Here is a 288358-nt window from a genome sequence, read left to right on the forward strand (position 1 = left end):
TTTTAAAACCTTTTATATTGTTTTGTTGTTTGCATGTTTTTTTCAGAGGATTCGTTCCACTGTAATGGCTACTCATTCTCAAAAAATTGAAAATGCTTTACCTGAAACAACTGAAGCTGCTGAGAAAAAAAGAAAGAAATTTCTCTGTGCTGTGGAATGGGTCAACTGCTGTGGAATGGGTCAATGAATCACTGAACACAATGTTAAGAGACTTGGAGCTTACTGACCAGTGTCAAGCTGATAAGATGCGTGGATAGATCTTGCATATTATGAAAATTATTACATTTGCAGTACTATGAAATACAGTGATAAGCAAAAGAGAAAGAAAGAAGGAGGTGAGATGGGAATGGTGGGTAGTATAGATTAAAAGGAAGTATGCAAACATCCAACTAGAGGAAAAAGGAAAAAATGGTGCGAGAGTAGAAAAACAAGGTAACAATACACGGCCAAAAAACCGCAATCCAAAGGAGAAGAGCACACTGTGTTATCTCCATCTGTTCGTTAAACTCAGACAAAAAAAAAAAAAAAAAAAAAAAAAAAAAAAAAAAAACCACAACGTTGTTGCCATTTATTGGAAGGGCAGAATTTTTTGGCATTCTCTATCAGTTTAGTTACAACTATCATATACTGCCAGTAAAACCTTTGAATTCATATGCTGGATGTGTGCACAGTAAATTCACCTTTGACCTGAAATGTAAGTTCTGCAGTTGTTAAATCCATCCAGATATCATCATGGTGTATATTATATTTTCAGTCAAGCTTCTGCTGATATATACAATACTGTTTTTCACTAATTGAGACACTACATATAGTACTTGTTTTCATGAACTGCGACTTGACTGTAATACTGTTGTTAGACTCAGTGCCTGACTGTTTGGAGCCAGTATAAAACAGTCCCCAAAAACAGTGATTCTTGGGAATCAGATCACTTATTACAGCTTCAGTAGGTTCTCCCTGTAAGTGTTCATGTAAGCACTGGACAGTAAATGTGGTGGTTGGAACTGCTTGGGTTTAAGCATTTTGTATCAATATCAAACTGTATCTGAAAGGGAAATAAATTCCTATGACAATATAATAAGACTATGAATGTGTAATATTTAAAGGACCTGTTTTCTCTTTGAAAATGCCAACTGAAATAGGCCTAATTTTTTCATATTAATTATTAGAAAAATAAAGTATGTGTGCTCCCAGTTAGTATAAAACAACTGTCAAAATTAAGTTTTTGAAAAATAAATTATTATTTTTTAATACATTGAGTACACACTGAAGTGGCAATACTGTATTTACTCACATAACTGTGATTCACAAGTCTATGCTTAGAACCAAGAAAATAGTTAGCTACTACTGTCTGTCTTAGGAAAGAAGGTGTCAGTGGAAGAGAAACCATCCCATCTGCAGAACCTGTTGAATAAGTGCTGTGTGGCAGCTTGGCTACTGGGGGAACATCACTTGCCATAACAAAGGCTGGGGCCACCATTAGCCGTATGCCATTGTACTTATATAGTCCACCGCTGAAACATGAGCAGGTACATGTAGCTTTTGTAATTTGGTTTATTTCATCCCAGTTACCACAATTATTGCAGAATTCTGAAGCCAGTTGTGACAGTGTAATTGAATTTACCTCATACAATACACCCTTCACCTCATTGCCTGTAGCAGTCTTTGAACCCTGTGCCATACTTAAAATATGTCAGAAACTATTCTGAATTTTTATTTTCACTTGGCATTCCCAATTACAGGAGTAACCTAAACAACCTCTCCCAATGGTTACTCTGTTGATCTGTGTAAACATTTCTTCTGAAAAACTGAAATTAGTGAATGAAGTTATGCTTATACCGCCAGTTGAGTTATCACTCTAATAGGTACTGTTTCATTTTTGCTTTTTATAAATGTATTCTATAGACATCATACTAATTATACATGTAAATAAACATAAGTCTTTTCAATATAGTCCTTACAAAGTACATTTTTCATGTTTTTTTAGCTGGCAAGGCCAAAGTTTTAACAAATTCTATTGCAGAATTCTAAGACAAATAACATTAAATTAAGTAAAAAGATCATTTTAAAGAAGAACCATGAAGATTTAAGTTAAAACTTATGTTATTTTAGATGAGTAAATCACTGCATTGAAGATGGTGTCAAGCAATTGTGTTACACAGCAATAGATTAGAACATGATTTTGCATTAGTAGATGATAAATATTAACGGTTGATACACCATACGAAACAGAAAAATGTATAACAAATTCCCAGGAAAACATAAAATATTTGGAAATAACTTGTTTTAAAATTGAATTCTGACACTAGAAGGGAATACAGAGAGAAGGAAAGATGGGTGAGATGGACAGGATCTTTTTTGTTGTTGTTGTTTAGGCATGTGTTGCATTAAAGAATGTGTCTGTACGAGATGCCTACGTTAGGGCTGTGATTTCACCTTTGTGTGCTGGTAATCTGAACAAATAGCAGAGCTCTAGTCTCTTTCTTTTCACTTTTCCTTTAACTTTTCCAAATTATCCCCTATGTCTGTTAATGAGGTCACTTATTAACAGTATAGAAATTTTGAAAGTTAACAAAGTTCTTTAAATATGTTTAAGCAAGACATTCTTACTAGTGATTTAATCTTGTGCTTGAATTTTCATAAAATTATACAGGTCTGTTACCTGTGAAGGAGCTATGATGACTAGATAAAACAGATTTTTTAAATTGATTTTATTTTTCTTTCACTATGATGATTATGTATTTTTTTTCCTCTATCCTCTTTCTACTATTCTTCCCCTTCTTTTCTTTTTTTTCTGTTTAGTCTTGGCAACAATAATTGTAATATTAGTAACTCATGCTCTTAAAACCCACATGTGTCCTGTAATGAATCAGGAGATTAGCAAGTTGTTGCAGAAATCTTTTTTGAACTTAAAATAATCTACTTCCTGGAGAACTGTCGTGTGTTGGCAATGCATAGAAAGGAATAGAAATGCATAGAAATATTGTTGTATTAATACCTGAAAAATAAATCAGAGAAGGGATGAGACCAGTATTTACAGTGCCTATGATTAGGATTGGCTTTCTTCCCAATCAAAGAAATCAAATGCTTTTAATTTTATCAAGAACTAATACTGTATTGAAAAGGCAATAGATTTTGTTAACTCATCAAAGTGGATCTACATATTCAGATCTAAATGAAAGATGCTTCATTTATAATCGTCCCCTCTTTTCTGTAAGTGCATATCCATTAGTTTAGCTCTTTCTTATCACATTACTGAAAATGAGTTTGCTTATGTTTCTATGATCATTTGCAAGCAATTCAGTGAAAAAAGAACACCTACATTCCCTTTTCAATTTCAGTTTTTTTGGTCCTTGAAAAAGGCATTTCCATGGTGTGGCAGCTGAAATAGAGCAACTAATCCCAGTGATGGAAGAGCATTCTTGTAGCTCTCATATGAGTTAGCAGACTGTGGTAAAGAATGGTAGGAAACCAAGCACATACCCTGAGCGGGTATCCTGGTAAGAACTACTGACATTTCATCTCTGCTGTTTTATGCTATTCAGTGGCCATCATTAACAGAAGGTTTTGCCTTGGGGCACAAGTGAATGTCCACCATGGAAAACAAATAAATTAATGAAATAGCTAGAGTGAAATAGAACCAGAAAATGTATATATCTGTTATTTAAAAATGAAGTCCATCTCCCATGAAGGCAGAAAGTTCTCCTTGCAAAATCATGGATACACCTCTGGGATAAGTCTACACTGCCCTTCCTGCACTGCAACTAGCAGTGACAGGGACATTACCTAGAGCAGCTTTAAACTAGTTTTTCATTTGAAGCAGCTTTCTCTTAGTTTGTACTGCCTCAAAAAATGAGCTGAAATGTGAGAGACCCTGAAACACACTGTCCAAAGATTATTGGCTAGCAATTAGCTAATTGTCTGGCAGGTGGTTTTAGGCAGACATATGTAGAAGGACAGCCAATTTGTTCTGCAAATAAAAAACTTGCAGTAACAGTGAGCAGCTGCCAATGAACCAGCATCTGGAGCTCTCATCAAAGGCACACAAGGCTTCTGTCCAATTCATTGTTTGAGCCTGCCCCTTCAAAAGATAGTCTCAGAAGTACTTTCTCTGCCTATGTCATGAAAGCTGTTGCAGAAAATACCTGGATGTTCTCTGAAGCATGAATCCTGGAGGGTCTGAGCTGACTGTTTTTCATTGACCATGTACAGAGAGATGACGGTGTCTACCATCCCGTACTGGAATCAACCTGTTTAATCACTGTTAGAAAATTAAGGTATCAGGTGATTAGTGCACTATCTGCAGGTTTCCTCCCTTCCCTGTTTCTTCCATTGTCTGAAGACTCCAGAGAGTGTTGCATGTGTCAGGCAGCATCACCTAGAAAAATAAGCAACCTTCCTCCTTGCTTCCCAGCTAGATCTTTTACACAGAAAACAATATACAGTAAATTGAAAACAAATCAAACTGATACCTCAGCTGCTAGAAGTCCCACAGGTGCTGCACAGTTTTATCACAGAGTCATTATCTCTTAGTGCAGCTGTCTTCCTTGAAGCTGTGGGAGGTTCTGCATGGCCAAAAGGCATATGTGACTGCAGCCTACTGACACACGCACCAGGTAGCTTCAGCTTCCCCTAACCCAACTTCCTGCCTCCAAGATCACTGCTGCCTGTTCTGTATCTTCAGGCTGACCAGTCCTGAGTCACTAGTTGGTTTCATCTGACTGTACCAGCCTTTCCTGTGTGTCCTCTCACACCCCTGTGACTGTATGACAGCCTCTTGGCATCTCCCTATTCTTCACAGCTGGTCTATCTCTTAACACCTACTTCACTTTAGGCAATGCTGGCAAGCAAATTAATCATTCTTTCCTTCCTCTCCCGTTCACTTTTGTCATTTACTGAAGGCAGGATGGTCACAGGCAGATCGCTGTCTTTTTCCTAGCAGGTAACTCTTGCTTCACATTTAAGATCTATGATTCAGCACAATATGTGAAAACTGCTTGTGGTCCACACTCTGCTAGGATTATTGGCTTCCCTGACAGGGTGAGTGGAACACATGTTTTATAAAAGCTAAACCGAAGGGTGGAAGGTAAGATGGGAGCATATCCTATGCATGTTAATCAGAAATCTAATTGGAGAATTATCAGACTTAAACTTATCATGAATCCCCAGAGAAGGTGGTAGATTGGAAGAATACACTACTGAAAAACCTTTAGGTGTTGAAACTCACTGCATAGGTTTCAACTCCTTGTCCACTTACCACATTAGTGCTCGTTGTGATGCTTTCCTGATTTTTAAAATCCCTAAAAGGGCATTCAGGGAATACTTCCTCTCCAAGATGACCATTGTATTTGTGTGTATCTTAGACAGTTGCAGTCACTTCAGTTATGATTGATGGACCAAACCGCTGCTACTTTTGGTCCATCACATTCCTGTTAACACACCAAAAGAGCACCCCTTTGCCCAACAGGGAATATTACTCTTTTTTCAAGGTTGGCTCTTCATTTCTTCTTCCCAAGAAAAATCTTCTCATTTGCTTATATTGATGATAAACCATCAGCATAACAAAAGAGTTGGTTTCAGGCAAACAGCTATAGGATTAATTGCTTGAGAGAAACATATATTTGGACACATTTTGGGTCAGTTCTGAGTTCATGAATACTTTGGAAATCCTGCATCCAAATAGATTATTTTTCTGCAGAGCCAGAATATCTGCCAAAAACTAGTAAGAAGCAACTATTCTGATTAAAGGTACCACATCGAAAACTTGTGGAAAAAAAATTAGGTGTGAGGTTGATTATGAAATACTATTCTGGGGAAGGGAACTGGCAAAAAGTTTGAGAGGCCTGTTTTTAGGGATTAAGTAACTTCAAATCCCATTCAACTGTGTCAACTAAAAGTTTAATCCTTTGTGGATTGCTACCAAAATGTGAAATTCACTCTTGGAGAAAAAGCCCTAATTTGAAAAGCTACCACAGTATGTACTAATCAACCCTCTTCTTGAGAGTCATTACAGATATGCCAACAGCTGAATGAGCGTGAAGTCTGGGAACAAGGAAACTGCTGACAGTTTTCGGAAATACAAGGTCCACCTGAGGAAAAAAAATTTTATTATATGTTCTAGGTAAGGAATATTGTACTTAGGGGAGAGGACTAAGGCTCATATATGCAAACTAGGGACTAGGCTTCTGATTTTCCCCCTTCTTTTTTACATAATAACCACCTTTCTGCATATTATTCTTTCCTTTTTTTTAACAACTGAATAGAGTAGTTTTATAGATAGGGAATGACAAATCAAGCAAGACAGTTTTTGTCAATTTATCAAAGATACTTTTCAAGTGAAAGCTGAGGCATAGTTCATAGCATTTTTTTTTTTATTCTAAGTAAGATTTCATTTGTCATGCCAAGAAAGGAGGGGGGAAAGGAAAATATTTCATAAGTTAAAGTCTGTATGGTTTAATGGTACATTTACTTGTCAGCTCAGTCCAGGAGACAGTAAGTCTAAGTTAATAAAATGTTCTTATAGAAATAAACCATAAGAAGGGTAAAATTCAGGCTCTCAAACTTCACAGTGTTATTTCCTGAATGGTAAATCACTGTGTCATAGAGCACACAAAAAGTAACCAATTTCTTTATCAGCATTTACAGAAATGAATAATAGTTACGTAGCAGATATTTTGAGTAGGATTAATGAAAATATTTGCCTAATATTACACTCAGACTTCAGAAAAAGATAACATGACGTTATTTTTATTAGCACTAGTTTCATTCTGCTAGTGTTTAAAACACCAAGAAAGAGTGAGAACCTTCAAAGGTACTGCATGTATACATACAGGACAACAGATAAGCTGGTGAAAGAAAAGGAAATAAAAGGGATGACACTTATCTTAAAACACATCATGCCCAGGAAAAAACTGCACCCTTCCAGCACTGTTTAACGTCTTTGTAGGCAACATGGACAATGGGTGCACCCTTAGCAAGTTTGGCAACACCTAGCTACATGACATAGTCAACATGCTGAAGAGAAAGGATGCAGTCCAGAGGGACCTTGAGAGGCTTGTGAGGTGGACCTGTGTAAACCTCATGAAGTTAAACAAGGGCAAGTGCAAGGTCCTGCACCTGGGTCATGGCAACCCCTGCCATCAGTACAGACTTGGGGTTGAACTGATGGAGATCAGCCCTGCTGAGAAGGAGGTGAGGGTGCTGATGGATAAGATCCTGGACATGAGCTGACAGTGTGCACTTGCAGCCCAGAAAGTCACGCAGATTCTGGGCTGCACCAAAAGCAGCATGGCCAGCAGGTCGAGGGAGGGGATCTTGCCCTCTACTCTGCTCTTGTGGGATCCCACCAGGAGTACTGTGTACAGCTCTGGAGGCCTTACTTAAGAAAAATGGAAATATCTTGTACTTAGTCCAGAGGAGAGCCACAAAGTTGACCAGCAGGCTGGAGCACCTCTCCTACAAAGAAAGATTGAGAGTTGAAGTTATTCAATCTGGAGAAGATAAGACTCCGGAGAAAATTTATAGCAGTGTTCCAGTATTGAAAGGGTTCTACAGGAAAGCTGGAGAGGGACTTTTCACAAGGACATGTAGTGACAGGACAAGGGGGAATAGCCTTAAACTGAAAGAGGGTAGGTTTAGATTAGCTATTTGGCAGAAATTCTTCCTGTGAGAGTGGTGAGGCACTGGAACAGGTTGCTCAGAGAGGTCGTTTACTCCTCATACATGGAGGTGTTCAAGACCAGGTTGGACAGAGCTTTGAGCAACCTGATCTACTGAAAGGTTCCCTGCCCTTGGCAGGGATTGGAACTAGATGCTCTTTAAGGTTCCTTCCAACCCATTCTACAATTCTGTGTAATTATCATGTCTGTGTTCATCACACTGAACTAGTGAAACATCTCAGCAGTGACCTGCATTGTAACACATCTAAAACTACCCAAGACTGAATGTGTGACTAGGAGAGAGAAGGTATACCAGCACTCAGAGCCAACACATAAATGTTTTAAATTAACAGTTCTGGTTAGATTTACTGCTAATCATCATTTTCACCAGGGCTATCCACTTAGCATTAATTCTTACCAGTACTTTGTGTGTGTTTGTGTGTGTTTGCATGCATGTCAAGGGAGTGTTTAGACTCTTGTCATAGGCCATGATTCTGTTCTGCTGAATTGTGCCCAGAGACAGAACCTGTGACTGTTAGGTGTACATATAAAGGATTTAGTGGAGGCGTAGTGTATCCATCAGCAGTTTCCAGTCTGTGCATAAGACAAGCTATAGACAATGTTTAGGGAGTGTAAGGTCTACTCAACCTAACCACACAGCCCCAGGAGGGACCAGCAGCACATTGCAACCTTCATATTTTACATGCCTGAGAGCCCTGAGTACAAGCTGTCCTCATGTCAGACTGCTCAGCTGATGTCCACAATGGGACACGTACTGTGGTTGCCAGATCTCCCAAGGCTGTTTTTTTGCAGCAAGGTCAGGCTGGCTCAGTCAGCACTAAAGGCACATTCATGCCACAGCAGCCTGATGCTTCTCAATTTTCTTTGGGGCCATAATAGTTTGAGAATTTTTCCAGACATGATCTGCCCTTGAAATTTCCTTTATCTGGTCTCAGTAAAGTAACAGTGTCCTATTTCAGCAAGGCTTTTAAAACAAATATAGGACCTCTTCAGTCAATACAGGATGCTGGGATTTACTTTTAAAAGTACATAATATCATTTTAAGGTCCTTTTGCCTACCTTCTCAGCTACTTTCCTCTCTCTTTGTCATACTTCTAATGAAGTGCTCATCCAGATCACAGTAAGGGTCCTACCACAAAGACCTACCATTCTTTTTTTAAAAATCACTAAAAAGAGAAGTTTCTCTTTTACTAAAACTCCTTCTGTGTGGCAGCCTTAACACTATTGCACTTCTTCTTTCTGGAAGGCATACTGGTGCAGTAAGAATGCCTTGTATTTTTAGACATTTTCCAACTTTCAGGTCTGAGTGAATGTTCTACCTATATCCCAGCTTCATATCAGCACAAGACTGGTATTTGCTACATCCTCCAGTACATCACAGACAGGAGACTGTAGACAGCTTCAGGAATTTTTCTTCCTAAACACCATAAACATCTTGGAGGCAAAGTTAGTTCTGCGTAGCCTGTGAAGTCTCATATATTACCTCTTAAAGACTTAAAGGCTGTTCTCAGATGCCTTCTTTCCCCATCCATAAAATTATAATCTTATGAGGACCATTAATTTTACAAATTAATGTTCTGTCTTCAATTCCCAGCATGGTGAAAAGGAGCTTGCCCTGTTATTTGCACCATGGAGTTTTTCTAGAAAGAGCAACACTAACTTTGCTACTATAATGGGGAAGGAGAGGAAAAGCCAAATGTTATTTATCGCCATAGCCTGGGGGTGTGAAAACTCACTGAGAATATCATATTCCTCCTTTTTTCTTTCAAGGCATTTCTATCATGATATTACTGTATGAAAGATTAATTTCTAGCTTTGGGGTTTTCCTTTCTCTTGTGGAATTGAAAAATTTACTGAATTTAAATAGGAAGAGAAAAAATAGTTCTCTTAACTGCTACAGAACAAACTGCAGCATATGAAATTGTCCAGATGTTTCTCATGTTGTGAACAATCAGAAGTGCCTGACAGAATGGAAAGTTTTTGTTGTGTGCCTTACATTGCAATACACAGTTAGAAAGGCCTGCTGAAAGGAAGCAAAAAGAAGCTCCATCTCTGTCCAAAATCCCCAATGATTTATTGCTAGATTCTTCCTGTTTGTTCATGTCACCCTTAACCTAATCATCTTCCTATAAAAAGAAGCCCCCTACCAGGAAGATGTGCACAGATAGCATCAACTTGTTCTACTACCCCACAACCTAAGAAAATACAATGAGGTCCCTGAAGTATGCTTCCACTTGGACACCAAGTCCAGAATGAAACCAAGTCAGGTTTTCAGAGTAATATGTCCTATTTTGAGGAACCTTAGGGGCTTCTTCTCTGGTACCTTCCTATTGTTTTCTTTCATTATTTCCTCATCCCATGACAGAGGAATTCCTCCTTCTGGGTGAGTGTGTAGCACCCACTGTAGCACCCGTATAAGAGCATGTGTAATGCCCAACTTGTTGGGCATGCTGAGCAGCTATTGAATTGCATGGGAGAGGCTGCAGGACTGACTGATCAAACTCTTACCCAGACGTGGAAGGGAGATTTTTTTCAGGTTATCAGTGAAGCATACACTATGGTAATGCTACAGTGTTCTCTGAGATACTCAACCACTTCTGCTTCAACACTGGTCTTACAGAGGTTATGCCTTTCTGTCCTGGCAGAACACCATGATTTGCAGATTATGGGATTCTTCTGTTAATTAGTCTTCAAAAGCAAGAAGGATTTTCCACCTTCTTTTCTGCAACAGTTCTGAGGACTATAGTGAGTACAGAAAACAAAGTGGGGTCATTTTTGACTGCCCAGCAAACACCTTGCTTTTAAAGGATGGTATAAATATTCAGGCATTCAGGCTGTACATAACTCTGGATGAGGGCATAGACATATGCAAAGCAACACACTGTAGAAGGTGAATTACACATCTATGCTAGGTGGAGTGGGTTGCAAATAGAATGAACTCCAATCCTGGAAAACGTGTCTAGACTACATTTGGATGAATAATTACAGCCAGATGAAGCACAGTCTTCATTTTTACATTAACTTTGTTACGTTAAATTAGCATGATTAATATTTAATATCTTAATTGATTAATCAGAAGACTGATAATGATCTGGTTTTGTGGGGTTTTGTCAAGTGCATTTTCTTGTTGGGTTTGGTGTTGTTATCCATTCCCACTTCTGATCAATGCCATAAGGCAACACACTCTCTGAAGGGTACAAAAGTCCACAGCAGTCATATGCGAGTGTCTACTCAGCAGTATCAAGTATGTGATTTATTCCAGTTCTCTATATTTATGGATTGTGACAATTTTGTATCTTTTCAAACCTATTTGTCACTTAGCAAAAAAGTGTAAAACAGATGCATTGCAAAATGAGTAGTTTCCCATTGATTACATCCCCCACAGTATTTTCTGCTCACTTATCAGACATTATTTGCTGCATTTTTGAAAACACAAGAGAATGTAGAACTCACAGACTTGACACTTTCTCTTACTCTTTATGAGTTCTGCACTCAGCCATTGATCCAACAGGATTGCATGAAAGACAGCTACAAAACAGAAAAGTTTTAATCTATCGGACATGTCTGAAGGGTGTACTCAAGGACCATACCTGCTGTGTATATTCTTGCTTCAGTAAGAAAAGAAGCTGCTTTTGCACTGAAAGGCTCTCTTGGTTCTGCCATTGTGCAAATTCTGGGAAAACACTGAAGTGTTCTGATGGCCATGACTTCACTCATTCAGTGTCTGATATTAGGCTGTGTCAGAAAATATCTTTATTTTCATATGACAGACTGATGGAATAAGCACTTTTGCTCTCTGCCTTTCAGTCAAATTACTGAATTCTGCTTGTTCATATCCATACCTTTCACATTAAATAAAAGCCATACATAATGTTGCTAAATATAAAGACAATCCTCTAGTAAAAATTCTCAGTATACATGACAGATCCTTTAAAACATGACCTTTTACATATATCACTTCTGCATGGGGACTGTCAAACAGTTCCCTAGATTTAAGATTTATGCCAGAAAGTTTGAACTGAGCAGTTTAGAATAATCTGAGTTGGAAAGGACTCACAAAGATCAGCTTTTAAATGAATGGCCCATACGGGGATCAAACCCACAACCATCACATAATTAGCATCATGTTCTGACCAACTGAGCTAAATGGAAATGTTCTTCTCCTCAAAACCAGAAAATCTCTGTCATTAAGAATAAAACCTGATTTTTCTCTGCTTTTTTGCTTAGATTCAAGAAGTACTGTAATTTTTCTTAAAGGGTTTATAATTAATTTTTTCACATAAAATGTGAAATTTTCAAGAAAAATTGCTGATATCTTTTGCGTAATTTCTTTTCTTGGGAGAAATTTCCATTTTTAAGACAATCCTAGTGGAAAGCATCACACAGGACACTTTGATTGTTAGTTGTTCTTTGTTGGTTTTGTGCTTCTGTGGGAATTATAGAAGCTAAATGAGATGAATAAATGGATTTTTAACAGGCTTATTACAATGAACACTTGCCAACATGTTCTCAGCTTGAAACATAAAGCTCTTAAGATTTAATTTTTAGCTGCCTTTCTCCAAAAGTAAAATTTAATTAGAACCCAATTACACTGAAATTGAGGTAACTGCTGAGGTAGTGCAATGGATACTCAGTCCCGTATGATCTGATTTATAATCCACAAGCACTTTGAAGAACTACTTTATTGTTTTCTCTACATTTATACACATTTCCTATTAATGTAAATTAGAATTGCATGACTGCTTTGCATGTATTTGAGAAAAAAATAAAAATAAAGTTATATAAGAATTGTCTATTTTACTATATATTTACTATGGCTTTACAGTGCTAAGAATAAACATGCATAAACTGATGTTATATTTCAGGGCCTGAGAGTTTCTGTTGGAAAGATAAAGAGGAAAGGAAGAAAATCTTTCAGAAACACCAGTATCACTGTAATTCCTTAGTGCAAAAAAACCTTCCTAGAAAATACAAAATAAGGTTTCCTATTTTGTACTCACACCAATGTGAGCCCAAAATAACATTTCTAAACTCATGATTTCTAGTTATTCCAGAAATAAAATGAAGTTTTAACAAATATCTCTAAGCTATATGTGAATCCATTAAAATATTAAGTAAAATATCCATTTAAAAATTCCCAACTACAACAAAATAACACAGAGATCCAGATTATTTTCTTACCTCCACCATTTTTCTTTGAGGGAATTCCTGATACTTTTAAGGGATTTTATCAGAGATTTCTAATTAATTACATGACTAGAACTTAGAGCAGAAAGTATCTTCATGCTCTCTCTATATAAGGCACAACATAAGGTTGTGAGACCTCACTGTCTTGTGACAGTGGAGGATCAGAAGGGTCAGAAACAATAAAGAGACAGAGGCCTGAACAAATGGCCCTTCTTGACTCATGCTCTAATAATTCTTAGTCAAATTTTGAGTCACAAAATGCTGTCATTCCTTATTTTTTAATGTTTAACAGGAAATGCTAACAATTAAATAGTAATTATTTACCTACCTGATTAGCATTTCTTACAAGGTAATTCAATGTTGCCTTAGGGTAATTTGTTAAGCTCAAGCTATTTTCTCCAAAAATCATTTTGTGTTTTCAGAATTGTTTCTGTAGGATAATAATCTATATTTTAAGAACAATTTTCTGGATGATCAACGTGATGACAAGGTTTGGCAAGTTAGCTAAATGGCAGTAAGGTAACAAGTACTAAGTGTTGTGTTATGACCTAAAAAATTTTCCTTTTTTTTTGTAATGGAAAACTCCTCTGACTCCCTCTCATTCTCTTACATACAAGAAGCTTAAAAAGATATTTATTGTATCTATTTTCTCCAGTTACACATCTGATTACAGATCTAATATGTCATGGCAATTGCCAAAAGCTCTGCGTGTTGGCAGCTGAATGTCACTCAATGCTGATACTGTACATCACCACATAACTTCCCAGATCACACTTGCATCCACAATCCAAGCACTGCCACAGAAACTTGATGAGTGTTCCTAAAGAGAAGGAAAGACTCTACAACCCATCGTGTAAACAGTAATGGATCTGCAGCATTCATACAACCATAGAATCATTACGTTTGGAAAAGGCCAAACCAGCAGCACCACCATGTTCACCACTAAACCGCGCCTGAAGTGCTGTAGCCACATGTTTTCTGAACACTTCCAGGTATGCTGAGTCCACCACTTCCCTAAGAAGTCTGTTGCAATGCTTTACAAACCCTTCTGTGATTTTTTCCCTAATATCCAATGTAAACCCTCCCTGGCACAACTTGAGGCCATTTCTTCTCATCCTGCCACATGTTACCAGGGAGAAGAGACCAACACCACCTGGCTACAACCTCCTTTCAGATACCTGTGGAAAGTGACAAGGTCCTCCCTGAGCATCCTTTTCTCCAGGCAAAACAGCCCAAACTCCCTCAGCCATTTCTCATAAGATTTGTGCTCCAGGCCCTCCACCAGCTTCATTGCCCTTCTCTGGACCTTGTTCCATCATCTTAATGTCTTCAGTTCAGTGATTGATTACATACTGTTAACAATGACCAAAACCCCTTAGCAATGTGCTCTGTATTTTTTAGCCCAATTCAATTTATACTATTATAAAATAATCATGAAACATCTTTACATCTTTGAAGAGCACTTTGGAAGTTGGTTAAATTCCTAGCATGTGCTTGCACATTTGGGAGTCTCACAGGGTGTGATCATCAGCATGCTTGTCCTTCCGTGCATACTGTTTTAAAGGGATCATTACCTCCTCTCTGCACGTAGTCTCTGTTCTCTATTGCACTTGTGGGCAAAAGAGTCAAACTGGGAGTTTGCATCTGCTCAGGTTTTAATAGTATTATTCAGAAATACATCTTGATTAGCTGATTTTCTGGTCAGCTGCTGCCAAATCCTTTCCAGGTATAAGCAGATTTGAAGCTTTGATGTTTAATTGAAATGCGTTTTTGAGCCTGTTGTTAGTACTGGCCAGCACACTGGAAGATGCAGCCTGACTTCTTGTGAAATGAACTGCCAGGGTGATGCAGACACTTTTTTTTCAATGAAAGCTAAACCCACAAAACTGCTCTTCTCTCTCTCTAAGCAACACACAGAACATTCAAGGAAACCATAGTAAAAGGTTATTTTTCAAGTGGCAAAGCAAAGATCTCCAAAATAAGTAAATACGAGATTTACAGTGATATGTTTATCACCTTCCCTGTGCAGTGTATATAGAGAAGTTCTGTAGGGCTGGAAGAGATTGTGGTCCTAGAAGTAATGATATCAATAATGTCTCACTCAAAATTTAAAAGAGATGCACCACTGATTTTAGCCTTTTCTTCTTTGTCTGTGCTCTGGTCTGCAGCTGAACCAGATAGCTAGAGCAGCCACATATCATGAAGTCATGGAAGAGACCTTAAAGACAATCTAGTTCCAATCACCCTGCTGTGGACAGGGACACCTTTCACTAAGCCAGGTTGCTCAGAGCTCCATCCAACCTGTCTTGAACAATTCCAGGGATGGGGCATCCACAACCTCTCTGGGAAACCTTTTCTGGTGCCTCACCACTTTCTTTCCGTTTGATCACATTCTCCTTTGTCCTGTCACTATATGATCTTGTAAACAGTCTCTCTCCATCTTTCTCGCAGGCTGTCTTTTTCCCTTTTACTCCTGGGACTTTACCTAACTGCCATGACTTTTCAAACATCTTAGGAAACAAGATGTTTGAAAAGGAAACATCTTTTTAAACAAATTTAGGAAAGTGACTTGGTAACTACATCAGTCCATTCCCTCAGGACTCTGGGATGTGTCTCATCAGATCCCATTGACTTATATTCAAGTTCCTCAGGTGGTCATGAACCTGATCTTTATTTACAGTGGGAGGGACTTCAGTCCCCCAGTCCTCATCCTGCTGTCCATCCCCTTGAGATGTGTGGGAAGAGAAGTTGCCTTTGAAGACTGAGGCAAAGAAGTTGTTGAGTATCTCAGCCTTCTCATCTGTTGCTACCAATTTTCCATGATTGTTTATTGGAGGGGTACACCTTCTTTGACCTCTTTTTTCTGGTTAATATACCTGTAGAAGCTCTTCCTGTTATTTTTGTGTCCCTTGCCAGGTTCACTTACAGCTTCATCTTGGCCTTCCTCATCCCCTCCCTACACAACCAAACTTCATCTCTACATTCTTCACAGGTTGCCTGTCATTATTTATACTATCTATGTATGTGCTTCTTTCCCTGTAGTTTAACAAGTAGTTCCCGACTCAGCCATGCTGATCCCTTGCCTTCCTTGCCCTATTTCTTACTCCTGGAGATTGCTAACTATTGCACTCTGTAGAAGACATCCTTAAAAATATACTAGCTACCAGCTTTGTTCCACCCAGCCCATTGTCCCTGAGGGCAGTATCCCAGGGATCCCACAGACTATCTCCTTGAAAAGCTGAAATTCTGCTGTCTTAAAGTTCGGGGGTCTAACCTTACTCTTTACTTCACCCATATTCCTAAAGACACCAAACTCCACCACTGTGGCCCCGACTGCCTCCAGTCTTGATATCCCCAGCTAGCTCACTTGCATTGGTTACCAGCAGATTCTGTAACACATCCCCCTCTATTGAGACTACTACCTGGCTGAAGGGGTTATAATGATGTCCATATGACTCCTGGGAGCACAAAGGTGGTTTAGAACAGTGCCATTCCTTCATTGTGTGGAAATCTACTGCAGTCCATGTGTTTTACTCAATGTATTTGTATGAAAGTGGTAATAATGGAATGTGTCAAACACATCAGCTTTTGCCATCAGAGGAAAAGAAAGCAAACAGTGTGTAGACATAGGAGAAGCGTTTAACAGAGGCTGGTGCACAGTGAAAACTATAGTATTTGCCGTTGCTGGCATTCTCTTCTACAGATAGATACCTCTTCTGCTGCTGACAGCTCCATTCTCCACAGCCACAGAATCAGATTGGAGAAGTTGCTGTAGATTCACAAGCCCACCCAAAGCTTTGCTGTGCTTTTCTGAAATGTGTACACTGAGCTTAAGTAAATCTGCTCTTAGACAGGCTAAGCTGATAGGGCTCAGCAACATTTGGTTGCCAACATTGGGATGTTCAAAAGTAAGAGTACTTCGTAATTTTAGACTTGGCAGCGGTTTTAGATCATATTGATTGTATTGCACTGTCTTCTATCCTTAGTTCTGAGTATAACTCCAGACTTGCACATCTCATGAAATGCATCCAAATTCTAGTTTGGCTTTTCTCATCCTCTCCCTACATAATGTTGCAATATCCATATAGTCCTCACAAGTTACCTGACCCTCCTTCCAGAGACGATAGATTATCTTTTTTCCCCCTATATTCCAGCTTAAATTCTCTGTTTAATCAGGCTTGTATTTTTCCCTGAAGACTTGTCTTTCTACAGTTGGGGGCAGCCTGGTCCTGAATATTTAACAATTCATTTCTAAAGCACATCCAGCCTTTCTAAACTCCTTTACACTTCAAAACTGACTACCAAGGGACTCTGTCAATCAGTGTCCTAAACAGGCCAAAGTTTGTTTGTTCAAAGTCCAAGGTGCAAGTTCTGTTGGTACCCCTTCTTATTTCACCCAATAGTGAAACTAAAATTTCCCTAACCCTAACCACTATGCCCAAGATAACCAGCGACTAGCAAATAACCCACCAGTCCTTCTGTGTTCACAAACAACAGGTCTAGCAGGACACCTTCTCTGGTAGGCTCATTTACCAGTTGTATTAGGAAGTTGTCTTCCACACACTCCAGGAACTTCCTAGGTTGTTTCCTCTTTGCTTTGTTGTGTTTCCAGAAGGCATCGGGCAAGTTGAAGTCACCCATTAATACAAGGTCAGCAACCATGAGACTTCAGCCAGCTGCTTGTAGGATGCCTTCTCTGTCTGTTCATCCTAGTTGGGTGGAATATAAACAGACTTCCACCACCATGATGTCCAGCCTGCTGACCATCCCCTGATCTTTGCCCACAGGCACATGCAGTTCCACCACACTACCTCTCTTGCTTTGCCTGTGTCTTCTAAAGGGCTTATAGGTATCCATTGCAGCACTCCAGTCATGAGAGTCATCCCATGTTTCCATGATAGAAAATACATAACTTTCCTGTTGTACAATGGCTTTCAGCTCCTTGTGCTTGCTGCCCATACTGTGTGCATTAGTGTAGATGCACTTCATCTGGGCTAGTGGTTTTGCCCTCATCACCAGCCTGCTACACCTAGGCTGATATTTAGTAGCCTGGTCTTATCCCTTTCCCCCTTTGAGCATGGTTTTAGACCTCCGAATCAGCCCTGCTAATTCCTGGGCCATAGTTTCTGTGAATCTGTCTTGACTGAGTTAAGAAAATTATCTATGGGGCAGGTTTGTTGCAAAGATTTGTCCTGTATTGTAAGTGAAGTGATTTTCACAGTGCACATTACATCACAGTGTAATGCTAAATGAGTTAGGTCAGTTGAGAATTTAACCATACTGACATTTCAGGATTCAGCAGTATATGTAATATATTTCTAGTATTGACAGGGTGGAGTGAGAAGATGCTGTCAGCCTTATGTTGTACTAGCTCTAGTCTACAAAAAAATGTCTTATACTGAGGAAACAAATTACCTCTATTCTCCCATTTTTCAAAGACTAAGAAGGGATGGTAGTTTTCTCAATTGTTGCAAAAATATTTTTGAAAGAAAGTAGGATTCCTGAATTCCTTCAGGAGAGGAAGATAGAAAAGAACTGATTTTTCTAAAATAAGAAAATTTTCATAACAGAAAAAAAAACCCAAACAAATGGCATTTTAACAACTTTTTTTGGCATAGATCTCAATGTAGTATATGAAAAGCTGACATGATCTTATTTGCAGATTTCCTTTTTTTCTTTGACTACAGTTAGAAGAAAATACTTCATAAAATGCATTCTACAATCATTTTAATTGTTAGCAAGCAGAGTTGTCTGAAAACAGCTTTATACATTCAGCTTTTATACAATGTGTACAGAAGCACAGAAACAGACACTTCCAAAATGTGCACATTGGGTTAGCAACACGTCTAGTAAAACTCCAGACAGACTAACTAATTCCCCCACACCATGCTACAAGAATTTGAAAGGAACTATATACAATTTAGTTTACTTACTTGAAACAGACTTTGAATATTAGGTGTGGGAAATAATGAAGCAAAACTCTGCTGATTTCCTGACAAGAAGGAGTTATGATCTACCCCGGAACACCTTCCCCTCACAACAAAAAGGAACAGACTGTAGCTTTCCATTCTGCCAGAAAGCTGGCTCATGCTGTCCATACCATACACAGAAATTTAAGACATTGAGTGGAGAGCATGAATCAAACAGAAGCATCAAATCTACTACAAATTAGATTATTATTTTTCCGGTAGGGAACCTGTATCATCTGGTAACGTCCTCATCAGAAAAATTCATTTCAGAAATAAAAAGCGCAATGGATTTAGAAGTTCTGTGAAAGGCTATGCAGTGTAGAAAGATTTTCAAACAAAATGAGGAGCAGGGAACAAAAAAAACCCAGCAGAAATAAACAGAAAACTTGATCACAGTCAATGATAAGCAGCAAGAATTGACAAAGGAAGACTTTAAGCTTTAGTGCTTTGCAGCTGTAAAATATTTATGAGTGAAAAGGACTCGAGACTGATCAGAAAAGCAGAACTCAAAACTTTGTCTGACATCCAGGACGAATCAGTGATATAAAATTAAAAAATAGCTTGGAGAGCATGTGGGCTCACACAAAACTAAGGCATTAAGAAAGAGAAGAGGCAAAATGGAAAAAAAAAGGAGGATGAGACAGTGTTAGGCAGTTACGGATGTGTCCTGGTTCCAGCCAGAAAAGGGTTCATTTCTGCAGTAGGCAGGAGAGACATGACCAGGACCCCAAGGTTACTCTAAACCACCTCATGCCAAAGGAGGGGTCAGGGGAGGGATGGGTTCCTTCCAGACAGGCCGATGGTGAAGGGAGTGGTCCAGGTAGTGCCAGGTTCCCTGTGGTGGGTGCTTGCTTGTGAATCCTTCACTTCACCTTATTTAATTTTAATAACATCTCATATTAATACTGTTGTTGCTACTGTTTGTTGCTTGTTTCACTGCTGTTTCTAGTAAATTGCTATCATCTTAACCCTTTATATGCCCTTGAGGTACCTTTTGTGTCTCCAATTTCTCCTCTCCATCCCGCTGCAGGGGGAAGGAGAGAGGTAAGTGTGGAGTGAGACAGCAGCACGTGGTTTGGAGTGTTTGAGTGGGAACACTAAATTGGGGAATTCCATTCCTAAACTATAAAAAAATGACAATTTTCTAAGTCATTCTACACAGATTTACAAGTTCATGTTAAACAGCTCTGCTGTATAAAGACTTCTAAGGAGCCACTGAAGCCAGAGGACAACTGCAACCAGCTAGGTAGGGTAGGCCATATGGAGCCAGTCTAAACCGAGCCAGTCTGTAAGTCCTCTCATTTGAATGCTGCACACAACTTTAACTACATTACATCCTCTTATAGCTCTCACCAGCTGAACTATGCTGGTTTACGTTAAGAACTTCAATCTGTTACTTTCCCTGTTGAGTGGTTACACCTGGGTTTGGGGGGTTTTTTTCAGATCATTAGCTAGAACACTTAGAGTTTACATTGATATAACTTCTTAGAACACTTACAATTTACATCAATATTCTCACTGCTTTAAAAATTGGGGTAGGGGTATGACTAGTCTTGAAGAAAGAGGAATTGAGAAAGAAATTTTGAACTTCCGATGGTTCACAGAGTTACAAACAGAACTAAATAAGAGCAAGTGTACAAACCAAACAATAAACTGATACACTGCATTTGCACTTCAGCTTTTGAAATTAAAAAGACTAGAAACTAATTCCAAAATCCAATCTAAATTTCTAGTGTGCTCTCTAGTATTCACCTTAGAGAAGTCACTGCAGAAGTACAGGATACAGTGTTGTGACAGACAGACCTGTGCTGGAGCAGGGGTAATTGTAAAGAAAAACATACTTAAAATTACATTTGGCTCATGAACTGGCCATAAAAGACTACTTCCACAAGATGCCTTTGTCTGGTGTTACTTCCCCTTCTAAGAAAGATCCTGTGAGCACCTTCTCTCTGGAGCTCAGACATGATGGTCTTACCTGGCTTAGGAATGATTATTTGTTGGATTCTAGGCCACTGTATAAGGGGGATTCAGCTCTGACATCCCCCTTCAAACTTTTATGTTAGCAGCCTTGTATAAGTAGCAGCAATAAGCTTCAGACATTGTGTCTATTTGACTACCTGTGCTGACATGTGAGCTGGTTAAAGAAAAAATAAATTAAAAATAAAAGTTTAATTGAATCCAAAATGCCAAACAGTCTTAATCAGCAAAGCTAGCACACACCACAGAGCTAAAATCATGCAAAATCTATTAAAGTAAAATGTAAACCTGGATCAATATTCAGTTAAAAATACATATTTTCAGATCAGAAAATCTATACTTTTTAAAGCAATTTTATATCAGATACACTGCTTTCCTTTATGTAAAACATGTATCAGCATCTCCTTTAAAGTACAATATGATGCCAGTCAGTTTTGTTTTCACAATAAAACATACTCTTCACTTCTAAGAGTCAGATGGTGTGAAATAACCTCAGATTGGCCAGAATTTAACAAATCCTCTCTTCTGAGGACTGTCTAAGAATGAGATCCAAAAGTGAGTTACAAGCTGCAAAGGAAAAGTTCAGATTTGTTTCACAGTCAAAAATCACACTCATTAGATCATAATGACATTTCTTGTTTCGAGTTGTGCCCATTCAGTTGTGTCATGGTAGTTACTGTGTTCCTGGTATTGCTTTTCAGGGAAGTCATTTGAATGGCAGAAGAGTTGCACAAGTAGCTGGGAGATCTCTCTTTTTGAGTTTTCTTCCTGCAGCGAAGCTGGTTGTTGAAATGTCTTCTAAAGCTCTCACTGAGAAAATACAGTGCAAATGGGTTGACACAAGAGTTGCAGAAGCTTAGCACTCGGGCCACTAAGGTAACAACCAAATGTCCCATTGATGGATCAATCTTATTGTAATGAAAAGATCTGTACATGTATAGCACGTGGTTAGGAAACCAGCAGATAGCAAAGAAGCCAACAAAAACTAAAACAATTTTTGCCAGACGCTTCCGAGTTTCCATCTAAAAAGATGAAGAGAACCCAAATGAACAACAACAAATAGAACAACCCACATAACAGACTTAATTGAAATATGTTGCATTTTGCTCTATATTAGCTTCAATAATTGTCATGAGTAAGGCCAGCAAAAATCCTTCCCTCAGGGCCTGAATTACTTTTGCTATCTCATTTACTTCCCTTTTCCTCTTTCAGTTCACTTTTAGTGAACTTTCTTATCTGTTTGCGGTTACAGAAGGTTGCTTGTTCTATATGATACACACAGCAAGAGTGATGACCCAAGGAAACACTGGATTTTAGCCTGTAAGCATGCACCAAAGGATGTCATGGAACATAACCTTTTCTGTCGAGATCTCAGTGCTTGGCTCAAAACTTAAGTTTTAGTTAGAAAGTTATTTGGAAACTGTTGGCTTCAAAATCTAGAGATATCATGAGATAGACATTACTAGGGTGTTAGCTATAGAGTGATACTTATATCCCTTTGTTTTTCATTGAGGGTCTTAGCTTGCACCTCTCTCATGGGGAAACAACCCAAATTGCATTATACCATCTGAAGCATCTTAATTCCAGGGTAAAGTGAAAGGTTCCATTGATTGCAATAACATCACAAAATGTACCTTCATTGCAGTGCTAAGGTATAACAGATTACATTGTAGATACTGAGAGTGGCTGAAAAGATGGCAGGATACGAGCCTACGCAGTGGTTCCAAACTGAGAGACGGAGATAAACTGACCAGGTAGAAGGCACCAAAGAGGGGCAGAAAGTTTCCCCATATTCCTCTTAAAAGATTTATTAAGTATATCAGGAACGAAGGTTTTGCAGAGGAAGGAAAGTTTTCTACTCTGCTCAATTTTCTGGGGGGTAAAAAAATCAAATGAATTTATTCTAACAGTTTTTCAAAATCTGTGAAATTAATCTTTAATAGTTTTCTTGGGTCTATCTAAACAAAAAACAGTGTGGAAATCAAAAAAGATGGGAAAACTCTTAACATTCAAACTTGGTAGCATTTTCACTCAGACAGATTGCAAGAGCAGACTAAAAGGTGCAGAAATAGTGTGAATATTACACTCGGCCTAAAGTAACATGAGCTGATAGCAATAGTCTGAATTTATTTCCTCTTGCTGGGAGATATGTAAGTACAGCAGAATTTTCTATTCTTCTGAGCCTCATAGATTAACAATGAGGAAAAAAACTAAGTATAATGAAAAAATGTGTTCTTACTTTGAAAATACATGTGAGTTCAGAAATGTGGTATAAATTAAATATTGTTTCCATCCAGAGGGTTCAGCCAAAAGGCTCTCTATATTTCACAGGAAAATAAAATAATACATGAAGTGCTAATATGTATGCACTTTTGACAAGAAACAGACTAGAGTAGAAATGAAATGTTGCTCAAAAAGGATGTTAAGGAATGTAGACTTTCTAAAAGAATGTGTGCATGCAAAGAGAGTTCTGTGAGTATGAAAATTTTCTAAATTACTGGCAGAGAAAACCATTCAAAACTGTATAAATGGGCATAAGAATTTTTCTCTATCAATACTAAAAATTAATGCTTTTGAAAAGTAGTTGAGGCACTTTCACTGCAAAAGCTGTTGTTTGTACATATGTGTGTTCCTGCTAATGTTACTATCTTATTGCTTCCTGTGCCTTACGGGGAAGATTTGCTTTGTCCAGCATTTTAAAATGCTTTGTCTCAAAAATATACAGAATCTATACCAAGAGTTTTATAGCATCTCTAACAGAAAGGATATTAGAAAGGTGCAAGTTCAGTATTGTATCCCAGAAAGTAAAGAAATAATCAGTTAATCCTCTATGTTCACGTTGCCAGCACTCCTTCATCTGAGAAGACTCTTAGATCCCCTAAGTAAAGTTGTCCCTGCCTATGTCAGTCTTCTCATTTCCAAGCACAAATAAAAAGGGACAATTGTCAAAACATCCACATGAAATTTCTTTCCTAAAATGACTGCCTATAAAGACAGGTGAAGCCACCATCATTAACTACAAAAATCATTCCTCAGTAAGAACACAAGTTACAGCACACACAAACATATATACCAATTTCATTTGCTGTTAGGAATGTGCATTCATGGCAGTGAATTTATAATTTTTCTTGTTTACAACCACTTACATACTGGGCTTAATATTGAATAATTGTGAAAACAAGGAAATTTGAGATAATTCTTGGCTTATTTCATCTGGAAACTGAACTAATCCTCTGCAAAATCCAACAAGTTGGATGTTATAATTGCTTGACTTTCATTTATAAGTGTATACAGCACACAAATCTTTTACCAGGATGTAAAAAGAAAATTGCTTACCTGTCTTTTGGAATGCTCACTGTGTTCCCCAGGGATGTTGTGAGCACTTTTTATTAAACTCTTTGCAATATGATAGTAGTAGATACTGATAATTACAAGAGGGACAAGGAAATACACAAGGAAAAGCAGCACAGAATGGATCTTTGGGTGCATGTCATCTGTCATGGGGTATGGTATGCAAGCTGTGAAAGTGGCATTATCTGTGTCATTGATGTGAGCCAGTTCAGAGAACACTGCTTCAGGAACTGCTAGGAGCATGGAGATTACCCAGATGGCAGTGGCTTTCAGACAAGTCCATAGCACTGCACTGGAGGTCTGGATGTCCATGGGATTTACAATTGCTTTGTACCTGAAATTGATCAAAATGCAGATGCAAATTAAAAGGTACTCAATTTCAACACACAATGCACAAGCTTACTTCATATCTTTGATTAAAATAATGTCATGTTCTTTCTTATTTGAAATGTCAAGGGGCTTCTAATCTTTCTTTAACTTGCATTCTCTAAATCTCTACCTTTTTTTGTATACACTCATCAGAGGAGGCAGAAGGAGCCCTGGATACAACCCGTGGCTGTAGGTGCCCATTCTGTGCCAGTGTGGTCAAAGTGAAGAGTCAGCCATGGCTCTGCCCTTTGCTTTTCCAAATACTGCCAGCAAATCTCCAGATGTTCATCCTAGCTCCATACTCCATGGGTACCAGCACATGCACACTCAGTGTTTCCTTCCTTCTTTCCTGGGCTCCTGAAGCCCAGGGCTCTTTCTTGCTGCCACCACAACTTTCCCACTCTAGTACAATCTCAGCCCCTCTCAGAGGAATATATGCATCTTCATAAAGTCAGGCATATATGACTCCCCACAGCCTGTGCATAAAGTATTAAACTCTTACATAAAGTAAACATTTCCACATCAATAGCTGGAAGCTGCTGCTCTACACTGCATTTTGGAAAACTGTCTCATAATGTATGATTGTATATAAACCTTTGGGGAACTGATAATTTCATAGCCCCTGCAATGGAAACAGGAAGAATTGCACAGAGTGGAAATATCATTCTAGACCAAAGTAAAATAAATTAATAGGAGTAGACTTTGGTCCAGAATTCTTTTATTTAAAAAATCCTTGCATGAGGTGATACAAAGTCAAACTTTCCACAAGAAAATGTTCATGTAATAAAGACACATATTTCAAGGATACCTTTAAGTTCCACTTAGATTTTTAATTTATTTTTTTAAATGTAAGCAAATTATACTGTAATGATTTCATTAAAAAACAAACCAAAACATTTCATTTTGTCTAAGCTCAATGTGGAAGCTCATGGGATTTTTTTTTAACTTCATTTTTTTTTTTTTTGTTTCTACTTTCAATTTGATTTGGGATGGCTGTGATTTTTTCTGAAAGAGCAGAAGTTTTGCGAAGCAGAAAAAATTATTCTTCTTTAATATTCAAAGAAAAGCGTAACAAAGTAAGGGGAGCCAGGAGAGATTCATACTCCAGGTACACAACTTTGTTCATCCTCGGGTGTTTGTAGTCAGTAGAGAATACTTTCAAAAAGTGATTCAAATTTGAGGTATATTAAATCACCCTCTAGGGTGCTTTTTTTTTTCCCTCTGTTAGCTACACAATAAGCTTAGATTAAGGAGAACAGCAAGTTAGATGCCTCTACTTTGTGATAAAATTCCACATCCATGCATGTTGATAGATATACATGCATGTAGATGTATAAATATGTACAGGTATGAGCAAGTGTCTAAATATTTACTAAGTTTATACCCAGATATGATATGGTTGCTGAAAGGAATGCTGATAAATGCAGCGGTGATCCCAAATATTCCTTAGGGCTAATTTGCAGGTCCTGACAGGTGGTTCCTAGCCCCTCAACACCTTAAGCAGATGTTTGCAACTGGCTATGCCATGAAAACATCTGGAGCAGAGCACTGTCATGGTACCCAAGGAAATCTTTCCTTCAGAGAATATGTGAGTCAAAATGTGCCTTGGGGTCCTCTTTCTCAGGTTTCTGATAAAGACTTTGATCATTAAATAATTATAAATAATGGCTATTAATGTTCATATCCTCTCTAAATTCAGAGAGAGAATTTTTACTGTATTTTCACCTATCATGGCGTAGAAAACAAAACTCACCTACCTGTCTCTTAATTTATTTTTACCATTTCTGCTAACATGGTCTGAGAAATTCCCTGGACACCAAGGTGTAAAGAAAGCCTTTATACTGCCATAGGAAGGACAGAAGTTTCTGCACAAAGCATGAATACTCCCCAGCGCAAACTGTGACCTTATTATTTAATAATTGCTTCCTATTGCTGTCTGCCTGTATTTCATTACATAAAGACAGACCCTCTATTTTTGAGGTGATGTCAAGCCCTTACATCTGCTCATTTTTTAAAAAGTTTGCATTCGCAGGGAAGAGCTGGTTTGGGGATTTTGGGGTAGAGGGGAGGATAAAATAATGTTTTGTAGTACAGATTTTTTCTCTGCTTTTCCATTTCATGGCTTCAAAATAATTTGACTACAGTCCTGTGACCCAAGTAAGTGACCATGTCACAAATAATTGTTTTAGCAGCAAATTGGCCTAGTTAATCTCTAAATGGAAGACTTTTTCAGAACTCTTTACATTAGCAGAAGATGCAACATACATTTGTAGTTTGGCATATATTGCTGTTTCAGCAAATAGCATGCTTTTCCCTGAGCCACAACTTACTCCAAGTGGAAAGGCATTGGAGCAGAGTGCCCTTTTTCACAAAACAGCTGAGTTTAGTACAAAAAAAAACCCCTTCTTTTATTCTACTTGCTACTTTACCGACTACAAGGTGGCACTCTTCCTAGGACTCAGCCCTTCACAGTACTCAGTGTCAACGGGAAGAAAAATGCACTGTGTTCTACAAAAACTGTCACCTTGTTTATATCTTTAAAATGCTATAAAGTGAAAAGAAACAGGTTACAGATAAAATAAAATGTAAACTGAGTGTAATGAGAAGAGTTCCCAAAGTGTTCCCTTGTATAAAACCATTGTAAGGCTAAAGCATACCACCGACCATTCAAATTACAAAAACAGTATTTTCCATCAATAAAACCAATGTCAGTAAATTAGACTAATGGTGCAAATTAGTCAAATTAGTAAGTAAATTCGTTTTTTCTTTTACTTCACTGGTGAAAAAAGAGCAAATTATAAGTTGCCATGAAATTCAGGAAATAATTATAAATATGCATTTGGTTTTAATTAAAACCTTCATTTAAATTCCATCTTCCTATATCCTCTATAATCACTGCTGACAAAAGGACCCCAACTCAGGAAACCCTTCCTATCTTTGGAGCTGTGGTTTCTGCCAACAGACACTAGCACAAATTTACCCACTCTCCCTCAGCAGATTGGGTTTTTTTTATAGGGGTTTTTTTTTTTTCCATTTTAAAGCAATCTCCTCCCTTCTTCACAATCCCAAAATAAATTCATGAAAAGAATATCCTCTCTTTCCAGAGGTTTAAATTTTGCTACCTTCTAAACTCCAATCTATTTTATCTACTTTTCCTAAATTTTGTTTTCCAAGACTTTCTAAAGGTATTTCTCAGATCCGTAAGAATGGAAAGCTCTGCTCCTGTTTCTGCTTCATCCACAATGCTGTTTCCCTCCCAGACACTTGATTTCAAAAGAAGGTGCTCCTTTACTAGATCTGTGTTGTCCTTCCTTTGCTTTCCTACCTCTTTGTCTAGAGTAATTTGTTGTGATGACCTTAAAAAAACCTAAATGGAAAACCCCAAAACGACTAGTCGATACTTAGGTAGCCACTGGAAAATAACCTACCATTCTAACTAGATATCAATATCTCCTTGTCCTTTGACTTTAAAAGCCCTTCAAGTCAAGGACTTTCTTCTTGTTGCTGTTTGTATAGTACCTACCACAACTAGAAGCGTAATTTATCACCTAATTTCCTACAAGACATCACAATGAAAATAAATAAAATAATGAAGTGTCAGAAGCCAAGCAGAGACACAATTCAGGCAGGGGAGTTTCACATTACTTTGGTTTAGTTTTCATTTGAATCCTGGCACTGGAAGGGTTGGTATTATTTGCCTCATTATAAATAAGCTTTTTAAGGTGATGTTGCTGTATCATTGTACTGCATTTCCTGCAAACTAGACTAATTTATCACAACCATTCACGTTAGTCTTTTATTGTGTTCCTGCATGGTGATTTCAAACACCCAGCATAAAAGCTTATAAATATATGTGAAAAGGAAACCTGGATATATAATCAGTATTTGTTAAAAATACTCATATCATGTCCAGTTACAGTCCACTCAACTACAGTAAAGTGAAATTTTGGGTGGGACCAAAGCCTATTGCCTTGTATGAGCCATTCAGTTGGCCCAACTCCAGTTAAATCATTAAGAGGAGAACAATTTATCTAGCTGAAAACATTGTGGGATCATTTTATCATTTGATTTGAGATTTGCATTGTTCTATTTTATTCTTAAAAATTCTTGCAATGTAAAGTCTTTTATTTTTTTCAGGTGATATCAATATTTTTTATTCTGTGCTTATCCCTTGAGAGCAGAGAATTTCATTCAGTCAGGAATGGGCATCTCTGAGGTCTGATAGTGAATATAATGAACAGTATTTGAAATGCAGACTAGAAGACCATGTGTAAATACACTTAAAGTCAATGTCAATGACATGTGTTCTGTGTTTCTCAGGGGGAAAATCTTAAGATTTTCCTAAGTGGAAAAAGTTTTCCACTCTGTAGAAATACACTTTGTTGAGCCAAAAACTATCAATAATGCTTCAACGCTTGTTGGTGATTTCTCCACCCTGAAAAAAATCAAACCAGAAGTTTCCCAGGATGGTGGAGGGGTTTTTTTCTGCATGCAATAAACTAGCTGTCCTGTCCACCCAGTGTTTCAGAGGAGAAATTTTCTCTTTCCTTTTCATTTTTCCTTCTCTTTCTACTTCTGCTACTTGCTATTTGCCTCACATTAACTAACTATGCTTCTTACAAGCTTGTGCAAATCTTGCAATGCCAGCTCATTGCCTGCAATCTGGACTTTTAGTTCTACTTCTCTAAATCCATTCATTTATATCTGCACTACTTAAAAGTATCATAAGTCATTTGTTCAGTTCTGCTCCTGAAAGCAACATTAGTAAATTGTCTCACCAGCTATTATTCAGAAAAGTTCATATATGTAAATATTTCCAGTAAATTTATATTTAAGTTTGATAATTTCAAGTCACTGATAAGTTTTTACATATCTTAAGACAGACTAATAGGTCCTCAGTAGAGTAGCAGTTTCTACTGAGGAGAAGAGAGGAGAGGAACCAAATCTAATAAAGATGCTACATCTATATGAGCAAACTAAACAATGCCATAGTCTATTTTTAGGGTTGGAGGCCAAGTGGCATTGGCTGGACATCCATGACTATTTAATTAATCTCTTTAATAGCCCAGTATGAGACCACCACACCCAAAAAAATTAGGCAGTTTACACTTCTGTTGGTAATGGCCCCTGGGCTTGTGTTTAATCCTGAATCATGCCTAGAAATTGTTTAGAGAATACTGATTGACCCAGGTCAAAACCACATCATGGACCTCTACAAAACTGGTTTGACAAGTGGCTGACTGCCAGTCCTCAGTCCCGTGCTCTGGTACTGTTGAATATGGGTTTGTGCATAGATAGATATACACAGACATATGTATGTGCATAGAATAAAAAAGCACACACTTTCAGGTACCTGAAAGCATCATCCAGAAGCCTCACACAATGGCTGGCCCATCCCAACTGACTGTGCCAATTCTTTCTTGACTTTTAAAATAAGCAAGCAGTGGTACTTCTCTGCTGTGCGTGCCAGGAGCTCCCCAGATTGCACCTAAACTTCATTTCATTTACAGTCCTGAAACTAAGCACAGCCAAGCTGAGGAGTCTAATCTCAAAGTTATGTTTAAATAATGGCTGGAGAACACCAAAGTAATCAGCCTTCACAAAACTGCCACGGCAAAGGCAGCTGTGGCATGTGCCTCTCCAGGAAGAAAAATGGGGCCGTTCATGCAGCCAGGGTGTCCGGGAGCCATTGCCCAGGCCTGATAGACAGCGGCTCAAAATTAACATTTCACCTGCGAGGAGAGAACTTTATTCTTAGCCCACTGCATCACCCAAACAACTGGATATATTGTTTCCCAGGGAAGTATAAGGAAGCTTACCATGGGTATTCTCTTGGCTTCTATTGCCTTTCTGGACTATTTATCTCATTCCAACATTAATTTGGAATTCTGGATTTTGGATTGTGCTCAGGAGGGGTGGATAGGATGAGGGGAAAGTCAGTACTTAGGCTAGATATTAGGCCTTGCAATGCCTAAGGCCTGGACAAGCCTAGGTACTGTTTGGCTTTGTCCCCTAGTTCTCTGTTCTCCTTTTAAAAAAAACTTAGAAAACCACAACTAACCTTGTTTAATTCTTTCTGGGTTTATAGTCTGAATCCTGAAGGGTCAAAGGGCTTTGAGAAAAGGGAAACCCATTTCTCCAAATGGGTTTGATCCAAATCCCATCAATACCCCAGCCTTTAGACAGATGACACAGTTGTATGCTTGTCTGCATATTTACTATGTGCTTACTGCATGTCTCTCAGCAAAAAATATCTATACAAAGTTGGATGAAAAAGATCTCATAAAATTATCACTGCTGGATCAGAAGGTCAATAAAAATATCAATTACAGAAACTAGAGGGTCTGAAAGAAGAAATCCCAAGTGTAAAATATGCTTAGTGCCAGTTTACCTTTATAAAATTTTTGCTGTTACAAAACAATTCCTCTCATTTTGTTGATGAATACAGTTATAATCCACAGCAGATAACAATGTTGTGGTGAACATTACATGATCAGATGGTTTTTAGAAATGTTACAAGACAGGAAGAATTAAACAATCAAACCTCTATTAATATATCTAGAATAGACTTAGATTTTCCCAGTTGAAAATGTAGACCCTAAATCTCTAATTTCTAAATTCAAAAATCAGAACATTCATTTATTTGCTCCAGTAGTATCATCTAAAATCTCTACTCTCTCACTTTTAAACACATTTCCAGTTCAATTTTATTTGCAAGTTCTGATCTTGGTCTGCGCTGAAATCAATGTAGACAGAAAATAAACAAGTACACACCATGGTAAAAAACAAACAACAAAAAAAGGACTATAAAAAGATTATGGAGACAAAAGTTGGTATAGAAATCATTAAAATACACTTAAACAATTTTGGATCCAAAACACAAGCATGAAGCTATTTTTAAAAAATACTATGAAAACAAGTTAGAAAAAAATGAAACATTTGGGATAATCATGTGAAGGGAAAAACAAAATTATATGAGATGTAATGACAGCATCTCAGAATAACCCATTTCTCTCATGTTTGTACACACACCACAATTTTATTTTGATATATGCTCATACAAAGCTGGAAACACAAATCTACATGCAGGAGATGCAATTATGAAAAGCTTATGTGGACTGTTTGTCTCATTGTTATTTTCTCTGATATCTGAAAAGTTATGTCAACTTAATTCCAAAATATGCTTCTTTTCAATGGACACCAAAGTAGGTTTCCTCTTATTTCTATAAATTTAATGAGCTTGTAGGAACTTACTTGTTATTTGTAATCACACTGTCTAACTATGCTGAATCTCACCACGGATTTAGAAGTTGCTACTGGAACACGTTTAGACCTAGGGATCGTGACTGCATATACCTTGTTTCATTAATACATATAAAAACACATAATTTAGCACCAGAAATATATCATTTGGTTCTGCAGCAGAACTCGTATCATAAATACACAAGTTCTGTAATTAAATAATTTAAAGTCAAGATTCAATTAAATTATCCCTTTTCAGGAAGATGTTGAAGAGTTCCACCACACTGCACACATATACAGAGATGTATTATTTATTCTCTAACTAATTTATCATGTGAAGTCTTTTCCCTAGACAAAGCATTGGCAGAGCATACTTGATCTTTGACATAATTTCTGAGGATCTGCTAAATGCAGACTTGAGAATTCCAACATTCCAATTTGTATTATTAACCCATTGCAGTGTCATAGATGAGGGAATCCTGTATCACATTATGCTGAGGGGCAAACAGATAAAATGAATGAATTATGATACACATGCTTATTAAGAATTGGGCTGGATCTGCTGTTTAGCAGCTATTTTGTCTGTCACAGACACAGGCTTTTACTGGATAGCTTGAAGAGGCAGGAAACAGGAGGGATGGTTTTGATGCTGTTTCTCAGTGTTTAGGTTGCAGCCTACAAGAGGCAATCAGACACCAGCATTTGCAATAGTTAAAACAAAGTGGCTTCTGGCAGCACAACACAGGCACTGCATTGATCACTGACTGGGATAGACACCACAGCCATTTCTCAGTTCATCATCCTCAATCTAAGCTGTTTCTGTATGGGTTGGAGAGTATACAAAGGACATGCACAAAGGCAGGAGTTTAACAAATGCAGGTTTCTGTATGAAGTTTGAGAAACAGTTGCCTAACTTGGCAGGAAAATGTTATTTGCTGAGAAATTATTTTCAGTAGTGCAAAGACAGTCACAAGAGGAACTTCTCAAACAGCTGATTTGAATTGCCTGGCTTGGACAATATAACCCTAGATTAGTTAACTATTAATCTACTCCAGACATAAAATTCTTTCTGCATTGTTGGGGAGGGGGTGGTTCTTCCATTTCTCTTTTTTACTGAAATATATCATATTTCTTTTATCTGAATAAGATCAACATAAATTAATTGTTGGGAAAATTATTGGGTGGGGATTGGAGAGTACAGGCTTCATTGTTCAATTTGACAAAGGTTTTCTGGCAAGCTTTATTTTATGAGTCAAGTTTGCATATATGAACTAAAAGGCAAGTTGAAGAAAATGTGACAAAGTTTGCCAAACCTCTCTTAAATTCCTTTTGCATTGCCTATTATTGCATAATTATGACCATACTGCTACAGCCTACAGCCTAGTGAGAGAAACATCTGGAGCATCATTTATTTTAACGTACTTCTGTAATTCATTCATTCAATACATTTACCTGAAGTGTTAGGGTTTCTAAAATATATACTTCTGGAATCTCATAGTTCTATTTGGTCCATATATTTTTGTTTTTCCATCTACTGTATACAGCTGAGGCATTGTTTTTCACTTATACAGATAATCTTCCATTTTACCTTTGATTATTTTTTCTTTGGTTAATTATAAGTAATTTTCAAGATGTCATACTACTTTCCTCATAAGGACTCCTTAGTACCTGACTATCAGCTATTAGAGGTCAAAAGGAAATCATGTCCACTGTCCTGCTTCACCTGCTCTACTACATGTAATAAGAAATGAGGATTTATATTTTTTTCAATCACTGTATCTCAGCCTGAATAAGCATCAGCCATAATGAAAGAAGAAACTAAAAAAATAAATTCCAAGAAAAGTAAAAAGTTTTCATTAAGGTGATATTACTAATGAAAAACCCAAAGAAGTTGCTAGGACAGTTTTTTCACACTTCAGAATATTTCCAAAGTTCCCCCAAAAAGAGGAGATAATGGACCAGCAAACTGAGCCAAAACAGATTTTGCTATCAGATGCCATCAGAAGTCAGCACAGAGTGAAAACTTGCAAAGACCATTTTTGATTTTTTAAAAATCCAGACTGCAGTCTCCCAAATCTAAAACAAATAATTTTTTTAAAAAAGGAACAAATTGTTTAGGTATGAAAATCTATAGAATACATTTTAAGCATCTCAGGCACTATATTTAGCTATTTAAGTCTGAATTTAAATTTTCAAACTGTTACCTATTAATCAAGTACTTATCTCATCAAAGGTGTCTTTATGTCACATTACTTCAAAAGAAAGCAAATATGATGCTCTTCCTATTTTAGTAAGGTGAGTTCAGCTTTGCTGTCTCCATTAGAGTGCAGCAGAACTGTATTAGAGCTAACACATTTAAATCTTTCATTAGAAACAAAATTTAGTGTAGGAAAAGAAACAGAATTAAATTTAATCCTATTTTTACAAATTACTTTAAAAATTAGGTATAAGTGACAGCTAAAAAGGAAAGAAAAGACTATGTGGGACAAATCTAAAGCTGTTTGGAGGGGATGCTATTTATTCCTCCAAAGGCTATTCACTCCAGATGTCTTGGCATTTTGTGGATACCACACAATAATGCTGTAATGCCAGAGGTGCACACTGTAGCACCCATTCTTAATTCACTGCCTCCTGAGCTGTCCACACCAAGGTTAAAATGCCATCCAGACCTCTAACTCTGAAAAGCATCCGGGAAACACCTTTCTGTACCTCCCCACTTATGTTCTTACCCTACCTAGACTCCTTCCCATGCAGAAAAGAGCAAGGTCCCTCACCCTGAGAAAAAGATGAGGAGCCCTATGGGCCCAGTTTGCCTTCTGAGCTAAATGTATGGTCCATCATGGACACAGATTGGGAAAACACTTTGTGCAGCACTGAGCACGTTCCTTGGATGGTTGAAGTTAGGTTCATCCCTAGCTTCTGCCTGTTTTGCAGTGAAGAGATGATGGCACATTTTCTTCATGTGTGCCATGCTGCACTTTTTTATTTTATCCTCCCTATCAAAGACCACACAAAGTCCTGAGACTTTCTCATAAACACCCATTAGGCCTTGCCAAAACTGAACCTGGAGAAACAAGCTCATCGAGGCCGCATTTCCCAGTTCTTGTCTCACCACATCTTTAGGAAATGCATCCCTGGCCATTGCACACCAACTCTCAGCACTTTCAGGGTGTGCTGAGTGCTGTTGAGAGTGTTCTGTCCTACACTCCACTTAGTTCCCCTCTCTTTTTTGGTACATTTCTGTCTTTCAGGCCTCTTCCTTTTCCTCATTTGTCATCCACTCTATTAAGTTTTCTCTTTCTGTTAATCACCGTCTCTTTTTCTTTTGTTTTATAAACAAGAGAAATATTAAGGTTTGCAGAGGTGACCTGATTTCTCCACAATAGAGAAAACTCAGTGGCCATGAGGAGCAGGGTTGCTGTCCTTTACATATCTCCTGTGTGGCAATGAGAAGGAACAGCTGGCTTAGCAGCACAGCTCTTGTGCTGCCTTCTCCATCCTGTGGGAGAAGGCATCCTGCTCTGACACCAAAACCCTGCACCACCAGTGCCACCATGGCATCATCTCTACTGCCACCATCCTGACCTTCACCACTGACCTCCCACCCCTCTCTGGCCCCACACCTGTGGGGCTGCAGCAGGGCACCATTCCCCACTCCTGGCAGCCAGACCTCCAGGAGCTCAGGGGTGGGAAGCACCAGCTGCTATTCCTGTTATGGGGATGGGCAACCTCAGGCAGATAGGCTGCTAAATTCCATCTGCATGGAAGGGAGGTCTGGAAAGTATTGTTAAAAATTACCTATTACATTTGTACACAAACACAAAAAAGTCCCCATATTAAAACTCAAGTAATCTCAAACAAGACAGTTAAGCTTCCTAATAAAAGGTACATGTTTGTCACACTGAAAGCATTACTGATGCTGAGAAGGACTTCTGTGACAAAAAATCTGTATGAAATAAAGCAACTTTAGAAAATAAATGCAATTACATACTATTACTTTTACTAACTTAGTAGTACTTTTAGTAGTACTAAAAGTACTGCTTTTTCTTCCTTCAGTTTGTTGGCAACAATCATTCAGAGTTTGTAGCTTCTGTAGCTACTTCTGTTAAATGTATCAGACACAAGGAAATTGTCATGCAGAATTCCCACATAAACAGTAAATGTTAATTACACTGTGGAAACCAAGACAACCTTCCTTATCCTAATTTACACAGCCATGCTCTAAAGAATCCTAAGTATTCCTAACTCTGTTCTTTAGTGTAATCAATGTCTGGCATTCTATAGAGTCTCATGGTTACAAGGAGCAAAAAGCAGGAAGGGCTTTAATTATCTTATATTAAAATGTAATTTGAACATTATCTGTGAAAGAAGGGGCCACTAAGAAGACATTGTGTACCAGACCAAATAGGCACTGGATGATAATGGAGCCCTCTTGGTGACATCACTGCCTACAAACTGCTAACATCCTACCCTAGATTCACTTATCTGGAGAAAACACTGTCCCCAGCCAGGCCTCACCTCCTCAGCACCTTTTGGGTGCAGGATGCTGCCAACACTTCTGATCTGCCAGCATAACCACCCACAACTGATCTAGTTACGACACGCATTAGAATCTGGCTCCAGATTGGTGCCACAAACCCCTCCACACCAGTGCCTCCCCTCTAGTTCAACACAAGTGTTGTACAAAGACTAGATTTGACTCCAACCCAGACAGCACTGAAAGTTCAGCCAGCTTCACTCAGCAGTCTCTTGGGCCCTAGGAGACTAGTCTCTAAAGACAGTGGAAGATCTTCTGACTGGAAAATAATTTTGTTGTTTCTCAGAAACCTAAAATAAAACCACAAAGGTTAAAGAAATATTGTAAACTCCTAGTAGAACCGTTTCTGACGTGGGCATATACTGTGGAGTCCAAAATGCTGGAGAAATGTATTTATTATGAGCTTATTTGGTCTCAGCACACAAACTGTAATTGTTTTTTAGTATGTGCAATTCTAGATGCATTAAGCATAAACAGAGTCAGTATTATAAATTCTTGAGTCTTTACTGATATAAAAAGGATAGAAAATTATCTGGAAAATCAAACAATGAATGCTTCAAAGATATATAAAAGGCAAATCAATGAATCCTTAAACATTAAATTACCAGCATTGCCTCACATTACATTTCTCTAGAGATATGATCTCCACTAACTTCTTCCCTTTTCAAATAAGATGTACACCACAAGACATTAAGGAGTGGAAATAGAGCAGAAAGAGAACTGCAGGATTCTCTTTGGATCTGTGAGGACAGATCCACAGATCACAGAATCCTTGGATCTATGAGGACAGATTTTGAAATATTATTTAACTGAGGTAATCAGAGAGTTACAGGTGTTCACTTTAAGGTATGTTTTGCAAGCTCTCCTTCAAAACCGTAATCCATTTTCACAAGTTACCATCTTTATAGACAAATATGTTAAGTTCTGATTCAAATAGAAATTAAATTAATGTTCACTGAAGACTACCCTCAAGTGAAATCAAACAATCGACCAAATTAGCTAAGAAAAAAATAGCTATAGTCTATTAAAGAAAATAAAGGATTAAAAATTCTAAGGAAACATTAGGTGGAAAGATACATTTATAAATTCAACTCTTCACATCATGCACTAATATAATGCAGTGGCTCAGCTCAAAACCCAACAAAAGAAAATGGGAGAATTTCTATGGAGAAGGAATTAAACATTTTCATTTTTTGCCAAAAAAATTTTGCATAGATAAATAAATAAAGACAATTTCATATAATTTGAGTTGACAATTACACTGCAAGATTTCGTCTTTCAGAGCCTGAAGCATACTCCTACAGCCACTCGGTTGCTGTAAATTCCTTAAGTACCCTTTCACAGTAATTGGGAGGAAACACTGGGGATCCAGCTCTTTGTTTCTTCCTAATTTGACAAGTACTGGAGATAAAAGTGTTACCTTCTAGTTTGTTTGGGGGCATTTTCTTTTTTTCTTCTTCATCTTTTCTAAAAGTTCTGAAGATAAAAAGAATAGTTTGAATAAAAGTTTAAGACTGACAATTAAAAGAGAGCAATTTGGTGTACCTGAATTCCCAGATGCTAAACCAGTTCTGCCAGACACCTCCTGTAACCTGCTCTTCTACTAAGGCACAGTCACACATACACACCCACATGTGTACACCTTCTCAGAATAAAGAAATAAATTGATTAAAAATACATCTGTGTCTAACTTGGTTTAAGTCGCTCACTACCTGTTGACACAACACTGACTTGGCAAGGGTCATATCTGGCATCTAAAACCTTACTCTAATGAATAAAATTTCAATCTATGGACTGTTCAGGACCATCCCAGAGGTGCAGAAGACAGGGCTAAACTCACTTCTTGCAGCTGACACCCTGGCCAGGCACAACCATTTCTCTTTAACTTCAATTAGTACTACTTGCCATTGTTCACTTGGGGATGAAGAAGCATGGGCACCTCACAGGTTGGAATGAGGGGATTGCAAACCAGGGATACCTTATCTAGAAAGGTGCTTTACCTTTCATCCAGCCTTAGCCCAAGTTGCAGAGAGCTGAGGTGGCAGCCCAGCTTTCCTACCTGTCAGCACTGAGGGCGGTGAGGGTGAAGACAGAGACACCAACGGAGGTCAGCTGGATGACAGGGATGAGCTTGCAGCCCACTTCCCCAAAGAGCCACTCTTCAGAGAAATACCGGGAGGCATCCACAGGCACACAGGTCACTAGCAGGAGCAGATCGCCAGCAGCGAGGCTGGAGATGAAGATGTTGGGCACGCTTCTCATGGCACTGTTGGAAATGAAGATCTTCATGAGGGTGATGTTGCCCAGCAAGCCGACAGTGATGATGAGCAGGTAAAGTGAAGGGATCACACAGCGGATGACGAACACGGCCGTGCCTCTCCCCGGGGACAGCAGGGCTGTGTCGGGCACCAGGTGGACACTCCCATTCTCCCCGAAGGGCATTGCTGTGAGCTCGGCCGAGGGCTCCATCCTCCAGCTTCGCGTGGACTGAAGGTCTCCAGTGCAAAGTGCAGTGAGAACCACAGGAAAGCTTCACCTCTCTGCAAGTCAATCAACTTTCCCCGCTTCTTTGCTGCCTTTCTTCCTACCCCTTCTTTGCCGAGTTTTCTCCCTTAAGAAATGCAGAGGAATGTCCGCCGGCTCAGTGGCCGGGGAGGGAAATAAAAACTCCCATACGCCGCCCCTCGGCTCTTCGGACAAGCCTCTCCCGGTGGACAGGAGATGCTGAGCCCTGGGGCAGAGAACGCCGTCCGGACAGCCGCCACCTGCCCGCGTCCCCGGGAGCGCCCTCGGCGCGCCGCGGCCAAGGCGCGATCCGGCCGCTCCTCCCGCGCCCGCGGAGCCGCCAGCGCTGCCCGGCGGGGACGAGGCGCAGAGCGAACCCACTCTTCACTCCGCAGCACCGGCTTATACCTGGTACCGGGAGGGGCCGCCCCGCCCCGCCCCTCCTCCTGCGAGCGCCCGTGCTCTCGTCCCAGCCCCGCGCCGCCGAGCTGGATCTTGCGGCGAAGGGAGAGGCGGATCCCGGAGCCGCCGCCGTCCCGCGGGGTCCCAGCCCCTGAGCGCGATGGGCATGACGTGGTGAGAGGGAGGAGAGAGGGAAGCCTCTCTCCCCACCGCTGCCCACCGCAAAGCAGCCCCCGCCAGGCTCTGCCCGGCAAACCGGAGAGGTGTCCCGACACGTCGGACAGAACGCGGGATCGCCTCCGGAAACTCGTCTTTCAGCATCTTACTCAGGTGAAACCACAGAGCTTTGAAAGGCAGGGTGGCAGGGAGTGAGGGGCGTGAGAATGAAGAGATTTTATTCCTGACATCCAGCTGTGGGTTCTGCATAGGTCCTACTCAAAGACATCAGCTGTGTTTAAAGATTTGATGTGTGAAGCTGCATTTCACAGTGGTCTCGACCATGGAAAGGGAGGCAGGTGATGTGTTTTATCCATGACTTACTCTGCAAGTGGTATAACACAGTGGAGAATGAATTTTGTTTGCTTCTTTGAAGAGTAGAATTTGTCCCTAATGTTTCTTGCTTTTCAGTGAAGTAATGTCTTTTACTTCCGAGTGTCTGCACATGCATAGGCTTTCCAAACAGCTCCGTCTGTTTCCAGGAGAAGCCATGAATGTAAATATGCTGGAAGACAGACAGACCCGGTGGACTGAAGTTTTCAAGATAAAATGTTAAGGTAGAAAAATAACAGCACTTGCCAGTAACATGCTCTGCAGACTGATTCCTTTATTACTTTTTCTCAAAAGAGAGGATTCATAAGCTTGTAGAGAGCTAGCTTGTTCATATTATGCAACAGTCCTCTTGAAGCTCTATGAGTTTATGGCATGTCTATGGAGAGTCTGACCACTGAAATTATCAGAAGCAAAGCATGTCACATGAGCATGGCCTGTCCATGGCATGCTGTCTAGTGTAGGAATTAAATCAGTGATTTCTTCTTAAATAAACTTTTACTAAGATTATTTTAAAAAAATGTTTCTTCAAAGTTACACCTCTCACTATCTATTCATTGATTGTTGTGACTCTTCTCACTTCCCTTAATATATAAATGTGTTAAAATTGTGTAAATTACCAATTCATATAATGCTGAGTAATTTGTTTGAACCCAGGCAGTGCCAGGCCTCAGAAATATTTAGGCTAGACACTTCACCTTTACCACTTAACAGCTCATCAGAATCATCACAGAGCTCCTCTGGAGGTGATTCTTGTTACTGATCAAGTTTCCTCCACACAGTTTTAAATTCAACTATATTCCCTCTGAGGCAGGCTTACTGATGGCTTGCATATTTATATAAATTGCTGTGACTCTCTACTTTGTTGAGCATTTATGAAATTTTCTACGATCAACAATAGTCACGTTTCTGTTAACACTCCAAATCACTCTTTCTGGTTCCCACTGGCTGGATCCAATACAAGTCTTTAACACTAGGAGTTTAACGCTGGGAGTATGGTCCTCTTGCTAATTTGTTTGAAAATGGTTTTATATATTAACAGACAATATGGTTTCCACTGGGAGAACAGTTTAAATTCAGCACGTCTTGATTTTCTTAGGACAAAAGGATGTTGAGTCTTTTTGCATGAATATCAACAAAAGAACACTTCAAAAACTTCTATTGATATAAACTTACTGCAGTTTGCATGGAGTGAGGTGAGACCTTTTGCTTTTTGTTGCACAACAGCGCTACTCCTACTGCTGCCTTCCAGGAGAATTTCTTCTATCCTAGTGAATTTTATCTGTCCTTTAGTTCACAAGATGGAATTCCTAAGGTCGAAGGATTAGAAACATTTTCAGTGGAAATTTATATTCCTGATTTTTATTAGTACTTGATTTTATCTACTCCATATTTTTTTAGAACCCTAACAGCAAAGAAATAAGCTTTGAAGAAAGTGAATGTCTCCAGCTCAGGGAAGAAAGAAAGTTAGATTATGCTTCTAATGTTGTTCAACAGATGCCTGTGTAAAGTCAATGGAATACACTCAACCAGTATGAATATAATTTCCTGCACAGGTAAAAAAGGCATGTGTGGAGAAGATCCACAGATCCTGACATAATCCAGTCAGAATTCAGATCCCCACATACAAACTGTTCATCATTCTCTTTTCAAACAGGAGTCCACCCATGTCTTTAGATGATATTTCAGATTACAGTCTAGAGACAATTCCATCGTGCAGCTCTGACACAGTACTTGGCACAAGAGTGAGGGAGAGAGTGCCACGGGTGAATCTCCCCAGTGGGAAAGAAACTGCACAGGCACAATCAACCACCACAGATGGAGTGCGTCCGGGAGTACAACACCATGGGGCAGAAATCACAGTCGCTTGGAAACATGAGAGGGAAATCCGCTTCATCAGTAATTCCCAAATGTAGGGATTCATAATCAGTTCATGGAGGAATGAGGAACTCCACACATTCCACAAACGCCCTCTACCGAAAAGTGGGTCTGACAGAAAAAGCACTCTTTTCACAAGTTTATGCAGCTCAAGGCATTTGATTATTCCAGGGCTAATACCAGATTTGCACATCATAACATGTAGTCCCATGAAGACCCAAGCATATCTTGCCATAAAAACTACCTGCAGTAAGTAGTCTTTAATTAAGTATGTGTCATTACATATTAAATGAAAACCCAGTTCAAATGGAGCCCTGGAAGTGATCATGTTTGAAGGTCTCATCCTCAGTCAAATTTTAAAAAGAAACAAAGCAACAACCAAGGAACAAATGCTACCTGATTTTAAACACTGAGCATTAGGAAGCAAACCTTCAATAAATTTTGTAATATCACACATTACACCAGTAGATACAGCTGGAAAAAGTGGGCATGCATTGTAGCAGAGAGTGACTTCTTCCAGGCAGTAAAATGTACAACAGCCTAAAGTAACTCATGTTTTTTTTTCCTCGTTACTTCAATAGAGAATTTCTTATTTTGATGGAGTGCACTCTGCAAACCAAAATGGAAAATTCAGGTGCTTCCCGCACTAGACAAAGCTGGAAAGCTGGCAGAAGTGGCTTTCTCCAATATTAATGCAAGTTCTTTTTTGGGAAACAAAACCTTATCTTATTGATACCAATTCAATTTTTTGAACCATTTTCATAGTGCTGGTTTTATTCATGGCATGAGGATAACAGGTGCTATTATATTTAACCACATTAATAACGCAATTAATTGGGTGCTTAATGTTAAACACACAGGTCATCCCTCTAAGTACAACTGTAGCTTCATGCATGCATTTAGATTCCATTTGTTTTACTGTATTCATTCAGTAGGACTTCAACTCATTAAAAGGTTAAGAGCACACCACTGAGCTGCAAACTGTCAAAATCCAGGCTTCAGACTCACTTAGAAACAAATGTGGTATCAACAGACAGCTGCTCTTACAGATTCAAAACAAATAATGATTTTCTGTTAAGGAAGTCCCAAGGAATGGCTTGAGTTCCCTTGGCAGACTGCACTCAAAAGAACTGCACAATGCCAGCTTACTCTACTTCTATCTCAAGTTATCCTCCTAATGTGGTGTTACAAAGCACATTATTGAACACACATGACGAAAGAAAAACATTGCTATTAGTTCCTCCTAGTGCGAAGATAATGGGATTCCTGTGCTTGAGCTCACGTGACACTGGAGCCATTTCAAAGTAAGTGACAATTTTATTGTGGCCCATTCATCACACTCAGTGGGGTTTTACTGCAGACACCCATGGGGTTTGTATTGGTTTATCTGACAACCTCTCCAGAATTAATTTTTTTTTTATTTCAATGAAACTGTATTCCTTATATGTTCCTAGAAAAAATCAGAGCATTGCCAGCTAAGTCTTCTGTTAGCACCTTTATCACAGGATAGAGATGCAAGTTTCTATATTGCTACTGAGATTGACTGTTGATTGTTTTGTATTAGACCATCCAGTCAGGTTAGTAATTTCACCTAAAAATAAAAAGATACAAAGCAGCATTTGTATAGTGCAGATTTTTACCTAAAATGTGTTCTGAAATATTGATTCTATCTATAGTGGAATCAAATGCTGACCAAACTTCATGGGTTCATCTTCATCAATTAATGTGCAAATAATCACTACTATACCAAGCATAATAAAAAGCTTTGACAGAGCTATCTCCATTTAGAAACTAGTTGTTGAGTTTTTCTATTGTGTTTTTAAACATTTCTATTTAAAGAAATCCTAATAAATACAAATACAACCTTTTTTTGAGGTACATTCAACAGCAGATTTTCAATAGGTAATTCACATTTTAAAATAATTAAATTATTGAAATATTACTGATATTATACAGCCTGAACTAATTTAGTCATGTTGTGGGAACACTAGAATTGAATTTGGATAATTAAGCTCCATATGTATTGAAAAACAATTCACTGTAGCTAAAATCACTGCTTTTTGGTGAAGGTTAGTCACCACACTGAGAACCACAGTACTTTATTGCAGATCACACACCAGTGTGAGACATTATTGCTTTTAGTTCATTTGACAGACACAAACCTCAGCACTCTCTCTATGCAGCAGAACAGCAGATTGCATTAAAAATGTTTGGAAACCCAGCCTAAGTGCCACCGATCCCGCACCTTTTATAGTAGCCCAGGAGACAGGCATTCAATTAACTGCCTGAACTAAGAGCTGTAGTAAATAACATGCACTTATTGGAGCACTTTTCACCTTCTTTGTAATTTACCTACTTCAGTAGATGCGGTGCGGGTTGCCTTAACAAAGGATTTCTGATGTCTTACAACAGTTTTTTCAACCATGTCATTAATACAGTCATTGAGGCACCTTTTAGAGACACAACAGCTAAATCCATACATAAAATAAACACCGATTCCCATCACTTCCCTTCTTCTGCCTAAGTTTCCATGCCTATGAGCATACATGACAGAGAGAACAATGCTTTTTGATACATCAGCTTGCAGTCATGCTGCAGCCAGTTACAAGGGAGACTCTCTTTTGGGTTTAGAGGCAAAAGAGTAACTAACTGCCCCTCTCTGGATTTGGTAACCTGATTTCACTTTCCTGTGCACGCCAAATAAACTACTGCATACCAGTGAGTGAATGACAAATCAGCATTTCGCCTTTACTGATTTCCCATCTCCATCCTTCCACTCTCCATCTTCTATGAAACTCCTACTGGGTTCAGACTACTGAGTTGAGTAGTTTCCTTGCGGCAGTTTACCAGCAGGGGTATCTGGTGTATGCACGGGCTCGCACACACAGCTCTTCTGGAGCTGCTTCAACTCCACATACTGAGTAGCCGGGCAAGTTATTAGTAGCAATTATTGCCATTGAGCTATTTACAGCAATTCTGAAGTGCGTAATACTATTTTTTTTAATTCAATTTTTGTTTATTTGAATTAGGATCATTGATCTACAGCTTCCAAGTCCTGCTACATCCTTTTTTACTGGACTTGGTTAAAAAGTTGATAAACTAGATGCTCCGGCTAGCCGGGTGCCGGCTCTTCTCTCCGGAGGCAGCCTCGAGAGCACTGCGCTGGGGCCTCAGCTGGGACGGGGATGGGGGCCGGGCGGGGGTGATAGTCGGTACAGCGGGTACCCCGGGGCGGCGGTGAAGGGCCGGCGTGGTCCAGCGGGGCAGGGACAGGCACAGGGACAGGGGCAGGGACAGGCACAGGGGCAGGGGAAGTGGCAAGGGCAGGGACAGGGGCAGAAGCAAGGGCAGGGGCAGGCGCGCAGCCGGCGGCGGTGGCGGCAGGCGCTGCTGACAGTGCTGCCCGGGGATTATCGGCGGCCGCCGGCCGGCCCTGCTTTTGCTGCGCCCGCTGCCGGCCCGGGCGCGGGGCCCGCCAGGGGGCAAAGGGCGGAGCGAGCCGGGGTCCAGGTCGGGGCCAGGGCAGGCTCCGGCTCCGGCCGCCGCCGCCCACACAGGGCACCTTCCCCAGCCATGTCCCCCAACTACATCCGGAGCTTCTCGGAGGGATGTGTGAGTACGCGGAGCGCGGTCCCCTGGCCCCGACCGCAGCCGCGGTCCGGCCCCAAACCCGCGGGGGCCGCGCCGCGCCCCCGCCCCGCGCACGGCCAGCGGTGCCCCCGCCCGCCCGCCGGCGCTGCCGGCCCGAGCACAGCGGGACAGGCGGCCCGAGCGGGTCCACAAACGCCCCTTTGGGGACCCTGAACTTTAATTTGCGGGAATAAGTATAGTTCTAATCGTGTTTGGGTCTGATGGTGGCACGGCGGTGCGTGCTTTGCCATCACCTGACATCATGTGAATGAATCAGTACAACAGCGAAACGAATAGCCTTTGGGTCGAAGCGCTCAGCTCCGTCTGGCGCCTTCTGCAGCAGCGGAATACAGATAAAGACAGTGAAACAAATGAACTGGCAAGTGCTAGACAAATTAACGTTTATGTAAAGTTAGCAGGAACAATAAAATGTTGTAAGACATTATATTGTTAGAGAGCTACTGCACGCTTCATAGGCAAATTGTCTCCTTTAAAACAAGTAGAATAAAATAAATATTTTGGATAATGAAAAAGAGCAAGTAGACCTCCAGCAATGACACTGTTCATTTTTGTTTTTTGTGTTGAATGAACCCTCTGATTTGCAGCTCAGGCCGCCAACAGTAATTGGACAATTCCACACCCTTTTTTTTGGCTCAATTCGAATGTTTTTCCTTGGTGTTTTGGGCTTTGCTGTTTATGGAAATGAGGCCTTGCATTTCAGCTGTGACCCAGACAAGAGAGAGGTTAATCTTTTCTGTTACAACCAGTTCAGACCTATAACTCCTCAGGTAATTATTTTTTCTCCTTTTTTGTTTTTTTTTTTTTTTTTTTTTTTTCATGGTAAAAATCCAATGCAAAGAAAGTAAGCTGCAAAAATTAAAACATGACTGTTTCATATAAGTACTGACTAGGCTAATTATCAGTAGCTTTTTCATTAATATTTTCCTTTAAATATCCCTTTATCTGTGACTGGATATGGAGCTTTGCTTCCTGTCCTTCAAAATAGTCCTCATGTTTCAGAACCCAACTAAACTTCTCAAATCAAAACATAACTGCTTTTTACCTTTATTGTCATCTAAGTTTTTATAGATTTGATATATATTAAAAACAAACTTGCAAAATGTTCCAATATTGCATGTGTTTTAGCTGTTCCAAAGCAGTTGTAAATGATCTGACAGCTACATTTCTGCTACATTTTAGGTATTCTGGGCATTACAGCTGGTGATTGTACTGGTACCTGGAGCCTTTTTTCATCTCTATGCTGCTTGTAAGAGCATCAAACAGGAAGATATTCTCCAAAAGTCATCCTACACTGGTTTTTACATATTTTCTGTTTTCTTAAGGATTGTCCTTGAAGTTGTGGCTTTTTGGCTTCAGATTCAGCTCTTTGGTTTCAAAGTGAACGCAATCTACATGTGCGATGTGGGAGCACTTGAAAAAAAGTTTAACATTACCCGGTGCATGGTGCCAGAGCACTTTGAAAAGACAATCTTTCTTATTGCAATGTACACATTTACTGTGATTACAGTGATCTTGTGTGTTGCTGAAATTTTTGAGATCTCATGTAGAAGGCTAGGTTTCTTAAAAACTCAGTGATGTCAACCACTTGCACTCATTTACTGCTCTGTCCACCTACAGTTTTGTAACAGTGATTTCAAACCACAGCGAAAACCAGCTCCTGTCCTCTATGCAGCGCTGCAGAAGAGAGCCACTCTCAGGATTACTGAGGCAGAAGAGTCACTTGACATAAACTCCTCATCTAAAAACTTGCACACTGTGAGAACAGTCTTTGTTTCCATGTCAGGGTCAAAGGCACCAAGATCTCCAAGGGCAATATATTTTCATGACCTGCAGCCTAGGATAGTTCTGTCTCCAGAGGAGTGTCTGTGAACGAGGAGAAGGTTATTTATAAACACACTTCTATTCACAGCTTTTCTGAACACATGCTGTCGGAGATAATAAGGTCATTGCCCTTCTAGGAAAAATTACATGTTCTTATGGCTTGAGAATTGAACAACAATAGTGGATACTCTCTGGGTACCAGAAAGCATTTGAGCATCTTCCCAAGAACTGCCACTGAGATGCAACCTGCATCTCGGCCCCCAGGGGCAGAGATTCCTGGTTAGGCTGTGGTGACAACATATCCATGGATACCAACTTATTTTGCAGAGGTCCAGCTACTGTCACCTGCTGGCTCAGAATCTCCTTTTAAAAGTGAAAGAGTAGTATGGTATTCTTTGTGCTGACTGCAACACCTCATTATGTTTTGGCTCACCATGTAGAAGATTTTTACCAATTTAGTACGACCACATTTTGAAGGAAGAAAAGGGCTTCTTAACGATTTTGCATAAGCAGCTTAAAAGTGTCAAAATAAAATCTTGGAGAAAAGCTTTTCCTAGGCCCAATCATGATTTGATTCTAATGCGTTTTGCTTGTGTGTGACTGCAGAATTGGGCCCACAGAATTTTCTGCTGTTTGTGTCACATCTAACTTTTTATTGCTCTGACCAAAGCTGCTAGAGTAACAGTAAAAAAAGAACTCTGCATATTAAAATTATTCTATGCAGTAAGTGTATTTGGTCAAGTTAGGTCTCAAACTTTATAAAGGCATCAGATCCTTTTGTGTGCAGCAACTTCTTGAGGGCTAATAAACATATTAAATTTAAAAGTGATTCCTTGTGCTGAAGTGAGATAAAGGAAATAAAACAGATTTCAGAATTAGAAAGAAAAGAGGAGGTAGTTTCCTGTATAAAATATCTACAAATAGAAATAATAGCAATCAGTTCTTTTCCATTTGTTTTTCAAGCATAAAAAGCTGAGATCCTGATAACACATTTTGGGTCATTTTAGAAACATTTAGAAAATTCTGGAAAAAATTTTACCAAACGTTTTACCATCAAGTGTTAGTAAGTCCCAAACATAGGTGAATTATCATAGCCTTGTAATTCCCACCCAAAAATGTAAACCTGCTAAATAAATGGAATAGCAAATTTTAGGTGTCTTGGATTTGACTGAATCTGGGCTGTTTAAAACAAAGTGGGCTACAACTAGATGGGTGATTTTTTTAATGTGCTGATCAAGAACAAGACAATATATTTCAATACATTTTCTATATTAAAGTATTAATATTATTTTTCCCTATGGAAATAAGTTATACATTGTCTTAAATAAATGTCCAGTCAAAGCTATCAATATATGCAATATTAAATTAGTTATTTGATATTTGCAAGCATCACAAGTGAAATAAAAATCACTGTGCTCGCTTCTTGTTTGCACAATATGCCATGTTCTTTGGTTGATACATGTTTAATTTTTCACTGTATATGTCAATATCCATCTGGAATTATTCTTTGCAATTGAAACTTGTAATCTCAGGTAAAAAAATATTTATAAAAACATACAGTATATAGAACTACTAAGAAAAAGAATTTACTTTCCTGTGCTAGGTACAGTTCTTACCAATGGTACACAAATCCTACTTCATCAGTTATTTTTATAATATTAGTTATTTGTATAGTAATAAAATAACTTAATCACAACCTTGTCAGTATTTTACCTGGTGCTTAACATGTCATTGCTTGCTGTTCTTCTGTAAATTTCCAAACACGTCAGAAGAGTCAAAAGAGTGCCAAGACCCCCAAGCCCTCAGGACTTCCTTAAGTCCTTGTTACCATCAAGAGCCTTGAAGAACAAGCACTGGCATGGGACTGCCTGAGGATCCCTGGAGTGCTTTAGGAGCTGGGTTACCCACCACCATGGCCTTTCTCTTTGTGGTAAAATTCTGGAACATATTAAAATTTTTGCTTCTTCCAAATCAGATACACCACTAACTATTTTCTTCTGCATTTCCTGGAATTAAAATTGTCAAATTCCTCAGTCTTTCATTAAAAAAAAAAAAAAAAAAAGTGCATTATTGCCTTTTAGTGCAAATGTTTCTGTGCCTGATCCTGCCATTAGTTTCTGGAACATGTTGATGGAGATATTACGTCCATGTAAAGACATCATTTCCCCATGGATGTCAACACTTCTCTTTCCTATATTTGCCATTTGTTTTCCTGGCGCTCGTATTCTCAAGTGTCTCTAAACTTTTCTTTTGCTCAGTCTTCCAAACTCCCACCACTTTCATCCTCATTTACCTTGTTTTCTATCAGCTTCCTTCCACTCTTACTCCCTCTGAGATTGATATGCCTCATGCATTTCTCAGTGTTGAGCAGATTTTTGCTCAGCAAATACTTGCTTAGCAAGTATTTGAGATAATCATGAAGGCTTTTTTATTTTCCTTTTTGCGATTAGGAAAGGAATTATATCATATGCTTGGGGATTCTTTGATTCAATTCTATTTCTTTACACAGTGAACATGAAGTCCTGTCTCCCAGAACACTGAGGAAGCATTTTTGTTGCTTACATCAGGTTCACACTGTAAGTGCTTCTTTGACTTTTTCATTGTTTTCCACTATGCTCTAGCCACCTAATTTTCACAGACAGCACTCAAAGCATTACCTAGCTCATGTGTTTGCAGTCAGTTTTGTCTCTAGTCAGACATCATGACCATTTTAGTTCTCATTTAACAAAGAGCTGTAATTGTGATGTGATTGCATTTACATCAAAGGTATAGCTGCTCTGGGCCAGCCAGCTTCTAGTATAGCACCACAGCATCCCACACAGTCCTGTAACCACTCCTTGTTCTGTTCCTTTCATGGATTCCTCTCTTCTGTTCAGACATCATTTCCCCTCTGTTCCCTTTTTGGCACACTCCCACGTCAGCAATGAGATGATGCAGCCACCTCTCTTTCCCTGTGCCTCCCTCCAACATGCACCTTTCTTTATGCCCTGGAGCATTGACATTCTCCTCCTTTGCAAACAGACACTCTGAGATCGAGAAGAGGTTTGGCAAAAGGGCTATGTAAAAGAAATTTAAAGGTAGCTTTAACTATGCCATCAGAATAAGGTAATAGACACTAAAAAAATTTATATTGCAATAACTTGTGAGATCCATTTGAAACCATTTTGCTTCAACAGTTCACATTTCTTTTGCTGTTCTTATCCCCTCTCTGCAAAACCAGAAATCCCTGGTGGCTCCTCTGAGAAAAAGTTATCTGGGCAGTGGTGATCCTATGAGATGAATGTTCCAGGGCTGACAGACTTTCTGACAGCCACCAGGAAGAAGCCCAGTCCTATTAGCTAGGCCATGGTAGTATCGCAAAATGTGGAATATGTTAAATTTTCTTAAGAAAGGATTTTCTTTGATGTTAGTCTTTGAATGCTTTCAAGCTTAATCAACGAGGGAGATTTAATCCATGAAAACAGCAGCTAACAAGCAAGCTCTAACTGATGGCCAAGTGTTAGAAAAAAAAATCACTTGGAGTAGAACTGCCTTATTTACCAGGTTTACATTGTTTGCCAGGTTTAGAGCTTGACATTTTTCATCCATCTCAGACCCTGGGGGAGGTTAATAAAGCTTGGGAAGAAGGATGCCCACTGATAGCTGACACAAGGAATGCAGAATTTACAGGCCACAGGGCCATTTGACAGAACTCACAAAATAAAGAAGAAACTAATAAGACAACTCAGCAACTGTGCTGCAATCAGCTCCAGCTGGGTAAAAGGTAATTCTGGCAGGGGGAGATCCTGGCCACCAGCTCACGGACCAGTGACCCAAGAAAACCAGTGACTCAAATGAGAAAGACTGAATATGCTCAGTAATTAGCAGAAGAAGCAAGAGAGTCATTAACAGAAGACAGAAAACTAAATTTTAAGAGAACTGTATAACCTGTAGCCTTTGTTTGCTAAACTGCATAAAGTGTTGATAGTTGGGGTGCTTGATTTATGGAAGACTCCCAAACACCCAGGCTCACATAACCCTGAAATGAATAATCAATGTCTCTCTTGGGTGCATATTTATCGGCTTATTGCGTACCAGGTAACTAACCTGATTTTTGCAGACAAGAGTTTTTGGGGATGAAGGGCAGAGGCCCAGAAGTAAAGGCACAGTTCAGGCCCCAAGGGCCTCACGGACCTCGGTAAGGCTTGGCACAGCCCAAGGAGAAGAAGTACCTCCAGAGGCCGGGTCGGCACAGCTCTTTGGGCTGCCCGGCCAGACGAAGGGAGGCAGAAGCGATGGGAGGGCGTCACTGCTCAGCCGGGGCCAGGCTGCCCTTCTCCCGCCGGGCCAGGGGGCAGCCCCGACCGCCCCGAAGTCTGCAGCCCTTTCTCACGGCTGCTGCGGGACGCGTTTCAAGCACTGAGGGGCCACGCAGGCGGCGTTTGAGGTTCCAGGTTCCCAGAGACCTAGGGACGTACGGACGAACGGACGGACAGCCCCGCCCGCCCGCTCCTGGCCAGCAGGGGGCGCTCCCCGGGCCCGCCGCCCGCCCGCCCACCCACGGCGGCCGAGCCGGAAGCGGAAGCGGCGCGCGCCGGCCCCGGGAGCGAGAGCCGCGCGCCGCCGCCCGCCGCCGCCCGCGCCATGGCGGCCCCGGCGCTGCCTCCGCTGCCGCCGCAGCTCAAGAGCATCCAGCACCATCTGCGGACCGCGCAGGAGCTGGACAAGCGCGAGCCCGTGGTGGCGTATTACTGTGAGTGAGGAGGCGGCCGCGGCGCCGTCCCGCCGGGCCCGGCCCGGCCCGGCCTTCGCTGCACCGGGCGGAGCGCTCCTTCCCGGGCTGCCCGCGGGATGCGCGGGGCCGCGGGCGCGGGGGGAAGGAAGCCCCACCTCTGGGCGGTGCGGGGATGTCGCGGTGTGCCTCGGCTGCCGCTGCGGCCCCACCCGCCTTTGCCTCGCTCCGGGCGTGCGGAGCTAAAGCCCCTCGGCAGCCGCAGTGCGCATCCCGGCAGCCCGACCGCCTGCCTGTCCGCCACCGTGTAAAGTGTCCTGAGCGGCCTGTCCTCATGAGTGTGGCAAAAAATAACATTCAACAACCTCTTCAGAGTGTTTATTCTCCTGAAAAGGCCTCCCTTCTCTCCTGTGGAACCCTGAATAAGTACTTTGGGTTTGAGAATCTTTAGTGCTGATAGAAGCTTTAATTTTCTTCAGGTGACGCTTTGTCACTATCTCGGGGTTCTCAAAAGGGAGTGAGTGGTTTGCGCTTTTTTTTTGCTTCTTTCACTGAAATGTACACAGGAAGACTTTACTGTAAAACTTTCAAATTATTGTGTAGATTTTTCAAGCTGGTGTGGCTTCTAAGCTAATGGTTTTCAGCATGGGCTGTGCCTTTTTAAAATACTTTGCATAGTGAATTAAGAAATGCAAGCTTGCTGTTAGTCTTAAATTCCTGTTACAGTTAAGCCACACTTGTAAAGGGCCTAAGACTAGCAGATCACCAGAAGTGTATCTTTGTGTTGTTGACAGCCCACCCTTAAGGGGAAGGAAGGTGTGTCATCACAACATTGGTGTTTTTATTGAGATAAGGGGTCATTCGAGGCTTTTACTTGGATTGTCTTCAGAAAGAATGAAATAAAAAAAAATAAATGTAGAACTGTTTTTTTTCTTCATAAGGTGATTCGTGAAATTCAGGTTTCAGATAGGTCTGAAAAAACTATCATCTGAGTGACAGAAGAATAATTTTACTTTTTCTGTGTTACACAGGAATAGTGTGCTAACGTGGAAAAGTGCAACCAGGAAGGTGAGGTAGCCACAAATTAGAACACTGGACGTTCTCAGTAGTACTCACACTTTATTTACTGGAGAAACACAGGACAAGTGACACTGTGTGTGGCAGGAAGCACCAGCTAGGTCAAGTTGCACTGGGTTTTGTTTGTTTGTTTGCTTTTCTTTATTTCTTTGGATTTTTCTGTCAGATATAACCCCTTTCTGGCCATAGGAGAAAAAGATGTGCGTTAGTGTTGGTGATAAAATACAAGTTTGTTTTAAAACAGAAATGTTTTCATGTATGTTCTCCACTTTTCTTTGTCTTTTGCATTCTGAAACCTATATCTTAGTGTAGAGGGGAAAAAAGCTTGTGTTGGATAATTACCATTTTCTGTAAAGTCGTTTGCCTTGTCTGTCCTAAGTAGTCTGAATTTTTTTTTCATTTGAGTACTCCAACACATCTGGTTCATTACTGAATATAGCAAAGACTGTATTCTAGAGGTATCTCTTTCTTTACAGGATTACGTAAAGTGGAAAGCACTGACACCTCTATTTCAAGTTAGGTCTTGCTCAGATCCTTTGTTTTTAAAATACACAAAGGAGAAGAATTTGTTTTCAGCAGTGTTCCACTTATGACACTTATTTCCTCCCGTGGTGGATGAGTTTGTCTCGACTGACGAAAATGCAGTGCTCCTGCTCCATAGTGTTGGGGGTTTTTTTCTTCATTTAGTTCTGGCTTTGAAGCAAAAGTAAGGTTTATGAAACATTAATTTTTAACATCAGAGGTTTGGAATAATTATGTGGAATCCCAAAGTATTAATTATTAATATTGCTACTGTCAAAAAATATGCTATGAATAATAAAAGCTTCACTAAAAAGATTTTTAGAACTGTAGAGCAGGGGATACAAAAAAAATTCAGGATTCCTTTCAGATAATGTTTTGAAAGCAATGCAGATTTATGTAGGGTTAAAGCAATGCTTTTCATTAGATGCCTCAGTGAAAAAAGCGAGCATGTCTTTGTGGAGCCTTTGAAATAGTTTTCAGAGGAGCTCTGTACATTCTATGTAATATGTTGTGTGGAAGGAATAGAGTGGGGAAAACTCTGTGTGTGCTGGATTGTGTGGTGTTCTGTTCTCTGCACTGGCAGAGAGGCTCCTCTAGCCTCATCTGCAGGCACGTGCCTGGCACCCTGCGTATCCCGGGGCCAGGGGGCTGCTGTGGCCTGTGTCTGGAATCCTGCATGTCTCAGGGCCAGGGGCTGGTGAGGCACAGCAGAGTGCACCCTGTGTTGGAAGGCCGTGCTCCATCCCAAAGCTGCTTACACAGCCACTCTCTGAGGAGGATCATTGGTTAGCTCCTGGATGTAACTCTCAGTCTGAACAGGGATGTGTTTATGGCTTTGGAATATTGCCATAAGTGGTTCATACCTGGAAAAAAGCTTCAGTCACAATATTATTAACATTGCCATGGCATCAGGAGTTTGCAGTATGGCCATATGTATGCTAGGTTTTGATTTATGTTAATTTTAATTCAATTGCGCTTTTATATGTCTGATAATAAGAGCTGTGGCACAAATTAATTTGAGGATTGAAAGTGAGTGAACTTTGGCAAGATGTGTTTGCAACATAAAATACTGCTTTCTATACCTTAGCAATAAAATTTTCAGATAAAGTGCTTACTGCTCTTATTAATGTTTTTGTCTCTCATCTTGTGTGCTGTAGGTGTACCCTTAAAGCTGGGAATTTATATGGCACTTACATGATTTATTTGCATGCACCATTTTTTTTCTCTTGTGTGTAGTGCATTTTGAGCATTAAGCTCACATAAATCAGTAATGCCACCTAAAGAAAATGCTGTAATCCTTCTCTGGCCTCTCGTTCCCAACCCTAGCGTGCTTTAGAAGCAAATGTTGATATAATTGTATAGTGAAAGACAATAATAATCTATTTTTCAGCCAGGCCAATTCACTGCTGCTTAAACAGCTGTGTTCCTGCACAGACAAAGAAAAGGAATGAGACGCTAGCTTGGGGCAAAGGCAGGACTCCTGCTTTTTTTGGTATTGCTGGCATATGTTGATTTACAGAAACTGTAATTTAATTAACATTAATCTGTTTTACACAATATAAATAGCTACAGTGGGGATTATTTGTCTTTTTCAACTGCTACATAATTTTCCACATAAAAAAGAAAATGTTGAACATTCATGTTCTTGTACACTATAACACCGCACTTTTTGTTGTGGTACTTCCACATTGCAAAAATTAGAAAACCGGTTTATTGCTGATAATCCTGTGTAATCCTTATGAAACCTTCATTCTTAACCTCTTTTTTAGGTATTCAGATTCAAAGCAGAAAATGATCAGTGGCTTTATATGTTGTGTATGTACTGTTACCTTTTTAGCCCTATCATTAGTAGGTGGACATAATTGATTGAAATAATTCAAATATATTTTTTCCTGACAGTGTGCACCATAAATTCATATGGTTGTAACATTTCTTAGCCAGAACACAGACTGTAGAGAAAGAAAGAGACCACGTATACTTTTTTTTTAATTTTTAGTGTTACATGACCTCACAAAATAATTCTGCTTTTAAAGAGATTAGACACTTAACGGTTAATATAAGTGTCCAGCGCACCAGTAATCTGTCACCTTATTTTACAATGCTTTCCTCCCCGTATGATACTTTTTTTACTTTTGTATTATTCTTTAATCATTGTCATTAAGTATGTAGCTATTTCAGGTTCAGTAAAGGTCAGCTTATTCAGCAGGCATAATGGAATACCTGAAAAATATGCTACATTGGTTGCCTAGCAAAGGGCAAATATATAATTGGTAGTCAATAAAATAACTTTTTATGTCAAAATCTTACTTGAGTCTGTTTGACTACTCTGAGATGTTATTTAGCAGACAGAAGGAGGCAGGCTCTGCTAAAAAAGATCTCTGGCCTGTAATAACTGAAGAAATCTTATCTCCAGCTGTGGCATAGGCAGTTGGACTGATGAATTATTTTTTTTAAAGAAATTGCAAGGTTTGAGAGGTAACTGTATTTTCCAGAATCTTAAAGTTTGAAGTTAAAAGCAATATTTTCCTTAATGGCTGTTGTTTCAGCCTTCCAGTCACATTGTTAATCTGTTTGCAAAGATGAGTGGTACATTGGACTGGACATTGATGTTCTAACTCAAAAGTATTGAGAGAATGCCAGTGAATTGCCAGAAAAGGACTGATGTTTCATGAACAGTGTTTGGATAGTCAGTGAATTAATGTGAGAAATTATGATTTTAGTAACTTTCAAAAAGCAAAGTGTGGTGATTTTTGCTTTATAGTCTACCAAACATCAGAAAACAATCATGTAAGATCAGTAGATATGATCTGTATAAAAGAGGCATGAAAAAAATCTTCAGTTTTTAATTCCTGAGATGGAAAAGCATCAGAGAAATGCTTCCAAAGGATCATACGCTTGTATTAACATTAATGGTTTTGTGAGATCCAGTGGGAGAGAAAAGCAGAAGATACAATTATTATTCCACAACTAGTTGACAACCTCTTGAACCAAAAGTCATTCAGCTTTTAATGGAAATACCCATTTGTTAAATGTGACTGGCTTGTCACTTTCAAGTGTAGTCAGACACCTGTGAAAAAAGCTTCTCTCTGTATATGAATTAAAAGAGGTTTTAGTATTATTGTTATTATTACAAAAAAAATACACTGTGAAGTTCATGGCCTGACTAAGAATTTGGGAAGTATAGTTACTATGCAATTTTACAACTGAAGTACTGTTATTTTTTACCAATTCTCATCCTTTACCAATCCAATTAGTCGTTCTTAATAGGAATGAGTAATAATAGTCATATATTTTAATTGAGCTTTTAAATTATTCAGTTTTTTGTATTGTATCTTGATGCATTCTGAAAGATTAATTTAGAAGATGCATGTAATTAAGAAGTATTAATAAAATTAAAAGTAACTGGTATTTGGAGAGATTCAGCACATACTTAGTGACTTCATTTATACTGGGACGTTGTGGAGTTGAAATGCAGAAAAATGTGCTTGTAGACTTCCGTATGTAATATGATCAAAGCCCTGAGCTTTCCAGTTTAAATAGTCATCTTTTGTACTAGTTTTATATAGTCCATTTGTAAAAGTACATGTTCCATATTCTCCTATTGCTGGTGGCAGAAAACTATTTTGTGGGCTACCAATACAACAAATGTTTTAAAGGCTTTTATTAGAGCTTGCATACAGAAGAATAGATTTCATCTGTTCTTTACTCAGGGTAAGTTAATAAGTCAGATATTGAAGTAAATACCAATTTCATACAATTTCATTTCAATTTCACCAAGTTCTGTGAGACGTGTTTGTATTCTGCTTTGAGTATAAGCTAAAATCTTTCTCCGTTTATACTTTTCTTTTTGCTTTCTATATTTTTTTTTCTGTTTTCAGTCTGTTTTGCTCTGATTATTTCAAAGATTTTTAACTTGGGAAGACTGCTCTTAAAACTGCTTTGTCTGTGGAGACAGAAAAACTAAAAAAGTGGTAGGAATAACAAAGATAATTGTATAAACCCCACAATTCTCAAAGCAGACTGTGGGTAGTGTCAAAAATTAAGATTATATTAACTGTTGTGTAGTATTTTGGGTACTTGCTTTGATTACATAGCTAATATTTTAAAATAATCTATTCTGACAGAGACAGGAATGAGAACATATAGAACAAGCGTACTTCAGAGATTGGAGCCTTTTTCTGAATTATGTGTTTTTGTATAAAAGTCCTAAATTTCACTTGTATGGTGTAAATATACTAAGGTGCATTTTTTCCACCATATAATTCATCTTTTTTTGGTATATATTTTAACTTGAACCTCTGGAAGTAGAACAACTGTCTTTTCCTGCCTGAGGTTTGCTGCTGCCTTTGAAGAAGGGATGCATCAACATTCTGATTTGCAGAATCACAGAACTATTGAGGTTGGAGGGCTTTGTACATCACCTCATCCAATGCCCTGCTCAAGGCAAAACCACTAGGGCAGGTTGGTCAGGACTATGTGCAGGCAGTTTTTGAGCATTCCCAAGCATGATGACTCCACGACTGATGGGAGCAACTTGTTCCAGTGTGTGATTACTCAGACAGTGGAAGATTTTTCTTGTGTTTAAATGGGATTTCTTGTATTTCATTTTGAGCCTATTGCCTCTTGTCCTGTCACTGGACACCACTGAGAAGGGTCTGGCTTTGTCTTCACTCCCCACTGCCCCCGCCTCTCGTCAGGTGTTTACACGCAGCGATAAGACCCTCTAATCCTTTGCTTTTCAAAACTTAAGCATTCTGACCTTTCTGCCTCTCCTGGTGTGACAGATGTCCCTCGGCTTTCATCAGCTTTGTGGCCCTTCCTGTGTCTCATACTGGGAGCCCAGGGCTGCAGGTGTGTCACACCAGTGCTGAGTAGAATGAAAAGATCACTTACCTCCATCTGCTGGCAACACTTCTCTTAATTCAGCTGTGGATGCTGGTAGCCAGTAAGGTCGGGAGTACCCTTAGGAAGCTTATCTCATCCAGGGTGCTTTGGTTCACTTCACAGAGTAGCTTAAAGACATGAAATAGGCTTCTTCCGGTTTAAACTAAACAAGAGGGTGTTTAAGATTTGTGCTCTAATCACTTGAAGCTGTTTTATCCTCATGACTTGACCAGAACTAATCCAGAGGATCTGCCTTCTCTTTTTGCATTCAAGAAATCTCAATTACTATAAATCCTATGTTGAATGTAGTTTTTCTGTTTTAATTGGAGATATTTTATTTTCTATATTTAACTGTAGAGAGAAGATTTTAAAAATATGGGTAGTTTAAATATTGTAGAAAAGCTTAGAAGCTTATGAGTTGTACATACAACACTTACTCAAATTTTACAAGACCAAAATAAGTTGTTAAACCAGACTGCAGTGTGGTAGTGTAAAATACAATCATTTCCTGAGATTCTTAGTAGGTATTACTATGTTATTTGTTTTGTCATCTAATCTTAATAGTTACCAGTCGTGTTTGTCATTGGAAATTTTGTTTCGCCTATTTAGCTTGTCTATGAGTTGCTATTATTATTATTACTATTATTAGTGAATTGTAAGGGGGCTTACTGTAACTTTCAGGATTTCTAAGAGTCAATTGAGATCATTTTGACTTAATAAAATTTGTCTATCATGTAACATACATTACTGTTATCCACTCATTTTCTTCAATAAGATTTAGAATACTATAAAAGAACCTGAGAGGACAAGGTGGTCATGATACTATCCTCTTGAGTTTCTTCATTATATTTTTGTGGTCCTCATTTGCTCCCACTTTTGCATTATATTTTTTTTCTTACATATTTCCCTAAGTTGATTTTACTTGAGAATAAGTGTTTGAAAATAATTTGGTTTCGCTGGTATGTTTTAGATTGTTAGTTGATGCTGCCAGCCCAGTGTCTTGTTTTTTGCCAGTTTCCTTCAGCATCATGTAATGAAGAGACAGCATAAGGCCTTACAAGTTTGTTTGTCAGTATGTTAAATCTATTTTTAAAAGTCTTTGAATTCAGACAGCTTGGACTTAGCCATGTAGAAATATGTTTATGACCTGTGTGCAGAAATTACATGATTGGAATATGACTCGTTAATGTTTATGAGAGCAAGAATAATGGATTTTCATATGAAAATGTTTCCAGTAGTTTTGGATTTGAGTAGAATCTAATTTAATATCTTTGTGCCCTTTGTTCCCCACATTTGTATTCCACTGTTGGCTTCCTATGCCAAGCATTTAACAAACGTTTTTCTGTCAGTGATTTGATAAAGGGATGTAGAATATGAATGAGTAATAAATTACAGCCTGGTAAAGCATTTATCCTTTAATCAGAATCAAAATATTGCTGAAATTTATTGCAATGTTATTTGTTACTGTTTTATGTCAATGTCTTACTATCAATTGTCAAAAATATTTCAGTTACTAATAATATGTTTTCTATGCTAGAGAGTTAAATACACACAGGGAAAAAGAAGTACAATCTTTTAATCCTGTTAGACCAGGAAAAAGAAAGATGGATAGTAGGACAGAATTTAGAAGATAGAGAATCAACCTATTGTACATGCTTGCTGGCTGGAACTTTTGTCCTCCGGTATTTTTTACTTGGCACAAAGTTAGTTTAAAATGGGAGTGAGGGGAGTTTCAGTTGTTATCCAAACATAAATCTGGAGTAACTTACTGTGTATGAGGAATGAATGTCTGGCACATACTAGAGGCAAAATACTTGCTCTGAAATTGTGCTGTGTGTTAGCAAAGGAAAAATAACATGGTATTACGTGACATAAATAAAGGCAGAGAAGTTTCTGTAAAGCTCACTGTATAATTCCAGCCAGCACACCCACACTTAGTATTTACTGAACAAAGATTAAGGGCAGCAAATCAAGATGTATATTTTGTAGTTGTCTTGGCAAAACATTTTTTGTGAGAATGATTGCTTGCCAAGTCTTTATGAATTTGAAGATAAATGTCCTGTCTACAAACTGAGAGCAAACTCTCTGAGTTAATAATTGGCAAAACAGTTGTGTCTTTGTGTGTGAAATTACAAGTGACTTTAGCTCTACTTCTAGTGTTACTTAATATTTTAACATTAGCTTTCTATAGTCTCCTTTACCTCCTTAGTGCTTTACTTTCTGCACATACTATACTACTTTGTTGGCTACATAAAAGTCTTTTTTGCTATTTGGTTTAATAAAGGGGAGGAAAAAATAGTTGTGTCTATTATAAAACTCGGTGCGTGAAACAAAAAGGAGGAATAATTTCATTTACCAGAGTCTTAATCACACTAGATCTTAATCATAAATAGTAAAGAAAAATAAGAAGTACAGGTCACTTAATTCCAAGATTGTCTACATTATTAATATCTGTTTAGGCTTTAAAACTTGAAAAATTTTGCAGCTACAATGTATGGGTTTAGATGTCATTTTATAACAACATTTTCAGAAGCCTGGCTGTTCACAGAGGATTTTTTTACCAGAAGTTTCTAAACATGCCTCCTGTAAAAGCTGAGTTCTTTAGTTTTAACAGTGTGTTACTGGTCATTAGGGACATGCACTTTAAGCATTTTGTTCATTGTGTAGAGAAGTTCTGAAGAGAAAACCAAAATGATTTTGATGTAAAATGGCCTTTCAAGTGTGGTATTCCATAAGGTAAAACAATGCATTTGTAATACATAACACTATGAGGATTTCTTTTGTGGTGTGTATGCTGTTCAGGAGATTACTTTCCACTTATTAGAAATCGAACCACTTCCATTAAAACAAAGGTTTTGTGACTTACCAAGCACAGTAATAATACTGTCCATTGCTTTTGCAATAAAAGAGAAACCAGAACAGCCATATTTAATGGAATGTAAATAATTTGTTTTCTTTTAGAAAAAGGAGGGAAGGGGGAAGTGAACTCAAGTCACTGTTGACTTTCTTTGCAGAGATGTTGGAGGTGGTAAACTTTTGGCCTCTTGCTTAGCAGTTATTTGCTACTGAGATTACCAGCGTGAACAGAAACCTCCATGTCAACACAAACATGGACAGTTCTTCAACCATTAATTGCCACTTAAAATTTGACTGATGGTATTAACACAGGAAATGTATTTTTTGCTCTTGCTGCTGAAAATTTAGTAATGAAGTGCATTTGCACATTTGCTGCAAGTTAGGTAGGAAAAGGACATTTATAGATTTCCTTCACTAGGTGAAAACATGTTTTTCAGTTCCAATCATGTATCTTTACAGTAAGTAATACTTGTGTGATCAAGCACACACAAAAGATACACAAGGGAACAACTTTACTGGCAAAGGCAGTAGTATAAAAACCAACCCAATCTTATGGATAACCTTCTTGTACAATACTTGTGACATTTCAAAGTTAGAGCAGAGAGGATAACAGAAGACACAGATGTGGAAGAACTTGCATTTGGACATAATTTAATTTTCTTTTCCTTAGGAATATGATATAGTAATACTCAAAAATGGAAGAAGTATCACTAGTAGATGCTTTTTCCTGTTGGCAGCAGTAAGGCAAAGGATTGCTTACTGCTTTCAGACTCACTCTCATATTGCTCTTCGTACAGATAATTTCAAAAGCAAAATTTTAAACATTAAAAGGTTATTATATTTATTTCAGTATTGTCTTTAAAGATAAATGTCAACTTACTTCCTCCTCTTCCTGTTTTGTTTCTGTCCCTAGAAAACTCTAGTTCTTTCAGTTTTTCAGCAATTTCATCTTCTGTTTGCTTGGTAAGTTTAATGATAGAGGTTTTCAATCCCAAAGCCTTACTTTTGACTAGAGCACCACTGAGTAAAGCAGTAAGTGTACCTAAACATACTTAACAGCATTCTGTGTGTCACTGATAAGATTCAAACTGGTAGAGTGCACTTTTCTTCTGTTTCTTTGGTTCATCAACTGAAACTGATGTCTGTGGAGATTTTGACTGGCAGTGTCTGGTTTGCATTTCCCCTGAGGGTTGCCTCATCTTTCGTTGCAATTAGGTTTTATCGGTGTTTTATCAATGGTATCTGAGCCAAGACTACCTCTTGGTACTGAATGCTACTAGGTAGTGATACTCCATCTATAGTTGTTTTCACAGACTTCATGCTCTTTCTTGATCACCACTTACTTGAGAAAAAAGGAATAGCTTTTCCCTTTATCTGAACAACTGCCTCATCAGAGGCCTGTCTCTGGACAGGTTAGTCCTTTCAAACATATAAATGTATGTTAAGAAGTCAGCCTGCAAAAATTCCAGACTTCAAAAGCTTTTAAAGATCACAGTAGACTCTCTTTTTAGGGTAACTTAAGTGTGCTTTGACCTTTTGCTAGTTAATAAGATCTGTCAGGAAATCTTAACAATTTCTATAGGCAGTGATACAAATTGGGACTTGGTGGCTGCATGTGGTAACTGCTGTGGTCAGTTGTGCGGTATACAGAGATGTAATTTCTGTGACAGGTGGAACACCTTTAACCTTATGTCAGGTGACATTAATAGTCTGTCTCTAGGATGTCTCCGTTCCTAGTATCTTAGAGCTGCTGCTGTGAGAGCACCTTCACACTTTCTTGACAGTCTGTGCTTTGGATAATAGTACTTTGATTTTTAACAACCTTGGAACCTTGGTCCTAGAATATTTTGTTGGGATGAAGGTGTTGGTGTGGAAGACTGTTTGAGGTCACCCACGGTGTAAAGTTATATACGGACAAGAAAAACATTTTTCTTGTTTCTGTAACTGTTGTTTTCTGACATGTGATTTCTTTGTGTTCGAGTGTTGTTCTGTATTTGTTCATTGGAGTGCCTGAAGGAGCACTCAGTCTTCTCAGCCTCTAAAATCCTAAGAGGGGAAAGGGCTGTTTTTTCAAGGCTTTTTGCAAAGAATACATGTCTCAGTCCTGTAAATACACCCCTTTAGATATTCGCGAAGAAAGGTTTACCTGTCTTTCGCGATTTAAATGGGTGTATTTACAATGAGAGTGAAAAAACCCACATACAGGTAACACAAGAGTAACAGTTACAACGTAGAAGATCTTTTAATTTTTAAACTGAGCAAGGCTAAAGACATTTGCAAGATCCATTTATATGGAAAGAGTTCTTTTTATTTAAATGAGTTATGGATGAGATCTGAAGATGCATCCTTCAGCAAGTAAGGTAAATTTATATCCCGTAATGACCATATGTATTTTGAATTTGTCACCCTAATGCATATTAGTCTAAAATTATTTTATTTCCCTCTGAAAATATCTGATCTTGGCATCCATCAAAAAGAAATAACTGATCTAGATGGCTCATAGGTTTAACAACCTTATGTTAATTCTTAAGTTTTATATTGTTAAATTATATTGTGAAATGGGTTCAGGGGAGCTTACAATCAAGTATGTACTTAAAAATCAATTGAATTGATTTGGAGCAGATTAGCTCCTTGTCATGTGATGATGGTATTTTAATTGGTGGTTGCTTTTAATATTACTTTTAGTGCCTTACATGCATTTCTCTATATCTTTGTGTGTTTGAATTTCTTTGAAATCTAATTTCAGCTTTACATGTGTAAATGTTTTGTAATGCTTAACATTAACATGTCAGCATCCTGAAGATAAATTAGGTGGGCTTAAGCATCCCTATCAATAATTAGCTTAATAGTAATGTTGGCACTTGATGAAACCTACATAGCAATTCTTCTGTTTGTCATGGTCAAGTATTGTAGTTGTTCTTAGTCTTTATTATTACTTCAGTTTTCTTCAGGACTTTCACTTGGTTGTTCTTTACTGAAAACTTGAATATGAAGATGCTAGATCCTTTTATACATTGTAATAGCAAAAATGAAGAGGTATCGGAGAGCAGATGTATTTTATTTTTCAGGGAGAATGTCTTTAAATGGTTGGGCAACACAACAGCTCTAACATTCAAAAATAAATGAGCTTTGCACACCCAAATAAGGAATGTATGCTTAGTCTGGTTTGAACACTCAAATGTATATGAAATAGAAAGTACTACTTTAAAAAATCCAGAAAAATTAGTTAAATTATGGTACTCACCAGCAAAATCAAAGTAAGTTTTGTAGAAAGATACCTAATTTTATTAGATAAATTGCTAATAGATGGAAAAGGCAGACAAGCTTTTGAGTATATAATGTTTCCTTCTGCAGCAAGCATCAGGATAACTGCAACGTGATAACAATTGTGTTATATCCATGTTTACTGAGGTAATTTGAAGAGAAAAGATTCTCTGGTGTATGAAGGGAGGAACGAGAGGCTAAAGCTGTGAAGCAAGTTAGGATTCCTGTAGGACTCTGTGTCCTGCAAGAAGAAGGACATGGGGTATTCCATAATAACTACTGCATGATAATATTTGCTGGAGTTACAGCTTTTGATTCTTAAACTCTGCATATGAAAGTGTTTTGTAGGACTCCCTTGAGAGTCAGAAGTGAGAGTTAGAAGAACAGGTTTTTTGTGGAAAATGTTCTGCATTTGATTACTGAATGTTTCTGGCTATTTTCCCTTCTCAGTGTGTGTTAATCCTAGTAAATAATACTTGTTTGGCTTTGCCCACAGTTTCATGAAGCCTATAAAGTTCTGTCATGTGCAAATCTGAAACTCACAGATTTTTAGTAGTAAAAAGATGATTTTTAATCAGAAGATGTTAATCATTCATTTTCAAAGTCTTGTTAAAAACTGGCAACTCTACTTGAAGGGAAAGTTTGATAAGATCTGTCTTGTCTGATTTAAAGATGTGGTTTGTGCGAGTTGAGTGTTTTGATGTTATGTATGCGTGTATGTGGAGGTGGTAGGTGCTTAATACCATTTGTTCAAGTGTTTTAAGGCTAACTGGCCCCTGCTACATGAAGCTCAGTTTATATCCATACGCTCTCTCAAGACAATTTGAAGTTCCTATTTGAGTGAGTTGCAAGTGAGGGCAGTGATAGTTTATGAAAGCACTTGATATTGCATAGTAGTGATACGAACATCCGTTCAAAATGAGTAGGAATAGTCATTGGGGAAAAATAAAACATAAATCTCCCAAAAATATCTTTTAGTAGCTCTGCAAGGCCAAACCTTACATTTTGCTGTCACTGCTAACTAGTACTGGAGTCAGTCTATGGTTAAATCATGAGTTTTGTCTTTCAGGTGTGTTGGGGGGCATTGCTTTGTTTGCTTATGGGTTTAGCCTCAGATAATCACTTCCAATGTTTTTTGTGTGTTTTGTATCATTTCAAGGTCGTTTATATGCAATGCAGACGGGGATGAAGATTGATAGTAAAACCCCAGAATGCCGTAAATTTTTATCCAAACTTATGGATCAATTGGAAGCTGTAAGTAGAATTTTTTGCTTTCCTCAAATTAATCATGATACTAATTTAATTTTTATTTAAATTTATGGGAATACTGTCTCTTCTCTGCAGCTCTTCTGCATGCAAGCATAACGCTTGAACTTCAGTTGTTTGTAAAAAATTGCAGAAGTATTCGAAGGAAATAAAGCTGTATGTGTGTGTGCATGCACAAACATAATTGAAATTTTGCCATAAGATTTTGTGTAGACAGCATAAATTACAATGCTTTATTTATATATGTTCTCATGACAAGTCATAATTCATTTTGAAGTTAATGCAGGTGTTCTAGAAGACTTTTAAAATTGATATGCCTTTGATTCCTTGAAGTCTGTAGAGACTTCATTTTATATTATTATTTTCACTGCTGTAGGACTTAATAGCATACTTTGGATCCAAAGCCTTTGAATGCTTTTTAAATCTCTAACCTAAACTATTGTGTCCAGAGAGTTTTTTAACATATTCTTTAAACGATAAAGATAGTTCTGATTGTATCCTGTGTTAGAGATTGGAGATTTTATTTTATAAATTCCTGTCAGCACAGCCTAATCTGTGTGGGTAAGGGATAGCTATGCCACACTCTTCTGAATGGACCTGATACTATATAAAGCCTTAAGTAGAAGAGAGTTAAACAAAGCAAGGTAAAGTTGTGGTGCAGATAGTAAGTTTAAGTTCCAGGAGCTGTTTATGTTCATAGCCTGTAGTTTTCAGTATTCTCAAAGGAAGAAGGTTGTTGATTGTAAGGTCTAAGTGCTAATTTGGAAGCAGAAAGTAACGTTGAAAAATAAAGCAGCAGTTCTTTTTTTGTTCAGTATTGGTGATTCCATCCAAAGTCTATCAATGCCTGAAGAGTTTGTGTGAAGCTAGTACAGCAGCCTTCAGTTATGAAAGATGGATCGCTCCCCCACGGTAGTATTCAAGGCCAGGTTGGATAGGTCCTGAGCAACCTCTTCTAGTGAATGGCATCCCTGCTCATAGCAGGGGAGTTGGAACTGAATGACCCTTAGGGTCCTTTCCAATCCAAACCCTTCTGTGATTCTTCCGGGAAAAAAGGCAACGTGAACCATTTGTCTTCTTTTTTTCATAACTTGTACTTCTTGCTTTTTTTATCCCTCATTTTTTTGCAATGGAAAATTCAGTGTACAGTGATTCCTTGGTGTGTTATTTCATTGGATTTTGACATCTTTAATAGGACTGGGTTTTGTGTTCAAAGGGAAAGAGATGGCAGGAGAAGTGAGGTTAAAATTCAAAAAGATTTTGCTCTTCATTTCCTAAGAATTGTTGGAATTTTCTGGATTACTTGGGGTACTGCAGCAGTTAATCTGCAGTGTTCAGTTACCCCTTCTGTTTCAAAATTTAAAAGACCAAAAAAGCAGCAAAAGTCCATAATTTCACCTTTGGGTTACTGGTAAGATTGTCTGTGTGACAGCTGATGCACAGGTATTGAAGATTCTTCTATGTATCCGGGTAGTGGAAGGATGGAGAGAGCACTCCTGATCGAGTCTAATAGAGAGTTTTGGGGCTAGGAAGTTTGGGTTTATGGAAAAGCTGGACCCCTGCTCTAATTTGGGAGCTGCTGTTTCCAGTCTGCCCGTAACCACCAGGGGGCGCAGAGCGGTGCGGTTTAAGTTTTTGTAAGATTAAACCTAAATGCCTTGAGTTTTGGGTTGAAATTTTGTATCAGCGTTTGAAACACCAGTACTGCTGTATTGAATCACAGATTGTGTGAAGGATAATTTCAACAGTAAACAACTTTGTTAACTTTAATACTTTTAGAAGTGTATGTAACAGTGTCAGTTGTGTGTTTGAAATAATTGAGCATCAGATCAAGTATAGTAATCAGTTCTTTCCTGAGTATGGGGTATACAGATAGATTAGAGAAATTTTTTTTGTATATAAACAGTTTTCTTCCTGGGTTAGCTTCAGTGTTTGAGTGTTTCATTTGAACACACAAATTTTGGTACTTTCACAAGAAAATTACACTTTGAAAAACAAATACTTTTTGAAAACCACATAAAGTTGTTTGATGAAAGCCTTTGAATATAAATTTCTATTTGGAACGCTTATGTTTAACTACTGAAATCAAGTAACTTTTCTGGCAACATTCTATGTCTTAGAAAGTTGGCAGCAATCTAAAAAATATGGAAATGCTGCCTGCATGATTAAATTTTCTTCGCACGCACAGTGAAAAATAAGTACCATTCAGAGATTGTTTTTAAATCTTTTGGCAAAATAAAGGCTGCAGGTTAGTATCATGCAGTGTTCCTGTTTTTGTTCTCTAAGGATAACCTGAGATTTTCTTATGTGCAAACAGTGAGCCTATTCAGAAGCTGTAAATCCACCTGTTGTAACTGTTAGAGGGTTGTTTGCTTTACTGATTAGGAAACCTGAGGATTCTTGTACTCTGACATCTTTGAAAAGAGTTCTTTGAATTGAAGTACGCTGCTTACACTGAAAATTCCAGTAAATCCATAGGTTACTAGACCGGTTGAGGTAGGGCTCAGATACTTCGAAAGATGTAATGAACTGCAGTGAAATAACCTTACAAGAGGGAAGATACATGATCACTCTGATCTACAGCACCTTTATGAAGCATGCTTTACTTTACCAGTTGAACTGTGTTGAATCCTGACACAGGCTTCAGAGTGCATTTCAGATACTAAGGGGAAAAAAAATATCTGTTGCTGTTCCTTCTCTGCATTGTAGTTGTGTTTATTTTTAACTTTGGGGGAGAGGGTGTTGGTGTGCTGGTGGTTTTTATAAGCCACCAACTGTTATAATGTATAAACCACCAAATGCTTATAATGTTGTAAGCATTTTGTAACCAAAGATTCAGAGCTACTTACTTGTAATATTTCTTTCTCCAAAAGAATGCGCTGTCTCTTTCACGTGCTGCTTTTAGCATTTGTTATGTTAGAAGCTGTAGATTTGTAAATAAAGCATAAGTTGTTTCTTTTTCAATTGTACTGGACTTTGTTTAAATCTGCAGGTTCTTTTTGTGTTTGCAGAGTTGCTAAGGTCTAATAAAGTAATTAATGTATTTTTCCAATATTTTTCAGATGAAAAAGCAATTTGGTGATAATGAAGCAATTACTCAGGAAATTGTTGGTTCTGCTCATGTGGAGAATTATGCCTTGAAAATGTTTTTGTATGCAGACAATGAAGACAGAGCTGGGCAATTTCATAAGTAGGTGAAAATCTTTGTTTTTCTTATCTGAAGATACTGGTCAGGGAATGTGAATATCCAAACTCTCTTTAATTTGACTGGAAACAAGAATTGGGCCTTAATACATTCTTTTCTCCTCTGGAAAACTCAGTTTGCTACTACTTTTAGTTCTCTAACTTCACACATTAACTGGTTTCCTCAACCTAATGTTTCTTAGGGAATTGCTTACCTGCTGCAAGTCTCGTAAAACCACAGGCTAATATTGTGCTTTATTTTATGAAGCATGCTATAGTTTCTATTGACCAGTGAGAGTAAAATAGTTGTGATGATCCATTATGTGGTTGTGTTTACAGCAATTACTACAACATGTTCATGTAGTTTTCTAAGCTAATACAGGATTTCTGATGTCTTACACAAAACATCCCAAACTAGAAACTAAGTGCAAAACATGTAAGTTTTAAAAAATACTGAACATAACCTGCACAGCAGTGCAGGAATACTAATCAGTATTGCTAGGTTTAGATGTTGTGAAGCAGCTTCTGTAACATCAGCCTAAAAGAAAAAAAAAAAAGTGATGTTTGGCTTGAAATAAGCCAATATGGTCTAAGATTAGAGCTCCTAAAATGTGTTTCTGAGAGACTGACATTACCAAGTTAGAAAAATGCTTTCTTTTTTGCAGAAACATGATAAAGTCCTTTTATACTGCCAGCCTCCTGATAGATGTTTTAACAGTGTTTGGGGAGCTCTCTGAAGAGGTAAGTGTCAGGCAAGAGTGAGTGTATTATCTGATTGCTTTTCCAAGCGCAGACGTTGCTTTTATAAGTTGCGAATATGAATTTCAAAGAACATAGGTTATAATAGTGTAGCAAAATACTTACTAGTAAGCCATAAAGAACCGTGCTAAGTATTTCAAATAGATGTAGATGAAATACTAGACTTACGTTAGAAGATGTTTCATGACAAGTATCAGTTAGAAATTCAAAGTTTGATTTTTACTGTGGGACACATAGCGTTACATTGAGCAAGTGGGAATGCTTATAGGAGAAAAATTATACAAGGTTCCTAGCTTTGTCCACCTTCACTTTTTTCCATTTCCTGCTTGAAATTCACAGGCTTGACATCCTGTATGTAAGTCCCCAATCTGGTAAGAGTGCCTGAAGTGTAGTTGTACTTGCTCAGTTTAAAATGCAGTTTTTGTGGCTACTTTCATTTGTAAATATTGAAAAAAGGTAAAAGCATTGTCTTGATAGTGGTGCACTTCTTGAATACTATAGGATGTAAATGTAGATATTAAAGATAGGTCTTATCCAAGAGAAATGCTTGGTGAAGAGTTCTTGCAAGATTCTCCATCCTCTGTAGCCTGAGACTCTACCAATCCAAAATTTTTATCTTGAGAGGCACAAGTTTGCTCTTTGATGTGTTCTCTTAAAACTGTCTGCTCTGCACCCTTACATCCTTTAGTAGATCCAGTAATAACATTTCGTACAGCCAGAGAGTGAATGCACATTGAATTGGACTGAAAAAACCAATCTTAGTCTGTAGGAATCGAGTGCACAGGACACTGCACTGATCAATTGAGTCCTCAGAGTACCTGAAGCAATCCCGCTTTGAAGAGTGAAGAAGTAGTTGCAAACGTCAGTGCAGAATGCTAGCAGTGGTACATTTTCTACTGTGTGTTGGGGTTTCTTGTTGTTGATGCTGAAAAGACAAAAATGTTTTGTAGTTGGAAAGAAGCAGAATTCTCTCATTTTTTTAAATTGGTGAGCACCAACGGTAAAAGAGAGTGTACAAGAAATACAGAAAATATTTGCTCTTCTATATAGCATCATTACATTTCAGTAGTTTTCTTATCCATTCTCATGCAAAGGGATGATGGGAGAAGTAGGACTTGACTGTCTTAGACTTCTGCAAAGTTTTTGTCAGCCTGAAATACACTCAAGTCTGACACCTGGTTATAGAGTATGACGTCTATATTCAGAGCACTGGCCTATTTTTTCAATAGATAATTGAAATAGCCTTCATATGTATGGACTATCAACTATTAAAAGGCTTTTAAATCAACAGCAGAGGGCATAGAAAACAGATATTTGACACCTAGAATCAGAAAATGGGTGTTGAGCATAATATATATGTTTTTAAATGGCAAGTGATTGATTACTGGGTAGTATGAATGGATTTGTGACAGATGAAGACTGGTTGTTCTATTCGTCCATATTAGAACTAGGCAAAAGGATTTTCTGGAAGGTGTGTTTTACAAGACACAGCTTAGATCAGAGCAGTAGGAAGCTCGTCGATGGCAGTGTTCTTTCCATTTACCTCAGTAGAAACATTCATTCAATGGGGCAGCCTTCTGAAAAGGGACAGCAGTGCGTGTTAAAAACAAACCAAAACCAACAGCATTTCACTTCTCAGTTCTGGAATGATAAGCTTTGCAGTCGGGGTACAGGACAGACATCAAACACTTTTCCTCCTCTCTCCATCCAGCATCTTGGGTGTGGGGTTGGGGGTGCTTGGCTCCTCCCTGAATATGCTCTCCTAAGGGCCCCACCAGCTGGCTGAGGGCCTCAGCTGTGTCCCAAGGTGGGTGTGCTGGAGCGGATTTTATCCAGCATGGGGCAGCCCTGGCCTCTCCTCAGAGACACCACTCCTGCCATACTGAGGTGCCAGCATCAAGGGTGGACACGTGATGCAACAGCCAGTAAATAATTGCCATGTTAGAATGGCAAGATGTACAGGCACTTAAATATTGCGTAATCATCTTTCCTAAAAGTAGCATACTCTGGGTGTGTGTTTTCTGCATTTTATGGCCTCTGGAATGCTTGTTAAAATGAAGGAATTTATTCTGTTACACTGTCTGACCAGAAATGATTATTGATACCATGTTTACCTGAAGGCCATGTTTTCCAATTGCACTTTTCCTTTTCACAGTAGAGTGAATGCAGTTGAATAAATTCTGTCATCAGAATAGGCTTTTTTTCTGGAGAACATCTTGTTTTCAGAAATGAAGACCAGATCTTTCTCCTGGATTGTATGAGCATCCTGGGTAATATAATGTATTAAATATGAGCCAGGGAAGTGCTGGAGATACCTTTTGTACTGTGTCTCTCTACCCTGCTCTAGATGACAGTGCAATAGGCTTTGTGAAGTACAGCATTGAATTTCAGTTTATTAATTTCTTAGAAATTTTTGATTTAATTTCCAAATTAATTTATTAATTTTTTAAAATAAAATTAATTTTTTAAATTTTGTTGTTGGTGTAAAGCTTGCTATCCCAACCTGCATTGTTCATTTGGACAAATTATTCCACTCATCCTTCCACATTTCTCATTTGTTTATATTCAGCCTTGTTCCTTGATTTTATATTCAGCCTTGTTCCTTGATTTATGTTGACTCATCGCTGTCAGAACGGGTTGTTTCCCATACAACTTTTGACAAAGTAGTTGATTTGCATAATCAGCTTAATATTTCTTGCATCAATTGACAGCTCTTCCTGGATTAAACACTATTGTAACAGTCCCAGGAGATACAAAGTGGCCAATCTTCCTTTCATGTTTTGACATGTTAAAAGTTGTACCTAGGAACAATAAAGTATATTTTAAAAAACAAAATGGAAAATATTAATGTCGTAGAATATTACAAACAAATCACATTAATCTGCAGTTACATCAGCCTTTTGGTATTCATGCTTTTAAATAAAATTTTAAATTTTAAAATAATATAATTAGAAAATATTTCATATTTCTGATCAGCAGCTGTAGCATTTATAGTTTCACGTATTTAAAGTAAGTAATCATCTAAGTTTATGAAGATAGGAAGCTCTCTTCATTATTTCATGTCAGTAATTGCTGCACAGTTCTGTGCCTTTCATACTGGATGTTCTTAGTGTAATTTCTTTCTTTTTCCTGATATGCTACGGTAATTGAAGATCTCTACATTTTCCTTTCATGCTGAGATCTTGTTAGAGCTGTTACTTTAATTTTTTTTAATTCACCTATCAATTTTATACATGTTTATCTTTAAAAGGGTGTCAAATGACAGCAGAGAAAGTGAAAAATGATGTTTATATTTCTGTTTTGAATGCATCAATTCACAGAAGTGAGTGGTTAAAATGGCTGGCCTTTTCCCTCCCCCAGAATGCCCAGCACAGGAAGTACGCCAGGTGGAAGGCAGCATACATTCATAACTGCTTAAAGAATGGAGAGACTCCTCAGCCTGGCCCCATTGGAATGGAAGGAGAGAGTTTGGGTACGTGTTTCCTTTTCTTTTCAGGAGAGCGGAAGGCTGTGCCAAGGTGAAGTTATGGTATGCACAGTTATTCAGGCAGCACCCCTCAGGAAGCACAGCTTCCCTGCTTGATGTTCCATTCACAATGGGCTGCCTTCTTCTTTTCAGCTTCTCCTGCTGTTATTTTTATTGGACCTTACTGTGTGACTGACTGGTTTAATAAAATATTCTTTTCTTTGTAGTGGAGATTATTGTTTTGAACGCAGCTACTCTCTAAGGAGGCATTGTCAGCTTTGGGCCAGAACCATGTATTTCTTTAACACTAACCAGTTTATCCTCTCTCAGAAGTTATGTAGGAGTTAAAAATTGACTCTTTGCAAGTGAATTCAACTTCAAAGCAAAGACTTGTTTGTGAGACAGCCTCTTTCTCCCTGTGTATTAATGTCAGTTTCAAAATAGGTTTATGGCCTACTCTTACTGAGTTGGACCTTCTGCCTCATTCTCACTCATCCTTCTTTACCTTGTTTTTTCCATTGCTCCCTCTGTCTACCTGAGCTCCCTCTACAGGATTCCTTGAGGTTCCCACTTTATCTAACAGTTGAGGAGGTGATTTCCAAGGACATCTACTGAACCAAACTGAATATGTATCAGTACAAGATGTTTTGCTTTAGATAGTGATCAGTTTCATTGGTTTTGGTAGCAAAGACCAGGTTTTTTCCTTTTCTCCTTAATGCAGATTGAATGCAAATTTCAAAGGTTGATCTCTTATAAAATAGGATGTCATTGGAATGGATATTTTCAGTATGCAGATTAAAACAGACTAATTCTGCACAATAACAACTTCTGTGTATCATTTTTCACATACCTAGTGGAACAACTTGAGACCATCAAATAATTCGAGCTGTCATGTGAAACTTTGTTGCTTGTCAGTTAAGGTGATGCTAATTTCTCTCTTAAGCTTGGATTTAGTAATACAATTTTCTCCAAATGAAAAGGGTCAGTAAACCTACAGTGCAAAAGGGAAAGATCTAGTTTGTAAAGTGTGGCTTGTATCTACCTCTGGAGCCGCCTTATAGGTGTGGCTAAATGAATTTTGGCTAAATTTTGTGAACATATGTATTAATATAGATGACCAGTGTATTTATACTTGTGCACACATAGGAAATAATGGATGTATATACGCGTAAAAGTAATTGTTTGTTTGCATTCATTTGTGTTTGGGGTCTATACTTGAGTCTTCTGGATTTTGAAGTCTGAACTTATAATTTACTTCTAATAAGTTATGAGTAGGCTTATAATTTCCTACTCATTACTTTTGTTTTAAACATGTCAAAACATTAGAAAACTAGTTTCTCTTCAGGTTCTCAATCTTTTCATCATGCAGTCTCACACATTGTAATTTATACATCCTGGACAGTGTTACATTAATAAAAGTGGGGGGTTTTTTTGTTGTTGTTGTTGGTTGTTTTTGGTTTTTTTAATGGAGAATGTGTACTTTTTTTAAGGAGATGTGAACATCTATTTTAGTTTATTATTAACTTTATAGCGTCTAAGAGCCTGGGTGCCAAATATAATTTATTTGCAGTCTTCTTGCTAAAATACTGTTTATATATTGGTACTCCAGAAACACTGCAACCTAAGTAAATTCAAATATTTGTGAACAAATACCGAATATGATAGTTTTATTTCCAAGCTACTTGTTTATTCTTGTTATTATGTTTTCCTAACCTAAAGGCACCCTACAGACTTAAGACACTGGAATGGGTATCTTAACCGCTGAAATATGCTCCAGTCTAGGCACAGCTGTATTTGAAGTGAAGCATTAGCAAATTCATTTCTTCTTCAACGTGCAATCTTTTCCAAGGCAGTTTTCTTAACTGTCCGTGCAGCTGTAGCAAGAGATACTTATGATGCAGCTCCAACTGCAAGCATCACCTCATCTTTCTCAAATTACACCAGGTTGATGATTTAATGGAGAATGCAACATGGGAATGAAAAATCTTTTGTTATATGGAATGTAATGAATAGCTCAGTTAAATATTTTCAGCTTTAAATGAGTGCTCTTTTAGTGGTCTGGCTCATAGTGTGGTAAACTTGACCTAAGTATGTGAAGCGCACCCGAATATGTGAATTTTAAACAACTGCAAAAATAAGTAAACATTACAAAGCTTTTGCTAAAGATCCATGGATGCAACTTGTAGATGCTAATTATTTCTCAAAAGCAACAAATAGGCTCTTTCTTCATTTTATTGATGTGCTGAGGTAACTAACTTGCTCAAGGCTACAAAAGAAACTGTTGCAGGAAGGAAAGCAGAATTCAGGCTTTGCTCAAATCCTTGGTATTGTTGCAGTTTATTACAGGTGGTAATGGGAATTAGTGAAGATTTTTGCTTTCATTATCAGGCTATGTCTACATGCAGCTTGAAACGGAAACAAATGCTGAGTGAATCAAAACTTTAACATCCTTTTTGATAGGGAGCCTTCAAGATCGTTAACTTGGCGATATGTTTTTTGTTTTGTTGTTGAATTGTATTTCATGTAGAGAAATTATTTCTTGCACTCTTAATTTTCTGAGAAATGAAAAATACATGTTGAAGTTTATTTTTTACAGTTAACTCCATAGTGTAGGTGCCCATAATGTTTCACATAGTCAAGACAAAACTTTTATGCAAAATAATTTTTGTGAGAAGAATCAGTCCAAAAGAGTTTCAGATCCTCTTTGTGCATCATAAGAAGAAAAGCAGTATTGTTTGAATGTATGACTGGACCTTCCCCATTCCTTTCTGCTTGCTCATTTTCTTCCTCCCCTAGCATGTGGAAAAAGTCTGTTTAAACAGAGTGAAACTAGGTCTCTGTAGCTTGAAAAATTACCATTTTTTTCCGAAGTGTTATATTTTTTTTGTGATTCTTGAAAACCATACTGTAACTCTTGGAGATGTTTTTAAAGTAACATAGGCATGCTTTATGCAGTTCTGCTGTTGGATTTATGGATGCTTTTGTCAGGATGCCACCATGGAAACCTTAAAATGACGTGCCTAATTTATTAATGCAGTTGGAATACAAGTCCCGGAGTACACATAAAGGTTACTTAGCATTAGCCGTAGGTCATCCAACAAGATTTTACACTAATGGAAAAGAAATGGGAATGTGAAAAAAAGTTCCTAAACAGCCACACTATAGCCACAGTAAATACATTAAATGTAATCACCTTCACTGCAATATTTAATATATAGGCTGCATTTCTATCACAGAATTTCAGAAAACCTTACTAGTTCCAAAGAGTGAAAAGAACAGTGTGGGAAAAGTTGGTGGATTTTTGAGTTAATTTCTCATTGTTGTAGAAAAAAAATACATTTGGGTTGTTTTTTAAAAGCAGTGTTCAAATAGAACCTTACATTGTGAATCTTTTAGCAACATCTCAAGCAAAAGAGAAACAACACAGCAGAATGAGATAAAGAAAAAAAATTAAATTGATAGATTATAATTATCTGAACTCATTCAAAATAGGAGTCCAGAGAACTGGAGGAGTCTGGACTCTTTAAAAAAAAATTGGTAATTTTATATTTGGTGCACTGAGCTGCTGAAATTAAGTCATGATTGGTGCTTGCTTACACTAGAAAAGGGAATGCCATTAAGTCTTGAGAATCCTCTGTTTATATGAAAGTATCTTTGGATGGTTGGTTATGGGGCTGGGGTGATTATTTCACAATCTTACCTTCAATAAATACATAATTTAATAAAACACAAACCAGGTGGTCTGAGTATACTGTAGCTGTGCAGAAAATTTAAAGAGCATGTGAATTCATTATGCTGGGATTCAAGCACAAAAGCTGATGAGGTTCCAAGACAAGAGCTGAAATGAAATGTAAAACAATTTCAGCTGGAGCCAAAATTAAATATAAAACAATTGTGTCATTGTTTCACAGCCTAGTTTCAGCGTCTGTAAGCAAACTGTAAGGAACTTTGAATTCTAGGTTATTACTGCTACATGAGGAAATAATTTTCTAATTTTTTAGCATTCTTTCCCATTCCCTGGTAAAGTTTTTTTTTCTTTTTTTTCAATTATGTTATGGACACTCTAACCGTAGAATTTAAAACCTCTGTTGACTTAAATGTTCTTTTATAGCAGCCTGCAATCCTTTTATCTGGCACTACTGTTAAAAACTATTCACAAATACTGAGAGTAGCTATCTTAAAATGTTTCTAATACTTTAGTCCTTGATAAAGAATATTTTAAATATTTGCTTTGCAGAAAGAATAGTTACAATGCTTTTATGATATTTGGGCACTTTAAAGACCTAAGGAGAGTTGATTTAAACAAAACTACTTTTATGTTTGATACAATTTTAACAGTGACCAATTGCACAATGAGCAAATCAAACAGTTGAGCTTAATCTTTTGATACATGTACCTGATTAAAAAGTAGGTGGCCCGTTTGTGAATTTGCCTCTGGCAGGCACTGTTATTATGGGTGGTCAGCACTTCTAACACTTCTTTTCGTTGTTTTTGACATTGCCAGACTTTAACCCTTTGAGTTCATGTCTTCCATGGCCAGTGTTGCCCACAGCATTGCACTGTTACAGGAGTGAGTAGAGACCCTGAACTATGCAGTGAGGAACTTGGAAGCTGAAATTGGGAAGGGCTTGGAGAGAAAAGGGGAGCAAATTGACTAAGCTGTAAATAATTGGTAACAGTGTTACAAGTAGTATTAGGCAGCCTCTCCGTCAGACAGCGTGATGAGTGTTGTTGTGTAATTACTTCATTCATTTTATGTAGAGTAAACCTCTGTTTTCGTTAATTTTTTTTTCTGAAACTTTTATAATTTTTTTTTTTCAGTTAACACCAAAACCAGTGAAAAATACAGCATTCAAACAATGGTTTCCTATCATTACATTATTATTTAAAAGATAGCATAGGCAATGTTTCCTCTGGTATCTCACCTTCTTTTTGGCAGTTTTCAGACATTTAAATTTATTTCCATGCATGTTAGCCACACGATATTGCAGCATGAGTTACAACAAAAAATTCAGAAAAAAAAAAAAAGTCTAGCACCTTAAGATATTCTTTGTCTTCCAGAAACCTATCAGGTATTCATTTACATTTGTCTAAGTGAATACCTGACAGGTCTTCATTTACTAAGAAATTGTACCATAAAACTAGAGTGTATTTATTAAAGTCACTAAAAATGCTCTAATAGCAATACTTGATTTTAATCTGCGCTATAGCCTTTTTTTTTTTTTTTAAGTAAATCATATTGTAAATTAGAAGGTATTTAGGCATTTTTCATAAAGGTAGTATGTGAATTTTTTTTCTGGGAGGAAGAAGGACTTGCATGGGAAACAATTTTGATACTTATAAGAGTAATATTTTCAATAGTAGACCGTTTAATTATTAAGCAGTTGAAGTGTTTGCATAACACGTAGTCTTGAGTAGTTGAAGATCAATGTGGATTTCTTAAAAAATACCTTTTGCTAGCTCTACACACATACAAGTTTTGTCCTCCCATATTTTTTTTTGTTCCCTTTCAAGCACTGGCTGTTAAATAAGCAATTCCCAAAACTCTGCTTGTTCCATCTGACATTATTGATACAGGTGAACACATACACAGTAAATGAAAATTAGTTGTTTTAAACTGAACTGAATTCAAATGAAAGAGTAGGAATCAACCATGTATTCTGAATTGACTGGATCCTTAGCCTTTAAAGCAATATTAAATAAAGTAGGCCAGAACCTTAAGAACATGAGTAGATTGAAAAAAATGTATGTTCTTTGTACATGCTATGGGATATTTTGAACCTCATTATTCTTATAGCTCCTTATATATTCTAGCTCTTCTAGATGCAGTTATGACTTGGCTAAGCTGCATTTAGTTTCTTGTTTGGTATTACTTTCCCAAAGCTCCTCTTGGTTCCTATTTGTTTGTGGTTTGATTTGGAGTAAAAGAATTGGCACTGTCTAGCCTTTTCTGAGGAGTTTGTTAGGCAAATACAGTTTTCTATATTCTGGTTCATGTATATGTTAAAATGTAGATTACTGCCTATTTGTAATAACTTTTTCAACTTCTGTGGATGCAAAACATGAAGGTATAACAAACTGTTCTACTGAGACAAATAGCTTGTATTCAGACAAGTAAGGAAATGATTCTTCAAGTTGAACAGAAGAGATCTTTGAAAGTACGTCAGTTTCTAGATCTTTATTGTATGGTATGTTGCTTTTTACCTTTTCAAATCAACCCTGTGTGGTTTGGGTCACACTGTATGGTGGCAATTTTTTTAGCAATAAAGATTTGAAAGGAGGTTTTAAGGAAAACCAAAGTTTTCCAGTGTTTATACATAATAGTTACAGTAATTCCTATTTTGTGTCATTTTGGCAGATGCTGAAAGGGAAGAAGCGGGGTCATCTGTCCCTAGTGGAACAACTCAATCATCATCATCATCTACATATGAAGCTAACAACATACCAACTAGTAATTACACTGGCATACATATACCACCAGGCGCCCATGCACCAGCCAACACTCCAGCTGAGGTACCTCATAACACAGGTATGTCCAAATCACACCTGAGAAATCCATGCCTTTACTGGGAGACGAATTTTTGCCCAAATTCTAGTCCATCACATATAAAGTAGAATAACACAGTATTGTGTGGCAAAAGCATCTTCATAAGCTAAAACTGTAAAAATTCCACTGGAAAAATGGAAATATTTTTAATGTTTTCTTAAAATTCGTAAATTGTAGTTTAGAGCACTTTTTACAGAAGACGCGTATGGACTAAGAAAGTAACTGTTCCTGCAGACAGAATTTATTTATTTTCTCATAAGTCATTGAAATGGTGTTGCATTGCAACATCTGTACTGTAAAGCACAGTTTGAATCTTTCAGTTTATAGATGGAGTTGTATTACTTCATTTCATATGTAGCTTTCCCTGTGCAGGTAGGCTGCTGTTCTTCATGTGGGAGCTTATCCAGCACAGCGTTGAAATTGTTTCAACCCTTTAGCAAGCATGCCTGTTGTACCATTCATATTGGTTTGGTTTGGCTTGTGCCCCTTTTCTCAGTGCTTTAGTGTGATTGACATCAGACAATATTATTAATGGGAATTTTGTCGCTACGACTAAACGTATTGGCTCCTACATCCTTCTTATTATTACGTGTAATTTTTGGACCAAAACCAAATTCTTAAAAATTCCATGTTCCTTCCCAGACACTATTTTTATTTAAAAAAAATATTAAGTGATTGGTGAATACAACTTTTTTACCTTATGGGACCTTTATATAATAATCACAGAGAAGAATTATTAATGATTTATAAGACTAAAAAATTAAAATCTCTTTATTTCAATCCTGATGATGATTTGTTGTTCAGATACGTTTTTATATTATCAAATGTATGAGATACTTTTGTCACACAGTCCCTCCTTTTCTTTTACTTTCTCATTTAAAAAAATGCTTCACCCTTTGAAGAGTTCAGGATGCTCTTTTTTTCGACTTTATCAAAGGGAAATCCTTCAGACAGGTAGGGGTTTTTTGGGGGCTGGGAGCGAGAGTATGTTGTTTTTTTTTTACCAGATCTGAAAAATATGCAGTACGTATGTTGTTGGAATACATGAATTCTGTGCATTACATAGTTTTCACCACACCAGTCTTTCAATGGAGTGATGCAATTTAGGAAACTGATTATACCCTCTTCCTAGACAGCAGATGTTGTAGAAATAACTTAATGCTAGTCTGGGTATGTTCTGAACGTATTGCAAAAATACAGTTTTGGATCAAAGCAAATGATTGTACCTAAAACGGGAAGGCAGGTACAAGAATGCTTCACAGCATGAAGTGCTGTTTCTTCTTTTAGCACCCTTATTTCCCTTTTAAATTTAGCTGGCTTTTTTATTCTCACTAATTGTTTTCAAAGGAATTAGGAAGAAGATAGGTTGCAAGTATGAGGTGACTGGCACTGGGCTTTAAAAGCATAATAATATAGATTGCCTCTGGTATTAGAATGTAGAATTTAAGTTTCAAATACAAAAGTTTACTCACACGTTTCTTTAGCAGGTTTTCCTCAATACTTTAGGGTAACCAGTGTCTCTTGGACTAGTATTATCTTTTTTTTTTAATGCCTGAAATTAAATTTCTGTGAAAGCCTGTACTAGTAAAATGGATGACAATCTGTACATTCTTCTGTTTTATTTTATAAAACATTAATATTTGAAGTGAAAGCATTAAAATTATTTGTTATACAGTTTCAGAATTAGTACACTATCAGCTGCTTAACTTGAAAATCGTAAGGTGTATCTGCCCTGGGTTTTGCTTACCTTTAAAGCCAATAAATAAAAATAATCCAAGTCCATTTTTTTGCATTGATTTGCAGGAGTGACAAGTAACACCATTCAGCCTGCTCCTCAGAATATTCCTCTAGTTGATCCTTCCCTTTACAGTGCTCAGCCTGCAGGTAAGCTTGTGGCATATGCGTTGTTGTACATGGATATACTGTGTCCTCTGTCTCTCCTGCACTGAAGGCAGAAGTTTGAGAAATACTGTCACTATTATCTGAATGCTATTCCAGAATGTTCAAAAAGAATGTTTAAAAATATCTCAGCATTGCGTTGCTAAGATTTTAGTAGTTTCTGAAAGCGGTTACAATACAGTGTTGTCTGTCTGACTGCTTTGAACCAGTGAGCTAGCATTGTGTAAGGCTTTTTATTATTTATATTGTTGCTTCTCAGGTGAGGTTCTGATATACTTTGCAAAGCCTATATTCCTGATAGTCTTGCTAAATTATCTTTTTTGTAATTAATACACATTCCCTTTACTTAAAATTTATTCTACAGGGTCAGCATGTAAATTACTTACTAATTTCATGAAATAATTCATAAAACATTCAAGTTGTGTTCTTGTGCAGAATAATTTTGTGTGCTTTGATGTTGAATTCACTGATAATGTGTATCATATATATTTTATGTCTGCTTGCATATTCCATGCTCTGAAGTGTACACATAAGGGCTAACCTTAGGGAAACCATGGCCTGTGGAGGAGTAGTAACTGACAATAAAGTTGGAATCGTCCTAGGTTCTAATTTGAACACTCATGTACATTTGGACAAAGAGTTACCTGTTTTCTAAGAATTTTTCTGTCCATGGAATAGAGAAAATAGTGGTAAAAACCCCCATAAATTACGTCCGTTTGTAATAACCAGATTTTTGATGGCAATATAACATGGATGTTGAGTGAGGAGGGGGTCTAGAAGTCCTGGTACAAAATCTATTCATATTCTCCCCTGCAGTTTATCCTCATCAGGGGAAGATTGTAGTTTATATCAGTATACAATATTATATATAATTGCTATGTTAAGTTCTAGTACTAACCACAGTAAAACATTGTCTGTTATGACTACAAAGTTTAGATAGGTATGTTCTTGTATTTTTTAACTTGCAAATATTTAGTTACTTTATTATGTTTTTGAAGAGTGTGTCTGTGTTAAAACAGCTTTACTGAAAAAGCATTTTTGCTTCAATCAAATGCTATAGTAGGAATTCAACGTTTAACTTGGTTTTAGTCTGCTGGCTAAAAATGCTTAAGGATATTTCCATTTAAGTATATTAGAGAGCCATTTTTATAGATGTCTTAAAAATATCAAAATTTGCCATTGATAGAGACATATTAACTTTTAATATTCTCTTGAAGAGCAAAAGGTACTATGTGTACTATAGTTTTTCTGGCATATTAGTGTAATCACAGAATCCCAGGATAGTCCAAGCTGGAAGGGACCCAGAAGGGTTGAGTCCAGCTCAGAAGGGAATGGCTCAGACAGGGGTTGAACCCACAACTGATTATTAGCTAAATTATTATCACCATACTCTGGCCAGCTAAGCTGGCACTAATGTCTCATGTGGCAGTAACTCATTTTATTGAAAACAACACCTCAGACCTGTAGCTGAAGCATTTAAACTTGGTGATAGTTTTTGAGTTTTGGGGACTGCTGTGGGGGTTTTGGTAGCTCCTTAGCTGAAATGGCTCAAAGCTTTGCTTAAGCCTTGCCATAGTAACTGCTAGTTGGAAGGCAAATTTTGTGGTGTTTTGAAGCAAAGCTTTCATGTTTAACTAGCTCATCATGATCTTCTAGACAGTCATTGTACCAGGTTTTTTGGTAACTACTCTGAAAATTTTAGTCATCATTTTTTCTAGGTTTGAATGTTTCTGGATGCAAAAATGTCATAATTTTGATTGAAACTTAAATTTTTTATTAAATTTAAGGCATTCCATTATTCAATATCTGAATAGCAATAGTGCATTGCTACCTCTTACCATCTACCTGAGATAACTTGGTTTAATAAGTACATAAATAAGAAGGAATTGTGTTTATGAGACTGCATAATAAGTAATATTATGTAATTAAGAGATTAAGACCCTTGCTAAGCACCATGATAAATCTCTTAACTTGATTTAACCTGAGTATTTGCATGCCTGCATTCTTCCTCTGCACGTCTGTTGTGTCACTACAAGTTTGGGTCTTGCAACAGCTCAAAGTGTTACATTCTTATGAGGCAGTGCTGCAGAAGTGCACCCAAAGAGCTGAAAAAGGTTATACAGCTTCTTGGTTTGAAAACTTAGAAAACACACTGTCAGTTATGCAGAAGTCTCAGAGGGCACAGGGAATGTGTCAGCGGAGGTACAGTGACAGGTTTTTTTGCATTTGTGGAATAAAGAAGCTTGAGAGCAATGGAAAATGTTTGTCCTTCCTTGCCTGTCACTGTCCTGTTGTGCATTCTTCTCGTGCTGATGAGTCCCTTCTCTGCCAGCAGTGGCCTTGTTCTCTAACCATAAGTAGATTGAGAAATGCCAGCGTGTGTCACTGGATTTACAAAACTGTGGGACCCAGGAGCCCTCCCCAGTTCCTGAGCTGCAATATACATATCTGGGCTAGATTCTTGCTGCCTATTGAGATGTGTACCATTCCTGTGGAACTGAGGTTTCCTTTGGACGGGAAGGAGGGATCGGTGTTGCTCTCCATCCAGCAGATCTGCAGAGCCAGCACAGTGCAAGGTACATTTGTTCCATGATTTAGACACCATGTCTGTGTCTATGCCAGCAAATTATACAGGCTTGCAAATATTTGGCACGGAGAACAGCTGGCACAGAACCTCTCCCATCCATATTATTAAACTTTTAAACCTAAACAAGGTAGCTTGTTAAGACTGCTCATATTGAATGGTCTGTAGCTTACTCTGACCACAAGTTATGCCCAGGAATTGTTTGGGAAAGTGCTAGTTTGCATGGGCCAAAACCATACTGGAATCTGTTCCAGCAGTTTGGCGCTGCAGACAGTCATGTTTGAGTGCTGAGACGCCTTCCTTGTCAGTGTTGAATGTGGTAGTATAGGCATAGCCAAACAGGATATTCCACATTTTCCCGCAAGACTCTTTCTTGTAGTAAGATGAAATGTATATTTAAAAGATAAATTATGTATTTTCTTTGCTTCCCATAACATGGGAGAAGTCATTTGATTAATGCTGTTATGGGAGAAAAACTTTTGGTGGATGGGAGTAGAATATTTTATCAAAGGAAGATTAAGTTAAAGGAATAGTGTTCTTTGATTTTTAGTTAACATAAATCTTTCAATAGTTGTCCTGTCTTGTGGAAAGAGGTTTCAGAGTTTAACATTGACTTTTGAAAGTGTCAAAGCTTTTGTATTTAAGCATGGTCAGTGTGTCTGACAGCAGAATGTAGAGTTATGCAGCAACTTAGTGTATGTGTGTGTGCACTTCTCTGGTGTAGTTTTCTTAAAAAATTTATTACCCCTAGATTTTGCTAACACTAAAGGTATTCATAGTTGTGCTACACAGTTTTAATAAGATCTTCTTATGTTGCCATATGGTCCCTTCCACAGGTGGCATAGTATAAAGAAAGCGTTTGTCCATTGTAGTTGTATGTATAATGTTTGATATTCTGCAAACAAAGTAGAAATCATAATTTGACATTGAATATGTTTTAATGGTCTTAAAAAGAAATCCTTGAGTACTTGTATTTCGAGTGATTTAATGGGAAAAACGAGTATCTTGTTTCAAAAACCATTTGTTACCTTTGCCATCACTGTTTTTATGCACCAATTTGTGTGATTGAAATGTTCTTAAATCTTAAGTGTTCTTATATTTGAGCATCGTAAAAAGGAAAAACATCTGATGGGTGGAAAAGGATTCCAGGGAGAAACAGATATATTTATGTAAAATGCACATTACTTTCATTCTAAGACTGGGGTTTTTTCCCCAAAATTATTTCAGCAGGTCTAGTCAAATTGTTTTCACTTTGTTTTCACTTTGTGTTCCTCTTAAGTTAAAAGAATCATGCTGCTTGTTACAGATTCCATATTCCTGTCATGTTTCAGTAATACAATTACAGTCCTATTGATTTCAGATTAACACAGGAAGCAGGTTTGTTTCAGAATAAATACAGTATACCTTTCATATATCAGTGTTGTTGGGCTTTTTTAGAGCCAAAAATCACTGGATACTTGAGATTGGAAAGGACTTCAGGTGGTGGTCTGGTCCAACCCCTCTGGCCAAGGAAGGGTCATGTAAAACCAGTCACTCAGGACCATGTCCTTTGTATCTCCCCCTGCCCATGCACTCTCCCTGTGGTTTAATTTCCCGCACTGAAGAAGTTTGAGAAAAAATGTCACTGCTAATTCAGAAAATAAGTTCTAAATCTCTCCAGGGACAGAGACAGCACAACCTCTCTGGCCAACCTGTCCCAGAGCTTGGTCACCCTCGGAGTAAAAACTGTTTCCTGATGTTCAGACAGGAGCCTCCTGTGTCTCAGCCTCTGGTCTTGTACTCGCATCCCTGAAAAAAAGCCTGTCTCTGTCCTTTTAGTACTCTCCCTTCAGATGTTTATATACTTGATCTAAGAGCCCCTGAGTTCTCTCTTCTCTACGCTGAACAGTCCCAGCTTTCTTGGCTGCTTCTCATATGAGAGGGGCTCCATTCTTTTAGTCACCTTTGTGGCCCTTGACTGGACTGACTCCAGGATGTCAGTCCGTCTCTCTTGTGCTGAGGAGCCCAGAACTGGACACAGCACTCCAGATGTGTTTGAAAGGGATAGGATCACTTCCATCCCCCTGCTGGCAGTGCTCTTCCTAATGCAGCAGAGGATGCCATTGTCACTTTCAGCCTCAAGGGCGGATTGTTGGCTCATGGGCCCACCGGTGTCCACCAGGAGCCCCAGGGCCTTTCCTCCAAAACTGCTTAACCCTTAGAATATGTAAATTGAAGTCTGTTACCAACTTTTGTAGTTATGCCTTTGATGTAAGTACAGTCATTACAGTTAAGTTTTACATTATTGGTAAAACACAGAGCTGGGTTGTTTCTATTTTGCTTTTCCATTGTGAAGTGTTGACTTCAATAGGAGCTCAGGCTGCTGAGCACATCAAAAGATCAACCCTCTTACTGTATAAACTTTGGTGTATAAATTTAAAATCAATAATTTCTTTCCCTCAAGTTATGTCATAATAGCATGAAATCTGAGGTAGATTTCATAATAAATAAGGCTTTATGCCAGCAAAACATTAATAGAGCTCATACTGTAAAAATAAGATTAGACTGGTGAATTTAGGCTTGCTTCCAATAAATTAGTTGAATGCTGGACTGATGCCTTGGCCAGTTTTTAAAGAATGATTTTGTAGTTTCTTTTGGCATCATAGCATAAAGCTACTTTGAGGGGAACTTGGTCTTTTTAATTTCTTCAAGATATTCAGTAACGTGGTTACAGATTGACCCCAGCTGCTTTTAGTCTGTGACTTTATTGAGGTCACAAAATACCTGAGGTGTGTGCCTGTGTTTATGTGTCCCTCATGTGTATTTACTCACATGCATATGTATTTTAAGAGATTTAATATGGCTTTACTTATTAAGCACAAAATTAATATGCATTGCAGTGATAAATGAGCCTACCAAGTTTTTATGTCCCTCAATAGTTATATTTATTTATCGAAAGGAAAACAAGTAGGGCTCTAGAGTATATTTTAAAAATTGATAAAATTAATCTTCAGAGTGCTTACCTTTCTGCTTTTTCTTTGGGTAGGGTTGTTTTGAAAACCAGCAGACCAGTCTAGCTTTCAGTATTCCCAGGGTTTTTTTTCGTTTGTTCAAAAACTGTTCTTAAATAGTAAGATGGGGGAAGGAAAAGCAAATATAATAGACATTTTTTGATAAGAATAGAGATTCTTTAGTAAACATTCTCACAGTATTGCTAACAGTTCTATTTTGAAAGAAAGGATCCAGCTAAATGAAATTGTGCCATAAAAATGGCTTAAAGTATATTCATGTAGTTGCTTAAAAGTAAAATGTACTTAGTTAAATCTTTGTTTAACTAAATTTTATGTAAAATGTACAGTGCATTTAAAAGCACATTTTTTCTTAATCTGAAATTATTCATTGCTTATACCATACTGTGTGGGAAATTATTAAATATATACATAATCTTTAGTGTTTTATAAAATTATTTATCTGCCCATAAAAATCTATCATTTACAAGTTAAGTTGTTTTGAAAGAACCTGGGTAAAGGTTTTATAATTTGTCCAGAGACTATTGGAGTGGCATGGGATTAGCCTTAAAACTCCCAGTGAATTTGTGGGTGGAATGAGGCACAGTAACACAGCTTTGCTTTATTTTACACCTACATCAGTGATACTATTCACATATAAAATCTTCTGCCAGTTAGGGCATAAGTCCTTACTGTGCCTTTTCCAAGACTGAATGCATGTGTTTGAGCGCTACAGAATCCCTAAAGTTCTAACTTACATCAAGAAAATACTCTGATTATAAGTAACAGTTGGTTGATACTGCATTATGGGAATATTTTTTGCTAGCATTCTCCAGTGTTACAAAAATGGGCACATTTTGTGACATCAATCTTGTTCTCAGTCATCATACATAAAATTGGAAACATAAAAATTATTTGGAAAAACAGAAACATAAAATGTGTGAAAACATGCCAGTGAGAAATGCTTCTGCATTCTGAAATGTTATTCCAGTTGAGAAGGAACAGTTTCTAACTATGTATGATTCCTGAAGAAAGCAGAGTAATTATGCTGTAAACACAAAAAGCACCGTCCTTGTTTCTTGCAGGTTGTAACATGATTACAGCTAACTTAATGTCATGTAAAAGCTCTCCTTTTCGTGCCTTAGATGAAGAGCAGATCTTTCTCAAAGGTATTGGCTTACTTTTGAAAGGCACTGGGTCATGGAAATACCAGTGTTTAGAAAGGTCCTCACATTTTTTCAATAGCAAAGTTAAGCTTTGTATGAATGGAAAGGGAAATGAACAGAAGAAATACTGTAGCTTGGTCTTTTTAATACTACCACAAATATTAGCCTGGTTTTCATAATATTGCCACAAACATAAGTAAAACATAAAAATCGTAAGAAAGGACGCTTAAGTCAGATTTCCTTTGTAGTAACTTTGTAATACTTATGTTTTTGCAGGAGAAGTCCGCTTGACTCCAGAGGACTTTGCCAGAGCTCAAAAATATTGCAAATATGCTGGCAGTGCATTGCAGTATGAAGATGTGAGCACTGCTGTGCAGAATCTACAGAAAGCCCTCAAGTTACTGATTACAGGCAGAGAATGAAGCTTTAATCCAACAGATTCATGTCTTTCGCCTAAAGAACTAACAGTTTTTTACTGTACCTGTTTGGGAAGTGGAGTTACACAGAAATTTTCAGTCGCATCACTCATGACAATGAAACCACTGTTTCAGTGTCAGATTAGCAATTAATGGTACAGTAGGAATCTCTGTTTTCATTCTACAGACAGTGGAGCTTGAAACATGAATGGAGTGGCTTGTTGTATGCAAAATATTGAGGAAAGTACTGTGAGCACCACTCAAGAGATAGAATTCATCCTGCAGTATTTGGTTTATCAGAATTGGAAATGCTGACTGTAAAACACTTGAGAATTAGGATGTTCTGTTAAAATTCTTACTCTTGTTTTATTATTGCAAACAATTATTTAATAGGTATAATAGCTTTAATATGGTAACTAAGATTAGTGCTTTCCTCCTGAAATGAGAGTGTGTGAGAAGGCTGACAGGTCCACACTGAGGAGGACTTTTCTATACATAAATTATTTCGGTATTTGTGTTATCTGAGACAAAAGTCTAAGTTGAGGGAGTCTTGAGGACCTTTGTATTTTATTTGAAAATGTGCTGGAAAAAACATCTCTTGATACTTCAGAGGGAGTAATTTTGATGGTGTTCCAATCTAATCCCCCACAGGTGTATGGACATGTATTCTTGATTATTGATTCTTGCTCCTTCTGTGTGAACACTTACAATTTTGTATATGTATGGGTAATTAAGAGTAAATACTAATATTTATCAACAATGATTCCAAAACTGGAGGCAGAGATTCTAAATAATTTGAACTTTCAGGAAGACTTACTGAGAGAACAAAACTGTTATATCTTTCTAAGAGACTGGAAAAAAGCTTGTTCTTCAGCCATTAAAACGCTATGGGTTTGTCTCTGGTATTAGTGTCATAGAGCTTTGTATTTCCAACTAATATTTTTCCTGTCTGCTTTGTTGTGAAGACTTTTTGGACTTGGAATTTAATTAAAATATCTTGGAAACTGAATTTTGAGTCTTTATAAGGTCTCCCACTGCAGTTATAGAGCTCTTGATTATTAAAAATCCCCCATGTTGTTTAAAAGAAAGAATATATAGTCTTTTAACTGGCATAGCATCATAATTGAGTACACCATAAAGCATGTCTGATATATGTAATAATTGTAATGACATTTTATCTGATCTCTCTGTCTTTCCAAGCTGCCGGTTCAAATTCATGTTATTTATAGCTGCACTGCTTTGGAGTGACTAAAATGAGTCTTATATTCAAAGCAAAAAGATGAGGAAAAGAAAATCAAACATAAGCAGGCATTAAAGTTTAGCTGGTTGTATCCTTTGAAATGTGTAGTGTCTTTGACAGCAGATTTGAAATGGGTAATATGAAACTTAAAAATGTATGCTTTAAGCACTTTAGTTGACTGAGATTTAAAAGAGAAAATGTGATTTTTTTGTGTTGCTTTCTGATACGGTATAGCATACTAATCTGGACAATGACTTAGGTTAGATTTTAATCATTTGGGGAAATTTAGAATAAAACCATCTGAAACTTTTTTGACAGTAATGCTGTACAGACCTGAGTAGTAAATCTGTATTTTGTACAGTGTGTCATGCAAGATAAATCTCTCACTTCAGTATCAAACTGAATTACTGCAAGGTCTTCTACATATGTAATTGTTGGTTTACACTGTCGAATTGCTATAAAGTATATTCAGCGTTGCTATAAAATAGTCAGAAGTTTCTTTCAGGATCATACTGCTATTTTTTAAAACCAGCTTTAGTCCCCAGAAATTGTAGGAAGAATTTCAGTTTTCCTATTTCTACTTATAAAATGATAAAAAGAACTTTGGGGCTTTAGTTTTACATGCAAAAATAAGTAAGCTATGATATAATGTTGTATTGATTTGAGGCTTTTAAATTAAAGTTGTTGGGGTTTTTTGTGATCGAATGATCTGAAATGGAATACCTAACTCTGCTTGAAAATGAAAATTTAAGTATTTCTTAAAGTGTGTAAAATATTTTCTGTTGGCCCTGATTATGTTGTACCTCTTGGTTGCTCCAGGGAATCATCAGTAAAAAAGTGATAAGCAATACAAAAGTCATAAGCAATTTGCTTGAATGATCATTTACACATCGGTTAACTTTCTTCTGCCTAGAAAGAAATTAAAGTTAGTGTTCCTGAGGGGAATGGAGATGAAAATGCTAATACAAAACTTTAAGAATTTCTTAGAGAAGCTAGCAAGACATTCTTTCTGAAAATAAATCAGCATTTAGAAGATTTACTATATAAATTTCATGTAAAATGGAACATATCCTAATACCAGCCTTCAGACCACAATACCTGACATAGCCTTTTGAATTTATTTTGCATTAAATTATTTTGCTGTAATCATTTCTTTCTTAATTGAGAAGTTTTGTAGCAGCTCATAAAACCATGCTTTAAACCCCATCTTTAAGCTGCTAATTTTTGATGTAACAGACTGAATATTTATCATCTAAACCAATGGCTAAAGTAAATTGTAGCAAAGCATTTCTTTTCCATTAAGTATAGCCTCTGGGACAGCTTTAAACACAGCAGATAGCTCAAAAGTACAGTGTTGCAGAACAGTTAAAAAAGTGTACATATTTGAAAATGTCAGGAGAATGTAGATACATAGGCTGTAACTATTCCAAATTGGAATTTGTGACAAGCTCTGAAATTTATGGCCCCATTGTTAAATGTTGTGTGAGCTTTTAAGTGTTGACTGATTCATTTTACAGCCGTTCCGAGTGATAAAGTATCAACACATAGCTTCTTTCAGCTGCTTCCCCACACAGACAACTACAGTACTAAATAGAGTGCTGATTTTGTTCCATGCTGCAGTTAACAACTCTCATTTTTAGTGTGATTGCCACCTACATACTTGTTGGTCATTGTCCTTTGGATTGTAAGTTCTCTATCTTCTAGATCTTGCTTAAGAATAGAGAAAGAGGCATCTGTCAGATTTTTATCAGGTCTTGCTATTTATGTAAGCTAGAATTTTAGTCAATCTGTGTTTGTTACGTAAAAAGCTTTGGTTTTGCAATTCTTTGTATTTTTACTTCTCTCCAAGGAAAGTTCCATAATATAGTTCAGGATTCCTACAGAAGTCTTTAAAAAGTGTGTTGCAGAAAAGGTCATCCTTTATGAAACAGTGAAGATTTTTTCAAGTGAATTGGATTTACTAATACTGGACCAGTGTTCTCAAATTTTTAAAGTAATTTCAGGTGGAATATTTAATAGTGTCCTTTGTAAGTGAAGTTTCAGAAGCACAAACGTAAGTATGATCACATTCCAGAATGTGATTGTACCAGTAATATTTGAGACTCTATAATACTGACCTACAAGAAACTAACAGCAGAGAAGCTTCCTGCCTAAAGCAGAATTAGGGGGTGGAGGTGGTTTGTGTGCAGATACATCAGTGCATATATAATATAATGCATGGAAATTCAATGGTGATCTATAGGAATACCTTGAAAAAACCAATTATTACCTTGATTATAAGTATTGGGAAAATGTCATATATAAATATATAGATACTGCTGACAAATGTTCATAATGTGAGGTTTTAAATGTACTAGCATAGGGCCAAAAGTTAGCATTTAATTGCGTGGTATTCCAAATGAATGATCTGTGGTTTTCTTCTTTTTCATGTCAACTGTAAAATAGGAGCCCAGTACAAAAAGAATGAGAACACAAATTCAGAGGAAGTTAAATCTACAAAAGATCAAATGTAGTTTCTATTATTGTAAAGTCTTTGTGCTAATGTTTTGATTGAGACTGGAAAGTGCCCATGCTTATAAAGTGTAATTCTTGCGTACTTTTACAATATCCTTTGCCATGCGGTTTATGGAATTAGAGCCTGAGCCAGGATATCTGACTAGGAAAACCTAGACTTTGGTGCCAAGTTTCTAAACCACCAATGCATCCTGGTACTGACAGCAACTGTTTTTCACAGTCACCTCAGTACCTATTTTTAAACATTGGAATTTTAACCAAGTTTGTTGGGAAAAGGAGTAATACTCCTTTCTTACTGCATCATAACCTTTCAATGCACAGCTGTAGTAACAAGAGAACTGGACAAAACATAAATTTCTATTAGATATTTCACTATCAATCAAGAAAAGAGTATTAATGCTGCCAGCAGAGCTCTCCTTGGCTTACAAGAGTATTGGAACAGTCCGATTATAGACACTGTTGTAATGCCCTAAATGATCTCAGAATAGGAAACTTATTTATAAGAGCATTGAAAACCAACCTGAAAGAGGGAAGACATATGCCAGGGAAGAAAAAGAAATTGCATTCTCAACAGAATGAGAGGGGGCACAGAAGTGATTGCAGAAGAAAACAGAAGAAATACTTAAAATCTCACATGAAATGGGAGTAGGACAGTGACTGGAATGAGGTTAGAGTTGTCTCATTTCTTTAGAAGCATGAAAGTGATGAGAAAAAATGCTGGATCTTAAGGCTGAAGATTACAGGGGGATAGGGGAGGTGGAAAGGAGCAAATCACTGGGATGATGGGAAAAAAAACATAACTTTTTTTTAATGCAGACTGGAGCAAATGTGACAGCACAGGAGAAAGTTAACCTAGTTGACAAAATGATAGCAGAATTTTAAGTCTAGCTATAAAAGGGAAGCAAAAAAAATACGAGTTGACAGCATTCTGAAAATGGCAAGTAGATCCTGCCATCCTAAGAATCTATGCTTAATAAATATGACACATTTATTAAGTAATTTAAATTTACGTGATGTGCCCTTTCGGAGAACTTGGGAGATTGCGTAAGTTATTGCCTGGTATCTGCAGAGAACTACAGAGATCTGTTTGCCTTAAAATGCCATCTACTGATTTTGTGCTTTCCTTCCTGTTTGATTTGCCTCTCCATTTTCAGTGTCTATATTCAATCTGGTGTTCCCATAGCTGGGAGGAGGTTGCTCCAGTTTAGTACAGTGCTAAATCTGAGTGATAGCCTGCATGTTGGGGCATTCTCAGATAATTTGAAAAGATTATCTGGTCTGGGTTTTAGCAGGTATGTGCTGTAAAGAAAGAGGTACTGACTGCACTCCCCTTCTTTGAAGAGCTTCAGGGTCTCTTTGACAGCAGTATGACTACAACATCTAAAGAAGGGTATATGGAAATTAATTCTACTCAGAGCTATTTCACAAGTCAGAGCCCAACAAACTAATCTGTAGAAGTTTGGAGACCTCCAGCTAAGCAGTTGATGCAATTGTAAACTTTCCTTTGCCTCAATTAGCCCATCTGTAAAATGGGATTATTTAGATTTAACACTTTATTAATATAGTCAGGATTTTTTGTAATTCTGACAAGTAATAAGAGGAGAAGGGCTGATCATTGTAATAAGTTCCCCAAATAAACAGAATTTTTAGTAGAGGCAGAGAAGGTATTATTTTTTTTTTCCTTATCTCAACTCACTAGTTGTTTTCCATCTTGTTTTCTCTCCCCTGTCCCACTGGAAAGGGGAGTGATACAGTGGCTTGGTGGGCACCAGTGTCACGCCAAGGTCAACCCACTACAAGAAGAAATGGAAAAAGACTTGATAGGATTATTTAGGGAACAATGGGCAAAAATGAGAAGATTTGAGATACGGAAACATTGTGACAGGCAGGAATATATAAAGTAGTAGCATCTAATGCAAATCTTAAAATGTTGAACTTATCAAAGGTCCAAAATAAACTCCATTCTACAATACTGAAATAAGTATAAATGCAGTAATAAGAACCTTTAATTGAATTAAACAATTGTATTTTTAAAAAGGCTGTGATCAACTTCCGACCTCGATTTTAACCACAAGACTAAACAAGAGATGACTTCAGTTGGTGAACAACAGTCTTGGAAGCTCAAACACAAGTATGATAGCATATAGAATGTTTCCTCGTTGCCCTTTCTTTCTTCCCCTCACCCCAAGTGGTTTGGGATGCTGAGTTTTTAGAAAATGCAGTTAATTTAATTTACTTAAAATGAAGTAATGTTTGATATAAGGCTCTAAAATTACTTGGATGGAAATAGATTAACATGAGAATTGAAAAACACATTAAAGCCAGTGGAAAAAAAGATTGCAGTAAATTCCAAATTATTTTCAGAATGGAAATGGAGAGAGATCAGCCTAGGGACATCCTGTTTCATGTATCAGTGACTTAGGCTGAGGTCACCATCTAAGTCAGACATAATTTGTGGATGAGATGAAGTTGGTAAGTATTGCAAGACCTGCAGAGAACTGGGCAAAATTCTGTAATTTTAACTGAAGGATTAGAATGAAATGAAACTGAAAACACAAAACACAATGTAATCCACTTGGCTTCTAACAAGACAGTGTTTTTTTTAATAAAAATTAGGATACTGGAAGCAGAAGCAATGCTGATCATAATGGGAATTTAGTATGCATTGGATGAGATTGTATCAGTACAAAAAGTACATTGTCACTTACAGTACTGGGCTTGAGTCTGATAATTGTTGATGAAAGTTATTTGCCAGTATGAGATGCAAAGAAGAGCTGCTGAGATGATGAAAAGCTTATTTATTGAAAGAAAGATTAATCATGGGTACAGAATGGCTTTCCTAAGGTATTAATGATGAGGTATTTGAGACACCTTGATAAATTTGTCAGTTGGATTGCAAGACTGAAGTGATTCTACGGTTTAAATTTAAATTTGTCAAGGGCTTTTGGGACATTTTTTCTGGCTTCTGCTAAACCCTGAGTAATGGTCCATCTTCCAAAATACCTGGAGATGTTACTTTTGGAAAAGGTATTGCAGAACTTGAGACACTGTGATGACCTGATTTCTCCCGGTGTTTTCCAGTGGGAAAATGTTTTCCACAAAAATTTGTCTTTATTAGGCCTAATGGTTGCTACAATGCATTGTAAGCATTTTTGTGAATAATAGTGAGTGGGGGATAGAATGAAGTGATATTTATAGATTGCATTAATTCAGTGCCTAATGTGTGTTTGCTTGTGACTGTGAAAGAAAATCCACAGTTTACATAATTCTCCATTCAGTCACCTTTTCAATTTGCAGTATGAAAAGCTTTTCAAAGATTGAGATGTATAGCATATTGTTGAGATACAGCACTGCTCAAGGTAGAGCCCATATCTCTTGGTGTGAATTCAGCTTTGTAGGAACAGGCCCATACTGAAATCTCTGTAAGCTGTTGTAAAAACCAGCAATATTTCTTCTGTGCTGAAGTTCATCAAGTGTATCTACACAGTCTTGGGAAAAATACTTCATTCAGTGTCAATACTAAATCTGTTTGTAAAACAGGCATGCAGGTATTCATAACTGGACTTCAGGACTTCAGCTGCACTTCAGCTCAACAGCTTTTGGTAATAGAAACCACACACATCTGGCCTTCATCCTACATTTACTTGCCTGAGTAACTCCATCCATTTTAATGGTCTTAGTGAGGCAGTAAGTGTACTCATGTACATAAGTGTTTGCTGCGTTCAGAAGGCTTTGCTGTTGAGTAAAATACAGCAAGAGCAATGGCAATGGCATTAATGGATCCAGGTGTGGTATGCTGATAGCTCTCCAGAATGGAGGTTCTAATCTCATAATCTTTATACTGACTTCTTTTTTTCAGCCATTTTTCTGAAACTCTCTATTAAGACTTAAATTGAAAGTAGTTTCTTGAAATTTTGGCATCAAGTGGTGGAAGTACTTTGCAAGGGTAGTATGTTTTATCAGTCTGTATCTTGGTAGGTTACTTCATCATCACTCCAAAACAAAGGTCCTACTGCCTGGGTCTCAAGTTCAAAATACTCAGAAAGCCAGAAACTTTGACAAGAAGTACAAAAGAGTGCAGAAGAGGCTTGTTTGGTTCATGTGACTTAACTGCTGAACTGAGTGGCTTTGTTTATAGTAGGACCTGTCAGCCATGTGGGAACATTTGAAGACTCACTAAATAATTTCTTCTGGGATTTGGCACAAAGCAATTGTCACATGACTCCTTGGGCTTCCCAGGAGAATACCAGAGCACATGCATTAATGTCTACTCAGTGTGCATCCTGATTCCTGAAGAAAATTTATCATGCAGTGAGAAATCTTTAGCATCCGTATAGTGAAGCGGTCACTTTGATAAGGATAGCTGCTTGATACTTTTTGTCACTAGGGGACCTCCCTCCACTCTAGAAAATACTAAATCTGATCTTTTTGTTGAGTGCAACTCAAATTGTTTATTTTCTTTGTGTTGTGACTTTGATCTAATGTCACTTTGGATGCCATTTATCTCCAGCGTTTGACAGCTGGTAATCTCAGACATGTCTGAAATTATGAAATAGTTTTTTTCTTTGTCTGCTAGAACTCCTCCCGCGAGACTCCCATTCTCATGTTAGACTTACTAACAGAATCAGAGGCTCATTATATGTCATTACTAAAATGACCACAGCAGATATTGTTAATGAAGGTGCAATGTAAATTACAAACTTAAAGTACATGCAAAATACAAAATTATAGAAAATTTAGGGAGGCTATTCAGAGTCATCCTTTTTTCCAGCTATGCTCTGACTGTGCCCAGTAAAAGGACTTTATATGGAAAGCACATCTCGTGCAAGAATTTCCACACAGAAGTGGATGGAAGAAAGGAAAAATTAACCCAGATTCTAAAATAAAACAAATGTCGAAAATTTAACTGCCTGCATCTTTATTGCTGCAAGTGTTTGGAGAGATATGCATGCTCATTTCAATACTGTGAGCTTCTGGTTTTATTCTGTGTGGGAATATGTGCTTCATGTAAGTGTAAAAGAAATTAAGAGTTTTTAATATAATTAATATTTCTCTCTGGCAAGATAAAACTAAAACCTAAATTTTATGTATTTGAAGTCTCACAGTGGTAGAATATAAGAGGGGCTGGTAGTTGGAGGGGAAACTGTGGCAACACAATTCATTCATTCTTCAAATAATTTTAGTGGATTACACCATTGATTCATTTGATTGTCCAGAATGAGAGATTTGCACATACCTTTTTTTATTCAGTTCTTAGTAAGTTAATGTGCTCAGCTAATTACTGTTGTACTTAAAATTGTATTTTAAGATAGAGGCAAAGTAAAAAATTTAGAAAGTGTTAATGCAAATTTGTTATTTGTCTCATAAACATTCAAACATAGAACATCCATTTCTATCTGACATTTTTTTAAATGCTACGCTTGCTACGAAATGCAGGTTCATAACCTGTGTTATGACATTCACAAACAAGCCAATGATCACACTGGAATTAGTTGCAAGCATTCAGCTATTAAATGTAAATAAGTATTTCTTCAGTGATTCCCTTCCCCAGCACCACAGATTTTGATTAGTGTCATCATAACAGGCAGGGAGAGAAGAAAATTATTTGGTCCAATTCTACATGAAAAGAAAACTAATATAAAGTTCAATGTATGAACATTGGTCTCTGTCTTAATAATGTCTGATTCTATCATACTTAATTTAGCATCAAGGTGTCAGATTCTCTGCATATGGGAGAAGTCTAGAGTCATAGAGATCTTTTATTTAAATGATGAAATTAGCACTTCCATGGGGACAAAATCAGCACTTTCAGTAAGTATCTGGAATTCTCTGCAGAGAAGATTATACAATAGGAGTATTTATGTGGAATAAAAATTATTTTTCCTCTTCTGTTTATATTAATTATTAATTCCTATTATATTTCCTATTTACCACTATCTGACTGCTTTCAATAACTGTTTCATGCATGCAGCCAGCGTTGACATGTGTCATGAACAAGTCACATAAACAATTTGAAAGCAACCAAATCCCACCCCTACAATGTGGCAACAGGAATGGCAGGTACTTTAGACCTGTCAGTAGGAGTTTTTTACTGACATTGTGTTGTAGCAATTGTGTGAGTTGGCTGGTGAATAACTTGCTTTGTTCTCTTAAGGTGGAGCACACTCATACAAATGTGTGCTGGTTTGTGAGTTGCTGCAAGCATGATTTCCTTGAACCCCTGTAACTGCAACAGGGATGGTGGGTTCTTGGAGTAGGGACAGATACTCTTTGGTGATAAGTGATTGCAGAACATGTAAAAGAGAAGAGAGGAAAAGGATGGAGAGATACGATTTGAGGATACTGGAGAACTTACATCCAGATTGGCTTAAGTGGAAGCAAAGATGATTAAAACAAAAACATACTCTTAAATACAGTTCAGAGTTTCAAGACTTAATTTGTTGTGAAGACTTTAGCTCTAAAACTGTCCTCCCAAATGTTTTAAGACAGGTTCAGAGTCTAGAAAGACTAAATATCATCAATGATTGTCATGATTTTGTCCATTTCCTTTACAATACCAGGGTCTGGTATCTCTGGAGCACACGGTATAAAAAGAACTATGTAAATATTTAAAACTTCTTCTCTGTTACATTTGTACTTGTACCTGTATTTGTCATTTCCAAGATTTGCTTGGAAATGGAAGTTGGAATTGATAGGGACCTACATGACCTTATTTGGGCACTTGTGGAGAGTGCAGTGCTCTGCTTGTGCCATGACGTTGGCATGCTCCAGATCTTCTTTTTTTTTATTTTCATCGGATGCAGGTTTCCACAACTTCTCACTTTTTGTTTCAGGTTGTCATTCAAAGCAGCCTAGCTTTTGCTGGGGTGATTAAAGTTAGCAGACTAACCAAATGTGGGGGTTTTTTCTCTTTACTGTATTTTTCTTGAACATCTTATACAAAACAAGCAATTTGTAAATTGCAAGGAGAAAATCACATCACTGCATGTAATATTTTTTTTAATATAGCCTTATTCCACATTGGCCAATACTATTTTTTCCAGTTGTTCCTTCCACTATAATTTTGAGAATATTATTTCTCAACAGACCACATCATTGTTTATTTTCTCTTATTTCAGTTGGGGATGTGAAACTTGACTAATTTGCCAAAGTGACAATCCAGTGAACCAAGACTCATTTAGGGGAAAAGGGCAAGAATTGGTATTTTGCAGTGCAGATTCCATTTTGATTGGGTTTTGCTTTCTTTTAGAAGATTCTTGGATAGCAAAACCTGAGGTCACAAACCCCATTAACCAAGGAGGGGGTTGAAAGCAGGCCATTGTGTCAAGCAGCATCCCTGAGCTTTGCATAGCTCTGACTGTTACTACCCCACATAACTGCAGCCTGTGTTCTAAACAAAGGATTTATCTATTCCACAGGTGTGCTGCTTTTATGTTTTGGGATTTGGGGCTGGTATGTTTGTTTTGTCTTTAGTCTGGACTAATTTCTTTCAAACTGGAGTGCTATTTTCAAAACAAAGTAAGATTTAAGTATGTATTAATTTAATCTTGGAAGCTGCTCTGATGGATATACAATAGCAGCATTTCTGGCCACAGTATGATGCATTGCGAAATAAACAGGATATAAGCATGCCAGAGTTTTACAAAGCCCCCCTTTTTAAAAATGGGAGTGTACAAATGTGTTGAAGTATATCCAGTGTCAAACTACAAAGGAATGGCCATCCCTTTGCAGACTAATTAGACTTCCTACTCTTGCCGTTTTGGAGTCAACATTTATTCTGTACTGCTTCCTTGGCAAAACTAGGAGGCATGCAGAGAAGAGGATCAGACAGAACTTTGACTTTCCTGCCTTCATAAAGGATCTGAACTTCTAAAGAGAGAGCTGTGCATTTTTATGTGATTACTTTGCAAGTGATCACTAACATGGAATTAGCAGCAAAGGGGGAAAAAGAAAAAATCTGCCCTTTACTTTGTTTCTATGATGGATCTATATTAAAATATTTAAAGTTTTTATTTTACTGGTAAATTCTCATTCAAGTACTGACCCTTCATCTATTAAACATGTTTTCTATTTTCTGTAGCACAAGCTTAATGAAACTGGTAAATTTCAAGAAAAGTTTCTGTTGAGGGGAACCAAACTCATAAAAGGTTCAACAATCAAGTGCTTCTTGCTTCACATGATACAATTTATTACTCATAAAATTTATTAATGGTGAAGTTCTAGTATATTTTACTATATTTTACATTCCCATAGGAACATGGCATTGTTGTACAAAAGATTATGTTAATTTGTCTCCAGAAAAGAAGGACCACCAAGCATGAAGAAATATTTATGTTCTAATATGTGCTTTATATAAATGCAGGACCTTTGATTCTGCAGTATACTACTTGCAATAATTTAGGCACAAATTATATCAGTGTTGAAGAAGGGGAAAACTGGGAACACTATATTCCCTCCAGGTAATTTGAGGACAGGATATCTGGGTAAATTCTACTTTCCATAACCTGTCATGGGTTCTAAACCTTACAGAAACACATCTAAACGCTCATAATTTCTAAGGGACTATACAGGAGACACACAGCTTGATCCACATTTCATTTGAGTTATCCAAATGTTAGGAGGAGAATCATAGATCATAGAATAATTAACCCGACACTACCAAGTCCATCTCTAAACCATGTCCCTACCATTCGAGCAAAAACCATAGCATGAGATTTGTGTCCACTTAAAAGGTTGCTTTATAAATCTCTTAATTTTTAATAAACCTGGCACAACTGCATTAGAGACCAAGTAATCCATGCCTGGAATTAAATGAACATGGTTATTTCTCAAAGTGTAAACCAACTCTTCATCAATGTTTGTTCTTCTAATTTCGTACTGAGGCTATGGTCGTGTTTTGAGTTTCAGCTGTGCTTTAGGCCTGGCTGAGCGTAGTGACACAAATTAAGGCTGTGTACTACCATACACAGTGGAAATTATCACAATGAAAAATAAAGAGTATGTAAACAAGTAAATGAGTGTTACAGGAACAATTGTATTGTCCAAGTAAAATAAGGAATTTCAGATGATACTTCTTTAACTCTCTAAAATGACAATATTAAAATTGCATATTTTAAACACACCAGTTCTGGACAGATACACAGAAGCATAATCTGAGAATGACAACACGCAGTGCAGCAGTTACTTTTAAATGCACCAAAAAATGGGAGTTTTAATTGTCCTGCAGTTTCTCTCTTCCATAACTAGAGAATTTCATGACTAGTGAAATTTCACTGGGGAGAATTAGCTTTAGTGACATGTCTTAAGGTCAGACTGTATTAAATTTACTACAAGTTTAAGAAAAGGATAAATTGTAAGGCCATAGGGTGAATTCTGCTGATGGAACATAGTATGAGGCTGTGTGGAATTTCTGGCACATTTTCACCAGGAATTAAAGACTCATTTTTGTCATTGTTCCTATTTCCACCTCTTCTTATATCCAAGTAGTAAGAATTAATTATTGCATATATGATAGTATGATACAGTATAGAATAAAACTTTAGAATCATCATAATCCATTCTAAAATGCCCACAGAGAAGCAAAAAATTTTCCTTTCCCTGGTATGTACTATTAAAGCTTCTCTCTTTGCAAAATACCGGGCAAATTCCAGTTAAGTTTAAATTACTTGTCTGCCCAGGTTGTTCTGGGGACCAACTCTCATGTACCCCTACAGTTCTTAGGACAAAGTGAGGAAGCCTCAGCTATGTGTGGTCTATGAGAACTGGAGTTGTGAGTGTGTAGAATTTAGGGAAAGAAATGTATTTGTAAACTCTGGTGTCTTCTCAGTTACTGGTCAAACACTGTCCATTCCAAAGGTAGAATCCTAGTTTGATATTAACATTCCCTATCTCAGTGATAGTTTTAGTTTGGCACTGATAGCTTTCTGTAGATAAATTCCTTGCATAGTGGCATTCTCTGATATCCCTCTTCAGTTGTTTCACTAGAACTATTGTCATCTTACACCATAATCTTGCACGAGCATGTGGAGAATAAAAATCAATTAAGTAAATGAGAACCTGATCTTTAAAGTATTTCTCTACAGATGACCTGAAGTAGATTAATGGCTCTGTTTGTACACATATTTTCCCTGTTTAGTATCAAATATAATAGCACTATCATTTTTGAAAAATTATTAAGTGATTACTTGTCATGTGAATTTACATCCTGTTTCCTTGCCACTTATCACAAAGCTAGAGGCGATACGCCGTTTCTGGTGTTCTGTTCCCAGAGGAGACAGAGGTGCTATAGCTGAAGCAAATGTAAACCTGGCAGACACTGGAGACAAGGAGGGGGAAGGAAGTACATTGAGTGCTTAAAGGTGGGTAGTGTAAATATCATTTTCCCACTCCCCATGCTGTTGAAATCCCAAATATTTAGACCAACTGATAAAGCCAAAAGAGAGCTCTTTGTTTCCATGCGCAAAGCAAGGGCGTATTTTTGAAGGCTGCTTAGCTTCAAGTGAGGGGCATTATTGCAGGAGAAGTAACCATGGTTTAAGTTACCTTAATGCTTCTAACACAGAACTATGGCAGCTTGGGTTTCAGCATGGCTGGTTATCCCTCTTGGCCTGGAAGGGACATTACAATATTGGTCTCTGTGTGTTACTGTTTAAGTAGTCAGATTATGCTTAAATCACTAAATTAGACAGGTTTGTCTTAACAGTGAAGTATGTGTCCTCAATCACTCCTTTGTCTGTCATATTTAGCATTTTGGTGATGCCCTTTACTGAAGAAAAGCTGATTTTAGGAATATTGTTTCTATTACACTAAATCTGCATTTTCTACTAGCAAAGAAACTTTAGTCACTGATCATGCTCTGTTTTTTCCCCTCTGATCAAAATGGCATTTTTACTGCTGTACAATAATTGTTCAATTTGGAAACTAACGTGCACTGAAGTACCTTTGGAGCCATACCAAATCCAATTTAGCTGCCCAAATGTTTCCTGTTTTTTCAAAGTGTGTGCAAAAACATTTCTAAAAATCACATGTAGAAAAGTATTCAGTATAAGCTATACTTCTGTAGTAGATCTCTCTAACAGAAATATAACAAGTGGGGTTTTTTTATATTAAGGTATGTTAAAAGTAAAATTTTCCTGTGAATTTCCTGCACTTCAGATGAAGTTCTTTTAAAATAACTGTGTCTTGAAGGAAGAAGAGATTTTACGAGCTTTTGTATTTCAATACTGATATGGAACTTGTGCTAAACCAGTAATTATGATAAATGTAATTTCCTTATCATATAGATACACTATGGCTAAATGCAAACACAATTTTCAAACACAATGCAGCCAAAATTCCACAGAGATTCCCTGTGGCCAAGTGAGCCAATGTAGCAAATTTCACACAATGTATTCCCATGACAAACTGCACTTTATTTTCCTCACTGCCTTCTAGTTTGCATCTCTATATAGATGTAGAAACATTTATCTGTCACAGCTAGCTTTATCCCAGAAAGGTGACATTTCTGAAAGTACATTTCTAATCTTCAGTTCCAGGTGCCATCAGCAATGAAGTTTGAATCTGGAAATTTTGCTGAAGCTGTATCCGGTCTGCAAGAGGTGCCTGAATACCTGTCAGGCATAGAATGTAATTAATTCTAGTGCAAAAGATTTTTATTTTCTTTTTTGTTCTAAGTGAGAAAAAATGGGGTTTAATTAATAATAATTTGGATGATAATTTGACTGTTACCTGAAGAAATGGGGAAGATAGAAGATTTTACCAAAATAAAAACCCCAACAAACCAAACCAAACAAACAAATCAGTCTGCCCATATTTCTGCTAGGTGTTACAGTTCTCAGCTGTACTTGTTAAGGCTGTTTAAAGACATGCTTTACTTTTCAGTGTAGCCTGATTCTCTTAGTTGCACTGTTAGCCTTTATTTGTTGTCCTTTGAACTAAAGTTGAGTTTAAACTGGCTTTGTCTAGACTGCAGCCATCTCTTTATAACCAGCATATTTGTATCACAATTATTAGTTCTAGAGAAGATAAATAACATGTTAGTTTCCGAGGAAACTGTAAAAAGCAGTAATCACAAATACTTTCATTAACAGCAGTACTCTGACATGAAAGATTTGTAAACAATGACTGGAAATAGTAAATTGGGCAAGAAAAAGAAGTCCTTCCTTAAAACTGCCTTTATGCTGCTCCTTAAGTCTCTTCCTATTGTGGGACTGCCTGTTTGTATTAATTTAATTAAATCTTGGTGCTGAAGGCTCTAACAATCCTTGTTAATGACAGACAATAGCACAGCCTTCTCTTTCCGGTATCCTGGCTTTACCTACAGTTTAAAGTTGGGAGGAACAATGTATCTGTCATCCTGGCCCTGGATTTTATTGACTAATTGCTACATCAAATCCAGTAATTCAGTAGCTGATTTGTGTAGCTGAGATAGTATTTGGTAATAGCATTCAGTGATGCCTTAGTGTCGTATCTGTATGATTTCTGGTTTTGGCAAAACTATGTAAGCAGTTACATCGATATAATACTTTTAGGAGAATCAATAGGCTTTTTTTTACTGGCATCTGGAGGGAGCCTGCCCTGGATGTACATTATTTCAGCATTAGCAAGTGAGGCTAGGGTATGTTTTACCTGTTGCCTCAGTTGACAACATGCAACAATCTCTATTTGTTTTTTCTTTTTTTCTTTTTCTCGAGTATTCTTTACCTCTGGAATTATCTTTATATGTAATTTCCCTCTTTTTTTTTTTCTATCAAATGTTAATGAATAATACTGTGTAGTATTTTTAATTTGCCGCTGCCAAATAAATGAACTGGTATAGATTGATAATTGAATCTAGCCAAAATAAATGTCTTCTACAATAAAACAAAGAACTAAATGAAAGCCAAGATGTGCACATGGATGCTATATGTCCTGTGGAGTGCAATGAAATCAATTAAATAATTAAATATTGCTCTGTCCTCCATAAATTATATTGCTAATGGAAGCCAAGCAGTACATGCATCTATGAAATAGACTGCACCAGGCATTCCCAGTAGTGGAAAAATTCTGATGTGCAACAGGAAAAGGAACACAAAGGCCAGAAGGATTGACTTGGAGCAATAAGGAGGAAGAAAGTCAAGGAAGGGTCCAAACATGGACTGAAAATGATAGCTACTTACTTGCAAAAGTTATATTTGACAAGTATATTTTAATCTGTGGCAAAATGAAATACTGTCACCTTTAAGAGCTTGATGCTTGAGTAATGAAATGCACTTCATAAATTGTTTCACATGGCTCTGTAATGTCAGTAAATTAAAAAATAGCCCATCACTTAGGGCCATTCTAGAGGAGAATTAAAAACTTAAATTCTAATTCTGAACAGTGATGTATTGGCAAAGAATTTTTTTTTCTAATTTTATGAACAAGGGGGTAGTTGAGGATTTCAGCTTACCAGAAGTCTGCTGGAAATACGACACAGAAGAGAGGAAACAGTCTGGAAATATCTATCAGAAAACAATTAGGTTTATTCTGGCATACTCTCACACTGTCTTTCAATTTCAGTGGTATTTACATTTATTGCAGAGAAAACTATTTGTGTTACAGGTTTATAGTCCTCAAAAAGGCCTCAAAGACAAACCTTCCTATCTCAGCCTTGCTGTATTTCACACATTTTATTTGATGTATGTCTGCTCAGTGGGAAAATGTGGTCTCTTAACTCTTTGCATGTTAGTTCCACCATCCTTCAGCTGGAAACCTGACTATTAACAGGCTACCACTTTGCATAATGGAAACCTGAGATATTTCTCCACTATATCATTAATTTACTTCCAATTAAAGTTGGAGGGAGAGTTCTTGCTGATATGGCTGGTAAAAGACAAGATAGAAATGCTCATCCATTCCATGCAGATTCATTCTGTTGCTCATACTAAGGGGAGGGTTGTGTTGTGAACTTTGGGTCCTGCTGACAAATACATCCAGATAGAGGGCAGAATCTTGGCACACAACAGAGAAAACAAAAAAATAATTTCTTACAGTGACAGGATAAAGTCAAGTAAATTTTCTATTCCCATGTGCTAATTTGTCATCTGACAAAGCAAAAAAGACTGGAAGGAAGCTCAAAAGTTTTAGAAGCTCTTCTGCAAGTCACCTAGACTGGAGCAACAGTCAAGAAAATTAATCTCAAGAGAAAGACAATACCAGTAGTTTAGCCTAGAAGGAAGGATAATACAGACTTTCTTTCAAAAAATGTAGCTCTAATTCCTTAAACCACACAGTGGAAGATTGTATGCACATGCCTGCCATCCCATTACCCCGGAAAGACCTGTAGAGAGTAAAGACAATGTCCCATTAATGCTTTCAGATATTGAAAATAAAATTTTAAAAAATCTGAATTTTTGATCATACACTTGCATATGTAAAAGAAAGATGCTCTGATTTCCCAATAGTGCTTTGTGCTGTGGTGTTTCTTGAGGGGTCTGTGGCTGGAAGGCAGAAAAGGGAGTGTCTTAACTTCTTGTCTTGTCCAGGCTGTCTCAGGCCTGAAAACCTGGAGGAAGAAATTGATGATTGCACCATTGCTCAAAGCAAGCAAGCAACCTTAGCAAGGGCGAAGAATTTTCAAATGTTTTATTCTTTTGCTAATTTACCTACAAGATCCCACAGCCTGTCTTTGGAGTCATCAGGTTGTAGATTATGTTTGTGAATGCCACTATGGGTAGAAGGTCTTATTGGGATGTTGAGTACACTCACTCCCAGATCTACCATGGAAGTTTGGGCTGTCTTGAGAGCCCATCATGGAATCCAACAGCTATGTCCTATGCAGCTTTCAGTAAACGTGGCAGGACTGCCGCATGCAGTGAAAAACCTGTAACCAACATGTTTCAAAGGCACTTGGTAGAGAGAAAGATTAGGCAATTTGCATTCCAACTGAAGGAGGAAGTGAGATTCAGTATCAGGAGAGGTAAGGTGAAGAGTTAAGCCCTGTTACAACCCCTGACTCATGTAATTGCAGCAGCAGACTCTAGTCAGGAAGGTGGACATAAGTCCGTGAAGGATTGGATTAAAGCCCACTTGACATCTAAGTGAGCTGGTGCTGTGCTAACGTGGAAACAAGTGGGTTTGATGGTGACAGAACAGTTCAGAAAACCATTCAGATTCCTAGGAGCAGTGAGGAGAAAGAAGCCAGAAGAGTGCAGTCTGAACGATGCATTCTTTTAGGGGATAGTGTTCTGGAAGACTGAGACTTCATTCACTGTTTAGGAAAAGGGAAGTGAAATTGAACAAGGTGGAGAGAGCACTTGTACCTTGAATTTTGAAACTGTGAAATAGGAAATTGAGACCAAAGGATGACTGCCAAAGCCATTGTGGAGATGGATGTGTTATTGTCTCCACAGACGTATTGTTGGCTTACTGTTATACTTTCCAAAAATGAAAGCCAGATTCCTTCTTCTCCTCCTCAAATTTTCTTTGTTTAGATGCCAGTATCATTCTTAAGAGAGAAAGGAAATACAGCAATTGTGTGGGGTCTGTTTCCATCCTTGGCTTGCTGTGATTGAATTAAGTTGTGGTCTATTCTCTTTTTTGGTAATTCTTTAAAGGAAAGAGTAGAAGTGGATGACAAACTAACAAATATTATAAATAGTCATGACAACCATTACAAGGAGGTTTTCCTTCTGTCATTTGGTGGCCATTTGAAGGAAGTCTAGTCACTTTATTTCTGTGCAGACAACATAAACTGCCCTTGGCTACTAAAAGGATCTTCTGAAGAAATATTGGCTAACCATAGACTATCAACCACTTTAGAATAGTTTCTCCTGGAGTGAAAGGAGCTATGTGACTCTGAGAACAGTAAACGCTGTGACTAAGAACAATATCATAATAAGGGTGTACACACAGAACTTGTGAATCATTGGTTTATGATCATTCTGATTAAATTAAGTCTAAAATAAGTGTTTGCACCAGGAAATTGCATTTTCCTATCTTAAAGCTCGTAACAGGGTATGTCAAGAGTTATATGTCAAGTTCTTTAGTACTGTATTTAATTATTCACTTCACATTTCACCATCTTATATTTAAAGTGCCATACTGTATAAAAATGCTACTCACTATTTTGAAAAATGGCCAATAAAAATGATAATGCCGATTGCATAATAGGAATTTGGGTTTAGATGCTTATATATATGTACATATAAAGGTAACTGGCTTTTCATTAAAATGAGCCTCAGTTTGCATGGAAGAAGATTTTGCCTGTATTTTCTCAGTATGTAAAATTCAACGTGTTTATCAGTGGCATGCACACAGTTAATAAAATCAGTAGTAATTTAGCCACTGCTGGAATTTCTATTTGGTAGATTTAGTTAAGGTCACAATTGTACCTGAAACTTTTTGAAAAATGCTTGGGCTTATTCCAAAGTAGGGGATGCTCTTGCATACAAGAAGTAGAAGGGTAAGATGTAAGAAAATGTTTACAGTGGCCTATAAATAAAAGAGGACTCCAAAGCTGTTGCAGACAACAGTGCCAAATTGAGAGCTGCTCTGAGAAGGGCTTTGTTGGTAGACGAGAAGCTCAGTGTGACCTGGCAATGTGCTCTTGCAGCCCAGAAAACCAATTGTGTCCTGGGCTGCATCCAGAGCAGCATGGACAGCAGGGTGAGGAGGGGATTCTGCCCCTCTGCTCTGCACTGGTAAGACCTCACCTGCAGGGCTGCATCCAGCTCTGGGGCCCTCAATTTAGGGAGGACATGGACCTGTTGGCAAAAGTCCAGACAAGGATAATGAAGATAGTCAAGGAGCTGGAGCACCTCTCTCATGAAGACAGTTGAGATAGTTCTGCCTGGAGAAGGCCCCAGTGAGATCTTACAGCAACCTTCAAATACCTAAAGGGAGCTACAAGGCAGCTGGAGAGAGTTTTACAGGTGCATAGAACATGGAATGATGGCTTTAAACTAAAAGCAGGCAGATTTAGGTTAGATATTTGGAAGAATTTTTTTACTGTGAGAATGGTGAGGCACCAGCCCAGGTTGCCCAGAGAAGTTGTGGAAGTCCCATCCCTTAAAGTGTTCAAGGTCAGGCTAGATAGGGTTTTGAGAAACTTGATCTAGTGAAAGGTGTTCCTGCCCATGGAAACGGGGTTGAAACTACACACTCTTTAAGGTCTCTTCCAACCCAAACCATTCAATTTTTTTTTTTTTTATTGCTTGTTAAAATAAGCTTCTAATAATTGATTTAACAATTGATTTTCCCTCCCCTTTCCTAGGTTCACCTTCAGTCACATATCATTTCTCTACTGCTCCTGGTTTCAACTTTCCTCATTTTCACCACCTGATACTGTCCCAGATGCTACAATGAGACACTGCATGAAATTGGCATCCGTGAATAATAGTTACTTTCTGACACTCCTTGTTTAATCTTTCTCCTCTACTCCACTTGCTGTCCTCTGCCCCAGTGTGAACACCTCTGGGGTGTCCTTGTTCTGACATAGTTTGTCCATAGCTAAAATCCTTCAAAGCCATAACTCCTTCATTGTTGGAGCGCCTCCTCCCAAGAGTGTATCTCCAGTCATGTCCCAGGCAATGTCCCCTTCTATTTCTTCCTCTGTTCCTCCTTCCCCTAGCAGCTACTGCTCTTAAATGTCTGGGCATGAGTGCTGAGTTCTCCCTTGCATTGGTGTGAAATAGGTTACCCCACAGCTTTCAGAACCAAAATGAAGGATTGTCTATGTGGGTTTAATAAACCAGATTAATACAGCCTTCTGTGTGAACAGCCCACAGATTGGTTAAGTTCTGCCAGCTACCTTTCTTTCAGCAGGCTTTTGCCAGCTTGCCTCCTACATTTAACATGTCTACCTGCAGAATCTGAGGAGGCAGTGAGGCAGGCTGGGACAGAAAGTGTGTGAAGGAAAAGAGATGCTGTGGTCTGAAAACAAAGACAGTATGGGAAATCACTTGCTCCAACAAAGAGGAAAGCAGAATGGGAGAAAAAGAGGATTTAAGGTTGCATTTCCCTAGGCACCTCAGGGAAGAGTGCTGTTAACTGTGACATGAAGAAGGCTGCAGGACTGGGGCCTCCACAGTGCAGTGAGGGTCATGGGAGGAAGAGGTTTTGTGAAGAGGAGTGTTGGAGATAAGACCATACTGTAGGTATCAAAATTTTTCCAGACTGTTTCTTTCACTGTTGGGTATCAACACCGTGCGGAGCGAGTCCTGCATCTGTCAAACAGAAGACAATTTTGAAATTTTAGTGCTTCATGGCTGTGAGAAGAATGATTTTAATCATTCTACATTTTCCATGGTTCAGGCAGCTTGAAATACAAGGAGAGATGGATAAATAAAGCATTAGTGGAAGGAACATAGATTATTGGTTAGACAGTGTTATTCTCACTTGGATTCCGTATCTTAACAATTGTTTTGGTAATTTTACTCACTGGGCTGTGCAAGACTAGTCTTCATTACATCTGTAATTTAAGTGAGTAATTCTGTCATAAGCTAGAGCAAAAAAACTTGAATATAGTTACATCCATACAGACACAATTGCATTCTTAGCTCCTTTATTAAGGTAATATTTTACTTGAGCAACACACATATTAGCAAGATGATTGTCTTTCCACGTTATTTTCAGAATACAGCACTTTCTTTTATAGTGTGCATCTATGAGTTCTCAGTTTCAGTCCCTAAACAGACAAAGGATTAATTATTTATTATTAGTTATTACTCAATACACACATACACATATATATGCATGAGTAATTAGTACAAAAGAGTTCCTCTTCAGAGAAAATGTGTGTTATGACCAAAATATATTTACATATATCCTATACACGCACACATATAATACTCACATGGTCTTGCTTTTTCTTATGTAAAGCAAGTACAAAAGGCTTGGTGAGTTGCCAAGGAACTCAAGGGAAAATAAACCCAAAAGCTCAGGCATTCAAATCTACTATGCGTTTAAAATAAAAAAAAAAAAAACCTATTCCATGCTAAAAGAAACCCAAATTAGAAGACCTGCAGTGTCATCAAGTCTCATTTCATCAAGTAGAATACAAAAGCTGGCATCCAACTCACCTGCAACTACTTTTGCATTATTAACTAAAATTGAACTGAATGTGGCCCCATGCTTTAATAATCTAATTGTAGAGACTTTTTTTTCGGCGTGCCATGATAAGGCAACCCTACTGTACCACCAAATTATTTTCCTGCTAAGTCTGGCTTGGGGTGTGGCAAATGGGTTACAGTCAAGGGATTTTTTTAATTGTGCTTCCTTTCTGCTTTTAAGTAATTCCCACAAAAAAAAAAAAAAAAAAAAAAAAAAAAAAAAAAAAAAAAAGTTGTTGGGAAGCTTAACTTTGTATTTTCTGAAGAAGAAAGCCCCAAGGGCCACATTTTTTTCAGAAGCTTAGACAGTAATGTGTAAATTGCATGTATTTGCTGACACTGGGAAAGATGAATGTGCTTTCCGGCTCAGAAAAGGACAAATGCTTTTCTCTGCACTGAAAATTCACAGTCTTCAACTTCATTGCTTCCCTGTACCAATTTTTATTGAAACCTGGTTTTCTGGCAAAAATTATCTATTTGTTATTCTTACAGACACCAGTACATCACATTAATACAATAAATTTAAATTTAATACAGTGTCCACATGTGCTAGTTTTTCCTGAAAATTGGCTTGAGCAGAAAATGGTTGAAGGGAAAAATTCATTGATGGTCTAAAGAATACAAAATTTAAGAGTTTGGAATGCCTAATATGGTTATTTCAATACATATCCAGCCTATAGAATCATAAAATCATTTTGACTGGAAAAGATCTCTAAGATCAAGTTCAGTTGTTAAACCAGCACTGCCATGCTCATCACTAGACCATCTCCAGAAGTGCCACATCTCCATGTTTTTGAAAGTAAGTCAGTGTGCTTAATTCTGGTCTAGTATAGAAATTGCTTTCAAGGTGCTGGCCCTTTCTTAGTAACAATTTCAGAAAACATTAACACTTAGATAATTCAAAAACTTCAAAACCAATGGAAAATTAAAAGAAACTAATCAATATGATTTGGAATTTTTTTTTCTGTGTCACCACACAAAATCAGCTTTTAGAAGGGTGTCTTACTATAATCTCATTAAAATGGAGCATTCAATAAGGGGATATTCCTTGGCCCTTAATATTCCCAAAAATGGATAAAAGGGAGGGGTAATATTGAATATTGTATTGAAGAGGATGTCCCAATACTTATGGTCAGAGTATTTCCAAACAAGTACAAATTAGATGCTGATGTGTACACACTGACATTTAACCCAAAACCTTGTTTATAGGAATTATCCATGGGTTCTAACACCTATTAGATCATACCTTCCTATATTTTGATTGTTGTCACTGTTAGTAGAGTGTTTAAAACAAAACGCTTCTCACAAGTGTACTCACATTCTGTTGAACGTTTGAGAGCAAAAGAAAATTCAGTCTTTTATCCTGTTTTTTCCTTCTGACCTTTTATTGGATGGGGGATAATTAGAGCTAAAAAACAAAGGATAGAAAGTCTCCTCTCTTCCAGGAACAAAGCATTCTGAAATTCCCCATCTCTTTCTGTGTTTATCTGGCAGAGCCCCAGATTCTGTCACCAGTATTTACCCTGCACAGATCCTTATTCACGGTTTAGTCCAAAGCCTGCTGAAGTCAGTGGGAACCTTTCCCTTAACCTCATGGGGAATCACTCTGCTTGTGTAAGCAGAGCAGTTTCAAATTATTTCCATTGCTGATTGCAATATAAGTACTGGTTGAAATCAGTAACCTGTCCTGAGATCCAATGTTACAGCTAAGCTGATGACATCTTAAGATTCTATTATGTTCTTTTAGCTGTGCTTTGAGAAGCTTAAGTACTAACAGCTGCCAGAAAAAAAAATCCCCAACAGATAAATTACTTTACTGAGAGTAAAGAAATTAAGAACAATGTTACAGCTTCAAGAGACTGTCATCAATAACCATCACTGGAGACATCATAATGATTCTTCTTGTCTTTTGAAATGTCTATGTCAATAATACAAAGTTATTTAGTTATTATAACTCAGAAAAAAACCCAGCCTCAGTTTCTGTCTGGAGATTGTTTTTAAAGATAGAGGAAGTTCTTCTGATACAAGATAAAGGGGGAAAATATGGAGAGCAACTTAATAGACACTCTTCTTACTGACTACATATGAATTTGGGGTGTTCAGACCTTTCTGAATCTGAGTTGGCTATTTATGGAAACTACAAAAACCCTGTTTAAGGTCTTGGAACTAAGTGGTGTTGGGAGCCATTCCAGGCAGACTACTGCAAATTCAGGTCCATTTCCCTCATGAGCTTAGTGGAAGTCTGCATTCAAGTTCATAGAGAAAAAAAGAAAGGAATGAGAAATGGAGGGAGAATGTAATAATTGTAAATTCACGGCTTTTAATGATTTAGACTGTTCATCTTTACAATAGTTAGTGTAGTGGGCATGATCTCTACATACACATTCTCACGTAATGTGTGATACTGAACAGTGGTCTGAAAAGTGCATTTTCAGTTACATTGTTAAAATAATTCCAAAAATACTTGCTTGCAGTGTATGAACTTCAAGACCAAATTTTTGCATATCTTTTTCACACACATTTTGTCTCATAATTTTAATTTTAATAAACTTAATGCTTATTTAATCTTTTTTATTTTTTTTCTGGTTTTCCAGTTTAATTTATTGTTCTCCTTCTGTACCTCCTTCAATCATCTTCCATTCTCTTCTCGCTACATTGTCGCCTACCATTTAATACCCTGTAGCTGTATTTCCACTTACTGTCTCTCCATTATGTGGCCCTGCCTATGCTTCTTCTGTACCTATTTGGTTTATCAATCCAATCTTCTTCCACCAACTCATTTTCAGTGCTTCTACCATTTTCCCTGCATCTTCTTTATGAAATTCCTGCCTCCTTAGATTTTCTGTATCTTCATAGTCACCCTTGGGTGTTTGTCTTGTGCCAACACTCACCCATTTTCCTCAGCAGTGGTTCGGGATTTGCACTCCTTTGTTTACATGTGCCTTAATTGCTAAGATGCTGTGGGAAATTCCAGTGCAGGGTGGAACCAGTTACCTATTATTGAGCAAGGAGAAGGTGGAGGTGGAGTGCTGCATGCTTAGGGGAAAGAAGGATGATTAGGAAGCCCCTGTGAGGTTTGTGGACATAGTGCCACTTTCTTTTTCATCCAAAAAGGCATGAGGAAGGGCAGAGAGGAAACAGGGAGGAAGCATGTTTCACAAGAAGAGAGAAAGGGCAGTGCCCAGAGAACACCCTCTCTCAATTATTATTTCTAGCACACTACTCTAAATACTAAGTCCTAAGGTGTTTAGTTGAAAGTGGGATTCCATCACTGCAGACCTTTTCATAGTAGTTTGGGGCAGACATTGGTGCCTTCCCAAGCTATAGAGCTAACGTGTGTTGTCCCTAAGGTAAGTGGTATATGCTTCCCACAGGAAAGAGGTTGGCCCTTACTGCAGTCCCTCTCACCTCTCTGCTGAGACTTTAAATAGGGATCCCAAGGCAGATGTTTGGAGCTCTGACGTGATGATGGTAAAACCAAGTCATGGAGAGCTGGACTCCAATAACTTAGGACATAAAAGAACCTGTATATGAGATCATTGCTTTAGGGACATATTTGAGCTGCTGAGTCATTAACTAAAACTGGTTTGCCAAATACCTCTAGTTTAATAAATTACTGTCTATACTAGTGTTGTGAAATTAATAAGCAGCACTAACATTCAACTGCCTGAATTCCCTTTTCAATCTGAAAAAATAAATACATACATTCAGGATAGATTAGACAAAGGTTAGCTGCAGGTAGACATTTCAATATCATGATGAAAATGGTGAACTTCAAAAGAATTACTGTATGTTTTTTAATTAATCTTTGAGACTTATCCGAAAAAGATTATTAAACTAAGTTCAGATAGTTTCATACAAGGCATTTCTTTTGAATTTGTTGTTTAACCCTCTGCATTCTCATGACTGCCTATTTCTAATGAAAATAATTTAAAATCGCAAAATAAGAAAGTTAAATGGGAATGATGTTCAAACATCTTTATCTTTGTGAATCTTGAATATTTATACTTGTACATAAATTTACATTATTTGTAGTGGTTTCTCTCTGTCACTGTTCCTTGTAATAGATTTCAGAGATTAAGAGTGTATATAAGTAATCAGTAATTACTATTACTAAGAGAGATTTTGCCCATTTCTTTTTATCTTGGAAGTACAGTAACTTCAATAAGTGCTATAATGCCAGATTTAGAGCATGTAAGAAATAGCGGCTCTCATGATTTCTGGTGAAGTCCAGACCTTACATGTGAAAAACGAAGCAAGCCATGGGAATACTGAAGCATCCCCAATTCCTGTGCTCTGGGATCTGTCCTCTCCTCCAGTGTCCTGATCTGTGGGCAAAGCTTGCTCCTCACTTCAGTAATTAATGGGTGAGTTCTTGCCACAGGCTGGAATTTGCTCTGGGAAAGCCACCATCTCTTGCTCCAGTTGTTTCACTGTTGAGGGCTGTCCTGTGGGCTGGGGAGAGGGTGGTGGTGTGGGGAGGATTACACTGCCAGCTACATCTGCACTTAAACCCCTCCTGGCAGTCAGGGGTACAGCCGGCAGGATTATTTTGTATATCCATATAATCCCCGATACTGCCCCATATCCTGAATGTTCAGGGAAGTAAACAGCCCCCAGGTTCTAGGAAAAGAGTGCAGGAGGCACCTCTACTGAGGCTAGGACTGGTCCATATTTCCCAAACAAAGGAAAAACAGCACTTAAAAAATAAGTTAATGGTAAGGGGTTTTCTTCTTTCTTCTTTTTTCTTTTCTTTTTTTTCCTCTCTCACATAGAGGCTTTGACTGACTGTTCTGGAATACAGTTTGTTCTTTCTATGATGTTTAGAAAGTTTCGGTACAATTCAGGGAAATGACTGAATATACCTAGGTAATACAAGCTTGGAGTTCGTGTTTTCAGGTTTTTGTTGTTTGGTTTTTTGGTTTTTTTCAAACTTATATTAATCTTAATATTTTTAAAAACATATGCAAAATACAGATATTTGATACTTTAAAAGCTATGCCATATTTTTTCACTAAGTTGGTCATAATAAAAAGTGAAGTTGAATAACTTTTATTTTGGAATCTCTAATTGAAGATCAACTATTTGTAGGGGAAAGGTGCAGGGAAGTGGGGGAAAACAGTAGAAAAGAAAGAAGGGGAAAAGAGGGCTTGAAAAAATTATAATTTTAAGAATAAAACACCAAAATTTCACACAGGGTTAAATGGAAAATATATTCTTTTATCTTTGCATATTTTCCTGTGTCTTGCCAAACCCTAATTTTGAGTTAGGGAAGTAGACATTCTTTATTTCTTTCCCCTTCCCCGCAAAATTTTCCAGGACTTATCTATTCCTCATGAAGAAATACATCCTCAACTCTTTTTCTCATGCACTCTCTCTTAAATTTAGGAAAAAAGTATTAATATTACCATCCAACACATGCCCCATAGAAATAACACTATAATATTACATTAATTCAATTCCTGAGACTATATTATATGATGCTTCACTATGTATTACTATTGAGTAAAAACATACGAAAATGCATAAAATTTCACACAGGATTTACAATATTTCAAAAAGAAAATTAAGAGTGACTTGGGCTATGACAAGTAAAAAGAATGGCCTATAAACATAGTCTTAATTATCCCCCACTAAGTGGAAAATTCAGGGGCCTGAACATTGACATTGCAGTAGATATGGATGAAGTCTTGTTTCTATGATGAGACTCACAGCAGTGTTTCAAAAGAAATCTAAACCATGCATCTAGCTCAGCTTTCACAATGAATTGAACATGTTCAGATGCTGGACTACGTCTTCCATGACAATTCTGAATTAAAGCGGTCCATAAAGCTTTGGTGTCTGTTTTTCCACTGCTGACTTCCTTTCCCTGTTTTGCAGCTGGTCTGTGGAACCGCTGATAGCTCTCATCCCCCACAATCACACAATCACAAAAACATACTCCTGTTCCAGTAGCACTCTCTTAATGAGGTTGTGCCTTTGCTTTTTGGGGTTTTTCCACTGACTTTTACCTTTGGTTTCAACTACATTCTGCCTGAGAAAGGAAAAGAGAAGACACAAAGAAGAAATATCCAGGAGGTGAGCAGAGGTGTGGATTCCTACACAGGGAAGAGCTCAGGTTTAGGTGAGGCAAATAAACATTAACCTAGTGATTCTGAGCTCCTTTTGGCTCATCTCAGTGGTATTCCATTGAGTAAACAAAACCTGTTTCAGATTAGCTGTTTTCCCTCACAGCTTTTATTTGTATAGTTGCAGGGTGTTGTATGTGTGTCAGGTTAACTTGGAGTATGGTGGCTTAACTGGAGGTTCTGGAGGTGGGTGATCCAGTTTCAAGTGGAGCTCAGTAAGCTGGGCATGGTTAAGTAGCCATATAACAATATATATTGTGATACAACTTTTCAGTTCTCACCATGCCCTCCTCAAGGTTCCAGCTCTGTTCACTAATAGTAGTCTATATGTGCACCTGCAAGAACCACAATTATTTTTAGAATTTGAGATGCCCCTTCACTGCATGCAGTATCTGCAACCAGTGAGAAAAGGGGACTGACGCATGGGAAAGGAGCTGAAGGCAGACAAAAACCATTTTAAGGAAGATATGAAAAACTTGTTCCTACTGCTGTTGTAGTGTTTTAGATTGAAAAAAAAATCATTACTGGTGCACTTCCACTTCCCTATTAATCTTTACTATGAGGAAGACTGAGCTCTACAGGATGCATTTTTAAAAAAATGCAGGACTGTTATAAATATAGCACAAAATTCACAAGGGAAAATAATACCCCAAGACTTTTAGGCTGGACACTTATTATGGGGGTACTTTTCTGTAATTTGGCCCTTAACCTCTCTGTCTTTCAGCTCCCTTTTTGGAACATTACAGTAAATCCATGTATTCACTCAAGGGTACTGTGTAATCAACCATTCAGATAAAATGGTGAGGGCAATTCAAAATGTACATTGAAAAGTTCAGGGTTTGTTTTGTTTTTCTCAGATCATTCTTTTAATGGAAAGCACTTTTTAATTTAAATTAACTGTTCTCATATTGACTGGGGCCTGAGAGTCCAAAGCATGGATTTAATCACTACTCTGAATTCACACAGGAGTCTCTCCTACTTAGTTCAGCTTTTAAAGAGCTCCTAATAATTCCAATTTGAGGAGCTGAAGTCTGTCAGACAAAGTGATACTTGTATCACTCCATCATGTTCTTCAGGCTCAAGAAACTGTCTCATTTCTTCCTCCTTTTGTGGAAGAGATACTACATGCTTCTGTTATTTATCCTGATGCACATGCACAGGAAATGCAATTCAAGTTCTGAAAGCAGGTCAAATTTTCACATACTACTGAAAAAATATTGAGTAGTTTTGTTTGGTAGGGTTTTCTGTATAATTTCTTAAAAACTGAAATTGCAAGGACTTTTACCCATATCTCAAAAAAAGTTACTTTGCAGTAATGTTTTAAAATGTCGGTGTGAAATTCCTGCGGTTTCAGCCTGAACACAGTGAAAAGTTTCAAAAGAGCTGTGGATAGCTAGTTAATCACAAAAAGTATTAGCTCATTTTTTTCTTTCGTTTTCTTAAAAGTTAGAATGGGTTTACATATTTGTACGTTTTCTGTTTTCACCCTACAACTCAACTCTTTGAACCCTTCTTTTAATTTAATCTTGCACTTGTGTTTAGCATCTAATTTCCATTCTGCATGGAAGTATATTATTTTTCATGACATGGGAAATAACAATTTGCTTATGATTAACATGCAATTGTTTCAATTTCTATGTGATCCTATGATTTTTAACCACTTGTGCCATTATTGTAACACCTGATGAATGAACTTCAGGCAGTTCCCTCTGGCTTCAGTTCCGATAAGCATCCAAATATTTCAATACTTAAAACTTATCCAAAGTTTCCTAAGCTCTTGAGTCTGCAAAAATAGTCTGAACACTTAGAGAAGGGCTTTCCTCATAAGGTTTCCAGTTGTTCCACTAGTGGAACCTGATGGAAATATCATGAGGTCAGCTTTTCTTCCAGTTGTTCCAAATATTTAACATCTGGACAGAAAACGGAAGTGAGAAATCCTGCCCAGAAGTTGAATTAAGGGAAAAGTTGGGTTCTAAAAATAGGTTAAGAATGAATGTTTTTTTAACTTCTCCAAACTGGCCAAGGCATGACTGAAAAAAAGATCAAGACTCTAGAATTAGAGATGAATCAAGTCAGCTGGCACCATAAAAATATAGCTTGCTTAGCTGAAAACTGATGCTCCTTAGAATTTGGTTATTCATGAAGCAACATATGTGGAGAAAAAGTAAAATTTGGTGCCATTTTAGAATCTTTATGTGACGAGTATTTATTCCAGTCAAGTATTTGTTCATTCATGAGTAGGCTGTACACAGATCTTGGTAGGAAAATGTTCTTCCACAAAATTATCAGTGTGTTTCTTCCCAGTACCAACACTCTGGGAGAAACCCTAGCTAGCAGTGTAGCCTCCTCTAACTAGCTCTTATTTCAGATTTGATCTGCTGAGGAGATGGGAAAGTTTAGGTGGTGATGAACTCAGCATTGAAATGGCTTTTAGCCACTGAGGCACATTTTTGGACAAAAGAATTGGATAGATAAATTATTTTACCCTGTTGGTTGGTATCTATTAAGTTCAAAGTGTACTTGGGAGAGATTAATTATCTCTTGTCAAAGCCCTACTTTTCACTACTGAGCCTCTACCCCCTGTGCTTTGTATCACACCACAAATGACAGATTCTCTTTGCATAACCTCTGATTATACAAGCTCACTCTTACCACATTCATCTTGCTGTTTGAACACCAGACACCAGCTCAGATTCAGGCTGCTGATTTTTCTTTACTGATAACAACACCATCCTACAGAGTCCTTTATAATAGGAGTGCATCACCAAGCAAAGTGAGCACCACTCCCAAGTTCATTCATCTGAAGCTAGAAAATAGTTATGAGGTTCCTCTTCCCCTTTACAAAAATTAAAGTTCGCATGCCCTCCCACCCCCACAGATCAGAATTGTGTGGAAAAACACCAGTGGCAGCATACCCCAGCAGGCTAAGGTTCAGGACCCCTAGAGTGTTTGATCAACAGTAAGGAGTTGAAATGGGCTCAGAAAACATGACACTGATCAAAGACATGAAATAGTTTGTAGAAACAATCCAAATTAATTTGCTGCCTGATCTGCCTCTTGCTTTGTTGGAGGTCACAGACTTTACAGAATTTTATGGAGGGCAGTGGGTGCCATGCTCTCAGAACTTCACCAAAGCCATCTCATCTGGCACAAAGCACAGCATTTTAGCTGGTGGTAACCTCCCCCACAGGAAATATTTCATAGCCCAAGTTTTATGCACATGAGAGCACATAGAAAAAGTACCAAATGAGATAAACATACGAGTGTATGTTAGCCCCTGAAATCCTGCACATGCATTGTAGAAATACATTAGAGTCACAATTCACTTTATGCTTATTTTCAGGAGACAAAAACTTAAATTCAAGAATATATAGGTCAGTACAAAAATTTATAGGCAGTTTCACCACTTGCAAACATTAGTCGATACAGTCCTCGCAATTCCCTTGTCTCCCAAGTCCTTGGAAAACCATGCTGGCTTGGTACTTGGTTAAGCATAGAAACTGTGGGCCATTTCCCCCTATCTACTGGGTTAGCAGCCTCTAAAACATGTTCAGTCACCCAGCATCCAGTCATTGCTGCCCAGCACTTAGGTGAAACCATGGCATTATGGCCCACAGTGAAAACTGAATTGACACCTCATCAGCATCTTACTAATGAGAACAAGCCCTCTCTGGATGGCATTTTAAATCTGAAGGGAAAACCTCTCTCCAAAAAAAAAAAAAAAAAAAAAAAAAAAAAAAAAAAAAAAAAAAAGAAGGAACTAAATAAAAAGACACTTCTGATCCTGTTTGCGCTGCATTTACACATGAAACAGAAAGGTAAGGCCCTTACTCTCTCAGATAAGGGAAAATAAGGAAACATAAGCTACTTAGAGAATTTCTGAAAGTAGAAAAGCTAGGAGGTTTGGTCAGATTGTCCTCTGGACTGTGAAAAATGGGTTCAGCTGTGACCCAGAGAGGGGAAAACAAGTGATTCGTGCTTGAATTCTGGGAGCTAGTTAAGTAGTCTCTAGAGGGACAAAAGATTCTCAAAAAGGAAAAGGTGCAAAGATTTATGTATTATAAAGATTACTTTATGTAATTTATGAGATCAGTTTATGTAAAAGCATCATGAAACAGAGCTATATGTCAAAAGTATGAAGTAATTATTGGATTGATTTGAATTCTTGAATCCTTTAAATTGATGTGAATTGTTGGTAACAATTAATTCTGCTACTTCACCTTTTAGACCCATGCCCAAACCTCTACCCTCAAAACCAGAATTTTGGAGCTCACATTTGAACTTTCAGACTCAGCAGTGGGTATGTAACATGTTTTCTTCAAGATATGAGAATGACCAAAGCCAGGAACAGTTGTAGAATGCAAATCCAGTTTTGTTGCCCTTGGAATTTTTGAGAATGCATATGACCTTGAATTTTCTTCATGAGCTTATGGCACTTTTAATGCACTAATATTTTCAGCTTCCTTTTCATTGTTTCAGGTTGTCTTCTCTTTCACACTATTGCAGCCAATAAAGTTTCAGTATTTGCCCTTCTCTAGAAAATAAACACAGATTTTCCTAAACGCAATTAATATAAAAGAGACTTTCAAAACACAAGTTCATTAAAAAATCGTGTGTCTCAAATACTAAAATGAAGTATCCAGACATCAATACGATATTTCATACTATTATTTTGTGAAGCATTCTTTAACATTCTTACAAGATATTTAAAGGAGTTGATGCAAAGTTACACAAAATGTAAGGAAATCATCCTTGCCATAAGATTACAGAAATATGTGAACAAAGCCATAAAAATAGAGCCCTACAAACTCATGCAAAATATTTCACTAATCATCTCAGAATATTCATGAAACACTCCGCAATATTTGAAGAATATGCTACCCCTGTACCTAAGAACATTCAGACCCCACTTGCCTAAGGAGAAATAAAAATAAATGTAAAGCAACATTGTGACCACAGATGTGGTAAGAAAAGAATAAAAAGAGCTGCTTGACTTTCTGTGGGTGTCGCTCACTAGATGTCAATATATAGAACCCTTCTGGTTATAGCACTGCTTCCCAGACTTCTGTATTTTTTTCCCCCCCTTAATCACATTGTGCAAAAGACAGGCTGCAATGTTAACCTGAGTTGGGTGTTGTAACGTAGCCTGCGGTTTCTCATGCTGAGACAGAGATCTTAAAATCACTGTGATCTACAGAGAAACTCTCACTCTTGCTAAGCAGCAGACAGAAATGCAGCCCTCTCCAACTACCCACACCATGCCAAGTTGTTTCACTATTGATTAAAGGCAGATGTGGCACAGTGAGCTGCTGCCAGATAATGATCAGCATTTTCTCATTAGTAATTGGGTTCCCTTCACTGCTCCACAGCTCTGAGACCATCTTCAGAAACATGCTACTTCATTGTCCAGAAAATCTGCTCTGCACATTATACCCACTGGACATCACAAGCATTTCCTGCTGGGCAGTGTTTAGTTTGGGATCCAGAAGCAGCAGTGCTCCTGCTGTGGAGGGGTAAGCAAATTGATGTTTGCAACAATATATGACAGCAAAATCAGAACAGGAGAATTAACCAAGAAATAGCTGAACAAAAACATGACAGGCAAAAATCTCTCTCTCTCTCTTTTTTTTTTTCTTTTTTTTTTCTTTTTTTTTTTTTCTAGTTTGACTGCAAGGTTCTGGAATTACAGTCACCTTTAATGCCTTCCAAGAAGGGAAAGAAGATGCAAGTTTCCAACATTGCCAGGAGATAAACACTACACATGTATCACAAATCTGGGCATGAATGGGAGATTGATTTCTTCCAGATGTTCTTGATTTACTGTGTACATCTCATATCAGGTGGATTTAATATGGCCAGGAGATACTGAGCTCATGTACAGTGAGTCCAGTGCATTCTAGAAACAGACTTTGCTGTGCGCATGAGGAAAATGCAATAATCTCCAGGTGTACAGTAAACTCAGTAGCAAGAACCTGTAGGCTGATGCTGTCCCAGCCTGCACCATTGCCCATGTAGATTTAGCTAACCCAGTCCCAGCAGTTCTTGCATCCATGTTCAGTGCCAGGAATTTACAATGAAATCAAGCCTATGGATTTACTGGTTTTAAGGACAGAGAATAAAAATTGACCAGAATAAGTGAATATTAATGTTCAGCATAAAGTTAATTAAAAAATATTGATTTTTTTAATGGGAACTGTGTGCTTTTATCTGTCATTGCATGCTGATAACTTCATTGAATGATTCACTGTGCCAGGTCTTTTATTTCCCCATCCTTTCTAACCCTGCCTGCTCAGACCCATGAAGTACTGTGAAAATTTTGGATTTCTCTAATGACTTTTTGTTTTTCCTCTTTCTATCATTTCAATGCTTTCCTACCTAGCTGTAGAGCAGTCCCATGTCCTACAGATTTTAATTGAGCAAAGCAGCTCAGGATCATTAGCAAATGATGCAAACTACCATCCTCCAAGAACGCTACCCAGGAGTGAGGTGTGGGCCATCATTCTGTGGGAGCAGCACACCGCCTTCCACGCTTTAAAGTGGGTCAGAGCCGCATCACCTCCACCTACCTATCTTGTGTCCCTAGCATGTTCTGTGCTTCAAAGGAAACTGACACACTTCCAGCGCCTTGGAGGCTGTGCCAGCAGCTCTGGGACACAGTGGGACAGTGTGTTTTCTTGAGGCGGGCAGGTGGGGTTATGTGCGCTCCGCTCTGCAATGCGCAGCGTGCACGCTGTGCTTGACCCCTGGGCCCTGCTGCCACCGGGATGCTGCGAGGCGCCACACGCTCAGGGCGCTGTGACCGGCAAGGGCAGTGTCTCCACGATGGAATCTTCTCAGAGGTGGCCCGTGTCCTCTGCGGGTGGCTTTGGGCCTGCGGCTATCAGCCCGAGGGGTGCTTGGGGACTGCACACCCGTTCCCCTAACCAGTGAGCCGGGTCGCCGCCAGCCTGGAAGGTGCCGCCCGGGGAGCGCCTTTCCGGGCGTGGGGCGGGTGGGCACCCCTGTCCCCAGAGCGGCGCCCCAGGGCCGTGGAGCAGCTCCTCGGCGGGGCCCCCGGCCGGCCGGGCCCCGTCCTGCCCCCGGAGCGCGGTGGGCCGGGCCAGCCCGCGGGGCCGCCACCTGACTGCGGGGCGCGGGGAGCGGGCGGGGCGGCTTCCCTCCGCACCGAAGTTTCCCCGACTTGTGCAAAGGGAGAGAGGCAGGTCCCGCCGCGGCGCGGGGTGGGAGAAGCATCGCGGCGGAGGAGGAGCGGATCGGCGCGGGCGGGGAAGAGAGGTGGGCAAGGAGCGATGACCTTAGCGAGGAGCCGGCGAAGCAGCGGGCCAGAGGCAGAGCGATCGGCAGCGCGGGAGGATGGTTGCTGAGACCCGGAGGAGAGCCGCCCCGTAATGTCACCATGTAAGTCTCTTCTCCGGGCTCCGGGGCCAGGGCTGCGGCTGCCGCCCGGGGCGCTGGGGGAGCGCGGAGAGCCCCGCGGGCTGTACCGAGGGGCGAGGAACCCCGGGCGGATCGGCAGGGCTTCCCCACCACCCACGGGAGGTGGTGAGTAATGTCAGGGCTGAGCCGTGCAGGTAGGTAGGGCTGAAAGAATGGGGAAACTGGGAAGTTTCAGGCCGGGAGCTCGGAGGGCAGGGCTGGCAGGGCTCTGCCCCGTCCGGGCTCCGTGTCCGTCGGCGGCTGCCCTGTCGGTTCCCGGGCGGCCGCTGCCTTTCCAGGGCACCCTAACGCCGGCCTTAGGACCGCTCTGCTGGATTTTCCCGTGCTTGCGGACAAGTAGCGAAACACTTGGCCCCGCTGGCCGCCTGCCCTGGGCGGCGGTGCCCCCGCATCCGCCCGGCCCCGGCCTCTCGGCTCGGGACCGCGGCCGCTCACGTCGAGGAGCCCTGGCACTACAGGCAGCCTTCCAGGTGAGGTGCCAGCACAAGTAGGGAAAAAGTAGGGGAAGGGAGAGGGAGGGCAGGGCGGACTTCACAAAGCCTCGCCGCCACTCTCGGCAGTGCAGGGAGCGGGGGCAGCGCGGGGCTCCGCCACCCTCGGGGGGCGAGGGGCGGGCTGGGGCTCCCCCTCCTGCCGGGCTCACCAGCCCCGGGCCGGACAGTGCCCTGACCTCCGGGCGCCTTCCCCTGGAGATTTCTCCTTTACTGACTGTCCCTCGCCGAAGGTAAGGCGAGCTACTGAGGTTTGGAGTTAGGCGTTCCGCCGGTGCGTTCACAGCCAGGAGCGAGAGCCTGGGGACGCACCCGAGGGAATCGGTACAAGTGAAAAGGGCAAGGGGTTCTCACACCGCGCCGTCAAGTTAAGGCAGAAATCAGGAGTTCCTAAAGATTTAGTGTTGCGGTGCTGCCGGGTTGGAAACAGCCAGCAGATTTGTTGCCTGCAACTGGGAAAAGTTCCCTTTGAAAGTAAAGCCGAGAGACTTAGATGGATCTGATAGGGCTGATACTGTTTAAATTAAAAGGCGGTGTCTTTTTTTTTTTTTTTTTCATCTCTTTTGATGAGCATGAGGGTGTTTTCAAAGTTGGCTGTAAGAATAATTCGGAACAACTAGCGCTTAAAAAATGAAAGTTTTAAGGGGTATTGTGTAATTAATCTTTCAAGACTTTAATGTACTACAGTTTAAAGCAATGATTTCAAAGTTAAAATCAACTTCTTTATTAATCTGAGGGAACTAAACTGTGAGTTGCAATCATCTTTCACTTGCAGTTCCACTTGGGAGTGATTAAGCTTAATATATTTTTGTTTACAATCTATGTGAGAAAAAAAATTGTGAAATTGATGTTATCTTTCTTTTCATTTTAAAGCGTCAGCAACATTTTTCCTTAATAGCTTTAGACATATCAAAGACCAAAGAAAGTCACGTCAGTGTGCCTGAGGCAGAATTCACATCCTGCTCCAGGGAGCTTTTGACTTAAGTTTTCAGCACAGAAGATGGTCTATTCGAATTTGTATTGCATGTTTTGGGCTGGTACAGTCTTCAAATGAAATACTCAAGCGTTACTCACATTTTGTGTATGTTGTCCTGCAGAGCTGTATATTCCCTAAAAAGCGATGCTGTTTTGTCTGCTACCTGGCTGCCGGCATGTAGAGTAAAAGATTTAGTAGTTGGATGTAGCAAAACTCCCAGTAATTCCATCTTGAACTGTGTCAAGTTACTATCCATTTATGGTTTAGATAATTTACATGTCTATTTTGCTCTTCTGGAATGAATTGTGAATAAGCTCATTGTCTCCCTATGTTATAGGCAATGAAAGTAGCTGTGGACTAGAGTGGACTGAATTGGTAGCTAGAGTGCATAGCTGGTCATGTCACACAGTGTCTACAATGGCAAATGCAAGTCCATAGAAAAATTAGTACTTCACACCTCAGAAAAATCAGACTCCACAGAAGGCCAGAACCCTCAAAAATCCCCCAAAAGTTGAGAGGCACTGCTGGTTTTAGGCTATGTCCATCTGTAGTAGACGTACTCCTGTCATAGGTGCCCTAGTAATTCCCGAATCCGTTGGGAATGTTTTGGTTCTGTGATAATCTAGAGTGATTTCTTCAGAGCATCTAGTGTGTTACCAGCTAGGGACAGAATAGGGCTTTTTCATTTAAACTGACACAAAATATAGAACAAAACTCACTATGAACAGTGTTCACCAGTTTTTATGTGACCAAAGACAAAGCCTGAAATAATCCATATCTCTTCTGAGATCTTTGTTACAGATCCATCTCTTTGTTACAGGGTCCATCCCTTTGCTTCCCGAAACTCATGGTGTGTTCTACTACATTGCTGTTCTGGTATCCATTCCCTGTGCTGTTAAAGATTATTAAATGACAGAACACATCTTTTTAATACCATTTAAAATAAGAACACAAGACCAAAGGGGTCTCTTGGGCCATCAAATCAGTGCTTTCAGGGGACCATATCATTCCGTGATAAGCTACAAACAAGCCCAGAACTGTTTGTTGATTTTTCTATTGAATTATTCATGTGCTGCTTGTATTCACTTCTAAACGTTGGTTAACACCAGTAACCGAGAAAAAGAACCTTAAAATAAATATGGTGGCTACTAAGCGGTGAATAACATCTGCAAATTGGTTGTGTTTTTTAAAACCTGGGAAGATTTTTATCAGTTATTACAACACCTTATCATAATTGTCTGATATGTCAAAAATATAAAAAGATCAGGAATGGATTTTCTTGTGGAAGAGGCCTTTTTGTTGGCAGTGTGTTATCTGACTTCCATCCCTGACAACTTCTTGTGTGAACAGGAGTGTTATGCATCGGAGTGTAAGGCTGTGAGAAGTCAGCTTTCTGAATTTTGACTTTTTGTCTCTGCAAGATCCTAGGATCACATAAATAACTGATTTCCTTGCTAATTTATAGCACTCAGCTAGTGGTTTTGCTTTGTAAAGCAGTTCTTCAACAATCCTCTCCAAAAGAAACAGATCTGACTCATGGTGTCCACATTAGTGGAGTGTTTTGGTAGCATGAGCTTCTGTGCTCATTCTTGTCAGAGTTTGATAAACCTTTTTCTTGTCAACTGAGATGGTGTAGTATAAAGAGGATTGTTTTGTCCTTCAACGGTGGGGAGCGTAAGTGGAGAAGACAGTTTGCCAATTTTTTTATATATTTGTTTTGTTTATTTATTTTGGTGGGGAATAGTGTATTTTTTAATTGCAATTATGTAATTATTTACCTTTTTACTCTGGGGAGAAGTCTTTATAGCTACTCCTTTCTGTCTTACTGTTAGCACTTGTTTATGCTCTGCTCTGTTGTTGCTTATCCGTGTTCTTGAAATCTTTCTTGGCTAGGACTTTTTGCATGGGTGAGGATGAGGAAGCAGATTATAAACTATCACCCTGGAGTATCTCGGAGTATTGGCTTGTAAGCATTACCTCAATGCAAGTAAACAGTAACAAATAGAAATTGGCCAAATCAAATATCTCTTTCAGACTAATGTAGAATTTCATGTTTTTTCAAAAAGACATTAGAGGAAATGTGGCTGGATACATTCACACCAAACCTAAGCAGCAGAAGCTTGTCATGTAATTTTTCCTTGAGTATCTCAAATGTGGTGTCTTGGATTCTCCAGTTACTAACTGAGCAAAAACTTTGTCTGAGCTCACAGAGATATCAAAAGTGATGATATAGAAAATTTATCAGTTTGATGAAAATCAACACAGATTTATTCTGAATTATTAAATAATTTTTTGTTTCCTAGTCTGATAACTGTTAACTGCGCTTGCTCTAAACAAGCCAGCAACAAAAACCTGTAATGCAACCACTTCTACAGGTTTGCACTGGTAGATTGAGCAGCAGGATGCCATGTAACTCATTAGTACCTGCAAACTCCTCTGTAGGAACAGGAAAATTATTTTGTATCTCTGGTGTGTCGTGCTGTTAGCCCCAACACTTCCATTCCCCCACTCTGTGAGTATATATGCATGTCAAATGTGCTTGCGTGTGTATGTAACTGTTTTCATGTCTTCAAAGGACTTCTGTTCAAATTCAGTTTTCTAAATTAATATTAAAGGTATCGTGGACTTATTAATTATACACATTGGAAACTAACAGTTCCAAAACCTCAGCTTTCTGTTGTCTGAGATTTTAATGGGGATTTTTGGATCACTGATTTGAAGAACAATAATTCTATTGTTTGATAATCCAGTTATTTTGTATGTCTGGCTTCATCAAAGAGATTCTTGTATTTCAGAGCCTCATGTTTTCTGAACTTGTCTTCAACACTTGTTAAGTTTGACTTTACAATATCTCAGAAAAAATAAATCTGCTTCAGATTCCTAATTTGATACAACTACCCACAAAGAGCTGAACTCCTTTTGTAATCAGATACCCGTGCTGTGTAACACTGCACTCAAGGGAAATCTAACTGATCGAAGCAGTCTGCTGAAGTGCCATTTACCTGGGCCCTTTGGCACCTAGCCCACAGGAGTGCTTTGATGAATTACCATTTTTAAAGCTGAAATATTACTTGTTCCTTTACAATGGTTTATCTTGCTGCATTGGTTTCCACTTTGGGAATAAACAGAAGCTTGCACTGGAAAAGGTTTTATATTTGCCCCCAGCTTTTGCTGGTGGGTTCACAGCAATATATGTGGAGCAGAAGGAAAAGTTTTGTCCTTATCTACCTCAGTATGGGTAGATAATATGTTACCGAACAAAAGCCAGTTATCATCACCAAATAGGAGAGGAAGGAGTTGGTTTAAATAATGTGTGTTTTATTTCGTTACTCGTTACTTGCTTGTGCTTGCTTCTAACTTGTTGAATAAAATGAGACATGAATGTAGTGGAGCACCATTCATTTTGGGTGCATGGTTAAAGGTCTGAATAAATTTATTAGGAGTTTTGCTTCCTGTTCTGCCCACAGTGGAGGAAACATTTTGGTTTAGCCGTTAAATATCCTCTAGGCTTTAAGGGAAAGGAAACTTTAACTTCAAGCTGTAACTGATAAGAGACTTTTCTATAACTGCATTTATTTTATTAAATAATCAGGATGTCCCTGACTTCTCTGGCAGCACAGATGAGCTCCTAGATTTTGGCAAGGAAAGTTTCAGGATTTTGATAAAAGTCAGCAGAAAGTATCATAGCTGTCAAAACATTAGAACTGAAAAATGGAAAGCCTAGTTAAGGGCGGAGGCAAATTATCGTATACCATCTTTATTTAGTTAATAAAATATATTATGTATAGTTAAATAGAATAAATGTGCTTGAATGTGTAAAATTTCATATTTCAAAAAAACCCTACAACTTAACTCTTTTACACTGTGCATCTTGTTTCTTTTACTAAAATACCACCCAGATCTGTCTGCTTAGAAGCCCAGTGCTGACCAGTCTTCCATTCTTCTGTCTGCTAAGAACCAGACAATATAATTTCTGACCCTTTTTAGCAGACTTTTGTCTCCGTTTAAGCAATACTAGGGCCATCCCTAATTTTCACTATTTTTTTCACTATTTCACTTACTGCAAGTTACTAGTTTGACTAACAACAGAGTCTTCCTCATTTTCTTGTCTTGTAAAACTCCCTGAGTTCTTGGTTGCTTTTCTTTTTTCCCACAGGATGTCACATGTGAGTGAAATGTGGTGCTGTCACTGGAAATGGAAACTACAGCACTGTCTCTGCTTGTTTACCACATGCATATATATATGCATGCAGCAAGCAGGTAAGTCAGCAATTTATCTTCTTGCATAAATAAATGATCTAGGAGCCAAAGTTTTAATGACTGATGACTATGCTTATGTATGGCTGAATTATGTACATTATAACACTTTGATGAAAGTGATGCACTGTGATCACTATTCGTAATTTTATAGCTTGGGTCCTGTGTTCTGGTACTGCTGAATCTTCTTTTTGCCATTTTTTAAAGTTTTGCTGTTATTAATTGTTACGATTTTCCCTTGAATTTCTTCTTTGAATTCTTTCATTTTCTTCTTTCTTTGCAGTTACCTTATTAATGCCTGCCTCTTGAATTTCTTCCGGTTGTTGAAATTCTGTGGGTAATCATGTAGTTCTTCCATTTTCCACAGTACTGTTTGTGCCTGCAGATTGTGTATTTAATAACCCTTCAGTGTAGTTCAAAGTTGTAAAATACCTGCAGTGTGCTCATTATTTTTAAAAGCTTTTATGACTCAAATAATAGAAACATTCCTCAGCAAAGTATGTGCAAGTTATATGTAAGATAACTGTACACTGTAAAGAACCATCAGTTTTAACTTTACATCATCTTGATCTGTAGTGACACTTCAGCACAGCGTAATGTAACATTGTGACTGTTTTCTTTAAATATATGAATGGGAGATTTCATTTAGTAAATGTCTTGTCCTAACCACTAAAGTGCAAAGTATTTTAGGAGATCCAGCTGCTTTGCTGGAAAAAAAGATGTCTGGAGTTTATTCTGGAGCATATGAAAATTTTGGAGCAGCTTGCGGTGCCCAGCTAATTCTGTATCAGATGCGTAGTTTTGCTTTGACAGGCTTGCCTTTGGAAAAAGCGTTGTTTATATATAGAAAGGGCTTCTAACTTCTTTGGTAATGTTTTTCTTTTTTAAAAAAGTGCTTTTTAATTTTTAAAGCCTACACTTTTTTTCTTTTTTAAGAGACAAAACAATGTTGTCACTGTGCAGTAGCACTTTCCATATTCATGTCACTTTAATAGGTGTTTTCCATTTCCATTAAACTGTAGCCAGGAGCACATTTAGGATCTGCTCCCACTTGTGGCTCCATTGGCTGGTGGCTTTTGTGTCCCTGTGTTCCTGGTCCATACTTGATCTTGGGCCATGCAGCTGCCCTTCTTAGCACAAAGTAAATCAGCAAAGCCTCCTCTAATTTACATCTGTGTGCTGTTACCTGGTGACTAGAACATTAGGGCACCAAAGTTATTATCCTTATTGCTATATCCTATATTTCTAATTTCTCTTCATAACAGGTAGTTGGTAACTGAAAGTGCAGGTGACACAGCAGCCTAAGCCCCATGAGCCAGAGGGTCCCAGCCAGTGTGCTGTGAGGACAGAGAAAACCAACCACAAACTCATCCGTGCGTTCAGCTTATTGCAGCACACCATGGCTAGCAGTGCTGGTGCTGAACAAGTAAGGTCAAACGCCCTGTGCCAAACTCCAAAATACACTTCTATAAAATTACATATGCCCCTGGCTAACCTCTTCAGCAGTAAAATGATCGGTGCCATTGGACTGGTAAAAGTTCCAGTCTCAAGTGCATCCCTTGTGGGGGCTTTTCATTTCTTGTCTCCACAGGAATAGATTTGAAATCTTAAAAACTTTCAATAAATGGAAAAGATATTTCCCTGTCTGCCTGAATGATAAGTAGATAAATAGAGTACACTGGAATTGCCCAGGTTCAATAGATGGTTTGCTGTTCAGCAGTGAAAGAGATGATAGGTAGTCTGCTGTTAATACTTGACTGAAATGAAAATGAGACATTTACCTTTACAGGAACCTGTCATTTGGCAGTACTTGCCTGTAGACCCTCAGGGTTCATATTTCTTTTTATGCTGGTATGAAAGTATAGGCTATGCTGCAAAATGGAGTCTTTTTATCTGCCTTTTCTAATAGAGCAAGACAATCAAAGCAGGAAACACTGCTGCTCCTGCATTTTTTTCCCCACGTTCTTAAAAGTTATTGGTCACTTTGGCTGTGGATTCATATGATATTCATAATCTCTCTGGCAGCTTAAGCTTGACTGAATTTACAGTAGAAATCTCATAAAAGCCTGACATTCATCCAGATTGTCTAGTGAGCTGTAAGCTTAGAAAGCTATTGGTGCTTATTAAGCTTTGCCCAGAGGAGGTTACATTGTAAGCAAGGGATTAAGATCATCAGGTCCAGGTTTTATGATTATTTAAGGGGCTATTCATAAGGATAAAGATAGAAGTCACAGTGGAACATGGAAAAATGCAAAAGTAATAATTTTATAGTTTAGTTTGAGGAAAACTACAGTACTGGGCCTGCTTTCAGAAACAAAGCTTAAGAAAGGGATTACACAGCAGAAAACTTAAAACAGGAGCGGGATGGTCTGTGAAATGAATGTTGAACCATAAATTGGTAAGGTACTGACAAGCAGGTGCACAAGTGGAGCGCAATCCAAAAGTATAGGTCTGATACCTCACAGGACTCAATGGAAGGATTGTGACGCTTGAAACAGAAAGAAATCACGAACAGAAAAAATTGATAAAAATATAACATGTCCTTTAGTTAAAATCTCAGTAGCCATAAGGGTTTGGGCACTCTGGCTTCAGGTTGTGTGTTGTGGATCAGGGTGAAGTTACTGCACAGCTCAGTTAGTAACTGGTCAGGGTTCCATTCCTTTCTGGGGTAGATGTCCCTGATGGTCTTGCGTGGGTCATTTAGCTGTGCCTCAGTTTCCTTGTGATGAGTGTGTCTCGCTTCCCTTGTAAATAGCTTGCTGATCTTCCAGTGAAAGGGCTGCAGCGGAGCTAAGATGTTAGAATGGGGGTGTTTTAAACAGAATTAGTTAAATCTGCTCTTGTGGGAGACTCAGATGTTCCTAACTTTTTGTTTGTATGTACATTTCATTGGTTTCAGAGAGCCCAGAAGAGAACAAATGGAGTGAACAGAGTTCTCGAAAACATGACTAGCGAAGGCAGACAGAAAGAACTAAGGTTTTTTTGGTCTATAATAGGCAGAAGAGGCAATGCATAAGAACTCATAATATTTAAGCAGGTAGGTGCAGTGGGAAGGGATAGACTGATCTTTTCAGGCAGTTGAAAGGGAAAAAAAAAATGGGCCTAAATTACAGCAAGATGAATGAGGGGAGGACTTCTCATCAAAAGGTTTAGATAGCAGTGAATTAGATGTCAAGGAAGACTGGGAAATCCCAGTCCCTGGGAATGTATAGTAATATCTGCCAGAACTGGTTTAAATCTACAGGGATCCTACCCTGAGCCTGAGAAATACATTATATAATTTCCAAACTGCCGTAATATCTATAGGTCTTTCTTAATCATTGGCCTGTAGAATCTCTTTTGGTTAAAAAATCTGGGAAATGAGCAGACCCTTTGGAAACTGCACTTCTTGGAATATGACAGTACTTCTGCTGTGACTAAAAAATTGTCTTGGTGTTTGTTCTGTCACAATGGGTTCAATTTATCTGACATAAAGAAGCAGCAGTTCAGTATGAAAAGGAAAAATCAGGTTGCTTCAGGTGTTTGTAACCTCACAAAAATGTTCACCTTAGTCCCCCCCCTTGCTTTTTTGCTTTTCTGCTGTCATGATAAAATGTCTGATGTTTCAATATTGTCTTTTGGAGTTTTCTGCACTCTCTATGGTAACTCAGAAGCAGAACTGGAGTTTTCTCAGTGACCTTAAATGCAGATTGCAGTTGGCATAATTACTTTCCAGTGTAGTTTTTGAGTGTCTTGTCAGCACTGGACTTTCAGAGTTTTGAATACTTGAACATTTGAGGAGACGGGCAGCATCCTCGTAGGAGTTTTCACCTTCTTGTGTCATTAGTAGACTTCTAATTACGTAAGAGTCAATAAATATTTTAAGTTTTGACTACTGTGCAAGCATATTTAGTTTTATTCAGAATGTGGAAAACATTTATTTTAATAAAGCCTTGAGGACATCTGTAATTCTTACTGCATTATTTCTGCATTATGCCCCATGCTGATGTTATCACAAAATTACCGTGACTGTAGGTAATGCCAGAATGAATATTTGTCCTTTTGGTAATCCATCAGTAAAGTGCATTGGGGTCTGTAGTCACATTTCCATGTCCTCAGATCAGTTTAATCAATTCTCAGGAGCTCATCAAAGTGTAAATTTCAATTCTGTTACAGCCCCTGGAATCTTAAATTTAGTGGTGATTCAGAGAAAAATTTCGTGCTGTATTTAATTGGTCAAGGAAAAAAAAAATCTGAAGGCAGGTCCTTCACCCACGTCTGATGGTGATCCACATTATAAGATCACCTTTGTCAGTTATGCTCCTTAATTGCATCTGTGTAGATAAAGGAGGAGTTAAAGTCCTCCCTTGTTTCTGGGAGCATTTCAGAGTGAATCTGTGGGTCCAGGAGCCTGATAAGAGATGGGAAGTCAGTATGGTGGGAAGTATCGCTCATGCCACCAGTGCTAGCGGCAGGAGTTAGTGACACAGTGAAAACAGATTGGGTTTTATCTGGCACAGCCAAGTCAGGAAGTGGAGGTTTTTCACCACGGGTCTCAAGCTGCCTAACCCAGACAGGGGCCAAAGATCCTATCACCGGGCAAATGATGAAATGCTTGTCAGCACATTCCCTTATCTTCCTCTTTCTTGCCATGCGCAGAGCAAGAACCGAAGTGCCAAGGCATTAACCCAGTCAGTCAGCACAATCCTCGCATACAGCAGGGGGTGGTTTCATGAAGTTGTTTGTTTCTGGTGCTCTGCCGAACTCCTCTCATGGCATCCCAGGGCTGGGAACGGGTTGCATTTATTGCTGAGCAGGGTAAATGTGACTGATAGTTCTATCCCTGACTCAGGCATGGAAATTCTTATTTCTGAAAGTTACGGAAAAAGTCAGGAAATTTTAAAAGTTTGGAAAAAATATTCAGTCTGGCAGTCTCTTTTCTTACAGAGGCATACATAAATCGTGAGTAACTAAGAGATTAGTCAGAAGGAATCTATGTATTTAATAAATAGCCCCAAGGTTTTTTTATTCTTTCCTCTTTCTCTGTCAGTTTATATATATATAAATTTAGCTTAAACAAAACATATCATAAGCTATCCCTTTTCTGTTGTTTAGTGTCTGTTTAGTATTTTGCTGGCTTGAGGCATGGGTTTAGAATTTCTGTTCATACAAATCTTGCAGAGAAAAGGTTGCCAGTCAGCTTTCTTGTTCTTTCCCCTAGTTGACAGTTTGTTAATATAAAAGTAAATTACTGTTGAAATGAATTTCACAGGAACCTGCCTTTCATTACCTCTGTTTACTTTATTTAGCTATAATCTTTTGATGGTGTTGATAATTCTTTTCTCTTAAATGTTTCAACCTCATTGCATTAACCATGACTGTAACCAATACTGCCTTAAAAGCACAGTGATTTTTTCCCCCTCCTCTGATATGCCCTCACAGCCAAACCGATATGGAATGTGCTCAGGCATTTCTAAGCTGACTACAACCTCATTGTACAGGGTCTCTGCACTCCTTTATTAGAACAAAGGCTAAATAATGTACCTCTCTGTAAAGGTACCTTTGAAGGTATCTTCAAAGAAGGAACAACCTGTCACAGAAGGTCCAGTCTTTACAACCTGCAGTATTTTAGAATCTGTTAATAATTTATTTTTTCTCATTTTCTCTGTTCACTGTTAGAAATTAAAATACATAGCCAACAAAAGCTTGAATGTTTGTCAATACTGTTTATCACAACACATAATAAAAGTACCTACCTTAGCAGTACATCCAGAAATAGGCCCAAGATGACTTGTGGCCATCTGGACTGTGCTTTACAAAAGGCTGCCCTGATAGAGGTTATTATGTGAAAAAAAATAATTTTTTATGATATGTCAGTTGCTCTCAATAAAGTGAATGAAAATTTTAGAACAAAATGTGTTTCTGTCTTATTAAAAAACTGAATGTTGTGAATTACACTTTTTTTCTCTTATGGATTACTAATGTGAGAAGCCCTGCATCATGAAGTGAAGGTGTTAACTAGAAATGGAAATTTTCCAGGTAAAAGTTCCTAACATACAAGTCTAGAAATTGTGTGATGTGCATTTCAATATGTATCACAATTAATACTGAGTAATTTAAATGATTGATTTAATATCCTAATGGACCTTTTAGAAGTGAGTAATTACCACTGGAAAGTCAGCATTTCTCAATTAATCTAAAGGGCTGATCTTGCAGATTTTAGATGTCTGTTTTAATGTCTATGATTATTTTTGCCAGAACTTAGTATTTGTTTACTTAGTGGGATTGCTTAAGTGTTTTGCACAAGGTGTAACATGTAATACTTACTAGATCAAAGCCTCAGTTATCACTTTCTGATAAAGAAATGTTAAAATTTGCATTTTCACAGAACCACAACACAGAGATGTCTGAGATAGATATACAATATCAAAATGAAGAAAAACATATATGATGTTTATTTTTCAAGAATCTTGGAAAGAAAAAAGTGAGGGAGTTGTAGCTACAATCTAGTAGTAAGGTACTGCAATATAAGAAAACTTCCCTGGAAAGTTACATTACTTGTTAAGATTGTGTATGAAAAACATCTGATTAAATTTTTCACGTGTACTGTTTCTGAATTTCTTTCTCTCATCATGGAAGAGAAAAATATTTCTCCTGTGGGAAGAAAATAAAGTGTTTTAGCTATAGACTGTGAACATTTTCTACAGAGTTAACACAGATGTTAAAGTAATAATGATAAGTTACATTTGGAGAAGAACATCTCTTGTTGTGATACGTTGAATCAAAACTATCTTCCTGCCCTAGACATGATAATACAAGCATGCATATCAAGGGAAGGGAGGGTTTCCAGAAACCCCTCTTGTTTTGTCTGGGTTCTGTGCTTGTTGGTCTGCTCAGTTCCTGTAAATGACAGACTAAGCTTTAACTCCTGCTGCAGTACAGGAAAATTAATTGTGTAATTCAGAGTTAGAAGTCTGCCTATGTAGTCTGGCCTCCAGATATCTTTCAAACAAGTCAATTTTAATTGGCGTCTCTGAAAAGATCAAGCCACTTTCCACTCTAAATCCAAGTCCAGTATCTTTGGTACCACTATGAACTTGTGCTCTTCTTTTATGATCTTTCATGTTTTAGGTTTTATAGAGTTTTTTGGCTTTTTTTCCCCCCCTATTGTATGGGCTGCTTGAACAGTATCTTGACTGTTCTCAATTTGTTAGTTGGAAGAAATTATGCTAATTGTTAAGATTTCAGCTCCCAGAGATGTTTACCAATTCCCATTCTGTGAATTTCCTTTTCAGTAACTTTGAACATCTTTTCAGTTATTTACTGGTTTTTCCAAATTCCAGGGTAGCAAATAGTCAAATTTGACAATAGAGGCCACCGCAGTGGAAACTCGGGTTGCATAATCCTCTAAAACTACTGCTATATTAATTAAGATGTAAGACAATTAATACTGTACGGAAATGTCAGCATGGCATGTTTTCAGGGAAATTAATGTTTGAAAGTTCTTGTAGACTGAAAAAGTGTGTGTTGGAAAATAATTTACTCGAAGAATGACAAAAAGTTAGTCCCTATTTTTGAAACCATTTTTCTTCTGGATATCCTCAAAGCAGTCCAGCTGTCTCCCAGTACACTGTAAAACAACTGTTTGTTTGTTTTTTTTCCAGAGCTAAATACCTGCAAGAGCTTGAAGGGTGGATCCATGAACACAATGTAGATCCCTGAAAAGATTGTCATACGGCTAATGTAATTTTTTAAAGGACAGAATGCAGTCAGTTTTTTTCTAGTTCCAGCTTTTTTCACTCATGAATATGCTTCTTAATGGGTGTCAGACAGCTGCAACTGCCTGACTCGAACAGAGTTTGTTTTGTTCAGATGCATGCTCTGGCTTCTCAGAGCTCTTTTAATTAAGAACTCTGCAGTGACAAATCCATAGTATGCAACTCAAGGCATTTTTTAATCAGAACTTGCTTTTTAGGTGGAGAGAAAGACCTCATGGTTGAAATTATCACAGAGACATTTGTATAAGTGACCCAGTCCTCTGACTTTTTTTTTAAGTGTGAGGGCAACTGTTTTTTCTCATTGTCCTGAATTTACAGGAAAAGTCTATAAATCAGTTTAAATTTTGAATGATTTTTTTCTTCTGATTCTGTCTAAATATCTTCCGTAACCAAAGTATGATAATCACATATTATAATGCACTTTATAGAAATTGAAAGCGTGCAGAGAATCCTGACATCACTTGTCTGATGAGTTGTTAAAAATACAGAAAGGAACGGTAGTATGTCTTTTGCAATGAAATCTAAAATACAGAGTTTTCATTCTGGGTGTGGGTGCCCACCTATCCAATGTTTTGAATAACAAATCATCCAAATGGTGCTAATTTATCTTATGTTGTTTCATGTATGTATGTAATATACACAAAAATAAAAGGGCAAAATGCTGATGTTGAGAAATGACATCATTTGTACAATGGGTTAGAAGTTGTGCTGTTTTAAAAAAATTGTTTGACTGATAAAGGTACTTAAAGGAAGTGTAACAATACTATAATGGGCTCCCTTCCTCACATGGGTAAGCCTGGTACCTTAGATGTGCACTAGCTGCTCTGGTTACAGTTTATTATATGACTGGTTTATAAAGTGTATTTTTTTTTTCATTTGACCAGTCAGATTTTGGCAGTATGCCATTTCCATGATGTCTAGTATTCTGATCTTATTTTGGATTGGCTGTGCTTCTGCTAAAATCTTGCCATTGGAACTGGAAAAGGTATTGTATATCAGAAATGCCACCAGTCAGGCCTTCCCTCTGTCTCTGAGAAATTGCTCTACTGTTAAGTGATTATTTCACTACTTTACAAGTGAATTGCATTTAACCCTTCTGCATTCCTGGAAAGGTCTCTGTGGAACTCAAAAAGGCGGAAGTAGCATTGGTATAATAATAAATTTCTCCTTCTGGGGGCACATGGCAATCAAAAGATACTACTGAGAATTAAAAAGGCAAACATCTCTCTATGTATACACTCCCTCTCGCTAATAAAATATACACATATTTTTCATGTGGGTAATACCAAATAATAAATTTCTAAATCTCTCACCAAAATCTAGTAACTTAGAAGTTACCTGCAAATAGGATCTGGCATAGTTGCCTTTAGTTTTGGGTGGGTTTCTTTCCCTCTTTATTGGCAATGTTGATGTATGTGATACAAGTATTCTATTTTACATAACTCCTGTGCTTGCTGACTCCTTTGACTATTACCTTCAACAGAAGTATCTGAAGTTGTTCTTTTTTTTTTAGAGCTTAACAAAACTGAATTACTGGAATTTAATCATAGAATCAATAGCTGAACTCAAGATCTTAGGAAAAAATTGCTTGGCTGCATAAATCTTTTCTGAGTACCACATCATAGCAATGGAATGTAGCAGATGCCAGAAATGTAGCGGAGAAGAATCCAGTTTTTAAAGCTATTGTTTTCAAAATATTTATCTTGCCTTATCGTCCTAATAATTTTTCTGGTGTAATAAGGATTCTGAATCTGAAGGAGAAAATTAAAATATTAGTTTTAAAATTTTGACATGTTCTCTTAAAAGCATTAATTTTCTTAAATAAGTATTCTTTTCAAGAAAGTAAAGGAAAATAACTTACTGATAACATGATTAAGAAAATAATGAAATAATTTCATAGAAGGTGTGCACTTTGCTTTTTTATGCTTAGGAATGGTGAAATTGAGACAAACCTGGTTTAATCTTCAAATAGTTTTGCACAACTTCTGGAATAAAATATAAGGAAATTCTTAAGTGGATGTTCTGCTGTGCATGTTCTAGTGGTTCCTCCATGGATTGCGTAACATTCATTTTACTGGGTCCCACCAAAATCAGTGCAGGTTTTACTGTCCTTGAATAAGACCAGAGCTCATGAGTGTGCAGCTCTCAGGAAAATCCCTCCCCAAATGTCCAAACAGAAACTATTTGGAAGTTTGTGTCTTGGCTAAGCAAGACCTTGCTCCTGTGTCAGAGGAAGCTGAAGTTCTGCCCCGTGGCTTTAAAAGATTTAACTTGTGTGGTGCTGCATCACTGTTCAGTGTTCAGAAAGGAAAAAGGCTTAAAGAACGAAAGAAGAGTTGCTGTGAACACTTGGCAATGATTATATGTTGTAACTTGTGGGTTTTGTCTGCAGATTACTGTGATCTCACCCAGTGAAATGGAAGAGGTTTTTGTATTCTGTTTTTTGTCTGTGTAAGCCCCATGTCATGTGAATCCTTTCTTGGTACTTAAGAATTGACTTGGGCTCCAGCAAAAAATTCAGATGCATGAACTCTTCTGGAAGGACTGATACTGAATGTCTTTCTTCTAGCACTGTTCCTGCTTTTTCTGGGACATGATACCATTTGTGGGAGTCAGAGCCCCTCAGATTCCCAGAGATTCAGTGTTAAATGAATATTCTTAGCACTCTCAAAAACGGAGCCAAGGAGAAGCCTGCATTTTTGCTCTATCGCTCCCTTTTTCAGCTAGGTTTACTATATCTGCTTGGGGATTGTTCAGTGACTCTCAGAGTCAGTTAAAATATCATAGGAATCCAGACATCCACTCTGGTTTTTAATTCTAATGCACAGAGGAAAGCTTTGTTTTTCCTTTTGAAGTTTATTGCTTTTGATTATAGTGGCATGATTTTTTGAGCTTTCCTCTTATTTTACTTTAGTGTGTGTGTTACTAGTGAGAAGACAGCTCAACCTTGCCAGAGTTTTAATCTTTAGGGTGAGGTCTACAATGCTTCTTATCTTAATCAGCTACTGTGTTTATTCACTTGAAATATGTGGAAATCTGAAGAAAGGTCTTTTATTAGCAGAGATCAAGTCAAATTTAAAAAAAAATCAGGTCTTTTAGCAATTTGTGGTATTTCACATTAGCTTTTGATTAGTTTTCCTTTGCAGAGTTCAATGCAAGAAATGATACAGAATGGAAAAACAGTGTTGCATACTGTAATAACAAAAAAAAAAGTCTTAGAATCTGGTCATCAAAATGTGACCATTGTGAGTCACAAACATAAATTACTTCATCGCAGTTGATGAAACTTTTTTTTTCTTGCCAGGAAGCTCTTCTGTGGTACTTGCAATTTGTTCTTTTACTTTGTCATAATTTAATTATCTTCGTGTTTGTGGTTCAGTTTGTAATACTGGCCCTCAGAATGGTTCTCATCTATTTCTCTTATATCATTCCGCATAGTAATTGTGGTGTTGGTGTGTAAACTTAGAAGTGCATCTGTAGATACTGATGGTAACAAAAATGACAGTCAAATGCTGTGCAAGTAGACTTTGTATGGCTGAGGTGCTATATACATTCAAGAACCAATTGCTTGGCAAGCAGGGAGATATTCTGCACTATTATCTATCACTTTTGGGCTGAACACACCAATTTGTCAACAATTATGAAAACCACCAAAGACCAATATGCCCAGTCTAAACATTGATCTGGGAAATATGTTCCCTAATGGACCTTTCTTAGGGTTATGGTATGTATTGCACATATGAAGCTTTCAGTAAGATTAACAATTTGCCTGTTATGTTTTTAAAGCTATAATGCAACTCAAAGAGGATTGTCCACCTAAAGTCATAAGATAAATATTAAATAATAATAATGGTGGTGTTTTATTATTTTTCTCCTAGTAACATGAGCTTTCATAAGTTAATGAGTACTTGTTAGCATTATCACTGCTGGAGATACATAGTCTGGAGGTAGCATCAACCATTACCCTGTGCTTGTGTACTGCCATAAATAAAGCTACTTGACTTGTTCTTTGATGTTACTTTTAAAAATACAATTACTATAAATTATAAATTATAAAAATGAATTATAAAAACGATCCTAAAACATTATAGGTTTATGATACAGCTTAAACTGTAACAGAAGCAAGTGTTGAACTAACATTTTATATCAGTTTAAGGACAAATATCCTAACGGAAACAGGGTATTGTGTTTATTTGGATTGTGCAGGTGGATCTCCTGTGTGCGCTGACAGATTTATAAATCCAGACACAGAGCACAGAGCCTTTGTCCGCACTTTAAGTAAATTATGTTCTTGGGTATAGGCTGCTTTGGTCATGGAAAAATATATCTGTATGAGACTTGAATGAATAATGGCTTTCATTGTGAGCACCTCTTTATCAGCAGCAATAAGAGAGGTTTGAGTGAATATCCAGGCTCCCAATTAAATGTGGGTAATGTCATATCCTTATAATCTATCTTTTCTAATTATGACACAGTATGTTTATTTCTGAAATGCCACATGCTATTAAATGGCTCTTACTTGTCTGTTACTGCTTTAAGGTAACACAACCTTTTAATCATACCGGTTCTGACAAAGAGTAAGACATTCACATATTTTTATTTTGCAGTAATTTCCTGTCTTATGTGGAGGTGAGGAAAAGCTTGGGATTCAGCTACTGAAACAGAGAATTATAATCTAGAATCAGCAGTTGCTAGTTTAGTTGATATGTCAGAAACCTGTGTGGTAGACCAGCGGGAAGGTTTCCTTTGATTGTTACACAAGGGTAGTTTTCAAATTTGACTTATTAAAAATAATAGAAGAAAACTTTAGTAAGAAAAAATATAAAGGGAAGTACTAAGGCTAGAAAGCTGGCAACCCCATAATTAAGAAATAATAGATTTGAAGAATTCAGCTTTCCTATGGATTTTTCCATTTTCACGTCCATGGTGATCATGCAGGCTGTATTACAAAGCCACCTGCTTTTTGTCATTGGCCTTCAGTTTTGTACAAAGTAGACATGCCCGGAGCCTGAAAACAAACATGATTTTTAAGGTCTTTGTTTAAAGTGTGGCCAGAGGTAAAATATGTACCCTGAATGAGGAACTGGATTGCAAAGAGATCTCATGGCGAGGGTGGCTGAAGGCTGTGCTAGAAAACTGAATTCTGTCTCTGTTTTCTCTTACGGGTGGCTCAGCAAATGAATTTCATGCCTGTCTTTAATGTATCTCAGTTTCTGTCACTAATTTAAACCTCTGGAATTATTTGCATCTCTGATTGCAGCTGAGGCGAATAGGAACTGTCTTTGGCTATATTAACCTCTATATTATGCTGCAAATCACAAGTTGGGTCTTGCACGTCTGAGACACCTAACATCAGAAGGTTTTTCTGATCTTGATATTCCCCAGATTCACTTCTGTAAAATGAGATTAAGAACATTTCTTCCATCACAGCTGCATTGTAAGTTATTCAATAAAATAACTGTTAGAGAAACGTTCTGATGTTATAGTAATGAACACCACAGAAGAGCTCATGAGGAAGTCAGTGATAATGCCTCAAGAGAGAGCTGGAATCGCTTCAAGGCTGAGGGTAACACATCGAAGAACAGAAGTAAAGCAGGATACTGCAAAGTTGCTTATTTCATGGGGTTTGTCCTTCCTGTGCACTCAGTGAGATCCTGCAAAAACAGTAGTATGTGATTATGTAAATGAAGATTTTTTTTCAATTATCTGTGTGCAAGGGCCAGAGGAAGGTTAACTCAGGCATTTCCTAACTTCATTCGTCCTTGATTGTGCAACTCTAATGGTGTCTGACTGTTTCTGGGAGGGGTTTATATTGTTGAGATGTCTGTGTATATGTAGATAAAACTGTAATTACTCCTAGAGATGTGTAGTTAGAGTTCTAATGTAGCCCATATGCAGAGAAGAAAGTCCTCTTAACAAAATGTTTTTTACTTATATTTCTTTTTTCATGCATTCCCACTTAATCAAGATGTTCTCCACTATATTTCTGAGACATTTTAAGGAAGCTGAAATTGGCAGTGGTTGGAGTAGTCAAACTATTTCCCTGTGAAGCAATTTGCTTAGGACCAGAACTTCCTTTTTCCTTCAAATATTTATTGCAGTCTTTGAATGATCCAGCAGTTAGAGCAACTGCGACCTAGTTCTGTACAACCTATGTAACCTCAGAACACAGTATTTCGTAATTAAAAAAAAAAAAAAAGAACAGAGAGAGATTCTGTTGTTGTACTTCCAACATGCTCCTATCACTTCAAAGATTTTTTTTTTCCACTTTATTTTTCTATTCTTTGCATAACTTCAGGGGAATTTTTGGTTACGCATTGAAAAAATATAATTTCTTCATCTTCTTTGGTATTTTCTCCAGTGTGGTGCATGGGTGCAGTTTGGTTTGGGTTTTGGGGGTGTTTTTTGCTTGCTTTTTTGCTTTTTTGTGTTCGTTTGCTTTTAAGGCAATGAAATTATAGGTTTTTTGATGATTGATTTGTGTTGTTCTGTTGGAAATAGAAAACAAAACGCTTGGCATTAGGAATAGGGAATTCAGTGTTACTCTTAGGGTGACAAGAAAATATCTATCTAGGGAAAAGATGTTAAGGCTTTTACTTCTGCACTGCTAGTTTCTGAAGGAGCACCTGGGGAGTGTTTTACTCTGGATTAGCAGGTCCTGTGTGGACTGAAGTTTTGAGGGAGGGTGGCATTTTTCTAGGAAGTGAGGTTCTCTGAATTGCATATGATCTTTCTGTGTGTCTGAGGTAATGGCAGGGTGCCCAGAGCTTTGTGGAGACATTCCTACTTCTTCAGCAATAAATAAAGTAAAAAAATAAATATAGTTAGTAAAGGGTAGGATATCTTTGATGTCAAGATAGTCTGCTAGATGAAAGACTGGAACTGGCATGCAGTGCCAAGCACCCCATGCTTCCTTAGTGCCTTTGGTGCCAACATCCTCAAAAAGAGCAAGGATCGTAATCCTTAAGACACCAGATTTGAAAAAGGATTTCCTTTAGTGCTGAGGTTGTTTTTATTACTCTTCAGACTTGCAGCTAGTGGTAAGACAAATGAGTCTTCTAGAAATTATGAAACATTTATGAACCGTGTCAGTTTTCAGATTACAGATTATACTAAATATTATTTTCCCTGTAACTGTGGACAAAGTCTTGTTGCCCATCTGCCCTTGGAACAGAAGTAAGTCTTTTACTTCTTTAAGATGGGGTAAAACAAGCCCAGTGTTCATATCTGGGCATCTGGAATAGAAGAGTTAAAGCAACGCCTGTGTACTTGTTACTTTTCCTCCAAACTCCCAGTCTTCAACTCTTTCCATTTTGGGAATGCAAATCTAACTGCGGCTGGCATGTCTTGCCTGTTCAGTCTGCAATGGATTTCTGCCAACTAGTTGCCCACTCCCTTTGAACTCACATATCCACAGTTGTCCTCAGGCAGGGAGTGCCATGTGTCTGTTTCCTGCTGTTTGAAGGACCACCTTGTTCTCCTGACTTTGAACCTGGCTTCTGTAACAAAGGGTCACTAAGTGATGACAGTGAGCAGGTACTCCTTATCTCTCTTTTCCCTGTCACCTACAGACCTTTTGCAGACCTTTGTCTGTTCTCCATTACATTGTCTCTTTCCCAGCTTGAGAGTACATGGCTACTCCCTCTTTTGCCCTGGCCATCCAAACGCAGGACCCACACCCATGCATCCTCTTCCTGTGGCTCAACAGCTTCATTAAACCCAGGATGGGACATCCACATGTGCCCTGGGCTGTCACCTGGCTGGGAGCAGTGGGTGCTGGGGTGCCCATGGTGGAGGAGGATCTGGAAGCCAAGCTGACCCCAGCACAGCCAGGGTCCTCAATGACTGGGTACAGTCTCACCATGTCTGGACTGGGTTAATAGATGGGGTGAGGTGAAGAAGCAAGTCCAAGGTGCATCCAGAGAGTCTTGTTAGGAGCAGAGACAAAGGCCAGAGACAGATGCACCTACAGCATATGTCCAGCAAGAACTGAAAACCAATTAAGGGCTTTTAGTGCACTCAGGGCACTGTCATACTTATCTATGTTGAGTTTTATCTGTCGTTTTATTGCCTAGTCACTCTGGCTTATAAAAGACTCATTTTTTTGTGCTTTATAGTTTGCCCTCTAGGTATCTACTGTCTGGAGCAGCTTTCCATCATCAGCGAACTTTGTGTGTTTCTACTGCTTTTCCAGATACTTTCTGGATCACTAATTAGTGTGGATCCCAGCAGAGACCCTGTGGGACTCTGCTGGTACCTTTTTTGTGTTTTTACACCTTCACATTTGCCCTACTTCTTAACCTGTTACCTATCTGTGTCAAAACTTTGCTTTTTATACAATGGCTTTTTGGTGGCCTTTAAAGCTTATGGTGAAAGTCTTTGCCAGAAACTTTCTGGATATCCAAGTGGAATATGTCAGCTGAGTCATGTTAACCCACATAGCACAACTGAAGCCTGCAGAGAACTCTGAAGAAGTTTATAAGACAAAATGTCACTTTCTAGAAGTCATGTTGACTCCCCAAATAGATTTTATTTATCCAGGTGTCCACTAATTCTAGCATTTCTTGTACCACAGATCCTTTGTGGTAGCCAAGGCACTGGTCTGGTCAGAGGGAAAAATTGTGGTAAACTAGTTTTACTTGACTGCCTGTTACCAGCAAACTGTACAGGTGTTAACATTATTAGCAAATCTTTAGGATGTATGACCTGTAATTACACTCCTATTCCCATGCTCTAGACTAAGACTGCATCTGGTAAAAATGGGCCTGAAAATAGTAACGTGTTTGATCATGTTGACAAGTAATGGAAAGGACTGAGTGGTACTTCAGGTCCTTTATTGAAATGTAATGAAAGCTTCAAGCAGCTCATTTGAGTGGTAATTCCTCACAACTGTGAACATTAGCAGAACACCTTTTCTTAGAATTTCTATTTCTTAGAATAGCTAGACCACTTTCACCACTTGGTGAAAGTGTCAAATGACTGTTTTTCCCTCAGACTGTGAAGGGGAGAAAAGTGCCATCACTGCAAAAGGAATGGTTTAATTTCTTCTTTCTTCTGAAATGCAGAAGAGATAGAAAGAAACTGTGATGCAGAAGGAACTGAGATAGTCTGAAATGCACCATATATACTATAAGTTCTTTCTCACAAATGAGAGAACAAACCTGTTATTCTGCACAGTGCAAATCTGGTAGCCATAGGACTAAAGAATACCTCTCCCTAAAAGGACAGAGCATTTCCCCATATCCTCAAATCAGCTCAGATATGGTCACATCAATAGATTGTTCCCTATTGGTGGGCAGTTCAGCGTTCAGCTGGTTCAGGCACCAGTGGTTTTTAGACCTTTCTGTTTGAAAGACCATGCAAATGTCAGCTCTAAGCGGAAGATAACACCGTTGTGCTGGTTTGGGTTTTTTAGTAATCCAAATGCCAAGAAACTTCTGACACTATTACTTCCTGTAAAGTAATTGCTTTCTCAGAACAGGGCAGCTTGTTGCTTGTAAATGAAGTAGCAAGGTTTTCATGTGCAGAAGAACAAAATTGGCTTAAAGGAGATTAAATTATGAGACAAAATAATGTTGAATATTTGTACACTGGATTTTTTTATTGTCATCATTTTTCATTAAAAAATAAAAATAAAAAAACATTCACATTGCATCTGTGCTAAGAATCACAGATTACAACCAGAATAAGGTGATTTCCCATTACAGCTTGCTGCTTTGGCTTTTGAAATGAAACTCAAAACTTTGGTTAGTTTTGGGGATACAGTCCTGGGAGAAGGACTAGCTTCAGGCAAAGCAGAGAGTTGCTTTGAACAGAAGTCTGCTGTAAGTAGCAGACCTGCTGTAGTCCTGCTACATCGCTCAGCCCACTCTGTGCCTTATACTTCGCTGAAGCACCTTCCTCACAACCCTTTCTCTACAGACAGGCAAAGTAAGACCATTCTTACCCTATCCATAAGGTTTTAATGTAAGCATGGTTGTATTTATTTTTGTTGATTTATCCCACTTGGAAGGTTTGTATGATCAGCTCTTTCAGGCTGAATTATTTATATTTTTCTCTCTGTTATTATTATGCATTTGTTTCATCAGTTGCCTCAGACGTAGTAGCACTTGAGTCAGAAAGCTTGAGAGAAAAGGTGCAATTCTCTGTCTAGTTATAAATGAACTCACTTCTGGCAAATGTTTGCAAGTCATAGTTGGTGAAGAATCTAGGAGTTGCCTGATTACTTACAAACAACCCATTGCCATTTCCATAACTAAAGACTGCTTAAAATTGCTGCTGGCACTACACTGTAGTTATGTTTAGAGTTCAGGCTGAAGCAGACTTGCCAGACGATCTGAAAAGAGTTGTAAGACTGTCACCATTACTACTCTGTAGTGCAGCATAGTATCTTCAGTAGTGGAATAGGTGACCAGAGTTTCAGAAGCATTTGGATCAGGCTCGTATCACCTTTTTGTCTGCATGGCACTGCACATATGCAAGTGGTACCAGAGTGGTTCTGTCGGAAGAAATTCATTCCAGCCGACCATTGAGCACTGCCCTGCAGCTTTCACAACTGGTCCAGACTGAAGAAAATGTGCAAGCAGTTACCATCAGAGCTATTATAAGAACTTTTCCTTCATGTAGTTGTTGCAGCCTGATCATAATGACTCAATTACCACATCCTACAAAATGTTGTAATTGCTCTTAGCCCTGCGTACTGTCAGAGCCTGTTTTGGCTGTTCTGACTGAATAGTTTTGAGTCTGATTACAGGAGGTGATCCAAACTGCCGGGATGGAGAAAGGCAGTGGTCATGAGAGTCACAGGAGAGCTGTCTAGCACACCCTAAAGCTTTTCATTCTACAAATGGATCTCCAGCACTCTGTCTCACCGCAGAATATGCTGCATAATAACACTTTAAAAAAATTACAAAGAGAAAAAAATATCAGTTACTGGAAAGCTGTTTGGATGGGGAATTGAGTTGCTGTTATTAAATAAGGTTGGTTTTTCTCCCAAAAACATATTGATTTTTTTGAAACTTTAAGGCATATTAATTTTAAAGAGAAGCATCAGGATAAAAATTCTAGTTTAAGCATTTTAATGGAGAAAAAAATTGCTCTGAAAATCAAAGCAAAATTTTAAGTAATTGTTTTGAATTTTCTTCAGTATTTAAAAAAGGGTTTTAAAAAGTTTTAGAGGTAATAACAATCAAATGTTTTGACACTTATCAGAAATTACTTTTCAGAATATTTTTGAAGGTTTATTTTTTTTCCTTTTTTTTTTTTTTTGAGAAAAGACTTCCTATCTAATTATTCCTATACTACTTATTTTCAGAAGGCTGATTGCACCTATCATTTTTTAATTTTTCAGTTGACCTTTGCTGCACCAAATTAATGTCTGGATCAGCTGACCAGATATAAGGTTCATAATAGATTTAACACTTGCAGGTATTAAAACATTTCACAGCTTTTCCATCCACACTGTGGAAAAGCTGTACTGAAACTACCCTGAACCATACTGAGGAGTTCCCTGTTGGTTTGCACGCACTGCTCAGCAACTTTTGCTGAAAAACTTGCAATGATTGATGCTAGTGCCAACCACACAGCTACTAAAATAGATTTAATAGATTTCATAAGAACTAGGAGATCTGGAATAGCCTGTCTCTTAAGGAAGTAGGTACAATAATTTTTTAACTCTAGGCCAGCAGTGGTTTTGCAGACCTTGGCTTTAGGGTCCACTGGTGTAATTAGAATAAGAAGGAATACTTTCCCTAAGGAGCTCTTTGTATTGACTGTAGCTTAATTGAGCCAACAGCTGAGAGTCCTTGATAAAAAAACCCCGAAGAAAAACAATCATTAAGTTTTATTGACTGAACTCCTGACCAAAGTCAGATGACTTACCTAAAAAATCTGTCATTCTTGCCATGGGACTCTACCATAGTTCTGGGCTTAGTCACTGGCTTTTGTGGAAGAAATAATGCTATTACAGGACTATAGCAAGGTGGGTTTAGATGAACCTGACTGTAGAGTAAAATGACTATTTGGATATGCACATAGGGAGTGTGAAAGGAATTTTGCAGTTTTTCTTATCCATAGCAGTTCATGGTCATTTCACCATGGTCAGGGTGAAATGCAAGGCTTCCTTTATTTCCTGTTTATACAGGCTCTATCCTTTTTACTCTTTGCTTCTTGCTCACGGTTTTGGACTCTTTCTCCTTGTTCCTCCATCTTTGACAGCCTGTCCAGCTTAGTTCTCCTACAGCCATGGTGTTGGACTAACTTCTGCAGAGCTGTTATGAAATCACTCATGACTCATTTGTCTCTTGCTTCCATGAGTAAAATATGCCCTCTGAACAAATCTCATGGTATGGCAAGGAACACTTACCAACTTGTTAAGTATGCTGAGTTGTGTTTAAGCAGGTCTATAAAGTGGGTTCCAACCTACGCAGTGCAGCATTAATATGCCTCTTCCCAATTCCTATCAGGATGTAGTTTATCATATTCAGAAGGAAACACTATGTGAGACAGGGAGAGTCAAATGCAGCCCTCACTTTTTTCCCACTAGGCTTTGTCTGCTTTTTTTCTGATCCATTCTTCTAAGTACAATGATACGATGAGTTTGTGAGTAAAGTGGTGTTTTGCCGTGCCTTACCTTATTTTCAGTGTCTTTAGTTTTCCTTTTGGGACTCTGTGTTAGAGCCAGAACTCAACCAACAGTTATATGTTTTTAGGCCACGTCTTGCCTTTTCTGATACTACCTCTGTAAAGGTAACACATTGCCCAAAGAGGCCTTGTACTTACATTTTTCTTTCCCTCCATAAAAATACTGTGATCTGCTTCATTACAGTTTTTATTACTTCCTGCATTCAAATATATGTTAGAGGGACACGGGGCAGTGTCGTTGGAACAATTTTTCAGATTACTTCTTGTTTCCACAGATTTTTTTCTTCATTCTGTATGCCTGGTAGGAACCACCTTGAATAATGATTCAAAACTAACACTGTACATTTATTAATGAAAAGAACTAAGAAGAGCTTTCTCCACTCTGTTTCTTGGTGTTTTCTGGTTGGATAGTGTAGTCACTCATAGGTAGTATGCTTTCCATGTAAAAACTTGCAATGTTTTAATGTATTCACCTTAAGCAACTTTTATATTTCTGTTGAACTTGGTGTGTTAGGATAGTAAGGTAGGTAACTTGTTTCTATGACAGAAACTGTGCATGACCAGCACTCATGTCCCTTGATGAGGTTTTGTTATTGTCAATTACAGTTTTTCATGTTTGAGTCCAAAGGCTGTGGTCCAAATCCTGCTGTGAAAATATTTCTGTTGAGTTTTGAATGAATCCTAAGACTAGATGGTCTGGCCAAGCATGATGAAGGAAGAAAAGCTTTTAGTAAGCATTAAATGTTGAACTAAGATAAAGAGAATTAGATGTATTTTATGTGATGTTTAAATATACCTGCTTCTTCAAAACTTTTAAACATATTACCCTGAATTCCTATTTTTAAGTGTTCCTCTGCACTTCTGATAAAATGTCTAAAATATCTGGGTGAACAACAGTGAATGGAGTTCATGGTAACTTTCTACTTGACAGTCTGATAGGATGCAGATGTGGGAGATAGCCACTGTTCCCAACCAGTCTCCTCAGACTGCTTTTGTGTGCTGCACTGATGTGCTTCAGTGGCCCCTGAAGTAAATCTTCTGTGCAGGGAAATGATCACTGAGATAAACACTAAAGGAGCGGAGACTGAAGTCATTGATGAGTTCATTCATGAACTCAAGTTTACAGTTTGCAGTTTAATAGTTTACACAGCATGTGTGTACAAATTAGGCAAACAAATAATAAAAAAGAGAGCCCCAAGAACACTGCTTTATTCTAGTGTTGTATGAGGTGAGTTTAAACACCTTGCTGCTCTGCTTGGTGCGTTTTGAAGAGTCATACTGTTAACAACATGGCATGTACCATAGCAGCGGGCATATGCTTTATATTTTGCTGCATTTTTATTAATTGTCACACATGGCAAACTGCTTTTCTGTCAATCACTTTGTTCTGTAACACTGAATATTTCTCCCTGATTCTCCCTCCAAACCTTGCAGTTAACTCTTCATAATTATAAATCTGTAGTCATTGGTAAAAATATACCTACTTTTAACTATTTGCTTCTTACTTTTGTTATTGACTGTTATTACCAAGTAAATCTACATTCAGGAGGCAAAATCCCCTCCCTCTTTAAGACAAGTAGGCTTATACTCTCCTTGCTGTTATGTTTCTGTCTTTGGGCTTGCCCCATTATTTGTTCAAATGATCACTCAAAAATTACAGTACTGCAAATGTTAAAATTTTCGGTATTTGCAGAATCAGAGTAATACCTTAACTATAGTAAAAGGTAAGTAATGTGAAAGCTGTGGGAATTTTAAGCTTTCTTGGAACTTCAAAGTCGGATTTTCAATATTAGAATTTGATTAGTGTCCCTTCCATATTTATTCTTTTCACTAGGTCCAGTTTAGTCTCTGCCAGGCTTCATCACTGGAAGACCCAGGACCTATTATCCTGAAGGAGTCAATCTTTGTGGGTTTGAGAATTTCAGTAAAAGAAAACTTGCAGTCCAAGTGGGCTTCCATTCTCAGAGATGTCAAGATAATCTGTCTAGATACTCAAATTACTTTCATATTGTTATTAGTTCATATTTGGGTGCAGAGACAGAGAAAATTGATAAATGGACTCCAGCTCTAAATAAGAAGGTATCTTTTTCATTTTGGCTTTGAAATAGGCTTTCCTTGAGAGCAGTTGAAATGTAATAATAAGTGGTGTTGGAAATGGTGGTAAGAAGGAGAGTGCCACGGTCACTCGTGTATGCTGAGGTAGGTTTTGCTAAAAAGCTTAGCTGAAAAGTTGCACAGTGAGGATGTTAAGTTTTGAGATGATGACACATGTTGGCTTGCTTGAACTTCAGAGCTTTGTTGAATACAAAACAACGGCGGAGTTTAATATTTCGGGAAAATATTTTAAAAAATAATCTCAGACAGAACGAATATGGAAGCAACCCAGTACTTGGCTTTCTTTAATTGAATAGTTAAGGCAATTAATGTAGTACAATGTGTTAAAGGTCAAGTAAAGGGACAGTACTTGGTTGTAAATGTGAGTGTATAGTCATTTTTAAGAAAGAACAGTTTGTTCACTTAGTTTCATAGAAGGATGGTGCCATAAAATTTTCTCATACTCACTTCCCGTCTCATTTTAAGGAACACTGTGCACCTGTCATTATGCTTCCTAATCTTTTAAAACCTCCTTAAACAGTGTCTCCAGAGCTAACAAAATACCTTTTTCCTGTCTGCTTTATATGTAAATAACAGATCCATGAAAGAAGTTTCCTTTGCTTGATTGGCTTGGTTTGGTTTCAGAAACTGTGGAGCAAGTCAATTGTAAAACTGCAGTTTCCATTAAATGGCAAGTGCTTTAGATGTTGTTTCCAAATAATGCTGATGACTGCAGAACCATCACAGCAAATAATTTCCTTCACATGAAGCAAGTTCTGTTAAGAGTAAGAAAGCACTCTTGATATTATATTAAGCTGAATAACTTTCTGATTTTGATTTGGGGAAACAAGAAGTTTCCCCAAACAAACCAGTCTATTTTCAGGATTCCTCTTTCAGTTAAGAATTGATTTCTCATGGTATTTGAGATTTAAGCTGTCCAGTATTGTGTAACTACATGCTGTACATGTTTTTAACACAGAGACCAGTTTAACATTTTTGTAGACATGTTTACAAATATCACATCAATATCTGTAAACCTGTTCTTTAAGATGTAGAGCAGAAAAATACTAAAAACAAGACAAAGCATTTTAGAACCTAACAGAGAAGTTTTAAAGACAAACTTAGTAAAGCTTAAAATAGTTTTTCTTGCTTAAGAAGAGAGTATTTTCAGGTTTTATGTGGTAAGTAGTCATAGTTGAGAAAAAAAGACATAGTCAGTTATTTATTTCTGATCTGGTCACTGTAAATTTGGAGGTTTCTTTCAGTAAAGAAGCAAGATGCAAAAAGGGAAGTGGGGCACATAATATCCATACTCAAGGAGTTAAATGCATGTAGTTCAATCAGAATCAAAATCCTAATTTTGAATTCCATTCATCCATGGAATATTTTTCTTAAGGGAACTGGAAGAAAAAGGCTTTAGTGTTGGAAAAATCACTGGAATGTGTGGGGAGAATTTTTGATTGATTGCAGTGGGAGTTCAGCGTCTAGAGTAGTTGCAGTACTGGATGGAGGTTAGAAAAATAAATTATATTGCCCAGACTGAGAAAAAATAAAAGGTTCAGGTATAGTCACACAAAGATCAGTCATTGTAAGCGTAATGGAAGCAATAAGTAGACACTTGGCTGTTCAGTACATGACTTTGCAGTCTGTGTTCACATAGTTTTCTTTTCAGCTGTTATGTGAGGAAAAATACACCTATGTACCGGGGTAGAAATTAATAATAACATCAGTGAAGGAAATACTGTTTTGACTTAGGTATGCCAATCCCTTCCATCTTTACATGTGATAAAAACAATATGATAAGAAAGCAGTTCTAGATGCTGTGCAACTTAAATTTTTCAAAACTATAATGAATGGCTTGTTTGAGAATATAGAGCAAAAAACAGCCTTAGAGATATCAGAGTAATATTAAATGTTCAAAATGCACACGCTTCCCTACCACAATAGATATTTTTCTGCCATAATGTACATGGCATTATTCTGTTCTCATCAATGGAAAATATGGAGAAGTAATTTCTGATCTCCCTTATACTTGTGTAGCTGGACTACTTCCAGAAAGTCTCTAAATGAAGTAGGAAATTTGAAATCTTGGCTTAGCAAAGACACTCTAACCCTTCCCAGTCTCCTCACCCCTCCATTAAAGTGTACAAGAAAATACCTGATATCCTCATTGAGGACATCTTTTCAGTTTGGTCTGGGGAGTACTCACTGAATAATATGTGTTAACACTGAATATGTTATTGTCTGTGGAAGGTGAAAGAATGTCTGATTTTCTGTGATGGGGTAGAACAGAATATTTCTGCGTGTAATGGAAAAACTATTAATTTGTAATGTTAAAAAATCCCAAAGCTTTTGACTTGGATTGCTACAGCTTGCAGATCAGATGAGGCAAATATATTACCGTCAGTATCTATTTTTAATAACTTAATGAAAGGACACAGAAAACACTAAAGTACTGAAATATATATAGCCCAAATAATACTGAAATAGATACTTTGAAAACTCATGGACAGGACAAGTAATAAAACCCTTAAAATGTTTCAAAGGCTCTATATGAAATCAGTTTTGAGTTGGTGTTTCCCAGTATGTCTAGAATGCCTTGGTTTTTTATTATAATAGGGAATTCCAGTGTAAAGTAATTTTTCATAGTTTCTGGAATTTGTTAAACGACAGCAAAATGTAGTTTCAACATCTACTGCAAGAGATCCGTGTAATTAGTACCAGATTTTCTGGAATAGCTAAAAAATTATTTTAAAAAATCTTTGACACGAAATTTGCCCTGTAAACAGACAAGGCATGAAGAATTTAATTGATAAACCATACAATAACCCCATTACCTTTTTTTCTAGAGGCCTTCATAGGACTTAAAAATGATGCCTATTCAGAATACTGATAGTAGCAGCCAGAAATGACATTCCAACATTGAATCCTTGGAAAGAAAACTCTGCAACTGGACTATTGCACAGAATAAACAGTAAAAGCTTTTGAGTGCATCATGGATCAAATGGAAACTGCTTTGGATATTGGGTGTGTGTTGGGTAAAGCAGCTGATGAAATGCTGTATTTTCTACTTTCACTGCACGGAATATTCTGTTACCCAAGAATCTGATCCTAATAACACCTTTAGTCTGTTTCCAATGTATATGTAGAAGAAATATGTGCATCTGTATGACTGAGGTTTACCAAGATCACCCGTGCCCAGTTGTAACATTATTTTAACCCATGTCTGTGCAGTTTGGTGGGAACTCAAATTTCTACAAACCACTCTTCCTCACTGAAGGATTGTCAGCTGTTTTCCCACTCTTTTTTTAACTACTTCCCAGAGAACCATGACATGTTTGCTCAAGTGATACCTGAGAATATATTAAGCCATACAGCTCTTCAGTTTGTGCAGCCTGGTATTGAATCTAACTGCACCCACTGATTTACTCCAGCTGAGGGTGTGATCCTCATTGTAACAATGCAGCAGCAGAACAGCTAGGAGCCAGATCTTCTTGCTGGAGCAGACAAAAGTGCAACATTCTTGATGACCATTCTTCTTGTAAATCATAGCTCGATTCGTGATGGAGTGTGATATGTTGATTCCAGACTGAGAAACGTTATGTTACACGCAGCAACCTCACAAAAACCCCCTCACCTGTTCCCACCCTATTCCTTCCCTGAATTTTCTTTTTACTTACATGTATGCTAGCGTCTGTGCTTATTGTACTCACCTGTTACTTACTAGTTAGTGCCTTTTTAACCAGCATATCTAAACTGAACTGTCAAAACCTTTCTTTGTCCCAAACTTCTGCTACTTTGTGGAAAAAAAAATCCAACTCAGGCCAAAACTAGCAAGTCAATTCTGTTATTTTTTTAAGATTATCACAGGAATGCCAATGAAAATATTCTTAAGTTACAATGGGTGTAACACAGGATTTTCACATTACCCCCTCCCTCTGGGGGAAATCCATAACTTTGTCTACAGTGTGAACTCCACTCATATGGGTCAGGGCTGATTTACCCAGTCTGTGTGTTTGTTTCCACTTCCATTTTCATTGGCACAAAACCAAACAACTAAGGGGAAACAGGCAGTGCAGGGCCCCCACCCTGGCTCAGAATGTATTTTCTTCTATTGTAGCTGGTTCCCTCAATTTCCCAGATCAATCAAAACCTGCTGGAGTCACTGCTGTGATAAAGTCAGTTGCTGTCAGGGGGTAGGATATCTGTGCTAGAATGATCAGGAGGGGTCAGAGCTTTTTTAGTGGCAATGATAACCCACAGAAATAAATACCTAAAGAATTCCAGCATAAAATGGGGCCGGGGGCAATATTGATTGTCCTGAAACACACTGAATCTCTAATGGTCTCTGTATTGTGCTGGCCTGCCACTCAAAAGCATCAGCTCCTACCTTTCCAGGACTCTCATAAAGTTCTGGAGATCCAGCACACAACAAATACTCAAATACTGATGTCAGTACTTGGATGACTCCTTCGAGGACTGAATAGGATGTTAGTCTTGAGAAGTCAAGATGCAAGTTCCCTGAAATGTCCCGTCCAAAGTGTCAACAGCCTGCATATGAATGGTACACCTTAAACCTGTGTAAAGTTCCAGTCCATCAATGTGCCTAATGAAAAGACTAGGAATCAAGCTGTGGTTTATGTATTTATTTATGAAAAATGTAGTACACACTCTCAGTGTAGGACCATGTTACACAGTTTTGTCAAGAGGAAGTGCAAATCAGCTTCTGCCATCCTGATTTTAATGAAAAACCTGCTCCTGGATTTAGTAGTAAGTGGTTACTGCCTATGTCCATGGTAAATGCTTTCTGAGTCAGTAATTTACTATTCTCATGTCTGCTTTTCTAATCTTAAACCTGATTTGAAAATTAAGCTCTGCTCTTCCTGATTTTTTTTGGTACATTAATACTGTTACTGACCTAAAGTGTATCCTGAAAGATAATTTTGATTATCATGTTAGAAACAGGATGTAATACCACCTGTTTCTCCCAGATTTCTGTGTGGTGTTTGAACATCAAAACTAATGAGAACTACTCAATTGACTCCTATGAAAGATACACAAGATAGAGCCTTGTGCTTGGCCTCATGTGGCTTTGTCTGCTTTTCCACACATGCAGTGGCCACTTCTACTCCAGTAAATGCGATATGCCCAGGGCTGCTGTCTACCTCAGAGGCCAGGTTATGCTGTGTTTCAGGTGCACACAGTTACAAAAAACTAGGTGTCCTGGTTTGGGGAAAATTTGGAAGAAAACCCCTGAACAGGGTTCCTCTGGGAAGCAGACCTAAATGGCCCCTTCCCCTAACCAGTTTGAGAAAGAACTTCCTCGGAGAAAAGTGGAAAAAACCATTTATTTAACAAACAAAGTGCCCACAAGCATAAAAAATGAATAATATGAAAAAACAAAACCTCTCCTTCTGGAGTGAGATGGCAAATTGAGAAAGTTCTTGCAATCGGTGTAGCTTGGCTCTCTTAGTCTCTTATCAGTCCCTCTGGAGGTCCAGGCCCCAGTGGGCCACAGGTGTGAGCTCCCCACTGCTCCTCTGGGTCTTTCAGTCCAGAGCCGGTTTAAGCAATCTTAAGAAAAAGAGAAAAAAACAGTCCAGGAAGCTTCTTTGCTTTAGCTAGCTAAACTAACGAAAAGCAAAAAAGATCTCTGTCCTGCAGTCTTTCCGAGCCTTAGCTGAACGCACGCCGGAGGAAGAATGTGTAGGAGTCAGGCAGCTTTCTCAAAAACAAATTTGGCGCTTCTCCTTCTCCCCTGCTTCACACTCAGAACCAGTCTCAAAGGCACAGAACTTAATGTACAGCACAAACAGAACAGACGATTGGGGTTACAAGCATCATAAAGTCACCCTAGGGTAGCTGTATCCAGGTTACATGCTGGGAATGGCCTCTGTCCTGTGCTGGCTGCTCAGCCCTACCCAGGAGGGTTTTGGAGAAGACCTGTCTGGGCTGGCCTTCAGCTGTAGCCAGATGGGCAGGAGAATGGGATTGTGTCCACGACCAAGATGGAGCCATTAATACTGTTCCTAGACAGTTGGTTAAGATTAATGTTAAACATTAGCCATGAGGTTTACAATTTTTTACAGTTATGCATCATCAATTATTTTATTTCTGGAGTGATTCAGAAGTCCTCTTAGATACTTGGGAAAATGTCTGCACTTTCTGAGTTTTATGTTCCCTGCTTTAATAGTTTTCAGGTCAGAGTTCCACAGGCTGGTGTTGTTACGTAAGAGAAAATATTGTCTTTTATCAGTTTTCAATTTGCCAGATATAATTTCATTAATTAAGTGCTTTGTTCTTGTCTTACAAAAGAGACAAAATAATCAGTTCTAATTCCATGTGATGACAAATTTAATTTGTTAATAAACTGATAAGCAATAAGGGCTAGAGCAACAGGAAGCAGGAATAATAAGTGATTTCATAGACAACAATTACACTTTTATATTAAGTCTCTATACTGACCGTAAGGAGATTTTTTCCCTAACTTTTTATTATTCCTAGGTGTGCCAGCCGGTTCATCCATTTAAAGCATATGTTGCAGGACATAATGCATCAGCAAACGATGATGCAAGGCAAGCTGATAGGACTGGCCAGGGCATAGTACGCTCTTTGTCTCCTGGCTTCAGTGGCCAAAACCCAATTGTTGAATTATTTTGTGAGAGCACAATCTTGTCTTTCATTGAATTGTAAAAGACACTGCCAGGGTTATGTGCTATTTCCAGTCAGGAATATGGAGGCTTTAAATTCTTGCTGGGTACAAGGAGTACTATGAAGATGAGGCAATGGGAGTGATGCAGAATGAGAGTCTGGACTGAGTTTTTAGTAGTGCTTAAAATAGTGATTCCTTTAAAATCAACCAAAAGAGTCACATTTGCAAATGAAAAATAACACAGATACAAAAGGTTCTTGCTGACTACAACTTTATTGTACTTGTGCTCTGCAAAAACATCTGATTATGTGTTGCAGAAGAGTAATGTAAAGTGTCACTCATATAACGCTTTTAAAATTTTATTTTATAAAATATACTGGTAGTATTACTGATGAGTCTATGCAGGTGATTTTACAGAATAACTTGTAATGTTTATCCTGTTGGGAATTCTTTGTATTCTACAGCTATTAATAATAATTTTTAAAAAATTCAGGAATGTTTTAGAAAATTATTTAAATTTTACTGACTTACATTTTTTGATGACCCACACTACACTGCCTGGGATTTTCATGACCTGCAGTTTGACTGTTCAGTGTTTGGAGAAATTCAAAAAATCCCAAGGGTGAATTGAAGTATATTTCTCCACACCCAAACTGTCCAGCATCGAAGCCTGCTACTGATGCCTTTGCAGAGCTGAAAGTTAATGTAACATCCTACTAACAGAGGGTGCTGGGATGGGTTTGAACCCTATCCAGAGGAATAATGCTTATATTTTTAACTGGGGAGGCCAGGGATTAAACGGACACTTTTAGAAAGTCCGTGGCTGACTTAGAATTAAACCTTGCCTTTCCTGGTCTTTAGGCATGAAGTAATTTGGTAAGGAAATTCAAAGTCCGGAAGGAACAACTTCATTGTGGTTTGGTGTAAAAAATCAACCTCCTTCTCCCCTCAGATGCAATCAGCATTACTTAATTAGATGGTAATCATATTTCCATATGCATTCTCTGTGTTTGAGAGTGGATCTCTCTCTCTCCCTGAATGGGTGTTTGCCAGTGTTGGTGCAGTTATTACTCCTTTCATTGAAAGGAAAAGAAAATGGTCAGAGCTAGAGAGTATGGCACAGCCTTTCTCTCTGCTCGGGTGTGTGCTGTGCCTCCCATGGAGTTTTCAGACAGCAGCAGTTATGGAGTCGTGCTCTCCCTTTCAGCCTTGAGGGGGCTGCAAAGCTTCAAATACAGGACTCAAAGACACCATTGTGCAAGAAAGGACTTAAAAAAAATTCTGAATTTTAAGTCCGTGCTTAAATTCAAAGCATATCTATGAGGTTATAGGATTTGCTCAAGACTTTGGGGAATTTAGAGCTGTGCACGTTGTAGAAATGCTAAAGTAGGTATTGTTCCTTATGATGTTTACAAATCTGGGGGTATCTGCATTTATACACAATCACAGCCGTATTTCCAAGCAGTAGACCTCAACCCAGTAACACTGTTTGTGAAGGGGCAAACTTTTGGATACATCAGAATGAGTCTCACTTCCTTTCTATTTATTGCAGAGATAATCCTTTATTTTATTCTTAAATCTGAATGTTTAAATAAAATTAGGATTGTCTGTTTAATTTGCTAATTACAGTATCATGCAAACATTTAATTAGGTGTGGCGCATAGCAATTTTTTTATCAGCATAGTGTAGCAGAATAAAGATATTTTTTAGAGTTCATACAGCTCCTACAATTTGGAGAGTAAATAAAGGAGCAAAAATAAACCTGCCGCATCTCCTCATCTGAACCTTCCCAGACTGCACTCAATCAAAGTGTGGGTTGCACATAGAGCAGAGTACACGGTTTGGTCTGCGGAGGCCCCAGAAGAGTGCTAGGCTTCCTGTTTTGCATAAACAAATTGAATAGGTTTTATCTCATTACTAGCTTAAATGTGAGTAAGCAGAGCAGATTACTACTTTACGTTCGGAGTGAGTGATGGGACATTTCTTATTTCGTATCAATTAATATGCTCACACTTTGCACATGGACGTCTTTCTAGATCTACAGATTGCCTTTAGGCTCGAAATGGTTTTTAAGGTGAAGATAAGCTAGTGTCCAACCCTGTGCCATAGGATAGCTGTTTTCGGTTTGGTGTTTGTGTCTTGCTGGAATAACATGGGTTTGTTTGTTCTGTAGCTATTTCAGCCCACCCACATCTTGGTGGTTTGGCCCTTCCTTGTGCTTGTCTGCAGGTGTGCCCATTGCTGACCTCACTCACCCATCTATTTGCAGTCATAAATATATCTAACCTAATGCTTGGCTATATTTGTGTTGTGATATCCTTGAAATAGAAAAAAACCTGAACAATTAATTGCTTCTTACACAGAAAAACTTTCTTCCACCTAATGTTCATCAAACTGTGTTTTTTTTCATGCTGTGGCACAAAATGATTGTAAAGTTTCTCTTTGACTTTGGGCGTCACCACACACTTGCAAGTGCCTCTAATATGTCACCTGCCTCTGCTTTCTTAGTTCAAGTGACCATCCTTGTTAGTACTGCCTTTTAAAATCTATGTGAAGTGCTTAAAAGTTCTCAGATGTCAACATGAAAGCAAATTATAATTAATTTTGTACTGCTTTTTATGTCTAAAGTTCTAGGAGCCATAGCTAAGATTTGCTGCGGTTTAAAATTGACCTAGTTCTGTCAGGCAGGGGAGACTTTGTTGTTCACTTGAATATGACTAGAGTTAAAATATTTGGGTTTGTTTTGTTGGTTTTGGTTTGTTGTTTGTTTGTTTGTTTGTTTTTTCTGAAAATTCATTTCCAGAGCTACATAGATTTATTTCAGCATGTTTTCATACAAAAATTGTATCATCCACAGAGGGAAGTATATTTAATTTTTATGCCAAAATGAAATCCAACAGCATTCTGTTTTATGAAGGAACCTTTTAATGTATTTTAAAAAAATACTGGTAGTGTCAATAGAACCCACCCCAGCTGTCATTGGTACCCTGTGCTACTGCCTAAAGATGTGGAGTCGTTTACACTACTGTGGAGTCATTCCCACTAGGTGGGACATGCTGTGTGTTTCAGCTGTGGAAAGAAAGTTCCAGTGCAAAGCATAACTTAGTGTGAAAAAAACCTAGATAATGCACACACTGCAAGTATGGGCTTTTTTTCCCCACAGTGGCCTTGTTTTCATTTGATTCTAACCTTCACAAAATTTGAGTATTTAAGGCTGAAATAGACACTGTTCCAAACTGGATTTCTTCTGTGCTCTTATAAAAATTCTTGGCCAAACAGAATTTGTTGTCCAGCACTTCACCGAGGTTGGATAAGTGGAGAAATGAAAGCAGGTGGAGAGGTAGAAGTCAAAACTCATGCCTGAGAAAGAATTGCTGAGTATAATAGGACAAAATATAGGGTTTAGGGGTAAACAATGACAATGGAGAGAAGTAGAGAAGTGTGAGAAATTAGAGGAAAATATTAATTTTTGCACCGATTTTGGAGGCAAATGCTGGAATGTGTTAGTCATTCAAGAAAAAAAAAATTAAAAAGAGAAGTAAAAACGTATTGGATATTATATAAAGAATGTTTCCTTCCCAAATCTGCAGTTAGGCATTGTGGCTCTGTGTCTGGCTGTGGCTTTAGCTTCCCACAAATGACTCAGGAAAGTCGCTTTTGAAAATGTGTATTCCAGTACTTACAGTTGTCTTGATGAGTTCATGTGGTGAAATTCAGTGCTGGGACTCTAGAGAGGCAAAATCAGTGGACAGAACAAGCTGGACAATTAGTTTTGTTTCATGGAATATGAGGTTTGCATGTGCACATGACTGTCTGGAGAAATCATTAATGAATCAGAGATGTTTTCCTTAGCCCCTTAGTTTTAGGGCAGTCTTCAGATGATTCAGCATGGTGTAGGAATGACTAGGATAGGGTATTTTCTGCATCACACAAGTTAAGAGGTATGTATGTAAAATAGTCAGGAAATTCCTAGAAAGGAATGAATGGTTTCATGGTTAGGAAAACTGGCAACCGTGAGAATGGGATTCTATCCCTGCTTTTACTGATAAGTTCTTATTAAAAGTGGTCAAATTGCTTTGACCAAAATTTTCCGTTGGGCACTAAATATTAATTTTTGGATTTTCTACAGTGGGACCAGACTGTCGAAGTGCTCTCCCAGCTACAGTTTAAAGTCACTGGTAGTGTGCTTTGCACATAAAAAACCCTGTACAAAGTATTTAAGGGAAATCAGTAATTTCATTTAATTGATGAGGAACCCAAAATCTGTGGCAAGTTCTTCCATTTTTGCCCATTATCTCCATGCCATGATAGGAAAAAGCCATTTCCTCTACAGTCTATTCTGCTTCTGAAGTCAACATTTTTGAATCACTTAGATAACTTTGGTGAAAGCTCTAATTAGCTCCAGGGGAATTTATTAATTTCCCTTTTCAGTTTAGTGTTGAAGTACCACACTAAATACTTAAATATTCTCTACTATAAGAAGTATGGGTATGACACAGAAAAAAAATTGATTATGAAATGAAAATCATACTCCAGTGTATTCTCATGATGGAAACAAATTAATTGCCCAGTGAAGCTTTCAATTTAGGAAATGCTGAAATTAAGCCCTTGATTTCAGTATCTGAAAAGGGTGATCATTTTGGTTTGGGAAACAGTATGGGGGGAGAAAGAGAAAGGCCTTTATTGTATAAAATATATTTAAACAGTGAATTTCCTTTGGGCTGTGGTGGTAAAAATTACTTGACAGACTGATTCTGGATATGCGGGGCTCCTAACCAGGAATATCATAGCTAAATTCGTTCCCATTAAAATCAATAAAATATCTTGGATTGCTTCTAGAAATGTTTGTGGTGTGTATTGCAACAAGTATTCATTCTCCACAGTTCAGAACTGCTCTGGGCCAATGGAATTGCAAAATATCTGTCAGCTTTGGCTGACGTCCTAACGTTGCCACAGCAATTTTTCTCTTTAATGAGTAAAATAGGTGATGTTTATAGAAAAATGACTGTTTCATGAGAAGCTGTGCAAAACATTCCATTTAAAACCATTCTGTTTATATATAGTTTTGTTGTTTGTTTTCTTTTCTTTTTACTTACTACTGTGGACATTTGCATGAAAACAGGATATTTCTCCTTCAAATTGCAGTTATGGACAGAATAGGTACTATGCCAAAGTGGAGCAAACCCACTTAAGAAGAAAACCCAACTATTTTACTTACCAATCTGTTTATTCTGTGTATGCAAAGTTTCGAGCACTTATTTTCCTCCCTAAATTTAGGGGCTGTTTTTTTATATTAGTTCTGTAAAACCAACAAAGGAATATGGATGTAATAAAATGAGAATACATTTCTGCAAAGATTAAATTATTTTAAAAAATAAGAAATAGCATTTATGTTTTCATATTTACAGTGACATCAGGGAGAGAAGTATTTTTGTTATATGTACTAGCTTTTTCTTTTAACACAGCCTAGAAATAATGATAAATACTCAAGGGAGAGAGATAAATAGAAAAGCTGAGTCCTGTTTTTGGTTGCTGATGATCAATAGAATTAATAAATGCAAAGAACACCAGAGTTCTCGCTGATGGACAAATTTGACTTTTCCAGTCTCAGGTTGAGTGTAATATTCTACCAGTTGTGGACGTACACTTTTACTGACAAGTAGCATATTTTCTCTGGTTTGGCAATGTCTTCTAATGCCCTTAAGATTACTTTAGGTGTCCAAGGCTGAATCAGCGTACCTTAACTCCATGTTCCTTTATGTATTTACATCACTTAACACCTTAGTCCTTAGCTCTAGGTCCATCTGAGTGCCCAAGGAAAGTTGTCAACTGCCCAGAGAGCTTTGTGTCATTTGTTTCTCTAGCAGGAAAGAGAAGGAGAGTGAGTAAGGTGTGCTGCCAAATCCCCAGCCCCTGAAAGCCCTCATCCTAGCAATCACGATTCTGGTCCACAGAGCCATTCCAGGTGGATACAGCTCCAGACGGAGCCATCTTACTGGTGCTCTGCTCTGCAGAGGCTCTCTTGCCCTGGACTAAGAGCCTGCCTGCAGTGGCTTGTGGCACAGAGCATGCTTTTCCTGTTCCTCCTCCTCTCAGTCAAAGGTTGTTTTCTGAAAACTGATACCTACCTGTGCAAAATCCACTGGATGAAGTCATCATCTATTTGTACAACTGTAGGATTTATAGTCACCATACTAATAGGTAAATATTCCCTCTCTGGTTAATAAATGGAACACCCGGGTTGCAGTGCAGGTGAGCAAAGTCTTCTCTCTGTAAAGATTTGCAGGGAAATTAAAAATGGGCTGGCTTTTTTTTGTACCACACAGATCAAGTTTTCAAATTCCAGGAGCACCGCTTCTTCCCAAAGCCACTTGCAAATCTTTCTGACAATCTTTTTTCTTCATTTGAACAAATCAGCTTCCAACTGAGCTTTCCTAGTATTACCAGCCTGCGTTTGACTCTGAGACACCAAACAGTCTCTTTACCTCATTGGGGCCATATGAATTCATGCTTTGCAAATAAAAATGATAAAAACTATGTAAAATATACCTCTCGATTCTAACTGCAGGTGTAAACTGCTTTTTTGGCATGCAACTTCACAGAGTCAGGGTCCGTTTGCTTAGGCCAAACACCATTTAAATGTGACTGAAAAATATCAGGACCCTGTCTGGAAAGAAACATCAAGGGCTCTTTGTAGAAATTAGTTGCATTTATTCCTATTTTTTAACTGTTCTGTATGTAATTTACAGTCAACAACTTTTAAGTTGTTTTTAGTTTGGGCAACTAATAATGCATTTTTTTTCATCTTTGTAGGACTTGACATGGGCTTGTGGCTTGATGAAATGTTTGCAAAGCAATTCAGCATAAATGGGCCAGTTTGTTTCTTTGGTTATCTCTTGGTGATGCTCAGTTCCCACCTATTTTTTTCAGTGCTGCTTTGGCAAACTGTTACAGATTTTAGCAGCAGGCAGTTCACGGTAATTATATCATATAATACACTAAGTAAATATATGATAAATGAGCAAATGTTAACCAAACAAGAAATGCAACCCTGGGGACTGCAACTGGGCTTGAAATTTTCGTGGGTAAACACAGCAGGTGAGCAAAGGAGTATGACAAATAGGGTAAGAATTTCTTAAAGCGTGTCTGCCACAAATATGTCAATGGAGCTGATTCAGCATGGGAAGAACACGGCAATTTACTGTTGATTCAAAAGCCAGTAGCTCACTGCTACCCTTCTGGGTGATGTGGAATGCATCAGCTGGAAATGCAGATGACTAACCTTCAGGGACTGCTGCTTCTGCTGCTCGTCAGGCCAACTCTTGTGCTGCTCCTTTCCAGGGACACTTCTCTGGAAACAATAGCCTGTCATAGAGCTGCTGGGATAACCTACAGTCAGCATTAGACTAGCAGCCAAAAATGTGAATGATACCAGTTGTCTCTTTAGAATTTGTCTTTCCGAATTGAAAAACATTGCGTTTACTTTGCCTTTATCAGGCCAACATACATGGTAAATATATATATCATGCACAAATTATTGTTTAGCAATATAATGTATATTTTTTTGCTATAGGATTTCTTACATCGAATATGCTTTTGTTATACTATTTCTCCAACGTTTTCCCCCCTAGAAACAAAGCCTTTTTCTCCCTTTCTTCCTCCCATCTCTACTTTTCTGCATAGAAACACATTTAGTTATTGTGTTGATGGTTACTTTACTCTTAAGGTACATTTCTGCCTGACCTCCAGCTTTTCTCTGTTTTTTATCTTCAGCTTATGGATGCTATGACTGTAGGACCGTGCTGACTGACCCCTCTGGAGTTTTCACTTCTCCCTGCTTCCCCAGTGACTATCCCAACAGCCAAGCATGCAAGTGGATCATCCGAGCACCTCATGGATATATCATACAGCTAACATTTATTGACTTTGACATTGAAGAAGCTCCAGGCTGCATTTATGATTCACTGACATTAGACAATGGAGAAAGCCCAATGAACCTTTGTGGCATCACTGCCAAGGGATTATCCTATAATTCTACCGGAAATGAAATGATTGTGTCATTTAAAAGCGACTTCAGTATCCAGAAGAAAGGTTTTAATGCCAGCTATGTACGAAGTAAGTAAGTCCAAAGCATTTAATCCCATTATAGATGTTATAAGAAAATGTCCTATAATGATTAGAATGACACTTCCCAAAGGAATCAAGCCCTCCATGAGAAGAAAATGAATGGGTGAGGCTGCACTTTACAGGGTTGTCTTGTATCTTTTATTAGCTAATTTATTTTTCTTTGAATCAAAATTATTTTATTTCAGGACGTGACAAGAAGCATGTTAGAAAATCTTATCACATGCCAAGATTTCAGTCCTAACAGTTCTCTCCCTGTCAATTTATGCTGGAGGATTTGGAAGCAAGATACATGTCCTTCAGGTCAGCACGCCTGCGGGGGGGGGGCGTAGAAACCTAAAGGAGAGCACGAGAGGGAGCTTAGTTGAGCCAGAAAGATCAGTGTGGACCTCTGGCCCAGTGTAACTCCCAGAAGTGGGGAGAAGCTTGTGCAGAAAGCAGAACTTCTCAGAGTTCATCCAGCCTCTGGAACAAACTCCCAGTGTTGAACTGACATTGCAAAATGGCTACCTGTCATTCCAGTTCCTTGACCTTTCTTTCCCTTCCCTAAATATGTAACAATGGTTTTAAAAAGATACTCATGCTTTTTTCCCTAGAAAATAAGCATACAAATAATTTCTAATTGGTGTTTGGCTTTTAGTTCAGAGCACTAATTAGAATTAATTAGACAGTAAATTAGACTGTAATGGGCAGTGAGGGAACAAAGGGCATTAGGACAATCACTGACAGGCCCCATGTGTGGCTCACTGTTCATTCCATTTCAGGGTTATTGTTTCCAGTTGCATGCTCTCAATGGACCTCCTTTTTGTAGTGGTTGCACACCTTAAACTGAACACTAGAATTGCATTTAGCCTTTGTATTATTGTAGCACAGTTATGTTCTGCAGGTTGGCTGGCTATTAAACACAGAGCAGGGGAGTTTGGCAGTTCTCTCTTCAGTCATCTGGAAGCACATCTTCCTCATGGTTATTTTAAAACATTTACTACACATTCCATATATTTTAAAATAATTAGGATAGTAAATCCTAGGAATCATAAGACAAAAGTAGGCATGATTATGTCATCAAAATCTGTATGCAGTCCAGAGAAGAGAAAATGTAACATCACAGAGGACCTAAAAATACTTCTCTCCACTGAGGTCCTTTCATGCTGACAAAATAATGTAGTAATAATTGTAGGAGCACCTATTTTATTATGAAAGTCAAAGCAAATTTTCTGAAAGGCTTCTCTATTTGAAATTAACAAAACTCTTGCTGTACTGTAAGAAGTTGTAAAATCAAGTGGATCATAAAAAAATCATATGCAGTCAAAATCATTTATTTTTTTATTCTTCTTTAGTATTTTGAGTATGACAATAAGAGATGAATTACAATTGGAATTAAAAGATGCAATGTTGACGTCAGCTGTGTTTAATAAGGAGAGGAAAGGTCCACAAACACAGGCAGAGAACTCCTTGTGTATATATACCAACAGTAATGTATTGTTATGGAAGCAAGAGTATTACCTCCATGACAAATAGAACCTTATGCTCATGGATAGGACCATCAAAATTAAATAGTCTTTGAAGAAAGCCTTTTCTTTTGAAACAGAAAGCTATTTTCCAGTGTGAGTAAAAGTATGGAAGACCTTCACCAGTGACATACATTTCAGTGTTTCATAAATATGTTAGTTCAGCAGCTCTGTGTTAAGGCTTGCTGTTAAGCACCTAGGTTGAGGCTGTGTTCATTTGGTTTCATTACTCTAAACGTGTAACTTTCACCTGACATCTTGAGTTTGACTGTGGATGCTGGGAGAGCTGTCTGCATTCTTCTAGGGAAAATTATGACTATATTCTACTTATTGCTCACAGTTCTGCAATTGCGTTACTTTCAGAACATAGTTACAGACAAAGATCATAGTTAAACTTAACCTGGAAATGGATACAGAAAAGGGTCTTGGAAAAGGGATCATAATGTACTGCTTTCCTCTCAAGTTTTAAATGCGCATGGAAAATCGGACATCAATGTGCACACACACTTAAATGACAGCGCATCCACATGGCAGATGTCAGTACTATGCTCTGCTACGCTTGCAAAGAGTTCCCAAAGCCATCCAAAAGATTGCACACCCCTTCAATTTGGGTCATGTGAAAAATTGCACACCCCCTCACTTCACATGAAGTTTAAAAGCTTGTACTTGAAGCTGACGCCATCTTTAACTACTAAAAATGTGATAGGGGAGCATAAGCATTAATTTCTCCCAGAACTAGGGGAATGCTGTTATATATTTTTTTCCATTTGTCATAAATTATAATTTTTATATAATAATAAAATTAATTTGTTTGTTTCACTTTGAATTTCACAAAGTAATGCAAAGTTGGAAAGTAGGAAAAGGCCACACAATTTGCTGTCTAGAAATGTAGTTTATAAAAACATTAGTGATACATACATCCTAATATGCAGTATGTACACAAGACAAAATACATGTGAGAAAAGACAGACATAAGAGAGTTAGTTGTGGGAAGGAATTAGTTTGGGAATAGAACAGCTTTTGTGTGACCACTCAGTTTTCTGTAAGTTTCAAACCAAGTTTTGCAGAGTCGTGTTGTCCATATCAAATTGGCCACCCACACAAATGTTTGTTTCCTTCTTGCCAGTAGCAGATGGATGGACCATATCCTCAGCTGCAGTAAACCAATCCAGCTTTGCCAGTCTTAGGGGAATTATGTCAATTCACACCAGCTGAAAAGCTGTCATGGTAAATAATTTCCTAGTAACACTTAACTGTGTAAGTAATAACTCCACCAATAAGTAGAAGTCAGACACCAAAAGGAGAGGAAGAGAGCCAGCAGACCTATGTTAGTACAGAAATGCTTGAGGCCATTTAGCACACAGTTTAGCAGGACTGCAGTAGCCCGGATTAAAAGCACAATTCACTGAGTGTTTTAGGCTGTAGTAACAAAACACTGCCAAACATACTTGGGATGTGGACACTTAAGAGCTCATTTAAGTTTGACACATTTCGTCCAGCATCAGTGACAGGGCAGATTAAAGCAGGAGAGCTAGAAAGAGCAAAAGGCACCCCTTAAACACCAAACTATACTGAAAAGCCCATCAGCTGGCAGGAGACCAGTGTTCCCTGCAAGGGATTGTTAAACTGAGCCTAAGGGCTCCTGGCTTGCTTATGTGTGAAGGGGTGTATGAGATGTGAGACAGTGAGATGCAAGTAAGGCAAGTATTTGTATGTTATTCATAAGAAAATGTGTCAAAAAACCCCCATGCCCATTGTAATCCAGTTACCACAGAACAGTCTGAGTTGGAAGAGACCCAGAAGAATCATCAAGTCCAGCTCTGGAGTGAATGGCCCGTATGGGGATCCAACCCACAACTCTGGCTTTGTTAGCACCATCCTCTAACCAACTGAGCTAATCTCAGGATCTTCCTAAGAGAAAAAATTTGACATCATTCTGAAAGTATTCTGAAACACTTGGATGAGTATTCCAAGGGTATGTGTATATTCTTCCTCAGAGAATAACCAGTTTCTCTGATACTAACATTTAAATTCATCAGTGTGATGACTGTCTGTGCAACAGCAACCAGGAAAGAGATCTGCACTTAACATTGATGGCAGGATTCCATTTTCTCCATGTGGACAAAATACTTGTCAGTTTTGTCTTTTCAGTGCATGGAGAAGCAACCAGTGGTTAAATCTGTACAATGAATATAGCAAAACTGAGTAGACTCATTCAGTATGGGAGCAAAGTCCTTCCCATTTATTTCTCTTTCTGTACTGTTTAAATGTGACCAGGTGGTCCATAACTTTTCTGACCACGTGGTCTGGATAGTGCTCATATGAATAATCTTTCCTCTTTTTCAAGTTTTGAATCCTTATGCTTCTTATGGAACACTTTCCATGTTACGTAAAGGAGCTTACAGTATAATTAACCTGCTAAAAAATGCCCCTGTTTTCAATGGAGAGTTGAACGCATTTTCTATCTATAAAATTGTTACAGCATGCTTTTTCCCTTGGGAAGAAAAATAAATCTATGAAGTAAATCCAGTAACTATAACAGCTCGGTATTTTTCTCTCTTCCCTCCCATTATGCAGTTGCTGGGTTGGCGGATAATGTGCAATGCTGTATGTTATTTTACTGTGTAATATATTGGTCACATTATGTTCTTGTGTATATCCAAATACGGTAGTTTGGAGCTCAAAGTCTTTGCAAGCAGCTGGCAAAGGGAACTTGCAGTGCCACAGACAACACAAAATCCTTATACATCATATATCTGTGTCTTCTCCTTTTGACTGTGGCGTGACACTCACCCTGCCCTCATGTCTCACACTCTCATATTTGAAAGGGGTTTATTTCATTCTGAGAAGAGAATAGGTGTAGTAATTAGTGTAAGTGTTGTGACATCACTGAAAAATTCCAGAGGAGACTGGGAGTTAACTACTGTGGCAGTTATTCTTCGGTTCTGCAAGGACAGTTTCACTTCCAGCTTATACACTGTGAAAATGTGTAAGAGGTGACAGACATTTGCAGGAGATACGGGTCCGAGGCAGAGCTGAGGAGCCAGAAGTAAAACCAAGCTCTGTTGCAATCTGTACCAGACACCTTTGCATGTCTGGTAGATGGAAACTTTTCGGTGGAGGAATTTGCTGGAAGAATTTTGCTGCCATAAATGTGCCAATAAAACGGAGCTTATTAATATTTTATTTTGAAAAATAATGTTCTCCAAAATACAGGGGACAGAATTGTCATTCACGTACTCATGGAGAAAAAGTACATGTTGTGATACTTTCTCATTTGGTGGCTGCCATTTTGCCCATGCAAATGAGAATACTTAACAACAATTAGTGCAATTCTGCCTAGATACCCTTACAGCAATACATAAATTGCTGTAGGACTAGAAATTTCTAGATACTTTTGCAAAGTCCAAAACTGCTGATCTGACTGTTAGCAAATAGGGAACAGTGTGGATAGAAATATTCATGAGCACACGATTGCAGTATTTGACTAGAAAGCTGCTGGGGACAAAATGAGAAGATGCCTAATGCTGTGCAGAAATACCCATTAGCTGAATTCAGCAACAAAAGGCTTCAGTTTGCCAAAGAATGTAATGGGGGCTTTCTTCTATTGCGAAATTTAAAAGAAGGAGGGCCTGAACTTCACTGGTGTAATGCAGTCACGCAGACAAGTAATTAAAATAGTATATCTTAAAAGCAAGTGTTTTTCACAGTATGAAAAATACAGTGTGATTTTCAAATAACTGGTTTATTCCACTGTTTAATGATCCTCACTAGATGAATGAGAAGTAATTTTTATCAAGTGAGCTGAAGCAGAGTTGGAGGTCAGTAGGTAATATGTCCTAATATTGCTCTTAACGCAACTTATGGGGTGGTTAACTGGGTGTCACACAGCATTCTCTGTGCCATTGAAAGGATCTCTGCGTATTTTCAGCTGAGTGCACTCCCATGTCAAATTCCCCTTGATACTGATATATTACAGTGATATACTACTGTTGATATATTACAGTGATATTACTATTGATATATTACAGTGATATAAACAACCTGATGAATGTTTGATTTAATGAATGCTGCTTTAACCCCTGCTGCCAGTCTGTCTTTATTTCTATATGATGAAATTTTTTTCACTGTTAATTTACTTATCTGCTCTTGGTTCTAGTTGCTGTGTCTCTGAGGAATCAGAAAGTTATCGTTCCCCAGGTTCCTGACATGGATGCTGTGTCTGTGGCAGAGACTGTCTCAATGCCAGAGCTTAGGCAGTTTACCCTGTGCTTTGAAGCAGCCAAGGGCAGCAGCGACGATAATGATGACTGGAAGGTTTTCTCCTACACTGATGCATTGTTGAGAGAGCTCTTCAGTTTTGGGAAGACCACAAAAGGCCATTTTCTGTCCATCTCAGGCACACAGTGCATCCTTAAAAATGCATTGCCCCAAAATGCAGAGTTTTTCACAGGAACCTTTCAACAGCTGTGTGTTGCATGGGATAGCTTCTCGCGTGCTGTAGGTGTATATGCCAAAAACATCTATCATGTAGTGAACTGTCCAGAGATAGTTCACAAAGTTATCCCTGGAAATGGCAGGCTGGTGCTGGGCTCCAACAGCAATGAAGTGAGCTCTCTAAATGGGGACATTTACAACTTCCGCCTCTGGAATTTCACCATGAATGCGCAAACACTGGCCAACCTCAGCTGCGATGTGAAAGGAAACATTGTAGACTGGGAAAATGAATTCTGGAGTATTCCAACTTCAGCACTGAAAGCAGAAAACAATTTGAGTTGTGGTGAGTATGCCTTGCCAAAACTTTTTTGCTTATTTCCTCCTCACACTTCTGTATTGTGCTGAACATACCACATACCGAAATGGAAAAAAAATTAGAGCATTCCTGTGAAGGAAAAATAGCAAGGTCTTACCTTTATTAGAGTTTAGCTCAACTCTTACCATACACAGAGGCTTTGCAAGGGTATGGAGTTGATTCCTTAAAGGAAAGGAACAAGTCCCCTAAGTGTATTGAGTTGCTGCTTGAAATTACCTGCAGATCAAGGGTTTCCTAAATACTCCTTATTGGCTCATACAAAAGAGGGATAATGGCAAGTACCTGCTAGCCTCAAATAAGATTACTGTGGTCTCTGGAGAAAAAAAAAATTATGTTTGCTAATTAATTACTAAATGTTTTTGTACCTGCCCTTTGGCCGTTTGATTAGCTGGAGAAGCCCATGCTAGCCTTGTGCTGTATATGTCGAGCCAGCAAAAGCCGTGACAAAAGCAGTGCATAGGAGACAGGAAACTAGGAGAAAATATTAAATAATAAGAGGTGGACAGGAAGAAAGAGTTTGAGATCAATATCATGATATTTTTTCTTCATGATTACAGGTTATCAGTCCTTTTTCTAAATGGTATTTACTGAAGGTATTTTTTCCTGTAGATTACTCCAGAAGATAAATTTCAATACATTTACCAACCTATTCTCATTTTATGACTCAGACACTTGATTCACATAAATGTCCTGGAGTATTTTTAATATATGTAACAGAGAATCTGTCAGCATTCTGAGAATCCTTAGTTTAGAACAGAAGCCGCCATCACTAAGGCATGCTAGTTTCTGTATCTAATAGTTCATGAGAGACAAAGGTGGCTAAAAAAGCTGCTTTGCTTGCATTATAGTACTCACATAAAAGTGTGGTATACTCATTCACAGCCAGAACTACTGAGAAAGATCTCAATATGCCTCTGTTAAAAAAAATTAAGCAACACCTATATAAAACCACAAGCAACTAGGTGCCTTGACCCTTCTACCAGAACAAAGAAAAGGCTGATCTAACCACGACTGATGAAGGTGTTCTGGACAAAAAAAAGTTGTTCCGATTTCATCGGTAGAAACTGATCTATCTGTTGAGATAGAGAATAACTTCCCAGAAAAATCTTCTTACAGCGTACTCTTCTTACACTGTTACTCCATGATGTCTACCATAACACTTTTACCAAACAATCTATCTCTGTAAAAGCTGCAATCTCATTTAATTTTGACTGGAGTAGGAGTCTTGTTCTTCTTTCTGTTAAAGACTGCACAATCTAAGACACAAATATAGTGTCTCGGCTGTGGTCATAGAAACAATATGATTATTTTCATTTCACAACTTTATTCCTTGGGATGTGAGTGATCAGTAGTTTTCCTGCAGCAGAACATTGTTTTAGAAAAAGTATATTAGTGTTCGTACTTTAGGCCTGGTATCTGTACGAGTCATTTAAAGGGTATCTACGTATAAATGTTGTTGCCTCTAAATAAGCCTATGAGGAAACTGACTCACTAGCCAGTCTTTTTCTTTCCTTGATATGAAATCACCCCCTGTGATACAGGCTTTCCTGAGCCAGAGTATTCCTAAAAGAAGATTCTGGGTGCAGTGCCATTTCAAAGATGGTTACTAATCCCAGAGATGAAATTGTTAGAATTGTCTTCCCTTCCTCCTCTCAAGTAAAAGCCTTCTTTGTAAAACCAGCCTTCAGGAGGAGAGTTGATGAGTCAGGCTATCAGCTATGAATAAACCACTGACACTGGGGATCTGACTCTGATTAGGCTTCATTTAACAGCAGTGAAAGGATTTATGCAGAAAAGAGTTTTTCACACAGCTCCAATAATGCTTCATCAGGAAGTGGCCTGTAACTTAAAAAAAGTAAACCAAGCATTTAGCAGTGATGTCAACGTATCTTTCCCTGAACAGTGCTTACATTTTCAAGGGGCATTATTTTCATGGTTTTTCAGACAAAGCTTTTACCAGTAGATTTATGGAACATAAAACACTGGCAAATTGTTTCAGATAATCTCTTCATAGTTTTACCTTTTATTAGTTTATTCCTTAGAGAAATGTTTTCACAGCTGTGCAGTTGTGGCAGGGTGTTTGTGTAAGACTTGACAGAATTATGTTTTTATTGCCATACCTTTGTGCAGATTGCATTTAAAGGTATGCATACACAGCCTAGGTATCTGGAGTTATTTATTTTATCATTAGCTACAAGTAATGTAGCTAATGATAGAAGTATGGCTATTGACCACCAGTTCAGAGTGCAGTGCAGGCAAACTGAGGAGCATTTATTCAACTTCTGATTCTGATTCTGGTTCTGGTTCTGATTCTGAAGCCTGCACTGGCTACAGCTATAGCAGGATACAATCTACTCATTTTAAGGGTAACCTTTTAAGGGCCGCGTATCTGTCCACGCCTGCAATTGTTCTGGTTTTTTCATGTGCATTTCATGTGTCCTTCATTCCCAAAGGCCAAAGGAATCCTTAATTTCACTCTCAGATTTAACTCAGTGTGGGATGTGTCTGCCCTAGGCTGCTGGACAATATTTCAGGCTAAGATAATTGCCCTCAGTACTGTTTATGAATAGCGGAATCAAAAACCTATTCCACAGGTCAGTGCATCTCATGCTGGAAAAGATGTCTCAGAGAAGTCAAAGTTCTTTTGCTGTAGAAGTGCCTGTTCCTCTCTACTGACTGTAAGGTCTAGCATGACAAGCAGATACGCATGTCTGAGTTTTAGACATTTGAAGTGAGATGTATCACACAATGTGTCTGTAATACAGGTTCATGGGGTCACAAGTCCTGTCAGCAAACCTGCTCCAGAATGGGCTCCTGTCTCCATGGGTCCACAGGTCCTGCCAGGAGTCTTTCCTAGTGCCAGCTTTCCATGGGGTAGCAGCCTCCTTCAGGCATCCACCTGCTCTAGCATGTAGTCCTCCACAGGCTGCAGGTGGATCTCTGCTCCACCATGCTCCATGGGCTGCAGAGGCACAGCTGCCTCACCATAGTCCACACCATGGGCTGCAGGGGAATCTGAGCCCAGGGACCTGGTGCACTTGCTTCCCCTCCTTCCTCACTGGCCCTGGTGTCTGTGGGATTTTGCTTACACACATTCTCACTCTTCTCTTGACTGCAATTGCTGCTGTGCAGTAACTTTCCCCCCTTTTAAAATCCATTATGCCAGAGCCACTACCATTGCTGCCTACAGGCTCAGCCTTGGCCAACGCATCCATCTCAGAGCCGTCTGGCATTGGCTCCACTGGACATAGGGAAAGCTTCTGTGACGGGCTTCTTACAGAACTGCCCCTGTAGCTCCCTTGCTGCCAAATGCTTGCCATGCAAACTCAATGGAATAGTCTTCTGACTTAAATGTTTTGTAAATTTGGATTTTACTTTTTTTTAGTTTCACCAAATAAAATCACAATTTTGTTTTAAATACTCAGTGAAGAAAATATGAACACCCATGGTATTTACTGCCAACTCTCAGGTCATCTTCCTGTGTTACACAACAGGGGTGAAACAGAGTAGGTTTTGATATTCACTGTTTAATATTAGCAAATTTATTTTGGAAGTAAAAACCCACCTCATGCGGGAGATAGTACACTCACTTAGAACATCCTTCCTGGAGTTCATAAGAAGTATACCAAGAAAGTGAATTTGCCTCTGTCTTTTGATCCATTTAAAAAATCGGTGAAATTTAATATTTGTTGAGGATCACTTGTTTTAATTACACCCTATATTTGTTGGCAATACATGTAGTGGTATCTGTGACATGATACAATTTCTATGTCAAAGCTCCATGCTTCATTTGTTCTTGCATCACAGGAAATATTTTCTTAGCTGTCTTTACAAGCCGATGGGTGGTGGCTATTTAATTTTATGGAAAGATAGTGTGTTTCATGAGAGAACCTCATTGAGTCAATATGATTCTGAAGTGGTAAAGCAAAAGCCAAAAGGGCAGAACTCCTAGTGGGTTCACATTTTGCCAGAGCTCTATGGTCCCATTATGTTCAACATTGTGTGCAAAGGTAGCTGTTTCTGGAGCTGAACCTCTGGGATACATGAAGTGTAATTGATGCAGTTGCACCAATTCTTTTTCTATAGCCATTCTCATGTGTCTTGGTTTTGTCTCCAGATCATCAAAGTGTAATGCTTGTTCTTATGAATAATTCTGTAGAGATTATAACATTATCTGTTTATAAATCATGCATACCAGAATATTAATCACGCCCTCGCCCTGGGCAGAGGAACAAGTTTAATCACCTTTTATCTGGTTGGTGTCTGTCACAGGCAGATTACTCAGAAGTGTGTTCTGGGTTGCCTGTGCTGCAACAGCAGAGCGTAGTTGCTCCTCCAAGGCACGCATTGTTATGAAAATCACATAAATCCCATATGGGGCCATACTGACCCCTTTGCTTAAACCCATTTCACGGAGTACACACAAGCTGCATTCCTTTAATGTGATGTTATTTAGTGAAAGCTAAGAAAACCACGGGAGGATATGTAAGTGACTCTAACTTGCGAGTCAGCAGAGTTTTCAAGGATCCCTGAGCCGCAACAGAAACTGAAAACTTGTAAGTCTTATAGGAAAACGGCAGTGTCAGTTTTGCCACTGAGAGAAATTACGAAGAGGAATGTGCATGATGTAATGTGTTTTAGGCGCAGTAATTAACCCTTTCTAAATGATTTGATGTTTTTATTTTAAAGGCTCATATCTAATTCCTTCTTCTTCAATTGAACCAACCAGTTGTGCAAACCTAGGAAGCCTTTGCCAAGGTAAGAAACTCAGATCCTTTTCACAGTTTCATCTTTGGGAAATCTTTATTTGCCTTGGGGTTTTATTCCATTTCTTTTTTATTATCATTTATAAAAGGGTGAGTGGCAATAAAAAATAGTGAGGAAAGGAATTCTTTAGTCTCATCAAGTATGTGAGTGTCCTGTACATACAATATGTGGAAAAAATGTGATCACTCCCTTGATAATACATTTTCCAAATAGTCTCCATTATATCAAAACTGAATTAACTGACTGCTTTCATTTCTTTCTCCACGTCTTTTCCTCCTGCACATTTTCACAGTAAAATATTAACCAGTATAAACATAAGTAGTAGGTAAATCTGAAAAAAAAATGAGCAGATGTAAATAAAGGAACTGGCTTTTATTCAGGTTTTTTTTCAATAAGCTATTTTGAGGCTAGATACTTTGAGATTAGCAGGTAAAATAATTACCATCAAACTGCAAAGTTCAGCAGCTTTTATAGAAAGAAGCACATGCTATGGCACTTAGTGATGGATTAATAATGTAATAATCACCACATGAAAAAATTCATTAGGTGTTTTTAAAGATTAGCTCAGTTGAATGCAAGGAATGGGTGAATCCTACAGATTTCCTTGTCACATGAATCAGTGGGCATGCAAGGATCGTTAATTTGTACTGTTCTACTCAGATGCTGAAGTTCTGTAAAAAGTACTTGACATGAGCAACATCAACCCATTTCCACAATGCCTTCATGAACACAGGCCTCATAATGTGTTGGAATGCTATGTTAAACTTTAATTACACCAGCATCTGCACCAAAAATGTCTAGCTTTGTTACCCCTTTCCAACCGAATGGTGGAAGAAAGAGACAGGAGAGAATGAAATATAAGAGGAGAACAAGAAGTCTCAGAACTGTTTCAAAACCAATATTTATAAGTAAATTTGATTCAGTTAAAAAATAAAAGGGAAAATGCACTCTGCTTGGAAAGCTAGTTAGAGGTCAATGCCAATTTTCAGTGTACTTTTCTCAGGTTTTCCTGAGGTAAATTTGGTTCAGGTTCTTGGAGCATATTGTACTGGTCTCCACAGGGAAAGTGAAATGCCATTGTTGTCCATAATTAGATTTTAAACAGTAATTTTCAGGCATCATATTCACAAAGCATAGTATGATCTAAATGCTACTACTCAAATAGCGTGGGTAATGAGGCATCCACAATTACTCAATATCAGTCTTTTTATATGTAGAGGGTACCACTGTATAAATATCTTCATCCATTTTTTTGGAAGATCTCTGAGTGTTTTCCTCCATTAAAATGGCATGGTATGAAGGGGAGAGAATATCTTTCATAACATCAGCTAATATGGCTGCAGAAATGGAGACACTTTCAGCTAAACAAACCTGCTTTTCTAAAAGCCTCATCCTTTGTCCCAGCTTTATTAACTTGTCTAGTAGTAGATATTGCCTCTGATAAAAGATGCTGCCTTTCAAACTTGCCTTCTTGACTTCTTAGACCGTCAATAAAGACTTCAATAAAGACTATGATTATTTTCATGAAGGTAATATTCTTCCCTTCTCTAAAAAGTGTTTGATAAAGTGTCCCTTGTGTTCAGTTTGTCACTTTGGAGTAAGATGCCGGATCAGGTTTATCCCACTCGGCACCATCATAATTATTGTCATAGTAATGAAAATCATAAAAATATATCTGTCTCTCTATTTCTGTCAATGCCACAGACTTTGTCTAAACTGAGGGGCCAATTTGGATTCCTTTGTTTGTTGGGTGTTGTGCAATAACGATAGTAAAAAAGTTTGTGGATGACAGGTTATGTCAGCTATGTCTGATGAAAGAACTGATTTCTCCATTTTGCTTAGTAAATATTTTTGTTCATTAGATGCCTCTTTAGCAGCATTGGCTGGAAGACACAATCTGTAAGAAGCCTTGTAAATTATTCCTCAGACAATATAGCTCTGAAATTTCATGGAAGAGCTTTTTCTATATTTCAACGTGTCACTTTATATGCTCACTTTCCCAGTTAGAATCTGTTTGTTCCAATGTCCAACTTTTCCTTCTCTTTCCCTTATTTTCTTGTCTCACTGAAACCTGAACATGAACCTGCTCCCTAAACTGTGACGAGTTTGTAACTTTTGGACTCAAAAGGTTAGATAAATCAACCCAGCAAAACAATAAAAAATGTGATTTCTTGCCCAAAATATAACTCCGTAACCTTCCTAGGTTGATTCTTGGTCAAAATCTTCCAAAGCCATGTAACACTGGGAGATTATACCATACCAACCTTCAGATTTTAAATAAGGGTTTTCAGGAAAAAACCTATCAGTGACTGGATTTGTATTCCCTGGAAGTTACTGAACAAAACTAAATTATTTTCCAAACCATTATTTGAAAATTTAGCGCACGTACTGAAAATTCTAGCGCATACAACCTCCCCATCCGTCATGGGGGAAATTTGCAGCTTTGGCTCTTCCTTCTAATTTTGAAAAGTGTTCAGCTGGTTCTCTGGGATTTTGTGGAGGGACTCCTGTTGCTGTCAGTGGGAAAAGTACAGCTGAGTTTCTACATAAAGCTTTCAAAATAGATGTTTTACTTCACCTGTTCCAAGTCCTATTTCAATTCTCTTCATTGTTTTTAGTTCAGTGGAGTTAATTGAATCCTTACATGAGTGTTTTAGTTTCCCATTTGTTTGTCATATTCAGTCTTTGAGGAGGGACAAAGATTCTTTTCACAAGCAGCATTCTAAGTGCACTTCTCCATTTTCTGATCTTCACACAACCGAGGCTCTCATGAGCCTCATGAGGATTTTGAGTTTATGAAGGGAGTGCAGGACTGATGCTGCAAAATTTACACTGGCAAAATTCCCACTGAAGTCAGTGCAAGTGAAGATTGCAGAATTGGGGCCTCCGTTTATATCTGTTCATCACTTTGTACAGGAAAAATAATGTGTTTTTTTAACATTTACAGCATTGTGTGTAGATGGTTTCATTTTGCATTGTCATGCATTGTTCCCATTTTGTCTTACCTTATTAACATTCATATTTCATTCAAGTTCACCTCTTTCTCATCTTTATTACCAGCTACTGTAAATGCTACTACTCCTACACCACCCACTGTCACCACTAACATGCCCGATACTAATAGAAACGATAAGCCAAACAATGGTAAGAAATCCTGTGTTACATTTTTCCTTGTACTGTGTCTAAAGCAAATTTGTTGTATTTTAAGGTGTGTTTTTCCTACCATCATAATGTCAAGGGTCATGTCTCAGTTCTGATCTCATTTACACTGAATAAATCAGGACTAAATCTCTGGACCATGTCAGAATGGTGCAAATGAGAACAGAACCAAACTCGGTGTTTATTTGTTTCATGTTTACCTGGCTCTTCTGTGAAAGGGACTAACTTTGTGTTATCCGTTGCATTTAACAGTGCAAAGAACCAGGGAGGGGAGTGGGATTTTTGGAAAGGGTCCAAAAAGCACCATGCTGTTGAAGTGTTTCAAGGCTGCAGATTGTCAGACATTGTGTAGCTCCTGCTTGTGCAGCCATGGTGGTAGTATGCTTGGATTGTCTGTTCCTCACTAGTTCCTCGCCATTCCTCAGGCGCAGGAGCCAAGTGGAACCATTCCTATGGAGCAAAGCCACTTCCACTGAGTCAACAGAAATCTTTCCACTGACTTAAAGAAGAGCTGGATTGGACTTTACTAGGGAAAATGTTGACAGTATCGGATATCGTTTACTTTTCATTTAGAAAGATGAAGGGAAAAAATAAGGTAGTAAATGAACCTATTATTAGCACAGGAAGAAAGCCAGGATTTCTTTTGAGGCTTTCTCAAATTCTGTGATATCACTGTCTCCTAAAGACTGAGCATCATTTTGTGAAGTGCTGCTAAGATATTTATTAGTTTGTTAAAGTTGGTTGTTAAACACAGAGATAGATTTTGCCAATTTTCATCACAGGCTTAAATGTATATTTTTTTAAAGATTTATTTTTTCAGTGTACTCCACAGAAATAAATTAGAGTCTGGGTGGGGTTTGTGGTTTGGTTTTTAGGTTGTTTTTTTTGGTTGGGTGATTTTTTTCCCCCAGTCCATCAGTTGTTACTGTAGGATTTTAAACTCTTGGAGTATTTTTTCTCTTGGCAGATCATTTATTGTACACTGGCAATCAGGCAGTACAGTACACAATGTGAAAGAATTTATCTGAATCCAGACTTTTTGGTTTTAATAAACTGTAGAAGTAAGAAGAAAATACTGAAAATTTCTTCCAAGTACTGTTTGCTTCCTTTTTGTGGAGCCACTCACAAATGTTCACCATGAGCAGTTAACTCTGATTTTTTTAACAACAGAATGAATTAAACCTTATTAATATTAATATGAATAAAAATTGGACAATTAAGTCCTTTCTCTAGCTTTGGGAGTTTAAAGAAAAAGTAGAAAGACTATGAAAATAAGCCAAGTTCACTTATGGTAGAAGCAAATTAAACTTTCACTTAGCTAATGGGCATCATTTTCCACTCTTGGTAAGTTGATTTTTAGACCAAGAACAGACAGCTGAGAACAGAAGAGTTAAGTTACATGTATTTTCTTTAATCCATTAACTATGTGGCTTGCTACACACAGACCTGCAGGAATTCAGACTTCCTGCTAGAGTTATCTTCAGAATGAAGAGAAATTCACCTGCATTTTCCCATTCACGACCACAGTGGCAGCAAGAATCCAAGATAGAAGGGGTCAAAACAATAGGAATTATCTCAACCCCAATTATTTGGCCAGTGAAGCAAAGGCCTCTGCGTTTCAGTAAAAATTCAGCAGATGATAACCCAGAGAGAAAAAAAACATACAGCTTGTTCCTTCCGACTTTGTCCACACCAACTTCTTCTGCGGAGATCGGCAACAAAACCTCATCTGCTTTTACACAAAACATCAACATAGATAATACTGTAATGAATCATTTGCCAGGTGAAAATACTTTGAATTATTCCAGAAGTCCTTTCCATGGTACTTCCGATGCAGCAGATGCAGTTACAGAGTCACCTGTGAATGCAGCAGTTCCTCTTCTTCCCAGCAGAAATCCTAATGCAGAGCTAGAAAGGACTTTGGCAAGTAGGCTCCATCATTCTTACTCTGGGCCAGCATTCCACTCTCCTGCTAGCAGCAGCAGCACTGCTTATGAGCACAAAATAGAAACTCTGCAGATTTCATCCTCCAACAGTGACACAAACAATTTCATGCATACAAGCAATGTCTTGGAGCCCGTGAACTGGTGGAATGAGCCTGCATTTCATCACCATATCACCTCTGATGTTCAAGAAGACAGACATAATTTTCTTTCTAGCTTGTCTGTATCACCTGCAGATGAGAAAACACCATTCCAAAATAGTAGGTTAGATTTGCTAGACTTGGCACCTAAAAATTTTTACCAGGGAATGATAGAAGGCAATGCTGATGGGAAAACTTTTTCTACACTAGCAGCAAACAGTGCATTTCAGTTTAGAAAATCAATGCGCATTAAGGAACTTCACCCAGGAGGCATTACAAATTTAACCTCTGTGGAGATTTCACATGCAGAACCAACAAGGTTTTTTCAGAACATGAAAAAAACATATACAAAATTTATGCATGACAGCCAACTGACAAATTCAGTCCAAGGACACAGCAGAGAACTACTAACATTTTCAGCATTTCTGGTAGAACCAGGCTGGACAAGCTCAGCATTTAAGCATGTTGTAACAACCCTGCCTGTTTATCAACAGCTGTTGACTGACACATATTTGAAAAGTGACAGCATATTTATATCTAGTAGTAATTACAGGTCTCATTATTTACAGCATTCATTATACTTTCAAAATCCCAGTGAGACCCTCAGAAATGGAGCACTGGAGAACAGATTAGATGGATTTCATGGTAGTAATGAAAATGAAGAGTCAGCTTTTTCCGTTTTAGAGCCAGAGAACATTAATCCAGTTACTGACTCCTGGGACTCAGATTACTTGGAATTTCCAACAAAATATGTAGATATTTCCCCCTCTTTAAGACCAAGTTTCTGGACTGTTTCCCATCACTTGAAAGAAGCATCTCAAGTGTTTTCTGGGGAGCCATCAGAAAATTTCTGGCTCTCATTTAATAAACTACTTTCTTCCCCAACAGAGAGATTGCTGCCCATTAGTTTATATGCTAAGTCTGACAGTATTTCTGAAAAAACGTCTGCCATTAGATTTTTAGGTCACAAAGCTGAAGAAAGTAATTGTTCTAGTCATGTATCAACTTTGGAAAGACAAATCTTTAATTCATTTATTCCAGGCATTTCAAAGAGAATTTCAGAAAGTAATGGCAGGTCAATATCACAATTGCAGTCAACAATGAACTTTGCATACCTAACTGTGACTTCCCATAGTGAATTTTATTTTGATTTTCCTTTCCCTTCCCTGGAAGCACCTTATATTCAATCCCTTGTATGGGCACAGGTAAATCCTTTTGATCAGGTACTTGAAAACTCTGCAGATAGCTTGCACATGCAAATTGGAACTGACGTAGTAAGTGATCAAACTGACATGACCTTCCTAAACAATACACATCAGCCTGTTTCTGGCTTTCCAACACATTCAGGAACCCAGCCTTCCTGTTCCAGGGATAGCCGAGCTCCTTTCTTGATCAGTACACCTGGGACTCAGGTTACTTGGAAAGTTGAGAGTTTGATAGGCTGTACAAGAACACACAGAACACCAGAGTCTCAAAGTCTTCTGGAGAATGATGCTATAACAAATACCATTGATAAACCAAGAAGTAAAGTTCAAAAAGATACAGGTGTTTTTTTAGAAAACATCAGTTCAATGAGTTCTGACTTTCTTCCGGTGTCTTTGGAATTAAGGCAGCTTCTTCATTCAGACTCCAGATTCAGAGACAGAGTACCGCCTAACAGCTATTCCACACCTCCACTCCCACAAAGTTTTCAGAACCATCTTGATACAATTTCTCCAAGCCTGCTCCCTCAGTGGGATGTAGAAGAGTTAAACTTGCCAACAAGAGAAACACCAAGAAATTATCTAACTGTTGTAGGACAAAACTCCATTGAAAATCAAGTGGACAGTCCAAGGTACGCTCTCTGGGCAGTAGAGCAAGAAATCATAGACAATAATAAAGACATAAGGGATTTTGCTGTTCTGACATCAACAAACGTACCGAGGCTTTTTGAAAGGAATTCAGACGGGGAGGTGTATGGATCCTTTAGCAGGAACAGAGAAGCAATGTCTATCATTACTGCTAATGCCTTGGATTTTGAAAACGCTGATTATGGACATTTTGCAAATCTCTCTTCTGTTCTGGAGTCATCAAGAACTGCAATAATGAATGATATGGAACCGCTGCCATCTTCACATAGCAGAGTTTATATTCAGCACGAAGAGACTATCTTGACAGGTACTCTGACAACAGCTGCAGCAGCCATCCATCACTCTCCCATGCGGATCCAGACATCACTTTCTTCTGTGCCGTATCATGAGTCATCACTTTCAGCCCCTGTTTATTCCTTGGCCAATTTACCATCTGGGACAAGCCAAAACAGCACCTCTTACCCACCACTGAAGCACCTGTTTAGCTCTGCTGCAGTCCTTTTGCCTTGTTTGTGTGACTCCTTCACTGAGCTGGGTTGCCTGTGTCGACCTGAGTTTCACTACAGTATGTCAGCCATTCAGTTAGATGTAGAAAAAAACCCCCGGTCATCCTAACTTGTAGAAACTCAGTTTGTAGACTGAATGTAGAAGTAGCTGTCTTTCATCCTTTAGATATAGAACCATTTAGCATATCAAGGGGTCTTGGAATAATAATATAATTACAGTAGAAGGGAATTTGTAACATCTTAGTGATAGTAAATGTCAGTAATGCCTTATTTCTAATATTTGTGTACTTCTCTAAGACAGCTCTCATGAGACTGTGAGGATAATATATTGGTTTCCATGTATTTTATATAATTTAATGCCAATTTATTGTTTGGGAGTGTATGAATGTTTTTACTGGCATATTTCTGAGAATTTCACTTCCAAAAATAAAAGTGGGTTTGGGGTTTTTTTTTTTTTTACTGAATGTTTAGATAATTTTCCTAACAGATTTTTTAAAAATACTCACATTTGATTGATCATTATCATTTTTGTAGTTGGTGGTAGATATAGGGAGCATTGTTTTCCCGGTTATTTTTTTCCTCTTTTTTTTCAAATTTTCTTTGGCTACTTTTCACCAATTTTATACTCTTTTTTAATTATTAATTTTTCATTTTGAGGTGGGATTTCAACTGTTTAATTTGAAGAGAGATAAATAAGGTTTAGATTCTACTGTCTGCCACTGTAGTCTCCTGAGAGTATTTTAAAATGCAGATTAGTTCTTGTTCTTTTCTTGCCTCATTAAAACATGCTTTGGATTACCATCTGGTGGAGATCTTGAAGCTATTGCTTAGTTTGATTTTTAAAATACTTTGCATATTCCTATATTAAGGTGATTTTGTCACTATATATAATTATCTAAGTAAGGTTATAATTAGATATATAATTATATATGAGTTTGTGAGAATATATATAATGCACAGTTTCTGTATGCATGTGTCTGTATGGCACATTTAAAAGGTACATTATAGATTTAAAATTGAATATGTGTTTATTCAGAGATGTATACATATAAAGGACATTCAGGTTTTGCAAGTGTTTTCAATTTGCCCCAAGGCCAAATTTCTACTTCCAAAGACATAATTTTTTAAATTTTTTTAAGTATTATTTGAAACTATCACAATAATAATAAACTAAAGTACATTTTCAGATTAAAATATGCACCAAATTTGTGTGTCTCCTCAGGAGAATTAAAAAAGACAGTAAATTAAAACAATGCTCATTCTGCTCATATCAAAAATTTAATCATATCTTTCCAAAGAAGGTATCTAGTAAACCATCTTATTTAGTGTTTTATCACAAAGGAATTTTTGTACCAATGTCAATATTCATATAATTAATTCCATATTGTAAAGAAAGATCAATACTCCAACCATTTCAGGAATTGTAACCAATGCATGCACACTTAAATTGGAAAATACTGACTTCAAATTTTTTCCCGATGCCTTCATTTCAAGCTCTTGTACAATAATTATCTATGAAGTTGTAAAATTATGACATTTGCTCCACTTAGAATAAAAGGGCTTTTCTTTAGATTCCAAAAGATAGAGCAGTTCCTTTCCAATCAGAGACAGAAAGGGATTTCTATATAATTATTGTCATGTCCTGCTCTGTCCTATGTAATGTGTCTGTAAGATTTACATAAGATTATATAAATGCATGTATCTGTGATCAAGACCCACAGCCTTGGTAACAGCCCAAAACCAAGCAATGCCACAAAAGCACATACATACAAGTGAATTGATCCAGAACTTCTTAAACCTCCCCCACATCCTGGGAAATTTTACCCAACTAGAGCTTACAGAATGTTTAGTAGCTTCATGAAAAAAATAGACATGTGGAAAGTACAGACTTTTAACACAGAGCATAACTATGAAATGAATTGATGTTATTTATTAGATGTGAAATCTTGCAATGCTGCCTACCCACTCATGAGCGTAAAGAGAATTTATATTTACCCAGTGCCATTTCAAAACAGTTTTCTGAATATAAAATTTCACTAAGCCAAGTGTTACACATTTTGTGACTGAATGATGGTTTGTTCAGCTGCCAGTTTTGTAAAACTAATATGGGTTCTTCTACTGTCTGGCCATTGCCAGGCCTGAGAACGAGACTGTACTTTGGAAACAAGAGCTCTATATCCCTTCTCCCACCTAATTTTGTCCTCAGTTACCTTGCTACTTTTAATTGATGAGCTTTATCTGTTCTCACAGTATTTAAACTCTAATCTGCAGTGGTTCAATTTTGGAACTTATAACAATATTATAATATGCCTAGAAGCAGAATTTATCTGTGTTTACAGACTTTATTAGTAATAATAATTTTTTAATTTCCTGACACTGTCGTGATTTTGATTTTACACACCACATTAGAGGCATATGCAAAATACTATTTTGATGTATGTTGTCTGTGAGTTTCCATGTCACACTTCAAATGCCTCTGAAAATATAGAGGGTGGGGGGGAATTCTTGTCAAAATCAACAGGACTAGTGAGAATGGGCCCAAGTCTGCAGGGCTTCTTCATTTCAGACATTAAATGCCAAGAAGAGTGTGAGGTGGCCTTGTATCTGGGGTTCAGCACAATTTTTATATTAATCATTAAGTTAAAGTCTCATTATTAAAAAGCTAAATTTGCTCAGTTTCTGACATTATAATGCTGTTTTTAATGGACAGGTGGGCTATTCTACAGGATATCTATAGTTGTCTCTAGTTTCAACCCCAACTCGGAGTCGAAAGTACATGATGTTGTTGCAGAATGGGTAAGTTAAGTTTTCTTTCCACTATCATTACATATATGGATCTGGCCCATCACTGTTATCAGTTGGGAAAAAAAAAAAGAGACTACCAAAAAAAAATCTTCACATGTGTTCTCCAAATATCTTTCTTTTATTGATTTGTTCAGTAATAAATTCAGGTCTGGATGGGGCTCTTCATCACTAGGGATAAAAATTGAAATGTCTCCACTATACTAGCTAGCTTCTTAAGAAATGTAGATAGTAGGTGAGATTTTGGAAAGTATGGAGAAATCAGAATTGTCCACCAAAAGAGGAACATGTCTGAGTTCCAATTGGACAAAAACTTTCTCCCCAAGTGCTAATATGGTTATGAAGCTCTATTGTGGCAGAAGACATAGAAACACCAGGCAATGCTTTGTGTGAGACAATAAACTCTTCCAATTTATCCTAATGTTTGCTGTTTCAAAAGGTTTCTGCTGTACATCTCTTGCTGAAGTTTCTAGTAGTCCCTGGTTTTTCAGCCCATTTTAGCAGTTATAAGCTCCTCTCTGACTGAGGGATTCTTGAAGTTCTTGCCTCTAAAAGTTCTTCTTGTATGAATAAAGATATTCTCTGTCCTTTTTGACAGTTCACATAGTCCCACTCACACAATTTGTAAAACCATTTTACTAACTACTTATGTGAAAATATGTTATAATGAAATATGGCTAGTATTCTTTATTTTTCATTTAATTAATCGGGAGATTTCAGCTATCAGAAGCTAAGGAATCCATAAACCAGAATATGTATGTTGTAATCTACAAATACATCTCTTGGGGGAAAACTGAGCAGCTGTTGAACACTCGGAATTAAGAGTACAAAGGTTTGAAAAGAAGGTCATCGTAAGTTTGAAGACTTTCAGGTGAAAATTTAGCCGGTAGCTTTTTCAGTAAATCTATTCAAAGTGTATCTGAGAATTTAAGATGTGGGAAAGAGAGAGAAAAGGAAAAGGTCAGGATCCTGTGCACTCACTTATTCACTCTGTTATGATCTTATACAGATTTCCTTCTGTCTACAAAAAAGCCCTATCTCTCACTACCAGTTGTACAGCAATCACCTCACTGGAAAGTGAGTGTTCTCTTTGCTTGCAAAACTGAAGGGGATTTCTCAAGGGGCAGAAAGATGAAATTCTAACACGGCTTTAAGCAACAAGGAGCCCCGTTAACATCTCGCCATTCATGTGATCAATGTCTTCCTGTTTTTCAGCTGAACCGTACTTTCCAGAACTGGAATTACACTGTGTATGTGGTCAATATCAGGTAAATTAAGGAGCAAGATATTTATGCTGTATTCCATTGGAGAATTAATCCACCCTAACTAATGTCTTTTTCTTTCATAGCATCCACCCTGCCTCTGTAAGAGAGGGAGCAAGACAAAAGAGAAGTATTAAAAGGTAATATTTTGAAAGACATTTTCTCAATAGACGTGACAGCTGCTATTGCAAGTGGCTTTACAGCAGGCTTTATTGTCTATTATTGGATTCATTGCCTGTTATTTGGCATATGCTGCAAGTCTGTAAGTATATGACTGCTAGCAATCTCAGTGTTCTGAGTATTCTTGGAAACCTGATACTGGTTATCATGTTTGTTTTGGTTTAAACCTGTTGAGCTTTAAACCCCAACAGGTAATTTTTTCAGAGCTCAGATTTCATCTGTCACAAAACTGAATAGGTACAGGGTAATATTTAAGTTGTACAACACACCTAGCTTTCTTTAGCAGCAAGCTTTGGAACACTGGTATCTGTCCTTTGTCTCTGCATTTGTTCCCTTGAACCAGACACTCTTGAGTTAATAGACATCTTACTAGACGGAAAACACTGAAAAATCATGCTAGAATTGAAAGCTAAACGAGTGTGAGTTAAACTATTTACCATATGCTCTCATTTCCTGACTTCTGCTGGGCTTGGAGGCGCTGGAGTTGGAACAACCTCAAAGGCAGCCAGAGAAAGTTAGATGGGTCACACCCCCCACCCCCACCCCCCCCCCCACCCCCCCCCCCCCCGAAAATCTGGCCTCCATGGGTTTCTTTGAAAACAGCAGGCTGATTTCTGAGGGATGTCTGGGGAGGGAGGGAATCTCAGGACCAAATTAAGGTGAGGAAACCAAAACATTATTAGTCTTGTGAGGATGGGAAAATAAGTGGTTATGGGATGCATCTGTTTGCAGTGCAGGCAAAAGTCCTGTTAAGAAAAGACTTTTAACTGCTGACTCTTGAGAACTGCCATGATAATGACAGTAAAAGCTGGGCTTTATAACATCAGTGATAGCCCAATATTCCCAATTTACCATCAGGAAATAGTGGTGCTTCCAGTTTTCAAGGGTTTGCCTAGACATGAAAAGATCTGTAGAAAGGTAGTATCTCCTTCCCACATAGCCACAGCAGAAAGACAGCTTTTATTGGCAAAACCTTTTAACTGGTACACTGTAAGCCCAGTCTCTGAATGGGCTATTTTGCTGCTTGACCTACATTTACAGTATGGTGTAGTGATGTGGGTAGGATTTTTTTTCACACTTCTAAATGATATGGTTAGGGCAGCAAGGCCTTTCAAGTGGAGACCGCACCTTGGGTCTTACCAACTATCCAAGACTGTTGAGGAATATAAAGCTTTTCACATCCTTAACCCTGTATTTTTTAATGCATCTAGCAGTTGAGCTGTACACCTGATTTCTTCTTGTCTCACCTTCCCACCCTCATGCCTTCTGTTTTTTTTTCTTCTCCATAGTCTACTAAAAAAAGGTTGAAGAGGCAGAAACTATTTTAGTAATTTCTCTTTCGCATCCCTTCCCTTTCCCTCCCCTTTTGACATAAAGGGAATATGCTACTAAATTACTTCTCATAATGTATTACCCTTATGGGGAAGTAACTCCATCTCTATTGCTTTTGTTCATTATGTGTAATTTCAGGGGCAATGGAATTACATGTTCATAATACATCATTTTTCAAGGGAGGCCTGGTCTAATGAGAAGCTGGTCTTCTCATGAGCTCTAATGCCCTTTGTGTCAAGGTCAAATGGCATTTTTTCATCATTCTGAATAATTTAGTGTAAGTGCTCCAAATAATCAGGAGTGTCGTGCTGTGAATGTTTTTTTAGAAAACAAAAAAAAAAAAAAAAAAAAAAAACAAAAAACAACAAAAAACCAAAAAGGCAAATCAAGATCTTGTTCAACCTAGAAATCCAGATGGGGTAATGCAAGGATAATTAAAAATTTAAGTGAGCTACATGATATGTGACTAACAAAAATTACACTTTTAACATACTGTATATGTTCATACACATATATAGAAATATATATACACATGATTTTCTGCCTTTTTTCATATAGCTTTCTTGTCTTGAATACATTTTCATGCATCATTTACCTCTTTCGGAAGAAACATTTAAGAAAAACTGGTTGAAGCATCTTTAGGTGTTAGGTTTTCTGTGTGTGTATATATATATATATGTATGTATGCTTGTGCATCCCTCTCTTCTGAAACCAAATCAGCTTCCCAGTAGTCTTCAGTGTTCCTGGGTTTGCTCACCATTTCTTACTTCTTTGAGGTTCGCACTTCTGTTTCTGAATTTTGTGGGGAAGAAATCTGTTAAATTTCTGAAGATCCATAGAGCAAATCTTTTTTCCTACTGCTTCCAGATAATTGATGTCAAGATTCTTTGTTAGACTTCCTTGGATTTTTCCTGGATAGGATTCTTAGGAAATCCTACAAGAACCTAGGGTAATGCTTGAGAGTATAAAAAATTAACAGTTTGGAGGTTAGAAATTATAAATACCTGATGGAAGTGCTAGTAATTCCTGACTGCCTAGGTGATTCACTGAAATTTTATGGTTGAATTCATGTAAGTTGCTCACAGTGTGATTTCATGCAGTTACTATTAATATAATGTTCCTATAAATTATTTCTGTGAAAAGTTGCCCAAATATTTTCTTATTTCTTTATTTTGGATAGTCAAGGATAAGTCTGTTGCAGACTTAGACGTTCTACTATTTCCCTTAGTTTTTTTAAGTACTTCTTATTCCATTTATCTTCATTTTCATCTAAACAGAAATTCAAGTAAATCCACAGTTAAACTTTAAGACCAAACACAGAAGTATCATGGCCTTAACTTTTATCTTTTACAGAAGTGAACATAGTAGTCTTAACTCTTAACTCACTAAGCCTTATTTCTCTTTTCTGAATTTTCTACAAGATCTTTGATCTTTCTACAAGACCTTTGAAATACGATTTCTTATTTCCAAGGTAGTATAGTAATTCTTAAAATTGTTCTTTGAGAAGGTTTTTCCTCTCTTTACATTAATTCATTCTTGTCATTTAAATTGTGTATTTTTTGCATTCCATTTGGATTTGTATTTTATACAGCAGTTAAAAAAAACCCAAAAACCAACAAAACAACATCTCCATGCCTGTTCTATGTATTTTGCTTTGCTCCACCCTTATTTACCACACTGCTTCCTCATCAAGGAACTTCAGCTGTCACTCTCCCCACCTAGTCTTCTTGCATGCGAAAGAGGAAGAATTGTTAAAGAGAATGATTCAGAGAAAAAATAGTAGCTGGAAGTGGGAGGTAGGAAGCTGGCTTTTTTTGTCACATCAAAAATAGGTGTTTTCCAAAAAAATATTTTAAACTACTGCATTTTGGAGAAGAGAAAAACAAAATTATTGAAGTGGATTGTTGCACTTTCATTACTGTGTTGTGTGAGCTGCAGAAATCCAAAGTACACCGTGCTTTATGTAGCAGTGATAGGAGACAGCTGCCAAGTCCAAACGTGTGTGTTATTATCAGCACCTTTAATACTGTGACATCCCTGGATGATTGCAGTAAATACAGGATAATACTCAGGCAGATTATTAACTACTTTGATAGACAGAATTTTATCAAAGCTACATTTGACTTCATGTCAGTGTTCAGTTTTTCCTCTGGTTGTACTCTTTCCGCCTCTTAATGAAAGGGCAGCTATTCAAAATAGACAAGAGTTCAGCATGAGCTGTGGATATAGCTATTTCTTTGTCCCCATTATTTTTGCACAAACCTTTGAAAGTGAAACCAATTTGTGGATTTTATCCAAGTGAACCAATTTTGTGGATAAACCAAAAATGTGTTTGTTTCTTTCATTAATTCTTTGCCTTTTATGACTCTGCAGATTTGTCAAAACTTTCTGTGACTGCTGCTGCTGCTTTTCTCTGACAAGTCCTACTGATCCTAGGCTTTGTCAGGTGACTACATAGGGCCGCCTCACAGTAGGGAATTGGTCTTTAATAAAGAGTTCAGCTCCCTTGCTTCTCCTTTCTTCTCTTATTTTGCAAGCAATTTTGAGAATTCAGGCCCCAATTAATTTATGAATTTTTCTCCACTTAACATACAATAAGGTTATGCTTGTTACAACTTCCACTGCTTGATTGTCATAATTTTGGTCTATTTCCAGTGTTGGGTTGCTCTTTTTATGGGAAACAGTATTAATGTTAGTACGGTTAAACATCTCATCGAAATTAAAAACCATCTGTGTAAAAACTACTAAATCTAAACAGAAATCCCTTGTCTTGGAAATGAAAATGGAGAGGAAAGCAGGAAATCAGAACTAACCATGCCTAGTTCTACTCTTTTGAAGTCTGTGGGAGTTTTGCCACCAGTGTTAGTGAGGCATATTCAGGCTTCTGCATGCTGTGTTCTTGGATGTTATTTTGCTTAATGGAAAATTTAATGCACTTGGACAAAACGTTAATTAGATTGTGTAATAGTTTTATACAAGAGTTAGCAAAACTAGAATAGCATAATTTTGCTTTTCTAGTCCTAAGTAAAGTATTAGGCTTCTTACATTCTTTGTAGATCACTTCAAATTATTTTTTATGAAATAACTTTGCTATTCTTGTTATTAATGAACATACTTGTGATGTCTGTTCCTATTCCAAAAGTTTTCTGGGTTTCTACCAATGAGGTTTTAGGAAGGACTTGGACCTGGCCCACCTCTTCCTTGGAACTGGCCCACCCCCACTTCAACATCAGTGTTACTGAAGGTAGTAAGGGTCAGCCTTTAGCAGGGCTGAGAAATACTTTAAAATGCCACATAACATGTGCATTATATGTAATATTTCTATTTGAAAAACCAACAAAAAAAGTGCCAAGTGAAAATCCTCAGGTTTCTCCGCAGTGCCCTGCTGGCATCTTGTGTCCATGACCTGTGAAGAAAACCTTCATCAGAGATGGAAGAATTTGGGATTTCCTTTTGAGTGACTGAATGGTGATCCCTTCTTAGTCTCTTGCTGAAGCTTCCTGCTCTTTTCCAGCTTCCAATGACTTCCCTTGTCTTTTCACTGACTTTGACTAGATTAAGTGTAGGTCTGACGTTGTTAGATGCTGTTTATAGAAAAGCAGTGCATTGGGAAATAGGGAATTGGGGGTTTTTTCATTGTTCCAGAATACAGTGCAAGTGTAACCAAAAACTCATTTCAGCAAAGATCAGCTGTTCCATGTGAGGGATTCCAGTCCTTTCTGGTTTGACTCTGCAACATTCTCTAGTAATGAATAGCCTTCATACCAAATTAGCACATATTGTAAGTGCTTTCTGTTGAAAAGCTGTAGTTGATTGTATTCCCACACCAGATTTGCAAGGAGGAGCGAGACTCAGAGACACAAGCCAAGGCATGAGGCATGACCACAGTGCTTGAAAATTGTTCTGCTACAATGGTCATTAACTTAAAAGGAATACTTAGGATGCTTTTATTTTTAGTAGTCCAAAAAGTAGCTGCAATTTTTAGCTTTGTGTCATGAAGTCTCAGATTTTGTATTCTAACTATAACATCACCTTGTCCAGGGAAAGGAAACTCTTCATCCTTGATACTTCTTTGAATGTGTCTGTTATGTCAAGTCATATTTTTTGTTCTCTGTTTTGAACATTTTGATGTATTGCAGTCAAAATCACCTCAAGTAAAAGATTATTCACAACTCAGATGTTTCTGTGGAATGCTTTTCGTTTCCCTCTGCTTTCATACTTATTTCTGTCTTATTCTGTGTGTTTTCTAACATTTTGTCTACTTTTTGTATTGCCTCTTCACTGAGTGACTTATGGAACAGTCAGCTCTTTTTTGTCTGTCCAGTTAATGTGAAGTAGTTAAAACTTCACAGGTGACTCTGGACCTACCTGTGCTGCCAGTCTTTAGTTATAGCTACCCATCACCACATATCTTCAGAGACAACATAACTGTGAGATTAGTAAAGAATTTACTGTTGACATTTGAAAACTATTTAAAATATGCCAGGGTAGTCAGCACTGAAATTCCCAGTGACTTTTAGTGGAAATTTAGATTCCATAAGTATTTAGGTCCTTTAAAACTAGTTCTTTATATTCTTTAAATCAAGTTATACTAACTCTGAAAGAAATTAATAGTGATTTGTGAAACATTTTTACAACAACATTAATTCAGTGTTAGTTCAGCCTGTCTAATACAACAGAGAGGAGAAGTGTGCATTGCTAATTATCAGCTGCATCCCTCCAGGTGCAAGACAGTGTGTGCTGCGGGGTTGGCCTGGTTTTTTAATCCTTCCTTGGGGCTGCTTGCAGGGCACAGCAGCGAGACCACAGCCCGTGTGTAGGCACACTGTCCTGGAATAGCTCTGAGTCACGCTGCCAGAGAAGAAAGCTGGCTTTGTGGTCCTGGCCGTGGCAGCACAGGCTGCACCACCGCCTCCTGTGCCTCTGATCAGGACACCGCTTCGAAAATTCCTCTCTCTGAGCCAGCCTAGCTCGACAGACCAGGACAAAGTGGGATAGACACTGGTCTTCCCAAGCTTTCATGCTTGCTCCAGCTGTCACCATTTCAGTCAAAGGAAAGAGAAACATACTAATCGCTGTTGTATTTACCTACACCACTGTCCATTTTTTTATTGTATCCATGGCAGTAATGTTGGCAGTACAGGTTGCCGCCGATAATGTGTAATTTGTAATTTATTACTGCTGTGAGAATCTATCTGCCTTTATATGTCACACAGTAAGAGATTTGAAGTTGGCTGAGGCAAATCTGGTGACACCAGCAGAGCATGGCAGCATTGCCATTAATTTGAGTGCAGGCCTACTGTTTCCCAAGTTGAGAATTTGCTCTTCACCATTATAATGTTTTCTTTCTGGGATCTGAGTGTGACAAAAGTGGAAGGAAGCATTCAACTTCGTATTGCGTCAGCTGTCAAGTTAAAAGGTATTTATTTACCCTGGGAAGGTAGCATGAGTCATTCTGAAAAGTTTGTGGAAATTGTTTTCATCATATTATGGAGGAAGCTCTTGTTATGCAGTATACATGACTTACACTCTAAGAGTTTCTCGGGAAACAGCAGATTGGTTTTAAGGGATTATTTTTTATCTGTGCCTCATAATCAATAGTTTTCTCTGTAATTTTTCAATATAACTGCAACAGGTTCATCTATCATTATCCCTTCTATTTTGCTGGCATTATCCTTCTTCACAGGTATGGATACTAAATATCATTTTGGTTAGTTGGTTATTCTGGAACAGGCAACTGAGCAGTAGCAGTGACTTTCAGAATGTCTGTTCTGCAGCCAGAGTGCTGAGGTAGGGAGTGGCATCAGTATATTAAGTTTTCCTCTTCTGAAGTAAAGGGAATAGGCAAATGAAGCCAGAATCTTTTAGGAAAGATGGTTAAGTGCCAGGAGACTCTGGGGCTGAAGTACTGGAGGGCTAAAGGAGTTGGCAATCCCATAGGCAATTTCCATACTTCTGCTAAAAATAAATGCCGTAATAAATTTGTGCTTGTAACATATCTGAGGTATACAGCAAAAGCCTGCTAATGCATATCCAACCTACTGAGGCTACTTGCCATATTCATATTAAAGACTCCACAGAGACCAAAGGAATGTTAGGAGGATCTCAGTATTTCTGGGAGCAGGGAAGGAGCAACCTGGCCAGAGATAGCTGGAATTTCTCTGCTAAAATCCATCAACTGGGAAAAGAGAAAGCCAAGCCTGCAGGTGGTCACATTCTTATCTTTCTTCTCCAACAGCATGTTCCCAGTAAAACAGTGAATATGTCAAGGAAATTAGGCACATCTGGAAAATGCAGTTCTGAGCTGTCATCATGGGGATGTCTTTCTGAAAGATTTTTTGTTGAAGTCCTGGTCTGTCTAGGAAGGAGTACCTGAAAACCGTACTGGGCCTCTTCATCACTCCTACAGAATTTTTTCTGCTACTGTTCTTCCTGTGGACCACAAGCCGCTTTAGCTCACTGTTGCTTTCTTGCACAGGAGGCCGCAGGTGAAAGCACCCCTGATGGGTGTGTGCCCTGCTCACTGAATGTGTGCTGGCAGTGCCACTGCTCCCCAGGCTGCCAGGAACAGCTCACACACTCCAAAGGTCTGTCATTATTCAGGCTGATGGGTATCCAAGGGCAAGGCTAAGATGAAGACAGCCCAAAGCATGTTTGCTTTTTCCTTTTTTCCACATTTTGGCTCCCATGGACATCCAATGTTCCGTGCTTTAGTGGCTTACATCCTACTAGCCAGAGCCAAGCAGTGCTCTTGGGTACCAACAAATTCTCATCTCCAACATTTCCTTTTGTCCCAGGAGGAAATTTCTGTGCCTTCCACTCTGGGCTTATTTCCTGTGTCCTGCTAGAACTGGTTTGGTGTTCATGATTTCCCTTCCAGAAAAGCTATGTTTTTGGACAAGGGTGGGGACTGTTTTATTTTGTTCACAGGAAAGAGGTTTGGGCACTTTGAACTACTTCTTTTGCCCAAGAAAGTAGCAGTGGGCTACAGTGCAGAACAGCTATTAGTGCTCAAACTTAGATTAGTCATCTGAGGAACTCGACTTTCCTAATTATGACTAAAAGCTTCAGAAGTATGTCAGGGTGTTTTTCACTCCATAAAAAACTTAAGAGATTTAAATGTTAGGCATCTGTTCTTTGTTAATCTGCTAGTCTTTCTGTGTAGTCATTTGTAGAGGTGGATCCTCTGGAGGATGGCTTGTCCCACCCTGACAGTTTTGTGAGGTGGGATGAATCAGCTCTTAAGTTCCTAAGCCATCAGCAACCCGATTTTTAAAATTAATTAGGGCCCATTTAGAACTCACAACTCTATGGTTTCATCTTCTGAATGCTTGTGAAAACATTTCTTAGCTCTTTTGATGAGATGCTTCTTTAAAGGTAACTAGAAGATGAAATTTCCCATATCTTCTTGTCATGGCCCTATATATACAAAAATATTAATTTACAGCTAATGAGCAATACTGTTTTGGTGACACTGTTCCATACTCAGAAAACCACAGTTTTTCAGATATTTTTATTTCCACACATTTGGCCTCTGATGTTCTGACTGAAACATTTGGATAATTTTCTTTGCAGTTTCAGTGCTTTGGCTCTTCTGGTTTATAATTCTACCAACAACATCAATTTAGAAGAGGAAGACATCCGACAGAAGCTCATAAGTAATAATCGAACCATGGAAGAAGGTTATCAACTTCAAGCTGTGGATGTTGATCCAGTTGGTGAGTAGTGTTCAGCTTTGTTACACAACAATTTCTTTTTTTTTTGCTTGTTCATAAATAAGCATCTTCTGTGTTAAAATAATCACACATTTACAAACAGTATGACTGTTTCAGATTTTATATTATAAGCCTCGTTGTTCCACTAATCTCAGAGAGCCATGATCAAAATACCACTTTTAACAGAAACAAAGTTGTCCAGATTGCTTTAGTCAATGTCTTGCTGTCTGGTTCAAAGAGGCTGGGACAGCTCCTGATAGTTCCTCTGATGGTTTGAGGATAACAAAATATGCTTTACAGCCAGAACTAAAATGAGACATTTTGGACCTCCAAGGCCCCTCATCCCCACTTCTCAATGTTGTTTGTGTTCCTGACAGCTGTTGTCCTTAATCAGTCTTTTAGCTCTCATCTCCTCCCATTCATTTGGGAGGGAGAAGGTGGAGGCTGCTGGAATGCAGATGGATGCAGCATGCACATTCAAGTCTTTCCTTTGAGCAGCAGCAGCACGTGTGATCCCCTGCTGTGCACCCCTCTATTGCCACTCTATTGCAAACAACCAAGCATTTCATTTGAAGAAAATTTTGTACTGTAGACTGGTTGATGAGCTGAGGACAAGAAATGGAAGATGATTAGGTGAAAAAATTTACTATTAACACCAATATACTCATTATTTACAGAAAAATGTTTAGCTGAAGAAAACCCTCCAAATTATTTCTGGCCAGATACCAGGCCTACTGTGACCAACTTCACATTTTGCCACGGGAGCTCAGTTCAGACTGCATCAAGAACCTGGTAGGTGTTCAAATATCTGACAAGCTGAGTTGTTTCAGATGCAGCTTTCTGGTTATATACAGTTATTATTTAATTATATATAATGGTTGCCATTGGCTGGTATTGTATTTCAGGAAGATTTTTTTTATACTGTGAGGGATTAGGTGACTGTAGTAATAGTATGTATCTCATTGTTAAGAAAAAAAGACTCATCTACCACTTCTGTAGGGCATATTGGGGCCCACAATTAATGCATGTTCAACATGACCATAAAAATAACACCTTCTTACAGAATGAAACTGTTTTATTCAAGTCATAGAATCCTCGAATGGTTTGGGTTGCAGGGGACCCTGATGATCATCTAGTTCCAAACTCCCCTGCAATGGGCAAGGACACTTCCAACTGGACCACCTTGGTCAGAGCCCCGTCTGTCCTGGCCTGGAACACTTCCAAGGATGGGGCATCCACAACCTCTCTGGACAACCTGTGCCAGTGCCTCTCTACCCTCAAAGTAAAAAAACTTCCTAATATCTAGCTGAAACCTTCTCTCTTTCAGTTTAAAACCATTTGCCATTGTCCGGTCACTACATGCCCTTAAAAAGTCCTGTCCATATCTCTTGTAGCCCCCTTTAGGTGCTGGAAACTCCCCAGAGCCTACTCTTCTCCAGGATGAACAAAACTAACTCTCTCATCTTCTTTATGGGAGAGGGGCTCCAGCCCTCTCGTCATCTTCATAGCTCTCCTTTGGACTTGTGGACAAGTCCACATTTTTCTTATCTTGGGGGCCCCAGAGCTGAATGCAGTTCTCCAGCTGAGGTCTCAGGAAAGCAGAGTAGAGGGGCAGAATCACTTCCCTCAGCCTGGTTGCTACGCTGTTCTTGATTCAGCCCAGGATATGGTTGGCTTTCTGGGCTGCAAACATATGTTTCCCAGTCTTCTTAAGCTTCTCTTCAACCGATATCCTTGAGTCCTTCTCTTCAGGGCTGCTTTCAATCCATTCACCTCCCAGGCCTCTATTTGTGCTTGAGATTGTCCTGACCCACATGCAGGACCTTGCACTTGGCCACAACCTTTATGTCCCTGTACCCAAAGCTTCATGTTTGCTACCACTCCACTGCTACTGTCTGAATTGAGTAAGAATTAGAATAAAATTCTATGAAGATGAGATGTATAATTGGTTTAATCCAAAACACCTCATCTCATTAGGGGAAAAGTAAAAGAAATTGTGAAACAAGGATTTTGCCAGTAGTTAGTCATAATTGAAGGTGGAGATAATCTTATGCTCAAATATTTGAACTTGAATTTTTAAGGTTTAAGAGATCTTCCCTAATGTAGGAGGTTTTTTGCAAATATCTACAAAAGACTTTGACTCTGTATGTCCATTTTCCATTTGTAAATTTGGGATATTATTACTTCTATTTATGTATTACCAAAACATTATGGCTTTGATCTCCTTTGAGTGCCTTAAACATGGTTATGATGATGCAATATTAATTAATTCCTTCATTGTTTAGGATGATTATTATTAAATGCAATATATTAGTCTTATCCACCCACATTGCATCTGGAACATGTTCTGAGAAGACCAGATATTTTACTTTTTCCAAACAGTATGGCAACATGGATATGAATCAGCCTTGAGGTTCAGTGCCAAACAGGAAAGCAACCCGCGTTATATTTAAATAACTCACTTCCTCAGCCTCCTAATCTTGTACAAGAGTACAGAAATCAAATTGTTTTTATGTCAGAGCCTCGGAATCATTAAAAATTAAGGTTTCTGGCCTTTGCTGTCCCAGTATTACTTATCTTTATTATTCATTTGTGGTCTACACTATACCATTGATTGTGTACAGCACATTAAATAAAAAAAACACTTCTGTGTTCTGCCCTGTGCTATGCCTTCCTTGCCTCAGCCTCCACTAGCTTTTGCCGATATGGAGCATTGGTGGGATTTTTTTGGAGAGAAACTCTTCTAACAGTCTAGTCATCTTCATTCCACAGTTTGTGATTACCTTTGATGTTATAATAAAAGTCATCAGCTGAGGAATAATGTTATTTTATCATGTGCTGAGTAAAGGGATAATTTTTTTCCCATTTATCATCCTGCCTTTTTCCATTCTGTGACAATGGGATTGCCTTTAAAGAAAAACGGAGGGGAAAAGTGTGTTTAATTTTGGAGCCATTTTCACGGGGTGACAAATATGATTAAGAGATTGGAGCATCTCTCTTACAAGTAAAGGCTCAGGGAGCTGAGCCAGTTCAGCCTTGAGAAGAGATGACTGAGGGGAGACCTCATCAGTGTCTGTGAGTGTCTGAAGGGAGGGTGGCAAGAGGATGGAGCCAGGCTCCTCAAGGTAGTGTCAAGCAATGGGACAAGGGGCAGTAAGGAGAAACTGGTGCACAGGAAGTTCCACCTGAATGTGAGGAACATCTTATTTGCTGTGTGGGTTATCAAGCACTGGAATAGATTGCCCAGAGAGGCTGTGGAGTCCCCTCACTGGAGTTGCTCAAGAACCATCTGGACACAATCCTGTGCCATGTGCTCTAGGATGACTCTGGTTGAGTTGGGAGGGTGGACCAGATGACCACTTTGGTGTCTTCCAACCTGACCTATTCTGTGATTCTGTATTTTGCTATGGTAAGGCTTTAAAAAAAAGGAATCTTCATATCTGCCCCTCACTTTAGACCTGGACTTGATAGTGACCTACCCTAGTTTCCATTGGTGGAATAAATTTATACCTTCACATGGCTCCTGTGCATGTTCTTATGAGATGTATTATGGCCTGCTATTGACTAGATCAAAGCAATTTATATCAAGGAGAAATTATAGAAACAGCAACTGACTAGGCCGTAATATAGGCGTAATAGTTTTTGTCAATATTTGGGTCTTTCCTGAAATACAAGGCAGAAATTTCCACTGAAAAACTGAGGTTTCTCTCAGCACTATCATTTAATCAAGCATATACTTTCACTGTCAAATATACATATTATGTATATGTAGGGGCCGTGTTGCTAGGAACATTGGGAATTGAGAAAAGTGGACCACTGTGACACCTACGTAAGTATTATGAAATGTTCATATAATTTTGTTACTATATTTAATGTGGATTTTGTCATTTTTCCTCTTTAGCTATTTGGGTCTGCAGAATTATACGTCATACTGGGGTCAGCCTGATCTTAGAAATTGCACAGGTGGGTATATTAGTGGTGGTCTTTGCAAGGATATATTTTGTCTTTATGCTAAGTTGATAAAAATCATTCTAAAAAAGGTCAGGGCAAAGTACATAAACTCTTGCAAAGTGCACCCCAGTTCAATTCAGCTCACCCATTAAAAACTCTGGATACCAGGTACTATATTATATCAAACTCTTCAGGCAATTTAATCAAGAGCACAGGAAGGTGGTATCTTACCTCTATTTGATATTCAAGTTAGGAAAAATTTTTAAACATTCCAAATGCCTGCCAGGGGAAAGACCCCTGCTCTCTTCACTGGACTTATAATCAGACATTTTCAGATCTCTTCTCTGTTTCTAAAATAACCCTGATGTCATTCTGGCTGTGAAAGAGTAATAAAATAACAGGACGACAGTGTTATGGTCTCTTTTTTTTCCCAGTGAAAAAGAAAGAATAGCATAAGGAGAAAAAAAAGAGAGATAATATGCATTTTATTCCTCTCTTTTTCATTCAATCACCCCTTTCTATAGTAGTTCTGATTTACAAACTCAAAAAAAAAAAAAAAAAAGACACAGCGAATGAGGACAGTATATAATCAGCAGGTCCTAAATACTTCTAAAAAAATTATAAATTTGGCAAAATGATGAAATCCTATGCTCACTACTAGTACCATACAACATAGTCTAGTACTCAACAGTGCTGATAAAAATTTATATTTCTGGATTGCTTGAGGACTGTAATGCATTATTTTCTCTTTTTTGCTTGATTCTGTATGCTCACAGAAAATGCAGCAGATATCGCCAATCAGCTTCTCAATCTCACTGGCGAGGGGCAGCAGCTGACCTCAGACAAAGTAAATGATGTTGTGCAGAAGCTCAAAAAAATTGTGAACGATGAAGAAATCGATGAATCTCTGGGTTCTACTGTGGTGACAATTTTTTCCAATATTCTGACCAGTTCAGACAGTGTATTGGCAGCCTCATCTTCAGAGTAAGTATTTCTGCATTTGAGAAAAGCTTTTGAGAGCAACCTGCAAGGCTATAAGGATTTATCCTTCCATGTATAGACAAACCAGAAAATCAAAGTTTTCTGATTTCCATCAAAAGGAATTTTCCAAAATAGTTGCACAAATATTTTTTCTTTTCGCGTGCATGACAAAGACAAAGTATTTGGATAGAAAGAAGTCTTCTAATACGTGACACAGCATAGATATAAGTATTCTTGGAAAATTATTTCAGGACCAGTGATACGTAGTCACACAGTTTCTGTCAGTCAAAAGAATTTGTTTTCAAGAGAGATACATAAATTTACAGTCTAACAGTCTCCTTGTGTATACACAGATGGGTGACAGAAACACAGTAACAAGAGGATCATGCTGTGATGTGAGGAGTATGTAGAGCATGGGTGGGGGTTTTTTCTGTGTTCATTTTTTTGGAGTAATTTTATTTCTGTTTTTAGAGCTCTAAAAACTATTGATGCCTTGGCTTTAAAGATCCATTTTGCTGGACCATCCATGAGTATTACAACACGAAATCTTGCACTTGGAGTGTCTTCTATAAATTCAACATCATTCAAAGGTGGTTCTTTCAGTGTCAGTCCACAGAATAATGCATCTGATTTCCAGGTACAGAGCAAGCAGTTGTATCTAAACATAAGATGTGCCTGTTCCAAGTGTGTTTACTGTGGTTCCTGTAAATCCACTTACAACTCCCAGTTCTCCCCCTACTTTCTATTTCCTTTTTGCTACAATCATACAAACAGATAACAGATTAATGTAGTATTTCCTTGAGTGACAGGAAACACAGATAAACTTACATTCCATGCAGATAAAAAGTAATTTGGCTTATAAATCCAGAACACACTTGACCCTTTTTTAGTTTTGTGTTTTTGTTGTTTGTTTTTTTTTTTACTAGTGGAAAAGGAAATTAACCTTTAACAATCTGCGGTACTGACCATTGTACAATATCTAACAACTCTTTTGATGTCTTTCAGCTTTAAAATAAGATACCTAGTTAGAGGTATCTACATAGAGGTTTCTGCAGATACAATAGTTCTTCAACCTTCCAGTACAGTTTAAACATTTAGTGCTAAAAGAAACCTAAGTCTAATTCAGTTGTCCACACAGGTTGATTGGCTTGTACCATTTAAGATATCTGAGGCAGTTCAAGTCATCACGTGGAGCTTGACCAGCCTAGACATTAAAAATAAAATGAACAGAAATCACACAAAATTTAGGAAGGTTTCCAGTGCTACAGTATCTAGATAAGATACTATAGTTAAGATTATCATCACCTAAAAAATATTTTTTCTTTGCTTTTTTCCCACAAATAGAAAAAAAACAGACATCTAAAAGTTTGAAATACTGTTTGAGATGCACATGAGTACCTATAGGATTTTCCAAAGATTCTTTTAAAATCAGTAGTAATGAGGTGCCAAAAATTTATAAATTTCACTACATGCTTGTCTGCATCTTAAGGCGCCTAAATGGTTTTAAAATTTCAATGCAATTTAATTTTTTTCAGTTAAATTTTAGACAGAGGTAATGTAGTCTCAGTTTCCTGGGTGTTTCACCATTCAAGTACAGTGAGTCTTACTTGGAGAAACAAACAGAAAATATTACGCAGAAAAAGAAAAAAAAAATCTGCCATCATTTGGGCCAGAGGAACTAAAACTGAATTCAGCAAAATAAGGCATTATAAGAACAGTTAAAGACTAATCACTGGAGTGCAGGTATTGTATGGAAACTAATTCCTTCTGCAAACTGGCAATACAGCAATCCTAATAAATGTCTGATCATTTTAAAAGGCACTATATACTGTAAAAATCAAAACAAGAATGAAGACAGATAAAAGTCTACTTTCTAGAAAAAGCAGTAGTAATATAGTAGGCTTTAGGACTTGTGCATGTATATAGACTTTGGATCAAAACTCAAATGCTTGTTTAAATTGATAAAAATAGATTTAATGTACTTGCTTTTTCACATGTTTATATTCCTAGATATTTTAGCTAAAGTTTCTTTGAATCAATTTTATCAGAAATTTTTGTTGATTTTAAATCTACTTTTGTTTAGGTCTCATATTAATGAAGCTCAATAGCTGTTTGTGAAGCTGAATAGTTCTTTGTTATCAAAGGAATGTTTCTCCTACAGAATTCATCCTTTGTTTATGGAAAGAGGAAAGGAAAATTCTAAAGCCAGGTTTTGGTTGATCACACATCTAACAGGAATTACCATCTGTGGCTTGAGGACATCAGGAATTTTCTCGTCCTGGAATCATTTATTAAAGCACTGCCTAAATAATCATAAAATCCAAAGTCTGTCAAATTATTTATAATGTTCCTATTGGAACACAAGCTTCTTCTCAGACTTTCACATTTCCAACAGCTGATTGAGAATTCTTAGCATCCTTCCTACCAGAAAAGTTGCAGCAGCTGTGGGTACTGTTTATATTTTCCATGCCTGTCAGAAAGATATTTGCAATCCCTGCTAAAGGGAGATTCCCTTGTGAAAGCCCAGGTTTTTCATCAGTGATGTGATGATCTATCCTAGGCTCATCAGGGAACATTAAACTCTTCAAGATGCATGTCAGAATGTTTCCAGATTTTTTTTTCTTTTGTATTTTTTTTTTCTTGAAGTAGATACCAAGTAAATTTATCCATGGCAATTTGGAAAGATTCTTTTTCAGTTCCCTGTTTCTTTAGGTTTCTTGCCAAACCTTTGACTAAGTTAGGTTTTGGTGATTCATATTATTAAATTGTTCCTGTAATATATCCATGCTTCTTTGGAGAAGCCTCTTCTACTCTATTTGCAGACAATGCCTAATGGGACATCTTTATCACATACTCACTTTCTCTTTGCTGTGGCAGAATCAACCTCTGAAAACCTGGTATTGAGCTACATTTAAATCTGTCAGATGTCTATGAGCTGCTTCTTACTGATTTCCAAGGGTGAATAATCTGTCAATAGCCTATGACTTTCAACTTCCTATTAGCTAATGGTGCTTTTAGAATTACACAGTTGTCCATGAGAGACATAAATACATGACCAAGATGCCTCTGGGGAAGTCAATAGTGGGACTCCCATATCTTACAGTAAAATTTGTAAGTGCTTTTACTATAGAGCCACTGTGAGCTGACTTGCTCCCCTTCCTTCATATGGTGGCACACCTTGAGTAGGCCATGGTGGGGAGTTGCTCAGTCATAGAATTGCTAATAAAATGCAGGATTGAATTCTCCTTTATTTCCTACTCACTTGTTGCATTCCTGGGCCACAGAGGTCTTTTAGATTTCTGATACATTGCCAGTAAAGATTAAATTTATATAATGTCAGAAAGTGTCTTTTTTGGGCTACATAGCACAATAAATATGGAGAAGTGACACTAATGATTTTTAAATATCCTTTCCATAACAGAGAAACTACAAAAGCTCATAAGAGAATTATTTCAGATGTGCATGTCAAGCCAACTAATACAATGTTACAGGGAAAGATTCAGAGCATATTTTTTAGTTCTCAACATTGTTTGCTATGAGGAAAAGTATCTTGATTGTTATACTGAAAATGGTTACGACTGTCATGATTACTATCTCATTATTTCTCAATCATCATTATAACAGTGGAGGAGTTTGTTTCTTTGTTGGTTTTATCTAATATCTTTCTGTAGCAGAAGGCTGACCTTATGCTGGAAAAGTGGGAAACCTCCCCAGCCTTTAAAAAATTTATTTATTGCATCAACTCATACATAGACACAAGTCATTTTAGTGTTGATGGGTTCTAGTCCCACATCTAGATATTTCTGTGTAAGAGTGTGAACCCAGTTGTGGACAACAGATGGTTTCTTTATTGTTTGTACACGTTCTCCTGTTGCTTTTATTTAACAGATAGATTTTGACAAGGATCAGACAAGTGCCATCGCTTCTGTTGTTCTGCCACCAAGTTTACTGAAGAATTTAAGTCAAGATGAGTTTGAAGTTATATCTAGGGCTCAGTTTACATTCTTCAATAAAAATGGTCTTTTTCAGGTAAGCAATCACATGCATGAAGTCATTTCGGATAGGGTGAATCAAAGCCAGCTGATAAAGGTTTCCTGTAGTGCAATCATTTCACAGTATTTCATGGGTTATAGGAATTTAAAGATGACAGCAAATGTAGGCACTAAAGACAGTCTTGTGTTCAGAGCAGCAAAATAGTTGAAGTGTTGAAGTCGAGTTGAAGTCGGTGGTTTAACTGCAGATTCCTCTCACATGTAAAATAAACCTTTTCTCAGGGTAATCTATGGAAAACTGTATCCCAAGTGCTTAAAATCAGAGCCAGGCTCTTTTCTGTCAGGAGGGAATTTGGCATATAACCCTGCCAAATGCTCTCCTTTCCTTTTAGGAGCTGGTTAGCAGTCATATCCTGCTAACTGCTTTAAATTCACTTGGAAACCCTGGGCTGATGGTTAGCAGCCAGAGAACTTTTGCTCATATATAAACACTATTCTTTTCATACCTTTGTTCTCATAAGCATACCATATTTTAATAGGAATAAGGATAACCATACTTTTACCTGAGACCTAAACATGCTCAGGTGGATTTGATGTTTTATTTTTTGGGTCTTATCAAATGGTAATTGTAAATAGTGCCTGCATGGTAGGTGCCAAAAATATTAGGAAGAGTTTGCAGCTTGGAAAAAGAAAACCAAAACCACACTTATTTGGGGGAAAAAAAAAAAAAAAAAAAAAAAAAAAAAAAAAAGAGTTAATTAAGAAGGAAACATTGTTTCATGGTGAACTGTAGAATATGTCTCAGAAGGCTTGAGTTTGTTTTCCCATCAGTATTTCAAGTGACCTTTGGCTCTTGTGCATCCGCAGAACCCCGTAGTATTGTATTGTCCCTATATTATCATTTTTATTGGCAGTGTATCCAGATTCTTCAGATAATCAAGGCAAGAAAATACCCATGACCCACAGTTGCCTTCTGAAATACACCCCAAAGTATTTTAATTTTAAATTGTGTTAGTTTTAAGCCTGCTTTTGAGACAAACAGGATGGATATCTTTAATTTAAAAAAAAAAAAACAGAAGAACACAGATGGAGGCTGGTCATAATGGCATAAAATCATATGAAGTCAGAATGTGTCCCTTAGTGGTGCTAGAATGCATTTCTAAGTGGTACTTAATAAGCCATTGAAAAAAAAACCCATAGAAATTGCACCTTAATTTGCAACTAAAGTGCCTTTCATTTTTTGTGTGTTTTTCAAACACTTCATGAGTGATGTGTTTAACACAATGAATTAAAAATGTGGGATCCTCACATTTTTAGGAAGTCTAAAAATAAAGGAAATTAAAGAAAAACAGGATTAAAATAAGGCCTATAAATAAACTGATCCACATGCCATCTCAAACCAAATAACAATCCATTAATATAAGAGTATTTCATTTTTATTGCATTTCATATTTCTTCCATGTGCAATTATAAATATCTGAATGCTATTAGCTGTATTCCTTAAAAGTACTCAACGTAAAGTGGAACATACTTTGCAGCATTGGAGGTTGGTGGGTTATTTTATTGCAACTAAGAGAATTCTAGTTTTGTTTTGTAATTCATTAAAGTTGGTTCCATTACTTAGAGGACTATATAAAAGCTGTTCAGGGTGGGATTCACTTCCCCAAAGGGCAGGTGTGTTCAGTGTAAACATCTATGCCTGAACTGTTGAACTTCAGCTGAACACAGCCTTATGGTTAAATAAGTAGTAATCTGTATTTTACTTTAATACACACGTAGGAATATATTAAATTGCCTTCCCTGAAGAGACCAACTGTGTCTTGTTTTTTTTTATCTGCTACAGACAGAATCCACTGAAACCTGTGGAAATATGTCCAAGGACTTTCACAGACTTTGTCAGATGTCTAAATTTAGGTGGCAGCCAAGATATATTTTCTTGTCTGAATAATCAAGAACTGCCTAGAAATTTGCAAATTTTTTTCCTCTTCAGTTTTTAAGGTTTTAGGAAATTTTGCCACAAAGCTCCAGTATAATCTGAAATACTGTGTCTGAAAGTTCCTGGATATGGTTCTTAAGAAATGAAACATTCTTCTCACGATAATATGCACTTAATAACTGAAGCTGTTTTGTCTGTCATAAGTGGTGGGATCTCACAAGCCCAGTGCTGAGCTGAAACCTGACGTTTTCCTATGCTAACAAAACTGCTGAATGGAAGGAATCAAGATTTTAGGAGTTTGGCAGACCAGATTTTGGGAGGAAAAGTGAGTGGCAATAGAAGACTTCATTTGACCTAAGATCTGCCACAGGCAGTGAGCAAGCTTCCCAACCAGGCATCTAAATATGCAGGTTTCAATAGAAACATATCGAAAGAAAATGGCATTGTCAATGCATTTCCAATTCAATAAGTAATTAGTTTCCAAGGAAACCTTCTCTTCTGGAAAATTGTGAGCTGCAGCTTAAAAATCCTGCTGGTCAGTGATTATGTCAGAATTCTATTTAAATTCCTATCATATAAGACCTCACAAGAAAATGCTATCTCCTTCAGTATGTGGCATTGCTTTGAATTTGTTTACTACTTCATAGTCATTCATTTTAAGGTGAAGGTTGATTTAACAACTATATGCAGAAAACAGTTTATTCTCTAAAAAGTTTGCATTTACTAAAGGATAGTGTCAACAATAAGATAAGTGAGCTCATTCATGCTTGTTTAGGGAAATGAGCTAATCATATCATGGGTTGTTATCTGCCACATTGTTTGAGTTATAATTTTGTTTGCCTTCTAACCTCTCTCTATAATTGTGCCTATGCATGTTTATGGCTACAAGGAAAATAGGGAAGCTTCCACGAGGCTAACCCATAATTTGATTTTATGAACATAATGTTCTTATACTGTGTGATCAAAAGTACAGAAATGCTGACAACTTACTATTCTGGCACTCTGCAAAAATGAAACGGTGTACTCTGGCTTTTATGTTATGTGCCATGTAAGCACTTCCTATATTTTTCTTAATCTTTTGAAGGATGCAGAAAATCCTGCCAATTTGACCAGTTTTGTGGTGGCATGCAGTATTGGAAACTTAACCATTCAGGATCTTCAGGATTATGTGAAGGTTGCAATCAAGCATACCAAAATTCAGGTAAAACGAGACTAATTATTCAGAGGAACAGGAATGCAGATTAAAAATGGTAAAGGCGAAGATAAAGGCCTGATTTATATGGATGGATTTTGACCAAGATCAAACTCAAACTGAAATTAAGAAGTATAGAAAAAAAGCAAGTAAGCAAAAAGTAGAAACAAATAATCTCTCCAATCCTCATCCATTCGTACTCCGTTCATGACCTAACATTTATCTAAAAGACCATTGATTCTGCCCCTCAGAAATAATTTCTGTGCCAATAACTCTAGATGAAACCTCTGTAAATGACCATATTCATGACCAGAGACATGATTTATTACACTGGAACTTCATAATTACTTAAATTCTTTGACCAAACATTATTCACTTTATTAATAGTTCCCGAAATTTTTTTTTGTTATGTGGTTTTCATCAGAAGAATGGACAGAAACACATTATTAAAAGATGAATACAGTAAATTTAGGGAAATACAGACCAAATGCAACCTTTTGGCACATATTGTTCCAGTGAGAAAACGTGTGAGCTTGACTCCATTCTTAGTATCTAATCCAAAAGAGGCAATAGCACTAGAAACATTAAAGAAAATGTTAAAATGCAATACCTAAGTAAATTGTTTATGTAATGATAACCTGGTTTGTAATTTTCACATCTCAATTAACTTTATCTTACGTTGCATTACAATGAATATTTTAAGGTGAGACAAAACAACCTGCACTTGGGATCAGCAGGCATTTGCACAATTTCAAGCTTTACGTAGAGGATTCACAGAGAAGCCCTAAGGAAGTAAACAGTAAAAAGTATTTAGATTCTGTAAAGACATCATATTCATGGATAACTTCAGTAACACAAGAAAACTTCTTTATTCTGAGGATGTACAAAAGGAACCATTGAATAGTACATAGAAGCAGTGCTCCAGATTTTGCAATTTGGACAAATGCGTCTTTCTAGCAGAAAAAAAACTCCTCTAATTTGACACTAGGCAAGTTTTCAACAACCTAACGATATGGATTCTTCTTATTATTAAATGAAAATAAATGCATTACAACATCTGTTGTAAATGTTGATGAGATTTATATCTGAAGAGATATACAAAGTCTGCTTTTACATCTGTTCTTAGGAAGATCCTAAACCTACCTGTGTCTTCTGGGATATGAACAAAAATGGTAAGTTTAAAAATACTGTAATTCCTTTCATGAGGAGAATAAATGTGTCTGAGTTTTAAAATTGGTCACAGTATTGGCTATTTTGCTTCCAAATCAATCCTCACAGGATTCAATAAAGTCCACCCAATGAAGTGTATAATTTCTTCTGGTTAGTGTATTTACTTGTAGCAAATGTTAAATACTCCATTTTAAAGTAAGTTTGTAATGTAAATGTTTTTAATATTTTAAATTTTTCAATTAAGTTTTTCCACCTTTTTCCCATATCTGTAGTTTTTCACTGATCTGTCTGTATGAGCAAATGAAATATAATGCTACTCAGACACATGAATAGTTACTAGCTGTACTTTTAACTGTTAATTTTTTTAAAAAATTGGGTTATATAGGTGTAAGATTGTGACTGTTACAGATCCTAAGCTTTTTTGGTCACATGCAGAGACCCGCGTTAATAAGGCAACATTTTAGACCATTCTTCATCAAAGACAGGTCACTACTGCCAAACCTGTGTGTGATGTTTTACTCAGGCTCTTAATCCTTTGCACAAAGTTGTTATCTGGGATGGCTTTCCAGATCTCTCTGTTTTGGAGATCACTGCTGAGATGTTTCTATTCTTTACAATGAAATAGATAGAGCTGTAGGATTTTGGATGGAGAGGTTCAGTACACAGAGTCTTGTAAGAAATAAAATTTACCATCCAAATTTGTTTTTCAAAGCAGGAAATACAGACAGAGCAACTGAGGAGAATGCAGGAAGATAAAAATGATCAAAAAATCATAGGAACTCAGTAGGAAGGTGAACTTCAGAATCACATTAAAGGAGAAACACACAGGGAGGAAACTATTCCCAGTGGCTGCTTGAGTGGAAAAGAGTTTTAAGTGGTTTTGGAACATCTTTATAGATGAGACATTCACACATTTTGAGAGAATGTCTTGAATCTGAGTGTTTGATTGTCTTGAAGTTACAGAGTAAATTATACTGGATTGTGTCAAGAGCTGTGAGAAAAATGTCCTTAAGAGTCAGAGAGTATGAATGATTTCACAAAACTAGCTCATATTTTGGCAGGGAAAAAACAAAAAAAAGAAACAAATTTTACTTTTTAGCATTTAATTTTTAAACCTAAAAACTTTCTACTTGTTTTTCAGAACGACCTGTTCAAGTGGTGTGGGTTGGGAATAGTTCACTTTTTTGTAAGGCCACTGGAGATCTTTGGGGTTAGGCACTCTGACCTTCTGCATTACATGCTGCAGAGAGGAAGGGTGGGACCCTCTGCTCCTGGGCTGTAAAAGCTTTCATGTGCCCGAGGATATATGAGTGGGAGGCAGGCAGGTGTAGACATCACATCAGTGGGGCAAAAAAGGAATTCTAACACCATCTTATTACTGGGTGAAACTAAGGCGGGTCTTAATGTGTGACCCACGTAGTAGGTCTTACTCACTGACCAAAAAGCTCCCTACCTTTATGATACATCTCCATCTATTGCTTCTGCTCAGCAGTCCATTTCTGGGACACTCATCTGGGGTGATTCTTTGCAGAAACTAGGAAATCTGACACGTGCTTCTCTCCCAGTTGCTTTTAATGCTGGCTCGTTGAATTTGAGAAAGCGCTTCTGCATTTGCACAGGATGAAGTGAGGAATCTGCTAAAAGAGAGGTTGACATGTATTTGTTGAACAGCAGTTTCTCATGTTTCATTTCCACAGGTGGCAACGGTGGCTGGAACCCTGCTGGCTGCCACGTGGATGCAGAGTCCAATGAAAATGAAACTGTGTGTTTATGCAATCACCTCACACATTTTGGGGTCCTAATGGTAGGCAAACTCACTTCTCACCAAGTTACCTTTCCCAGGAACAGCAACACGGCTTTTGTCTGGTATCAAGACAACTCTCATTTTTGTTACTTGGGCTCTTTATTTTGCATATAATTTTTAACAGTAATAATACATGATTTTCCCCCTTGTTATCATAAAGTTATCTTTTTGGAACAAAATAGCTAGTTATAAGGATTCAGGAATGAGATAATGAATAAAGTTAGCCATGGAAGAGTATTATTGTTGTTATTATTATCATTATTTATTCCTTTACAAGTGAATAAATATTATTTTTTAAATACTTAAAATGTACTCATGAGATTTTTCTATATTTGAAAAATACTGTGCCACAAAAGATCTGAGATTGAGACTTCTGAGTGACACCAAAATGCAAATAGCATATTATAACATCCAACTTAATGTAACCAAGGCCCAGTACTAACTTTTTCACTACAGAGACAGGAAAAAACAGTGATTTTAATGAGTCCTGAGTTGCAGGGGATCTCTGACATATCCCTTAACAGTATAATCTGACAAAAGTGACCTGCAGCTGAGGCGGGAGGTGTGTAACGAGAGAAGTGAATAAGAAAGAAGTATATTTGAAATTTCCAGACTGAGAAAGTGAGAAGTTGCTTGCAAGCAGGAGAAAAAAAAAAAAAAAGAAAGCATGAGAAATAGTTAGAAATGCTGTTTTCAGAACTACAACAAAAAAAGAGACATTCATTGTAGGGAAAAACAGGGAAAGAAAAACATCCTCCAGACAGCAGAAATAGTAATGAGGATGAAAAGTCAAGGGAGCCCAATAATTCTCTTTCATCCTTAGATCAAAAGGCTGGCTTGTCCCTTGCAAATCTAGTTTGCAAATTTAACAAGATTTATCTAATGTCATAAACTATGAAGTAGCACCTTTTGCACAATGTGTAAACCCATATTGGCTGTTTTCTTACTTGGCTTCAATTAGTTTCAGGGATGCCTTACACTACAGGCCTTCCCTCAAAAAAAGACTGCTCACAGAGCACTGGTACAGAACATGTTTCCCATCCTCTGTCAGAGCCTTAAGCAAAGTCTCCAGACAGGGTGGCTGGCAGAGCAATGTCTTTCCAGGAGATGAAAGAGGAACCATATGGGGCACTTCAGCCTCAGCAGCATAGCCTCCAGCCTTCAGCTGCCTCCAGCAATTCGCCCTTGTGAAGTGTTTTTCAGAGAAAAAAAAAATCCCAACAAGAAATAATGGCACAGTGCTATCTTTTCTTAACTTTTGGTGGTTGTTTATGCTCAATAATGGGCTGATATGTTTTTTTCCAGATGAAATTAACATTCTTTGGCCTGTAAAACATAGCTGCAGAAAAGATGTTGGCTCCTGGTCACAGCAGGGATAATTCCTAAGTGGAAGTATTTGAGGTTTGAAGTAACTTGTGGCAGTGTCAAATAGGACTTAAACCACACAAGGCTACATCCACTGACTTTTTCAGCTTTGGCCTTCCAGACTCTTCTTAATAGAACTGCTCTCTTCACATCATGCTGAGATGTAGATGTGGAAAAGTCACAAACTTTGTATCTTCTTCCAAGAAAAATTATGGTCTTGCTCCACTTCTCATCCCCAAAAGGATTAAGACAAGGCTTTTTTTTTTTTAATATGTATATATATCCAATGAGCCCCTTTTCTTCCCTGAGTGTTTTAGTGACAGTGAGAAATAAGGCAGAAGGTCTTTGAATTTGGGCTGCATTCTAATAGATTTTTACACAGTTTTGACCATTCTAGCTGCTTTTCCATTTTAATAATTTCTTCTGACTTTAATTTAGATACTAGATTATTTCCCAAGAACACTCTTCTTATGTATAAATAAACTGCCATATAAGGCTGGAATGGACAGTAAAAAAAAACCCTGCTCCTGCCTTTTCCAACAAAGCATACAAAGTTTTGTAGCATTTAATGTTTCTTTTTGCTAGCTAGTTTTCCCAGGGACAACAGTGACAATGACTGTAGAATTGACATCATTATCCCTTAGTGTTTGCTCACATTTTCTCCACAGTGATATAAACCCAGACATTCTCGTATTTTCTTGTCCTTAAAAAAGGAAATAACACTGGCATTTATTCTGAGATGGTACCATGTGGCAGTTACAGTTAGACAGAAAAAGAAGAAAATCCTTAGAATGTTCCTACTTCACTTCCAATGTTTTTTCTATTGCCTTTGTCACTACTTTTCTGACCACTTCCATTTAAAAGTGTAGTTCTTATGTCAAAACAGACCCTAAATCCAAAAAGCAGTATTTTGCCCTTAGTTTCGCCTGTAGATGATTAGTTACATTGACTCCTATGGATTTTTAATAACAAAAAGGCCAGAAATTCCCTACAGAGTTGCACATTTCAGTATGAATACTTTTAAGTTACATTTTTCTAAATCTTAGGTCTTCTGAAAAAGAGTTGTATACACACAACAGAATGAAAATTTTGGACACTGGAGACTTTTCCAGAGAAGAGCATTTGAATTGCTAGCACTGAGTTATAAGGACCAGAATCAGGCTCTATCTGCTGGTCCCAGCAGTTATAATACTGAAAGCACAATGTTTTGGAGAGCTGTGGGAAGGAAGTGAGAGGTGTAACAACTGTAGACCAAGTACACGCAGTAAAAATGAACCCCACTGTCAAGGTTACAGTGGTATTGCCAGAATGCTTTTCAGTGTTGCTTGACTAATTACCAAGAAAGAGTGCTGTGCCTACAGCAAAGGTGCTGCCTACAACTGTTGTCTCTTCCTTCTCTCTCACAGGACCTTCAGAGAACCGTGACGCAAATCGACCCACAGAACACCAAGGTCCTGACCTTCATCACTTACATAGGCTGTGGAATATCTGCCATATTTTCAGCTGCAACTCTTCTGACATACATTGCATTTGAGTAAGTACTAATTCTGTGAAGAACATCACAAAGGAGTACCTGTATGTGCAGAATAAAATAAGTTAGTTACGTGGTTAGTGTGGTTTATTTGCCTAGGAGGGGAAGTCCATGTTAAAAAAATCAAACCTGCAAAATCAGGGTCACAGTGTTGTGAAGTGGAAACATTTTCAAGGGGACATAAGTTCAGAGTCTTTTTTTCCAGTTTCTAACATGTTGTGCTGCTCAGACCAGGGAACAAGCTGAATGTGTATCAAAATTTTCCTTTTGGCAAGACTGAATCTTATAGATTTTGAACAGATAGATATTCTTTTTAAATTGTCAAACAGGCTTTTTATAAAAACAAAACAAAACTTGCCTATGTGAGCATAACTGGTTCCAAATCTAAAAAGAGAAATTTCCAACTAGAGCAATTATATTCTATAGCCCTTCAGAAAGAAGTGGGAAAAGGGATAAAATGAAAATAAATTGTGAAGTGTTACAACAATTTCAACAGAAGTCCTGCTGAAATGTGAAAGTGACTCAAGAGAAAGCAAAAATTTTGAAGTGGTACAGTTATGTGAACAGTGAAAAGAGAAAATGAAGTCATGTCAACACAAAGAAAGCATTCTGTCAGTAACAGGACAGGACATAGTAGCGGCTAAAGAAGGATAATTTTCTGGGGACAGGAGGGGCAGAGGAGGCTGGAGAAGGGAGTTTTCAAGCTTTAAGTATCTTCAATGATTGCATTCGTATTATATTACATATAGTATAGTGTTCTGGTTCAAGTTGGTAGAAATTCTTTGCTGCCCCTCATTACCCACATTTCAGTGGGGATCAGTTAAAAAAAATTACTTGTTCTTAAGTCTTCTTAAGATCCTATTTAAAAACAAACAGAAAACCACATCCACTGGACATTATATTCCAAAAATTAAGCTAACATATAAGGCCACATATAAAATGGTCACAGATGACCTTCTGGTCAGCTATACTTTTTTTGTTTTCATTTAATATAAAAAGTACTGGTTTATATTTCATTTGAAAGGATTGTTTTGGGTGTCATTGTTAATAAAAATATCAGTTGCTAAAATATTGCAGCAGTTAATTGACTCATTATGGACCCAAAGAGCTGGTAGCTTACCCTCATCACACACAGCTGAAGCCTTGACCAACCCCACACAGAAATACACACCACTATGTCTTACTGCACAAACTCAGCTGGAAAGAGTTCCTTGTGCTTTTATTGACTTTGTGAAGGTGTAAACCCAGCTGCAATAGGTGGTTTGTGTGATTGCAGCTAGTTAATCATGTGCATCTGTGCTTCTCTCATTAGGAAGTTACGAAGAGATTATCCATCCAAAATCCTGATGAATCTGAGCACAGCCCTGCTCTTTCTTAACCTGATTTTTTTGCTTGATGGCTGGATTGCGTCCTTTGATATTGATGGCCTCTGCATAGCTGTAGCTGCACTTCTGCACTTTTTTCTCCTGGCCACCTTTACCTGGATGGGACTGGAAGCTGTTCACATGTACATTGCTCTAGTGAAGGTGTTCAACACGTATATAAGGCGATACATACTGAAGTTTTGCATCATTGGCTGGGGTGAGTTCATTAGATGCAATATTTACATAGCACGTATGCTGCTGTATAAAATGCTCTCTGTGTAAATGCTGCCATATAAAAGCACTCTATCAGAAATGCAGAGTAGAATTAATATCAGAGTGTTGTTTCCTTCCCCTGGCCTGCAGCAGTGCTGGCACGTAGCCAACCCTCTCTGTCACCGAGGGATTCTGTGTAAATACGTTCTCACTGGCATTCTCCACCCAGAGCAGCTCCCAGCCCCAGAATGAGCAGAGAGACCAGATAAACTGGTCTTGTTTTCCAAAGAGGCCAGGGTGGGAGAGGGGAAATGTGAGTATCATGTCAGAGATGGAGAAGTGTGTCACGCAATGAACGCAGAAACTTTTGCAGTTACTGCAGAGCATATGGAGGTTTTGCATTGACTTTCAAAAGCTTTGAGTCCAGCTTAAATTTTCTTGCCAGCTAAACAAGCAAAATTTCCTGAGATTCAGCACAGTGTTTAAACCACTAAAAGATCCTGGCTGCCCTAAGCAATGTACACAGCAGGACAGAAATGGAAAAAGTAATACTGAAAAATAACTGCAAGGCTCAGGCAGCAAGACTTTTATTCTTCATTTTTGTCAGTATCAGGAATCTGTGGTTTCTCCCTGAATGCACATATTGTGTTTGAAATAATACAACACAATACAAAGCCATTAACCTTACGGCTAGAGCACTGACCTCAGTACAGCTGATAATTGATGTCTTTCCATTGGCAACTAGCATCCTCTTTGGCAACCTCAGCAGAGGACAAGGACTGAGTGGTCGGAAAAGCAAATTAACCTCTTCCCCTTTGAACGTGTTCTGTTATAGCAAGGATAAGACATGTAAATAAGGCATATCAGGAACATACATTTCTTTTGTGTGAGTTGTACCTTTCTGCAAAGTTCTCTTCTGCATAGCTGTCTACTTTCCCCAAATACTCTCTCTGCTTTTTTCTTAAGAAATACATAGTTTGCGTTATGGAAGCAAGGGGAGCACATATAAGTAAAGTATATATAGTATGTATAATGCTATAGAAAGTATATATAATATAATGTGGTTGAGAAAAGCAGTGGAGAAATTAGAGGTTATAGTTCATGTTCCCCACAGTTACACAACCTAATGAATTCTGATAAGCATGAAAAAAATCACTCAAAAAATTCCTTACACCATCTCTCCACTAGATCTGATTTTTGCAATTTGTTAATCTTCTCACTATATGATGAGAACCTGTGTGCAGTTGCAAATTTAACTTTGGGTAATTAGGGGATATTATTTTAGTTTATTATTTTACCTGAATTTCCTTATCACATACTAAACTTCTTCTACCATACAGAACATTACAAGGCTTATTCATTAATGCCTGTTAGTTGCTTTGATAGTTCTATATATTTGTACTGTTTGAAAAATTGTGTTCTTCAACCTTCTCAGTGCGCTTTTCTCAGGATGCTCTCCACTAAAGCAATAGGGATGGAGACATCAATAATTTAGCTTAGCACGATGAATTTGAAAGTTCAGGAGATTTGAAAGCTCACAAGTTTTCTCGTGTTACAGGTTTGCCAGCTCTGGTGATAGCAATTGTTTTAGCAAGTGCTAATACAAATGCAAGTCATGTTTATGGCAAAGAGTTATATGGCAGAGATGCTAATGGGCAAGGAGGAGATGACTTGTGAGTATTTCTTTTGATCTCTTAAAATTTAGCATTTATAGTTGCTTTGGAAAAGATGATGGTGCATTAAAAGTGCAAAACTGTCTTCTGAATGATTAGAATCTGTAATCTGAAGAGGGCTGTTAGAAAAATTGGAGGGAAATCTGCATTACCCAATGCCAGGTACAAACATGCCTCTGGCCAAAAAATAACTCATAGGTGTTGTCATGAAAATAAAATAAAACTACTTGTTTTGGTTTGTCTTCAATGAAAAGTATATTTTCTAGGTAAGAGCAAAGAAAAGAATTTGTATTAAAAAAGTTTCCTTTTTGAATCAAGCAGCCTTTTGCCACTGTAGTTCAGCAGTCCTCTGTGTTCTTCTCTTGATGTCCAGATAATAACTCCAGAAGCCAAAATTTTTATGTGAATGCTCTTTTCCTTTCCTGGCAAATCTTCATCATGATAAATAAAACTTTAATTTTTTAAATTTTATTACAGTATCATGCTGAGCATTCAGGCTATTTGCAGCAAGAGGAATATGTTAGAGCTCTTATTTGTCTGACTATCAAATGGCTACCTCAAAAGTCCTGCTACTTCTCCAGTCATGTTCAAATTCTCCTTTAGGTCCAGTGGCAGAAACTTGAGATTTTGACACTGAAGATCCAAGTTCGCCCATTCTGTTACTAAAGCACTTAATGCTTCACACAGATGACAGCAGTGATTTTTTTTTTTTTTTGTACTGATTCTAAATTTTTTCATGACGGGATTGCAGTTTCCACCCCTTCCCATTTTTTTAAATTAGTTTTGACTAAAATGTGGCACAGCCCTCAGATTTCTTATATGACAATACTATAGCCCATAGTCACTTAAGATGCCTCTGGACTTCATCCTGTTTCTAAACAGGAAATGGACAAAATTTAATTTTACACTATAATTCTGCAGCAGTGGTATCAGAAATGGGCTCATTTTCCTTTAGTCATATAAATAGTTGGAAGGTGGTTTCCGTTAACCAAAAATGATCCTTCTTTTAATTTTATTTTTTAATTTTTTTTTCAGCTGCTGGATCAAGAATGAAGTTGTCTTTTATGTGACTTGTGCCGGCTACTTCGGAATCATGTTTCTGATGAACATTGCCATGTTTATTGTGGTGATGGTGCAAATCTGCGGGAGGAATGGGAAAAGAACCAACCGGAGCCTGAAGGAAGAGATCTTGAGGAACCTCCGCAGCGTGGTCAGCCTGACCTTTCTCCTGGGCATGACATGGGGCTTTGCCTTTTTTGCCTGGGGTCCCTTAACTCTTCCTTTCCTGTACCTCTTCTCAATTTTCAACTCATTGCAAGGTATGATGAATTTTTGTTCTATGAACGAGTAATATTTGATCTGTCCCTGTTCTGGGGCATACTATATCCAGTGATTGGACCAGGGAACTCATATTGGAGCTCTCTAGGTTTTCCTTTGACACTAAACCATTGTTAGTTTCCTGTAACATGGAATAATGATACCAGCTACATGTGGCTTGAATATCTTACATAAATTAATTACAGTTTTAAGGTTTTTTCCATAAAATATTATAAATAGAGCTCTGTCTAGCTAACAGTCCGCAGTGTTCTCTGTTGAGATACATGCTGTATGACCTTCAGCATTTCCTTTCACTGATTATAACAAATATTGGAAGCCTTTTTCCTTAATTTATTCCTGTAGAGAATCTGTAAGACTCGTAACTATTTCATTAAGGCATGAGAAACTCATAAAATAAATTCACTCCTGTCTCAGTGTGGAGAGATAGCAGAGAAATATGGGATAGTCTTTGCTTAAGAAAAATCCAGTGACTGTTACAGTCAGCTTATTTTTCTTTCTATTACTCAAGTTTTCAATATTTTACCTTTCCAGCATAGTTAATCTTTCTGAAAAATGCTGTAAATTGTAATCAAATGGTTATAAATTACAGAATTATGTAGCTGTTATTTTAAAAAATTCAGCGCAGGGCTAAAATTTGCATATGTTTCAACTGCCATTAAATTCTCTACCAGTGCTTTCCCTACCCACCTATAAAGAACTGAATACATAATGAAGAGAAAATCCCGAGGTCATTGGAAGTGCATGTGTTGTGCACATGCACATATTGTCATAAAATTTAAATCTGCTGGGGGAAAAAAAACAAACACACAAAACCAAAACAAAACAGAAAAAAAAAAACCCACCCTCAAGAATATCATTGAAGGAGCATTTGTTATGCAACACAATATTGAGATAAAAATGAAATTTTCTTAGGGTCAGCAAAATGTCTTCTCTTTATGGAAAAAGTACTTAATATCGCCCTGTGTGGATTTTATCTGATACAGTTAAGATGTATTTCCTGTGCTGAAAGATTTATTGAGCTTTCACGGAAAGAGAATCATGTTGTGGGTTTTTGTTTGGGTCATTTTCAACCTAAAATTCTAAGTAAAATGACAAAAAATATTTTGATGTGGTGTTCTTACTAGAGACTGTTTTTTTCCAAAGGACAGATTCTGATATTCCCCTAGCAGCATAATGAAGTATTTATTGTATTGTGTCTGTGTTAGAAATTCAGACAGGTCTAGAGAAATCAGAAGTATGGGAAGAACATGAAAAAAGACTTAAATTCTGAAAACCTTGCCAAGGGTCAAATTGAACAAGTTCTCTGTAATCAGAATTTCCAGTGCAATCTATTAAGCTTGTTTGTGCAGAGTGCATACAAGGTTAACCAACACTGCCTAAGTGGGGTAATAGCACTATTTAATGGAAAATGAGTATTTGAAAGGCAGTTAAGTCTGGAGATGAAACTGAAAAAGACAAGAAGTAAATGTAACAAGAAGAGTGATGAGGTTTTCATGGATTGTGGTAGCAATGATGATGCAGTCTGTGCTCAGGCATGTCTTATCAAGCAATATGAGATTAAAAGGCTAAAGAACAAGGGAAGAGGATGTTTAAAATCCTGTGTAACTGGTGCAGTGTTCATGTAGCAGTAAGGGAATGGAATGGGCAAATCTGTATCAGGAAGCATTTCCTAGCAGCAAAAAACATTTCAGTATGGCAAGTCTTTCATCAGTATTGGCAGCTTAATTATGGAGATGTTGGCAAATATGTCTATTCTCTCTCAAGTTTTTGAAAGCTGCATGAGTATTTCAAGCTGTGCAAGCAGCCTCCAGCAGCAGTTTTCTGTGCACTTGCAATGAAAAAGCAAATTGCAGCAATTGCTAGTGTTGCTGTACTTTGCTGTTTCATCTACAAAGGAAATTATTTTTCTCTCCTTGATGCTCAGAGTAAAAAATATGGGAACATTTCTTTTTTGGCTGCTCATTTTATATATATGCCTGGACAAGCCAAATTCTTTCAAGTCAGAGCCAAGCTAGAACCAAGCCTAGGGTCTGATTTGTCTCTGAGAAACAAAACCAAAGCCGTACTACTAAAAGCACATTCTAAACTTAATGAATAATGAAATACAGAGAAAAAAATTCTGGAGACCAAGCCCAGACAGGGCAAAGGCAAAGTACTTAATGCAGTACATTTGTTTTGCATTACTATGGAACATGCATTTTCTCTTTAACCATTCAGAACATTTACTGCAATTTAACTAAGCATCAATTTACTAACTTTGGAAGCTGTGTAAAAGCCCTGTGAAGAACTTTGGGCCACAAACAATTTCATTTCACCAGCTCTGTAGGAGCTGCTAGTGGTTGCATTGGACTTGCTCTGTGCTTTAAACAAATCATATAGAAAAATATTTTACCAAATGCAAATACAGTATCTATAATCCAAGAGAGGTTACGTTTGAGATGCATTAAGGTGATGCCTTTTTTAAAAATGTGCTTTTCCTTTTATTCCCCATCAGCTCTTGAAAAACTTTGGAAAAATTGTGTTTCATGACGCAACCCCTACCTGAAGTTAACTGGTTCCAGAAGTCTCAGCCTGACCTGATAAGCAAATACAAGTCCATTTCAATGGCATGCATTAGTGCAAAATTAAGCCTCAGCAACTTGGAGGAGAGAGAGGATAATTTGATTCTCCAGAGCATTGTTATCCAAGCTATACCCTGCCATTGTGTTCTGACATCTGAAACATTGTAGGCATTAGTATACAGAACTATTCATGATGATCATAAAGGAATGGTTTTAGAGGAAGCCACTTGACCACATTTGCCCACATTATGTAGCATTTATTCACATTTAAGGTATAATCACGAGGGATCTGGCAGTAGCATTTTGCCAACAGGTGTTCAGCCACAGGTTGACTCTCTCACAGACAATACGAGAGAAACAATAAATAGGCTAAGCCACAGAACAATGAAAGATTACACAGCCAGTGCCTGCCTGAGAAGAGGCAGGAACATATGAGATTTCCAACTACTCTGTTTAGCTCCAAAGTACATCTGTAGGTGATGAAATCATACTATACACCCTGTTAAGACCTACCTTATCGCGTGGTAGGATGCTTATCTCCGGTTATCTTGAAAATAAAAACCTAAAAATTGCATGAGAAAAATCAACTCTATAAAAACATTCTTAAACACATTTATTACAATATTACAATATTTATTTATTTATTTGCATATGCAAATCAGTTCATTTTCTTTGGAAGTAAGTAGCTGGACTCCTAATTAGTACTTGTGAACATATTCTTACCATTTTCATAATCGTTTCAAGTACATGCATGTGATACACATAAATCCAAGTGTGCTTTTTCAGGACACCTCTAAGTGCCATTTACAAGATGATTGGTTTTAAAGAATACAGCCTACTGTTCTGTACATATGGAGCCATATCCAGGAGACAGAATATCTCCTTGCTAATGTAATAATGTTGGTACTTAATGTTTTGGTCTCTCTCTTGCAGTCCTGTTGGGTGCAGAACAGTCAGTTGCTTCAAATAAAAGACCTTTCAATCATTTTTCTCTAAAAAAAAAAAAAAAAACCACTGAGCTAAATCAATAATGCCAATTAAAGCCATCCTAATCTCTGTATTTTGATATCCCATACACTTATATGGCAACTAGAGGATGGGAAAACTTTAGTTAATTTCCATACCTCTTTAATGATGCATGGATGACAATAACAAAATATTAAGATGATTTTATTTTTGGTTGTACTTCATAGTCTTTTGATTACAAATTTCCGTTAATCTGTTTATAAATGTATGCTTCATTTGGTGTTTATTTGCTTTTGTCACAGGTTTGTTTATATTTGTATTCCATTGTGCTATGAAAGAAAATGTGCAGAAACAGTGGAGGAGACATCTCTGTTGTGGCAGATTCCGACTGGCAGACAATTCAGGTAAAGGCAGTCCACAGCTCCCCTTCTTAGGTGATGCAGTTGTCTATAAAAGTCTAGGTAAACAGCTTGCAATGTTATTTTTAATATAATGCAAGGTAAGCCAGAGATGTGGAAAAACAGGTGAATCCTAGGCTGTCCTTTCAGTACTAATAATTGCCAAGGGACTTTTCAGATACGGCTTCATAAAAATTCTCAAATCTTTCAGGGTTCCATTAAGACAGCTGGTAAATTTTGTAGTGCTTTGGGCATGGTTTTGGAAGGCCTATCAGACCCTAAAAATAATAATAAAAAAAAAGAATCCAGATTCAAGCTTTGTCATTTCAAACCCAGTCTTGCTCATTTTCTCCATATAACGTATGTTGACTATGAATCATGTGGACTGTTAAGCTGATGTAGGAGCAATTCTTAAAAGTTGCATAGAAACATTCTGACTTCTTTTTCTTTTATCTTTGCCTTTTTAAACTGTCCTGTCCTTTGCCATTGAATTCAGAGACTATTAGAGACTCAGAAACGTTGAAAATTCCTTTAACAGAAGCCCGATTAGGCTCTAGAACTGAAGTTCACCTTCATCTGCAACAGTCAGAGTGAAGGGAGAGATGTTGGTTTGGACATATGAAAAGTGCAATGCTGGGGCCACTATACTTACTGTTTACTGCACCTTTGGCCATCTTGGATGGCATGAGGCTGCTGTGTTCAGGCACCTGGCTCTCCCTTTGCTGTCTGATGTGGTGATTTGGACCTTGTAATTCCTTCTCAAATGGTTCTTTTTCAATGACCAGTGTTCAAATCTACAGCTGTTGTAAGGTGGCATAAGCGCATTGCTTTCTATGGTAAGATTTCATTTTGTAGTAAGAAAACTTTATTCATTATTTCAAAGAGTTAATACAAACTAGGAAAATCATATTCATTCTGATCAAAATCATATTCAATCTGATCCAAATTGCTTCATATGTTCAGGTTCCATGTGATTTATCCTGTAATTCCTGAAATGAAAAACAAAGATGGATCAAATTATGTCCTTTATTTTTTTAATGCTGCTGTTGGACAGCTTGTGGGTATGAATATGGTAGGAATAAAAATATGAAGGATTTGAATATTTCAGTAGTATAGTTGATGTGATGTCATTATGTCTGGCATAATGACATCAGTTTATCTCCACAGGCTGGTTTTAATCTCCATGAACCTGACACTGTTTTCAGGCAGAACAGTGAAATATAAGTCAAATGTGAACTTGCATACCTAAACACTCTAGCAATAATTTAGTGTAAAGTGTTTGTCATGATTTAAATCAAGACTAAAGTGGCCCACGTGTCTTTGGCTTGGGCTTCTCTCCCATTTTGTGAATTTCATTGAACTACAGTGAATAACATCAAGGTGACTAAACTGGGAAACGTCCTTCACTTATCTGCAATTGTGTGGTACAAAAGTAGTTAGATACTTTTATTCTACTGGTATAGGGACACTTGTGATGAGTTTTTAAGTGTTAGTTTTCTTCAGTCAGTTTATTGGTATTAGCTGATGTTCCAGCATAAGAGCCTATTGTATTAATGGTTTGAACAAAATTCTTTAAATGTGAACTACTGAATAAACTTTATTATATTAATTGTGGCAAATATGATAAACAACAATTTAGTTGTTAGTATGTAGTATCTTCCTCAGCAGTAGCAGCAGATCAAACCTTCAGATGATAATATCATTGTAAATGATCCTATCTGTCCCTTTCCTATCACCTTTGCATTTTGCTCTTCAGGTCAGGAAAGACTGGTATCCCTATACTGCTACAGGGCTTCTCTGCACTTCTGCATTCTGGAAAGGCAGGTCATACTTGCAGTTCTTCTGTCCAGACAAATTATTGTTAGAATGTTAGAGCCACCAGTTTCTCTCGGGTTTGGTTTTCTTTTCCCGAGATTCAGGTGATGGTTTGAGTGAGTCTTTTTTGCCCTCTGAAGGCCCTGAGCCAGACACAAGAAAGAAGCGGAGTCTTCAAGGTCTTATTTTCCTTGGTTTCTCCCATTTTTTATTATTTCTTATCTTACAATATTCTCTGTGCCTGGCCAAGAAGTTCACAGCTGCTCGGACACAGGACAACATCCCCCATGATGGGAGGTTGCTACCTTTTATACAGATAACTACGTGTATATTATTTACAATTAAGTGCCAATGCCGATTACCTATACTAAAGGGGTCAACTCTGATCCAATCTCTTTTAACTACTTTGTACCACCATCACCAGAAGATGGAGGCCAGGGGTGAAGAAGGAAGAACTCAGGGCAACACCCTAAATCCTCCATCTTGTTCCCCATGCACCTACATACTAAGAATCCTAAAACTACAAAATTTCCCACCCTGTGACACACTACACTACTGTCTGTCACATCTTTGTGACTTGTTATTCTTCTCTTACTGTTAGAAGCTTTTTCCATGGGGTGAAGTCAAAGACTGTGTCCTCCTGGACTCTGTGCCAGGGTCTCCAACCCCCCTGTACAGATTCCAGACCTCCCAGTACAGATCTCAAACCCTCCTGCTCGGGTCCCAGACCTCTCTGCTGAGGTCTGAGGCCTCCCAGGGCACCTAAAGGAATGCCCTGGACTCCAACAAATTTCAACTGCTGTGGTAGAGTAAATCAAGTTGGAATAATTTTATCATTCTTAAGAACCAAAGGGGATACCTAATGGGAAAAAGATAAGGTATTTGATATAAGCAATATTAAGAAATGCATTAGCTATTTGAAATAATCATAATTGAATGAATTAGGCATTTATTCTCTATGGTAGTTATTTATGTAAAACTTCTCAATCATTTTTAGATTGGAGCAAAACAGCAACCAATATTATAAAGAAGAGTTCTGATAATCTTGGGAAATCCTTATCCTCTAGCTCCATCGGCTCCAACTCAACCTACCTAACATCCAAATCTAAATCTACGACGAATACATACTGCAAACGAAACAGCCACACAGGTGAGTTCTTGCACTGCAACCCAGTGCATCTGTGAGTACATAGGTTTGTGTTAAAGGCACAGCAAGTGTTTCTACCCAAAGGTTAAAGAGAGAAAATGTCATCAATTTGTATAGTGTCAGTATTTTTAAAATACATGTTACTGTTCATTAAGAATCATTACCTAACATGCAATACATCCAATATATAGATCAGATCTCCGTATGTTCCCGTACTAAATGAAGTAGGATTGATGAAAGCAAATTTTGCTTACTATCGTATTGTAAACACAGGGTAGCCAAAGCACAGAGAGATGACGTTCTTCACTCAAGGTAACATGAAAGCTGGCAGTACAGCTGGAAATAGGAATCAAGTCTTCAGAGTCCAAGTCCACAGCTGATTGTCTTGGTTAAACTCCTTTCATCTAAGTGTAAAACATTTATGGGTAAAACGAGAAATGGAGCCTACTCAGAAATGGACACTGTGTTCCCAGAGTATGCATTGTCTTGCCCTTCTACAAATAGCCATATCTACTGCTTATTTATTTAGATGTCAATGGTATATGTAATAAAAGGCATCATCTGTATTCCACTCATAACAGGAAAATGTGCTTGTTTTAAGAAGACTTTAAGGGAGCAAAGAAAGAGAGCAGCTGGAATAACTTGCAAGTTTGTGTCTGAGATAATATTTCAGAGATTCACTTACATCGTTCTGATTTTTTTTTTGTTACTCTGTTTTTGTGAGTGCATGTTTTTGTCCTGTGTAAAGTCACATAGCATTATTATACAATACTCTCTTATAAATATAGTGGAAATAAAATCTGCGCACATATTTAACTCAAAGGTGTGTTTACTTGCTTTAAAATATGTATTAAAAAATGTTTAGATATGAAGTAGATGATTTCATTAGAAGGAAAGTTATTTTGTGTCTTAAGTATTAATTATTTTCATTAAGCCCCCAATGTCTCATTTGTCATGGCACACTCTCCTTTCTTGATACGTGGCATAGTTTCCAAGAAATACCTTCTGGTTTTTTTTATTCATGGTCAATACCTGATTCAGTTAGGCCCAAACACTCCTTTTTTAAAATTATTACACTGTTGTTTTCTCACTGACCAAGATTCAGTGCATCCATTAGCATGAGGGATTGTGCATCAGCTATTTTAAGAGTTTAAAACTCTATTATTTATTGAGAACACACATGAAGTACATCTGCTTTGAATACAGTAAAAATGACAGCTATCTTAGAAATTCCTGATAACTGATAGCACCTGAGCTTGCTCTCAGGACTGCTATTCACAATTGCACTGGGAGCACTTGGTAGGTGCCTCCCTCCCCAGGCTGCCTGTCCCTGCTGCCATGTCAGGTTTGGTGTGCGGTGCACCCAGCTGCCCTGATCAAGTTGTTCATTCATGTCTTCCCTGCAGGAACACTTCTGCCAGCCGTCTTCCACAAGCAGCATCTTTTATATCTACTGATCACAGTGCTGTTGTTGATTTAATAGTAGAGGTGGACAGCATTGTGCCCTTTTTGCAGCAGATGGAGAATTCCCTTTTGTACTCATGGCAGATCAGGCTTTAGATCCTTGATCTTGGGAATAATGATAAAAATATGCTTAATTGCTTTTTTGGACTCAGGGCTTTTTTCAGGCTATCAATTAAGTGTTGGAGTTTTTGCAAGGTGTTCTTAAAGTAAAATAGAGAAACTGTTCAGATAAGAAGTAGTAAAGTTAAAAGAAACTTGCTCATATATATTCTTTAAAAATTATGAGCTTAATCCCATGCATAAATTATTCCTAAGAAGGATTGCAGTTCTTAATGCAATGAAAATTTTTAATATGATGGTTTACTGGACATTAAGGGAATACAACAGTTTCCTTTTTATTTTTTGGAATTTTAATACATTTTACTTTGTTTTCTAAAAATAACACACCTTATTGTGATACTCCACCGGATTTTTTGATAACACCAGGTTTTTAAATACTGCCAAATCTTCTCATGTGTAAAAAAAAAATAAAAGTAATAAAAAATGTTATTCAGATTCTGATTGTTAATACAGCTGAACTCAGTTTGCCAACTTAGCTAAATTGCAAGCAAAGAATGTCATAGCTACATGTCTTGGCAAGTCTTGTTGATATGGTTATAATGTGCTCCCTGGAATTGACACAAGCATTCATGTGTTTGTGGTGTAGATAATGTCTTCTAAGGCCCTTTCCTCATCAGTGGTGGAGCATTACAGGTAAAGTGAGAATTGCTTTTGTTGAATGCATGGTTGGATCAGGGTGGAGGGATGCTTCTTGCATGATGTCCTCATTGACGCAGAGGATTTTGCTAATCAGAAACGCTGCTTATTTCTATTACATCTTGCACCACTGATGCTGAATCAAAGGACAAGCATGCTTCAAACTCTGGGTGTCTGCACTGTGCACGGGGCGCGAGGTATTTAGAAGATACCATTTTTTAAAATAGACCATGTCCTGACATTAATGCCTGTGTACAGTAGCCTTGGGGAAAGGAGATTATCCTGAAACACCCATACCCGAGGCATATGTTAAAAAGCAAAAACAATCCGATTGAGTTCCAGAAGATTGTTTAGTATTTATCAAAGCTATTACAAAAAATTTAATATATTTATATTTGGTCAAGGGCCATTATTGGAATAGTCTTCTAGATACTGAGATTTTTATATCCATTAGTACCCAAAAATTACTCTGAATGATGAAATATGTATGCCTGAAAGCTGTCCTGTGAACGCTGCTTGAATACAGAATGCACCAACACAAATACTGGATGGACCCTCATGGGTGAGTGAAAGAGGTCGCTGCAGCATCTTGTGCCCCAGCTGTCTACAAACCCAAACCAAACTACTTGTAGAAAGCACTTAAATACCCTCTGCAACAATTCCATGAATTAGAAGTTAAGACTACCTCTGCAGAGAATTTGGTCATACAAACCCCACTTATTTCAGGGATACTTGATTTTAACCCTGTACTTAGATGTGAAGCCATTGGTTAGTAAATGCATACATTTGAAAGGCTCTTAGTACTCAGAAATTTGCCATTGGACATGGAGTTCTTCACTGCAATTCATGAACATTCTTGCAAGCTTTGAAAAATCATCCTGATAAGCCTCAACATGCCTGTTTCTGTTTTAATGAGTGGAACTGTTTTGATTTCTCTGTCTGCAATTCACTTCTCCTTGGCAACACTGTGCTCTTTTATGGCTTGATATCGTGTATTTTCCAGGGATTGGTTACTTTTCTGTTTATTTCTAGTTGGTTTATTTCTAAGAAAAGTTTTTTATGAAATCATAGTTCAAGTGTTATGCTTAATTCTTAAATGATCCTTGAACAAGGAATTTTTGGAGATGACTTCACCGAGGTCTTGTAAAAAGCCATCAAAAATGTGACTTGTAGAACACATTGCTTCCCAGGGTACTCCACCTTACTGTTGGCGTGCAGTGGTACAGATCTTGCCCAGGTTCAGGGAATTAATTCCAGCTTCAGTACAGGGGAAGCGAAAAGAAAGAGAGCTCAGTTAGGACAGCATACTTGAGAAAATGAGAGACAAGCTCTCTCCTTCTCATTTCTCGCTACATTAGCTCTACCTACTGACCATTCTCTGAACAGCACTAATGCGAGCCGCTGAAGCTGGCTTTCCCAGTCTGGCTGGGGATTGCCTTGCTTCTTTACCTCTTCAGCTTCACCCTTGACCTCTAGCTCATGGACCCCGAAGGGAGGCCCGGTTCTTGGATCTTTTCCTCCCTACAGTTTTCAGCCTGCACCCTCCCCATTACGTAAACTACAAGATGAGGCTAGGCAAGCACAAAGTTTTGGCTCTGGTTATCTGCTTTAAGATGAAAGACATTCCCTGCTACATCCAGCACAGATTATATTATTTCTGTGACTAGCTCAAAACATCTGCTGTTGAAATAATAAAATCTATTCACTGTCATTCTACAGTACTTTCTTATGTGGAGATGCTATTTATGGAGATCCAGTCTTATCAAAATGTTTGTGGCTTGTAAGATTCAGAGCATCAGCAGTAAATTAATGTATTAAGAGGTCATAGGAGTGAGTAACACTTTAGGTAAAATACTAGAGGGATAATTTCAAGAGATATCTGAAAGGTCTGCCCAAATAACCAAAAAAACAAAAAATGTTCTTTGCTGACTTTTAGAGCAGTAGTGGCAATTGAAGGCATATGAATGTAGGAGTGCCACCTCTTTTAAACTGTGAATTTGCTTAAGAGGCCCTAACTTCTTCTTGTTGCTTTTTCCTCCTCTTAGAGAATGTTTTTCTTGACAAGCCATCTTCAAAATTTGCCCAAGAGGATGGAGAACAGATATCAATCATCCCTGTCCACCAGGTTATTGACAAGGTCAAAGGATACTGCAATCCTCACTCCGACAACTTCTATAAAAATATCATCATGTCTGACACATTTAGTCGCAGCACAAAGTTCTAACTGGGTTTCTAATTTACTGGGTTTTTTTAATCAAAGGAAAACAAAAAGTTTGCCTGAAACTGAGAATATTGGATGTCATAGAATGTGATCTGTTCGGTTATTTTTCCCAGTTTATAGTGTTCTTCTGCAAACATCTTCCATTTAAGGACTGGGTTTTTTGGTTTTTTTAATAAGTTTTTACTGTTGTGGAAAACAACAATTTTCTACCATGGTATTGAGCTATTTTTAAATGTGTGCCAGACAGCATGATGCCTGGACAGCTAATAGTAATCCTGTGTAAATACCTTTTAAGACTGAAGAGCTACAAACCTAACTTTAAATTGTATAATCCAAGTAGAAGCAAGTCTTGAGTCCTGGAGAAAATAGCAGACATGTCATGCAGTACAGACAAGCTTTTATTGAGCTGTTTGCTGATGGTCTTTTTCTTTTGAAAAATGTGGATTTTCCCTATGACACTTGTTAGATTCTTGCTTCTTGAATGTCTAGTTCTGTTCTTTATTCATAAGTGAGTAAAACCCTAGCACCACTTAAAGGGTTATTTTTAAATCTTTTTTGCCTAAATAGACCTGATCATGCAAACCTTACTCACCAAAACAATATGTGCTGTAGATGGAGGCCAATTTGTATCCATATACTTAGAAAAACAGTTTACACAAAGCTGTGTTTCAGCACTTATTGATTGGTATGTATGAAATGCAGTGTCTTCCATCTCAAGTCTATGTTTAATGTTCTTTTTTCACAAAACAAAATCACAAAAAGATATTCAGCTATATATAGATATATAAATATATACCTAGAACTCTCTCTACAAATATTTTTATAATAATACACACAGTAAGTATGACAACGTGTACCAGAGACAATCCAAAAACTATGGACAGTGCTAAAACTTAAGTTTAAATATTTAAATACAAGATGAAGTCTTTGTAAGCCCATGAGTTCGTCGGTCCCTGTGCTTCACAAATAGTGTAGATATAGACACCTCCATCAGATGGCATTGCAACATTAGAATAACGTGGAACATGTTTACCAAAAATAAATAAACAACATCTTTCTGGGCACATAACGTTATCAGCATCCCTCTGTTGCCCTGTTGGATGACATGATTGAGGTTTTTTGGATGCACAGAGTTCAAATGGTGTTCAGGCAGTATTAAGGAATTTCACGTTGCTATACTGTGTCCATAGTGACACTGAGGGATGTGGGGGTGTGTGTGCAGAGAACAGACAAGAGCATAAAATACTTACTTGTTTTACTCTCTATAAATGTGTAACATATTAGCAAGTGATCTTGAGTGCCAAAAGGGCAATCTCTCCTCATGAACCATGTTTCACCCCTTGACAGGCTTTATAAAAATTGTAGCTGCACATGTTTCTGAAGGCATGTGCTGAAACATAAAATGTTTTTTCAAGTACTTCTTTCAGAGGAGGTCTCCTAATGGAAGTTTTTATTTTTAAAATTATCCCTTTTTTAACCAAAATATTTTTAGCCACATATTTAATTATTTGAATTCAGAGAGCGTGAAGTTCTGCTGAGATGTTTCAGTTGCCAAGCAGGTGGGTGCTTAGTGATTAGGGATGTGGATTTGTGCTTTCTCTGCTCTTTGCACGTGCTTTTGTGTGCAGAGATCATTTAATGCTGTGACCGCACAAAAGGCACATTTTCCCTGGCTTCAGCCACCTGGTGGGAGGAGGATGTCATGATGGTATTCCACCCGGGAAGACTGCTGTCACTACGTGCACCTGAACAAAACCTCAGTCACATAACTGCAAATACATTTGTGTTGTATGAATAGAAGTCAGTCAGCCCCATTCACTCAGACTGTAATTAATAACAGGGATGAGTGTTGTCAGATATCTTTAATAATTGAAATAATTTACAGAGAGATTATGTACAAACATTTACTGAACTTATATTTTATCATCCCACTTGCTTAACTACTGTAGATAATAGTGTTCACATAGCAGCTTACTGTGAGGTTTCTACCTGACTAAGATGTTCAAAAGTGAAGAGAAGGAAAACCAAACATTCCTGAAAAAATGAGGAATCAATAAAACATAATAGATCAACAAAATATAAATAAAAAGAAAAACAGTATCCTGAATGAAGCTGAGCTGTAACCTATCATTTTAATGTACATCTACCTGTATTTTTGCTGAATTAAGATTTTTCTCTTTTTTTACTACCATGTAGTAATCTTTAACTGTCTGTGTCGCTTAGTTGCTCTTGAATGCTCTCAATTCTACAATGTAAAGCTTCTGTTTTTTAGTTGACATGCTGTAACCTCCCCTGTACATATTTATTTATTTGTGAGGTTAAATATGTCAAATATACTTAGCACTATAATGACTGTTCTTGTTACTTTAATGTTTCTGTTTCATCATAGAAGAAGAGGGAAGAAATAATTTCTTATATGTTTTTTCTAAATAACTTGTGAAACAATTTACTGTAGCTCTGTCTTTTGCAACTTTGAGGAAATTTATCAGTGTAATTTGTGATACTACTCAGTGAAATATAGTGTAACAATTTGAAGATGGACTAAAATGGAAAGAAAAGGTTTTCAAGTAAACATTTTTTATGTTAGTGTTCCAAATAATTAAAGCATTTTAATAGTGAACTAGTTGACTTTTATTTTTCATTTTAGTGTTTAATGGCAAAAATTACACAGTGGGATTCTGGAAAATAATCTTGTGGTTTTTAAGTACTTGAGACAGTACATGCCTAGCCAAAATGTTGGAAGTAGATGAGCAAGATTAACTCCATCTCATCAGGGGAACACATTTTGCAGAATATGCCTTTCCCTTCTGTAATTTACTCAGTGCCACATTCAGTGAATGATCTGGAACTTATGCAATGTCATTTGTTTACGGTGGCAGTCATGTCATAGAAATGAAAGGAAAATCAAGGCAACAGACAATATGCTTGGATGATATTTTAAAGTAATACAAATGAATAATCTAAAACTCAGGAGTTAGTTCATTTTTTGTGTTTCTATCCGGCTTACTGTAGCCCCTCATTATCAATAATTTCATTCAACTTGTAACCAAACTTTGACTCATCACTGCTGAAAAATTTGATTCAGGCAGTCACTTGATTAATACACACTAATGTATAAACAATAAATGTCACACATGAATGGTGTCACACACTTGACTTGCTTACCCCAAAAGAAGATGGAAATACACTGAAATATGTCAGATCTGCTCCCCTGTATTTAAGTCTCATCACAGAAAATGCACAGCGTACAAGGATTTAGCAGCGATATCTTTTAGAAAGCATTAAAAAAAAAAGGGGGGGGAAAGTAGCATTTAATAATGAGGCTGCTGGGTGCACCTGTGTACAGTCTGCCTGTGTGTGTCTGTGGACAGTGAACACTACTCTTGGGCTTTATGCCTTGAAGAGTGTGTGGGAGGACCCTCTGAGGGAGGGAGCTCAGGTTTTTTTCCCCCAGTAGAATTTTGGCAGATGCCAAACTTGTAAGGAGTGATTTGCAGCGTTTGTGGGTGGATTTATTTTTCTCCTCATTTCATCACTTTTTAAATACCAAGAACAATTTTATTTTAATCCTCTACTGTTAACAGCTTCCTACTGTAACCCATTGAGTTACATAAAATGCCACTTCATTTTATTACTTTTGAAAGGCTGATCTATAATCAGACACATCTATGTAATTTCAAGGACAGCTACTGAGTTACAGGGCAGCAATGTGTCATTCATGGAGTCATTCTAAAAAGTTTTTATGCATTTGCTGTATATAAAGATGTAAACCCACATATGGGTCAGCAAATTAGGCAAAGGGCTTAGAAGTTAATGCCAGGGAAGTCAATCATGCAAAAGAGTCTGTAGAGCAGACCTTTTGTGCCCAGCACTCCAGCTGCTGCTGTGCCAAGGAGGCTTTCCTCTTCACTCTCCACTTAGCCAGTCTTTAGCTACTCGGTCCATTTATTTGTCACGTCTCCTGGAACCATCATGACAGTTCCATCCTCAGGACAGTCATTTACTCTAGTGCTAGAATAAGAGAAAGGGGAAAAAAAGAAGAGAAACAGAAACTGAAAGTAAAATAAGGGAAAAGATAGTTGCCAAGGCCTGCTTTGCATCTTCTTACACTTTTCACATGATTTCTTGGCCCTTGCCCAGGTTATGTCATCCTGACCAGCAATGGAGACAAGGCCATTGGATTAGGTAGGACACACCACCATGCTATTGTGCATTTGTCAGTGTAGATTAATGTTTCTGACTCTCCATCTTTAAGTTGAAAATCTGCCATGGTTCCTCAAGGCAACAATTCTAGCATTTCCATGCTTGAAGACTAACCTAGACTAGTATTTCTGTAGTTCAGGAAGAAGCTAATTCCTCTCATGATGAGAAATCAGACTGATAAGCACCACAACAGAAATGGCTAAAAAAATCTCATGGAAACCTTTTCTGGAGGGATAACCCTTCCTCAGATGCATTTACTCTCTCAAAGCCAATGCTGCTCTTGTTCTCACTAGAGAACAGTTTAAGTACTCATGAGGAGTGCACATTGTGGTGCTGTCCTTATGGGTTGCTTAACCACAGCCATCTGTGCTTAACCACAGCACTCTGAGTGACACAGTTTTCTCGAGGTGTGTTGAGTGATCTACCTTACAAATAATTGCCAGTTTGATTTTTTAGCTTGTAACAGATAGTCTAAACTGGGCAGCTTTTATCCCGACTATTCTAGTAGGAGTTCTTAAACAATGTAGCTTTAGATAGAGAAGAGTTCTCAAAGATCCAAACTGTATTCCATACATGAAGTGTAGGAGAAACAGCAAATGCTGATAACTCTGGTCTGATGGGGTTTTTTCCACTGCCAGGTTTTTGCCAATCTGGGAGCCCTCCAAAGTGAGGGGAAAAGGCAGCTATGGTAGGGGAGTGGATCCTGCTCTGTCTAGTGGGCAGAGGACTTCCACTGTCCCTGTCCTGCTGCATTTCACAGGTCTCCACCACCAAGTGCAGTAAATGCAATAATATCATGCATTTACAAAATTCCACTGGATTTCTTTTCTGCTTGTCTGGCTCCTGCTTTTCCAGCAGAGGGCAGTGGCATATTTCTAGTTATAGAGCTGTTAAAACCCAGTGAAAAATGCGGAAAGATTTCTCCATATGTGCACCCGCGCAGAAATAAGTAGGAGAGTTCATACCAGGTTTGTCTATTATTTAGCAATCAGTTACATCACCGGATAAAGCAAACACTCTGCACTCAGGGAAGTGAGGGGAGAGAGCTGTCTGTCTGCATTTGGGCATATTTAGTGGAAAGAGCAATACAGAGTCTCTCTGTATTCTCCCTCGCTGGTTGTTACATTTTCTCCTTTTTTGCTCTGAGAGGATGCAATGGAATTAGCAACTGCTACACTTCTGTCAGCTGAGCAAACAAAACCAGCTCACCATTTCAGGCTTGTATACTGGCTTATTCCAGCACTGGGCAAATGATTTGATCTGCTGGGATGTCAGCCTGTGACTCAGAAATTCACTTTATGCATAATTGTCCAGGGAGGAAAAAAACCCAGCACCTCTCTGTTGACAGTGGCACACAAATCCATACCTCCCTACCACATTTTCCACCAAGGGCATAGGAACAGATCTGCTGTCAGCTGGATCCTGTTCACATAGTCCTTCCTCATGGCACATATTACCTAGTCAGCTCAAAAAAGGTGCAGAACTGCTGGGATACAGACTCAGCTGTGCAGCTGCCCCATGGCAATTCCATCATAGGGCAGGACTGACCAGAACGCTGCTCCATTGGAAAATGGCACCCTGTCAAAATTAAAATGTCTGATCTGCAATTCTGGCTTGTCCCTGGACTCCTATTGGCCATATCCCTCTGAATGCACACTGTACCAGCACTAAGGTAAGGGGAGAGGAGTTGCCTGGGGGAGATGGAGCAGGGGAGGCAGGGAGGGACATGGCCTGCTCTAGCCTCAGTTACTTTTTTGGAGTATGGCTGCTGTGACTGTGGGAAGAAGGAGCAGTGGAAAGGCAGTCCCACAAAGGGTCAGGACATGGTGTACAGAGCAGAGCAGAAGATTAGTATGACAGAGGTCATGACACCATCACTTCTCCAAAGACTTGTGGTGTTGGTGTAGCACAAGTTGGGAGTCTTAGCACGGCTGTGTTACCTGTACATCACCTTTTGGTGTCCTTACATGAGTACAGCTCTAAACAAGGCAGCAGTCAGCATGATCTTCCCAAAATTTCTCTGTCCTCCCTACAACTAATGCTCACTTCCCAGGAATGCAGACATGCCAGTATGCCTCTCAGTCTAGCTGCAAATATCTCCTTGCTCAGATACCATCATTTTCTAGAATTAACCAAGGTACAGAGTAATCTGGGGATTATGCAGCACTGCTGGGGTCACAGAACTGCAATGGACTGTATAGGACAGTCAGGATGCTCCAAAAAAGAAGGGCAAGCATGGAAAAATGTAAGGCTTTACAGGGGCACTGAGTAACAAGGGCTGAGATACTGTGGTTTTCCATGCAGAGTGCAACTAAAAGAGCTCTCAGAGAAGTTCTGTGTTTGCACAGGCCCGGGCTGAGCTCTGCTGGAAGGACAGATCAAGGGGTTGGAGCTCTAGCATCCTTGCTGGACTCCAGTCCATGGGTATATTCTTAACCCTTTCTTTTGTGTAGCCTAGAGATGGTGGAAACTGTGGAGCAAGATTTGAAGCAGTCCAGCTAATACTTCTCATATGGTAGCAGGATATATTCAGGCAGATGGGGGCTTAAAAATGGCTATCCAAAGCACCCCCTACCCCTTGCTATGATTAGGTGGCAGCTTTTACCAGAAATACGAAACTTATATTTATTTTAGCTAGATTAGATCCTCCAGATCTGTGCACCAGTTTCAGATGGAGTTATTGTTGTGTGAGTCTGTCATGGTACTCCTGATCTGGCTGGGCAGAACTGACAGAAAAGCCAAAGGCACATTTCATTGCAGAAAAGATCAACCAGAAAAAGATCAGCACAGGCAGAAACAGCGTGTCCCTGAGAGTGGGACTGTTGGATACTGTTGCTGGGTTACAGCCAGCTGATTTTCACACATCCCGCTTTTTTATTTTCATTGATTTTTCAGTGTCTTTCAAAGATGGGTCTTTTTCACTTTGCCTCTTGCTTTCACCCAGACTGAAGCATGCTTTGGTTCAAAGCAAACAGGCAATCCCCTAATCATATTTTATCCTACCAGATGTGGTATATGAAGTTTCCTACATTCACATAAAGAGGTCTTCTCACTGCAACCACACTGGACATCACTTGGGGACTAATCCGAGGACAGTCTATGGATTGCCTCCTATACAAGGCACAGGTGAAGGATAAGTCCTAGTGAAGCACCGGAAGACTTTCAGGATGGAGAAGTCCCTCTGTCACTGGAGGTGTCTAAGAACAGGCTGAACCTGGGCTTCCTAAACCCACGCATGTGAGTGCCACCATCAACACTGACAGCAGTATCAGGTGGCACAGAGACCTCCTGCCCTGTGATGATCCTCTTTAATTACATGGAGCTATTTTTACTAACATAGCACACCACTTGAGAGGGAAGGTGCTCCCACAATAAATTCATCACTACCCTCTGCCATTTTATTCACTCCCCTCAATTTTTCAGCTCCAAACCCTTTGCCTGTAACAACATCCACCAAATAGCTTCACCCCTCTAAACAAGGACCCCACAGCCATCACACCCCCACACTGCCAATAACCACTCCAGTCACCAGCCTATCCCCACTGCAGCAGCAGCTCCTGTTCCTTTACTTACAGAAACAACCTCTGTAGGATAAAGCAGAGATGGCCACAACAGCAACATCTCCCAGCTCTTGAGCAGCCGGGCACTGGCACGGTGCTGTGGTGCAGCAGTGACCTGCACCTGTGCTGGAGGCACAGGTGCAGGCACCACTGTCACATCACCCCTGAGCTCTGGTCCCTTTTAGAGGTGTGTTGGAAAACCTCGGGGTTAGGTTTTTAGGCATATATGTCTCAGGGTTGATTTTGACAGAGATTTTAAACAGGGAGGAAAATCAGACACCCTCCTGAGAACCTTTCTGTTTCCATTTTCCTTCAGATTAATGTCCAGTATAAACCTGCGTGGGCAGTTTTCACTAGAAGCCAGGCTTCCAGGTTAAATCTGTGCCAGGGCTTTAGGTATTTGTTTTACTTTTTAACCTTTGCAATGAATTCATGCAGTTGCCTATGTGAGCGCGGCAGTGGTCACCTCCTTTGACTCTGCCAGGAAAATCTACAGGGCTTCTTTTCCCAGTTTAAATAAATAAATCCGTCACTGAAGATGCTGCAAAAGACATTTCAGTGTTTTCTTTTGGTTAGGCTGAGAAAAGGTGAGAAAGAAGCTACAGGGATAATGTTCACATGAAGAAGTTTGATTTAAACTGTTGACTCAAAAGTTGGCTTTGCCAGGGATGGCAAGAATTAACTTCTCAAACACTTGGGCATGCAGGCACAGAGTCTGCTGCAGTGCTTCCCATTTAAGGAGCCATTTCAGCAGGTAGTCAACAGGCAATGGGATGGAAAGGATGTAAGGAACAACACAAACTGCACATACAGCACATACACACATCCCAGACAGGTCTGAAAAATGGGCCGTGTGTTCATTCTCTGCTTTTTTTTTTTCTGAACTACTGTGTACACAATCCATCACAAAACCAAAACATTAGCTTGAATTGTACCAAAGTCAAGTCCCAGAGACAAACAGGCAGTTTTCCAGGATATTTGCAAATAGATGTATCAACCCAGCTCCACACACTGAGACATTTAATTAAATTACTTGATTTTTTTTATTTTTCATACCACAGGAAAAAAATTCTCCCTTTGGCAGAGTGTCCTTCCTCCTTAGATCTCAATCTCTGCCTAAGAGGATTTTTCTGCACATAAACCTTGAATTGTCTTGGCGCACACAAATCACAACGGATTTGGCTGCCCGATGATAGGAGCTGCAGTAGCTTATTCCCATAAACCAGACATTTCAATGTGTGTGGAGCAACCCTGGGACTGTGATTGGCATGTGGTTACTTTCAACCAGCTTGTTTCTTCCATGGCTGGCACCGTGCCAGGAGAAGCATTTTAATATTAAGGTGGTTGTGGAAAAGCAGCAGATGCAATAGCTGAGAAACAAAAAAAAAAATATTGCTTTATGAAGTGTTTTGGCTCATTTGCCCATAGTAATTAATTTCTGATGACTAAGTGCCTCAGTTCAGGAAACAAAGGTTGTTTGTCTTGTACAGGTTCACTTGTCCTGTTTGGGATGGATCGGATCCACTAAACCAACAGCCACATATAAGGTAGGAAACTCACAGAAATACCTTTCTTCATATCAGCTTTATCAGGACCAGTAGGCTTTAACTCTTTTGTCCTACACTTGTGATTTATTTCTTAAGCTACACTATATAAGAGGATGAGGAACCTCAGTTTCACTCAGGTTGGTCAGAAGTGTCCCACCTTCCCCAGATACTGATATAGTCAGAGCCCAGTATTGTGCATAGCCTCACTATAATTTTGGGGTTTCTACCATGGGTGTGCTTTCAGTGGGGCATTAGTGCTGTGGTTCCCCAGAACTTGCTCATCAACAAAAATGCGCAAACAATTACTATGGATTATCCACTTTAACATTTTATCAGGATCCATTCAGCTGCACAGCGATAACTTTTAAGTTTAAGTAGCTACGTGGCATATATTTTCACTGCAGAGGTAGCAGAAGCTTAAAGCCATGGGTGGATGCTTCATGTGTATTCTCCTTGGCTGGCCTCTCATATCCACAAAGCTGGACCTTTTCTCAAGCACTCAGACTGCCCTTTCCATAAATCTTGGGGCTCAGACTTACAATGAAGTTATTGTCGTTTAAGAAGTTTGCCCTATCCTCCTGAGTAATTAGGACTGCCAAGGGGAAGGTTCTTCATCCATCTCTTTTTCTCCAACGTTTTACCTTTAAGTTGTGACAAGTTAAGAATTGAGCTCCCTACTGCCAGCCCTCACTCAGCTGTTGTACACTGAATTGCTGTAGCAGAGCATTGTGCTCAAGACCCGAGTGCACTGATTTATCAAATGTGACATGCTACTGATGGTTTCTTCTTGTGCCTGTGAATCTGGGTGTACTAGTGGTATAAAAAACAAGGGTTTGCTTGTCTTTGTGATGATTTTGGTCATAAGAATAAATTATTTCAGAGCAGATGAATGAGGAAATAGTATTTGCTATTTGTATCCTTCATAGGTGAATGATCTCTGAATTTAAATGAAATTATCATTTTTAAAAGGCAGAACATCATCTTACAAGACCATTGGATAACACATATGTAGTGTTTAAAATATCTGAATCTTTTTGTGCAAGAAAAAATCAAAGAAGAAATCCTTTGTCATACTGGATTTATCATACTTTTATCTGCAGAAGAAATGCTGCTTCCAAGTTTATGGCAATGGAGTTTTAGATAAACACAGATTTCAAAGTCCTGGGTAAAGAAAACGGAATTGCATCTGATCAGTTACAGCATGAGAGGGAATGAGCAGCACATCTTGCACTTCCCTGTCTGAGAGGATATAAAAACATCCGCAAGTGCTCTTACTGAAAGGTAAATCAACCATCTCCACTTGTCCTTATCAATGCATCAATTGAAAGAAACTGTCAGATACCTTAAACCAATAGCAGATTTTTGCTTAAGACTCAGAAATGAGCCAAAACTGAAAGTTCAAGGCAAAGAGCCTTGAATAGAGCCTTGTAAGTTGTGTCATTTATCTTCTGAAAACATGAAACAGGTAAAAGCCATCCCAAATCTGGTCCCAAAGGCTGTCCCAGGAGGGTGGCAAGTGACTCCTGTGACTCTGCATCAGGCAGACTGGGTCACTCACTCAGTGACGATATGTCCAGGCTCGAGCATGGTCCTGCTGGGACAATTTGTGTTGGTGAGGGGCTTGGCACATGGCCTGGACTCTGAGGAAGGGACCTGCCAGCGCACTCCTCTGAGCCACCTTTCTCCTCAAAAACAGGGAGTGAGGGAGAAGGGAATTATTGAATATGTAGCCTGATTTGAGAATAGTATGTCCATCTTTACGGGAGATCTGGGAGAGCTGCTGCACTCTGCACTGGGATCAAATGGAGCCTGACAAGAGACAAGTGCCACGATATTAGCAGGGCATATAAATAAATCCTGAGTCCCGTGAGCCCAGTGCCACCTGCTCAGTGGGAGCCTTTCTGGAGGACCACAGGATCTCCCCCACCAGGAAACTGCATTACAGAGCGGGACACCATCTCCGCTTTCCTTCTCATTCCTGGCCCTTTTCATCTTGTGGTTGCTATACCACTGAAACCAAATGTTCCTCCTGACAGCAGCGCTAAGCAAAGCTCAGTTTCTGCACGATCATTATTCCAACTCTCATCTTGTCCTCAGATTTCCCGCGGATCTCCAGGCGAGCACTGGCACCCAGAGCACACCGGCGCTGGGAGGAAGACAGAAAGCAAGAAGGAGACGCTGCTTTCCAAGCGCCCCGCTGGCACCCTCAGATCCTCGGGCTCTTTATCTCAGCCCCAGGCTTTATCTGTGACCCTCAGCAGCGCCGCGTTTCTCGGGCAGCAGCAGCAGCTCGCCGGTAACCCCGGAGCAGGGCGGTGTTGCCGGCCGCGCCCGGGGCAGCTGCGGCCCTGGGCACAAAGCCACACGTGGGAAGGGGGCAGAGCACGGTGACCCCATCCCGCCGAGCAGCCCCGGGCTTTCAGGGGAACTGCAGTGCCCAGGCATGAGCAGATGATTAAAAATAAGCTAACTCAGGCCCGGGGGATCGAAACAGTTAGAAAAAAAATTCCTATCTGGATATGCAGAGGAATAATCAGCGATAAGCAGGCAGGGAGTAAGCAGTGATAGGCCATGTGGGAAGCCTTTGCCACCAGAAGCCATGCTGCTGGTTGCAGCTGTAGCTCTGCCTGGGCTCGTTTTCTTTCTGTAGCCACAGCAGCATCAGAAATGCGAAAGTGGAAGTTTTATCTTTCTTTGATTTGTTTCCTCTCTGTGAAAAGGGCTGCCACACACTTGCCTCAATAAACCCAGTTCAACTTCTGTATGGAGCAGTTCATGAAAACACACATTAGAGGAAATGCAGGGGAAGGCAAAAATCACTAAGATTTACCCATGACCCTCAAGAGATCCCAACTCATGACCAAAGCTTTTCCTAGGAAATCTGTCACATGCCAAATGTTAAAGTTCTGTCTGGTATAATCAGCTTCAAATCCAGGTAAAGACTTGGGTAAATTGCATGAGCTATAGGGCAAAACAAACAAACAAACAAACAAGCAAACAAAAAACAAGAAAAAAAAAAAACAAACAAAAACCCCCACCACCCATTAAAAAGAAGCAAGACAAAATGTTGGAAAGTTCTCAAAATTTTTTACTGGAATATGTTAATGATATATTTTTAATTCTTCAGCATCTCTTTTCAATTTGAAACAAAAACTGTATATACAAAAAGGGTGCAGACACTGACAGATGTTTTCCTTTTATGTATTTATGTTTCTAAAAAGAAAACCGCTGTGGGAAATAGTGATCAAAACAACATTTTATTTTTTGCCAGAAATCACTTTTTGTTCCACATTGGTTTCAAGCCTGTGCTTTCCTGTGTTCAGAGGAGCCCTCTGTGCCTGAGCAATGCCACCTGACTGCAGGCAGTGCTGAAGATAACACATTTTTCCCGCTTTGGAAACTTTTCCTGCTTAGTAGAGGGAAAATCCATTGAAATGAGAATTTCCATCAAAGGATCTAATAACTTAAGGCACTTGCATAAGTTTTTTCTGATCTCACCCAGTGGACAGATCCAACAACTGAGGGCATTGCAGGCTGGAGTATATGGCTGAATTAAAAATAGTTTTACTGTCCTTTGAGTGGACAAGTAAGGCTGCAGTAGTCAGTCTCAGAGCTGCCTCTACCTCCTGCCATCCCCTCAGGCAGCTTCCTGAGCAGTCTTATCTATTTTATAGGGTTTCATATGGCTGTTTGCATGTATGAATTTCATCTCGCCTAGTATCTGCAGAGTTACTGAGTTTATGTGATGTACATGAAAACTTGATTCCCAACACGTCTGCAAAACCACTGCCTGCATCCAATTCCCACACAGCACTAGGGAAACCACCTAGCTCCTGTAGCATTGTGACCTGCAAGTAATTCTTCAAACTTGTCACCCCAAAATACCTTTTGACTTGTAGGCTACTCCTTGGGGCACTACTCTTTGGTTTCGGGAGGGGGGTGGGGGGTTGGGTGAGTCAGCCCTCTAGCTGCTCCCTCCTGTTGGGCTCATAAAAATTGGAACATCTTCAAGAAAAAGCAGGGAAAAAAGAAAGCCATGTGGAGAAAGTGAATAATAAATAGCTGCAGCAGAAATGCCTGATTAGTTGCAACTGTAAGGTCCCCCATTTCTGGAGCACCTGGCTGTGATTTGAAGGGGCCTATAGCTGCCTCAGTCAGTTTGGGCCTTTTTTTTTTTTTTTTTTTTAATTCTCTAAGAATATTAGGCAGATAAGTTTTAGATGTCTTTGTGATGTTACTGCTCATCTGTAACAGTTTTTGCCAGTTCACTGACTGTTTTTCTATATCTGCATAGCGTCTGGGGCTTTTCACCATGCCAGGTAGACTGCTCGGTGAAGAAAACAGGTTTTCCATGACAGCATGATACACAGAGGTGCAGAGCAAAGCTGCTGTACTCCCCACCTCGTGCCCAAGCTCTTCACTGAGTTCACCCTCTTTCAGGTTTACATCCTTTGAAAAGGATGAGAAAATAATTGCTTTTCCTCCTTAATAATGGTTATCAACACTATTCTCATTCCAGGTTCAAAACACAGCACTGTAACCGCTACTGAGAAGAAATTAACTCTGCCCTAACTGAAACCAAGACAGGAGCCTAGAAAAAATATCCCTGGGGAATAGACATTTGCTATAGTCTGACTCTGCAGCAAAAACAGTAAGTCACTGAACAGTGGCAGAACACCACTTAAGACAAGTCATAAAAGTAAGAAAAGGTTTGGTTGACTGCACATGCTGCTTCTTGCTCTGTATCTGCCTGGTGAATGGAGAATTCAATCTCTAGTATGGCCAAACCAGCACGTTCTACAATTTGAAGTTGCTTGGATAAGCATCCTCCTGAAAAGAATTAAAAGTTTGCAATAAATTTCAATGTGGTCATGCATTTTAATTCTTTTCTTTCTGGTTGTTTGGTCAAAAGAGACTTCAAATATTTTGGTGTGAAATCCTGAGAAATATATTTGCAAATCCTAGGGTCAAAAATTCCTAGGAACTTGTACAGGATGCAACTAATCAATTTCTTCAGATAAGCAGAGCATAATTCACTTACAGCATTCACTAGATCTGCTTCTGTCAAACTTGCCTAATTTTTAAGCTAAAGATTGCTTACCTTGAGTAATGTTTACTTCTTTTTGACACTGAGAGACACACAAAAAAAAAAAAAGAGGGGAAATTACCATTGTACAAAACTCCAATCAAATTCTCAAAATAGTCTGATCAAAAATAGGAATAATTTTTCCAAGTACCACAAGATTAAATAATAATACCACTAGGTTTTCTTCTAATTGCATTCTGCTTCTTTGAACAATTAGATGCACTTACGTTTTCAAGCACTTCTCTGCCACCATGAGTATTCGAAATGAATGCTTTACTTTTTAAATGCAATTAAGACAAACAAACAAACAATCTCAGCTTCAGCTGGCATGAATCAGTCATACTAGTGGAATTACAGTCTATGCTGAACTGTTTCAGTTAATAATCACAGATTCTTCCCATACATCTTTTTGCCACTTCATTTATCTGACATGCTGCTTCTTTCCCAGTCCTGTAAAGAATTCTAAACAGTTAAGATATGAGTTGTTGCAAAGCAATATATTTTCCCTCAGACAGCCTGAACCCTTTGTCTTGAATGATAACTGATGCAGCTGCGGGCTAAAATGTTTGTCCCTGCAAGAGGTCTTCTCTTAGGGTTTATAAATACTTGGAGTAAACATTCTCAAAACCTTAAGCAGTTAACTTAAGGTCTCACTGTGGTCTTGCAAAACAACGCAACTTGTTGCAGTGAAACAGCAGTACCATAAGACCTCTGGTTAGGTCAAAATTAGCCCCACAGGCTCCAATGACCTGATATGCATTTACATGGGGCAACCAACACAGCAGTAAGAATGCAAACACATCCATTTCTACCTCTCTGCTAATTCTGCCTTGGTTTTGGTTGTCTTGCTCTTATTGCTATTTTTCTTTTATGGGTCACTTGGGAGGTCAAGGTGGGGGGACAGTACTGGATCCCAGCCTGGGAAAGCTGCAGTTCCTTTTGTGTTTACCTGTTTGGACTCACTGATTCTCTACAGGCTTTGAGGGCTCTGTGTGCTCTTTTCTTGCTGGAATCCAGACCTGCTCCTTTATTTCTCAGAAAACAAACCTTCCCAGACCCAAGATTGAAAGAACTGAAGATAAATTGAAGAGTGACGTATTTTTGTGGCCTTGGCACTCTGCTTTTCTCCCATTTTAGGGAATTTGTTCTTGTTTTTCTTTCTCTATCACCCTTGTTGGGAAGGAACAAGTCTAAGTGGGGTAAGCAGACTGCTCACAAGGTTTGATTTCTCAACTTGATAGTACTGTAACATAACTTTAATGCTCATAGCATTTTATAGCCACAAATGATGTAACTGTCTCTTGGTGTCTGGTTGCCAGAACAGCAAAGAAGTGCTAAGTGAAAGGTCTATTTTACGTTAGCCATAATCCCTTTTAAACTGAGTGCTTCAATTTGTAATTTCCTGCCCTAAACTACTGGTGTTTCTTTTTGTTTAACTTTTATGTTGAAAATACCTCATTTCAGATATTTTAACACAGTAATGTTTCTACATAAGTTTAAAAATTCCAATTATAGTATAAATCTAGAGTCCAAAACTGCTTTATGGGCTGGCTCACTGCATCTGTTTCTTTTTTTTTTTCTTCTTCTTCTTCTTCTTTTATTCTTTTATAAAAAGCAAATTCCAGTTGTGAATTCATGAGCTGTAATAGAAAGAACATGCATATCTCGGCTCAATAGACTGTAAGTACAATTTACAGTTTATGAAGGGGAATTCTTTCCATAGATTTTTTCTTCTAGTTCACCAGACAGAAACAATTTTCTGGTTTATTCTTTTCAGAGGTTCTGTTTCAGCAATAGGCCAGGTTCCCCTCACTGCCACCCAAGGATTGCAAAATGCTGGCAACCCTTCAGCTTATGATAATACTTTTCAAACATGTGCAGCACATTCCAGTATAAAACTGATGGTATTTAGGGGAAGAGCACGGAGGAGAAATAAAAATCATGAAACAGGAGAGAAGGTGACCCTCACTTCATGGTACTGCCAGCCAGAGTAAGCAGTATCTGTTGTACCATGGCTTTTCATGTGCAGAGGGTGGTCTGGGGAGAATCTAGAAATTCTCAGTCTCTGAGGGTAGATATGACTCTTTGACGTCACCCTTCCACCCAATGCTGTGCATGGGCTACGACAGAGGGAAAGGGAAAGCTTGGACTTTTCTAGAAGACAGCCCTGAGTGGGGACTGAGGTCCTGGAGTGGCCAGGACCTCCCACACCCCTTCTCCTTTCACCATAGGTCTTGGTGCATAAAGGCTACAACCAGATGGGGCTTGGTGTATGACAAATTGAAAACATGAGACTGAAAGGCTCTGAACAAGGCAGTGATAATGATGTTTTTCACTCTTGCCCTCCAGAGAACCTCAATCTTTATCAAGCAGCACAGAAAAGAACCTCTTAAAGCAGCAGGGAAATATAATAAATGCAACTGCAATACAGCATCTGTAGAGGAATATATAAGAGTACTGTGCGGAAAAAAAAAAAGACAAAGAGCAAAGGTTAAAACTTGATATTTGCATAAATAAAATATAATCCTTCATACTATATTCAGCCATGCCACTATTAAAATTCGTTTCTTGTCCAAAACATATTATTTTGCCTGTTTCACAAGTTTGGAAGTGAATTCTCAAGAGCTTTAAACCATGATTTTTTTTATCTTACATAAAACAGAAGTATTCAAGTATTTATATATTCTTCTATTCCAAATCTTATTACCTTTGCAACATATCTGAGTTTCCTCTGCTTTTTTGATTGCATGGTGAGAATGATACAATTCATATGTATGGGTCTGTAAGTCTGTCCTCTATCAGTATTACAGTAGCCATGGTTCAAACATTTTAAGATAAAATTCATCAGTGCAGAGAGATGAAGAAAGCAGAAAACATTTAAAGTGACTTCATGAATTCTGCATCTCTTCAGAAGTTTTCCATTAAAATTTCTAACCACAAGAAAATGTCCCATTGATTCAGACTGACAATTCATCCATCTGTTGCATGGCCTACAGAAGATTTGTACAGGTACTTTGGGAAAAAGAATATCAAACAATCCATATTGGAAGTGAGTGCTGGTATCCCCTTCCTACCCACACCCTCTGTGCAGTACTTTACATTATATTTCATCTATAATTTTATCCCTCTGTTGCCCCATACTGTGATACCACGCTCCAGTTTCTTACTGTATTGCAGAAGGTTTAAACTATCCATTATTCCCATGTGCAATGGTTTAGTAATGTTATGTTTGAGATTCTTCAGAATTCATGGCACCTTCCGTATCTAGTCCTGGTGATCTGTAAAGTTTGCCCCTCTTCACCCAAAAGCCTGAAATGGAAATAGCACCAAGAAATTCTGTTATGGTTTGCATAGTAGCCTGACCTGAAAAATATGTGGGGTTTTCTGCTTTGACAAAGACTTTCTTATCATTTATGTCTAAGGCATTCTCCAACCAATGAAAGGAAAAGTCATCATGTCTTTTTCGGGGATCCTCCTTTCCATCAGGCTGTGCCTTGATGCACAGACAGCATCACCCATCCAGTAGCTGGCTGCAAGGGATGCACAGCAGCAGTTCATTTCTGGGCCCCTCACTGTGTCTGCCTTCTCTCCATGGCTGTTACTTCATCAGGAGAAAAATTGTTTAATGACCTTCTCTATTCTAATCTAATTGCTTTTGGTTTGTGGTTACAACGTACCCCAGGCAGAGAGTCAGCCATTTAGCATTACATCCCAAAAAATCTCTGTGTAATCTATACACGCTGCCACTCCAGCCTCAGCATTCTCTGTAATGTCAATGAAGTCAGTGTCCATCGAGGTCTGGTACTGCAGCTGCCCCATAGGTGCCTCGCAGCTGAACGGGTGCTGAATCTTGCAACAGCCTTTCAGAAAAAAACATGATCTAGGCATGTTTTATGGAGTATTTAAGGTAAGAGACATTAAAAAATGAGAACATTCGAGGAGCAGGAGAAAAAACACTTCATTTTTAAGTTACAAAGGGAAAAGGAGTTTTCTGCTGGAGCTGAACTATGCATTCTGATGCAATTAATTTCCATTTCTTAGCAGTTAAGCCTGGATTCCCACTTTCCATGATTTTGATTCCTAAAAAGCAAGAGGAAGTAATTACCTCATAGATACAAATGTAAGTGAGGCTAGATGAGTCACTGGAAATATCATGAGGGAGCCCTCCTGGAGTGATATGTCTGAATTAGATGGATTAACAGGATCTTTCTAGCTCCAGATTCCATGCCTTTCCATAATTTACTAAGAGTGTTATTCACAACTTTTCCCCACATGCACACTCTTTTTTAGAAAATCTAATATTGGCTATGTCAGGAGAATGGATGCAGGTTTTCCTGAGTCTTTGTCCTCATTCAGGTTCATCTGCTCCCTCTTCCTCAGAGGTGTGCAGAGCAGTCTGTAGCTTGACTATGGATGACAAATATGCATAATTCTGAACAACACAGGGGAGATCATTCTGGACTTTTCTCAGCTCCTTTCAGTATTTTCCTCAACTTCCTTATCATTCCCAGTTCACAATAATTTGCCTTTACTTTTTACTGCCCTGAAAACCCCCTTACTCGGGAAGAAGAAATAATTCACAGCTGGTACGTTCCTTAGTGCCTTTTCCAATCAAAACATAGAGCTTGCCTTTTACTGGCAACATGGTTATCATGATTCAAGCCACTTGGCTCTCCTGTTAGCTCTCTGGCATGTAAAGGAAAATTCACAGCAATGAAGAAGAGAACCATCGAGTCATTAAATATATTTATTTGAATATTTAAGTCTTTGGCTGAAGAGAAGTGTTTAGGGAGAGCCCCATATTTAACAAGGGGGTTTACTGAAACCACACTCACAGACAGGATTTTTGCAATTTGCTGACACCTCTCTTGAACATCCTTCTGTAAAAGGGTCAACTCTGGATTGCAAGGGACACTAAAAGATAAAATCAATCCTTTCTAAGGCAGGGCTGCAAGGTGTTACTGACAGAACAGGAAATCCAATTCCCAGTGGCACCACATGGGGTTATGAGGAAATTATTCTTTTGTTAGTCAGAGACACTCCAGGTAATGAGCTGGAAGTCAAATACAATGATCCAGGGCTTGACTGGAAGGAGAGTGTGACCTGTCATATCTCACAGATCAAGCACTTTCAGACTTAGACAATCCATCCTCTTTGAGATCTTTAGGCTTGAGCTGAACCTTGCCCATTTCCAAAGAAACTGTATTTGGAGCACAAACTCAGCAGCTGAAAGACCACTTGCCCAGAGTGTTCAAAGAGTTATAGCACAAACTAGGAGCTCTACTTGTCACAGGTGCTCCTGGTAACATGGTCCCGCCTCATTCCTCCTCCTTCCTGTAGCTGCCATGAACCAAAGCATCATCCCTTACGTGCCTTCTCATGACACTCCTTCCTGTCATGAAACAGAAGAAACCTTACAGGTTAAACCTTACCGACAAATGAGACAAAAATGAGAAATATGAAAGTCAAGATCTTTCACTAGACATGCAGAGCGAAGAAAACATTTTTTCTTCTTTTTCTTCTCCCAAATGAAATCTACAGTACCATAAGAATTATTGCAATATTAAAAAGAGAACTCAGATAAAATCACAACCTAGACAGGAAATAAAGTAGAGGAATAATTTTTGATCCTTCCTAAAGATTTCACTTTGAATGAGGTTTTAAACACAAAGGGGTAGGTGAAACCCCAATAATTTTACAGTTGCAATTTTGTAGCAAATTGAATGGACAAAACTCCTAAAATTAATATTTTCCTAAGCGACAATCAAATAAATCAGTCAAATACTTGGAAAAGGAGGTAGTTTAGTAAGAATTGGAAAGTCTTCTTAAGAAGACTTCACGGGATTGTTTAGATGAGAAAGGACAGTACTGGGATGACATAAAATCCTTTCTTTTTTCCTTCTGTACACCTGTAAGTTCTAAGGGAAAATGTGTTTCTTCTATGACAATGTTATAAATTTGTCTATACAAATCTGAACTGACATGAGTGACAGCTGTCAAGGTTCAAAATCATTTTCCAATGAACCTTATTAATCACAAGGAAACAAGTCTAACCGGAGAGACCCATTTGCTAAAACAATCTGTCACAACTGGTTAAAGTGCTCAGCTGTTCTTAGAAAATTATTCCTAATTTTCTAAGAAAATACACAAGATATTGGTCACTGGCACCACTGAGTTCCTTATCTCTGAGCTGACATTGCCCACAGGAATTGTCATTTTTGTGCTAGACTAACTGGTCAAAAGAGCCCCAATCACTCTATGTTCAAGGACTCATTACCCACACACTTTTTCGTATTTATAAGGCCATCTGTATACCAATGCAAACAATGCCTTTTGAAAATTAAGTTAAAAGTGAAATATCTCTAACTCTACAGAAGAAATATTATTTCTTTATTTGTTTTATCCTCAGCCAAGGTTTAGCCTTTAGCAGGCCAGGAAATAAGTAAGTGAATGTCAGTTAAATAAGTTTTCAGGATCTACCTATTTTCTCCATCATTAAAGGACAAAACATTAAATCTGGAAATATTTCCCCATGCTCTAAAACATTTCATCAATCACAGACCTGTGTTTGTGTTGACATCTTTTTCTTTTCCCTCCAAAGAAAGGAAGTTGGCTAAACTGAGTATCTGCCTTGAGCCAATCTTTTCCCTGAAAGAATCTGGTGCTTGTTTGAGTGAAATTAAACTACCTGTTTCCAGCAAATATTTGTGAGTGGGGAATAGGAATAAAGGCATTAAAAATAATTGCTTGGTCAATTTAAACACAAGCACAAGAAGTGTTTTTCCAAAATGGCAATAAGAATAACAGCTGTAGGCCCTTTGATAGTAAATCTTTCTCTTTGATGCTTCACAATTCAGAGCTGTCGATATGTTTACTACTTGTTCAACATATTCCATGAAAAATTCCGTCCCTGAAAAGAATTTTCAAATGCTGAGGGACTCAACTTGTAGAAAATTTAAAATATAAGAAGGAGACATATTTATTCCATTTCTGTTACCCATTGCACATGAAAGAGAAGTAAACTCCATTGGAGAAGGGAAAGGAAGGATTAGGATAAACTGTATAACAGCATTTAGCTGATTTGAAGGACCAAACCCTGCTTTGTGACTTAGAATCCTAAACTTTACTCTATTCTTCTACAGTGTATTTAGGGTTAATAAAAAATATAAAGTAAAAGATTTAGATAAGAACAAATCAGGGATACCTCCATTTTTGTGCAGGAAAATGCCACACCATTAAAAATCTTTTTCAGTTGCCTCCTTTGAGAAAAGATAGGAAGTATTTGCAGGTAGCACTGAGAACAGGTGAGACACATAGAGGGGGGGGAAAAAAAAAAAAAAAAAAAAAAAACAACTAAAAAAGGCTTAGTCTGTCATGTTGCATTTCCTTAGCTTTTTCCAGTTACCACCACAGTCTCTGAATATCTGCCTTTGGGCAATGCAATGCTCCTAAAGCCTTGGTCATATTGAGCTTCCCAGCACACACCTGATCCCCAGACCTCCTAGGGCTGATTCTGCCCTAGGCTGGTTTGCCTGCAAGAAAATTCAGTCTGGCAGTTAAAGCACGTGGGAAACATGGGGCTGTGCTTCAAGGTTCTCTTGGCTTGGACAGAGTGAAGACCATTTTTCTTCATCTGAATTCAGGTTCCATGTGAGCTGTCCTCCTGTTGGGAGGGAAAAGGCTGGGAAGTTTGGAAGGCTTCCCAGGCTGGGAAGTCTGAGGGTTCTGTATCTGATCCTGTGCTCTCCCAACCTAACAAAGTGGTTCATGTATCACTGCCTCCCTCCTTTTTTCTTTTTCTCAAATCTGTTCCCTTGCTCCATTTACCTTCTCTCAATCTCTGGCTATTGTCATGGGTTGCAGCTCCACTCATGACCATGGTTTAGTTTCAGCACAGAGAGGTGAGGATTGACAGGGAATGAAGAGGGACAGAGATGTTCTCTGCTGCTGGTGTCAGCAGTCTGGTCCATGCTTTCTTCTTACTGCCCTACCATTGTCACCTCCATTCCCCCAGGCCGTGCCTGGAAACCCACTCCAATGGAATGACTGTCAGGGAGTTGAAATAATATTCAGGCTTTCACTTACAAACTGAGGGTTCCATGAACATCTTTCACGCTCTGTGATGGTCATTAAGACTCCAAGTGAAGGCTTTACCTCATGCTTGATGTTGGAGCCAAGGTCTCAACTGCAGTTGGATGCCAGAAAAACTTTCTTGAGGGGCAGGGAGGGAAGGCTGTGTGACAGCAGTGTAAAGAAAACATGAAAAGATGTGATGTAATGATTTTGAAGTCTTTGATGCATCAGAATGCAAAGCATATGTTGAAGAATTTTCAAATTAAAAAATCTTAAGGATATTCAGTGCTAAAAAAAGAAGTTGATTTGTTTTTTCGAGACAAAAAAAATGTTTTTCCTATTGCCACCAGTGAAGAACATGTTTATGAAAACAAATTTCCCATGAACTTTTGATGTCATCTGAAAGTAAGATGAGAAATTGCTGTTCCTATTTAGATTTCTGTTTTCATGACGCAAGATGTCACTAGCAATGATGTCATGCCACCACTTCCATGGCCTATATTTATCCAGCACTCATATCCTGACTGGGTTGTAAAATTTTATTAATTCCTTCTGCATCCCCCACAAAAATGTCAGTGCCACTTGCCTCATGAGAACACACTGACAATTTCTTGCACATTATTTGTACTTTCATAAATGAAACACAGTTCCCCACCCCACTTTTCAAATTGCCCACCAAGGTATTGGAGAGTAGTTTTACACACTTAATACAATATTTACAATATTCCAGAGTATCTTATCTAATGCTTATGTTTCAAGGAACTAAAATTACAATATATATTTAATCACAAGCTGTGATGATCACCATTGCAATGGACAGCAGCAAATTAACCCCACGCAATGCGTTATAAGGAGGAAAATATTTGGTAAACAATGTACAATTTAAGTTTAGTCAGCTTTCAAAAAGACATTTTTAAGTAAATCATATAACTTCATGCTCATTGCAGTAGCATAAAAGCTGAGAAAATATGATAAAATATACTTTGATAAAAAATCACCCTATTTCCCCACAGCTGTATTTTTTTATTCTTACCTACTATTTTTAATGGCTCTGGAAAATATTTCCCTTCTATTTATTTGCATTGTCAACTGTAAACCAGAATTGCTGATGGTATCAGGATAGACTTTGGAACAAAGCTCATTAAATATTGTTAGCCTAACTCTGCAGTCCCTAAATGGCTAAAGTTTCTTTTAAATTAATGTGAGGTTGCTCTGTAAGAGAATTTAGTATTATTATTGTACTGAAGTATGCTTCATTGTTCTAGACATCATGAAGCATGGTGCACTAGCAAATGGTGAAAGACTTGCATGAGGAGCAAGTTCCTGGAAAGGCACAAACCCACTTATTGCTAGCAATGCATAATAACTATGCAACTCTAATAATCATTATAATGATACGTATTTGTTAGAAACTTTGGGTCACAATTTTTATTACTAGGTTTAGCACACATGTAATGAAGAGTAATTTCTTTCCTTCTTAAAGGAATTACATAACAAAACATTACAAAAACAAAAGTAAGAAAGAAATGCTATGATTTTAGCTAAAGAGAGAAATAGTCCTTAACTGCAGCATAGAGCAAAATGGGTAGATGAGACTGACCCTGCACAGTGCTGTTAGAGGTTGAAAATGTGAGACTATGAAGGGCATGGATATCTCTTTACCTGGAGTGCTCACAGCCAGCAGCTTTTCTTCTCCAGTGAAGCAGAAACAGAACTTTTGGTAAGTTTCTAGAGATAAGATGCAGACATTTACATAAAGAGCCCATCCAATGCCTTAGAAGGGATAAGCTTTAAAATCAGATAGTCCTGATGTGTCAAAGTTTAAACTGTTTGGATGCTATTTAGGCCCGGAGAATCTGGGCCACTTTAGCCAGCCATAAGTTATATAATAATCTATGCATAAGAAGAAGCCAGAATTATTTATAAGAATAACAACTTGAAGCTTGTTTTATTTGACGATGCTTTTATAAAAATGGCAGGTTTTCATGTTTTAAATAGTTAGAAGTATTTTAGATAAAGAAATTACAGGACCTACTTATTCAGTAAATAGTCCTGGAACTTCTGTTCTAAAATGAGGTTGGGTTGAAAACATCTCAGAGCTAGAGGGGGCTTGTCAGTTCCTGGCATCACACTTTGAAAACTAATTCTAAACCAAAGGAAATTGTACCCCCATTCATAAACTAAATTTCCATATATGATTGCACAACTCTGGAATTTCTGAAGGCCAGACTTTGAGTTACACAGAAACATTAGTTTCTGAGTCACAACCTTCGTTGACTGTGAGGTATCGCAGTATCACAAAATGTCATATCATAATTAGACTTGGTTTATCTCAGTATATTCTTTTCGATGTAAATATCTAAAGAGTCAGTAGACATAGGACTCCATGCCAGTTTTGATAAGAAATCTTCTATTTTAGAATATTGGCTTTTTAAATTATTAGCTGTCATATGTACCACGACTAAACGGAGAAATCTTCCAGTGACTTGTGTATTAAATTTTATCTAACAAACAGTGTTGTTTTGTCTGCTTTGTCCTTCATATTCTACTTATTTGTTAACATTAATTGGATAATAAAAACAAGGGGTGGGGTTGTGTCACCAGTAAGGACACAAAAGAACCACACTCATTCAGGTTCAGAGGTGAGCAGAGAAAAAGAAAGTTTAGTATGATTTGGGGTTTAAATAGGATTTGGAGATTGATCAAGGATTGGTAGATGAGAGGAAAACCTTTCTGACTCCAGTGGTCAGTTCACCAGTCCATCACAGACTGGTATGACAACAATCTACTTGTTTATGTTACATTGGTGAGAGACTCCACTAGAACTATGTAAACATCATCAGAATGCTAAAGAATCAGGGCGACAGGGTTGTTTCTAGAAATTATATTTGCCATGGAATATGGCTGATTCAATAGGTCTAGTATGCAGTAAAAAATCTACACCAAAGTCATCCTCAAAAGCAATCTTCAAACAAGGATAATTTAAAGATAATATCCTTAAAATTACATAATCCTTAAACTGAGGTCAAGGAAGATGAGTAATTTTCTGGTTAATCATTTGAGCTTCTGCTTATTTCAATTAACATAGGTGTTGCTTTATAGTATAAGCCATGATGGATTTCAAACTGTTGGAAAGAAATAAAGGTTTATTCTGAAATGTCCTACTGACATAAAGGGTTCAAGTACAAGAGAGGAATTTATTATTCAATATTTTTGTCCAAGTAAAAGTTTATGGAAGCTGATCCAGAGTTGGTGAAGGCATTTCATGTTCTTCCACTAACTGCATAGGAGATTGGATCAGCTTTTGGGAATGTCATAGAGGTCCTCAGAGCTAAGATTTCTTTCAACTGAAAAATAACATACTGAGGATTTCAAAGCCTACAATAATTTGACTCAGCTGGGATTTTTTGGATATTAAAATAGGAAAATGCTATTAATAAATATTTGCTTTTGTATCATATTTTCACATCATATTAACTTCCTATAATTCTTTTCACTTGAAAATTTTGAACTGCTAGAAATACTTTAATCAATATTAAAAGAATAAACAATACAGAATTTCACTGTCAGTACTGGAGTCAAATATCTGACTGCAAAAATGGAGAGAAAGTTGTAAGTAATTTTCTTCCAAGTTCTTGAACAGATGTATATCCCGTTTTGGACATTGACATTACAATTTTGGACAGGTTCGGGGTTATGGCTACATAAGTATGTTAAAAGAAAAGAAAATGCCCACTCTGCTAAAAAGGTTGTAGACAGATTGAAAAATTAGATGGAAAGTTGCCAAATAATAAAGTCTTGGACCTTTTCTGGTTTCCAGGCTCATACATAATGTAAATTGGTTTTTATTTGTTTGGAGTTATTTTAGGTATTATCAGTTTTAATGGTCACTTTACTATATGGATCAATTTACCAGAACCAAAAGCCACTTGTGTGTTTGTGCACAGAGCATCTATTTGATCTCACTTCCAAAGATCTCCTTCTAGGAAGGCAGTAATGAAAGTCATCATATTATGCAGGTACCCCACAGCTGGACCTGGTGGGAAAAGAAAGAATTTCCAGGGCCTGTGGCACTAGGATAACCACTAATGCTGGGCCCCAGGCACTGTGCCCCAGAGATAGGTACTTGCAAGCCCACAGAGTTTCCCATTAGCTGGAAAAGCTACATTTGGAAAAAACAAACCTTTCCTTTTGACCAACTGCTTAAAATAATGATGATCCACAAGAGAAAGTTTTCTAGAGGAAATTTCTCCCTAGAGGAATAAAGTTTTAGCAGAATGAATGAAAAGGACCAAGTCTTAAGACCAAGAAAAACTCATTTGATCCATCTCTTCAAACTTAGAAAATATGACATTACATCTTTACCTGTCCATGTATTTGGTCTCGTACATCACAATGTGCCATGTGATCTCTCATCGGTGGTTTGAGGAAAATTGATTTGGTAAGTAACAAAGTGTGTGATTCAGTGGTTTTGGGGTAGTCTTGGCTTGTTTGGGGTGTTTTTTAAGTGATTACTGCTGTCAAGACATCAATGCCTATTTGAAGGAACTGTTTTGAAAATTCTTTAGGAAATCTAAGGCTTCCAAGATAATGGATCCCCATGTCTCTCTTTTCCTCCCAGAAATTAAGAGACTAGTAAGGAGTGATATGAAAATTAATGGTTAGCCAGCAATAGCAGAATCAAATGATGTCATAGAAGCCATATGGGAAACATAAAGGTGATAAAATAGTATTTAACAACCACGTGCCACTGCAATTTCCCTCCAAACAACTTTCTGAGTGAGCTGGCTCACTGGAAGGAAATGCAAAGAAAACTGAGCACAGGTTTCCAAAAAAAAACTTTCCACTGCCAATGGAAAACCCGGATGGTGGGAGCTTCCCCTGGCTGAACCCCTCTGGGTGTACTCTACCAAAGAGTATCTCCGGATACCAGAACTTCCTGGGTAACTTCACCGTGTAAAATCCCACTCACTACAAAGTGCCTCTTCTGATTTCCCTGGAGTTACTGCAGATTTTAAAAAATGCAAATGCTAGGAGAAGCCATCTGAGCCTACTGGCATGGTGCTTCACGGAGATAATTTTGTGGTTTAAGATGATTGTTCCAGGAGGGGAATGTGTATGAAAAATTATTTAGCATTTTAATGTCCTGAGCAATTTCCATGAGATTATTGATTGCTATGTCTCACTGAGCATTGTAAAAACGAAAAACAACACCAGAAGAAAGTAGATATTTCCTTGAGAAAACATAATGCAGACCCAGGGATGATTAGAAAATACAGCTGAGTCCTAATATCTGTCAAAAACAAGTGAAATCTTAGTAACAGGTGATTCTTTGGTTCTTCCAGCAGATGTAAATGTGGAGTGTTGAGTCAGAAAAAAGAAAATGCATTTTCTACTGCTTCATCTGTATTAAGTTAGACTGACAGCCTAAATAATTAAATAACTCAACATGATGAGAATTTATGCAATGGGTAGTTGAAGTGGGTCTTGAACAGTCACTGCACCAAGTAATGTGTTTTGAGCTGGAACAAAAACTGTTCTCAAGAAATTTCTCATGTTCACCTGCCACAATTTCCTGTTCTCTTTTCCCTACTCCAGGCAAGCTTCCCAATAAATTCCTTGCATAAATGTAGATACTAGTGGTAGAATTCTGTCTATCAAATGCAACCAAAGTTATAACCTTCACTTCAAAGTAATTGTGATTTTCTCTTGGAAGTGATGTTTGGATTACTGCTGAAGTTTGCATTTTTGGGTTGATCTGAGATGTTTGATCCTTCTTTTTTATGCCCAGGGAAAATATTTGCATGTAAAAATTCTTTCATTTTTTTGAAAGCACATCCTGCATTATTGCTTGCTAAAGTAGGTTTTAACATCTTTGCATAGCCAGTTGAAAAAGTGCACTAGCAAACAGAGCTGCAGAAAACCAAATTGGCAATGCAGAATTTTGACCTGGCCCACAACAACACACACAACTGATCACTGTGCAGATGCTCTGATTTACAGTGCTGAACTGAATGAAGCAAGAAAATGCCGCATGTTCACAAGGCAGTTATTTGTGCCTGACTGATTCCAGCCAACTGCAAAGTGCCTCTGTCAAGCTCTCTGTCAAGGCTGAGTACAGGTGCTGAAAAATAAAGGACAGTATGTGAATAATGACAAGAAACTTGTTTGAGAAGAATAAACAGAAATAAGAGATGAAAACTCCTAATTCCCATTTGGCCTTAGGTTTCTGTATCATTTTTGGCAGATTTCTTCATTCCAGGCCTTGATTTCTCTATTTGCAATGGTGAGGAATCAATTTCCACCTTTTTTATTCCCGTAGTTGCCCCAAGGAATGTTTGATGCTTCGATCACACTTGGGAGGCATATTTGTTTGTTTCATCCTTTTCTTTTCCTAGTAAATCGTGTGCTCAAACATATGTGCAGTCTAGAATTTTTGAGCACCTTCTTGCTGTAACACCATGCACATAGAGAAGACATCAGACAGCCCCCAGAATCCGGCCCAGATTAGGTCATGACATCAGCTCTCAAGAACCAACTGCACTGCATGAGAGGCAGCCTGACAGGGACAGACCATGTTGCACTGCAAAGCTGGACAAAGTGAATGGGCTACTTCCCCCAGGGTGTCCCAATTTCTGTGGCTAGGAGAATGCCATGGGAACTCCTCAAGGAGGTGCCTCTGCCTTCCACAGGCCTTATAAAGATGTGGTGATCACAGCACACATCTTACAAATCTTACAAATGCTCTTATATGGCTGAATGTCTGACTGTGTGCATGTATGGCAAGAGAGAGATTGACCAGTCTTTCTGAGGCACTAATTTTCTTAAGCAGATGTAGTAGAAATCTACCAGGAAATGTGTATTCTGACATTAAGATTGTGTCTTCATGAGCTTTGCACACACTTTAGCAGAGGGAGAACAATCTTACAATATTTACTAGACTTCCGTTGCAAAACACATCAATGGAAAAATCGTATATGAACTTCTGACAACCTTCTAAAGCAACTATAATATGTCAGATATTAGGGGACTTGAATTGAAGCCGAATGGTTCATCTTAGCTCTACCATTTTCTAAAATTTGCATGCTTGGCATGGCAGTCTTACTGTTTCTAATGAAGTTTTCTCATTTGAAATAAATTTTTTGCTTAGATAATGTTATCTAGATGATTCACAGTAACTGAGCCATCATCCGTGCCTGCCTCGACATGTTGCCACAAGTGCTATTAACAGGCAGCTCTCACTGCCCTAGACTCTCACTTAAAGGTCAGAACAGAAGGAAGAGCATTGTAATGGTCTTGCTGGCTGAAGCCAGATTTTATACTTTGCAGCTTCATTAGCTGGAATTACATCACAGGATACAGACAAACAAAGCCTGAATTGATCCTGAATTGGCTGAATTATAAATGAATGAAAAATGACTGCTTTGGTTTTGCTTTGGTTTTGCTAAGGACCAGCAATAATAGCATAAGAAAGTTATGATTTCTATGAAGAATTATAACTTTATAGCACTTCTTTTCAGTTTACGTGTTTCAGCTGTGGCTGTGGGACTTGAAAAATGAAGACCCTCTTGCAAGATGTTTTTTCAAGCAAACCGAAACAATATATTGATTTTTCAGTGTGTAATTTTAGAGTTCTTTCATTTCATTTAAAGAATCTTGTCTTATCTCAAGCACAGAAACCTTGTGATATTTTGGAAGTTAGTTTCATTGGACTGATAACTACCACTTATCAAATCATCCTCATCCATCCCCCTCCTGAAAGAGAGTTCAGTACAAAGGGTTGGTAATCTGGTCTTGTGGACTTGTCTTCAGTGTAATTTTGAGGAATTCATATCACCTAACTGATTTTACACTTCTCTAGAAATACTCATAAGAAGGATACATTTACAAAAAATGTCCCCAGGAAACCAAAGAAACCAGTTTATTCCAAGGATATAGAGAAAATATATCTCAGTCTCTTCCATTTCCTCCCATATTATAGCAGGCAGATTCTGATCGTACAAAGTGAAAACAGTATCCTGAAACCAGTTAACACTAACTGGGATGTTCACTCATAGAGAGTCAACTAAACACACAGGTCCGACCACAGAAGAGCAAAATAACCCCCTCTTTTGCCAATACTCATTGTCAGATTAAATCCCGTATTTTTCTCTCAAAGCAAAGAATAATTTATTTTGGAATTCAGGAAGCAATGCTTCCCAACCACGTGACATTGTTGGTTTGGCAGAGGATGGTTTGGTAGGAATAAGGCATTAAGGAAGTCCTCCATTGCTAAGGTGAATGTGCTTTCACATGCTGGGATTTGAAGTTCTCCATTTTCTTTGCTGGTCTCTCTTAAAATATGTTTTGATTGGACAGGGTGAAAAGACGGATCAAAATGTCATATTGTCATGTCCTGTGGGTGTTTTATGCGTAGCGTATGGTTTGTTAATAGAAAGTTAATGTTATCTCCTGTATTAAACTTTCCTCCTTTTTCTATTTGAGATTTGTCCATCTCCAGAGCATTACTCAATTAGCCAGACAAGTCTAAGTAGATTAAATAAGAATCTGAGTCCACAAATCTGACGACTTACAAAGTTTGTGTTCAAAAATATGGAAGAGTGGGAGTAACATATTAGTAGGGGTTCACACGAGGATGAAGGAATAGGCTTTGCTTGTAGAGTAATTTTGATTAAAAAACAGATTACAAATTTCAGACAGATTATATTAATTATTTTGGCCCTCTTTTTCAGCACTCTTCTGGTATTATAATTCAATTACATGCATTACCAGAGCCTATTTCAGTGGCATTTGGCTGTCTGTTTGTCAATATGCATTTGCAGCAAAGAAGTCTTGAAAGGTTTGGAGACTGGATTTGCTTCAAGCAACCATCCAAACAGCTAGAAGATTATCCAATTTTCCTGCATGTTTCATTTCTTGAAAAAGAGAAAAAGACATTGGAAATTTCACAAAGACAACCCTTTACTGAGATTTCTACCACTTCTGAGTCTACTCTAAAATGAAAAACTGGAGGAAGAAACATTCATGTCAAACACATCAGAAATATATAAAAGTTTGTTTCTGTACTTTTTCTGTAATTAATGCAAGTGAGTGAACTCATTTTCAGTATTGAAGACTTGAGCAGATGAAATAGAAAAAACAACTGTAAGAATAAGGCTGGGGTTTTTGCTGCTTTTCCTCCACTGACAGCAAAGAAGCTCTGCCTCATAAAGACTGCTCTGCTAAACCATTTCCTGATAGAGAAGTCTCTGGCCACCCACCCCTTCCCCTCCTCCTCCTTCCATAAGTGATTCTTCTGTGTTCCTTATCCCTACTTAGAATCTCCTTTCCACTTTCTGAATATACCTCAAAACCCTGATTACCAGACATCTCCTTTCACTCCACTGCATAGATACCAGATGGGCCTTTGGACGTCATAATGCTGACATCCAGGTATCCTGCTGATCTCCTTTCTTTCTGTCCAGCCTCTCTATAACCTATCATCTATAGCCATTAATTTTTTTAAAAAAATCTTTGTGTGATATCCTTTTTTGTGTCTGTGACTGTGATGAAAAAAATACTTGGCTGTTTATTTATAAGAAACGTTTCTCCTGAGCTGCTTTATAATGCCCTGCAGGGTATTAACCATGTGAGTTCAGTGAGTTCCTGCAAAGCCTGTAGAAACAAAGAATGGGGTGAACAAAGTCTGCACTTCACCCTCTGTCACTGTACTCTGCATCTTCTTATGAAATCATGTGCCCTTTCCTTGTACAGGATGCACTGCTCTTGTCTCTGAACACAAAGATGCAGCACAACTCAGCACGAGGCAAGGATCCGTATGGAGTACTAAAAATATCTGGCATTACAGTGTGAGTCTGTAAGGTACCTGAGCTAGTTTTTTAATTATTTCATTTCTGAATCTATAGTGATGTCAAAACTAAGAGTCAGTCTTTTGGGAGTTTTCATCTAAAACATCTTTCTTCTTTTGAAGGTAGTGTTTCCTTGACAGTGACCAGGATTCCTGCCAGAATAAACATGGACTTTCTTTTTCATTGAACCATCTGTGTGTGATTCAGGGAAATGGATGCTGTAGTCCAGAGAGATGTTAAATACTTCAGCTATTGTGCTTTTGGTATTTTTACACTTCTTTCGAAAGGAGCAGTTTGGGATTGAGGAGGCTATGGTATAATTGCAAATTCTGGGCAGAAAAGAATGCAGAAATTTCTTGCTGATTTTTGAAAGAATTTTTTAAGTTACAAGTACTTCAGTTCTACAGGAAATAAGAAATATTAAGTACAAAAAATGTCAGCTTCAAAGGCAGATGGCTCAATGTGCTTCCACTTCCATCCATCTCAAAATTTTCTGGTGATTGTGGTACAATGATAAGATTCACAGAACTCAGTTTAGTCTATATAATGTATAACAACAGCAAAGTTAATATGGTAATAATCAATATTGGTTGAGTCAGTGATTACAGCATCTTTCCTGTTCAGAGGAGGGAGTAAAACACACACACACGCACACACACACACACACACACACACACACACATTTCTATATAAAATTTATATTATTTATATTTATATTTTTATTTATATTCACTGCAAATTCAAACCCTCTGCTATGTAATAAAACTTACCACATTTTCTGGTAGGAATACAGCCAGGGACTTTCTCACTGAGCAAGATGCTGTAAATACAGACCAAAAGAATTACTAAGGGAATGCGTCTGGAAAATAAAACCAACAGGGCTGTAGGAGGGAGAATTAATGAAACAGTTTATTGAAACATAACCTGATCCATATAGTTTAAAAAGTGGTTTACACTTCCCATGCTTTATAGCGCTTATTGATTCACTGATTCAGGACAGAAAAGATACTGTTAGCCAAAATTTTTCTTCTTCAGTTTGTATTGCATTAAAGATCATGTATATATTACTTCTAGCTACCATTTTTATCAGATTAGAGATTTTTTTTTCTGTCACATTGATTTATGAACAAAGCTTCAATTCAATTTAAAAACAAAGCACTTACATTAATTGGCTTAACTTAACCTTTATGTGACCTTTGAGCTTATAAAGTATTTCTAAAAAAATTTGCAGCCTTTCTTTGGATTTGTCAGAGATGATTTATGCATTTTGCACTTTTACACATCTGCTTTTAAAATTTTCCAGACAAATACTAATTATGAAGATCTCTGTGTGTCCTGGTTTCAGCTGGAATAGATTTAACTCCTTCTCATAGTATATGGTACTGTGCTGTGTTTTGGATTTAGAATAAGAATTAGGTTGATAACAAGCTGATATTTTGGTTTTGGCTAAGTTGTGTTTATCCTAAGTCAAGGAATATTTTTTTTTATATCTCATGCTCATGACACTGAGGAGGTGCAAAAAATCAAAAAATTGAGAGAGGCCATAGCCAGGACAAACTAGCCAAAGGGATATTCCACATCACAGAATGTCATGCCCAATACACAAACTGGGGGAATTACCTGGAAGAGGATCTGATCTGGGTTTTGGAATGGGACATGGCATCGGTCAGTGGATGGTGAGCAGTTTCCTTTCCTATACTGTTTTCTTTTTTACTTTGTTTTCAATTATTAAATTTTTCCTATCTCAGCCTACAAGTTTTACTTCTGATTCTCCACCCCATTCCATTGGGGTGGGGGGGAGAGGGGGGAGCTGAGGCTGTGTGGCTCTTATTTGACAGCTGGGCTTAAGCCATAACAGTGTGTCTGATATTTCAGTACTTCTTCATATAATATGAGCAAATGAGATTAGCTCCTGTTTATAATGTTCTATAAACAAATATGGATATAAATGTACACATATATATGCTGAGCTTCCTCAGTTTTAGTTACTAACAATCTCTAAGTCCAGAGAAAGTATATAACCCATATACTTAATGGGTTATGGATTTCAGGGACAATCAATACTGCAATTGAATTGCACAAGGTTAATTTTCTGGGATTTTTCTCATATTAGAAATGACAGCCCATGTTACAGTGATCATCTGACTGTGGCATACCCAGGTTGTAAGAGGTTTTCCAATTGCTGGACAGAGATGTCTTCCTGAATTAAAAAAAAAAAAAAAAAAAAAAAAAAAAAAAAAAACCAACAAAAAAAAAAACCACACACAAAAAAAAACTAAAAAGCTTTAAAACCTATTTTAAAGACCATTATAATATAATAATATAATATAAATAGATATATTTCTTCTCTAATATAGAAGAAAAAATAATCAACTGCCTTGCTAAACCACCCAAAGGTTTAATCACCTCCACTGATGGGTCACATATCTTATTTCAAGACCACATGTATTTTTGGATGACAATCTCTGTATGTCACTACCAGTTTACGGCGACAGTGATACCCAAGGGAAACTCATCCATCTCCCAAACTCAGAGCAGTTTTCTGTGAATAAAGTTCCAAAACTTCTTTTTCAGTTTCCATGCAAAAAAGTATGTTATCACCCACGGCTTCAAGTCAGTGATTAAATTAAGCCAAGAACAGGATGGCGACATACAAACACAGACCCAAAGTCTGAAACTCAGTCACCCGCTTCAGTGTTTCATTTTTCTGCCTGTACAATAGAAAAAGAATTTTACAATTGATAATGACCTGTGAGATTCACTACAGAGCATTAGTTGTTCAGTACCACAACAGAAGCAGTAATTTAAATTCAGAGAGTAAAAGGGAAAAAGCAGTAGAATAATCATATTTACTGAGGATGCATTGCTCTAGCACAGACACTTGTATAATCATGCAAACCAAGATACTGGGCACAAACCAAACATATTGGGCAGCTCTACAGTGAGGCAGACCCATATCCTCCCTTAACTAATGCAGCTATGACGGATTTGGTACCTGGATACACAGTGCTAGATCCTCCCAGGCACGTATAACTCAGAGCTCATTTGAATAGCCATAGTTTGTTTGCAGCTCAATAAATCTAGTGGAGAGAACAAATGTTTTTCATTTACCCAAGAAGCTATATGTACTGAAACAGATCAGTTCATCCTGTTAAACCATTTCACCGTGAATGTGCACAAAGGGCAGTAGAGTCTATTTCAAAGGACTCAGCAGTCAGCCAAAGTGACATGTCTCTGACTGGTGACACATTCCTCCTTGCAGGTTTAGGAAATTTAACACAGTGCGTAGAATGTCATTCAATGGTTATGTAATGTTCACAGCTCCTAAGGGAAAAACTAGAATATCACACAGAAGGAAAAGTTCTACACATAAAATAAGCCAATATTCAGATTCTGTCAATATAAATGAGTTTCTGTGTGTTTCTTATTCTTTTGTAGGAAAGACACATTATACACACAGCTTCTTCTCTCTCATTTCTAGCCCCCTCTTTTCAGCCAGTTGGCAAACCAGTACCATAGGCAGTGACCTGGACAAATCCTTTATTTATGGCAATTGTTCATATATTGAGCAGTCAGAATCTTTAAATGACAAGGTTGCTTCTTTTCACAACATATTTACCATCTGAATTAAATGGATTGTAAAAGGAAAGGAGAAGGGGGGGGGGGGGGAAAGAAGTAAGCTTACATAATTCCCCAATAAAGCTCTGATTCTGAAAGGCATTTAAGCATCTAACTCCCAGTGAAGTAAGTGTCTTCCACTATCTACGGATACAGACCAAAGCTTTGGTGCCAGAATCCACACATACCTTTTTGTTCCCTCAGAATAGCTTGCTTTTTAATGTTTCAGTCAATGGCAACAGAGTAGAGGAATTCCAAAGAACAGTTTGGATGAATCAAAGAGGGATGTTGGTTAAAATAAGCTCAACAGTTCCTGCTGGAGAAGAGCAAGTTAAGAATGAATAGATTGAAACATTATGTCTTAAAAAAATGCTTTCCATATATGATCAAATGTTCTCCTTAAGCTTCTGTTTGTTTCCCACTTCTCACTTCAGCATGGACATTGGATCACTGACTGCTGTTAGGAGGAAGAGCTAGAGCTCAGTTTGCTGTTACTGCAGCTATGGCTTCAAGCATATGGTCAACATGAAATGAGGCAGAACTGCTCAGAAATGGTGGCTGACCTGCAGAGTAAGTCACCAAGGTTCAGCTGGTCTCTGATAACTAGGGTATCAGAGAAGTCACCCTGGAAAGGACAACAGCCTCTGTCTTTTTTTCCTAGTTATGTTAGATGTTTCCCATGTATCCAGGCACCACAGTGATGTAGGATTTCTTAGCATCTCACTGAATGAATCATAGAATCATCAGGGTTGGAAGAAAAGTTTAAGACCAAGTCCAAACATCCACCCAGCTCTGCTACTGTAGCCCCTAAACCACTGAACCAGATCATCCATTGACAGATCCAGACGCTTCTTAAACACTTCCAGGGATGGTGACTCCACCACCTCCCTGGGCAACATTTCCAGCGTTTAACCACCTCAACAGTGAAAAAAATTGTCTAATATCTAATCTGAACCTCCCCTGCCTCAGTTTAAGGTCATTTCCTCCAGTCCTTTCACTGCAGACACGGCAGGAGAGACCAGCCCCAACCTGGCTACAATCTTCTTCCAGGGAGTCACAGAGAGTGATGAGGGCCCCCCTGAGCCTCCTCTTCTAGAAATTAAAAAAACCCCAACTCCCTCAGACGTGTTTTCTAGTCCCTTCACACAGACCCACAGCCAGTCCAACCCAGCCTGAAGACCACTGACCAGGCCAGCAGGCCAGCAGGTGGGACTGGGATCATCCAGGGCTCAAACTGCACAGATTTAAGCTGTGACAAACACACTGAATGTACAAGGGGTGTTTCTCCAGGTCAAAATAATGACTTCTTAGGCAGAAATAAAGACAGATTTTCAGTGATTAAACCAAGTGGATAAATAAGAGAATCATAGAAAGTGGGTCACTTAGTTCATCCTGTTTACAGCCCAGGACTTCTGGGCCGAGAGTGTTGATGTCAATCTTGCAGTATATTGGAATTAACTTAGTACAGGGCAAGCAGATAAGCAGAGAACTAAACTTGGAAGAGTTAAACCTCAGAAACAGCCAGGCACTCAGAAGATTTACTGTAGGTGGAATTTCATTACACAGAAAAGCTCATGGCTTGAATAAGCTGCCAAAGGAAACAATAGAAGCTACTACCTTACTTTAAAGACTTAAGAAAATATTTAAAAGAAATAAATATTTGGTAGTACATCTGCCATCTCAAAGGATACCTAGCTTCCTTTCATCCCTGCAGTGTTCTCTGTTCCAGCTGCAGTATATTTTCCTCATTGCACAACTAGTTTTCCTTTTTTTTTTTTTTTAAGGCTTAAAAGCAGCATCTGCTACATTTTAAGCTAGTTCTCTCTGCTCACCCAAGCTACTGTCATCCCTATCTCAGCAGAAAGGATATAAAAGCAGCTTTATTCTGCCTTTTGGCCTCTCCTCAGCTTGAGGACAAAAAAAATGGCTGTGTCACTCCTCAGTTTTATCCCAGCCAGCTCAGAGCTTCTCTACTGACAGCGTGGAAGCTATGGAATATGGGGCACCCCGACATCTGCTCCAGGCTGGAGAACACGCAAACACTTAGCCATTTCTTTCTGCTTGCAATTTTGACATGTAACACTGAAGTGTGGCTTATTTGTTCTGCTGGCAGGCAGTACATGAGGCACTTCATGGGATCTTGAAGGAAGATTCTCTAAATATCTAATCTCGGATGCAACAGCAAAGCAAGAGTTAAAAAGAAAATCTGAATTTGGAAGTTATGATTAATTCTGAGTGGGGAAGGAGAATTAGATATGTATTAGTTTCACCATGTGAGGAACATATTTTTGCCATTACCTAAGTAATGAAGCTCCAAGGACAAGGAAAAGGAACCTGGAAGTCCTATTTTTCCCATTTTAATCCAACTGCAGCGGGGGTCGGTGCCTCCCATGTCAGCTTGTTTAATGACGAGTTACTAAGAGGTTTTTCTGCTTGTCAGCTTTCTGACAACTCTTGAATGTGGTAAAGGTGGGCTAAGAGATGATTAGTCACCACCTGCCTCTAACAAACAAGTTCTCTTGAGTAATTCATGTGAAATGTTTAACTATGAATAAACTCATTTAAAGCACCAGCTCCATCAAAGATCATCTGATGGCCATCAGGCTCTCTTCCTCTTCCCAGGAGGTGTCTTGAGCACTGCCCCACAATGCAGCTCCACAGCCACATGCTGCAGTCCTGAGTTCCCCTGGGTGCCAGTGGGGAGAAAGCTGGGGAAGAGGCACATAGAGCAATTTATTCTTCCTGCATAAAAATTGTTTGTATTTTGCTCCATGTCTCACTAGCCATCCTTAGACAATACAAGAACATCAGGTGTAAGGTTCTGCAACACCATTCCTTGACCCCCAGCTACTTCCCCCGCAAGGGCAGTGTGTGCACCCTGACAGTGATGTGACAGCCACAGCTGGGACACTGCCTATGTCTGTTGTTTGGTACATCTTGCTCCTGGAATGGTGCAAGGAGCTTTAAGCACCCTTTCTGTGTGATTTTGTGCCAGGTATGTCTCACATAGACATACTCTGTGTAGGAACAACAAACACAGTGATATGTATTGTTCTATTACTTACTGATTCCATTTTAGTCACTCTCTCTTGTATCATTTTGAGTTCCCAGCCTTGTGCTCTGAATCCACTACACTTCTTACCTTTTTTTCTCCCATCTCCTTTATTTACACTCTCCAGCCCCACCATATGTAGCACATATATTCTCCCCAAACCCTGACATTAAAGTTATGGAGCACCTGCTCATCCACCCTCTCTTTCATACACACGCAGAACCATGGAAAGACATATCAAAAAGAAATCTTATGTCTGAAGAAGTCAATGCATGTCTTTAGACTTCACACTGTTCTGGCAGAAAATGGTTTCCGAATTTGTTACAATACTTGTCTAACAGTAGCACACGGTCCGAAAGCCAACCCACACAAAACACCACAGTCTGAGCTGTTGGCACCTGAACTAATCCTTTTGCATTTTGTGCATTGGGCTGTATTCAAAACAAGTTTGGCATGATCCTTTTGTCATTTAACTTGGAGTGTCTCATTGCTTTTCTCTGCTGGACTTCTAAAATACTTCATAAATACTCTGGACACCAAGGGAAAGTAGGCAACATTCATTCAAAAGGCCTGGTTGAAGACAGAGTGGAAGATGATAATCAACACCTATACAAGATGTTGAGGAAAAGGCTTAAAGAACAAACATGATGATAAGTAGAGAAGTAAATGGACCTAGGTGAGGATGCTGAACAGAAAATCATCTTCAAGGTGTTTACAGTTCCCAAGGATTACATGGTTTCAGTTAGATAAAAAGGCTAGGTGGTTTTAAAAGGACAAGTGAGTGCGAAACATGATCATTGCACCAATGCCAATTCCTTTTGAAGCATAAAATCCCACAGCTGCTGTTCTAAGTTTTCACACCTGCTCCAGGCTGGGAGAGTGTTCTCAGATCATAAAGGCAAGTGCAACAGCTAAAGAAGAGAGCAAGTTACATCCTTTGGCAAAGACTACAGGTGCAGGGTGGGTGGAAGCGGGGGCAAGGAGCAGAAAGTGCCATATAAATTTCACTATCAAGCCTGGGGAGATGCCTGTTTCTCTGCCAGACCAGTCCCTGGAACACTTCCCCATGAAACAGTTTGCCATCCATTTTCTGAGAAACACACTTCTTTGATTCCCACCAAAGTATATGCTAAAAACTTGATGGTATAATTTTGCCTTTGTGTAAATTGTCATTACTCCATATAAAAAAGCATTTTCAGTATTTTCTGTATTCAGTTCTACTACAGAGTAAGGTTCCTGGACTTTGCTTTCAGTGTTTTAATTCTGCAGAATGATTTCTTTGTGAATAATGCACATTATATGTGTTTTATGATATATTGGGGCAGCTATTTATTTAAAAGTCTTTGGTTCCAGCTTTTCTCCCAGATAAGCAGACGAAGATGCCATTGAACTCTAAGGGCACATGAAAATCAAATGATCCTGACACCTACTCCCCTGTAATCCATCCCCCATCATCCAATACAGGACAGTCAAGTAAGTGTTGAGCCTGCTCTCAGATTATTCCATTCTTGTTCTAAAAGGCAGAATAGCCCAAGTAGCTTTTTCCTGAGGCTGGATTTCATACTTTCCCATTTAAAAAAAAAATAATCCATTCTGTTCATAGGAAGTGAATCAAAGAGATGAAGAAATCTTCTTTGCATTGATTAGAGAAGAAAACTTCATTGCATCAATCAAAACCCTTTAGTTTGTTGTTCATCTGAAAGATTGACAGATATGCTAGACAACATCCAAGGTCATAGTAAGGGCCTACAGAAACATCTCTAAAAAATGCATTAAACAAAAAAATCAGTAATTTTCAGTGCAGGTAAGGGGGAATTAATTTTTGCCTCTGAAAAAATGAATAGCTTTCAGAGTGAATGAAAAGGGCCAAGACAGCAAAGAAGTGAATCAAGAAAATCTCAGCTACACTGAATCCACAAATGCTGTGCAGTTTATTGACGTGTGATGATTGCTACAGAACTTAAAATTATATTCACTTACCAATGATGCTTTCAACTGTAAAGCCCTTACCTTAGTCCTGTCTCAGTGAACTCTTTATGGCAGAAGGCAAAGAATTTGTTCAGCACAAATATAAGCCATCACATTTTCCTTTTCTACCAGTATTTCCAAAGAAAAGAAGATAACCCAACAATCTGGATAGTATCTTCACTCTCCTCTATCACCAAAAGTGAAAACTTTATGGAAGACATAATAAGTCTCCAGGAAAGCTTGAAAAAGAAATAAAATCTAGAATTTGGGAAGAGAAATGCCACAGGTCCAAATGCCCTCCCCTTCCTCCTTCTTCCCCCCACTTTATGTACTGAACATGATGTCATATGGTATGGAATATTGGTCAGTTGGGGTCAGATGTCCCAGCTGTGTCTGCTTTCAACTTCCCATACACTTCCAGCCTCCTCACCAGTGTGGCAGTACTAAAAAAAGAAAAGGCTTTGGCACTGTGTAAGCCCTGCTCAGCAGTAACAAAAACAACTCTATATTGTCAACTGTGTGTTCGGCACAAATCCAAAACACAGCCCCATACCTGCCACTGGAAGAAAATTAACTCTAACTCTAAAATTCAGCCAAAATCAGCACAATATTCCGTACATAAATTGAACTATCTGAAGAATAGAGAAAAAGAGTTGGTTTTATTGAAGGTAAAGGAAGGAAAATCTCTTGCTCTGAGGTAATGATAATGTATAGATCTGAAGTAATTTTTTGATGACTTAAAGTAATTTTGGTGTTTCTGACTTAAATTGATACATCTCATCTCGTTCCCTGAAACCAATTCTACCCCAAACAAAGCTAAAATCTATTATTATTACTATTATGATTATTATTATACTATTATTATTATTATTATTATTATTATTATTATTATTATTATTATTATTGTCACTAGATGAGTCCAGGTGTCACAGCTCATATGTGTGAGCAAAACCCAAAGCCCCAGACTTCAGCAATTTTCACACCAGGTTATATAAAAGGACAGATCAGGATAAAAAGAACTCTAATCTAAACTAGAAGCTAAAGTTCCATGAATATAACTGCCTCTACAGTCTTACATGAACACTTGTGTTGCCACACTGAAAAAAGAAATATAAATAACAATAAATATGCTAGAATTCAAATGTCTCTTTTGTCTTCAATACCCCAATATGCTGCATGCAGTACGCAAAGGTAATGAATCCCTGGTCCTTGATGCTGGGTATTTTCCTAGGATGTTCTTGTGGTTTAGGAATGGTACTCCCCAATTTAGTGTTCCCACAGAGATGCTCCATGTGCCGCTCACTCACACGCCCTCTGCCCTCCCTGTCCCCCTGAAGCAGGATGGAAAGGGGAAAAAGTCACAAAAATTAAGGATCACAGGTTGAAATAAGAAAAATTTACTGGAAAGGGCATTGAGATGGAAAAAACCCAAACAGCAATGGCAAAAATACTAATAAAAGAGTGTAAAAGAAACAAATGAGTCACATATGAGTTCTCACCCCTGACAACACTTGACCACTCCCTTCACCATCCTACATGATCAGGAAGGGACCCCTTCTCCCAGGAAGAGATATCCTTTCCCTCATCTCCCAAAAATGTTGTGAGGGGGTATAAAATAACCTCCAAGTCCTAGCCATGACCCCTCCTGGCTAGTGCAAAAATAAATCATGTCCTGGTTGGGACCAGGACACATGACTACATTAAAAGTGTTCTATTCACCTCAGTACTTCTGAAAACTGTCAGAAAATTGCCCAAAGTTGATGATCATGTAAGTGAGTTAATTTTATGATGTGAGTTATTTCTTTTTGCAGAAAATCACTGTGAAGTTGATTCAAAGTGATGTTCTCCCCCATAAGGCTAGCCTGGACAATGAAGTGATCTGCATTCTATATGGTGCGATTCCTAAAGTGTCCACATCCCAAAAGAAGTTACTTTTAGTCTTTTCTGCTAGTTTGCAGGTATGTTCAGGGTGGTGAGGGAAAGATTCCTTGTGCTAGGAGTAGGTAGATCTGAGATACAAGCTGAGGTGTCTCTGCTATGGTAAGACATTTCCATGGCGGTTCTTTCACTGAAGAAAAAGGAAGATGGATGATTTTTCATTAAAAATCAAAATAGTCCGATCCAAGCCAGGAAGTGGTGATGGACCAAGTGACAAGTTCTTGGTAGCTTTAAAATAAGTTCAATTCATTATTGTGGACACAGCCTATGCAATTGTAGCAAGTGAGGCATTGTCAGATCAAAAGCCAGTTTAATGACCCACAAGAGAAACGCTTTCAGAGGTGCGCTGCCGGCTGGAAGGAGCTGGGGAAAGAGGATTAGCAGAGACATCTGTTCTTCCTTCTTTCTTGCTACAACTGTTTTGTGGATCAATGGAAAACCTGTTTCCAGTTTTGTCAGTTTGTAATTTTTCAACCTAAGTAAACAGATCGTTTAAAGAAATGTCATTGCATTGCAGGAGTCCAGGACTCATTCTGTCCTGCTAGCTCTCTCCAATGCCAAGATTAACACCTGCAGAGGAAAAGTAACATAACCACTAACGCTGCCTGTTGGCATTCTCACCAGACCGGAACAGGCTTTCACTTGGTATAGCCAAGTGCTCTTTCTTTCCCCTCATCTCCTTCCCCCCAGGAAGGAGAGATTTTTGAAGATTCAGAGGCAGATGAAGACCTTCAGCTAAGTGCAAACTGGTGTGGCTTTTCTGACTTTACATAAGAAGCTGGTGCCAGGAGCGAAGAATGGCTTTATGTAGGGAAGCAGGACAATATAAATGTAATCCTCACACTGAGTTCCACTGAAACTGGCATGAGCAGCCACTGCTGAGTGACTGCTGTTTATATGTCCCACTTCCAGCTGGTTTTATGAGCATATGTTATATCTACAGGAGATATGTGTAGGGAGCGGAAACAAAGGTACTATGAAGGAATCTGTCTTCATCGATGGGAGAAATGCTTAAAAAAAGACTTTTTACACATGAAATCAGTACTGTGCCAGTGCTGAAGAATGAGTTATACAGGCAAATTTGAAGACCAAGGGGGTACCACTAGCAGTGAAACCAGAGCAGTTCTGCTCAGGGTGATTTAGCAGAGGAGGGATGTGCCAGTTCTGGCCCTGTCAGGAGCCGAGGTCCTTCCATGGAAACGTCCTCCCCAACACTTCACTGAAAGCAGAAGGGACACGGAAGCATGCAGCAGGCCTTGAAAATGCAGGGTCTGCCAGGGTGGACACCAGTCTCACCCTGCAGCTTACTGTGGGATTGTGCTGCCCTCAGAGCCCACGCAAGCACCAGAGCTCAGACAGTGGCTCTGAGCAACCTCCCTGCAGTGCTACAGATGAGTCTGGAACAAAAAGTAGTTTCACAGTCTCTGGGGTTGTGAGCAGCCAGCAAAAAGGAAGCTATTCTGCCTCTTTCCAAGGTCAAAGCTTGTCTGCAGGAAAATCTTAGTGAAACCGACTCTCACACATCATATCAATCATTTTTCTTTCCCAAGCATTTTGTTACCCTTGCTAGTAACAAGATCATTTAAGGTTTCTAAATGTTCCATGGAGAAACAAAACCTTAGATTTTTGGTCTTATTTGTCATCTGGCAACCAGTTACTTATTACAATAAGAATTTGATTTATATTGTGACATCATGAAGCACTTGATGGAAAATAAGTGACTCACTCAGGATAGTTCATTTTAGATACAAGAGATCCAACATACCTTGATAAACTCCCATCAGCAGTTTCCATATTTCTTTGATTCTTACTCCCATAAATCAGCTTCACAGGGACACAGAGATAAAGCTTGAAGCAAAAAATTGTACTTATGTTGTATTCAGAGAGTGGAGGACCGCCACTGTGAAGCTTTACTAGAATAAGGGCTAAATCCTGCTACCTGATATCCAACAGAATTTAGGAAGGAGCTTAGCTGAACTTACTGACCCAATGAGCAGCTTTAACATTTTTGAGCAGGCACATAAAGCACATTTTCACCTCTTCTTTTCCTCCCTGCCCCCACCAGTGCAAATGCTTTCAAATTTCTCTCACACAGAGCTAATTCAAGATTTTGGGGAGAGCTAGTGAAATGATTCATTGGATAAAAACCCAAATGTAAATGTCTTAGTTTAGGACAGATTTATAAATGCAGCCAGGCAATAGCATCCAAATTCCCAAATCAGTGCAGGAAAAGAGTACAAGGCAAGAATAAGAAGCAGTTTCTTCTTTCTGACCTTGTTTTCCACTTGGGGAAAAAAATCAATGCTTCTAAAAGATCCAGAACTCCCACTCTATAGTTAAACAATTAACATAAGAACAGTTCTGACATATGTAGAGAAAACTTGCCAGATTCATCTTCTGTACCTTTCTAGTAACTGCTTCCAGTTATGTAGCATGGCTGCTGTATCTGGTAAATTAAGTCAAAAGTAACTCTCAATTCAACAAAAATCTTCTCTATTTAAAATGGCTTGTTTCAGAATTCTCTTGCAAGAAGATTCACATGCCATTTAGTATCAACTCAGATAACTGAAAACCCTGATCCAGGATTTGAAATCCTATAGTCAAGCCCATTCAGTCTGAAATACATTCCCATATTCAGCATATTTTCCTGCCTCATAGGAACAACTCTAATATTTCTGTCTACACCTATAATTAACTGAAATAAAGTTCAACATGGAAAACTCATCTAGAGGGAAAGTATGTCTTTAAAATATTTAACTTATATAATTTCCAAATTTATATTCTCTAATATAATTATATAGTCACGAGGGATGAGGCTTTTAAGCTACTTTTAGGTATTTACAGATCAAAAGATCTTTTGGAATGCATCATTTGGCATTCAAATGCCTCTGAAACTGAATTTTGGAATCTGCTTTTCTGTGACCATGGAGGTGATGCTTTTGCAGGAGGTGGAGTAAGCGGCATCCAAGATCTTGATTTTCTTGTGCACATGGTTGATTTTTCCAATGAAATCCATCTGAGCCAGAGATTTGCAGTGACAAAAACCAGCTATCAGCCTCTGATACATCAGCATTAGACTGTAACTCAGAAGAGCTTAACTCTGAAAGACTATACATCTGTTAAACATATTGGCATTTCTGAAAAGCTGGCTGAGATTGCATTCCTTGAATCAGTTTCTAGGGACTTGTCTTGAGGCTAATTTAACCCAATCTGGGCAGTGCTCTGAGTATAGCTAATCTTAATAAGGTATGCTCAGATATTCAGGAACGTGATGGCAAGACGTGGGCCAAAGGAAAATAACTTAACCTACATTTTCAGTAATTGCTAGGAGGGGAAATAAAATGCATTGGAACAATGTAGTGTTCATGTACTTCCCTTTTGTTGCTTTTTCAAATACAACTTGCATGCAAAAGTGTTGGCTGACATTCTCTAGTGCTTCAAGATATGAATCACCTGCTGATAGACATGGAAACTTTCTCTAACTGTTGTATGTAAATAATCTCTCTCGGGTTCCTTGTGCTGGGATTTTAATGGTCGTATTAAAAACAGGTGGAGGAAAAACTTCCTGCTGGCAGGACTGATGCTGGTGCAAGTGCATATGAGATATTGGCTGGTGATGCATCTTTGCAGACCCCTTGTAGATCCACTTATGGTAGTAGGACTCTTCAATGCATTGTTCATCAAATCTTTAGGCACAAACTTATGGTTTCTTTTCCTTGAGGGAGAAAATACAAGTTCCCCAGTAGGTGCACACACGGCTTATTCAGCTTAACATCTCACATCTTCCTGCTCAGTTGAAAACCCTCTGGCCCAGCTATGACCTTCTTTACACCCCCTTCCACACTGAAGAAAAACTAGTTTTACTCAATCTTGCAAAGCTATTTGTATTGAAACCTTACTCCATTCCAAGTATTTTCCTGGTGCTTAGTTAAAATACAGAACTGGGAAAAAACTCTCTGGATGAAAAATATGGGAACTCATTAGGTTATGAACCATCAACCCATTCAATTTTCCAGGTATAGAACACTCTGTTGTTCATTTCTCCAGACCACAACTTGAGTTGAAAGCCCTTGAACAAGCAACTTGGAGAAAACAGGAGGTGAAGTTGTGGTCCTGCAACCTAAGTAGGTCTTCCCTGTCAGGGTAGCCAGAAAATTACCTATTATCTCAGTTTCCATAAAGCCAACAAGTCCTCCTTTTTGCTCTGTATTGGAGATTTTTAGGCTGGTTTTCAGTGCTGTGCCTTTAAAAATCAGGGCAGGAAATTATAGAGAGTGAACTAAGGGGAATTTACACCACAAAAAAGACTATAATCCCAATGTCACTACTCTCCAACCTGGCCTAGGAAGAATCAAATACCACCTATTCACAAATCTCCAGTCTGTTGAAAAAGCCAAGAACCCCAGAAGGATGTGTCAAAGGAACTGCACCACAAAGGGGGTTCAAGTTCAGTCAGTAGGAAGCACCAGACAAGCCCACTGGTGGAATTTAGAATATCTGAATGTGGCCCAAGTTAGAAGTTGCCTACTTGACTTTCAAAGGGAGTAAAAAAGACAGACCCAGACTCTGATTCACAGATCAGCTTGTTGATTTAAATTTTGTGACAGAAACAGGCCCTCAGCATTTGAGAGCTGGGACTAGTGACAACTCTGTTACCCACAAAGCCACTCTCAACTCCTGTCTGCCACATCTGCTCTGGAATTGTGCAGAAGAGCCAGCAGGCTGGTGGGTCTTTCCATAATGGGACTGCTGCTGGTGCACTGCGCATGCTTTTCACAGGCAACAAAAATGCAGATAGGTGCTAAAGGACTTTTAAACAAAAACGTATAAATCAAAAATGGAAGACCCATAGCTTTATCAAACTAAGTATCTCAAAACTTTGGAGAAGGCCATCCACTGAGCATCTCCTGTACAGAAAAGGGTAATTTGGGTTGAATCCTTCACACAGAACTAACATCTGAACTCCTGCTGATGTGCTGGTTGACTCTGTTGCCATTAGCATATCTCCTTTGCAGAACCAGACACCTGCCTTGCAGTTAATGCTCCTGACAGGTTGGAGGGAGAGCACGCTGTGCAGTAACACCTTTACTACACAGTGACTGCCCTGCCATGCAGGGAGATTGGATTAGCAACTGGGGAGCTCAGCTAATAAACCGTAGCTAATGTTCCACCGTGAGCCCACTAATTTGAGTTAAAAATGCCACTTTGCTCACATTAAGGGCCTTGTGCACAGAGGGGATTTGCAACGCTATCAACACACAGGTTATAACAGCAAGAAACTCTCTGACAGGTATTATAACCTTTGAAGCTCTGAGATTAAAATTCTATTAATAAATTATAGATGCCAATAAAATTATCTGAAGTAAAGATGTTGTGGTACACTTTTGTGTGTCACTCAGGAGACTCGAGGAGAGCAAAGGAGAAAATACCTTCATGCTCTCGCAAGACCTCTCCAGATAAGATGTCTGGTTGGGAAAGAAAGAGGACTTTATAACCTCTGTCAGTGAAGCAGCAGCCCACCTATACCAGCCTTTTTGTCCCAAACACTGCAGAGCCATGGTATCAGCCACCACCTTCTTCTTACATGCCTCAGACATGGGAGGCCTGAAGAGGAGAGCCACAGGAGTACCCTTCTGGTCTTTTCCATCCCTAGAAACTCCACACTTATACGCAAGCACGAAGGCTTTTTCAAAAGCCTGTTTCAATGTCTAATTTTCTTTGTATGCAGAAAAGCCAGTTTTTAATACTGTTTTCTTTAACTGGGGCCAGAAATACTTCTTTCTTCCAGGACCAGAAGTGGATGCCAGAGGACACTAAAATTTGCACTTCTGGGATACATTCACAATTCAAAATTTGCTTTAAATTAAACCAGCAGACACGGTCCTATAGGACTGTTCAAGTCTACACAGCACGATAATACACAATATATAGAGCCCTGAATTTATGCCAGCTGAGTCCACAACAGAAGCCAGCAGGGTACCTGAGGGGGCCAGCCCCAGTCCTCCTCTGGCATCACAACGCTGCACTAGCACAGCAGCTTCCCGACTCAACCTGGCAATGACCCACCACCTTGGGCGAGCAGCAGGATGCAAGGATGAAAAGGGTGCAAAGGATGCACAATCAAGGCCACTGTTTAGGCCACTTTTGGATCATTCCACCTGAAATGTTCCTAAATATTCCTAAACAGATTGGTTTTATCCTCAGTTCTTGCTACACCTGGAACTGATGCTGCATCTGTTTGTGATTAGAAGATATTGTGCAAAAGTAGAGTTTTTATAGAATTAGGCCATGTAGGGAAGGTGTTTATGATCTTAAGTGAGGCATATGTTGTTTCTAGGTTGTGGTTAAAGCACAGAACTGTTAAAGAACAGAAAAAAGGCCAGGTATCTTGGTATGTCTATTTTTCTTTTGCTAAATTTCTCTTACTCTTTCTTGCTTTTCATCATATCTCTCACTTCATATTTTGTTCATAAATAAACCAAGGTGACACTTAAGATTATTTAACCTCCTTGCTTCAATTTCCTTTCTTGGCAACATAATCAAAAATGTCAATTGAAATTTTTGAAGTTTCTCAGAATTTTGAGACAATTTATAAGATTTAGGTGTTGCCACATTAGTGGAAGTCTCATCTGAAAAGGGAAAACAGGATTTGACAGAACCCCAAACTATGATTTTCAATTTGACCTGCTTCCCTTTTGTTCTCCAATATATAAAACTTTTTGCAATAACTATTGTCTATGATAGGCCTATGGCTTTTTCCAAAGCCGCATGACTGGTCACAGCGAAAATTACCAATTTGGTAATGAGAGATGTTAATTTTTCATTGCAGGTCTGGGATACTATTTGTGCTTCCTAGAGTAAAGTGTAGGTGCTGCTAACACTTTCTCATGAAACTATTTATTGTCAAATCAATGTTATTTAAAGGCAGTCTCCTCTCAAGGGAATGTAAGTTTAGGATTTGAAGATCTTTTAACTTTCCATTCCTCCAGGTCTAAATTCTCAAAGTTGGCTCTTGGCTCTTCAATACAGCTAATCCAAGTATTTGCAGTGATATTTTTATTTCCAGAATTGTCATTCTGCCAAACACAGAATGTTTTGTGAATCAGAAAGATTTCCTAGAGGCTATCAGAGAAGAATGCAGAATAGCTGAAAGTGTAATTTTTAAGGTCCTCACCTTAGCAGGATGTGTACCAGCTGTTGTTTACCCATATATCAGGTTAATGCCAGATTCATCTTTTTACTGTTTTCTCTCTCCTGATTCTACTCTTAGCAACTTGTTATTCCTAAAAAACCTCTGAAAATCCAATTTTTATTTCACCACATGTAGACCAAAATCAAATTTCAAAACCTCAGAAGTACTCACAAAAGAAAATGCTGTTTTCTTGCTGGGGTAATCAGCAGACTTAACTGCAAATACCCTTAGCACAGTAACCCAGTAGGAAAGAAGGGGAAAGCTCACACGGAGTGTAAACAATCTGATGCTTACAAAACAGTCCCAAATGTATTTTCAAATATATTCCTTCGTCACTGCTCAGGATGCTGCCTAATGAGTTGACAGTAAGCCAGTGACAGTCTCGCACAGCAAAAGTTTATTGCTTCCTTTTTTGTACATTCAAGTATTCCCTATTGTTTTGAAACTGTTAGTAATGCTGCTGCTTTCCCTTTGCCATGAAACAAGCCCTTCTCCAGCAGTGACTCATTCAAGTTCTGGCACTGCGTAGGATAAAGAAGAAGTGTTAATAGGAAACGCTTGGTGACATAGATAGGAGGAGAAGGGGAGGAAATATGCAAAGCAGAGTTCTGGCTCTGTCAGGTTTTCTCTAATTTGCAGAGTTTTCCACTCTTTTTAGGAGCTAGATGCTGGGGGTCACCACACTGCATTCCCTGGATATGCAGAATGCTGAAATCCCAAGGAGTATAAGTTAGTGAACACCACATGAGTCCATTCTGTTTCTATTAAAAAGATTGTTTATTTCAATGGTCTGTGTTACTTTTGTTCTCCACAAAGCATGTTGGATTACTTCACTCTCTCTTGAAGCTTCACAGCCATGGAACACTATGGCTGCTAAGTAGAGTGCTCTTACTAGACTGTGATGGTTTCATCTGATTGGGATGGGTAAGAACAAGAATGTTACTCTTCAAATTAAACATGACCACTGCACCCCATAGCATCTATACTTTGCTTAAATCCTCTCACACAAGAAGCAAGAGATAACTCTCACTGCATTCATTTGTGCCAGTATTTCACTCCAAAACTTCTATTTCTTTAGAGCTTCATAGAGTGACTAGCATCAGAGCTTTCAGCAAGATGAAGGGCTGTGACTAGGAGGACAAACTGACTTCAGGAGTTTACCTTCTTTTCTTCTCGTATTTTCTCCATGTGGTTTTAAAATTTATCCCAGCATCTTCTGTTCCCGTTTCAATTTCATGCAGGACTAACACTTGTGTATTAAAGAGATACCTCTAACCTGCACATTGAAGAGGTTCCCAAAACAGTAGTAGGACAGAATTCTTCTGGTAACATGGACATGGTTCTCCTTCTTGATGTAGTGCTGACATTTTAATGGAGTCCTGTAGGTAATGGAGTACAATGACCCTGACATTACCAATCTAAAACTGATGCAAGAGGAGAGTCAGGTTCTGTATTTTTTTATTAGCTCTTAAAAGTAAAACAGTAAAAGTAGTTTTGAAAACAGAGAGAGAGGTGAAGAGTCAATCTCCTCCTGAGAGGAAACAAAGTTCAGTTTATTTGCAATGTATATCTTGACTGTGTGTCACCTTGAACTTCTATGAAAAGCATGCTTTTCTGTACTGTTGTAGTTTTTCTAATTTCTGCTTTACAGTCTCTTGGGACACCCACTAAAAGCATGCCAAAAGGGGTGGGGGGAAGGGTGGGGGGTTTGAATATTTTAAATCTATTAAATAAAATAACACTTTTGAAATACCCAAAAACATATGAAAATATGTTTCCCCTCATGTGGGAATTCAGCTGTTCCCAGGAACAGCCTGAGTGTCAGGAGACCAGAGTAGCATATGAGGAATGTATTAAACAAATGATGGAAGAAGGATTGAATAGCTCGGGGAGCTGGAAAAATAATACATAACTTTTCATCTTGAGTCTACCATGGACTGACAGAGCAAATGAAAATCATTAGACTCTGAAGACAGTTTGGTGGTCCATGTGGAATCACTTGGTGGTTTCTCTGGAGTTACTAATAGACAGCTTTCTACATCACAGAAACTTCCATACATTTATCACCCTTTTCAGCAGACCTAGTGGAAGCCAAGAATAAGGGTTTAAGAGAGAAAAACATTTAAGCATATGCTTAAAATTAAGCACCTGCTCAAGTACTTTTCTGGATGAGAACCTTAAAAACTGCACTGCTAATACATGTGGTAAAAATATGAAGAGCAGAAAGGAAAAGGGGCTGTTCATATGGTACATGTTCTGGAAAAGATTTCATTTTCATTAACTAGCTTTTAGCAACATCACATTGCATTAAAAAAAAAAAAAAGAAAAGAAAAGAAAAAATAAAGAAAAAATAAAAAGCCTCAAGGCTATATTCCAAAGGCCATCGTAATGGACAATCAGAGAGGAGCAAGTGTATCAGTATCCTGTGCTCTCTCACCAGAGGCTGAGAATATTAAGTCCTCTCATGTGTTTGCATTTCAATGTGGAATTAATTAACAGATGCCATCATATTTTCCATTTCTCTGCACTAGTCAATGTTAGAAATACTGAAGCTACTTCCAGGTAAGTCAGTAGAAGTACCCAGCAAAGTGCAATACCAAAAATTTCTCTGGAGTCCTGCCAATCCACACAGTTGCATTTGTACGCTGCAGGCACATCTATGTGGCTTCCAGTTTTGAAGCCAGCTGCAGGATCCCAGATTAGTGTGGCATTGCATGGGACCAAAAACCTTTCTTTGCTCCCAGTGCAGGCAATGAAGCATAGGGGATGACTGTGCAGGGCCTCACTGTAAGTGACAGAAGCAGAGATACCTGTTTTCATTTTTTTATCACATAAATGTGAGGGAGGCTGAATGCACCGATCTGTCCTCAGCAGGTTGATTATACTTGTTTCCAGTGCAGAATTTACACTAATACCAAGCTGAGAAAAAAAAAAAACCTAACAACAAATCAAAATGAAATTTTGTCCTTATCTCGCTCAAAGACTGCACTTAATTACACTCCTTAAATAAAACTGAAGAAAAAGAATTACTTGGCTCATGATTATTTTTGACTGCACTGAAGCTGCATCAGGAATATTAGAAAAATGTAAAAACTGTTGTGTAGTAAAATGCTTTTAATTTTGAAATTAGATGCAAACTTCATACTGGCAATGTTAATTGTGGCAGACTATTCCTCTGCCTGAACTCTCTTCTTTCTACAAATTAACTGGAAACTGAGGTTATTTATTTGCTTCCACATGCCTACCAAGTTCATACGCTACATTACACTGCTAAATACACTTGTGATAAGACAACTTTAGATCATCTTTCCTTTCAATACCTGACAAAAGGATTTAAAAATCTACCACAAGGGGCTACCACATTTTATCATCATGAAATGCATGGAAATATTGAAGCATGTCTTGATTGACTGTTTATATCTGTGCCAGCTGCTAGAAATTTAAATAAGAGAAAAAATATCTGATACAATTTTTAAATTAGTTAAGAATGGTAAAAATTGATAAGATAAAGCAAGAGAACGTTTAAATTTATTTAATAGTGTGCTATTTCTATAATTCTAAAATTAATCTACTCAAATATTTGCTGAAATGTATAGACTAATGGTTTAATTGCATGGCAAATTAAGGAATTGATGACAAATATTTTGGCCATAATGTGATTTTTACTTAAAAATATATCATGACAAAGCAGAAAAAAAATACACGAATTTGTTTGCATATATCATGGCTCACCTTCCTGACTTCACTTTTTACCCTACCTAGCAAAGTAATTCTACACCATTTCAGCCAAATTCTCATAAAGGTCATGAAAGAAGCTGAAGGCATGCTTTTGAATCTTGTCTCAAAGAATGGGTCTGAAAGGTATTTGCAGACAGCGGTGGGGTCTACACATGGTCCTCTTGGGTCCCCTTCCAGCTCTGGAGGCCAGAGCACACTTGGGTGGGTGCAGAGTTTTCTGTCTCTGTTCCATCCCAGTACAACGCCCTTCAATGTTTTCCTCCTGCTCTGTTTCCTGAGCCCTTTCCTGACCAGAGCCACGATCCACTTGCCGGGTTTCCGGATCCTTGTCCTCTTCCCAAACCCGAGACAAGCCCAAACCCAGAACAAGACTTTCTCTCGTCCTCATCTAATCTCAGCCTCTCCACACCCTCTTCTTCTGGCTTCCCCTCCCAGTTTCTTTGCCAAGCCCACACGTCCCCCCCCCTCCGTCCCCAATGACATTCCTCAGTCCTTAGGTCACCTTTCCACTTCCCCTGACTCCAGCTACTCATTTCATTACTCTGTGTCCTTATCTGCTCCCTTCCTCTCGACTTAAATCACACGGCTCCCTCCTATCCTGCTGCCCGCACTGACCCCAGCAGGGGAATACGGGGGCAAA

General features: G+C 38.3%; 4 protein-coding genes and 1 long non-coding RNA gene across 11 annotated transcripts; 4 read left to right on the forward strand and 1 right to left on the reverse strand.

Moving 5' to 3' along the window:
* Positions 1-18480: 18480 nt before the first annotated feature.
* NMBR (neuromedin B receptor) lies at positions 18481-39065 on the reverse strand. 2 transcript variants are annotated; one of them, XM_066178984.1, is made up of 4 exons: positions 38368-38456; positions 37729-37784; positions 24146-24494; positions 18481-21831 (listed from the first exon to the last, which is right to left on the reverse strand). In XM_066178984.1, exons 3-4 carry the CDS (start codon positions 24470-24472, stop codon positions 21430-21432), a joined length of 729 nt encoding a protein of 242 aa, XP_066035081.1. In that variant the 5' UTR covers positions 24473-24494; positions 37729-37784; positions 38368-38456; the 3' UTR covers positions 18481-21429. The 2 variants fall into 2 exon arrangements, with proteins under 2 accessions (XP_066035081.1, XP_066035079.1); XM_066178982.1 differs by lacking the exon at positions 37729-37784 and having other exon boundaries at positions 38368-39065.
* Positions 39066-45166: 6101 nt separating this feature from the next.
* Positions 45167-46932, forward strand: GJE1 (gap junction protein epsilon 1). Its single transcript, XM_066180463.1, has 3 exons — positions 45167-45251; positions 45875-46057; positions 46470-46932. The coding sequence occupies exons 1-3, from the start codon at positions 45213-45215 to the stop codon at positions 46863-46865; spliced, it is 618 nt and encodes a 205-aa protein (XP_066036560.1). The 5' UTR covers positions 45167-45212; the 3' UTR covers positions 46866-46932.
* Positions 46933-51689: 4757 nt separating this feature from the next.
* Positions 51690-89707, forward strand: VTA1 (vesicle trafficking 1). Its single transcript, XM_066178985.1, has 8 exons — positions 51690-51843; positions 65585-65679; positions 68754-68881; positions 69540-69615; positions 72994-73105; positions 79458-79628; positions 81450-81530; positions 88559-89707. The coding sequence occupies exons 1-8, from the start codon at positions 51735-51737 to the stop codon at positions 88702-88704; spliced, it is 918 nt and encodes a 305-aa protein (XP_066035082.1). The 5' UTR covers positions 51690-51734; the 3' UTR covers positions 88705-89707.
* Positions 89708-123009: 33302 nt separating this feature from the next.
* LOC136287718 (uncharacterized) lies at positions 123010-123914 on the forward strand. Its single transcript, XR_010720280.1, has 2 exons — positions 123010-123163; positions 123313-123914. It is a non-coding gene; the product is annotated as an uncharacterized lncRNA (long non-coding RNA).
* Positions 123915-124815: 901 nt separating this feature from the next.
* ADGRG6 (adhesion G protein-coupled receptor G6) lies at positions 124816-236515 on the forward strand. Of its 6 annotated transcripts, XM_066178989.1 has the most exons (26): positions 124816-125048; positions 130711-130814; positions 167730-168071; positions 173748-174368; positions 179091-179159; positions 182229-182312; positions 189477-189562; positions 190784-190836; positions 190917-190970; positions 199918-200060; positions 200735-200849; positions 203959-204020; positions 204785-204992; positions 205461-205626; positions 208878-209018; positions 212002-212118; positions 213236-213281; positions 214977-215083; positions 217855-217982; positions 219292-219560; positions 221115-221229; positions 222265-222548; positions 226397-226498; positions 229305-229457; positions 231625-231671; positions 233720-233796. In XM_066178989.1, coding segments are annotated over exons 1-25 (3585 nt in total). In that variant the 5' UTR covers positions 124816-125046; the 3' UTR covers positions 231639-231671; positions 233720-233796. The 6 variants fall into 6 exon arrangements, with proteins under 6 accessions (XP_066035086.1, XP_066035085.1, XP_066035083.1 ...); XM_066178988.1 differs by lacking the exon at positions 231625-231671 and having other exon boundaries at positions 233720-236515; XM_066178986.1 differs by lacking the exons at positions 231625-231671; positions 233720-233796 and adding an exon at positions 230036-231580.
* Positions 236516-288358: the final 51843 nt, after the last annotated feature.

Source organism: Chamaea fasciata, unplaced genomic scaffold, assembly GCF_029207755.1.
Source record: "Chamaea fasciata isolate MVZ Bird 193981 ecotype frontalis unplaced genomic scaffold, bChaFas1.0.hap1 SCAF_3, whole genome shotgun sequence".
NCBI classification, from domain to species: domain Eukaryota; kingdom Metazoa; phylum Chordata; class Aves; order Passeriformes; family Sylviidae; genus Chamaea; species Chamaea fasciata.

Coding starts and splice junctions, on each gene's coding strand:
- NMBR (XM_066178982.1), bottom strand. CDS start 38,777: ATGGAGCCCTCGGCCGAGCTCACAGCAATGCCCTTCGGGGAGAATGGG. Junction 24,495..38,367: donor ACCGCCCTCAGTGCTGACAG/GTAGGAAAGCTG, acceptor GATCAATTTCAG/GTACAAAGCAATTGTAAATC. Junction 21,832..24,145: donor GTGAGCATTCCAAAAGACAG/GTAAGCAATTTT, acceptor TCATCTTTTTAG/ATGGAAACTCGGAAGCGTCT.
- GJE1 (XM_066180463.1), top strand. CDS start 45,213: ATGTCCCCCAACTACATCCGGAGCTTCTCGGAGGGATGT. Junction 45,252..45,874: donor GGAGCTTCTCGGAGGGATGT/GTGAGTACGCGG, acceptor TCTGATTTGCAG/CTCAGGCCGCCAACAGTAAT. Junction 46,058..46,469: donor TCAGACCTATAACTCCTCAG/GTAATTATTTTT, acceptor GCTACATTTTAG/GTATTCTGGGCATTACAGCT.
- VTA1 (XM_066178985.1), top strand. CDS start 51,735: ATGGCGGCCCCGGCGCTGCCTCCGCTGCCGCCGCAGCTCAAGAGCATC. Junction 65,680..68,753: donor TTATGGATCAATTGGAAGCT/GTAAGTAGAATT, acceptor AATATTTTTCAG/ATGAAAAAGCAATTTGGTGA. Junction 73,106..79,457: donor AATGGAAGGAGAGAGTTTGG/GTACGTGTTTCC, acceptor TCATTTTGGCAG/ATGCTGAAAGGGAAGAAGCG.
- ADGRG6 (XM_066178986.1), top strand. Junction 174,369..179,090: donor AGAAAACAATTTGAGTTGTG/GTGAGTATGCCT, acceptor TTTATTTTAAAG/GCTCATATCTAATTCCTTCT. Junction 179,160..182,228: donor CCTAGGAAGCCTTTGCCAAG/GTAAGAAACTCA, acceptor CTTTATTACCAG/CTACTGTAAATGCTACTACT.